The sequence below is a fragment of the Saimiri boliviensis genome, chromosome 7 (assembly GCF_048565385.1).
Source record: "Saimiri boliviensis isolate mSaiBol1 chromosome 7, mSaiBol1.pri, whole genome shotgun sequence".
NCBI classification, from domain to species: Eukaryota; Metazoa; Chordata; class Mammalia; order Primates; family Cebidae; genus Saimiri; species Saimiri boliviensis.
This window is the reverse complement of record NC_133455.1, coordinates 3998098-4286455: the sequence shown is the minus strand read 5'-3', so window position 1 is coordinate 4286455 and position 288358 is coordinate 3998098. Positions and strand designations below refer to the sequence as shown.

At 46.8% G+C, this 288358-nt stretch overlaps 3 protein-coding genes and 2 pseudogenes across 11 annotated transcripts in view; 2 read left to right on the top strand and 3 right to left on the bottom strand.

The window, feature by feature from the left end:
* Nucleotides 1-45481: 45481 nt before the first annotated feature.
* SLC15A4 (solute carrier family 15 member 4) lies at nt 45482-74317 on the bottom strand. Its single transcript, XM_010347674.3, has 8 exons — nt 73722-74317; nt 65338-65633; nt 60975-61143; nt 60424-60501; nt 59822-59990; nt 53443-53598; nt 51844-52002; nt 45482-46619 (listed from the first exon to the last, which is right to left on the bottom strand). The coding sequence occupies exons 1-8, from the start codon at nt 74265-74267 to the stop codon at nt 46459-46461; spliced, it is 1734 nt and encodes a 577-aa protein (XP_010345976.2). The 5' UTR covers nt 74268-74317; the 3' UTR covers nt 45482-46458.
* A 23307-nt stretch (nt 74318-97624) lies between these two features.
* Nucleotides 97625-256398, top strand: GLT1D1 (glycosyltransferase 1 domain containing 1). 9 transcript variants are annotated; one of them, XM_074402031.1, is made up of 12 exons: nt 97625-97778; nt 117721-117869; nt 129648-129753; nt 141312-141363; nt 153327-153363; nt 156138-156194; nt 168868-168963; nt 169604-169653; nt 187116-187159; nt 189079-189199; nt 198393-198491; nt 253994-256398. In XM_074402031.1, exons 1-12 carry the CDS (start codon nt 97711-97713, stop codon nt 254039-254041), a joined length of 927 nt encoding a protein of 308 aa, XP_074258132.1. In that variant the 5' UTR covers nt 97625-97710; the 3' UTR covers nt 254042-256398. The 9 variants fall into 9 exon arrangements, with proteins under 9 accessions (XP_074258132.1, XP_074258129.1, XP_003937146.1 ...); XM_074402028.1 differs by lacking the exon at nt 253994-256398 and adding an exon at nt 236739-238734; XM_003937097.4 differs by lacking the exon at nt 253994-256398 and adding an exon at nt 221932-230145.
* Nucleotides 186358-186829, bottom strand: LOC104652789 (GTP:AMP phosphotransferase AK3, mitochondrial pseudogene; annotated as a pseudogene).
* Nucleotides 240933-247782, top strand: LOC101032670 (NACHT, LRR and PYD domains-containing protein 9 pseudogene; annotated as a pseudogene).
* Nucleotides 256399-286547: 30149 nt separating the features above from the next.
* The window catches only part of TMEM132D (transmembrane protein 132D), an 825236-nt gene continuing 823425 nt past the window's right edge, over nt 286548-288358 (bottom strand). The window contains exon 9 of the mRNA XM_003937096.4: nt 286548-288358. This exon is cut by the window's right edge and continues 1347 nt beyond it. The gene's annotated coding sequence lies outside the window, so the exon portion shown is untranslated.

The window sequence follows — 288358 nt, the reverse complement described above, 5'->3', positions numbered from 1 at the left end:
ATGCAGTGAAAGCAATTACTTGACATTTCTGGAGTCTATTTTGCCTTTGCTTTATGAAATAGGAGAAAAATGGTTTTTAAAAACCCAAAATATGGTTACTATCTGCTTTTTAATAAAATTGAGGTGAGGACAGGTGACTGTTTTCAGGTATGTGAATAATTGCTGCAAATACATCTCAAAGACCGTGCCTGAAAGGTGAGCTCTAATTAGATCCTGGAACGTCAGGTGACGTTGTTTTACTGAGAACACACATTCTCTAGGTCCCAGGTTTACTTACACCTAAGTCTACTGTTTGGCTTTTGATCACATTTTTGGTAATTAGCTAGAAAGAGGCAAGGCTGCCTGAAATGGAAAGATGGAAATTTCTGGAATCCAGTGGGTCTCTTTCTATGGGGCTCCACACCTCTCTGGTTATTTTAAGAGTACTAAAGTTTAGGTTATAAGTAACATGAATTGGAATGATGTGAAGACAAAAAAAGTTGAGCGGATCAATTATCAGCAAATGTTTTTAAAAATATGAATCCCTTAAGTCAAAAATATATCAGGAATCACATAAATTTAAAGTTGTCAAATAAAGTCCTTTGAGAACTGTCCACTGTCTACTGACACATGTTGGTACCATATTTTACCAGGTAGACAAAATTAGCTGCTCAGAGTTCTCAGGAATGTCTTGAATTAAATGTTGAAGTACACCCAGATATTGGAAATGGATGTTCCCCAAAGAGTAATTATGTTCAATTCTAACACTTACAAATTCTCAGATACAGAATTTTTAGTGGCTGTTAAACATGTGAAAAGATTTTCAATTGCACTAAGGATGGGAGAAAAAAACAAATTTTAACAAATAATTTGGGGCTTACCAAAGATGAAAACATGGCCAGGCGTGGTGGCTCATGCCTGTAATCCCAGCACATTAGGAGGCCGAAGCAGGAAGATGTATTGAGGCCAGGGGTTCAAGACCAGCCTGGACAACATAGTGAGACGCCATCTCTATTTACATAAATATAAAAAATTAAAATTTAAAACATGATAATATGCCAGGCATATGCTGGACACTGTGGTCAAGTGAAAGGGTGTGGCCAGTTTGGAGGGCGATTTGGGAACAGCCCCCAATGTGAAAGGGAAACCTCGTCACAATTCTACTCTAACAACATGAAACGGCGTTCGAACACATGTAGTCTTCCCACCCGGGGGTGTTCATCTGAATCACGGAACATGGAAAGTGGCTTGAGAGACTATTTTATGGGTTCTCTCAAGGATGGTTACATAACTGACACCTTGCTAGACCCCTGGGAGAAAAGTTCATTCCTTACAAACAATGGATGGCTCAGAGCAAGAGAGCGGAATTCTCTTGGGAGCACTGATTGCGAAAACTGTAGGTGTCTGGGACTTCATGGTCACTTTGTGATGCTGAAAAATGGGAAATGACTGACATAAATGTTTAGCCAAAGGGGTAACGATACGATGCTACATTCATGTAATGGATTAGTAAGCAGGCAGCGAATATGCAAGTATATATGGATGTATATACTGATCCATCATATTTCCATAATAAGTCGATAAATTTGAAAGAAAGTTATACCCACAAAGAAGACTATTTGAGAAGACACGGCTGGGCGTGGTGGCTCACGCCTACGATCCCAGTACTTTGGGAGGCCGAGGCGGGTGGATCACGAGGTCAAGAGATCGAGACGATCCTGGTCAACATGGTGAAACCCCATCTCTACTAAAAATACAAAAATTAGCTGGGCATGATGCCATACACCTGTAGTCCCAGCTACTCGGGAGGCTGAGGCAGGAGAATTGCTTGAACCCAGCAGACCGAGGTTGCAGTGAGCCAAGATCACGCCATTGCACTCGGCCTAGGTAACAAGAGCAAAACTCTGCCTCGGAAAGAAAAAAGAAAGAAAGAAAGAAAGAAAGAAAAGACACGTCAGCTATTGTCTGTAATCCCAGTACTTTGGGAGGCCAAGGCAGGAGGATCACTTGAGCCCAGGAGTTTGAGACCCTACTGGGCAAGATGGCAAGACCCCATCTCTACAATTCACTAATTAATTAAAAGATCCTAGCAAGTGTTGGTGAGAATGTGGAGAAACAGGGACTCTCACAGATAGCTTAATGGAGATGTAACACAGTGTTGCTGCTGTGGGAAACAGCCCAGCAGCTCCTCAAAAGGTTCCCATGTGGCCCAGCAGTTTCTCACTCCAGGTTTAGACCCAAGAGAAATGACAATATACATCCACACAAAAACCCGGACACAAATGTTCACAGCAGCATTACTCACAACAGCCAAAGAGTGAAAACAACACAGTTGCCCATCAACTGATAATGGATCAGCAAAAAGTGGCCTATCCACACAATGGAACGTGACTCAGCCATAAAACAGAATGAAGCCCTGGCACACGCCACAATGTGGATGAGCCTCGAGATGTGGCTTGTGAGATGTCAGCCACAAAAGGCCGCATAGTGTACAATTCCATTCATATAAAATATACGGAACGGGCAAATCCAGGAGATTAGTGCTTGCCAGGGGCTGGGAGAGGGGAAATGGGGAAGGGCTCATGGGCAAGAGGTTTTCTTCTGGGGTGATGAAATGTTCATTGATTATGAAGACTGCATAGCTTTGTGAATATGCTTAAAACCGTTGAATTGTACACTTTAAATGGGTAAATTATATCTCAATAAAGCTGTTGCAAAGAAAAAAAAAAGAAGAAGAATGCCAGGCATGGTGGATTACACCTGTAATCCCAGCACTTTGGGAGGCCGAGGCGGATGAATCACGAGGTCAAGAGATCAAGACCATCCTGGCCAACATGGTGAAATCCCGTCTCTACTGAACATACAAAAATTAAAAAAAAAAAAATGGTTGGGCATGGTGGCAGGCACCTGTAATCTCAGCTACTCGGGAGGCTGAGGCAGGAGAATCACTTGAACCCAGGAGGCGGAGATTGCAGTGAGCAGAGATCGTGCCACTACACTTCAGCCTGAAGACAGAGGAAGACTCCATAAAAAAAAAAGTTACAGGTGAAATTGGATTTGACTTTTTTTTTTTTTGAGACAGGGTCTCACTCTGTCACCCAGGCTGGAGTGCAGTGGCACAATCACAGCTCACTGCAGCCTCAAACTCCCAGGGTCAAGCAATCCTCCCACCTCAGCCTCCCAAGTGCTGGGACCACAAGCACATGCCACCACACCAACTAATTTATTTATATTTTGTGGCGATGGGTTCCACTATGTTGGCCAGGCTGGTTTTGAACTACAGGGATGATATTGAGCCCCTGTGCCAGGTCCTGGATTTGCCTTTTAAAATATCCAAGGGTGGAGATTAGCAGGAAGGGTTTGAGATTGGCTATATGATAAAAACTGCTGCAACTGGGAGAGGAACACAGGAGAGCTCGGGATACACTTGTCTCTACCTTTGTATCCAACAATTTCCAAAACAGACCATTTTCAAGTGCGATGTGGCAGATAAAACCAGCTTGGCAGAACACGGACGAGGGCCACAGCTCAGGGCGAACGTCATCGCACTCTTCTCCCCACTTCTGTGTAGGTGTAAAAAATTTAGTTATACAAAGATTTTTTTCGAGTAATATGAGTAACAATATAAAGATTATAATCTCATTTGAGTTAAAACAGTAATGCGTTTAATACACACACTGGTCCATGCACGTGCTGATAGCAGCATGCCAGGACGATAACGAGCAGCTCTCGCTGGCTGTCTCCTGGTGGCCTGCCGGGAGGAATGGTTTTGTTTCTACTTTATGTGTTTTTTTAACGGTTTGCGTTTTTACAGCAAGCAGGTATTATGAGCAAAGAAAACATAGAAATAGGTAATTTTTTTAAAAATTCTACCAATTCTCCGTGTCCTCGGCTAGGCCACAGGAGTCCTACCCACCAGGCAAAGCTACTGGGCATTCTAAAGGCATTCACACCCCTGGGCCAGCCCCGGAGACACTCAGCCAAGAAACCTCATCGCAATTTGAATTTCCTCCTCCATTGTTCATGGAATCCTCATAGCCATGGCTGGCTATGATTTCGATGCTGGTGAATTACCGGCTATTGTCCCAAATATCTTGTCACCATCTTTCTTGGTTGTGATGTGTCCTTTTAGCCCTAGCCCTGAAAATGCTTTTTATAGGTTTACACCAAGTGCGTGCATTACAAAATGGTTTGGGGAGTCACAGCATGGGAGCTGTGTCAGCCCTGGAGCACGGAATCGTTCTCTGGAGGTCTGTGAATTATTACTCTCCCAAACGTGCTTGCCCTGCTCCGAGTGAGCATCCATGAGCAGACAGGCTCTGACCTCCAAAAGTTTGCTGGACGTGCTAGAGGCAATTGGGAACATGCCACAGGCTCTCACCGAGCCCAGGGCCTCCACGTTAGTTCGGATGTCATTACCCCTTGCAGCCAGGGTCTCATACAGGTGACTTGAGGTGGGGTCTCTCTCGCTTCCCCAGTTGGACAAATGGATGCCAGTAAAGACATTTCTAGTCACACAGAGGACAGACACCACCATGGCATAAAAGGATTGCAGGCTGCACCCTCCACTGCCAGAGAGTTTTAAAAATGGAGGACTTTTTTTTTTTTTATAAATGAAAGACTTTTTCAAGGTTTATGGCAAAACAAGCTTAAATAACCCTGTGATTCCTTCCCACCCAGGACCCTGGAATTAAAGTAAACATATGGGTAGTCAGTAGGGAGGGAGACCTGCCCTCTCTGTGTTAACACACACTCAGAGGGAATGGAGTTAGGGAAGCGTTTCCCACCTGAAGCAAAACTAGTCTCATTACCAAGTAAGAAAATTTCCTTTGTCTTCCATTGTCAATTTTGCCAGAAGCAAAAGGAAGAATTTTTTGTTGTTGTTATGCAACAGCTAAAAGAACATTGCTTTGCACAAGCCTGGAATCAAAATCTATGAGGCTGGAGAAAGAAGCAGATGTCCCCGTGGCTTCGTGAAAATGCAGAGAGGTAGCTGGTGGAGCTGGACTGATGTGCATTTGAGACCCTGGCTTGTCCCCTGTGATAACGAGGCATGCCCTGACCCAGACGAGCTTTTAACTCGGTGCCCGTTCAGGTTCTTTGGTCCTTCAACATTGTTTTTAATAAAAGAAGGGAAACAAACTGATGTGCCTTTTCATTCATGCGTTCACTCATTCATTCAAGAATCATTCTGTGTGCCAAGTTCAGTTCCAGGCAAGATAGAAGCTGCAATTAATAAGACAAGCGAACTCCTGAGGTGACGAATCTTCAATTTTACTAGGGAAAGATAAAGAATAAGGAAGCAAATAAATAACTAATACTATCCATAAAAAGTTATGAGGCTATGCTGCAGTGTGGAAGAAATCTGAAAGCATTACACTAAGTGAAAGAAGCCAGTCACAAAAAAAAACAACCCACATATTGAATGATCCCATTTATATGAAATGCCAAAGGCATGCAAAGCCGTAGAGACAGAAAGTAGATCCATGGTTTTCAGGGACTGGGAAGAGGGAGAAGCAGGGAGGGGCTGTTCACAGGCACTGAGCTTCTTTCTGGGTGATGAAAATTGTTCTAAACATGATTAATTGATTAAATGGGTGAGTTGTGATGCCTGTGAATCATATCTTGATGTAGCTGTTGAGCAAGAGTTCGGATGGTTGGTTAAATAGGTGACTTGTGATGCCTGTGAATCATGTCTTGATGAAGCTCTTGAACAAGAGTTAGGATGGCAGCTGTGTAAGCTATCGATGGGTTCCCTGCTGTCCCAAGATGTAGTGACTCAGCAACACGTGCTCATTATTGATCCTGAGATTATGGGTCAGCTGGCTGGCTCAGCAGGTCTTGGCTGGTTGCTCACAGTCCAGTCATCTGGAGAGACGGCTGAGTACTCCAGGATGGGCTCACTCAAGTGCCCGCTGGTTGGTTTGCTCTCTGCTGGGGCAAGTGGGGTTACGAACTAGGTCCATGTGTCATTGTCCCCGGGGCCGGTCTGGGCTTGTGCATACGATGCCCCCAGGATTCTGAGAAATGTCAGTGGTGTGTAAGGTTTCTGGAGGCCTCAGAACAGACACGGCATCACTTCAGCCCCATCCTTTAGGACAAAGCAAGTCACAAGGCCGGCTCTGAGACAAGAGGTGTAGATTACTTTTTAACACCTTTATTAAGATGTTGTATGAGTTCTTTCTCACGCTGCTCTAAGGACACACCTGAGACTGGGTAATTTATAAAGGGAAGAGGTTTAATCGACTCAGCTCTGCAGGGCTGGGGAGGCCTCAGGAAACTTACAACCATGGCAGAAGGGGAAGAAAACACATCCTCCTTCACATGTCAGCAGCAAAGAGAAGTGCAGAGTGAAGTGGTAGGTGGGGATACCCCTTACAACGCCATCAGATCCCCTGAGAACTCACTATCATGAGAACGCAGTGGGGGAACTGCCCACGATTAAATTATCTCCACCTGGTCCCTCCACAATACATGGGGATTATGGGAACTACAATTCAAGATGAGATTTGGGTGAGGACACAGCCAAACCAAATCAGATGTAATTCACATACCATCTATTTCACTCATTTAAGGAATACAATTCAACAATTTTAGTCAATTCACAACGTTATGCATCCACCATCACAATCAACTTGAGAACTTTCTCATTATCCCCAAAGAAACTCTTCACCTCTAGTCATTACCCCTAGCCTCCCCAGAGCCTCTGGGTCTCCCCCACAGTCCCTGGCAACCACGAATCTCCTTTCTGTCTCTATGGATTTGCATATTCTGGACATTTCACATACACGGAGTCATAGACTAGGAGGCCCTTTGTGTCTGGCTCCCTTCACTTAGCATGATGTTCTCAAGGTGCATCCATATTGTGGCATGTATCAGTGCATCCTTCTTTTTAGGACTATGTATACTATCCCATTGCATGGATGCCTCGCATTTGAGAGGTGCTTATTTTTGGAATAGGCCCCATCTCTTTATGAAGGATCCGCAAGATCCTATTGCAAGCAGTGTGGATACAGAAAGGGGGGAAACTGAGGCCACTTTGGCACTCGACCCCGCAGCATCAGTTCGATGACTGATTTTTGCTTTCATTGATTTTGTTACAGGTGGCAATGTTCCCCATCCCAGGCAATGAATCATCACTGGACCAAGCCGAGCAAGGCTGTCTCATTCTTTTTGCCAATGACTCACCCAGAGGCAACGTGACAGAGTTCTGGCCAATGATGAGTAAGGAAGAGTCTGCTGGGGCCTCTGAGAAAGCATTTCTTCCCTCATAGAGAAAGAGCTGCACAACAAGCCCTTTTGTCGCGTTTTCAAAGGGTTTCCAGGCATCATTTTGACCATGCATGATTTTTGCTTTATGCACCATCTATACAACCATCACTTGTGTACTGAGTTGAAAAGTGAGTCCCTCCAAAGACCCAGAACCTCAGAATGCAACCTGGTTTGGAAACAGGATCTTCACAGGAAAAATCACGTTAGGATAAGGTTCTCCTAGATTAGGGTGCTTCCTAATCCAATGACTGACAGAAAAGCAGGCTGGGTGTGGTGGCTCATACCTGTGATCCTGGCACTGTGGGAGGCTAAGGCAGAAGGATGGCTTGAGCCCAGGAGTTCGAGGCCACCCTGGACAACATAGTGAGATGTCATCTCTACAGACATTTTTAAAATTAGTAGAGTGTGGTGCATGCTTGTGGTCCTAACTACTCAGGAGGCTGAGATGGGAGGATTGTTTGAGCCTTGGAGGTCGAGGCTACAGTAAGCCATGTTCATGCCACTGCACTCCAGCCTGGGAATAGAGCAAGACCCTGTCTCCACAACAACAACAACAACAAAATTCTAAAAAAAATAAAGAGAAAGAAAAAAACAGACACAGAAAGACCTGGGAGAATGGGAGCACATCACATGAAGACAGAACAGGGATTGGAGTGATGTGTCTACAAGCCAAGGAAAACCAGCCTGCCAACACCTGGATTTCTAACCCGTGGTCTCCAGAACTGCGAGGAAATACATTTCTGATGTTTTAAGGCACATTGGGTGCTTTGTTACAGTAGCCCTAAAAACAAACAAACAAACAAACAAACAAACAAAACTAACGCACCATGTTATTCCTATTCCTATTAGTTAAGAAATAGGCTTGTTTTTGTCAGGTTTGTCGAAGATCAGATGGTTGTGGGTATGTTGTATTTCCTCTGAGGCCTCTGTTCTGTTCCATTGGTCTATATCTCTGTTTTGGTACCAGTACCATGCTGTTTTGATTACTGTAGCCTTGTAGTATAGTTTGAAGTCCGGTAGCGTGATGCCTCCTGCTTTGTTCTTTTTGCTTAGAATTGACTTGGCTATGCAGGGCTCTCTTTTGGTTCCATATGAAGTTTAAGGTGTTTTTTTCCATTTCTGTGAAGAAGGTCATTGGTAGCTTGATGGGAATAGCGTTGAATCTGTAAATTACTTTGGGCAGTATGGCCATTTTCACGATGTTGATTCTTCCTAACCATGAACATGGAATGTTTCTCCATCTGTTTGTATCCTCTCTTATTTCGTTGAGCAGTGGCTTGTAGTTCTCCTTGAAGAGGTCCTTTACGTTCCTTGTTAGTTGTATTCCTAGGCACTTTATTCTCTTTGTAGCAATTGTGAATGGCAGTTCGTTCTTGATTTGGCTCTCTTGAAGTCTATTACTGGTGTATAGGAATGCTTGTGATTTTTGCACGTTGATTTTGTATCCTGAGACTTTGCTGAAGTTGTTTATCAGTTTCAGGAGATTTTGGGCTGAGATGATGGGGTCTTCCAGATATACAATCATGTCATCTGCAAATAGAGACAATTTGATTTCCTCCTTTCCAATTTGGATACCCTTTATTTCTTTTTCTTGCCTGATTGCTCTGGCTAGAACTTCCAGTACTATATTGAATAGGAGTGGTGAGAGAGGGCATCCTTGTCTAGTGCCATAGTTCAAAGGGAATGCTTCCAGTTTTTGCCCATTCAGTATGATATTGGCTGTTGGTTTGTTGTAAATAGCTTTTATTGTTTTGAGATACGTTCCATCAATACCTAGTTTATTGAGGGTTTTTAGCATAAAGTGTTGTTGAATTTTGTCAAAAGCCTTCTCTGCATCAATTGAGATAATCATGTGGTTTTTGTCTTTGGTTCTGTTTATGTGGTGAATTACGTTTATGGACTTGCATATGTTGAACCAGCCTTGCATCCTACTTGATCATGGTGGATGAGCTTTTTGATATGCTGTTGCAATCGGTTTGCCAGTATTTTATTGAAGATTTTTGCATCTATATTCATCATGGATATTGGCCTGAAATTTTCTTTTCTTGTTGAGTCTCTGCCGGGTTTTGGTATCAGGATGATGTTTGTCTCGTAAAATGATTTGGGAAGGATTCCCTCTTTTTGGATTGTCTGGAATAGTTTCAGAAGGAATGGTATCAGCTCCACTTTGTATGTCTGGTAGAATTCAGCTGTGAACCCATCTGGACCTGGGCTTTTTTTGGGTGGTAGGCTCTTTATTGCTGCCTCTACTTCAGACCATGTTATTGGTCTATTCAGGGTTTCGGCTTCTTCCAGGTTTAGGCTTGGGAGGATGCAGGTGTCCAGGAATTTATCCATTTCTTCCAGGTTTACTAGTTTATGTGCATAGAGTTGTTTGTAATAATCTCTGATGATGGTTTGGATTTCTGTGGAATCTGTGGTGATATCCCCTTTATCGTTTTTTATTGCATCAATTTGGTTATTCTCTCTTTTCTTTTTTATTAATCTGGCTAGTGGTCTGTCTATTTTGTTGATCTTTTCAAAAAACCAGCTCCTGGATTTATTGATTTTTTGAAGAGTTTTTTGTGTCTCTATTTCCTTCAGTTTTGCTCTGATCTTAGTTATTTCCTGTCTTCTGCTAGGTTTTGAGTTTTTTTGATCTTGCTCCTCTAGCTCTTTCAATTTTGATGATAGAGTGTCAATTTTAGATCTCTCCTTTCTTCTCATGTGGGCACTCATGGGGAAAGGACTCCCTGTTTAATAAATGGTGTTGGGAAAACTGGCTAGCCATGTGCAGAAAGCAGAAACAGGACCCCTTCCTGACACCTTACACCAAAATTAACTCCAGATGGATTAAAGACTTAAACATCAGACCTAATACCATAAAAACCTTAGAAGAAAATCTAGGCAAAACCATTCAGGACATAGGTGTAGGCAAGGACTTCATGACCAAAACGCCAAAAGCAATGGCAACAAAAGCCAAAATAGACAAATGGGACCTAATCAAACTCCACAGCTTCTGCACGGCAAAAGAAACAGTCAGTAGAGTGAATCGGCAACCAACAGAATGGGAAAAAATTTTTGCAGCCTACCCATCCAACAAGGGGCTGATATCCAGAATTTACAAAGAACTAAAGCAGATCTACAAGAAAAAAAACAAACAAGCCCATTCAAAAATGGGCGAAGGATATGAACAGATACTTTACAAAAGAAGACATACAGGAGGCCAACAAACATGAAAAAATGGTCATCATCACTGGTCATCAGAGAAATGCAAATCAAAACCACATTGAGATACCATCTCACACCAGTTAGAATGGCGATCACTAAAAAATCGGGAAACAACAGATGCTGGAGAGGATGTGGAGAAATAGGAACACTTTTACACTGTTGGTGGGAATGTAAATTAATTCAACCATTGTGGAAGACAGTGTGGCGATTCCTCAAGGACCTAAAAATAGAAATCCCATTTGACCCAGCAATCCCATTACTGGGTATATATCCAAAGGATTATAAATCATTCTACTACAAGGACACGTGCACACGAATGTTCATTGCAGCACTGTTTACAATAGCAAAGACCTGGAACCAACCCAAATGCCCAACGATGATAGACTGGATAGGGAAAATGTGGTACATATACACCATGGAATATTACGCAGCCATCAAAAACGATGAGTTCACGTCCTTTGTAGGGACATGGATGAACCTGGAAACCATCATTCTCAGCAAACTGACACAAGAGCAGAAAATCAAACACCGTATATTCTCACTCATAGGCGGGTGTTGAACAATGAGAACACATGGACACAGGGAGGGGAGCACTACACACTGGGGTCCGTTGGGGGGAAATGGGGGAGGGGCGGGGGTGGGGAGGTGGGAAGAGATAGCATGGGGAGAAACAATAGATACAGGTGAGGGGACAGAAGGCAGCAAACCACACTGCCATGTGTGTACCTATGCAACAATCTTGCATGTTCATCACATGTACCCCAAAACCTAAAATGTAATTAAAAAAAAAAGAAAGAAATAGGCTGGGTGCAGTGACTCAGGCCTTAATCCCAGCACTTTGGGAGGCCGAGGTGGGAGGATCACTTGAGGTCAGGAGTTCAAGACCAGTCTGACCAGCATGGCAAAACCTCGCCTCTACTAAAAATGCAAAAATTAGCCGGGTGTGGTAGCGCACACCTGTAGTCCCAGCTACTAGGGAGGCTGAGGCAGGAGAATACCTTGAACCTGGGTAGTGGAGGGTGCAGTGAGCCAAGATCATGCCACTGTGCTCCAGCCTGGGCAACAGAGCAAGACTCCATCTAAAAAGAAAGAAAGAAAGAAATAGATTCTTTACAACAAAGCCCAAGATTGGTCTTCAGGGAAGGAGATGGCTTCTCAGTGAGGACAAGAGTTCAGAGAGACAAAGCCTCCGGAGAGGGGAGAGGAGGGGGAAGCCAGAGGGAAGGACCATGGACAGGGCTTTGGAGACCATTGAGGATTAAACCCTGCTGACCACATGATCACGGCCCCTCCTGTCCCTGGAGGCCACAGCCCCCTCCCAGCTTGGCTCCCCAGACACAGGTTATCATGTTGCTTCACCTGAAAATGAGTGACCTTCAACGTGATGACTTAAAAAAAAAAAAGCAACCAACTCTCCTCACAGAGCTGAGCCTTTTTATTGTAGGAAAGAAAATATATGATTTCTCATTTTCCAGGATTATGGGCCATTGATGCCCGCTATCCTTATGTTAGGAGCATATAAAAATTTTTGAGGGATGAAAGTGAATAACTTGAGGTCTGCATGCAATAAAGTAATTTTCTTTTTTATTATAAAGCGGTTTGGTATGAGATGACAGAAAGATGCTGTTAATATTTGGGTGGGCTGCGTTTTTATTCCTTTGGTCAAGAACAATGAAAGACTTACTCTGACTGCGGAAGGTCATTCAACTGCCTTCCCCTGAGGCTTTGTAGTGGCTCCTCAAGTAAGAAGCCGGGAGAGATGTTCCGAGCTCAGTAAGACCCTGAGGTTTGTCCCCAGGCTTGCTGCATAGCTGGTTTGCGCACAGGAATGCGCGCACGCACACACACACAGACACATACACAGGCATGCACACACTCACATGAACACAGGTGCATACACATACACACATAGACACATGTGCACAGTAAGATACACACATGGATACACACGCATGCACATGAACACACAGTGACACACATAGGCATATCCATACAGTACACACAGGAACACACATGCACACACAGGCAGACACGCGCACAGCTTCCTTTCCCCACCACACCTCCCAGGTCTCACAAAATAGATGTGATCAGTCTGCTGGGATGTGGCATTCCACCTTGGGTCTGTTACCAAGCACTACAGCTAAAATTTGGACTCCCTGGGACCCAGTGCTGTTTTTCTATTGATCCTGTAGACTTCTTTTTTTTTTTTTGAGACAGAGTCTTACTCTGTCACCAGGCTGGAGTGCAGTAGCACAGTCTTGGCTCACTGCAACCTCCACCTCCCAGGTTCAGGAAATTTTCCTGCCTCAGCCTGCCAAGTAGCTGGGACTACAGGCATGCGCCACCATGCCCAGTACTTTGGTGGGGAGTGAATCTAGGAGTAATATTACTAGGTCAAAAGGTAACTTTGTTCAGTTTTTTGATGGCCTATGAAACTGTTTCGGCCTTTTTAAATTTAAAACTTTTTATTTTTATTTATTTATTTATTTATTTATTTATTTATTTATTTTGAGATGGAGTCTCTCTCATCCAGGCTGAAGTGCAGTGGTGCAATCTTGGCTCACCGCTACCTCTGCCTCCCAGGTTCAAATAATACTCATGCCTCAGCCCCCTAAATAGCTGGGATTACAAGTGCCCACCATCATGCCCAGCTAATTTTTATATTTTTAGTAGAGACAGGGTTTCACCATCTTGGCCAGGCTGGTCTTGAACTTCTGGCCTCAAGTGATACACCTGCCTTGGCTTCCCAAAGTGCTGGGATTACAGGTGTGAGCCACTGCATCTAGCTAATTAATTAAATATAACACAAAAACAGAATGCTAAAAAATAATAAAAAATTGTTAATTCATTATTAAATTAACAATGTATATTAAATTAACAATTTATTACTAAATTTAAAATTATATGCATTATAATGTATTAATAATTAATAATGCATGTAAATTATAATTATAAATAATTAATAGATTATTGTAAGATGAATACCTTGGCAATTACTACCATACCACTCATGCAGAGGCCCTCTTTGTGCACCCCCCACACACAATTATTCTATTTGCCACTAAGAGTAACCATCATCCTTATTTCTATACATCTTTTTAAACATAAATTAACACTACAGCTTGGTAATCTCGATTTCTAACATACAGTTGATCTGATTCAATAGCTTGACATTGCATTGTGCGGATGAGCCATGGCTTCTTCTGGCAGTTTCTGTGGCTGAACCTTGGGGTTGTCTCTGGTGTCTTGCTGTGACCTTCAGGAAATTCATCAGCATCCTAAGAGCTTTATTAATTCTGTGAAATGAAGGATGCAGGATATGAGGGGGAACATCTGGCAAACTGTAAAGCACCCTGAAAACACAGTTCCAGGACCCCTGGTAAACCCGACATAACCCTAGGTGCTCAGGGAACGCAGCCACTGCATGGCCGCAGCCATCTCTCCACCCACCTTGTTCTTACAGCATGACAAACGCTGCTTTCACTCAGAGGCAGCCTGTGGCCCTTCCCACTGAACCCTGGTGTGACCCAGTGACTGCTCCAGATACAGGGTACGGCGGAAGTGGTGCCTGTGACTTCTGAGTGCAGATCCTGAAAATAATACAGCTCTGGCCAGGTGCCGTGGCTCATGCCTGTAATCCAAGCACTTTGGGAGGCCAAGGCAGGTGGATCATGAGTTCAGGAGATCGAGACCATCCTGGCCAACGAAACCCCGTCTCTATGAAAAAATACAAAAAATTAGCCAGGCGTGGTGGCATGCACCTGTAGTCCCAGCTACTTGGGAGGCTGAGGCGGGAGAATGGCTTGAACCTGGGAGGCGGAAGTTGCAGTCAGCCGAGATCATGCCACTGCACTCCAGCCTGGGCAACAGAAAAAAAAAAAAAAAAAAAAAAAAAAAAAAAAAAAAAAAAAAAAAAAAAAAAAAAACAGAAAAAGAAAAGAAAAGAGATAATAACAACACAGCTCCAAGCTGGCTCCCTCTTTGGATAATGCTTGCTCTGGGGAATGACAGCTGCTTCGCCATGGTTTAAGGAAGCACAAACTGGTCCACACGGAGAGACTCACACAGAGAGAAACCCGCAGAGAGAGACCCACACAGAGAGACCCACGGGGAGACCCCAGGAGTGCCCCTGCAGCTCACAGCCGGCCTTCAGATGCATGAGAGAGGGACCGTTCAGAGGATCGCAGCCTCCGTCTTCGGATCTTTCAGGTGAGGCTCCAGCCGTCCATGGAGCACAGACAGGCAGTCCCGACTGTGTCCGCTCCAAATTCCTGAGTGAAGAAATCTGAGCATAAGTGACGATTGTTTGATGCCACTTCCTGTGAAAATCCATTACGCAGCCGCAGGAACTAGAACAGTCAGATCGTTTAATGAGGTGCACTCCAGACAATCTAGACAAGATGCTGCTATTCCATGTGGTATGAAGACCTGCTTCTTGGGGCCGGGCACTGTGGCTCACGCCTGTAATCCCAGCACTTTGGGAGGCCAAGCTGGGAGGATCACTTGAAATGAAGCACTCAAGACCAGCCTGGCAACATGTGAGACCTCAGCTCTACCAAACAAAACATAAAATGTAGTTGCGCAGGGCTGTAGTCCCAGCTACTCCGAAGGCTGAGGTGGGAATATTGCTTGAGCCCAGGAGTTTGAGATTGCAGTGAGCCATGATCACACCACGGCACCCCAGTCTGGGTGACATAGCAAGACACGACCTCACTCTGTCACCCAGGCTGGAGTACAATGGCATGATCTCAGCTCACTGCAACCTCTGCCTCTCGGATTCAAGGGATTCTCCTGCCTCAGCCTTCCGAGTAGCTGGGATTACAGGTGCATGCCACCACACCCAGCTAATTTTGCATTTTTAGTACAGACTGGGTTTCTCCATGTTGGTCAGGCTGGTCTCCAACTCCTGACCTCAGGTGATCCACCTGCCTCGGCCTCCCAATGTGCTGGGATTACAGGCATGAGCTACTGGGCCCAGCCATAGTGATTTTGAGTGGGTTCCTTCAGGAGCTGTAAGGGGAGATGAGAGAAGGCTTCATGTCGGTGGTAGCTGAGCTGGTCCCTGAAGAATGAGCCTGACACAGATGAAAGGTCCTGGGAGAACAATTTAGTGGTGAATTCTGTTGAGACTTTTTAAGGCTAAAAACTAAACCGTTCTTCCCAACCTGTGACCTCCAATCATTTTTCCTGACCTCCATCTCAAGATGTGTAGCTGTGGTCAGCATTTTACCAACCTTGATCAGATGTCCACAGATGACTGAACTATTTAACTTAAGTACTCAAATAGTGACACTTTCTTATCTATTGAAGTCTTTAGCAGCACTGAGGACTGTGTGAATCTGATCGAATTTTCCATCAGCCTTGAGCCTAAACTTAGCAGTAACAACCAGCTCCCAGGGTAAGAAATCGATCAAGAGGTAATTAAGGATCCTGTAGTATCGGGAAAATAATTATTGGAGGAGGAGGACCCCAGACAGTAGTTCTTAGAAGCCACAGTGGCCAGGTAATTCATCGGCAAAGACCGGAAGCTTCCTCCCCGGGAAGAAAGAAAATGATGTGGTTATGACAATCGAAGAAATTCAGCATTCGAAATCACATTGTCATTTTTACGGGAAGGAAGTCAGCCCTCCTCACTGATTCTCGGGAACCTCAGGGCCTCCTCTGCTGTAAGAATGAATAGTAGATTGGGGTTGGCCTAACAGAGGGGCTGAATTTAGAAATACCTGGTATTTGGAGAAAAAAATTCTACTGTATGTTAAGTACGTTTCACATGGATTCCTGACAGCAGTTGAGCCCTACTGTCTTTCTGAGAAAAGGCTAAATTTGATCTCAATCCTATTTTATTTTATTTATTTGATTATTTATTTTGAGATGGAGTCTCACTCTGTCGCCCAGGCTGAAGTGCAGTGACGCGATCTCAGCTCATGGCAATCTCCATCTCCTGGGTTCAAGTGATTCTCCTCCCTCAGCCCCCAGAGAAGCTGAGATTACAGGTGCCTGCCACCATGCCCAGCTAATTTTTTCTTTTTTTTTTTTTTTTGTATTTTTAATAGAGATGGGGTTTCTCCGTGTTGGCCAGGCTGGTCTTGACTTCAGCCGCCTCAGTCCCCCGAAGTGCTGGGATTACAGGCGTGAGCCACTGCGCTTGGCCCAATTCTATAACCATAAAATTTTATCTATATTTTTGCAAATTCCCCATGTTTTGCTCTCATGTGTGTGTCCACACCTGTTGGATACTTGGGTATACCCTGATACCCCAGACATTTGCAACTCTGGCCCTTTGCTAGAGAAACCCACTCAAGGCGAGCCTCTTGGATTTCACAGACGTTGCTGAATATGATGAAGAATACCAGGAGGGGTCGCTGGTAGAGCACAGGCGAGAAGAGACCATGCTGTGGGGGTGAACCCCTGACCTTGGGGGCTGAAGGCCGCTGACATTCTCACCCAGTGCTGGACAGGAGGTCCTGCTCGTGGCTGCGCTGTGTAGAGCACGTGGTCTCCACCATCACAGCAGAACGAGAATGTGGCCAGCTCGCAATTATCCCCAAGGATGTTGCCATCTAAATCCTGGAACCTGCGGATATGTTACCTTACGTGGGAAAAGGGACTTTGCAGGTGTGATTGGGTTAAGGGACAATGTTGGGGAGATTATCCTGCATTATCCAAGGCAAGGGACACTGGAGGACCTAGTTACAGGGGAACTCACACATGGGAGGCAGAGAGATTGGTGGCACAGCAGAGTCGGAGAGGAGAGGAGCCACAGAAGCAGAGGGACCATGAGCCTGGGATGCCTGCAGCTGCTGGAAGCTGGGAGAGGGAATGGCAGAGCCTCCTGAAACCTTCAGGAGGAACCATCCCAGCTGACATGGTGGCTTTTGTCCTGTGCGAAAGTTTCCTAGGGCTGCCAGAACACATGATCGCAAACTGAGCAGTTTCAACAAAGTGCATGGCCTCATGGTTCCGGAAGCCAGAACTCAAAGTCAAGGCTTCCCTGATGTGCCACCCAGCTGCCCAGCCTCTTCCCTTTTCCCACACAGGCTGGCTGGAAACGGCCACTCCTCTTTCTTAAAGGGGAAGACATGCAGAGAAAGCTCCAAGCAGAGGAAAGTTCCACCCAGAAGGAAATGTGCGATTCAGACTCAGGAAGTGACGATGGCTGTGTTGACCCTTGGTGCCTCAGTTTCCCCATCTGAAAACGTTTGTGATGAGAGGATGTGTCTGGCGGGGTTGACAGGAAGGTTCAGCGACTTAGCCCATGGCAAAGGCTTTAGCGCCCAGTGCCTGGTGAGCCTTCAACAAGTGAGTGCTTTGATCGTCTGCATAGGGATGTTATTCAGAGCACCCCCGTGTGGCCAGTGCTCCGCTGGGCACTGCGAGGACAGATGTAAGCAGAGCCAGACTCCGCCCTCAGGCTTCTCCCATCAGGTGGGGAGAGGAGGTAGAGCCATCACCGCACCCCCAAATGCGCTGCGCACGCCTGGCTTGAGGGGCTTATCCTGGAGAGTTCTACAGAAATGAACCCGACTGGGTGCTGTGGTTAGCACTTTGGAAGGCCACTCTCCAGCATTTTGGAAGGCTGAGGCAGGCAGGTCGCCTGAAGTCAGAAGTTCAAGACCAGCCTGGCCAACATCATGAAACCTCATCTCTACCAAAAAATATAAAAATTAGCTGGGTGTGGTCATGTACACCTGTAGTCCCAGCTACTCGGGAGGCTGAGGCACAAGAATCACTTGAACCCAGGAGGTGGAGGTTGCAGTGAGCTGAGATTGCACCACTGTACTCCAGCCTGGGCGAGAGAGTGAGATTCCATCTCAACAACAACAACAAAAAAAAAAAAAAAAAAAAAAAAAAAAGAGAGAGAGAGAAAAGAAAAGAAAAGAAAAAAGAAACCCCCAACCAGGAGGAAGTGGCTGATGCCCCGGCAAGGCTGCGGCTCATTTGAGTGATGGTTTCAATCGTTCTCACTTTAGCTAACTTCGTCTTGCCTGTCCCTGGTGTACGACCGACCTGAAGAATCTGATTTGGGCAGAAACAACTCCATTTCAAAGATGTTTGGGATTCAGCCTCTGAAGCAGCAGTGTGGCTCTGGACGTGTCGGGATGTCACCGGCAGCAGAGGATGGGGCGGGGCTGGCAGACAGGGCTCAGGGGAACCTGTGAATGCCCCTGCATGCAAGCGCCACCTGCCCCTTGCTATGTGCCCATGGACAGGCCACTCAAACTCCCAGACGCTCACTGTTTCTTCCTGTAAAGTGGGCCCACTGGTGGGACGCATTCCATGCTGCTGTTGCAGGATTTATGGAAGATGCCTGACATGGAGTGAACCCAGCAGAGTAGCTGTTACTGTGTGGAAGTGTCGAGGGGAAGAGGCTGAGCTTTCCAGAAGTACAGCCGTCCATGTGCGTTGTGTGAGGGGTCATGGCTGCAGCAAGACAGGGCGGGGTGAGCGCTAAAAGAAAGGCCCGGCCTTATGGGCTGCCTTGACTGGGGGAAACTGCGGGGGAAATGGCCAAACTGCGAGCTCTCATCCCACAGATAAGGTCCTCAGCCACATGACCCTCCTTACCATGAGACCAGACAGGATGCCTGCTCGTCCCTGAGCACCGTGCTTCATCCCGTTCCCCGCCCCCATGGAATTACGGAAACAAGTCAGTGACATCCTCCCACGGGAACCAAGGGGCCCATGCCTTCTTGTCACTAAAGAGCCTGCCCCCAGTCCCCACTTGCAGAGTCTGCTTCCAACTACGACCTCACCGTGGCCCCACGTGGCATGTGGCACCCTCTCGTCCAGGGGCAGTACCTGTGGCTGAGCCTCCATCGTTCATCTCATTCATCGTGTGCTGGGTGTCGCTGGCCATCCTTCCGCCCGAGGGTGGGAGTTCACTCACCCATGCGGTGAGTAGGAGGTAATGAAAGGAGACAGGAATGGAATCTGGGCTCAGACGAAGCCGGGTCTGCACCCCAGCCCTGCTACCAGCTGCGTGTCCCAGAACAAGTCACACACCTTCTCAGAACCTGTTTCCCCATCGTTGATGTGGAGATAATAGTGCCCAAGGCTTATGGCAGAAATACACATGCAATAATCCATGCACAATAGCACAGGAGTGGCGGTGGGTACACAGGATGGAGCCGCACACTGCATGGAATGGAGCACTTAGAATGGGCTCTGCGCAAATTATATCTCAGTAAAGTGGATTTTACAAAAACACACGGAAACAGCTGGGTGTGGTGGCATGTACTTGTAATCCCAGCCACTAAAAAGGCCAAGATGCCCTAGGCCGGGCGCGGTGGCTCATGCCTGTAATCCTAGCACTTTGGGAGGCAGAGTCAGGCGGTTCACAAGGTTAGGAGATCAAGACTATCCTAACACGGTGAAACCCCATCTCTACTAAAAATGCAAATAACTAGTTGGGCACGTGCCTGTAATCCCAGCCAGTTGGGAAGCTGAGGTGGGAGAATCACTTTAACCCGGGAGGCAGAGGTTGCAGTGAGCCGAGATCCCGCCACTGCACTGCAGCCTGGACAGCAGAGTAAGATTCCGTCTCACAAAAAAAAAAAAAAAGACCAAGGTGTGAGGATCACTTAAGCCCAGGATTTCAAGACCAGCCTGGGCAACATAGTGAGACTCCTGTCTCAAAATGCATGTAGAAACGATGAGCACTTCTGCAGGCTGATGGCTTGGTGTGGAGCCTCTCCCCTGGAAACTCATGCTGTCCACCATCACTGTCTCTCTCTCTCTGGTGCCTCAGGGAATCTGCTCTGGAATCGGACGGCTCAGTTCAAAAGCAGGCTGCCCCCGACCAGCTTTGCCACCTTCAGAAAGCTGCTGCACCACCTCTGCCCCCATTTCTCTAGCCCTAACATGGGGATATCAATGAGCCTTTTCCCATCGGGCCGCCGTGAGGATGAGAGGAGATGACACATACCACGTGCTCTGCACGGTGCTGGGAACACAAGGGCTTTGTAAATAACCGTGAGCCCACAGCATGTCCCTCCATGGGGCGCCCACATTCCCCACGCTCCCAGAGCCTTCAGCCAGAAAAGGGGGACACTGTGCTCAAGGTGCCCCAACCTCCTGAGGGCTCCTGCCTGAAAATCTTGTTTGAACAACTATGTGACGAGCTCCTACTATGTGCACAGCAGGATGGGAGAGGAAAGTGGTGAGCAGAGACGAGCACTGCTCCCGGAGGTCCGTGGGGTGGCGGGGAGCAGGGTGATGACAATTAATTAGAAAGAAAGATGGGGGTGGGAGGGATGAAGGGAAAGGAAAGAACAGAAGAAAAAGGGACATGATGAAGGAAAGAAAGATACCAGGAAGAGGGCAAGAAGAGAGAGGGAATGGATAGAGAGACGGGATGGATAGAGAGAGGGATAGAGGAGGAAAATGACAAAGGAAAGAAAGAAAGAAAGGAGGAAGAAACGGAAGAAGAGAGGGAGAAGGAAGAGAATGGGGTAAAAGAGAAGAGAACAGAAAGAAAAGAAAGGGAAAGGGAAGGGAAGGGAAGAGAAAGGAGGAGGGAGGGAAGGAAGGGAGGGAGGGAGGGAGGGAGGGAAGGAAGGAAATGAAGGGAAGAGAATGAGTTGCTCTGTCTTAGAGCCAAGGTCTTTCATGAAATTCCGAGCAGGGCTCAGGAGAGAGCTGGGGTTTGCAGGTGTGCCTCAGACTAAAAGATTACGCCCAGCCGAAGCGTACATTCTTATCTGAGTGTGGACATCTGTCTCCAGATTGAAGTCATCAAAGCTGTCTTCAACACAGCCATAATCTGTTTACAAACCTGTAGACATGTCCCTGGGCTCAGAATTCATTAACGAGCAGTGCTTCTGCTGACACTGGTCGTCCCCGGGGCGCGGCGGCCGGTCTCGGGCTGAGAGGGATGGCTCCGTCTCCAGCGCGCCTCAGACCCTCCCCACCGCTCCGCCCTGCCTCCAGTAAATCACACTTTTATCCAGTTGTCTCCTCAAGATGGAGAATCTGCCACTAACGGCTGTGCTTGCAAAGCAGCTTTCCTTGAAATAAAACTAAGACAGATAGCTGCAGACTGATTGCAAAATTGCTTAGCCACAGAGAGGGCTGGAACAGCCGTGGGCCCCGGATGCATCCAGGTGGCCCAGAGAAAGCCCAGGCCACGGGGAGTCCCGGGGAGAATGAATCCTTGAAGAGAAAAGAAAGAAATGCCACTCGTTGTTTGTTTTTCTAATATTTCTTTTCAATTTGTCGAATACAAACAATTCGGCTTTTGCAAGACAGACAATTTTCTTCCTCCCTGAGTTTCCTCCTGGGCTTCTGATGTGAGCACGTCTAACTCCAGGACACGAAGCAAGGAGGGCGTGCCCATTCTCTCCCTGCTCGGCCCACATGCCCTCTGCAGCTGCGCCCTGCTGTTGCCTGGGTAAACGGGTCGGGGCTTCAGAGGGAACCCCTGTTCCTGCAAGGGTCTGCCGGGGAAGTCCATTGGAAGGGAGGAAGTGGGAAGCCCACTTGGCCACGGATCGTATTCCTAAGTCCACACTCTCAAATCTACCAGTGCGGCGAGAGGGGTGCTAAGTTAACAAGTATGTGACACCTTATACGCAAGGTGGTAAGTGCTGTGGAGAAAGATCAGGGGAGAGAAGCAGCTAGCTTCAGGGACAAAGAGGTTGCTGATTGTTTTCTTTTTCTTCTTTTTTTTTCTGTTCAAATAGAGACAAAGTCGCTGGGCGCGGTGGCTCAAGCCTGTAATCCCAGCACTTTGGGAGGCCGAGGCGGGTGGATCACGAAGTCGAGAGATCGAGACCATCCTGGTCAACATGGTGAAACCCCGTCTCTACTAAAAATACAAAAAATTAGCTGGGCATGGTGGCGTGTGCCTATAATCCCAGCTACTCAGGAGGCTGAGGCAGGAGAATTGCCTGAACCCAGGAGGCGGAGGTTGCGGTGAGCCGAGATCGTGTCATTGCACTCCAGCCTGGGTAACAAGAGCGAAACTCTGTCTCAAAAAAAAAATATATATATATATAGAGAGAGAGAGACGAAGTCTTGCTGTGACCCCCAGGCTGGAGGGCAGTGGTGTGATCATAGCTCACTGTCGCCTTGACCTCAGGGCTCAGGTGATCCTCCTACCACAGCCTCCTGAGTAGCTGGGACTACAGTTGTGCACCACCACATCCAGCTAGGTTTTAAATTTTTGGTAGAGATGGGGTCTCACTTAGTTGCCTAGGCTGGTCTCAGACTCCTGGGCTCCAGCAATCCTCCCACCTGTCTCCCGAGTAGCTGGGACTGCAGGTGCACGCTGCCACACCTGGCTGCTTTTTACGTTTTTTATACAGGTGGGGTCTGACTATGTTGTCGAGAACTCCTGGGCTCAGGTGATCCTCCTGCATTGGCCTCCCAAAGTCCTGGGACTGCAGGAGTGAGCCCCACACCCGGCCATCACACTGCCTCCTGCACCTGTACCATCCGAGGAAACATGAAATGGAGCAGAGACTGGGGACGCTTCCACTCTCAGTGTCTTCCCTTCCTTGTTGTCTCAGTCACCTGCTGCTGCATAACAAATTGTCCCAAATCTCAGTGGCCTCCAACAACCATTTATTATGATCATGCCTCAGGTGTCTGTGAGTCAGTCTTTCAAACAAGGCACCACTGAGATGGCTTAGACCAGGCGTCCCCAAACTTTTTACACAGGGGGCCAGTTCACTGTCCCTCAGACCATTGGAGGGCTGCCACATACTGTGCTCCTCTCACTGACCACCCATGAAAGAGGTGTCCCTTCCTGAAGTGTGGCGGGGTGGGGGGGGGGGCGGATAAATGGCCTCAGGGGGCCGCATGCGGCCCACGGGCCGTAGTTTGGGGACGCCTGGCTTAGACGGTCGAGGCAGAACCTGCTTGATCTAAGGGAGCATCTCCCCTCCCTCAGCTTCCTTACAACATGGCACCGCAGAGCAGCTGGGCCTCCTCCACGGAGGTTTAGGGCTCCAACAAGGTCAAGCCAGAGGCTGTCTTTCCTGTTTATGCTGAAGTCAGAAAAAGCACACGATCCCTTCCACTGCACCCCGGTGCTCAACACAAACACGGGTCAGCCCAGATCCAAGGCGAAGGGAAACAGATCCCTCCCAAAGGCAGGGTCAAAAGATTTGCCGCCGTCTTTAATCCGCCACACCTGCGTACAGATAGGCTGCACCTTCTGGCTCCCTGGCAATGAGGTGTGGGCATGGGACTGAGTTTCATCTCATAAATGTGACATGGGCCAGTACGCTTCCATGCAGAATTCTTTTTTATGTATGACGAGGTCTCACTCTGTCACCCAGGCTGGAGTGCCGTGGTATGATTATGGCTCACTGCAGCCTCCACCTCCCAAACCGAAGCCCCATCAGCTCACCCCAGCCTCCATGAACTCCTGGGCTCAAGCCATGCCCCCACCTCAGCCTCCTATAGTGACACCTTGCTAGGCTCCCATGCTGCACGAATCTCTCTGTGACATTGTCTAGTTTCACCTCTTCACTGGTTCATTGTCTGTCCAGCTCCCCTCCCTGAGCCTCCGACTAGATTTTAAGCCTCATGAAAGCAGAATTTGAACTGTTCTTCCCAGCACCTTCCACAGTGCCTGGTGAATCACAAGAACTGGGTGAATATTTATTGAATGAATAAAGGTTATGCAAATTGATCTGCGCTCAAATGTCTTCTTTGGTTACCTGAAATGGATACTCCTGCCCACTACCTAGCGTGGCACATAAACAATAGAGGTTGTAATATCCACATCACACAGTGGTAAGAGTTAAACACACTCTTACCCGTGAAAATCTTGCAGCAGTGAAGAGCTCATGAACGCTGGGGCCCTGCTGCGGCCGGTCCTCCGTCGGCGCTGGGGGTTTTGTGTGTGTGCGTGTTGATTTGTCAGTTCTCTGAGAGCAGCTTTGCCTGCTGCCGCCTTTTCGTTGGGAATAGATGTTGGAGATAGATACTGGAAATGGATGCTCGGTGCCGCACAGAAAAATCAGCACTGAGACAAAGGACCTTTCAGCAACGCAATTTTTGCTTCCTGGACTGTGGGAAAGGTACCCTCTTTAGCCTTCTTGCCACGAGAGTACAAAAAACGAAACACACAAATTTATTTCTTACGCATTTGGGGTCATCCTTACTGCTGTGTCTGAGTTCCGTTAGCTGGAGCCAGATCCCACAGTCTACACTAAAACCCGATTGGCTAACAACTTAAAACTTTTCTAAACCGGTAAAAGCAATGGAGAGCTGGGACATGCCTGTGAGCACGTCCAGCACAGATATCTTGGTTAAAGTACAAGGACATAGAGTGTACTACGTGCCTGTAAGCATGGCGTGTCTAACAGCTACATAGGGTAGGGCTTAACAAAGTTATTAGCGCACTTATGATTTAACAAGAAAGGAAACTTTAAAAAGGAACTTTTCTACTCCCACACTTTCCCTCTGATTATTCCATTTTCTTCCCATTTTCTTCAAAGCAATGTGAATTGAAAAGGCTAGTCCCAGAGGTGCATAAGCCCCTCCTGTGTATTCGAAATTTGTCCAGCCTCATCTCCCAGGCATTGGGACCGCTGGGAATTGCCAGTCTAACAAAGAAGTCCTCCAGCTGAAGCACGTTCTCTCTCTCTCTCTGTCTCTCTCTCTCTCTCTCTCTCTCTCTCTCTCTCTCTCTGTCTCTCTCTCTCTGTTTTCACTCTCCATGCACTTCAACAAAATATTTGCTCTCTCTTTCAAGGAGCTTCCTTAGTCTGAAGTGATTAGAAAAAACATCTGAAAGTTGTTGTAGCATCAGCTGCTTCTAGAGAGAGTCAATATTTAGACTACACAAACACAAAACACAACAACCCAGCCACAACGCACCTGCTGCCCTGGGGAGGGGGAACATCGCTTTGCTGGACCGAGACATGCCATGTTGGTCAGACTGGTCTTGAACTCCTGACCTCAGGTGATCTGCCTGCCTCAGCCTCCCGAAGTGTTAGTATTACAGGTGTGAGCCGCCACGCCTGGCCCAGATGGAAATCTTATCAGTGTAGTCAGACAATGAACATCACAAACAGGCTTTTTGGAGCTTTTAGCAAATAACAATTCTTGAGAAAAAAAAAAAAAAAACTGGAAAGCAGAAAAACGAATTTTATCCCTGGGGAAGGACGAGAGGAACAGAACAAATTGAATGAAGAGAGTATAAAACTGCAGCGAGATCTCATTTTGAAATCATGGGACTGTGTTTTGAGATGCCCTGACCTGGAGGAAGACTCTTTTGATAGAGTTCCTTTATTAAACAGATAAATTTATATTCTGTGTCAGAATGAAGTATAATTGAGAAAGCTTACCATTCAGCTGGATCTAAATTTAGTAAAATACATCAAGAAACCTTAAGCAGAGGTAAGTTGTTGGATAGGTTTTGTATTGTAAAAATATTTGTCAAAGACAGGTTCCCCGAATAGAGGCAAAAGGAACTTTGCCTGTGAAAATATTTGGGCTGAATATTTTGTTATTAATTTAAATATTTTAAAAGCTAGTTAAAGAGACTTTATGTAGCAGCTCTCATTCTGAGCTTATGTTAGATTACGTTGAAAAAAATGTATTCTCTAGAAAAATAACACTTGTATATTATTAGAGACATACACGATTAAGAAAATAATGAAAGAGTGGGAATCTGCAGTAAGGATAATTAGCCTGCTTATTTTATTTTGTTTTATTTGTTCATTTATTTATTTAGAGACAGGGCCTTGCTCATTCGCCCAGGCAGTGATGAGATCTCAGCTCACTGCAGCCTCCACCTTCTGGGTCCAAGCGATTGTCCTGCCTCAGCCTCCCAAGTAGCTGGAATTACAGGCATGTGCCACCAAACCTGGCTGTTTGTATTTCTAGTAGAGCTGGGGTTTCACCATGTTGGCCAGGCTAGTCTTGAACTCTTGACCTGGAGCAATCTGCCTGCAGTGGCCTCCCAAAGCACTGGGATTACAGGCATGAGCCACCATGCTGGCCTGTTATTTTAAATTAATATTAAAAAATTTTTTTGAGACTGAGTCTTTCTCTGTCACCAGGTTGGAATGCAGTGGCGCCATCTCAGCTCGCTGCAACCGCTACCTCCTGGATTCAAGTGATTCTCCTGCTTCAGCCTCCTGAGTAGCTGGGATTACAGGCACAATTCACCATGCCTGGCTAATGGTTCTATTATTATTAGAGATGGGGTTTCACCATGTTGGCTAGGCTGGTCTTGAACTCTTGATCTCAAGTGATCCACCTGCCTTGAGCTCCCAAAGTGCTGAGATTACAGGTGTGAGCCACCAAGCCACTAAAATATGTTAACATATTTTAGTTAACGTAAAGAATTTAACATTTTTTTCTATAATGTACACAGGTATGATTTTTCTTTACGATAGTTTTTCAAACGTTATATTTTTAAAACAGTTTTTTAAGAGACTTTATAGGTTCATCCATATAATAAAACTAATTTGTCACACCATAAAAATATTTCTTAAGGCATAGAGTGTTATTTACTTAGAACTGACAGATACTAATTGTATACATTTATGGAGCACAATATGGTATTTTGATATATTTTTAAAACTCCCATTCTCAAAGGTGTTTGCTTTGGACGATAGGTAGCGTCGTCATCCTGTTCTTGAGGAAAGAAACAGACATTCCCATCCTCTCCAGAAACAGAAATGCAGGTAAGTGTCCCCGGTTGGTGGGAGTGCTTCACTGGCTCACATAAGGTATGTCCCCTTTCCCATACTCTTTCCTGCTTCTGAGCTTTGACTAGTGGTGCTGCCCCAATCAATCAACAGGGCATTGCTTCTCTTTTCTCATCAGACATCCTGTGATTGAAGCGCCATCATCCTTTAAGGTAAACTGTGGGCTGTGCACCACTGCAGGGACTCAGGCTGGCCTCAGGCAGCTCAGGGCCAGGCACCAAGCAGGCTCACGTGACCCGATGGCGGAAGTGCTGCCTCCTCAATCGGCTCTCAGCACCTTGTTTCGTTGATTCCACCCTTGTACCATAGTGTCTCTCCAGCCGGCCGCCTCAGTTGGATCACATCGTTTCTGTTCCAAGATGCCCAGAGGTCCCCGGCTCAGTCAGAATCACATTCCAGGCTGGGCACAGCGGCTCACGCTTGTAATCCTAGCACTTTGGGAGGCCGAGGGGGGTGGATTACCTCAGGTCAGGAGTTCAAGACCAGCCTGGCCGACATGGCAAAACCTCGTCTCTACTAAAAATACAAAAATTAGATAGGTATGGTGGCAGGTGCCTATAATCCCAGCTACTCGGGAGGCCGAGGCAGGAGAATCACTTGAACCCGGGAGGCGGAGGTTGCAGTGGGCCGAGATCATGCCACTGCACTCTAGCCTAGGCAATAGAGCAAGACTCCATCTCGAAAAAATAAAAATAAATAAAAGTTGCAGTTGTGAAGAGGGAAAATGCTAGAGATGGAGGCACAGCAGGAGGGCTATAGTCAATAACATTGTATCCTATACTAAAAATTAGCTAAGGGGAGATTTTAGGTGCTCTTATCACACACACAAGAGGGAGCTCTGGGCCATCACTACAGCTCATGCTGTCTCGGCACTCTGGGAGGCTGAGACAGGAGGATCTCTTGAGTCCAGCAGTTGAAGACCAGCCTAGCCAACATGGCGAGAACTCGTCTCTACAAACACTTAAAAAAACAAATAAGGCCGGGAGCGATGGCTCACATCTGTAATCCCAGCACTTTGGGAGGCCAAGGCGTGCAGATCACAAGGTCAGGAAATCGAGACCATCCTGGCCATGGTGAAACCTCTACTAAAATACAAAAAAGATTAGCCAGGCAGAGTGGTGGGCACCTGTAGTCTCAGCTACTCAGGAGGCCGAGGCAGAGGAATTGCTTGAACCTGGGAGACAGAGGTTGCAGTGAGCAGAGATCACGCCACTGAACTCCAGCCTGGCAGTAGAGCAAGACTCCATCTCAAAAAAAAAGAAAAAAAAATAGCTAGGCATGGTGGGAGGCCAAGGTGGGAGGATCGCTTGAGCCCGGGAGTTTGAAACCAGCCTGGGCAACATAGTGAGACCCTGTCTCTCTTACAAAAAGTAAAAAATTAGCTGGGCATGGTGGCATGTGCCTGTGGTCCCAGCTACTTGGGAGGCTGAGGTGGGAGGATAGTTAGAGCCTGGGAGGTCAAGCCAAGATCCACTGTGAGTCAGCCATGATCCACTGCATTCCCACCTGGGTGACAGAGCAAGACCCTTACTCTAATTAAAAGAAAAAAAACGAGGTAACTATGGAAGGTGATGGGAATGTTCACTTACTCTCCTGTAGTAATCATTTCACCATGTGAATGACGTGTATCAAAATATCTTGTACATCTTAAATATGTGTAATAAGAATTAACCAATGAATTGATTTTTTTTTAAGAATTGTCTTGTTGGCTGGGTGGAGAATAGGCTCTAGGGGGCAAGGGTGGAATCTTGGGATCGAGGTCGGAGGCTCTTGTAAGAAAGCGCCCAGGTACTGCATGAGGAAGGTGGCCTGGAAGGAAATCGTGGTGAAGCCTTGGTCAGATTTGTGGCTTACTTTGCAGATCAAGGCAATAGGATCATTGTGACTTGTCCGTGGACTGTGAGAGGCACATAGTGAATGTGCAGCGCATATGCTGTGCCAGACCCAGTCTAAGCACGTGGCATGTGGTGACTCGGGGAGGAAGGGACCATCATCATTGTCTTAGGTGACATCCTCCAGGTGCAACTTATCTAGTAGCAGCACAGGACTTGAATTTGGGCAGTCTAGCTCTAGAGTCCAAGTTCGTAACATTTATGTTTTATGAGAGTAAATTTAGGAGGTGTAAGTCCACCTGGAGAAATGTGGCTTATACTCAGCACACTCTCGGGACACTGCCCAAGGCCACGGCTTGTTTTTTGAGCCCACAGTCCTTGCCACGAGCCTGGGGTGGGGGGCACAGGGCCAGGGGACAGAGACATGATCTGAAGACTTCTCAGAAGAGGCAGCTTTTAGATAGTGTCTTAGAAGCTGATTAGTTCATATGGAGTTAATTTTTAGTGTAAGGTGTCAGGAAGGGGTCCAGTTTCTGCTTTCTGCACACTGCTAGCCAGTTTTCCCAATACCATTTATTAAACAGGGAATCCTTTCCCCATTGCTTGTTTTTGTCAGGTTTGTCAAAGATTGGATGGTTGTAGATATGTTGTGTTGCCTCCGAGGCCTCTGTTCTGCTCCATTGGTCTATATCTCTGCTTTGGTACCAGTACCATGCTGTTTTGATTACTGTAGCCTTGTAGTATAGTTTGAAGTCCGGTAGTGTGATGCCTTCTGCTTTTTTCTTTTTGCTTAGAATTGACTTGGCTATGTGGGCTCTCTTTTGGTTCCATATGAAGTGTAAGGTGTTTTTTTTTTTTTTTTTCCAGTTCTGTGAAGTTCATTGGTAGCTTGATGTGTTAAAGACTTAAACATAAGACCTAACACCATAAAAACCCTGGAAGAAAATCTAGGCAAAACCATTCAGGACATAGACGTAGGCAAGGACTTCATGACTAAAACACCAAAAGCATTGGCAACAAAAGGCAAAATAGACAAATGGGACCTAATCAAACTCCACAGCTTCTGCACAGCAAAAGAAACAGTCAGAGTGAATCAGCAACCAACAGAATGGGAAAGAATTTTTGCAGTCTACCCATCTGACAAGGGGCTGATATCCAGAATTTACAAAGAACTAAAACAGATTTACAAGAAAAAAACAAGCCCATTCAAAAGTGGGAGAAGGATATGAACAGACACTTTACAAAAGAAGACATATATGAGGCCAACAAACATATGAAAAATGCTCATCATCACTGGTCATTAGAGAAATGCAAATCAAAACCACATTGAGATACCATCTCACGCCAGTTAGAATGGCGAACACTAAAAAATCTAGGGACAGCAGATGCTGGAGAGGATGTGGAGAAATAGGAACACTTCTACACTGTTGGTGGGAGTGTAAATTAGTTCAACCATTGTGGAAGACAGTGTGGCAATTCCTTAAGGACCTAGAAATAGAAATTCCATTTGACCCAGCAATTACATTACTGGGAATACATCCAAAGGATTATAAATTGTTCTACTACAAGGACACGTGCACACGAATGTTCACTGCAGCACTGTTTAAAATAGCAAAGACCTGGAACCAACCCAAATGCCCATCGATGATAGACTGGATAGGGAAAATGTGGCACATATACACCACGGAATATTATGCAGCCATCAAAAACGATGAGTTCCTGTCCTTTGTAGGGACATGGATAAACCTGGAAACCATCATTCTCAGCAAACTGACACACAGAAGCAGAAAGTCAAACACCGCATGTTCTCACTCATAGGCGGGTGTTGAACAATGAGAACACATGGACACAGGGAGGGGAGCATCACACACTGGGGTCTGTTGGGGGAAAATGGGGGAGGGACGGTGGGGGGTGGGGAGTTGGGGAGGGATGGCATGAGGAGAAATGCCAGATATAGGTGATAGGGAGGAAGGCAGCAAATCACGTTGCCACGTGTGTACCTATGCAACTATCTTGCATGTTCTTCACATGTACCCCCAAACCTAAAATGCAATAAAAAAAGAAAAGAAAAACAACAACAAAAACAAAAGAAGCTGACCAGGTGTTCACCAGATAAACAAGGGAGGACGGTGTGCCGACTCCCCTGCTGGAGAGAAATACACCTGAGACCCACTCAGACTCCTCACATGCAGCACCCTTTGCTGTAGCAACAAATTGGAACAACCCGAATTTTTTGGGTGTGGTGGCAGTTGCCTGTAGTCCCAGCTACTTGGGAGGCTGAGGCAGGAGAATCCCTTGAACCCGGGAGGCAGAAATTGCAGTGAGCCAAGACGGTGCCATTGTACTCCAGCCTGGGTAACAGAGTAAGTCTCTGTCTCAAAAAAAAAAAAAAAAAAAGAAAGAAAGAAAGAAAAACTCATACAGTACAGACCCATCTATGTAAAATTTAAATGCATACAAAAATTTTTTTTAAAGTTGAAGGGCACAAATATGGTAAAATAATGAAGGAAAGAGAGCATGATAAATATGAAATCTACAACAGAGGAGGAAAGAGGTAGGCAACATGGGGGTGTGTGGCTGGTTTTGAGGATATTGATGAATTGTTCTCATCTTATTCCTCTTTATACAATCTCTATGTTTTCTATCATTTTTGAAGTATGAAGTTTTGCATAATTTGTGTAACTAAGTAAGAAGCAGCCTTCCATAGTTGAGAATGAGCCTGCAAAGCCGGAAGGGTGTTAATTACTGGAGGGAGGGGGAAGTCATCGATGGCGATGAGCTGAAGTTCAGCCCTGTCCACGCGTCTTCACTTCCTTCACTCCTGCGTCTCCAGTGCCTTCCAAACAATGTAAGAGGAGTGACCCTGATATCTCTCATCCAAGCTCCAGGAGTGGCTTCTAGGGGAGAAACATGAAAATAGCTAGAGAATTGGCCTGGCGTGGTGGCTCAGCCTGTAATCCCAGCACTTGGGAGGCCGAGAAGGGTGGATCATTTGAGGCCAAGAGTTCGAGACCAGCCTGGCCAATATGGTGAAACCCTGTCTTTACTAAAAATACAAAAATTATCCAGGCATGGTGGCATACATCTGTAATCCTGGCTACTTGGGAGGCTGAGGTGGGAGAATTGCTTGAACCAGGGAGGTGGAAGTTGCAGTGAGCCGAGATCGCACCACTGCACTCCAGCCTGCATGACACAGGGAGACTCCATCTCAAAAAAAATAAAAAAAAAATAGCCAGAGAATAAAACTGAGCCTTAAAGGGAGGAGTGTCGTGTGTTCAAATGTGTTTGTGTAGGCATGAAGTTTGTGTGTGTGCAAGTGTGCATGCACGCATGTGTGAGTTTGTGTGTATACAGATGCGTGTAAGCATGTGCATGTGTGTGTATGTGCATGAAGAGGCAGTTGCCAGGTTGCACCATTACACTCACTGCAGAATCGGGAGACAAAAGGGGGTTCTCTGTAGAGGCTCCAGCAGCTGCATTGGAGGGACTGCAGCTGAGGGCTGCAGTCTGATCTCAGCCACCCCATTCCACGGTGCGTGAGGATCCCCTCTTCCTGAGGCCCTGAAAAGTCCCCTGAGAGACAGCTGAGGTAAGAGCCACCTGGGCTAATGAGTATGGGAAGTAATGGTTTTACTTAATTGGAATGGTATAAATTGCTGTAATGTGAATTGCCTGCACAAGACAGAAATTCATGGAGGTGTACTGTTCTAACCTGTGCCCTACCGTTACGAAGGTTCTGAAGTGGAGGCTCTATTATCCCGTGATGCTGGACTTTTCAAAGCACAGCAATTTTGCTTCACTTTGAACGGCCATAAGGAGGCCAGCAGCTGACTCAGCACTCTCTGCTGACTGTTAACTTCTCTCACATCAATGGCGAGACACTCAGACCCTGCTTAGCCCGGGTAGGTGACGCCAATGCACTAAGCAGCCAGGGAGAGGGTACATAGTGTGCCCCCCCGAGCGGCCGGAACTGCGAGCAATCAGAAGAGATGCCCCTTTCAAAGGAGACGGCCAGCTTACGCCCAGGGCCCAAAATCCAGTCTTAACTGGTTTTCAGATGTCTTTGGAAGTCTGGATTTTCTTTCTTTTCTTTTTTGAAACAGAGTCTCACTCTATCACCCAGCCTGGAGTGCAGTGGCACAATCTCAGCTCACTGCAACATCCACCTCGTGTGTTAAAGCAATTCTTGTGCCTCAGCCTCTTGAGAGCTGGGACTACAGGCACTCACCACCACGCCCAGCTAATTTGTGTAATTTTAGTAGAGATGGGGTTTCACCATGTTGGCCAGGCTGGTCTCGAACTCTCAACCTCAGGGGATCCTCTTGCCTTGGCCTGCCAAAGTGCTGGGATTTCAGGCATGAGCCACTGCTCCCAGACAGAAGTCTGGATTTTCTGATGTAAAAAAAGCTCCTGATTCTCTGATGTTGTGTTTAGTGGTTTGAATAGTGTTCCCCCAAAATTCATGCCCACTCAGATCTTCGGAATGTGGTCTCATTCAGAACCAGGGCCTCTGCAGGTGTCACAGAGAACGGAGATGAGATCATCTGGAATAGGGTGGACCGTACATCCAATGACAGTGTCCTTTTAAGAGGCAGGGAAGTACACAGACACAGAGAAGGCCACATGAAGACAGGCAGAGATGGGAGCAATACCGTCACAAGCCATGAGACGGAAGCAGCCAGGCCGGCTCCTACCACAGAGCATCAGGAGGGAGCCTGCTCTGCTGACACCATGATTTCAGACCAACGCCTCCAGAAGAGGGAGCATACATTCCAGTGTGTAAGCCACAAAGTCGGTGGAAATCTGATCATGCAGCAGCCCTGGCTAGGACACTGAGCTATTAGGTCAATTGAAGAAAATTCCCTCCAAGCTGAGCAGAGTGCCCCCAACACCACGCACAGCCAGCGGGCGCCCGCCGGTGATCTCAGCCCCCTGCAGGCTCGGGATCTGACTCGCCCCAACCTGGTCCAAGGCTCCGGATGAAAACCTCCAGCACAGCAAGCAGCTTTGGTAATGCTGGCTCCTGGAACTCACGGGGGCAAACACAGGTCTCTGGAAGAACAGGATGAACGAGGGGAGGGGGTCTGGATCCACCACTCTGGAAAGTGCCCTATTCCTGGTTCCCAGACTGTTTCTATCTCAGGAAAAATTCAAGCATGTGTGCAAGGCGTCTGTCCAGGTCAGCACCTCTGAGTTGGCTGTCTCTCTTCAGTCTTCCCACGTGGGAGTGCCCTCAGCTCACCAAGATGACTTTCCAGAACACACCTCTGACTCCACAGAGGGGATGCCTGGAAACCTGCTCGGCTCTGGACCTGCGATAACCCGGGATAACCCAGGAGCTGGCAGCTATGCTCAGGGAAGCATGCTCATGGAGGGAGGATGGGACCGATGGATGGCTTCACCCCGGCTTGCCCTGCCTTGTGCCCAAGCAGACAGCTCTGAGATGCATTCAAAAAGGCTCCTCCAAAGGACCCAGGGAGGCTGGTCCCAGGCACCCGCAGCGGCCACCAGCTCCGGAACTTCTCTCTTGCCGATTTCACTACCTGGTTCCTCACGCTGCCTTCCAGGGAAGCCCAGGCTTGAGGCATGATCATTCTCTCTAAGCCCAGCTTGGACTGCAAAGTGAGGACCCAGCCTCGGGTTCTGCCTGTGCCATGGGAACAAATCTGCAAGGGTGTAAATCTGTACATGACAGAGGACCGGCGTGTTCGTGCAGCAGGAAAGCTGCTAAAGACACATTTTCATCCTAATAAACGTCAGGTATGTCTCGGATATCACACTGATTTTGAACCTAGGAGGTTTTGCAAAAACAACTTGAGTGACCAGGTGTTTTACAAACATTCTGTTGAAAGCCGATGGTAATTTTCTTCTCTATTAGAGGCATTCAAGAAAATTCCTTTGCAGTTTTTGAAGATAGCCTGTAGTTTTATGTTTCGGCCAATAGATAACAGGCTGAATAAGAAATGCTGGAAATCTCAGAGCAATTTCACCAACGGCTAGACCGAAGGTGGGGGCTGTCCTGAGACACATGCACACATATGGTTCACTGCAGCCCTGTGTACAATAGCAAAGACCAGGAACCAACCCAAATGCCCATCAGTGATAGACAGCACAAAGAACATGTGGTACATGTACACCATGGGATACTACACAGCCATAAAAAATGATGAGTTCGTGTCCTTTGTAGGGACTTGGATGAATCTGGAAACCATCATTCTCAGCAAACTGACACAAGAACAGAAAACCAAACACTGCATGTTCTCACTCATAGGTGGGTGCTGAACAACGAGAACACGTGGACTCAGGGAGAGGAGCATCACACACTGGGGGCAGTTGGGGGGAGTAGGGGAGAGACAGTGGGGGGTGAGCAGGGAGAACGGGAGAAATGCCAGATATAGTATGTGCCTAAAGTAAAATAAATATTTTTTTAAAAAAGTGATTTGCCGCCTGGAGTGGTGGTTCACGCCTGTAATCCCAGCACTTTGGGAGGCTGAGGTGGGCAGATCAACTGAGGTCTGTAGTTCAAGACCAGCCCGGTCAATATGGTGAAACCCCGGTCTCTACTAAAAATACAACCATGCATGGTGGTGGTGCACATCTGTAACCCCAGCTACTTGGGAGGCTTAGGCAGAAGAATTGCTTGAACCTGGGAGGCGGAGGAGCCGAGATTGCACACTGCACTCCAGACTGGGCAACACAGCAAGACTCCGTCTCACACAAAAAAAGTGTTTTGCTAGGGAGTCTTGCTCTGCACGCAGTCACTCACCGCCTCTGCACAGCAGCCGCACCCCTCACCTCCCTCCCAGCCCTTCTTTCTGATCACTGCACACATCAAGCTTTCTCCTGACTTTGGGCTTCTCCCTAGTTCTTCTGGCCTGAAACTGTCCTTTGATATCAGCAAGCCGGCTCCTGGTCCCTCGGTGTCCCTGGACAAGCCAACCTCAGGCAGACCCCCTCCTCCAACTGCCTCACACATCACATCATCTTCGACTGTTTCTTCAAAACCCTTTCGCTTGCTGAAATGTGACTGTTTGCTGACACGTTTATTATCTGTCTCTCACGTTAAAATGTGAGCTCCAGGAAAGCTGAATTCCTGTTTAGTTAGTTCACTGCTGCGTCCCTGTCTAAAATGGAGCTACGCATAATTGACAGGTGGCTGAGGGATATTTGTTGAGTGACTGAATGATAGGAGTGAATGAATGAACAGCCTCTGATGCACGGTAACAACCAGGCTGAATCTCCTTCTAGGATTCTCTCTCTTTTTTTTTTTTTTTTTTTCTTAAAATACAGGGTCTCTCTCTGGGGCCCAGGCTGAAGTGCAAAGGAGGGATCTCTGCTCACTGCAACATCACCTCCTGGGTTCAAGTGATTCTCCTGCTTCAGCCTCCCGAGTAGCTTGACATACAGGTGCTCACCACTTTTTTTTTTTTTTAGACAGAGGAGTGTTGCTCTGTCACCCAGGCTGGAGTGCAGTGGTGCAATCTCTGCTCACTGAAACCACCTTTCAGGTTCAAGCGATTGTCTTGCCTCAGTGGAGGCTTGAGAATCTCCTGAGTAGCTTGACTCATCACCATGCCTGGCTAATTTTTGTATTTTTGTGGTAGAGATGGGTTTTGCCATGTTGACCAGGCTGTTCTTGAACTCTTGACCTCAAGCGATCCCCCCGCCTCACTCTCTCAGTGCTGGGATTATAGGCGTGAGCCTCTGCGCCCGGCCTCTCTGACTCTCTTGACGTTGTTTCAATGTTATTATGATTCACTGTGAATGAGTCGATATGAACTCAGCATGGTGTCCGGATCATTAGAAAAATGCTGACCTGTGTGGTTTGGTTTCTGTCTTTGAAATATCTGAGCCCTAAAGTGAGAAGTGCTTTGGGTGTACCGGGCTTGGTTTGGGTTAAAGATTTTAAATGCTGGCCATAAATCCACTCTGAAGCTCCCTGAACTGTGTCCATGCCTTTCCTCTAGAAAAGACAAACCACTTACATCAAAGTGAAGTTGTAAATTCTGGCTCATTGTGGTGGCTTTGGATAAGTCACCCATTTGCAATTCAGAGTAGCCAGAGATTGTGCTGGGTGTGGGGGAGTGCCAGGGATGTTCCGTCCTGGAAACAGACAAGTCCACGGGCTGAGAAATGGGGTGACCACGGGCAACAGGGCCGGGGCGGGGCGGGTGCGGGAGGCTGAGGCTTAAAGGGCAGGAACAGTCCTGCCTCTGTGCACTATGGCGCCCTTTTGCTCATCATGGAGTTTTATGCATTAATTTTGAGTTTTTAAAATATGGAGTTAAATTATTTTTATCGTGGCTACCGAGATTTTTAGCACCTCCATCAACTCTGTGCCCCATCTCAGCCCTGGGCACAGGATAGCTTCACCACGCTGCCAACGGAGGAGCCGGGGCGGAGAGTTCCTGCTTTCCCCAAATTCAGAAGACCCAGGAGAGAATGCTGAACTACCTTAGGGCTATGAGACGATCACTTACTTCTACAGCTTCAGAAACATTAGGAAGCATGTGAGCGTGGCCTGTTTTACTACATTCAAACAAATACCCTCCATTAACTTCCCATTACTGCTTCAACGAAGTATCGAAAACCTGGTAACCTCAAACAGCGCAGATGTATTGTTTTTCAGTTCTGGAGATGAGAGTCTGAAACGGGACTCACCGGGCACTGCAGACACTGTGCCCCACTGAAATTCCTATGTGAGAGCCCAGTCCCCAGTGTGAAGGTATCAGGAGGTGGGGTTTGGGAGGCCATCCGGCCTCGAGGGTGGCACCCTCCTGATGGAGTTAGTGCCTTTATGAGAAGGGATAGGAGGGAGAGGATCTCTGCCCCACATGAGGACAAGGCATGAAACAGGCAGTGGGCAAATCAGGAGGGACCTCACCAGCTGGCATTTTGACCTTGGAAGCCGCAGCCCCCAGGACTCTGAAGAATATATTCCCGTTGTTGAAGCCACCCCAATAATATTTCTGTCACAGCAGCCCGAACAAATTAAGACGCTGGCTAAAATCAAGGTGCTGACAGAGCTCTGTTCCCTCTGCAGGTTCCAGGGGAGAATCTACTTCCCGTCCTCTTCCAGCTTCCAGAGGTGCCCAAAGCCCTGAGCTTGGGGCCCCTCCCTCCTTCTTAAAAGCACGTGGCTCTCACCTGGCCCCATCCTCCCATCTTCTGATTCTGACCTCCTGCCTCCATCTTTCACTCATAAAGAGCCTTGTGACCTTGGGGCCCACCTGCCTAGTCCAGGACAATCTGCTCATCTCCACGGCATCAACATAATCGCACGAGAAAGGTGCCCTCCGTCACTCATGGGTTCCAGCATCACCGCAGGACACCTGGGGAGGGGGTGGGGGTGGGGTGGTAATTATTCAGCACACAGCAAAGCTGTTCGGAATCTTAACCCAAAGTTAATTAAAATGGAATAAATTCAACAGATCTATTGTACAACATGGCTACAGTTATTAGCAAGGTATTGTATTCTTGAAATTAATGAGAGATCTCAAGTGTTCTTAATCACAAGTAAAATATGTGCAGTAATGAACATTAATTAGCTCGATATAATCACAATGTATACATTTCCAAATGTGTTCTACGCAACAAACATTAATATATACAATTTTTGTCAATTCAGTAGTTATTTTTAATGGAGAACAAGCTCATGACCTAGGGCCTGCTCCCGACACTCTCTCATTTTAAGAGGCCACCTTGCGTGAAGGACCCTGCCGGGTGCTTGATTAGGGCTGGGCCCTCGCCTCAGCTGCACTGCTCCTGGCACTGGCTGGCGACTCATTTTAAGGGGCTCCCGGCTGTGCACGATGGCTCACACCTGTAATCCCAGCACTTTGGGAGGCCGAGGCAGGTGGATCATGAGGTCAGGAGTTCAAGACCAGCCTGGCCAACATGATGAAACCCTGTCTCTATCAAAATACAAAAAATTAGCCAAGTGTGGTGGCATGTGCCTGTAATCCCAGCTACTCGAGAGACTGAGGCAGGAGAATGGCTTGAACCCGGAGGCAGAGGTTGTGGTGAGCTGAGATCACGCCACTGCACTCTAGCCTGGGCAATAGACTGAGACTCCATCTCCAAAAAAAAAAAAAAAAAAAAAAAATTAGGTGGCAGCCATCTGCAATCCCAGCTACTTGGGAGGCTGAGCCACAAGAATCGCTTGAACTCAGGAGGCAGAGGTTTCAGTGAACTGAGACTGCACCACTGCACCCCAGCCTGGGTGACAAAATGAGACTCCATCTCAAAAAATAAATACACGAATAAAATAAAATAAATAAATGAGGGAATCCCGGCGGGTGACAAATCTGCCAAATGGAACACCGACAGCATCATCAGGGCATCCGGAGGCTGCTGGCAAGAAATGCCAGAGGCAAGTCCTCCTGGCCTGGGGAGCCTGCTCCGGCTTGGAGAGGGGGCACAGCTGCTGCCCTGGAGCAGCTGTTCTCACTTTGGTCCCCATCCTCACTGGTGGTCGGACACTGCAATGAGCCTAAGCAAGATCAAAGACCAGCAAATGGGCACCCCTCCCCGGCCCACCGACCCCATCATTCCTCCAAGAAGCCTGTGCAGGGCTGACCATTTCCCAGCCTGGGCATGGGGAGGTGGGAGGGCCCGGGGGTGGGGCTCCGTGGTCGGTGCTGGGCAGGAGTGGTCCTGGGCACCAGCCCTCAAGGATCTGCCTGCTCACGAGGAAAGTTGTGCCCATGATGCGCAAACTCACGCCCTTGTCCATCTCGTGACGTCCTCCTGCCTGCTGGAGGCTTCTGTAGAGAACGCCGTACCCCAGAGAAAGGACTGGCGGTCCAAACCCTCTGACCCATCACCGAGTGGCAGCCCCGAGTGCCTTTTTCCATTTCCCTGATGGATGTTAAATTGCAGTGTGATCATGAAAAGCAGCTCTCCAGAACAGCTTCTGCCCGGCGGAGGTGGGGTTCCAGTCAGAGCAGTGTGGGCACTAAAGGGCTCCTGCATCCGCCTTCACACTCAGAGCACATGTTTCACCTCCAGTGGGTATAAATGGGCTGCTGCACTCTTCCTGACTTCAGGAACACAGGACTTTTGTGTTCAGGATGCAGAAACATTAAAGTTCTGGACCAAAAACGAAACGGAAATAAGGTGGCGTGCTGGGGCTCGACTCCTCTGTTGAGGCAGTTTGGATGACTTTACAGCACGAGGTAAGAGGTAAGGCTTTTCTTTCTTCTTAATTCAGTCCTCCAAAGCTGGTAATTTTGTTCATGTCCATATTTGTACCCATGAAGCAAATTTATGCAGTACTATAAGGAATAAAATTTCATGTCTAGATCTGTAGGAAAAAAACTTTAATTTTGTAAGCTATTAGCACTCCCGGTGCTGGAGGGAACAGCTGTAGCGTTCTCACCAGCTTTGTGTGGAAGGCATTTTCTGACTGATGACGAACTTCTCTTGTGACAGCACACCAGGACTTCATGCAGGTGGCTTCAGCACCCTGTGATCTGGCTTCCAGGGAGCAAAGGCTGGTTTCTGCGCTACTGGAGCAGGCAGGACGACAGCCCCCAAGGAGGTCCAAATTCCCTTCTTCCAAGGACACCAGTCACATCGGATTTCCGCCCCACCCTCATCCAATGTGGCCCCATCTCAACTTGATTCCATCTGCAAAGACTCTTTGTCCCAGTGAGGTCACAGTTCTGGAGGGACATGAAGGTTGGGGCTACATCAGTCTAACCCAGGACAGCAGCCACCTCCTTCTCTACCAGGATGGATCCTGGGAGGTGGCGATGTCACAGGAGGGCTGGCCCCCACGACCTCCAACATTCAAGCTGGGTTGGACCTGCAGGGCCACGGTGGATGCAGGCTTTTTCCACTCCCTTTTTCTCTCCCCAGAGTTCACGGCCCGCTGTTTCCCCCTTAGGCTTTTACTAACAGCGAGGACCTGGAGGCTTCTTTCTCCCTGGATGCCATCCTCTTGCCACGCTCAGAATTCTGCTGTGTGGAGGGCCCGTAAAGGCATCTGCACACTTGATGCCTCACTTTTGACTCACTAAATCAGCCTTCACCCAAGACAGTGAGGACGCTAGGTCAGGAATTCATCCCTTTCCCACAAAAATAACTCACATGGCTGGGAGCAGTGGCTCACGCCTGTAACCCCAGCACTTTGGGAGGCCCAGGTGGGTAGATCACTTGAGGTCAGGAGTTCAAGAGCAGCCTGGCCAACACGGTGAAACCCGATCTCTACTAAATTCTTGGGCAGGTGCGGTGGCTCATGCCTGTAATCCCAGGGTTTTGGGAGGCTGAGGCAGGAGTATCACTTGAGGCCAGGAGTTTGAGACCAGCCTGGGCAACATCGTGAGACCCTGACTACAAATAAAGAAGTAATTGGGTGTGAGGCATGTCTGTAGTCCCAGCCACTCTGGAGGCTGAGGTGGGAGGACCGCCTGATCTCAGGAGGTTGAGGCTGCAGTCAGCCGTGATTGTACCATTGCATTCCTGCCTGGGCAACAGAGCAAGACCCTGACTCAAAAAAAAAAAAAAAAAAAAAAAAAAAAGGCCAGGTGCAGTGGCTTACGCCTGTAATCCCAGCACTTTGGGAGGCTGAGATGGGCGGATCACCTGAGGTCAGGAGTTCGAGATCAGCCTGGTCAACATGGTGAAATCCCCTGTCTACTAAAAATACAAAAATTAGCTGGGTGTGGTGGCAGGCACCTATCATCCCAGCTACTAGGGAAGCTGAGGCAGGAGAATCACCTGAACCTGGGAGATGGAGGTTGCACTGGGCCAAGATCGAACCACTGCACTCCAGACTGGGCAAGAGTGCGACTCATCTCAAAAAAAAAATAGTAGCTTTACTCCAATACTGGACCTTCAGGAAGACGCCTATTTTCATTTCTCCATTCATAAAAGTGGAAACTTCCCTTGCCCTACGTCCGTCTTTTCTGAGTCCCCTGAGAGCATCTCCTCTCTCCTCCAGCTTTCTGCAACCCGTCAGGACCCACCCAGGGCTCAGCTTGCCCGCAGGAGCCTGGGCCACCTGTCCTCTGGAAATGCTCCTTCACTGGGCTTCCAAGACACCTCCTTCGCCTGGGAACATCAGGTCCCGACTCCATCAATGTTCAGGCCCTCACGGAGCTCACCTAAACTCAGGCGACAGGTGTCTACCCACAGATGACTCCAAAAGCATCCTTCCCGCCCCAGTCACTGCGATCAGATGTGCAGAGTCGCTTTTGGACATCTGTCTGGAGAAGCCCTTTAGGCTTGAAGAAAAGGATTTGTGATTGACTTGAGAGTTCCAGGAAAAGATTAATATACCAATAGTTATTATTATTATTATTTTTCAGACCGAGTCTCCCTCTGTCACCCAGGCTGGAGTGCAGTGGCGCCATCTTGGCTCACTGCAACCTCCACCTCCTGGGTTCAAGTGATTTTCCTGCCTCAGGCTCCTGAGTAGCTAGAACTACAGGCATGTACCACCACACCCAGCTAATTTTTTGTAATTTTAGTTGAGATGGGGTTTCACCATGTTGGCCAGGCTGGTCTCAAACTCCTGACCTCAAGCAATCCACACCCTGACAGCAGCTCTGATTACACAACAGGGAAATGTTAGGGATGGTAAGGAGAATTACACAGTCAACCCCCCAAATTCAAGCCCACCATCAAAGCCCTAGAGCTCAAGGCGGTCATCCTGTGTTTCTGGGAAATGCCATGCCCCGCGCCAGCCTCAACTCCCCATGCCTTCTGTGGCTGGATCCCGGTGCCAGCAGAGACACGGCCCGGCACAGAGGCCAGAACACAGGTTTCTGTGCCGTCCTCACAGCTGGGAGGCTGTGACCAGGCCTCAGCCCTGAACGTCAGGGTGTCTGCTCTTTATCTCGAGATACGCGTCTCTCATGACATGTCTCTCGTGACACGTTGGTTTGGGATTAGGGAAAACAGAGAAGAAATAAGGTCTCTGGCATTGCGCTGGCTTCCTCCCCAAGCAGCTCCATGAAGACCTGAGTGTGCTCAGCTCACTTGGAAACCAGCAAATGCTGAGTGTTCATGTACCATCCGGCTTTCCAACATTCAGCTTCTTCTTTCAGTCTTTATGTTCCGTACTGTTCATTTGCTTAATGAATTCTAGCCCAACAAATCACGCTGTAGGCATGATCTCCTTTAAAAGGCCCTATTTCCAAAAGAACATGTTAGAATGAACATTTAAAAATATTTACTCCAGTGACTTCATTCTGAGAATCCCCATAACGTATCTGGCCCATTTTAATAAGTGTATCACTTTGTGGCACACAGCAATTTCACATTATTGCAGCACTCCGCTCTTGCTTAATGTGATATTTTTCTCAGGTGATGGAATTCTGCACCCAGTGGAATAATTGGTAATACTGAGGATCATCCATTTTTTATTACTGAGAATTCAGAAGTGAGGAGGGTTTTGGACAGGCCCAGGGTGACTCTGAGATGCTGTGCTGTTGGGCAGTGTGGTGTGATGGGGTGCTGTGAGCTCCCCAATCCTCCCAGAAGCAGCAGCTCGGCCCCTGGGTGTAGGGCGCATGAGGCCAGCCCCAGGAACCCTGCACTCACGCAGCCTGGCAGCAAATTCAGGCAGGACATGCGGTTGCAGCCTCACGCTGGGTTCACTGACCACATGCCTGAGGGGTCCCTGTCAGTCTTAAGAACGTTTTCTCCACATCTGTCCATGACACTGGGGAGAAAGGAAAAGCTCTGTCCTGCCCAATTTCCCTGAATAGAAGGTTGGAGTGAGCGTCTTCACATGGAGAGGAGTGAGAAGACATTTGCTTCATGAGGCCAATAAAAGCCAGTTACACACACACACACACACACACCAAGGTAGATACGTTTTGTGCTTATTCATTCAATTACTGCTTCATGCTGTAGGGTGAACCTGATCAACTACTACTGAAATTCACATGAAAATGTAAGAAGTTGTCTGAAGAAAAAACAGCCTTTACTCTGACAGAACACTTCTGACACTGGATGGGAAAGATGCTTTCCTTGCCCATGTCCTGCGACGCTCTGGGGGACATGGAGCATCCTATCATGTCCTGAAACACGCCCTGCCACGACCCGCCTGGAGGCAGCATCAGGATCCCAAGGCTGAGGGCTCAGGCCCATGGGGCTGGTGCCCTGGTCACCTACGCTTCTGACCGACCACAAAGCAGGGACTCCCACGACTCCCTCCGCAGGTTCGGCAGATTTGACAGAGCGGCTCTGAGCTCGGGAAATGCTTTACTCGTGTGCCCGTTTATCATCAAGGCTGTGACAGGGCACAGAGGAACGGCAGGTGGAGGTGTGCAGGGTGAGGGGTGTGGGAAGGGGGCTGGGAAGCTCCCGTGCCCCTGGGGGTGCCACCCTCGGGGAACCCCCGTGAGTTCAGCAACCAGGAAGCTCTCAGAACCCAGGCCTCTGGGGTTTTATGGAGGCTTCACCATGTAGTCAGGACTGATTTTATCACTGGCCACTGGTGATCGACTCTACCTTCTACTCCCTCCCACCGCCAATCACAGGCTGGCTCCCCAAGCATGCGGCGCCCTCCGGAGGCTGCGCAGGGGCCTCCACAGATGGCCTCGTTAGAAAGAAAGATGCTCCCATCACCCAGGAAATGACAAAGGCCTTAGCAGCTCTAGGTCAGGAGCTGGGGTCCAGGGGTCAAAGAGCAAATTCGCATTTCATAACCGCGGGCTTCTCCCAGTGCCCTATCTACAGGACTTGTAGTTCTGTTCCAAGATTCAGGGTCCAGACCAAATGTTTATTTCACCGCACTGTCACAGGCTGGTAACCTGATGACTTTGTCAACCCTTCAACTGACTTTCTGGAGAGAATTCCCCTTGCAACATTGAGAGTGCGTCTAGCTGGGAGCGCGGCTGGCTGGACAGCGGGAGCTGATGATGACGTAGGGAGGGGGGTGGTTGCTCACTCACGGCTCACACAGCCCAGGGCCTTGAGGGCACAAACACAGGAGGAAGGTCCGAGAGCTCTCCCGATGCCACCTGCCCTTCCCCTTGCATGGCAAAGGCCTTCTGAAGAAAACCTGTTTGGCATCATGGGTTATTTTTCATGTGATATCTCCTGAAGACACGAATTCTGTCTCTGTAGAGTGGTATCCTCCCTAGCACAAGGCTTTTCAAAACTTCCCCTTTTTTTTTAACCCAGACTCACACCGCCGGCCCCTCTGAGCCCCAGTGATAAAATGAGTGTCATCTGTCTTTATTCTACCTCCATTGGTTGAAATTTCCTTATATTTTTCTGTGGTTTTTCTATACTTTGTATTACACATGAACAACAATGTGAGGGTTTTTTGTCCTATCCAAATGCTGAAACTATCCTTCAATGCAGAGGCGGCTGAGGGATCAGCAGACGCCCTGGCACATCCCAGGGCTGTGCAGGAACGCGCCTCCCCAACCCCTTCAGGTTCTGACTCGGGAAGCTCTGCGCCTTTCATGTGACAGGTGACGAATCCTCATGACACCCGTGTGCACGTGCCAAACTAACTGCGACCGAGGACAAACCACACAAAGAACCAGGTCATGGATCACAAATTAGAGATGCTTTTATAATAAAGTTATGCCAAAAATACAGCAACAAATACAGAAAAATTATTAATGAACTTGGAAGCGCCAGATACATGTACAATAACAATACAAAAATGTGACCAAACAGTTCAAGTTCACATTTGACACTTCCAATTGTTTTTAATTACACTATTTCTGTTCAAAAGACTGTTTTACTTCAATACAACCATGATCAGTCTTTAGTCTCAATCGTACCAAAATAAAGCTATATATAAGCACTGACTAGATAAGGTGTGAAATACCCGTGAGTTGCTCTGTCGCTTGAGATAGGACAGATGGTCTCAAATGACACCTATGCATGCCTGGTCTTAAAGAAAAGTAATGTCGATGGTTTGAAAAATAAGTACTTTTGGAAGCAGGAGATGAAATGTGTTTACTACCGGCCTAAATCAAAAAACATGGCAAGCGTAAGACTGTTCTTATGGAGGAAACCATAAATACGTCATAGATGCAAAATCCTTGCATCTGACCATGCTTTAAAAAAAAAAAAAAAAAAATCCTCACTTTCCTCAATGTAAGTAACAGTTGATTATTTTTTACAGTGAGATTATATGGTTATGGGAAGCAGGCGATACTATTTAAGAAACTGGGATGCCAACTATCATGTGTAGTTTCCCAAGACTTTGCAAACTCCACTTGTGGGTTTTTGTGAAAAAGGGAACCAGCTACAGGATTCACAGAGACCTTGAATGACACACAACACACTGGAAATCTGCAGCTCTCCTCCCGGGCCCGGCGTGCCAGGAGACAGGCTGCGGTAAGGCACTTACCTAGCTCCTTTGGATAGAAGGAAAGAAAAAAATCAATCCAGGCAACATGCAAGTTTCAGTGAAGTCAGACATTTGGTGGGAATTTAAAGTCTTGCCTGTTCTCAGTGCACCCTGTCAGTTCCTGACGTGTCAGCCTCAGAAACCGCACGCAGCCTCAGGAGGGTCAGGCCCTCCCGCCGCCGGGCACGCCATTGGCTCTTGATCGCTGATGGTCTCGCTGATGGTCGTATTTCACAGAAACAATGAGGAAAAGCAGGAGAGTAGCTCCTTGAATAGCAGCCAGAAGAAAAAAGTAATAGTTCAAATAGCAGCCGTTGATATTACCTGGAGAAAACAAAAGGAGAGCCGCAGGTAAGCTGCACTGCTACAGAGGGTTTTAGACTTGACTATTTCATCCGGTTCCTACTAAGCTTTAACTGGAGTCATTAAAAAAGAAATGAATGTTGTCTCTGCAGTCCAAGATACGCAAGTATCTTGCTTTCAGAACCAATGGAGAAGCTCCCTGAATTGGATATGTCTCCAGCGGGGGCTCTGGAGGTGGCTCTCTGTAGCCCCCCACCTACTCCAGCAACCCATCCCTCTCTTCTGCGAGGTAAAAGGAGTAGGTTCCCTGAGGAAACTGGAGGAAAGGAGCTCCCCAGGACTCAGGAAAACCCCTGCGTAGTCTGCAGAGACACAGGAGGTGGTGAAGGGGACAGCGTCGACACAGAGGGTGCCGGAAGGCAGGCGGCAAGCCAGCAAACCAGGAGCAAGCGGACACTTGCCAAGCCAGCCTCCGGTGACTGCTAGTCCCCCCATGCCAGAACATCTGGGCCAGGTGCAGACATGACCTTCCTGTGCTCTTGCCACCAGAACAGTGTTGGCAGGTCTGGTGTGGTTTCCTTCCTGCCTTCCCTCAGGCCGTGTTCTGCCCCTCATCTATGTCAAGGGAACTTCCTCCACTTACAGTTATGATTGGCCTGTATTTCTGAGCAAGGCAGACATGAAGATAACAAGAGAGCACCCGATTATCTCCTGATCGAATCCTGAGGTGAACGTCTTTGTAACTTGGCTACAGAATCCGTGTGCTTTTTCACATCGCAGATCACACGATGACACAGCCTGAACATCGTGAATTCTGGAGTCACTACCTGGGTCACTGACAGGAAACAACACCCCCAACGCACCATGGCCGACAGCTGGGCAATGCGTTCCATGTATCAAAGCAAGAGATGAGCTGGTTTCTCAATGTGTCTTAAATATGTCTGGGTTTTAGCATCCTCAAACTGACACACAGCAGATACCTCTGCATACTTAAATAACAAGAGTTAGTATACACTGAATACCCAACTCAGTCTCAGGCACTACGGAGGCATTTTACAAGCAACGTTTACATCCCTAGCAGGATGGACAGTGCAGAGGCTCAGGTCATGGGTCATGAAGCCCAAGAGACAGGGCTCAAATCCGGGCGTCTGAGATCTCTGTACTCAGTTTCCTCATCTGTAAAATGGGGAAAGCACTGAGGAGCAGCAGTTCAGAAAAAGTGCTCAAGAGGGAGCCTGGACACAGTGAGGGCGCCAGCAGCACGTGCCACGGTCATAATCCCCGTCACAAGGTCTGGAACTGTCCACTCGGCAAACTGGCACTCTCTCCAGCAGCGAGCAGTTTAGCAAGCACCAGCTAACATCACCACTGAATGTTGAGACACGGTGTGCAGAAAACGGAAGGACATTGGCCTGTCACGACTGATCATCCAGGATGGTCCAGGCCAGTCCGCACATCGCCCTGTGCTCTCCAGCATGGCTGCCGCCACCACCACGGCCGTCCCTGTCCCTGCACCGCGGGCACCACCTACCGCTGGCTGGAAAGCACCACTGCAAATTTCTGCACGACAAGGTCACAGGCACGTGTGGCCAGCAACGTCACGAGGGAAGCGAGTGCTTTGGAATCAAGTTGCTCCATTTTCTGCTCCTCTTCAAAAGCACTTTCTCATTTGTCTATTTTAAAAAGTGAGACTTCCTTTCTTCCAAAGATCTTTTTAAAGTTGGGTTATTCTGACACTTCCTTTTTCTGTCTGAACGTTTAACACATGTTCAACAGTGCATTTATCAAATAAACACAATGCAATGCATGTCTGGGCCGGGCACAGTGACTCACATCTGTGATTCCAGCACTTTGGGAGGTGGAGACAGGTGGATCACCTGAGGCAGGCACTGAAGACCAGCCTGCCCTGTGTAGTGAAATTCCGTCTCTACTAAAAATACAAAAAAAAAAAGCTGGGCGTGGTGGCGGACGCCTCTAATCCCAGCTACTCCGGAGGCTGAGGCAGGAGAATCGCTGGAACTCAGGAGGCGGAGGCTGCAGTGAGCCAAGATTGTGCCACTGCACTCCAGCCTGGCCAACAAGAGTGAAAACCCCCATCTCAAAAATAAATAAATAAATAAACCACAAACATCTGTATAGTAAGATCTCACATTTTTAAGAAAGCCCATTCACACCAACTACAGAAGATAATAATTTCCTGTGTCTATTGATTTGGAAAGAGAGCTGCTAACACCCTAAATTCTACCAGACTGAAGTTTTCTTTCTTTCAACAGATGTTTTACAATATTCAGTCCTTATCACTTGCCAGGCTCTGTCCTGGACAATCAGTGGCAATGCAAGCCCCAGCTTCCTGGAGCCTGGCACTGGCTGTCACTGGTACCCCAACATTGGCATTTGATGCTACCAGGATGAGGTTGTCATCAAAATATCAATGATATCATTTGATGTTCCTATTTTGAAAGAGAGTCTCCCCTAAATGTAACAGTTACTGAAAATTTCCTGCTAAAGCTGGCAGGCCACGTGAACTGAAAAGGCTGTTCTGCCCTGTGGAAGCAGTGATGCAGTCGGAGCCAGAGGTGGTGGGGTCTGAGCAGGAGCAGTGTCTCAGTCTCAGCCGGAGCAGTGTATCGGTCTGAGCCAGAGTGGTGGGGGGGGTCTGAGCAGGGTCTGAGCCAGAGCAGTGGTGGAGTCTGAGCAGCGTCTGAGCCAGAGCGGTGGTGCGGCCCGGTGGTGAGGTCTGAGCGGTCGCAGTGGTGCAGCCTCAGACAGCAGACACACATCACACAACGTCAGGATCTGTCTTAGGGTGGCATTACACAGGGTATTTGGACACACCTATGTCAAAATCTCCCGTGCATTCCTGGGCCTCTTCACAGGCAGAAGGATAATGACATAAGAAGATGGCAAACACTGGGGTTTTTGACAACTGACAGACAAGACTCTTGGGCCCCGGAGGAAAGAGTGCATCTGTCCCCCTGGGTCACACAGGGGAACATGCAGGACAGGCATGTACAGTAGCCCCACACTGCTAACACCCGGGCGCTCAGTGACAGCGGCATGGATAAACGAAGGAGCGGTACTCCGAAGTACAGGGAGATGCTGACAGGCAGAGTGCTGGTGAAAGCAGACCGCCACAGCCCAGCACAGGGCAGGCAGGGTAGCCTGTGGGGGCAGACGTCGAGCAGTGCGGATTTACCTTGGGTGGGCCAGTAACCTAAGGAGAGACCCAAGGAGGGCTTCCAAAAGATCCTCCATTTAGATCTAGACTGCAAACCACAGGCTGCATGCTTCAGATCTGAGACCTCTACCATGGTATGCATGTTCTCCCCAGTTTAAATAACACCAATAAAAGGAGCCTGCTGGGAGGGCGGCCTCAGAAACAATGTAGCAAAACTCTGGGGACTCTCCCTTCATGGTCCTGTGACTATAGAAAGCGATTTCCTGTGTCAATCACGAGATGCTGAGGCAGGGACGGGGACCAGGGTGGCACAGACACCCCCGGAACCTGGCCCGAGAGCTGCTGCCCTTCCAAGAGCACACGAATTCTGAGGGAACGCTGAGGAGTGGGCTTCCTATGATTTCCCACGTCACAGCCTTTATTTCTCCACCCAGGACGCCAAGGGCTGCTTGACAGATGAGCTCCAACTCTCCCTACTGCTGTGAACCCAGGAGGCTGCCACGCGGCCCAGGGCACACCTGGGGCTGCTGGAAACACGCCTCCTTCATGAGACACTTCCCATCCTTGCAAACAACAGACAGACCCCAGCCCACCCCAGCACACTCGCCCTGAGTGCACCAACGCAGGGGAATCCACAAACCACCTGTCAGAAATGATGAATGAAGATAAACTCTGAGATGTGAAATTAAATTAAGAATGAGGATTAAATGACTGGAAAGCAACAAAAATGACAAAAACAAGCCAATCCTTTAAGACACACTTAAAGATAAAAACCAAGAAACAGAATCTTTGTCTTCAGAACTATGGACTTGAGTCTTGATTTGAAGGAAGTCTGTTCCGTGACACTCAGAACCCACGAGAATCCTCAGACCTCACTGTGCACGTGTATATTACTCCTGGGCTGTTCATCTTCAGAAGAAATTCTGTTTCAAAGGCAATCTACTTTATTATTTTTTTGTTGAGAAGGAGCTTTGCTCTTGTTGCCCAGGCTGGAGTGCAATGGCGCGATCTTGGCTCACTGCAACCTCCGCCTCCCTGGTTCAAGCAATTCTCCCGTGTCACCCAAATCCACTTTCCCTCTTCAGAGCAAGCAGCCCTAAGCTGGCCATGGAGGTGGCGTCCACAGCCAGAAAACACTGGTGACAAGTGTCCACGCACATTGGTGGCCTCGGGTTCTGGGCCTTATATTAGGACTCCACAGGCCTATAGTAGTGGAAGGACTCTGGGAATTCTGCAATTTCTGTAGAAAAATTCCTAAATGTTCATCAGACTCTCAAGGGGATCTGCAACCTAAGTGGCTACATATGACCAGACCAGAGCAAATGCCACAAGATTATACAAGAAAATGTACCAAGGTTATTTTCATAGCTGAAATATTTTTACAAAGGAAAAGAAAAAAGAAACCTTCACTTGCCAGGTCCATTTACAAGCAATCGTAAACCTGGAGAAAGCAAAACTGTGGCTCTGTTTTTTACGAGTGGCTCTGTTCACCACTCAAGATGCCACCTACTGGTATTAATTGTAAAACCCATTATGACTGATCATAAGTCATGTTTATTTTTAAAAGTAACTTACTATCTATCCCAGTCTTTTTCATATCAGAAAAGGGACTGTTAGGAAAAGGCAAAAGTATACTGCCAAGTTAGGTGGCGGTGAGCCGAGATCGTGCCGTTGCACTCCAGCCCGGGCAACAAGAGTGAAACTCTGTCTCAAAAAAAAAAAAAAGAGAGAGAGGGAAACCTGTGGTGCAGGTCCAGCCGCCTCGGGAAGATGCGCTGGATGGAGGTGGTGAAGGCGCTGCGCGGCCCAGGACGTTCCCATAGCAGCAGGGGGCGCAGCAGCTGCTCGCTGGGCTGTGGCCGGGCCGGGGATGAGCAGACAGATGTGCTTATCTCTTGAAAACTGTTCCTGATGCAGGTAAACTGCAGTGCAGTGAAACGAGTGTGGACAGGCAGCTCGGGACGGGCCCCTCCACGTGGAAACACCTCTGCTCACTCAGCCATTCCCTCAGTCCCCACGCCTCCCCTCACTGGCTCTTCTGAAAAGGGACAGGATTCTGGCTCTTACCGAAGTCCGTGTGGCTGCTCATCCACCCAATGGCTTTGATGGATACCAGTGCCAGCAGTCCAGAACCCACGAATGATCCGACGCCGGAGAAGAAAAAGAACAAGCCCATTATGGCACTCTGCATGGACTTGGGGGCAGCTGAGTACGCAAACTCCAGGCCTGAGGAGAGAGGGAGGGTTGTTTTTGTTAAAGGAGCACTGGAACACACGGCATCAACACTTTCGCCTAACAGGACAAAGGAAGCACGGGATCTCCTAGGGACTGAGTCCTGCAGACAGGCACAGCCTCTGTCCTACTAGGAGGGCGATGCTTACTGGCCATCAAGAAATCAGTGGCGACAGGCCAGCTCTCATTCTCCTGGCCACTGGGACACTTCCTAACACATTTAATAAGTAGAAAGTTAAACTCCTTGCTCTCAAGCTTAAAGGTGTGATTTGTTGGCTCTTAGACTTTTGTGTTCCTTAGAGATTAAAGAAAAAAATTGTCCTATATTGTCAAGGAATGGGAGCTTGAAAACAAGTACATACACTAAACTGGGAAAGCTACATAAGGATTCTATTTCAAAGGCAATCTACTTTATTATTATTATTATTATTATTATTATTTTGCTGGGATGGAGTTTTGCTCTTGTTGCTCAGGCTGGAGTGCAATGGCATGATCTTGGCTCACTGCAAACTCTGCCTCCCTGGTTCAAGCAATTCTCCTGCCTCAACCTCTCAAGTAGCTGGGATTACAGGTACATGCCAACATGCCTGGCTAATTTTTTGTATTTTTAGTAGACACAGGGTTTCACCATGTTGGCCAGGCTGGTCTCGAACTCCTGACCTCAAGTGATCCACCTGTCTCAGCCTCCCAAAGTGCTGGGATTACAGGTGTGAGCCACCATGACAAAGGCAATATACTTTAAAATTATTTCGGCAAGCCCATCTATAAATTTATGATAACTAGACATGGATATGTGCAGTGTGTTCTAAACAGAAGTCCATTCCGTTGTGATTTATTCCCTTTACAAATTCATTAGCCAATTCTGCCTAAGTTTTCTCAAGTGAAAACCACCCGACTACTGCCCACACATCCATCCACCTCTGCATGTAACTAATCTTCTCCTGCCTCACTCTCAGCAGCCAGACAGATCTGTCCAGAATACACTTGTTCCCCCACTACAGGATCTCACTAATAGGGAAAGGGAGGCCTGTGAGAACATGTTTCTAAAAATTCAATCTGCTTCCTCATGTGCATCTAAATGAAGCGCACTGACAGCTGTGAGCTCAGCCCAGCCACCGGGGCAGCACCGCGGAGGGCCCTGCTGGGAACTACCCAACGGGGCTGCTTTCTTCTTCTCTGTCCCGTGGCACTGACAGAGTAGTTAACAAACTTGCATGAAAATATTTTGTGATACCGTTTTTACACCAAGAAAGGAGAACCTCAGCCCAGGTGCTGGTATTTACTTACCGATCCACAGGCTAAACCACATTCTGCCAAAAACGACAGAAGTGCTGCGCTGTTCTTATCTCAGCATACTCCAACAACACGGTAAGAATGCCAGGGCGCTCACGCGTGTGCCTGGACTCAGACACCGCCGACACTAGAGGTCCTCACCTGCGATACTTGCAAAGATCTCACTGATCCCAATCAGCACGTACTGCGGCACCTGCCACCACAGCGGGAGGTCGGCAGCATGGTAGACGACGTTGCCGATGGTCTGATTAATGGTTTTCTCTTTAACAAGGTTCAGCCTTTTACTTTCCAAAATTCCTAGAATTCAAAAGTAGGTTAGTGTAATATTCATTTATTAACATTTACAGTTAATCTTAAAAACTGATGTTTGCTATAAGACTTTGTAGCGAACCTGACTCTGATGCGTGCAAGGACCTTGTCTAATCACAGCTGCCCCCAGGGCTCAGGGGCTCCCAGCCTTCAGCCTCCGAAGTAGGCTGAGTGGAGGTCATGTCAAAGCACACCTACTTCACTTCAGCTTTTTATAGCATCTTATATAAAATCCGATGTTCAATGTGTTTTATTTAGTCGTCAAATATCTGGATTGCTCACTCATACCTGTTTTGTCTCTTGCAAAGGCGAGGAGGGAAAGTTAAACAGTCCAACTGCAGAAGGAATAGCAGTGACATTTTCCCTAGCAGGAGGCAATGCTGAGATGTTTTCCAATCACAGTGATGGATCTAAGGTGATCCACTGATTTATTATCATAACAACAAATGATGATGAGGATATTGGTGTCCCTGTATAGGGGAGGTTAATCTTCGCCACAAAGTAAGCTGACTTCACAAATCTACCCCTGCTCTCAGCAGCACTGAGATCTCACTGCAGGTTCAGGGTAAGTTACTGGTCCCCTACCAAGTGTAACAGAAAGACATGAGGAAAGCACGGGCAGAAGCTGCTACTTTATAAACAAAATCAATCAATGGAAATAAAGTGTAAAAGCATCAAAGCATCTATTTGCTGGTCCACGTCCTTAGATTAAAGATATCATTAAGTTTTACTTTATAAAAAACACTTTTATTGCAAATTAGGCCACAGACCCTAATATTTAAGGCATATGTAAAGATATGTTGATTTTAAAACATGATTATGAAGAAAGGCAAAGTTCTGGTCAGAGGGCAATGGAATGAAAATATTTAAAATGTCCCATCTAAAACCTGAGCATGAGAAAGGACCGAGCTCTGATTCACAGGAGATGAGAAGATAAATTCTGGACTTTCCACCTTGAATCTCAACCGAAATGCCAAACAAAGTAAAAACATTCCCAAGGATGAAGGCAGAGACAGACCTTTGAGCCAACCCACAGCTTACTTCCATCAGAAAACCAGTAGCCCCACCCTGGAAGAGCATCCAAGGAAACCCAATCCTTCCACCCCACCCTTCACTGGAGAAACATAAATGCAGACCCAGGCAAGGAGAGCAAACTATTTAGAGCTTTCAGTTGCTCCAGAAAGGGGCATCTGAGGGCGTCTTAATCAGGCAAGGCTGCAGTGACAGTGGGGACTGTCCTCAAATGACAGTCTTCCTCCCCGACAGGGCAGCTGACTGGCGGCACAGAGCTGTGGTCGCCTCAAACTTGGCCAAGGATGAACTGTGCAGCAGTTATTATTATTATATTATCTGAAGACAAAGAGTGGCCATTTGAAAATAGTTCACTGAAGCTCGTGGAATTTTATAAAATCCCACCTATGAGGAACCAAAAATATATAAAAGATCAATAGACTTAACATAAAGATAGAGAACCTAAAGAAATGTATAAAACGTTGCAAAATTCCATACATAAAATTATAGAATTTTTTTTTTTTTTTTTTTTAAAGACGGAGTCTCACTCTGTTGCCCAGGCTGGAGTGCAATGGCGCGATCTTGGCTCACTGCAACCTCCACCACCTGGGTTTAAGCAATTCTCGTGTCTCAGCATCCCAAGTAGCTGGGATTAAAGGCACATACCACCATGACTGGCTAATTTTTGTGTTTTCAATAGAGATGAAGTTTCTCTTTTTTTTTTTTTTGAGACGGAGTTTCACTCGTTACTCAGGCTGGAGTGCAATGGCACCATCTCGGCTCACCGCAACCTCCGCCTCCTGGGTTCAGGGAATTCTCCTGCCTCAGCCTCCTAAGTAGCTGGGATTACAGGCGTGCACCACCACGCCCAGCTAATTTTTTGTATTTTTAGTAGAGACGGGGTTTCACCATGTTGACCAGGATGGTCTCGATCTCTTGACCTTGTGATCCACCCGCCTCGGCCTCCCAAAGTGCTGGGATTACAGGCTTGAGCCACCGTGCCCGGTGGGAAATTTTTTAAATGGGAAAAATATTCATAAGCTAAGACATAAAAATTTAAAATCCTTAAACAATCATGATCTATTATATAACACAAAAAAGAGAACCTGTTAGAACAGTGGGAACACAAACTGTGCACGGAACATAACCAGCACAGTTACATTCTGTGGGGATCCAGTTGGACCATGACCCACCTGAGATGACAGAGTTTCAGAAATTTTGGGAAAGAATCTTAAACATCACTAATAACATATGTTAAAACAATAATATGCCATTTTTCAACCCTTCAACTAAGAAAAGATTAACAGAAAAAAAAAAAATCAGTACTGGCAAGGATGCTAGGAAACGAGAATTCTACACACTACACTGCGCCCCGCCACTCTCACATCCAGTAGGTGACACTCGGCAAACAGTAAGGTAAGTGCATATACGCTTACGTCTAAGGGTGACGACATAGTCTTGTTTGAAATAAGAATAAACTGGAATCAAACATCCTAAGTAAGAAGAGTGCTGTTTTGTTGTTGTTGTTGTTGTTGTTGTTTTTGAGACGGAGTCTCGCTCTGTCACCAGGCTGGAGTGCAGTGGCACAATCTCGGCTCACGGCAACCTCTGCCTCCTGGGTTCCAGCGATTCTCCTGCCTCAGACTCCCGAGTAGCTGAGACTACAGGCGTGCACCACCACACCCAGCTGATGTTAGTATTTTTAGTAGAGACGGGGTTTCACTGTGTTGGCCAGGATGGTCTCCATCTCTTGACCTTGTGATCCACCGCACCCAGCCTAAGAGTGCTGATTTTTAAAACTGATATAACACTCAAAAACAAAATATGATATAGCTATTAGAAAGCACAATTTAAATGTAATAACTAATGATATGGGAAAATGGTAAGCATTCAGTAAACAAAAACAGGTAACAAATTGAGGAGTTTGTCCCATTCCTGTTTTAAAGCAAGTAATTTGGCCATACCCAGAAAATGTTCTAGGGAGATACAAAAACAGCTGCAGTGGTCACCTCTGGATGGTGGGATCATGGACGAACCTAAGCCTCCTTTTGTATCTATTTTTAATGACCATAAGTTGACTGTATAACTTTTAAAAACTTGCTATAGATGAGTGGTTTTCAACTCTTTTCTAATGAAAGCTATAACCTTTTTCCCTGAGAAAGGTCCTCAGTTGATTCTGCCTCCATTTCAGGATGTCCATCCATGCTCTGAAGCCCAGGAGTGACTACTGCCTAGCAACAGCTGTGGTTAACACAGTCCCCACGACACAGAAAGTGGGAAGAGCAGATCACCAGGCACAGTGATTCAGGTGGATCACCCACCCACTCACCTGCGGCAATGGAAGGGCCTGCTACCTTCCTGCCAGACCGTTCAGTCACGTGCACCACAGGCCTTAATGTGATACAATGACTACACTTCTTGGCATTTAACAAGGTAAGTAAAAACATTTCACTGTAAAGATTACTCAAACAGTGCAAACTAGAATCCAAAACAGCCTACCCAGCTCAGTGTCTCACATGAAAGAATATTCATGATACACTGTTTTTCATAAGCAGGTTACAGAGGACAGTATAAACGTAAGTCATACATCATGTACTTTTATAATTCCCCACGCATTTACACAATGTTATTAGAGGATTTCCTTGGTTGGGTGGTGGAATTTGAGTGTTTCCAACTGGGTGTGTGTGTGCGTATGCGTAGTTTATGGCTCACACGCTTTTGGTCCTCTTCTTGCCATTAATAACTTTTATTATACTTTCATAGCTTTCTTACATTTGATTTTTCTTAGGCTCTGATCAGCTTACACAATAGAATTCTGCTTTTGCAAAACCATAAAAGATGCATGTGCACAGACACAAACAAGACCAAGAGCAACATAAGAGTAGTGAGCAGCTCTAAGGGCACAGTGGATCTTCATTCTCTCCTTCCCGCTTCTGAGGTTTCCTCTTCTCCAATGAGCATCTTTTTACTCTTGTAATTTAAGAACACATACATAATGTTTTAAGGTGAAAAATTAAATCTAACAAATGAACATACTTTTTTTCTTAAGCTGAGCAGAAGAAGCTCCTTGGACCTGCCCAATGTGCATCTGAAGATCTTTAGAAAAAAAGTGGCCTCCGCCAGGCACAACACTAAGTGGAAGACCGTGATTGATTATGGGTATAGGTGGTGAAGCACTAAAATTTTAGTTTGTTAGGATGGCTTCAAGTCTCTACTCAAAGATTATTAACATCCCTACATAATACTCACTAGAGGTGGGAATGAAACCGCATCAAACATGGGCAGCTGTTTATAATAAATTTAATAAATTGTACTCATGTCAAATTATAAGATATATGTAACTCTTCCTAACTACTGATGGTTAAAGCTTCTTTCCAATATTGGGTCACGTGGCAAACAAAGGCTTTTTAAGATCGCAAACCTAAAAAAAAAAAGAACGCACACGTGCTGTGTGTCTCCCACTTCTGTGTCACCAATTCGGAGGGTTTGGGGCTGCTGCAGTCACACTAGGTCAGAGCACCTGCCTCCGCACAGGCGCCAACACTCACTAAGAAGGCAAGCACGGTGCACAGCCCGCTGACTCTGGTCAGTGAGCACTGGATTTGATCTACTGTGTATTCTGCAAGCACTCTAAAGACAGAACGGACGGAGCGCGACTGGGAAATCTCATCAGTGACTCGCCTGGCACTTGTTTCCTTCACAAGCGCAAACAGAAACCACCAGAATGGCCTGCATGACTCTCAAGGCAGCCTACAGAAGCGATTCAGCCATTTATGAAACCAAAAGAGAGGATGTTAGGGAAGGAGCCCAAACAAAGTATCTACTGGAAAAGCCTCTGGAGACCAACGACATCTTCTTTCCCACAGGGAGGGAACGAGGACTCCCTTCCTTGGCATCAACCAGTGTGGTGACAGGGCACAGACACAGGGGGAGAGGTCTGAAGCCAAAGCTGGGCCTGCACTTTGGGGAGGTAGGACAGACAGGCAGACAGCCTCCAGTGCAAAGACCGTTGTTCCTGCAGACAGCCCATCGGCGTGTGCACTGACTGAAGCCTGCACCAAGAGCCCTGCAGTGATTCAGCTCTTCTCTGCCCATGCTTATTTCCCCATGTGCCACAGCTCTGGGAGAGAAGCTGAATTATAAAGAAAGCACACAGCAAAAACTTCATTCAGTCACGACCTCACTTTAATTAACTATTTGAACAAAAGAAAATGCAATCGTCTTCCAAAATGTCCCAGTCTCTAGAATAGAGATTTCTTAAGCCCAGGGACTAATTTCTTAAAAATCTATTAAGTACTGTATCAATATGTTCAGTCTGGCAAAAGCAGATGAAGGCTGCTATGAAGGCAGCATTGTTTGAGAATATTAAATTCCATTTCAGCAGTGCTTAACACTGAAGTCCTCATAACAGCAGATAATATACAGTTGATTCAAGAATATCAAGCTTTTCTTATTATGTAACTAAGGTATCTTATCATTCAATAATTTTCAAATACTAATGAAGGAAGAACTCCAAAATAATTGAGAAAGTCAGCAATACCCAGCTTTATCAGCAAAAGATGAACGACTCATTTCAGAACATACAAATTATGAAAACAGAATGGAAACCCTTAACAGGACAACTCTCCTCATCAGAGTTTAGAGACTTCAGCATTCGTTCTTACCAGGTTGATTTGTAGGGGGAGGGGACGCTGCCCATGAGCCTATAACAATCTAGAAACAGTTCTGTCACCAGAAAAATGCATGCAGAATTCTACACAAAAAATTCAAAGGACTCACAGGCACCCTGACACTTGTTAATAAACCTAAGGTTGGTAATCAGAAGGTGCAACTCTCATCCTTGAGAATTATATAGTACATTTAATTTATAAAATGTCATCTATTCAGCATTCAGTAGTCTAATTCTAAATCAGTAGGTAGAGAACAAACTTCCTTGAACTCAGTCCAAAAGTCACTTTTCAGAGAAATCCAATGGTTTTAGTACCAGAAGAAAAATGACATATCCTTAAGAAAATAATCTTAAACTTATTTTAAAGTTTAAAGTAAAGAATCAGTGGTGTAAAATAACGGACACACATCCTCTTTTACAGACAGGCATCTCCTGAACAGCGTGAAGCATGACCAGGTGTGAACACTATATTCTGAATCCACAACTGCCCAAGTCAGGCCCGAGGAGAAGCCAGACGGAAACACTTCTTACCTGCAGCAAAGGCCGAGCACATGACAAAGAACATGCCCACAGCGATCCTCTTCAGGGAGGACGGGAGCAGGCCGTTCCTTCTCAAAATGGGATCAACCAGTTTGTCCTTCACAGGGATGAGCAGGAGGATGAGCACAGCATCAAACATGGTCAGCCAGGCTGCAGGGAGCTGGGGGGAAACACAGGAGGCGTTTAGTCCCCAGTAATACAGGTCATCACCTGTCTTGAGAACAAACACCTCAATGGGGAAATGCATGTGAAGAACAGTTCCTCTCCAAGGTACAACCTCTGCAGTTTAGAGACAATGAAACTGGGAAAAGATTTATTTCTAAATGAATCTGCATTTGCTTTTCTGTGCCTTGAGGGGAAAATAATCAGGTGAAAAATACTAAGTAACGTTTAACTGAGGTTGGTCAACCTAACCTAGTCGATGATACAACCAATGAAAAATATTCTCTAAAATAAGTAAAAACTCTATTTCAGTAACAGTGCTTTTTTGTTTGTGCTGATAGCATTTATAAAACATTTACAGTTGGTAAAAGGAATCAATTTATTACGTAAGCCCGAAACGACAATTTTCAGATCATTACAATTGTTCTTACCGTGTGAGGAGTGGTTGTAATATTTGAAATTTCTGGAATCCTCAAATGAAGACTCTGTAAAACATATGTCGTCTGCATCTGGGTATAAAAAGCAGTATTATTACATGTGAATCACCTGTGCTTTAAGACACTCTTAAGCATCCTGCCCCTCCCCTAGACTAGACTCTGAGATGTGACACAGCAGTGACTCCAAGGGACAGACAATGGCTTAAGTTTGAAAACAGACAAGTCAACTATCTGGTGATTGTAAAGTCCTCTGGAGATCGATTTTGAAAAAGAATGGCCAGTTATCCACAGGAGAAACTACATTAACAAGAGGGGCCTGGAAAACCAGAAGCATACCTGTTCTCAGCTTCTTTTTCAGAAAAGCTTTAAAAATATTTAAAGCAGCCAAAATGACTCCATAACTAAAAATGAAAATTCCAAGATTCCACAGACTCATGGAAAAAAAAATCACCTAGTCCTAACTACTTTAAAAATGGCCAAAACAAGTGCTAGGGCAAGACTTCATAGGAAGATAAAGGAAAGTGAACCTGTTTATCACCACTCACTTGGAAATACACTGTCCAGTAAGGTATCAAAGCCAAGAAAACAGGGACAATCTTGACCAGAGCCTTCACATCTTCCACTTTCTCTTCTGTAAATGGCCCTCCATGAGACATCTTACATGAATCAAACAGACTTTGTTTAGAAGATTGCTGAAAGACTCCAATGCCTTCACTTTGGGAAATAAAATGAAGGAATTAGTTTTCTTCCCCTCCCAGCAATCAATTATTTGGTCACAAATTACGTTTGGAGGTAGGAAACCAGCTCACTGTATGAAATCTGCTTCAACTCATTCCATCGCTCACTAAATGTACACACCGAACACAGCTACCTATTTCTAAATGTCACAGGATGGAGTAAAACAGCTGACAAAGGGACTTTCTAGTCAAAGTACAATTGGCGTGGCTGCAAGATCTGTGATGACAGTCCGAACCACGGCTGAGCTCAGCCCTAGTGCTGCTGCCAGCTCGGCTGCCTCAGTGTGGAGAGCCTGCAGCTCCACCTGACACTGGGAAGGACACCAGCCATGCTACTGGGTAACATGTGAAAAAATGCACTGGATTGTGTCAATTTTTAATTAGCTAATTTATCAAATATCAAGACCTGACGGCCAATACTAATGCTGCTAATAAAACCCTGCTGGCTTAAACTGAGTGACGGCAGGACTGAGGCAGGTTCTATTCTCGGAGGAAAGCTGTCAGCTCTTGGCTTAAGCAACAGCTGAGGGGGAGGGCAGCGATGCTGGTGAGAGGAGGATGTCCCTGGCTCTGTTCTGAGAGTAGGAAGCGGGAAGTGCTGAGTGCACTGTGCCCTACGCGCTCCCTCATTAACGGTGCAGTGTTCAAACTCCTCAGGGCCCTATTGCATGGACGAGGACACCTGGGCACAGAGAATGAGAAGGGTGCCCGAGGTACGGCCAGGACTTGGATCCAGGCAGTCTTGGCTTTAGAGCCTGAGGCCCTGACCCGCGCAGGACACCACCGCGCTTCCACTCCCTGCTACTGCCCTCACATCTGCGGGTCACAGCAGGAACATGGACCGGGCATTCCCAGCTCTTGTACCAGCGCGCTTCACTTACTGCCTCTGGGCCTGCTTCATTATTTAGAAAATAAACAGGCCCCACTAGAGAGCTCCACCCTCTCTCCCAGCTCCAAAACACTCTAATGAGGAGCAGGCACCAAGGATCTCAGGGGTAAAATGCAGAAACAAAGCGTACACTATTCTCTAAAGCCAGAAGTACCAGGAGAGAGTCAAGTCCCATTAAGACTGCATTTAACTGTGGGAAGCCAGTAGGAACGGCACCTGTCCGCTTTCTAGTTTATTAACTCACGTCCCGTTTTACTATGGCGCAATTTTAAATTCTTTTATCTTATAAAGCCGACATTTTAAGTCTGGACATTCAGAGGGGGGAAAAAAGAGCTAAAACCTGTAACTTAATATTTTAGCCAAATTTTGGACAGGAAAACTAATTCGATCCAACAAATATTGATCAAGTCCCTGCTGCGGGCGCTGCATTGCTCTACCTGGGGGCTGCGGACAAGGGAGCACATTTTTAAAGGAGAGGGCACCTGTCCTGATGGTCTTAGTCTCATGGGGGAAAATAATCAGAAACAAAAACACCCAAAAGTGAAAATAAATTCCAAAGACATTACAAATACTCTCACCTGAAAACATTCTTCAAGTACTACTTTTTTTCCAAAAAAGGAAATTAAAAGTCTTTTTGTACCTAACACAGATACTATCAGTGATTTACCACATCATACTAAATAAGTTTCACTAAAAATTTTAAATACCACATAGCAAATCCATTTTCACACAAAGAATCATTCAGCAAAGTTATTGGTTATATTACTTTCGCGTTACATCACTGAAGTATTTAAAAGTTGTCAAGTGAAGATGCAGCGGATGCTTCACCGGGTTATACACATTGTTAAGGGCACTATTTTGCAACATATAAGGGTCCAACATGAAGCCATGGTCACAAGTGACACCCAAACACCCACAAGAGCCCTCTGCTCCTCCCCACAAAAGTTTATGGGCTCCAGTTTCAGGATATCTGTGCCCCCGAGTCTCTGTGCAGGCTGCATATAAATGTGTGTGTATTCTCCAGGGACAGTGCACTGGTTCTCACAGGTTCTCAAGTAAGTACGTATCTCGAAGTATGTACCTTCATTTCTCATTTAATAGCAAGGACTGTACCATCTTCGAAACACAGATCCACCTGGATTGAAGCTGAGACTGGGCCAGATGAAATGAAGCGCCGTGACTGTAAAAACGCCGGGTATGTCATGCGTCCTCAGGCTTTGGACACCCAGCTTCTTGTGGGCACCCTCATCACAGCAGTTGCCACTGACGGGCCCTAATCATGTGCCTGGCATCCTGCTGAGGGCCTTGCACTCATCACTGTGCTCAGGCCTCACACCTGAGATGAATCCATCTCCACTGTACAAAAAGGAAAGCTGGGCTTGGCAAGACCAGTCACCTGCCCAAGGTCACAGAGCCAGTTCATACAAACAGCAGACTCTGAGCACGTCTCAGACCATCAAGCTAGCCCCCACATTTCCCCCCTTATTTTTGCCCAAGAAGACTTTCAAAAACAATCCTCAGGGATTACTCAGGAAGCAATCCGTTTCCTAAGTAAAAGTTGCCCCAAACCCTCTCCACGCTGCCATTTGTGCATTAAAACCCAAATATGTCCACCAAACAATGCTGTTCTCTGGCAGAAATGTCTACAGGGTACCACCCACACAGATACTGAAACTTTTAAGGGTTGTCCCTGAAAAAGACTTCCAGGATCTGAAACACTGCTTTTGTCTAATCAAATAAATCCCTAGCAAAAGACTAGCGTCAGCTAAGATGGCGCTACTTTCTTATTTTTTTGAGCTAGGGTCTCCCTTTGCTGCCTAGGCTGGAGTGCAGTGGTGCACGATCGTGGCTCGCTGCAGCCTTGACCTGACCTCCTGGGCTCAAGTTATCCTTCCACCTCAGCCTCCTGGACTTGAATTACTGAAAATTCTTCAGTGCCGTCCCACCATTTGCACTGCTGAATCACGTGTCTGAATGCCACAGTGACCCACCAGCATCTCCAACAGGTCATTCAGACTGGTGAGATCTGCCAGAACTCCACACAGGGACAGCTGGAGAAATCAAGAGATGTTCAGCCTGGAGCAAAGAAGTAGGCGCACAGGGCTATTTTGGTGTAGTTTCAATCTACCACGTGGAAGGTGTCAGACACATTCGCTATGGCTCTAAGCACATCAGCAAAACAAACACAGGCAAGCTGCAGGGAGGCAGATATGTGAGTGGGCCTGGAGAAGAACACCCAGCAGCCAGTGCCACGCCACAGTGGGACGCACAGCTCGGAGACACAGGATGCTCCCTCCAATGGCCGAGTGATGGGCTGGCCACCGGGCATTTCTACGCTGATAAAACATTCCATCAGGGGACTGACTCCAGAAGGCCCCAGAGACTTCTCTGGAATGATGGAAATAATCTATGCTTTGACTGCACTGGTGCTTATACAACCTGAATGAGTTTGTCATAATTCACAGCACTGTTCAGCAATGAGGGGTAAATTTCACTACCTGTAAATGACGCCTCAATAAAGAACAACACAAAAATTTCTCAGTTCTCTTCTCGGGCTTAAGGTCTGCACTTTTCCTTATTAACTGGCATCTAACATCACCAAGCATGAGCCATAGTTAGCCAGTGACTTGGAGGGGTTCTGAGGACACAAGATGTTCAGCTTTAAAACGCCAGTTCAGGGGACTTTGGTGCTAACACTGGGTAGGTCCCATGAGATCATCTGATCACCCTCAGGGCATCTCGCATTCTGCGACTGTACCTTCCTGTCACAGTTACATACCTGACTGCTGTATGACTGAGCCCATGCCAACCTGATCAATTGCTGACCTTTAAGGAAGAGGTAGTGGCTTACTTTTTCAAGAGTAGAGACAGGTACTGACAGCATTAGCAACTGCTTAGTTTTTCATCCAAATGTATTTCAAAACCTTTTAAAATAAAAAGAAACGTATCAAGCATGTTTTCTGTCTCCTCGATGCCCTCTGCAAATTTCTACCTTTATAATCTGGCACTAAAGGAGCTTCCGTCTACACTGGCAGTGAGAGGAAGTACAAGGTGGGGGTTAAAGCATGAGCTCTTGAATCAGGCCACTGGCCTGTCTTTAAGATGGGGATAATAATACCGCACCTGCCTCCTTGGGGATATGCAAGGCTAGAGGAGAGAAAACATGTAAACCACTCACCCAGGCCCAGCACATGGTAAGCACACAACAAACCTAAGCGAGGATGTTAATAAAGAGATTGATAAGTCCTATCAAACAGCCCAAGATGAGAATTAAGGGCTTACCCATTACTCTGGCGCTCTCCACGTCGCTTCTGGGAACAGCAGGAATACGTCAGTATCTTGAACATGTCGGTGAAGGCACTGCCATCAGGAGGCTTGGTGATGAAAACGCTCTGACCACAGAGGAAGACCACAAAAGCAAGGCCGACGCAGATGGTGGGGATTGCATAGCCAGTGACAAAGCTGACGTTCTGCTGAATGTAGGCAATGCCACCTAATGACAGGATCGCCCCCAGGTTAATGCTCCAATAAAACCAATTAAAAAATCTCCTAGTGGCTTCTGGACCTCGATCTTTAACCTAAAATAACAGGGAGGAAAGACACTTGAAAATATATGATAGTCTTCAAGGATGAACAACATATACAGTCAAGTGGTTAAAAATTACCGTTGTCATCACAACCTTTAGGAAGTGTAACACAATTAACATGGTGTTTACAGAAACATTCACGGATTGCTTCACAAAAACCGCACCCTATGCTTTTCATTACTACAGGTGCTCATAGGTTTCACTTAATTACACTAAATTCCAACAAATCCTAGAGCATTTCTCTGAGTATGTGGACCACCTGCTATAGAATTTTTCTAAGTATCTGAACCACTTGCCTTGGAATTATCTGGAATGCTCTTTAAAACTACAGAGTCAGGCCGGGTGTGGTGGCTCACACCTGTAATCCAAGAACTTTGGGAGGGTGAGGTGGGTGGATCATGAGGTCAGGAGTTCAAGACCAGCCTGACCAATATGGTGAAAACCCATCTCTACTAAAAATACAAAATTTACCTGGGCTTGGTGGCACATGCCTGTAATCCCAGCTACTCAGGAGACTGAGGTGGGAGAACTGCTTGAACCCAGGAGGCGGAGAGTGCAGTGAGATCATGCCATTGCACTACAGCCTGGGCAACAGAGGTGACTCTGTCTCAAAAAAAAAAAAAAAAAAAAAAAACAGAGTCAGCCAGGTGTGGTGGCTCACACCTATAATCCCAGCACTTTGGGAGGTTTAAGGGCAGGAGTTTGAGACCAGCCTGGTCAACATGGTAAAACCCCGTCTCTACTAAAACTACAAAAATTAGCCAGGCTTGGTGGTGGGCACCTGTAAACCCAGCTACTTGGCGGGGCTGAGGCAGAAGAATTGCTTGAACCCAGGAGACAGTGACCTGCGATCACACCATTGCACTCCAGCCTGGGCAACAAGAGCAAAACTGTGTTTCAAAAAAAAAAAAAAAAAAAACAGAGTCACAGGATCCATACTCCAGACCTGCTGAATCACTGTCTCTGGGGCCCAGGCCCAGGAATCTGCATTTCAAACAACTTCCCAAGTGACTTCTACTCACAGGTAAGTGTTAGAACCAATGTTACAAAGCTCCATGCCTTACTGAGCTACATGTGAATACCATGAGGCACCCCGCAAACACACTTAGGCCCCAAAGAGAAACACTGCAGGTGGCATTTGTTCAGTGAGGCCAAACCACTACCCACAACGATTGTATCTGATCTCCTGAGAACCAGAGATCTCGATAAACTTAAAGCAAAGAAGAAATCACGGATTAAAGATAAAACCACATGCTATTATTTTTAGATTAGACAGGCTAAAAATGAAATCATGAGAAATTCTGATAAGGGTAGGGATTTCTCAAAAATCAACTGACTTCCTGGATGCAAACAAAAGCACTGAGGTAATCATGCAACATCTAGGCTTATGCAGTTCATGAGGCTACTTCAGTGGAGTCCAAGAGGTTGGAAACAGGTAATTTGGGGGCAGAAACACCAGAAGCCTTCTTTGCCCACCTGGATTTTCACCTCTAAATAGGACACCGTGCGAATGAGCCCTGTATTCGTCGGAGACATTTCTAGTGAGTTTCATTTCCTAAATTTCTTTTCAACAAACTTACGAAAGGCTGATGCTGATTCTCATAAAAAGGCTCTCTTGCTGTCTTAAAAACTTCTCATTCTTAAGTCACAGGTTATGAAAGAGTTAGAACATTCTTATTCCAATAGTAGATCTAGTTTCTGGATCCACAGATGGTGGCTCATGTCTGGAATCCTAGCACTTGGGGAAGCCGGGGCAGGCAGAACACTTGGGTTCAAGAGTTTGAGACCAGACTGGGAACGCAGAGACACCCCCATCTCTACAAAACATTATAAACATCAGCCAGGTGCAGTGGTATGCACCTACAGTCTTAGCTACTTGTAAGGCTGAGGTGGGAGGATCCCTTGAACTAGGGGGGAGGTTGCAGTGAGCTGTGATGGCGCCACTGCACTCCAGCCTAGGTGACAGTGAGACCCTGTCTCAAAAGAAAAAAAAAGATATGGTATTCAGTAAGCACATGCATCTTTTTAGCAGTCACATATTTGATATACTATTCTAAACTCTATTTTTAAAAAGTTAAAAGCAGAGGTGTAAAATTGTGCACTCCTCTCTAAAGGAAATAGAGCAAAACAAAAAACAATAGTGTGCTCCTCAAAAAGAGATGTGTTTGAAATCCAAACGGTTAAGCATGGCTACTGTGGTGGCAGGTAATTAATTATATATATAGTAACACCACTTCAAACTCAAAATCTAAGTTTAAAACAAAATCACATGTTCTCAAAAGTTTAAACTCTTCTATCTATGACAATACTGAACAGAGGTCTTACACCAAATGCAGACATCTCTATTGAATAAAAAGTTTGAGTTGAGAACTTCTGAGACGTAAGACAGTTCTTCACTGGGACACAATGCATTTAAATATTGCTCAACAGTAGGCACCAATTCTCATGCACTACTAGACATGGACCAGGAAGAAACATGAAAAATGTGCGCAGAGAAAGCTACTGAGAAAACAAAACTGCAAGTGTGAAAACAAACAAACAAAAAGGAATTTTTTGACAAGCATAAAAAAGGCCAGTAAACATAATATCTAAACTTAATAGAGACACAAACTGTCTTAACACCTGAAAGGTGCTCGGGCCTTTCCATTCTCCACAGAGGCCCTGCACACGTTCCCAGTCTCTGACCTGTGTCCTCTTCAGACGAAGCATGGAAAACTCAGCATCTGATAGTCTAGGAAAATCCTAACCTTAAAACGACTTTCATCCTCATTTCCTGTGTAATTGTGGTCAATTTGTTTCAACTTCCAAGAATAATCCATCAAAATTACTTTATAAACCAAAGAGTATTACTAAGCCTTAAACAGCCACACACCAGGCATTTTTGTAACAAGGGAAGCTGGCTGCTGTGAAGGGACATCACATGCTTCCTCGCTCCTGGCGGACAGGCCTCAGCCTCCCTTCCCATGGGCTGCATGACGTCACTGTGTGAGCAGCAGCTTACAAGGATAAACAAGGTTTTCACATGACTGGTCAAAAGATACCACCAAAATCAATTTGGAGAAGAAAAGCTACAGGAACAGAATTGTGTACAGCAAGCCAAACAGTTGGCTGACAGAGGAATTCCTTAAAATACAGAGTGTCAGTTTTTCCTCTAGAAAAAAATGCACAATTTGCTCTGCTTATCTGTAAAATAAGATTTTCTTCTTTCAGGTCACTATTTCAAATAATCCGTCCACCAAGAATGACTGTGACCTTTGAAAAAGGTGAAGTGCTGGGGGAAGATACGGGCCTGATACGGTTTACGTGAACATACATCTACCTTGGACGCACAGCTCACACATCCTCTTTCAGAAGCCAACTAGGCCTCCTCCTCAAAGCTATGCAGCCTGACCCCATTCATCTCTCCTATCGGAGCGTTTCCCAGAGACTCTACGTGGGAGATGAAGAGGTAAGTGACAAAGAAGCATAAAGAGCACCTTAAAAATACAAATAGGTTTCCTCTAAATGACAAGGACCAGACTGGGACAAATTAACTCCAGCCCGGGGCACAGCAGAGCATGCTTCAAGCCTGCACACCTCAGGCTCCCCAGCCAGGCCTCCTGCCATGATGCAGCAGGACCTGGAGCAGACCTGCCACGTGGCCACAGGGCAAGCACCCTGGCATAAGGCTACTTCTTCCCCCTGACGCTTTTCCACTGAGGTATGACTCACATATCACAAAACTCACCCTTTAAAAGTGTGCCATTCAGTAGTCTTTCATATATTGAGACGTACAACCATCACTGCTATCCAAACCCACATTCTCATTACATCAACAGCAAGCCTACCCCCTTTCAGTCACTCCCACGCCCTCTCCTGGCCCCTGGCAGCCCCTCATCTACTTCCAGTCTCCACAGACTCACCTCTTCTGAACATTCCGCATAAATGGAACCACACAACTGAAGCCTTGTGTCTGGCTTCCTTCACTCAGTGTCATGTTTTCAAGGCTCATCAGTATTTAATTTCTTTTCCTATGGCTGAAAAATATTCCATTGTATGCCTATGCTGCATTTAGCTTAAACATTCAACAGTAGACATTCTCTTTTCATTAAAAAAATTCCAAATGTATAGGAAAGTTGAATCACAAGATGCACACTTTTCTACCCTTGACTTAGATCCTCAGCACTCTCTGTTCTATACACAAAAAATACTTCTGGCCAAGCGCAGTGGCTCACGCCTGTAATCCCAAAAATTGGGGAGGTTGAGGTCGGTGGCTCACCTGAGGTAATGCCAGACTGGCCAAACTGATAAGATCCCATCGCTACTAAAAATACAAAAATTAGCCAGGTGCGGTAGCTCGCACCTGTAGTCCCGGCTTCTCAGGAGGCTGAGGCACGAGAATAGCTTGAACCTGGGAGGCGGAGGTTGCAGTGAGCTGAGATCACACCACAGCACCCCAGTCTGGGTAGTACAGTGAGACATGGGTTTAAAAAAAAAAAAAAAAAAAAAAAAAACCTACTTCTGGCTGAACTATTTACAAATACGCTGCAGCATCCTATTTCACCCCCAAAATTTCATCATGAGTCCCCTGGAAATAAGGACATTCTTCTAACTGAAGTGAGATTACCACACCTAAGAAAGGCAACATCAGTACATTATTAGCTAACAGGTGGTCTACAAACTCTCCCAAGCATCCAAGAACAAGGGCCAAGACAGCAGCTGGGATCCCATCACTCAGCTCGTGACGCGGGGGCGGCCAGGTCTAGCAAGCAGCCTTTCATTCAGATGGTTCCGTTTTCCCACGAGTGTTACATGGGAAGACAGTAGGCCAGCTATCTTACGGAAGAAGGCACATCTCCTCTCAACATCCACATTTAATTATGGATGAAAGAGCAGATATTCTGTCAGATTCATTTGCGATAACCCAGCACCATTTCCTCCTCATTTTAAGAAGTACAAGTTACTTGTCTGTTACCTCTTGCAGAGCACCAGCTTGTAAGTCAGCCTGCCAGGGCCCCACACCGGCCCCTACGCACTTGCTCTGCAGCCTTGGGAGCCAACCCTCCAGGCCTCTGCTCCCTGTGTAACAGGTGTAACTGCAGCACATACCTCATCAACTGTTGTGAGGCTTAAATGAGATCACGTGGGAAGGGCACAAGTAAGAGGCATAACATAAGCTTTTGAGTATGCTTGTGTGACGTGGCGAAGTCTTTAAACGTGCTACCAGCCCATTCCTTCAGTGTGGACCCATGAGCCAATGGCATCGCAAGGCCAAGGGCCTGGGCCTTGAGATCCAGCTCCGCAGAATCATCACGGAACGCAGGCACACTGGGCCCATTTTAGTGCAGGAGTTAAAGAATCCAACTAGAATGAATGTCCAGCTTGACCCCTCACTATCTGTAGGCAACAAGAAAGTGATCTCTTTTGGTACCTGTTTCCTCAATAAAATGGATATAACTCCTGTGAGGTTCATATTTGGTCTAGTACGTAAGCATATGCCACTGTTCTATCAGAAGACTATCATTTCTGACGTCACTCTAAGGCAGGCGTCCCCAAACTTTTTACGCAGGGGGCCAGTTCACTGTCCCTCAGACCGTTGGAGGGCCACCACATACTGTGCTCCTCTCACTGACCACCAATGAAAGAGGTGCCCCTTCCTGAAGTGCGGGGGGGGGGGGGGCAGATAAATGGCCTCAGGGGGACGCCTGCTCTAAGGTGTCTGACTGGAATGGGGATAACCTTTCACAGGCAGAGTGACAGCTCAAATTCAAAAGACAGGCTTTGAATCCTGGCTCAGTCACATACAAGCTGTGTAACTTTGGTCCAGTGATTTAACCTCTCAAGCCTCATTTTCCCCATCAGTAAAATGGGCACCGTATCAGCATGTGTGTCACGTGGACTAACCAAGTACTGTACTGAGAACTGTGTCTAGTGCATAGTAAGCCCTCAGCAAATGTTCCCAAAAAAAACAGGCACTCACAATCAGTGCAAAAGCCTAGGAGTCACCTTCCCTACTGTTCACATGCCTTGGTTTCAAGGTCTGACCCTCCAAATCTCATGAAGAAATTTGATCCCCAGTGTTGCTGGTGGGGCCTGGTGTTTGGGTCATGGGGATGGATCCCTGAAGAAAGGCTTGGGGCTGTGGCAGTTAGGAGTGAACTCTCTTATGAGGGAGGTCACTGACAAGCCTGGCCCCTCCCTCCTCCCTCTCTCTCACTTCCTCTAGTGCATGTGATCTCCACACAGCTGGCAGTTCCAGAGGCCCTCAGCAGAGCAGATGCTGGCACCCTGCTTCTGGTACAGCCTCCAGAACCCTAAACCAAATAAACCTCTTTACATTATAGATGACCCAGCCTGGGGTATTACTTCCACAGCTTACCTGCACCATCCACTTCACCCCACTTCCACTGCCTCCACTCTAGTTATGAGATACTCCACCTAATGTCCCTGTTGTCACCACTCCCTACACAACCCATTCTCTACAACAAGCATCTGCACACTTCTGCGACTGGGCAAGCAGTTCACATTTTGATTGTTATGGGACATTTAGTTTCCATCGTAGTTACTCAATTCGGCCACTGCTTAGTGAAAGCAGCCCCAGCAGTGTGCCTGTGTAGCAGAAACATGTGGGGCTACGTTCCAAAAATGCTTGATTTATGGAGACTGAAATTTGATTTTCATAAAATTTTCACTCGTCAGATTATTCTGTTTCCGACCCTTAAAAACGTAAGGGCCACTCTTAGCTTGCAAATCCTCAAAAAACAAGTAGACCTGACCTGCCACCCCAGCTTCGGCGCCTGCTCTGCACATGACATAAATCTTATCACTCCCTGCTGGAACCCAGTAAAGCTCCCTGCTGTATCCAAATGCTCTAACACTCCTCACATGATCCGGCCCAGCCTGCCACCTCACTTCCCACTTTAGTTTTGATTTTCTGAAACGATCTGTTTGCTGTTGCTCTTAGAGGCTGCTGATTCTGCATCTAATGCCTGGTGACCGTTTCCTGTCCCCTCCTGAAGGACTGCAGCGGTTCCTCCCTCACTTCTTGGCAGTTACAGTTACAAGGGGGCAGCTTGATGCTAACCTGATTCAAACTCATTTTCATTTGAGCTTTCCTACCCAACCTAGCCCAAAACTCCTTTAAAACCACAAAAACGTAGCATGAGTGTTTTCCCCTTCTTTGTAAAGAAGCTAAGGCAACAACGGGGCTTCCCCTTCCCTGGCTTCCTGGCCCCAGGCCTCTGCACCTGCGAGTCCCCGTATCTGGAAAGCTCCTGCAACAACTGCTCTTGCATATCCTTCTGGTCTGAATTTACACGGCCCGAACAAAGAGAGGGTCCTATTTATTTATTTAGAGATCGGGTCTCGCTCTGTCGCCCAGTTTGGAATGCAGTGATGCGATCTTGGCTCACCGCAACCTCCACCTCCTGGGTTCAAGCGATTCTCCTGCCTCAGCCTCCAGAGTAGCTGCAGCGCACACCATCATGCCCGGCTAATTTTTGTATTTAGTAGATACAGGGTTTCACCATGTTGGCCAGGCTGGTCTCGAACTCCTCACCTTAGGTGATCCGCCCGCCTCGGCCCCCCAAAGTGCTGGGATTACAGGCGTGAGCCCCCACGCCCAGTCTATTTTTAAATTGTATTTATTTATTTTTGAGATGGGGTCTCATTCTGTTGCCCAAGCTAGAGTGCAGTGCTGTGACCCTAGCTCACTGCAGCCTCCAACTCGTACGCTCAAGGATCCCTATGTTGCCCATCCTGGTCTCAAAGTCCTGGCCCAAGCGAGCCTCCCGCCTCGGCCTCCCAAAGTGCTGGGATTACAGGCGTGAGCCACCGCGCCCGGCCTCTTTTCTTTGAAGCCACTGTGGTCATCACTGTGCGTGTAGACTTCACCCGCCCCCGGCAAAGCCCTTCCAGCACCTATGACGCCGGTCCCTCCGGCCTTGGTCCACCTGTTCTCCGGCTTCCTCTGCACTAGACAGAAGCCCCCTGGAGCAAGGGGCTCCCTGTGCGGTCCCGAGGCGGGGCAGGATAGAGGCGGGAGCAGGGGAAGAAGCTGGGGCTGGACAGGGACAGGGAGAGCGCGAGGGCGCGGCTCACCTGGTCCGCGCCGAAAGGCGTGATGTTGGCCTTGACGGTGGCCACACCCAGGCCCACCAGCGCCAACCCCGCGAAGGTGGCGGGAGCGCAGCGGCGGGCGGCGGCATCGGGGCAGGGCTCGGAGCAGTTGCGCGGGCGCAGGGTCCCGCAGAGCGCGGCTCGCGTGGCGGGCGCGGCCAGCAGCGGGAAGGCCAGCATGCCCAGCAGGTAGAGCGCCAGGCTCAGCAGGATGGCGCGCGCCCGGCCCAGCCGCGCGTCGGCCAGCCAGCCCCCGAACGGCGAGCCCAGGTAGGTGAGGCCCATGAAGAGCAGCAGCGCCTGGCTGGCCTGCGCGCCCTCCCAGCCGAACGGCTCTCCGTTCAGGAACAGCACCAGGTTGGACGTGACGCCGTAGAAAGCCGCGCGCTCCAGCAGCTCCGTCAGCAGCACGGCCCCGCACGCCGCGCGCCGGCCGGCGAACGCCCCTGCCGCCGCCGCCGCCGCGGCCGCCCGCCGCGCGCCCAGCAGCGGCGCCCGCTCGCCCGCACCGCCCCCCGCGCCCTCCATGCGACGCCGCCAGCCGTCTCTCTCGGTCGCCCGGTCGCCTCTCCCAGAACCCACCGCCGCCGCCCTTCTCGCGAGACTGCCGGGCTTGGGTTGTCCCTATTGGGCGGGCTCGCCGCTGCTCAACGCCGCGCTCGCCGGAACTTCCGGCCCCGCCCCGGAAACTGGGCGAGGAGGAGGCGGTGGGCTCTCCGGGTGACCGCCTTGCTGCGGGAGCTGGAGGTCGTGGCGCTTGGCCGCAGAGGGTGCCTTCTTGCTTTATTGAGGCAAGGTTTCCGTCTCTCGCCCAGGCTGGCGTGCAGTCTTGCGGTCACACGTCATTGCAGCCTCAGTCTCCCAGGCTCGAGCGATCCTCCTACCTCAGCCTCCGGAGTACCTGGGACCACAGGCGCTCGCCACTGCCTCCGTGTTTAAACAGTGTTTTGAGACGGGGTCTAGCTGTGTTGCCCACGTTGGTCTCGAACTCTTGGCATCGAGCGATCCTCCCGTCTCGGCCTCCCAGCGTGTTGGGATTACATGCGGGAGCCACTGCACGCAGTCAGACCGAGGGAGATTAAACAAGAAGCGGGAGCCTGGCCCGCTTCGGGCTTCAGTGGGGCCCGGTAGGCAGCCCAGACTCACACTGAAACAGAGGCTGCTCTCCAGGCGGGGCTGCTCAAGCTGCCCCCGTGCCCCTGCCCTGGGGTTCAGCCCTGGAGACGACTGGGTCCACCGTTGGCATTTTGAGCCACGGGACTGTCCTGTGCGTTGCACAATGTTCAGCAGCAGCTTTGGCCTCTGTATCCACTATGCCCAGTTCCACCCCCACCACCTCAGGTTAACAACCGAACATGTTTTCTAGACTTTGCCAAAGGTCCGCTGGGGGCAAACACGCCCCGATTAAGAATCACTGGCTTAGAACAGGGCAAGCTCAAGCCTGTTTCTGACTTTCCCAGAGACTACTGCCCGTAAACCATCCATCGTTGTGTGGCTGGCCTCTCATCGTCCTTCAACCTTCCATCCACGTATTGACTTCAGGAAACGTTTTTTGACCAGCCCATCCAAGGCCCTAGTACCCCACTCCAACATGTTGCTCTTTCTCCTTATTACCTGTTACGTTTTTCAATTTATTCATTTATCTCATATATTCATATATCAACCTGCTTGTGTTCACAGGTGTAAGCTTCCTGATGGCAGGATTCTCTTGTGTTTTGTTCCTCACTATGCCCTCTGCCACTGGCACAGTACCTGGCACAAAGTGGTGAAAGAGTGCCGTCCAAAAATAGCCCTCAGCATGGCTTCAGAAATTGGGACCCAGGCCGGGGATGATGGCTCACGCCTATAATCTCAGCACTTTGGGAGGCTGAAGCAAGAGGATCACTTGGGCCTGGGAGGTGGAGGCTGCTTTAAGCAGTGACAGCACCACTGCACTTGAGCCTGGGTGGCAGAGTGAAACCTGTCTCAAAAAACAAAAAACAAAAGCAAGAAAGGAATCTGGACCCACAGCTGCTGCAACGATTCAATTCGTGTAAGACCACCTCTTCCTTCATCCTTATCTCCAGCTAAGACTACGGTGGAGCCAGTACCTGCGAAGTTGGCTTGCCAGTAGGTCATGTGGAGAGGTCATCCTGCCAGTAAGTCTCAAAGTTGCATGCATTCTCTTTTTAAAAACTGTTTTAAATGTCCGACAGATAGACTGATGGTCAGCACAGTGCTGCCACACAGCAGGCACTATATTTAATAAATGTCTACTTAGAGAATAATTGAACGCCCAAGTTGGGCCTTTGCCACCTGTCTGTTGATGCTTATCACTTCCAGCTGTCAGCTCCAATATCACTTTTCTAACTCTGCCATACTAGATCTGCTCCCCCTGTTTTTATGGCCTTGGAACCCTATGCTTTTTTCCCGCAGCACCCATTATAATTTATGCTTATTCCATGCAACTACTGAATGCCTGTCTTTAAAGCTGGGATGGCTGAGATCTTTGTTTTAGCCACTACTAGACTTCTAGAGGCTAGCACAGCACTTGCCAATGATAAATAGGTGTAAAATTCACTGAATGAGTGAATGACTGACCGTTTGTTGAATGTAAATGATGCAAATCTCCTTATGTTCTCATATATATGTGTGTATGTGCGTATGTATGTGTGTATATATATATATATATATATACACACACACAGATATGTATATGTGTGTATGGATATGTGTATATATAGATGTGTATATACATGTGTATATGTATGTGTTTGTGTGTATGTCTATGTGTACATGTTCAAGGGCATATAGTAGGATCCTAACTTATTATTGGATCCTAATATATGTCCTTGAACATGTACACACACACACACACACACACACACCCCCCAATTTTCTTTTTTGAGACGGAGTTTTGCTCCTGTCACCCAGGCTGGAGTGCAGTGGCGTGGTGGCTCACACCTGTAATCCCAGCACTTTGGGAGGCTGAGGCAGGCATATCACTTGAGGTCAGGAGTTCGAGATCAGCCTGGTCAGCATGGTGAAACCCCGTCTCTACTAAAAATACAAAAATTAGCCAGGCGGTAGTGGCGCACACCTGTAATCCCAGCCACTAAGGAGGCTGAGGCAGAAGAATCGCCTGAGCCTGGGAGGTGGAGGTTGCAGTGAGCCAAGATCACGCCACTGTACTCAAACAGGGTGACAGAGTGAGACTATCTCAAAATAAAAAATAAAGTAAGAAAGCAATAGTACGCAAACTTCAGTGAAAGGCATATATGTAATTATGAGTCCAGTGCTGCTTCCACTTTGCAGGTGGTAGATATGATTGGTAGATGAGACAGATTCTTTGAATATTTGTTCTAAGACTGATAACACTGACACCCAGGCAAAGTCTCAAATAAAATTAACATTAAACATGGAATGAAAGCAAAGAAAATGACTTGAATCGTGATAACCCAGTGTCCAAACAGTGCTCAATACACTGGCCATTTTTGGATGATAGCAAACTAATCCAATTGCATTGCCTCATTTGAGAAGAAGACTAAAGCTAAGTTAAAAAAAAGAAGAAAAAAAAAACGGAACCAAGACCACATATTGCAAGATCACATTTATATGCAATGGCCGGAATAGGTAACAGGCAAATCATACAGACAATGCAGATTAGTACCGTTTCCTGGTTCTGGGGGAGGGGAGGGGAAGAAGTACAAATCTCTGTGAATGTACTAAAAACCACTGAATTCTACACTTTAAATAAGTGAATTAAATAGTATGCAAATATGTCTCAATAAAGCTGGTACCAAAAGAAAGTGAACTAACAGTTACAATTTGAAAGGCTTCATGTGGAAATTTGGATACCTTGCTATTTGGGGAAAATAAATATGAGCTCTGGCAATGCTGGACTTGTGATTACCTGTTACATTAGTAGGATCCCACCACTTTGAACCATGCCCCAGAGTATTCAATTTATGTATTCCTCACAGATCACAGTGCCACAGGGCTTGGCCCATGATGTGCTTTGACCAAGAGAATATGTCAAAAGTGTCTCTGGGCCTGGTCTGGGCAGGCCTTAAAGTCTGACACCTTCCACTTCCGTGACTGGGGGAGTCCTGAACCATGATATTAGAAGTCCACTTACCTTCCATCATATGTTGAGGAGGAGTCTGCAACTCTATGGAGAGGGGATTCTCAGCATCCCAGATGACCTGGCTACTAAATGCAGCCACAGGAATAACCACCGGCAAGACCAGCAGAAGAACTGAGACCCTGCTGGGCCTCAGCCCAAATAGCAGAATTATAAACAAATAACATGGTTGTTCTTTTAAGCCACTAAATTCTGGGGTGTTTTGTTATGTAGCAACATGTAATGGAAACACATTTACTGCCCACCCCATAGCCACAATCTGCGGACACTGAGCAGCAGCCCCTGTCTGTAGATGGCAGACACTTTCTAGCTGTCCTAAGCTCCCTCGACTGTTGTCTTATATTTTTTTAATCATAGAGAAAATTCTCCATGTCCGCACAGTCCAGTGCAGGAGCTACTACCTATGTGTGGCTATTCAAATGAGTTAAAAGTAGATAAAATGAAAAATTATGTTCCTTACTTACACTAGCCAGATTTCAAGTGGTTTGTGACTATTGGCCACCATACTGGACAACATAGTCTAGTTCACACCATCATTGCAGTAACTTCTATCAGCAATCCTTTTTTTTTTTTTTTTTTTTGATCAACAGTCTTGCTGTGTTGCCCAGTTTGAAATGCAATAGAGCCATCTTGGCTCACCATAACCTCCATCTCCCAGGTTCAAGCAATTCTCCCGCCTCAGTGTCCTGAGTAGCTGGGATTACAGGTACTTGCCATCATTCCAGGCTAATTTTTATATTTTTTGTAGAGGTGGGGTTTCACCATGTTGGCCAGGTTAGTTTTGAACTCCTGACCTCAGGTGGTCCACGTGCCTTGGCCTCCCAAAGTGCTGGGATTATAGGCATGAGCCACCACACCTGGCCCGCAACCCCATTCCATACTAAAATGTAATGGATATGACTTCCGACATCCATAGTCTTTTTTTTTTTCAAACAGAATCCTGATTCTCTTCAGGTATTTGTCTTCCTCAACCCACCCCTGCCCCCACCAGCTTCCCGTGTAGCTCAGGAGAACCTGACTTCATCCTTGTTCCCAGATGGAACTAGTCAACACCAGTACTAGTCACATGCTGCTTCGTGGTGACTAGTTGAGGAATGCAGACTCTAACCTTTCAGGACATGAAGTTTACCTGGCGCCTGTGGTTACTGGTCCAGGAGTGGGCAAATGAAGCAAGTTGACCCAGTCAGACTAGAGGGCCAGACTAGAGGAAAGGACAGGTATGCAATGACTGATAGAGCTGCGTGCTCCCAAAGTGGACATGAGTTAGGAAGCCTGTGGCTCTAATAGCTCCTGATGGCTGCTGGCAACCATGATATGAACCAGCTTAGAATGAGACTCATTTGGTGGCTGGCACAGAAGACTCAGGGAGCATGAGATAATGGTAAGTCTTACATTGTTTAAGGCACTCTGTTAGGTTTTCTGTTATTTGTATTACGTGTAGCCAAAAGCCACCTCTCATAATTCTATCAAAAAATTGAAAAACTAAAAGCATGAGAGGGCATCCTGATGTTTTTCTCATGCCTGACCCATGAGTTTTCCGCCTGGCTCCTGTAATGATTGGGTTTGCAGCCCCTGTGCTGAGCCCCAGTGATGGTATCACTGACAAATTCATGTAAGGCGATTCCTCCCTCTTTATTGAGTATGCTTGCAATATACTCCTGCCCCAAAAAGTGATCCTATGAGTTTCTCCTTTGCAGCTAAAATAAATAAATAAATGACCTAACCCATACAGTAGGCATCTAAGGGATAGGTAACTGTGTCTTCCAAAATACGTTTTTATCTGTTGGCTCTTCACCTCACGATCCCTCTGGAAGAGGGGCAAGGGCACTCTTTGCAAAGGTGCCTGTGGTGTGGACTAGACTTGGAAGCTTGGGGGGTCTCCCTTCTCTGGTACCACCCTGTCTCCTGAGCCTCACCCAGCGCAGAGCTCCAGTGGGTGCAATTTGAGGCAATGAATTGAAAAACCATCAGAGACGGGACATTCGGGGGATTGCCTGGCTCCTCCGGCTGTTTGATGACGTTTCTTCTTCTCGTTTCACATCTCTATTGAGTTGCCATGCCTCGCTGCCAGACAGCTGCCTCTCCTTACTCACAGTTTCAGCTTCCTCAAAACTTCGGCTTACAAGCAGCCATCATAGCCTTTCTGTGCCATCTGTACATCACTCAACCACCTAACAAACAGCTGTTGAACACCTGCCCTCTGAGTCACGACAGCTCAGCCTCAGCTCAGCTCAGCTGCACCACTGACGGCCAGTGCTTCAGCTTCTCCGGTTTCCCAGTTCCCTAGGAAGGGACTCTGATAGGCCCCCCTCATCTTCATCTTCGTGCATCCGGCCACGGTCTAAGTCGTTAGCCATGGCGCAGCCACAGGCCATGTCATACGTCTTCCGAATCTCCTTGGGTAACAGTTGTCATAAATTCTATTTACTTCAAGGAGTCGCTGCTGCAGCCATTCTTTCTGGCTACAAATAATCCTGTTAGAAGCAGAAGGTATAAAAAGCAAAATCAGTAAAAACACAGGCAACCAACAGAATAGAATCAGGTGTTCAATCCCTGAGCCTAAACCAAAGCCACACTAACTTACTTTTAGTCTTAACCAATTCAGCTCCCAGGGTGACTTGCGTTTATTTTGACAGAGGATGTGGGAATGTATGGTCAGGGAGCTGGTTTTGGTTTGACTTGTTTCAGGCACTCATTTTATTTGACGCTTGTGCATAGCAATGTCTATTTCTTGGGTACTTTTCCTCCTATGTTGAAAAAAACCCCAAGACATTTGCAAAAGTTGGACTTAGCCAACAGAAGCAAGGAGGTGAAGAGAGAGAGAGAGAGAGAGAGAGAGAGAGAGAGAGAAAGTGAAAGAAAATGAACTTCTGCTTTCTTCTATAGCAAGAAGTGCAAGATGGTGTGACCACACCTAATATCCTATTTTAGCCACTACTTTCACAACTCCTTAAAGCAATCTTAGCCTAAATTGTAATACTTTAATAGTTAATTGGTAATTATAAGTGTACTTGTTTTCTAGGTTAGGCCTCACAGGAAAGGTCAGTGAAGATAAATACAAAGAACAAGCTGAAGCACTAACATAAAATCACTCATTGTATGCAGTGAAATAAACCAGGCACAGAGAGGTACAGAGCACAGGTTCTCACTCACGTGGAAGCTAAAGAAGTTCTCATAGGAGTATATGTTTCAAAATCCTACCCTATGCCCCATAATTATGTACAATTATCATGTCAATTAAAAATAATAATGGGCTAGGCGCAGTGACTCACGCCTGTAATCCCAGCACTTTGGGAGGCTGAGATGAGTAGATCATGAGGTCAAGAGTGCAAGACCAGCCTGGCCAAGATGGTGAAACCCCATCTCTACTAAAAATACAAAAATCAGCCGGGCATGGTATCAGGTGCCTGTAATCCCAGCTATTCAGGAAGCTGAGGCAGGAGAATTGCTTGAACCCGAGAGGCAGAGGTTGCAGTGAGTTGAGATCGTGCCATTGCACTTTAGCCTGGGCAACAAGAGTGAAACTCCGTCTCAAAAATAATAATAATAATAATAATGAAAGGCTGCCTGGCATGGTGGCTCATGCCTGTAATCCCAGCACTTTGGGAAGCCAAGCTGGGCAGATCACTTGGGGTCAGGAGTTCCAGACCAGGCTGGACAACATGGTGAAATCCTGTCTCTACTGAAAATACAAAAATCAGCTGGGCGTGGTGACAGGCATCTGTAATCCCAGCTACTCAGGAGGCTGAAGCAGGAGAAATGCTTGAACCTGAGAGGCAGAGGTTGCAGTGAGCTGAGATCACACAACTGCACTACAGCCTGGGCAACAGAGCAAGACTCCATCTCAAATAAATAAGTAAGCAAGCAAAAAAAGACAAATCTCAGTATACGATAATAAAGGGATCTGGTGAGGTGTAGTGGTCACGCCTGTAGTCCTGACACTCTGGGAGGCAAAGGCAGGCAGATAACCTGAGGTCAGGAGCTTGAAACCAGCTTGGTCAACATGGTGATACCCCATCTCTACTAAAAATACAAAAATTAACCTGGCATGATAACACAGACCTGTAATCCCAGCTACTACTCGGGAAGCTGAGGTGGGAGAATTGTTTGTCTATAATCCCAGTTACTACTTGGGACACTGAGGTGGGAGAATTGCTTGAACTTGGGAGGAGGAGGTCACAGTGAGCCCAGATTGTGCCACTGCACAATCTCAAAAAAAAAAAAAAAAAAAGAAAGTATCAGCAATTCATGGGGAAAGGATGCATTGTTAAACAAATTATGTTGGAATGAATCACTAAACATGGGGGAAGATAGGCCTCATATTTTGTACCAACATAAATTCCAGATGGATTAAATATTAAAATAAACCGAAAATATAAAAGCACTAGGAGAAAATATTGGCAAATATATAATCTTCGAGTGAAAATGCCTTCTTAAGCTGAACACTAAAGGCAGAAGGCATGTAGGAAAAATTAATTTGACTACATAAATATTTAAAACGTATGTGTATAAAAGATAATAATTGCTGTTAACAGCACACAAACTAAGAAAAAAATTGAAGTATTATAACTAAGACAAAGTAAATGTTCTTTTTCTTTTTTTGAGACGGAGTCTCTCTCTGTTTGAACACCTCCCGGGTTCAAACAATTCTCCTGCCTCAACCTCGAGAAAGTTAATGTTCTTATTTTATAACAAGCTCTAAAGAATATTATGAAAAGATAAACATCCAGTGAATAAAATTGGCACAGTGAGCGGCAGGCTGTTTCGAGGACAGCTGTTGTTGGGTCCTATTCAACATCCATTCTCCCTTCTGGTGACTGCGCCTTGATTTTCCTTAGCTAATCAATGCTCCCTGTGATTTAGGTAGGGCAGCTGGATCCCCCAGCCTAAGAGTGGGCATTTGACCTACGCCTGTCCAATCAGCAGGATCCCATCTATTGAGCTAAATTAATTACTTCAGGCCAGGCACGGTGGCTCACGCCTATAATCCCAGCACTTTCAGAGGCCGAGGTAAATGGATCACCTGAGGTCAGGAGTTTGAGACCAGCCTGGCCAACATGGTGAAAACCTGTCTCTACTAAAAATATAAAAATTATCTGGGCATGGTGGCACACACCTGTAATCCCGCTACCAGAGAGGCTGACCCAGGAGAATCGCTTAAAGCCAGGAGGCAGAGGTTGCAGTGAGCCGAGCTCATGCCACTGCACTCCAGCCTGGGCAACAGGGTAACACTCTATCTCAAAATAAAATAATAAAAATAAAGTAATTGGTTCAGAGATGGACATGTGATCAAGTTGGTCAAAGCTAATCCCAGAATGTATTCTGGAATGAGCAGGAAGAAGTGATTCTCTTTTCTATTGAGTCTGACATTAAAGAGATATAAGCTTGGAGTTGCCAGAGAACATCTTGTGAAGTCAGAGAACTAAGCATTCCAGAAGGAGATAGAGATGAGGGAAGCACTTGTTTTAAAAAGACAGTTTAAATCCCACCATTTCGGAGGCTGAGGTGAATGGATCACGTGAGGTCAGGAGTTCGAGACCAGCTTGGCCAACATGGTGAAACCCTGTCTCTACTAAAATACAAAAAGTGAGGCTAATGGTGGCATGTGCCTGTGGTCTCAACTACTTTGTAGGCTGAAGCAGGAGAATCGCTTGAACCCGGGAGGTAGAGGTTCTAGTGAGCCGAGATGGTGCCGATGCAGTCCAGCCTGTGTGACAGACAAAAGAAAAAAAAGAGACAGTTTGCAGGTCTTGGTTCTGATCATAGCTAGAAGTAGCTTTTTCTTTAGAAGTAGACATTTTAATTGTGAGTCCATAAATTCTCTTTTGGGTTAAGCAAATGTGACATTCTGTCACTTGTGATAGAAAAAGTTCCAACCAGCTTTGTATAAAAATCAAATCAAAATAGATTAAAGACTGAAACCTAAGACCTGAAACTATGAATCTATGACAAGAAAACACTGGGGAGGCCAGGAGTCGTGACTCATGCCTATAATCCCAGCAGTGTGGGGGGCCGAGGTGGGTGGATCACTTCAGGTCAGGAGTTCAGGACCAGCCTGGCCAACATAGTGAAACCTTGTCTCTGCTAATAATACAAAATGTAGCTGGGCATGGTGGTGGGTGCCTGTAATCCCAGCTACTCTGGAGGCTTGGGCAGAAGAATCGCTTGAACCTGGAAGGTGGAGACTGCAATGAGCCAAGATCACACCACTGCAGTTTAGCCTGGGCAAGAGACTGAGACTCTGTCTCCAAAAAAAAAAAAAAAAAAAAAAAATGGGGAAGTCCTCCAGGACATTGGTCTGGACAACTGTTTCTTGAGTAAAACACTACAGGCAAAGGCAGCCAAAGTAAAAATAGACAAACGGGGTCACATTGAATTTAAAAGCTTCTTCACAGCAGAGGAGACAATCAGCGAAGTGAAGAGAGCCCACGGGATGGGAGGCAGTATTTGCAGACTTCCCATCTGACAAGAGATTAATAACCAGAATGTATAAACAACACAAATTACTCAACAGGAAAAATTCTAATCTGATTTTTAAAATGGGCAGAAGATCTGAAAAGACATTTCTCAAGAGAAGACACACAAATGGCAAACAGGTACATGAAAACATGCTCAAAATTGTTGATCATCAGAGAATTGCAAATCAAAACTACAGTGAGGCTGGGCATGGTTGCTCATGCCTGTAATTCTAGCACTTTGGGAGGCCAAGGCAGCCAGATCACTTGAGGTCTGGTGTTCAAGACCAGCCTGGCCAACGTGGTAAAACCCTGTCTCTACTAAAAATACAAAAATTAGCTGGCCATGGTGGTGTGCACCTGTAATGCCAGCTACTTGGGAGGCTGAGGCAGCAGAATTGCTTGAACCTGGGAGTGGAGGTTGTAGTGAGCTGAGGTCATGCCACTGCATTCCAGCCTGGGCAACAGAGTGAGACTCTATCTCAAACAAAACAAAACAAAAATACTGTGTGAAATTGTCTCACCCTAGTTAAAATGGCTTTTATCTTAGCCGGTCACGTGGCTCACACCTGTAATCCCAACACTTCAGGAGGCTGAGGAGGGCGGGTCACCTGAGGCCAGGAGTTCAAGACCGGGCTGACCAACATGGTGAAACCCCATCTCTACTAAAAATACAAAAATTAGCCAGGCGTGGTGTCGCACGCCTGTAATCCCAGATACTCAGGAGGCCAAGGCAGGAGAATCACTTGAACCTAGGAGGCAGAAGTTGCAGTGAGCCGAGATGGAGCCACTGCACTCCAGTTTGGGTGACAGAATGAGACTCCATCTCAAAAATAAAAATTAAAAAATAACTCACAAAATAATCTAGTATTCGATGGCACAGCAATAAACAAGAATCTATTGTACATTTTAAAATAAGAGTATAATTAAATTATTGATAACACGAAGAAATGATAAATGCCTAAGGTGATGGAGACCCCCTTTACTCTGATGTAATTATTACACATTTCATGCCTGTACCAGAATATCTCATGTGCCTCTTAAATGTGTACACTTATTAGGTACCCATACAAATTTTAAAAATTTAAACATTAAAAAAAAAAGTTCGAACCAATAAAAGCATACACACTCACAGAAAACAATTCAACTGCCTTTCACGAAAAAAAAAAAAAAAGTCAAATTACACCAGTAATTTTAAAATACCAGAAGAGGAGACATGGTTTGTTGCTTGACCTGAAAAATACCCCCTGTCGGAATGTTCTGGGAAATAAGTGTGCTCATAAGTGACCAACGGAAAGAAAATCGGTGCAGCTTTTCTGGAGGACAACTCATCACTTGTATCGAAAACATATGGACTTACACTTTGAATGTGCAGTTCTACTTCTAGAAATTAAAGGATGTGTGCCCAGACTTACCAATAAAATGTTCATTACAATGTTGTGTAAAATCGCAAAATGAGTGGAAAGGCAAAGATGTGCAATAAAAAGGCAGAGATGAAATCAGTTCCAGCGCATGTATACAGGAATCATATGTCGTTATTCAAAGGGTACTGCAGATGTAGGATTAGGAATTGGAAAAGTATTCATGACATATTATTATATTATTTTTCTATTCCTGCATAGCACATAACCACTACATCAGCAGCTTGAAACAGCACCCATTTATGAGCTCACAGGCTTCAGTAGACGGGAAGTCTGGGCATTGGCATGACTGGCTTCTCTTTCCAGGGTCTCACGAAGCTGAGATCAAAGTGCTGGCCAGGCTGAAATCTCTTCTGGAGGTCAGGGCTCTCTTTCATGCCCACGTGGTTGTGGCAGGAGGTGGTTCCTCTAGGAGATGGGTTGAAGGGCCACTTCCTTGCTGCCTGACTGTTGGGGGCTGCTCTCAGCTCCTAGAGCCCGCCTGCCTCCCGCATGACACAGCCCTCTTTGTCTTCGGCGGGGGCAGTAGAGAACCTCCCTGACCTCAAGTCCCTCTCACGCTTTGAATCTTTCTGACCTGAGGAAATGCTCAGTCCTTTCAAGGAGACGATTATTAGATGAGGCTCATCCTGCATAATCTTCCTATTTTAAGGTAACTTAATCGGGATTCAAGTCTCATCTGGAGATTCTGTGACAGCCCCTGGATTGACGTATGATGGAATCGGGAGGAGGTGTGTGTGCACAACAGGGATGGGAACTCTTGCGGGTCCTGTTAGATCTTTGCCTACCACAGTGATTAAGCAATAAAGAGCATAATACGAAAAAACGTGTAGGGTGTTTCTATTTCTTGTAGCAAAAATGACAAACGCAAACAAAACAGAACAAGAACCAACAAGAATACCGTGTCCATACAGCAGAGTCAAAGAAGCAGTGAAGCGTTTGCAATGCCTGCATTCCCTCTGGGAGGCACCGAACCTTCCTGTGTCTCCGGTTCACTGTCTGTGAAAGGGTGAGAACAGTCCCTTCAGTTTAAGAGTTGGGAGGAGTCATTGAAGAACACTGAGCAGTGCTTAGAAAAATGTTAGGTTCCTGGTACACACCCAGTAAAGCGGACTGTTACGACGATCGTATGTCAAGTCAGGGAAAACTTGAAGCCAAAATATTAATAGCAGTTATCTCAGGGAAATGGGATTTTTTTTTTTTTTTTTTTTTTTTAGACAACTTTTTGCTCTTGTTGCCCAGGCTGGAGTGCAGTGGCGTGATCTCGGCTCACTGCAATCTCCGCCTCCTGGGTTCAAGCGATTCTCCTGCCTCAGCCTCCCGAGTAGCTGGGACTACAGGCACGCACCACCACACCTGGGTAATTTTGTAATTTTAGTAGAGATGGGGTTTCTCCATGTTGGCCATGCTGGTCTCAAACTCCCAATCTCAGGTGATTTAGGTGATCTGCCTGCCTCGACCTCCCAAAGTGCTGGGATTATAGGCGTGAGCCACCGCACGAAGCTTTGTGATTTTTACAATTCTTTTTTGCTTATCTGAATTTCTTAAACATATGTTACTTATTTAATTAAAAATAAATTAAAATGTGAAAAGAATAAATATGGGCTTCTGCCACGTCAGGTTGCTACTGGAAGCAGTTCGGAGGGAGCCCATCTTCCCTGAGAAAGCCTCTCATCCTGACGGCTGTGCCACGCGCTGTTACGCTCACTGTCTCCTTTACTGGAACGGCAGTCTTTGGGATGAGCAGCTTTGGGCTGCAAAGTTAAGAATTGGGTCTGCACTGTCTTCAGAACAGCAGTGGGAATCGAAGCCCTGATTTCTTGCCAAAAGCTCAAAGGGAAGAAATCACTTATTTCTGGTTGGTTGACTTCATCATGTTCATTAAGCAACACTTGAAGGAGCTAGATACTACCAGACTAACAGATTCTTTTCTTTTTTATTTTATTTTTTTGCATTTGGTCACTTTCAAGTGCTGTTAATAAAAGTCAGGAAAAGGAAACATAACTAGGGCAAACAAACCACGATTCCATGTGCACCTGCTTTTTTCAAATGTGTATTTCTCTCTTCCTCCCTCTCTTCTTCCTCTCTGTCTATGTAGCTCTCTCTCCATCTCTCTCCCTCCCTCTCTGTCCCTGTCTGTCTCCTTCTGTATCTCTCTCTCCCTCTCTCTTCTTCTCCCCCTTTCACAGACACACACACACACACACACACACACACACACACACACAGCATTCATAGTTTGCTGTACCATAGTGAGAAATGATGGTATGAAGACTAAAAACTTTGATAGAACAAACAGAGTGCCTTTCTTGTAAATGCTCTAAAGGAAAAAAGGAGAGATGTCATGTTGATTTTTATCACAGAGCCACTTCTAAAGTCAGTATGCCCACCATGCGTTCTCTTGAAAATGCTATCATTTTTATATAGGGTAGATAATAAAGTTTCATCTTCCCTGGCACTAGGAACTAGAAAAATAGTCTGAGCAAACACTGTGATCAAAGCAAAAAGCAGATTTTGCTTTACATTTATTATAAGAGTCTCATGTTAGAAGCATCTGGAGAAATCTTCTGAGAGATGCCTACAACTTCTGTCCTGCTGCCCCCTCCTCGGCAATGATTTCTACATTATCCCATAACAACACATTTGCCTTTGTACCCTTTTATGTTATCTAATTGAGAGAATCACAAAAGACTTCATCAGAAGAACTGTTTAACTATGATATTGTTTATAGTTTTTTTCTTATTTTACAAATGGGTAAACTGAAGCCATGAATGTGTAAAGTAATGGGTCCCAAAAGAGATATCAAAATAGCTTACCTTGTGGAACAGGTGTATTTCAGAACAATCAAGTAATGCATTTCAGCCCAGAAAATCCCCTTCTAAAACTGACTTCCATTAAAAAGTCAGAAATGGGCCAGGTATGGTGGCTCACACCTTTAATCCCAGCACTTTGAGAAGCTGAGGTGGGTGGACCACCTGAGGTCAGGTTTTCAAGACCAGCCTGGCCAACGTGGTAAAACCCCATCATGGTAAAATCCCTACTAAAAATACAAAAAAATTGCCGGCTGTGGAAGCATATAATCAGCCTCAGCCTCCCAAGTACCTGAAATCCCAGGTACTTGGGAGGCTGAGGCTGAAGAATTGCTTGAACCTGGGAGGCAGAGATTGCAGTGAGCTGAGATCCAGCCATTTCACTCCAGCAGCTTGGGTGACAGAGCAAAATTCTGTCTCAAAAAATGTCAGAAATGCATTCTTATAGGAATAAAATGTTATTAACAGTGCACATTTAAAGATTTGATGAAACTCAGCAAACATTGATGGCTGCCTTTACGCAGGCATGTCACTGTCCCAGGCAAGCAGAGGTTTTAGGCACAAATGACATGGCTGTCCAGGAGGTCACTATCCAGTTGAGGGGAAGGGGCTGGCTGCTCTGTGGCAATAATGCAGAACAGGATCAAGACAGGAGACAGGGACAAAGAGCCTCAGGGTTAGGGAAGGTGGAGAATAGTCCCAGATGAGGAGACTGGGGGCCTTCATCAATGCAGTCATCTGGCCAGGTGCGGTGGCACACACTCAGGACTCTGGGAGGCTGAGGAAGTCGGGCAGATCACTTGAGGCCAGGAGTTTGAGACCAGCCTGGCCAAAATGGCAAAACCCCATCTCTACTAAGAATACAGAAGTTAGCTCGGCATGGTGGCTTATGCCTGCAGTCCCAGCTACTTGGGAGGCTGAGGCAGGAGAATCGCTTGAACCCAGGAGGCAGAGATTGCAGTGAGCCAAGATCATACCACTGCACTCTAGCCTGGGTGACAGAGTGAGACTCTATCTCAAAAAAAACAAAACAACCCCCCCTCCAAAAAAAAAAACTGCTGTCATCTTTGAAGAGGGATTTTTGTGGTGGGCTGAAGGGTGGCCCCACGAAAGAAATGTCCATATCCTGATCCCTGGAACGTGTAAAGGTGATGCTGTCAGTCCATGTGTGCTACTGTAACAAAATACCATAGACTGGGTGATTTGCAGACAGTGGGAATTTACTTCTCACAGTTCTAGAGGCTGGGAAGTTCAAGATCAAGGTACCAGCAGAGCTGGGAGCAGGTGAGGCTGTTCTCTGCCACCACAATGGTGCCTTGTTGCAGAGGCTTCCAGAACGGATGAATGCTGTGTCCTCACATAGCAGCAGAGGTAGAAGGGAGAACTTACCCGCTGAAGACCGTTTATAAGGCATGAATCGCATCCATGTGGGCAGAGCCCTCAGCATAATCACCTTCTAAAAACACCACCTCTTAATGCTGTTGCATCGGGGATTCAGTTTCAGCATAAATTTTAGAGAGGACACCATCATTCAAACCACAACAATGACATTATGAGAAAAAGGTTTTTTTGTGGTAATTAAAATAGGGATCTTAAGATGAGGAAATCATCCTGGATTATCTAGTGTTCGCTAAACCCAATGATAAATGCCTTCATAAGAAATGTACAGGAGGTGGGGGGGCATGGTGGCTCATGGAACCCCAGCACTTTGAGAGACCGAGATGGGCAGATCACCTGAAGTCAGGAGTTTGAGATCAGCCTGGCCAACAAGGTGAAACCGTGTCTTTACTAAAAATACAAAAACTAGCTAGGTGTGGTGGCACACGCCTGTAGTTCCAGGTACCTGGGGGGCTGAGGCATGAGAATTGCTTGAATCCTGGAGGCAGAGATTGCAGTGAGCCAAGATCCCAGCCTAGGTAACAGAGTGAGGCTCTGTTTAAAAACAAACAAACAAACAAACAAACAAAAAACTTACAGGAGGAGATGCTCCAGCAGAGGAGGAGGCCATGTGATCCTGAAAGCAGAGACTGCAGTGATGGGAACCCAAGTCAGGAAACACCAACAGGCTGGGCCCCATGACTCACACCTGCAACCCCAGCACTTTGTGAGGCCAAAGCAGGAGGATTGCTTAAGACCAGGAGTTTGAGACTAGCCTGGGCTACATAGGGAGACCCTGTCTCTAACTAAATTTAAAAAAAATATAAAAAAGAACAAAGAAACACCAACAGCCACCAGAAGCTGAAAGATACAACTAACAGGTTTCGCACTAGAGGCTCCCGAGGAAGGGCCATTCTCCTGACACTGTGATCCCAGACCTTTGTCCCCCAGAGCTTCCAGAGGACAGGCTTAGGCCACGGAGGAGCTCCTGGTCGTTTGTTATGCAGCTCTCCGAAGCCTCGGGCCAGGGAGAGCCTGGTCAGGAGGAGAAGGAGGCCATGCCCAGCAGTAGAGAATAACTTCCATTTTGGAAAACAAAAAAGTATTCACCATGTTTGTCCCTCAGTCATGAGGAATTAACCACCTATTGTGGTGACTTTTCTGTGTCAGCTTGACTGGGAACGTGGGGTGCTGTACTAGACCATTCTCATACCACTGTACAGAAACACCCGATGCCGGGCGTGGTGGCTCACAGCTGTCATCCAGCACTTTGGGAGGCCGAGGCGGATGGATCACCTGAGGCAGGAGTTTGAGACCAGCCTGACCAACATGGTGAATCCCCATCTCTACTAAAAATACGAAAATTAGCTGGGTGTGGTGGCTCATGCCTTTAATCCCAGCTACTCGGGAGGTTCGGGCATGAGAATCACTTGAACCCGGGGAGGCAGAAGTTGCAGTGAGCCGAGATTGCACCACTGCCCTCCAGTCTGGGTCACAGAACAAGATTCCATCTCAAAAAAAAAGAAAAGCCTAAAAGCTGTTTGCGGTGGCTGACACCCGGGATCTCAGCACCCTGGGAGGCCGAGGCGGGCACGTCGCCTGAGGTGAGGAGTTGGAGACCAGCCTGGCCAACACAGTGAAATCTGATCTCTACTAAAAATATAAAAATTGGCCAGGCATGATGGCACGCACCTGTAATTCCAGCTACTCAGGAGGCTGAGGCAGGAGAATCGCTTGAACCCAGGACGTGGAGGTTGCAGCAAGCCAAGATTGTGCTACTGCATTCCAGCTTGGGCACCCAAGTGAGACCCTGTCTCAAAAGAGAAGAAAAGAAAAAAAAAAAAAAAAAAAGAATACCTGAGCCTGGGTAGTTTTTAAAGAAAAGAGGTTTAATTGGCTTGAGTTTCTGTAAGCTGTGCAGGAAGCACCGTGGCTTCTGCTTCTGGGGAGGCCTCAGGAAGCTTCTAATCATGGCAGAAGGCAAACAGGGAGTGAGGCATCTCACATGGCGAGACCAGGAGCAAGAGAGTTTGGGAGGTGCCGCACACTTCTGAACACCCAGAGATGGGGAGAACTCACTCTCACCAGGACAGTCCCAAGGGGATGGTGCCAAACCATTCCTGAGAAATCCGTCCCCATGATCCAGCCACCTCCAACCAGGCCCAGCTGCAGCACTGGGAATTACAGTTCCACATGAGTTCTGGGTGGGGACACAGACCCAAACCATAGCAGGTGCCCACATTGGACGCTGCTTCAAGGTGTGCCCGGGTGCATGTTTCCAGATGAGATTTGCGTTCATGAGCTCACTTGAGCAAGTGCCCTCCCCGGTGTGTGTGGGCTTGATCCAATCTGCTGAAGGCCTAAGTAGGGCAAAAAAATTGGAGGAGACGGGGCCTGTGATCCCAGCACTTGGGAGGCCGAGGCAGGCAGGTGAATCACTTGAGGTCAGGAGTTCAAGACCAGCCTGGCCAAAATGGCTTTGGTGAAACCCCATCTCAACTAAAAATGCAAAAATTAGCCGGGTGTGATAGTGCGTGCCTGTTATCCCAGCTACTCAAGAGGCTGAGGCAGGAGAAGCGCTTGAATCCAGGAGGCAGAGTTTGCGGTGAGCTGAGATCCCACCACTGCTCTCCAGCCTGGGTGACAGAGAGAAACTCTGTCTCAAAAAAAAAAAATGGAGGAACGAGGAATTTGCTCCCCATCCCACCGCCCTCCGTTTCCCCACTGCCTCACTGCTCAAGCAGGCACATTTCATGGCATTTTCTCAGCAACCACTCCCACCATGCCCCCTCCTCCCCCAAACTGGGTCTTACATCATTGCTCAGGCCTTAAGACTGGACCTGAATGACACCACCAGCTTTCCTGGGCCTTTGTGTGGCAGACAGAAGATCATGGTATATCTCAGCCTTCATGATTACATGAGCCGATGCCTCATAATAAATTTCCATTTATGCATATAAATCTCCCATTAGTTCTGTTTCCCTGGAAAACCTTAACTAATACAGGTATCTACTGGCATTTGGGGAACAGCATTTTTTCTTTAGGCAGGGATGTACTATACACTGCAAGGTGTTAAAAATTTCCAGGCCTGGTTGTGAAATATTGATGACATTCCTCAGTCATTCTGACAACAAATTTCCTTCTCCACTCCCAAATTTCCGAAAGTCCTCCAGAGAAAAGTTCTGCATCTGGTTCAACCAGTCCTAAGCTGTAGAGAGACTAGAAAAGAGAGAACCACAGACTCAGGCAATTTTTACCTGCAAGAATTAAAAAACAAAACAAAACAAGAGTTTGTAAGGTTCTTTGTAGTTTCTTCTATTACTGAATTAATTCCTTCCTTCCTTCTTTCCCTTCCTCCCTCCTTCTCCCTCCCTCCCCATCCCTCCTTCCTTCCCTTGTTCTTTTCTTTCTTCTTGCTTTTATTACTTCTTTTGTATCATCAAGAATGAGTATTGAATCATACTGAATGTTCTTATTCCACCATTGAGAAGGTCATATGTGTTTCTGTTACCGGAAAGGGGTCCCATTGCAGACCCTGAGAGGGTTCTTGGATCTTACACAGGAAAGATTTCAGGGCAAGTTCATAAAGTGAAAGCAAGGTTATTAAGAAAGTAAAGGAGTAAAAGAATGGCTGCTCCATAGACAGAGGAGCCCTGAGGGCTGCTGGTTGTCCATTTTTATGGTTGTTTCTTGATGATACGCTAAACAAGGGTGGATTGTTCCTGTCTCCTCTTTTTAGACCGTATAGAGTAACTTCCTAACACTGCCATGGCATTCGCAAACTGTCATGCAGAGACCTCCTGTCTCATCCTGTGACTTAGAATGCCTTCACCTGGGATTGCAGCCCAGCAGCTCTCAGCCTCCTCTTACCCAGCTCCTGTTCAAGATGGAGTTGCTCTGGTTCAAACGCCTCTGCCACTTCCTCTTTTAATTTATTAATTTAGATTGCTACGGCAGAGGTGACTTACTGCAAACCTATCTGCCACTTTTCTTTAGTAACCACAATTGTATTTAGGTGGCCATGTGCCCAGTTAATAGACTGTATCTCTCAGCATCCTTGGGTGCAAGAAGTGGTCACGTGGTCAATACGATAAAGGCATGGAGCTGTTTGCATTTTTAGGAAGCCCCTTTAAGATGAAATACACCATTTGGAGTGCACCCCTTTTGCCTTTCCTCCCTGCTGCCTAGAATGTAGACGTGATGGGTGGAGCTGCAGCAGTCCTACAGTACTTTAAGGTGATCTTGAGACTAGAAGGCAAACACATGATAGGGTAAACAGAGGGATGTCTGGGTTGCTGTTGATGGTGCAGCTACTGTTTTAGGCTTGGGCCATGTACTTCCAAACTTACTTTACATTAAAAATAAACTTCATTTTTTTTTTTTCTAAAAAGAATACACATAGAAGACTGGGCGCGGTGGCTCACGCCTGTAATCCCAGCACTTTGGAAGGCTGAGGCAGGTGGATCACGAGGTCAGGAGTTCAAGACCAGCCTGGCCAAGATGGTGAAACCCCTGTCTCTACTAAAAATATAAAAAGTAGCTGGACATGGTGGCTTGAATTGCTTGAACCCAGGAGGCAGAGGTTGCAGTGAGCTGAGATCATGCCACTGCACTCCAGCCTGGGCTGCAGAGTGAGACTCTGTCTCAAAAAGAAAAAAAAAAAAAAAAAAGAATAGAGATTGAGCTGGGCGTGGTGGTTCATACCTGTAATCCTAGCACTTTCGGAGGCCAAGGTGGGCAGATCACCTAAGGTTAAGAGTTTGAGACCAGCCTGACCCACATGGAGAAAGCCCATCTCTGCTAAAAATACAAAATTATGTGGGTGTGTTGGCGCGTGCCTGTAATCCCAGCTACTTGGGAGACTAAGGCAGGAGAATTGCTTGAACCCAGGAGGAAGAGGTTGCAGTGAGCCGAGATCGTCCCATTGTACTCCAGCCTGGGCAAAACAGGAGTGAAACTCCGTCTAAAAAAAAAAAAGGGAAAAAAAGAAAACAAAAATACAGATCGAGGTTATCAAGGAATTGAAGTGAGCCTTCAGCCACCGTGTGCTTGGATTTCATGTAAAGTGAGCAGCTGCTTCCTAACTTCAGTCAGCCATAGGCATGGTGGCTTCCTTTAATCAGATCTCTCATTTGTCAACAGATACCAGAAATTCCAACTTCTATATAAAAGCTCCCAGTTTAAAAAGGCTTGGCCAGGTATAGTGACTCATGCCTGTAATTCTAGCACTCTGGGAGGCCAAGGTGGGTGGACTGCTTGAGCCCAGGAGTTCAAGACCAGCCTGGACAACATAATGATACCCCACTTCCACAAAAATACAAAACATTAGCCCAGCATTGTGATGCACATCTATGGTTCCAGCTACTTGGGAGGCTGAGGAAGGATTACCTGAGCCCAGGAGGGGGAGGCTGCAGTGATCCATAATCACACCACAGCACCCCAGCCTGGATGACAGTGAGACCGTCTCAAAACAAAAAGAAATCGCTCAGCTTAAAAAATCAAAACAAAACAAAACAAACCAAAAAGCACAGTGTAGCCTAAATATTTCTAAGGATGATATTTAGTTCACAGGGGCTGCCAGCTCACCAATTCTGCTTAGGGAGGTTCCTTTCCAGGCTCATGCTAAAGTCACCTTTGAAAATCAGAACTATATCTGTTCACATTTAGCTTTTAATATCCCATGGTCAAGGTGAAATAGGGGAAGAACACGGACAAGTGTCAGCCCTGTACTTCTGCACCCCACACCAGACACTGCATTTTATTGCCTCTTCTTGGTATATAGCAAATATATCAGGAGTCCACTCAAAACCATTTATTTATTTATGACTGAGTCTCGCTTTATTTCGAGGCTGGAGTGCAGTGGCATGATCACAGTCCACGGCAACCCCCGCCTCACAGGTTCAAATGATTCTCATGCCTCAGCCTCCCAAGTACCTAGGACTACTAGCGTGTATGACCACGCCCAGCTAATTTTTGTATTTTTGGTATAGATGGGGTTTCGCCATCTTGGCCAGACTGCTCTTCAACTCTTGGTCTCAAATGATCTACCCACCTAGGCCTCCCAAAGTGCTGGAATTATAGGCGTGAGCCACCACGCCCGGTGTCAAAACTCTTTTTCCAAACTTTCATCAGAAGGGGGTTGTGGCAGTTCTGCGCAACTTGTCCCCTTTCTTATTTCTTTGTGTAATTCTGTTGAAAAGTGTTAAGTTGTCTAGCAGAATGATATTATTTTCATATTGCTTTTGTCCTTAAAAGAGGAGGTGGCCTGCCTGCCAGGTGCCTGGGAAGCTGAAATACCAGGAAGAAGAGCAAAATCCAGGATTTTGAGGACTGAAGGGGACAGAATTTTGATTGTTCTACAGTGCCATAAAACTCTCCCATACTCCATGCCACACTGACAGTCAGAGTGGTGGCTCTAACTGGGAGAAGGCCTGCAGAGCCGATGTGTCCTTCAGGATGGACCTTTATGTTTTGTGAGGCCAGAGACCTCCCACTGATGGTGGTCATCACGTGTCATGGCTTTCTTCATTCCTACTTTCCCTTTTTGAGGCTGGAAGATATTTGGGGGATGAGAGAAAATCAAGTCTGAAGGTAAATTAAAATATTGGGCACTCATTGGAATGTTCCACGTCTGTAAATACACATGCATCTCTGTAAACACTTAGCATCTGTTTTTTTTTTTTTTTGGGGGGGGGGTCCGTGTTTAAATCTACAGATGGCATTTTGCCAGGGGTCACCTTCAGTTCCCCATTTCTCTCATCCAAGGTGTCCTGCTTTGGAGATCCAGTCCAGGTGCAGCCCATGTGCCCTGATGAGCCCTGAGTTCCCGATCCAACATCTTTCTCACCCACAGGTGTGGCCCTGAAATGGGTTTCCACAGTCTGCTCACACAGGAGGAGTTCCCCTCCTCTGGTTAGTTTTAGGGTAGTCTGGCCTGGGAAGGAATTTGGGACTAGAAAGGATTCCTGGGCTTCGTGGGGACCAAGGCTCCCCTCAGGTTGTCATGGAAAATGAGGCTGAGAGCTCTCTCTGCAGCACCCTGTGGCAGGGAATCCAAGGTCTCTGCTAGTCCTGGTGGGCACAGACTTGCAGCCACCCGGGTGCTCCGTGAAGATCACTCATGGCCATTGCTGGTTTCCATGGAAAGGGACCGCTGGTTCTGGTCATCATGGGGGAGACCGTGGTCATCCTTGGTCCCCGTGGGAAGGGACAGTGGTCATCCCTGGTCCTGGTCCCCATGGAAGGGACTGCAGTCACTGCTGGTCCCGGTCCCCATGGAAGGGACCATGGCCATTCCTGATCCTGGTCACTATGGGAAGGCACCGTGGTCATTCCTGATCCTGGTCACTATGGGAAGGGACAGTGGTCACCACTGGTCCTGGTCCCTGTGGGAATGGTCTGTGTTCACCACTGGTCCTTGTCTTCATAGGAGGGACCGTGGTCCCTGCCAGGCCTAGTTCACCATGGGAAAGGCCCGTGGTCAGCGCTGGTCCTGGTCCCCGTGGGAAGGGACTGTGGTCACCGCTTATCCTGGTCCAGGTGGGAGCGGACCGCAGCTACCCTGGTGATGGACCCCACGGGGCACACACCCGCGCTACCCCGCACCCGGAGCTCGCGCCGCCAGAGGCCCCGGGTTCCCGTCTTCCTCCCCGCCTGACGCCGGAACCTGCGAGTTCCGGCGCGGCCTCCGGGAGGGGCGGGCGGGACAGACCTAGCCGCCCGGCTCCCCTGCCATCTGCGTCTGTGCCGTCCCTGGGGCCTGGTCAATGTCCCGGCGGCGGCGGCATGCGGCTCCTGTTCCTGGCGGTGCTGCGGCCGCACACGGGGAACGCGGTCACGGCCCAGCGCGTCCGGTAGGTGCGGGCGCAGAGCCCTGCGAAGCCGGGGGGGGAGGGCGGTGGTGCGGGAAGCGGGGGCCGGGGAAGCTGGGCGCCCGGCCAGGCCCCCTCCAGCAGCGCCGGGGCCTCCCCGAGGCGCGCGCGCAAACGGACGGGCCGGTGCCCCTGCCGGGCGCGCGGGGCCGGTGCCTCCCGCCGGGCGCGCGTGTCCCGGGGTCTCGGAGCGGCCGGCGCGGCGGCCTCGCACTTCCCGGTGGAGCCCGAGCAGGTGCACAGGCGCGGGGCGGCCCGCGGAGCGCCCGGGAAGGCCTCGCTGCAGACGCGGGCGGGGCGGGATCCGCAGGGATGCGGAGCGGGGCTCGCGGGGCTGCGGGCGGGAACGCGTTTCCAGGCCGGGGCGGCGGTGCCAGCCCTGCCCTCGCGGTTTGGGCTCGGCTGTGTGCCGGCGTCCGGGGTCCTGCCCGGCGAAGCGCTGCCCCTCCTCGCCTCCGACCTCTCTGTTCTATTCCCGTCTTCCCGGCAGGTCAGCTCCTTCACACCCATCCTTTTCTGCCGTTATCTTGCGTTATTTATTTACTCGTTGATGTGTGTTCTGGTGAGTGGAACGCGAGCCCCGGGGCCCGGGGAGGGAGCTGCCGCGTTAATCCTGCCGCCTCCCGCCCGCCCCGCGGGCGCTGGGCCTGTATTAGCCGGATAAACACGTTCGGGAGGCGAAGCCTGGGAAGTGCCAGGATTACAGTCCGCAGCTTAACAGAAGCCGCTCGTGTGTGTGTGTGTGTCTTAAGAAAAACCGACTTGCTTCATGACATTTCCCGATTTACTCCCCCTTTGTGGGCCTGTTTCTTCATCAGTCTTTTTTTTAAATGGAGTCTCCTGTTGCCCAGGCCGCAGTGCAGTGATGCAATCTCGGCTCACTGCAACCTCCGCCTTCCAGGTTCAAGTGATTCTCCTTCCTCAGTCTCCCGAGTAGCTGGGACTACAGGGGCGCACCACCACACCTGGCTAGTTTTTACATTTTTACTAGAGATGGGGTTTCACCATGTCGGCCAGGCAGTCTCGTCTGAAACTCCTGACTTCAGGTGATCCACCTGCCTCAGCCTCCCACAGTGCTGGGTTGACAGGCCTGAGCCACCATGCCTGGGCTCTTCATCATTAAAATGAGCAGTTGAGACTCCACCAACATTTTAATGTTCTTTCAGCTAGTTTATCCTAAAGATCATAAGCAGAAATGACCAAGAGGGGCGACATCAGTTTTCTGACGTTTGCCGGAAAATTTACATTCCGGTTTCATGGCGCAGGTTTCTACTACGTATGTCAGTGATGCTCTGCTTGCGTCGAGCAGTGAGGAACCCTTTGTGGTCCTGGCTCTGTTGGATGGACCACATCTCAGTGCAGCAGAGGAATGAAGGAGGTGATTTTATACAGGAATTGGTATTATTAAGAAAGCAAAATTAGAAGGCAGAGGCAGGAGAATTGTTTGAACATGGAAGGACGAGGTTGCAGTGAGTTGACTGAGCCCGAATCTCGCCACTGCACCACTGCACTCCTGCCTGGGCAACAGAGTGAGACTCCATCTCAACCACCACCACCACCACCACCACCCAAGCCAGGTGCGGGGGCTCAAGCCTATGATCCCAGCACTTTGGGATGCTGAGATAGAGGATCGCTTGAGCCCAGGAGTTGAAGACCAGCCTGGGCAACATGGCGAAAGCCTCATCTCTACAAAAAGTAATTAAAAAATTAGCTGGCGTGGTTGTGTGTGCCTGTGGCCCCAGCTACTCAGGAGACTGAGGTAGGAGGAGGTTTGAGCCCAGGAGGTTGAGGCTGCAGTGAAGTGACATTGCACCATTGAACTCCAGCCTGGGTGGCAGATTGAGACTCAAAAAAATGAAAAAGCAAAACTGTTACCGGAAAGGGGTCCCAATCCGGACTCCAAGAGAGGATTCTTGGATCTCATGCAAGAACGAACTTAGGGCGAGTCCTTAAAGTGAAAGCAAGTTTAGTAAGAAAATAAAGGAATGAAAGAATGGCTGCTCCATAGAGCAGCCCCCCCCCCCTTTTTTTTTTTTTTTTGAGATGGAGTTTCACTCTTTCGTCCAGGCTGCAGTGCAGTGATGGGATCTCGGCTCACTGCAGCCTCTGCCTCCCGGGTTCCAGCGATTCGCCTGCCTTAGCTTCTGAGTAGCTGGGGTTATAGGCATGCACCACCACACCTGGCTAATTTTTACATTTTTAGTAGAGACAGGGTTTCGCCATGTTAGCCAGGGTGATCTTGAACTCCTAACCTCAGGTGATCCTCCCACCTCAGCCTCCCAGAATGCTAGGATTCCAAGTTTGGTCTTAGTTGCCCATGTTTATGGTTATTTCTTGATGATATTGCTAAACAAGGGCTGGATTATTCATGCCTCCCCTTTCCAGAGCATATAGGGTAACTTCCTGATGTTGCCATGGGATTTGTAAACTCTCATGGCGCCGGTGGGAGTGCAGCAGTGAGGACAATCAGAGGTCACTCTTGCTGCCATATTGGATTTGGTGGGTCTTGGCCGGCTTCTTTACTGCAACCTGTTTTATCAGCAGGGTCTTTATCACCTTGTATCTTGGGCCAACCCCCTACCTCATTCTGTGACTTAGAATTGCGTTCACCATCTGTGAATGCAGCCCAGTAGGTCTTAACCTCATTTTACCCAGCCCCGATTCAAGATGGAGTTGCTCTGGTTCGGAAACCTCTGAAAAAACTAGATAAAGTGATTGAGAGGCATGATGGTGGGTGGGATGCTTTAGATAACGTGGTCCGGAAGTCTGTCTCAGGACATGACATTGAAGCTAAGATGGAAAACAGGCCATCACTGAGATCTGGAGGGACGGTCGCAGGAAGGAATAAAAGCGAGAAAACAGGCCCTGGACTGGAGGCAGCTTGAACTGTGTGAGAAGCAGGAAGGGAGCCAGGGTCGCTGAAATGTAGAGTGTGTGGCCAGCGCTAGGAAGTGAGTCAGGGAGGCAGGCCAGATCTGGCTTGTACACGCTGGGGGGAAAGCACTTCATGCTTAAGAAATAATCACCTCTAAAAAAAATGGTAAAACCCCATCTCTACTAAAAATACAAAAATTAACCAGCTGTGGTGGCACAGGCCTGTGATCCCAGCTACTCAGGAGGCGGAGGCTCGAGAATCGCTTGAACCTGTGAGGCAGAGGCCGCAGTGAGCCAAGATTACGCTACTGCCACCGCTGCACTCCAGCCTGGGCGACAGAGTGAGACTCCGTTTCCAAAAACAAAAAGAAAGAAACACAAAAACAGTATTGAGTGACCAAAGAACCTGAATGGGCACAGAGTTAAAAGCTTGCCCAACAGGCAAAAAAGAACTATTACCTGTTATTTAATATTTGGCTCCTAACTTGAGCTATAAACCCACATCTTCCAAGGGCCCAAACTCACACCCACCCAAAAGGCCACGTTACTTGCTCCGGAGACTCGCTCCGCCATCATTCCATCGGAGGTGCGCCTTTGAAGTTGCCCGTGCTGCGACGCCTCGGGCTGCGGAGGGGAAGGAGGCGGGCAGGGTTCATGAAGAAGGCTGACTTAGGCTAAGCTGGAGTGGAAGGCCAGTTAGTCACTGTGCTCTTTCTTTTCCTGGCTGTGCATAAGCAGAAGAAAGGCTGCTATTTGTGCTTTGATGTTTCATCAGACCCAGCGTTTGTTGTCCTTTGTGGCTGTCGGTCAGTGTTGGGAAAAACTATGTGGAACTTTCTGAAGCTTCTGAAAGGTTGAAAAGTTCTGCAGAGCCCCGGGGGAAGAGTAGCTGAAGGCAGCTGTTCTCAATCCCTGAGGCAGAGGGCAAGGAATAGGTAGGTACCAGGGAACGCAGAGGAATGTATCTTAAATGGGCTTGTTTACTTACCTGACCAGGAACTGACCTGTGATCCTCCGCAGGTGAAGTTCCCTGGATAGTGGATGTGAATTACCTGCAGGTTGTGTTTGCTCCAGGTTTTGGCATTGTGCCTACACTGAATAAAAGCAAGCAGCAGCTCCAGCTTCTCGGGGCTGCCTCTCTGGCCGCTAGAGCCAGGCAGTCAGTTCGCTGCTCTCACACTGTGTACCTGTGTCTGAGTGCTCATTTCATCTGTCAGTCAGTCAGGGTCTTCGGGACAGACCCAGCAGGCCTTCACCTCGGGAAGGATTGCTGGGGGACAGACATCTTCTGCCTTGTGAAAGCTTAGGCTCCCTGAGGAAATGATGCTGGTGTCGTGTACAGGCGGGGGGAGGGAGGTTCCCTTGCTGACTGAGATTCCCCGTGAGCTAATCAGCAGTGAGCAGCGAGGCCTGGATGTTCTCCTCCAAAATCTCTGTCGAAGACCACCCTCAGATGACCCTGGACCCTTGGGAAGGGGGTTCCCCAAATGCATTAATCTGGAGTTCTCATCAGCCTGGCAGAATAGGATGTCAGGATTAGGTAAGGCTAGATTTAAAGAAAAAAAGAAGGGGTTTTATTCTTGCAGAAGTTGGTCATTGTAAATGAACACCCCGAACATAAGTAATGGTGCTAAATCCTGATGAATGTATTGGCCTGGGAAGCACAGGGTCCTCTGGGACATATAGGTAGCGACATATCCCAGACCAAAGGTCATGGAAAGCCTTCCCAGACCCTGGTTGGGGCTCAGAGAAAAACCCCAAAATGAAGGCCTTGGCAACTCTCTCTGACACTCTTCCGCCCCCTGTCTCTGGCCCCTCATTTTCCCCAGAGGTTACCCAGAGAAACTAGAATTACTCTTCTCCACAGTGGTTCATGGAAACCAGAACTCTTTCTCCCTGAAGCCAGTCATAAAACCCCAAATTATTACTCTAAGTTTACCCTGCCTTCCTGTGTAAAACCTGGCTATAAAGAAATTATCCAAACTACCTTGTTTGACTGTAGGTCACAAAACCCCCATTCCAGAGAGGTGAGAGGGTCCCCACCCCACTCTGATCCCCTGAGAATGAACATTTGCCAGGAGGGCCAGGCTATCCTCGTAGAACCAGGCAAATTGGTCTAGGTCAGTTTCTAACAGTGAAGTTCAAAATTAAAAGCAGCTTTGGTAAGTGAAAAAATAGAGTCCCAGACCCAGGGAACAAAGTTCATTTCACCTGCGGAGGGGGAGTCAGCTGCATGAGGAGCGGATGTGAAGAGTATTCACAGAGAGCAAGTCATGGATTTGTTTCAAAGGGCCCCCTGTGATGCTAAAATAGGAGGCTAGTCCTCGGAGACATTGAAATCATCTTCTAAAACCTGGGCGAAAAAGCGCCGCCCGCCCGGGGACGAAATGCAGCCTCCCTGCCAGTTTCGTAAATAAGGTTGTAGCAGCCCCAGCGATACTGTGCACTCACGCATTGTTTGGGTTTCTGCTTCTGCTTCTCAGGGGCAGAATGGAGTAGTCAGAACAGACACCCTCTGACACACAAATCCAAAGGTGTTTCCTATCTGCCCGCTTCCAGGAAAGGCCTTCTGACCCCTGCTGTGCATCGTGGTATCAGATACCCGCTAGATAACTGAGTTGCATGCCTGGTGTATTATCTGCAGAGCTGCCAAGGGTACTGGGGAAAGGCATGAAGACGGTCGTGGAGAGAACAAAGTAGGGCATTCGGCCTGCCTCGGCCCAGAGCAGGGAACTCCGAGGGGCCGACCAGTCCGGCCGGGAGTGTGTTGACATTAGACGGATGGCAGATGTTGACACGTTGGGAGCTGGACTTTGTGCAGCAGGGCGGTGACTGTGGGTTTCTGTTTCTCCATCTGGAATGTAGAGTATGAAGTGCGTTTGTCTGGATGGGAAACACTTTAGATAAGGCGGCGGATCCGAGCGTTGAACAACCTTGAGCAGAGGAGAGAAAGCAAAGGAAGAAATGTCAACGCTGTTTGCATCAAGGCAGCGCTTTCCTTCCAAGCCCAGCTGCTTTCTGGTCTCTGTGAATTCTCTCTCTGGGATTGCCAAGCATTTGGGAAGAAAAAAACTATGAGGAAAAGTTTTCAATATTTTCTTTCAAGGAGTCAAAGGAAATCGTGAGTGCATATGAAGTTGAGCTTTGGAGGCGATTTTATTTTTTTCCATTTTCTTTCTTTCTTTCTTTCTTTTTTTTTTTTTTTTAAAGCTTTTGTTATTATTTTTTCCACTTTCAAAGATAGCCGTTGAGGCCAGGCACGGTGGCTCACGCCTGTAGTCGCAGCACTTTGGGAGGCTGAGGCGGGCAGATTGCTTGAGCTCAGAAGTTTGAGACCAGCCTGGGCTACATGGTGAAACCCCATCTCTACAAAACATACAAAAATTGGCCGAGCATAGCGGTCCCAGCTGCTCAGGGGCTGAGGCGGGTAGATCACTTGAGCCTGGGGAAGTTGAGGCTGCAGTGAGCCATTATTGCACCACTGCACTCCAGCCTGGGCAGCAACAGAACAAGACCCCATCTCTCTCGCTCCCCCCCCCCCTTTGTCACACACACACACATACAGACACACACACGGAAAAAGAAAGTTGTTAATATCTTCATTCAGAAGATATTTTTTGAGTGTCTGCATGGGCACAGTGCTGGGTAGGCGCTACACAGCTGGCGTCATGTAGCCCCTGCCCTCAGGCAGCAGCCGCTCAACCACAGAGAGCTTCTGTATGTCAGCTCAATCCTAAGCACTGTCTTTTGCAAGACAAGTCTAGCATGCCAGCATGGAAGACAGACACAAGCATGAAATTACCCAGACATTTATCTGATTGTGATATGATCAGTGCTGTGACCAAAAGGTGTAGAGAGATGACAGAGAGAGGACTCCGAATAGAGCTGACTTAGTTCCAGAGGGCAGAGGGTCCAAAGAAGAACTCTCCCTTCCCCCGAAGGTTCACTGAAAACCAGCTGACCAAAGACAGATTCATGGGGGACATGCACACACCTGTATTGGTCATAGTTTTACATAACGTGGGAGCCTAAGCCCCAAAGAGAAGTGAGAGACTGTCCAATTTCTGCTTAGGTTCAACAAGGCACAGCCACGTGGAAATAGGATCAGACAAAGAGGGTCTGATGGAGCCCTGATGGATGGCCTGGGGAAGCCCAGCAAGGCGTGCCTGCCTGGATTCTTCTTGGCTTCTCTGCAGCCTGCCTTCCTTCTGGGCACAAGGCCCTCTCTGGAATGGGGGTTTTGTGACCTACAGTCAAACAAGGTAGTTTGGATAATTTCTTTATGGCCAGGTTTTACACAGGAAGGCAGGGTAAAGTTAGAATAATAATTTGGGGTTTTATGGCTGGCTTGAGGGACATAGAGTTCTGGTTTCCATGAACACCGTGGAGAAGAGGAATTCTAGTTTCTCTGAGTAACCTCTGGGGAAAATTGAGGGGCCAGAGACGGGGGGGCAGAAGAGTGTCAGAGAGTGTTGCCAAGGCCTTCATTTTGGGGCTTCTTTTCTCTGAGCCCCAACCAGGGTCTGGGAAGACTTCTTCCAGAAATAACATCTTTTTTGACATATAGTTTATTTTTATTTTTATTAACATTTTTAGAGACAGAGTCTCTGTCACCCAGGCTGGAGCGTAGTGGCACAATCTTGGCTCACTGCAACCTCTGCCTCCCAGATTCAAGCGATTCTCCTGACTCAGCCTCCTGAGTAGCTGGGATTACAGGTGTCCGCCACCATGCCCAGCTAATTTTTTGTATTTTTAATAGAGATGAGGTTTCACCTTGTTGATCAAGCTGGTCTCAAACTCATGACCTCAAATGATCTGCCCACCTCAGCCTCCCCAAGTGCTGGAATTACAGATGTGAGCCACTGCACCCAGCCCCATTAAAAAAACAGTATTTTAAAAAAATCGAAATATAATTTACATACCATAACCTTCATCCTCTTAAAGTGTACACACCAGGGATTTAGTGTATTCATAAAGTCACGCAACCATCCCTCCTGTCTAATTTCAGAACATTTCCATCACTCTCAGAAGAAACCCGGATCGATCAGCAGTCACTCCCGTTCATTCCTCCGCCAGTGCCTGCCCAATGGTTGGCTTCCTTTGGTCTCCAGGAATGGGCCGATTCTGGATGTTTTGTAGGAATGGGATCATATGCCATGTGGTCCCTTTCGCGGGCTTGGCCTAAAGCGTCAGTCCTTCCTTCCCGTGTGGCCGAGGAATGTCCCATCGGCTGGATGTGGACGTTTTCCTGTCCACTCCTCCACCGGAGAAGGGTGGGCCTCTGGAACATTTGCACTTTAGGGTTATCCCGAGTAGTCGTCTGTGAGCATTTGCGCATGGGAAGTAACTTTTCAGCTGGGGCCATCAGGTCCATTAGCGAGGAGAGAGGGTGGAGGCTGGGAGTGCATTCTGGGCGGAGGGAACTGTGTGTATGGAGGATGCCCTGAGCCAGGAAGGAGCTTGGGAGACCCCACAGAGGAGTTGGCTGAGGTGCTGAGTGGGCAGGCCCAGGGGCGGAATCTGGTCACTGTCACTGTCACCTTGTAGATTCTGGGTTTAAAGCTGTCGGGATTGAAGGATAAGGGATAGAGGTTGCTGCTTTAAGAACAAAGAAAGTATATAGATCTGCTGGGTTTGGTGACTCATGCCTGTAATCCTAGCACTTGGGGAGGCTGAGGTGGGCAGATCACCTGAGGTCAGGAGTTCGAGACCATTCTGGCCAACATGGTGAAACCCCATCTCTACTAAAAATACAAAAATTACCTGGGTGTGGTGGTGCGCACCTGTAATCCCAGCTACCTGGGAGGCTGAGGCGGGAGAATTGCTTGAACCTGGGAGATGGAGGTTTGAGCCAAGATTGCGACACTGTACTCCAGCCTGGGTGACAGAGCGAGACTCTATCTCAAAAAAAAAAGAAAAAAGCGTGCGGATCGGAATACTATCTGGAAGGACCCTGTGATGCTGTGGCAGTGGGTAGAGAAGAGCTCTAGGTGGCCTCCTGGGGTCTGGCTGGTGTTGCTGGGTACATGCTGGGCAGGTCCCTGCATATGGAATACTGGCTGATACCAGCTTGGCTGGGGCAGGAGAGTCTTAACATGCTGAGTGTGAGGTGCCTGTCAGATGACACACTACGTTTTTCTTCATTGGGGCAGCTGGAACCCATGGATGCTCAGATAGGCTCTGGGCTGAAGATGAGAAGCTGAGGGTGGGATGAAGTTTGCTTAGGACTGCACTGGGGTGGGCAGACTGGGAGATAACATGACAGAAAGCAGACAGGATGGGAAGGCAGAGGGCCCCAGAAATCCAGAACATTTAGGGAAGCCGAAGAAGAGGAATTTCCTAAGCAGGAGAGCCGGTTAGCGATGCTGGATGGTGCTAACAGGTCCATCTGCTCAAGAGGTGAAAGGGGCAATGGGAGTTGGCACCTGAACATCTGTGGAGATCTTGTCTGATCTCGTTCCACAGGAGTGGTGGCTGGTGGCAGCCCAGGAGTAAGCAGGCGCGGGAGACAGAGCTGGTGAATGTGTGTGACACTTTCATTTCCAAAAGTCTTTTTTTTTTTTTCCTTTATTTTAGCAGAGTCTTGCTCTGTGACCAGGCTGGAGTGCAGTGGTGCAGTCTCAGCTCACTGCAACCTCTGCCTCCCAGGATCAAGCGATTCTCCTGCCTCAGCCTCCCGAGTGCTGAGACTACAGGTGCCTATCAGCAGGCCCAGATAATTTTTGTATTTTAGTAGAAACAGGGATTCACCATGTTGGCCAGATGGTCTCGATCTCTTGACCTCGTGATCCGCCTGCCTTGGCTTCCCAAAGTGCTGGGATTACAGGAATGAGCCACCGCGCCCAGCCAGAAGTCCTTTTGTGATGGTTATGGGAGGAGAGAGCAGAGCCTGGGTCGGGAGGAGGCTAGGTTGCTCATGCTGCCTGAAGGTGAGTGGGAAGAGGAAGCAGGAAGAGGCAGGGCTGTGGGGGATAAACTCCCGAGCAGTAGGGTGGGGCTGGAGAAGGAGTATGGCCTCTGCTGGGACCCCTGGGAGAGGCCCAGAGGCCTGCCGGTGCCAGCGGGGTGGGCTTGGTGGAGGCACTTGAGGGTATGGCTGTCTTGCAACTGTAATTTTCTCTATAGAAGAGGCAAGGCCACGAGCTGCTGGTGGCAGGATGGTTAAGGACTGTAGAGGCTGGAGGAGAGGGAAGGTGTCACCAGCCCAGCCCTCTGTGGCTCATTGCCAAGCCTCTTAGCCTGTCTCTTTTCACTTTCAACACAGCAGCCAGGCTGAGTGTGCTGACTTGCTGATCCAGACTGCGTCTCCTCTGCTTCACACCCAGCACACGCCGAGGCTTCTGCCAGGACCTGCCACACCCTGTGCTGTGGGTCCCTCAGTGACAAACCCTTCCTGGACCCTGTGACCTCCCAAAGCCCAGCACATCCCATGTCAGCCCCACAGCACCTGCTTTTCCCACTGAGATGATTTTTTGTTTATTTGAATTTACATATTTTTAGAATTCACATCGTCATTTTTAGTTTGATAACTAGTAATTGTGTGTCTTTATGGGACACAATGTGATGTTCTGGACTATGAACACACTGCAGAATGATTATATCACACTAACGAACGTGTCTGTCACCTGGAAGACAGTTGGCATTCAGTATCTGTGTGTTCCACGTCTGCAGCTCCAAGCAACTACGGATCAAAATGTTAAAATAATTATACAAATAAAAAAGCAATACAGGCCGGGCACAGTGGCTCATGCCTGTAATCCCAGCACTTTGGGAGGCCAAGTTGGGCAGCTCACATGAGGTCACAGGAGTTCGAGAACAGCCTGGCCAACACAGTGAAACCCTGTCTGTACTAAAAATACAAAAATTAGCCAGGTATGGTGGCATACACCTGTAATCCCAGCTACTCAGGAGGCTGAGGCAGGAGAATCGCTTGAACCCAAGAGACAGAGGCTGCAGAGAGCCGAGATGATGCCCCTGCACTCCAGTCTGAGCAACAGAGCGAGACTCCTCTGCCTAAACACACACACACACACACACACACACACACACACACACACACCCCAAAACAGTGCAGCATAACAACACTGACGTGGCATTTCCATTGTATTAGGTATTATAAGTAATCCAGAGATGGTTTAAAGTGTATGGAAGGAGGTGTGTTTGTGATATGCAAATGCTATGCCATTTTATAGCTGGGACTTAAGCATCCCTGGATTTTGTTATCCACGAGGGGCCGGGAGCCAGTCCCCACCAGATACCCAGGGATGACTGTACTTAGTATCTTCTATAGTAAAAACATATACAATCTTTTTATTTTCTTTTGGGAGGGAGTCTCGCTCTGTTGACCAGGCTGGAGTGCAGTGGCAAGATCTCAGCTCACTGTAACCTCCACCCCCCAGGTTCAAGCAATTCTCCTGCCTGAGTCTCCTGAGTAGCTGGAATTACAGGCATGCACCACAATAGCTGGCTAATTTTTGTATTTTTAGTAGCGATGGGGTTTTACAGTGTTGGCCAAGCTGGTCTCGAACTCCTGACATCAGGTGATCCGCCCAACTTGGCCTCCCAAAGTGTTGGGATTACAGGCGTGAGCCACTATACCAACCACCTTCAGGTTTTATTTGAATGTCACCTTCTTTAGCGGGACCTCCCCTGCCCACCCTTCTCAAACAGCAGCCCCATTCACCACACACTCTTCCCTGCTTCCTGGGGCTGTTGGTTTTCCTCCTGAGCACAAACCTGCCTCTGAGGTTGAGAAAATCTGCTGAATTTTCTGACTTATTGACCTTTTCCCTGCTCTAGAAAGTTGGCCTTGGGTGTGGTGGCTCACACCTGTAATCCCAGCACTTCTGGAGGCCGAGGTGGGTGGATCACCTGAGGTTAAGAATTTGAGACCAGCCTGAAACAACATGGAGAAACCCCATCGCTACTAAAAATACAAAATTACCCGGGCATGGTGGTGGGTGCCTGTAGTCCCAGCTACTCAGGAGGCTGAGGCAGGAGAATCACTTGAACCCAGGAGGCGGATTTCGGTGAGCTGAGGTCACACCATTGCACTCCAGCCTGGGCAACAAGAGTGAACCTCTGTCCCCGCCCCCTCCCCAAAAAAAAAGAAAGTTGGCCCTTTGGCCTCCCCGGAATCAGGGGTTTGTTCATATTTTGTTCCTTACTGAATCCTCAGTGCCCTGACGGTGCTGGGCATACAGCAGGTACACCTGGTCACTGAAAATGCAGGAGAGGTGCCAGCACAGCAGTGAGCCCCGCTGGATCCCATCTCACAGCCCCAGGGCTTACCCTCTGCCTCGGGGGGTCCCCGGCAGGCACCGGCACCCGGGGCTGCCATGGAAAAAGCTGATCTGGAGCGTCTCCAGGCCTGGCATCATGCCAGATGCTCTCACGCTTGCTACGGAAAGACTGGGGCATGGGAGTGGTTAAGACTTTGACAGGAAAGTAATAGAAATGATGGAGCATGGAATCTCACCAGAACTGGGAGAAAGGCCGGAGGGACTGGGTCATAGCGGGTGGAGGTCAGTGGTCTGGAGTTCCCGGGAGGCCAAAGGACTATCGTAGTGGAAGGACTGAGGGAAGGAGAGACTGCGATGGACTGTGCATAAACTAATAATAAGGGTGCTAAGCTATGATGGTGGTGTGGGTTAGAGATCCTTCGCCTCTAATCCACACCAGGAATTCAATTCAATTCCTCTAACCCAGGAATTGAATTGAATTGAAAGCTCAGTTGAATTGAAAACTCAACCCAAATTGTCCTCAACAATGAAGGGCATGTCATAGCTTTTGCCATAAGAAGGCTAGAGGCAGGGCCTCCAGGGCTGGTTTTCCAGCAGGGGGCAGGGACAGGAGTCTACCCATCTCAGTCTCCTGCATCCGCTTCCTACTCTGGCAGAATCTCCTCGCCAGCCCCTCCCGGGGCTCCTGCATCCCAGGTCAGGCCCAGCGAGAACCTGCCAGGTTGAGTCTCTGAGAACACTACCCCAGACCCCGGAATTGAACATCTAGGGGTGGGTGTGTGGTGGGGAGCCAGATGTTTTGATTGGCATGAGCCTGCAGGAGCACCCTGGATGTGGAGGTGGGGTCCGACCTACTCCGATAAGTGCCAGGGAGGGTCAAGGTATTAGGAAGTGGCATGTGGGAACAGACACTGTGGAGGCAACACCGGCTCGTGTCACTTGTTCTTAGCGAGAAGGGAAATGGGAAGCGCGGCCCTCCGGGACTTCTGAAGATGTCGAGGAGGAACAGGCATTGTGGGCCTTGAAGGAGTAAGAAATGCCACTGGGAAGATTCTCACACACGTTGAAATGCCTGGCTTCTCCGGGTAACTGGTGACCTTGCAGCGTGAGTAGCTCCTCGATGGGCCAGGTGCTGACCGCCAGAGCCCGTGGGATCTGACCTTGCGCTCTTGCCTAGAAGCATAATGTGGGTCCGCTTAGATTTCCCAGTAGTCACATTAAACACAGCAAAAAGAAACAGATAAAATCAACTTTAATATTATATTCTCTTTCACTCAACATATCCAAACATGATTTTGATTTTTTTTTTTTTTGACAGAATCTCGCTCCATCACCCAGGCTGGAGTGCAGGGGCACCATCTCGACTCACTGCAGCCTCGGCTTCCAAGGCTAAAGCCATCCTCCCACCTCAGCCTCCCAAGTAGCTGGGACTACAGGTGTACACCACCACACCCGGCTACTTTTTGTATTTTTTTTTTTTTTGAGATGGAGTCTCGCTTTGTTGCCAGACTGTAGTGCAATCTCTGCTCACTGCAACCTCCGCTTCCTGGGTTCAAGTGATTCTTTTGCCTCAGCCTCCTGAGTAGCTGGGGCCACAGGTGTGTGCCACCACACCTGGCTAATTTTTGTATTTTTAGTAGAGAAGGGGTTTCACCATGCTGGCCAGGATGGTCTGGATCTCTTGACCTTGCGATCCACCCACCTCAGCCTCCCAAAGTGCTGGGATTACAGGTGTGAGCCACCGCACCCGGTGGACTTTTTGTACTTTTTGTAGAGACGGGGTCTCTCTTGTGTTGCCCAGGGTGGTCTCACACTCCTGGGCTCAAGCCATTCACCGGCCTTGGCCTCCTAAAGTGCTGGAATTACAGTTTTGAGTCACAATACCCAGCCTCGTCTATTTAGAAATACATTATATATTTAAAATATTTATAATATTTATAATAGACATGTGAAATATGTATTATGAATATGTGTATACATATAATTTATACATTTATGTATAAGTAGTAATATATATTACACATGTGCGTGTGTAAATGAGCTGTGTGTGTCTTTCACACTGAGCGCATTTCTCTTCGGATTAGGCACGGTTTTAGCGCTCAGCTGCTGCAGGTGGCTTTCTTGATCTTACTGGGCTGTGCAGGCCGGACCTGCAAATGGACATCCCCTCTGGTTTGGTGCAGAGCTCATCCTGCCTTATGGTGTCACTGTCCTCACCTCCAGTTCATTCATTTCATCTGACCCCAGTTGACATTTGAGTTCAAGACACTTCCCGATCTAGTCACTTTGCCTGTTAGGTGATTGCATTTTTGCATTTTTTTAAAGTTCCTGTCTGCTGTATTCTTTATTATTATTATTATTATTATTATTATTATTATTATTATTATTTTCTGAGACAGAGTCTTGGTCCGTCACCCAGGCTGGAGTGCAGTGGTGTGATCTTGGCTCACTGCAACCTCTGCCTCCTGGGTTCAGGCGTTTCTCCTGCCTCAGCCTCCTGAATAGCTGGGATGACAGGTGTGCACCGCCATCTGTGGCTAATTTTTGTATTTTTAGTAGGGACAAGGTTTCACCATGTTGACCAGGCTGGTCTCGAACTCCTGACCTCATGTGATCCACCTGCCTCGGCCTCCCAAAGTGCTGGGATTACAGGACACTGCACTCCAGGCTGGGTAACAGAGAGAGACTCTATCTCAAAAAATAAACAAATTTGCACTCCAGCAAATTTTATTGATACTCTGTCTCAAACAGACAAACAAGACATACGCACGCGCACGCGTGCGCATACACACACACACACACACACACACACACAGAGAGAGAGAGAGAGAAATTGCCAAACTCTACTGTACACGCAGGTAAAAAGGATGGCTGCTGGCCGGGGGATGCCACAGAATGCCTGTGAATCTTGAGTCGGGGGCACACAGAAGCTTCTTCTCTTTGTGGACCTGCGAAGTAAATGCTCAGAGTCTCTTCATTTATGGGAGATGCTTTTGTTTTCAAGAAGGCCTTTTTAAGTCAAACCAGAATTATTTGGGCGTAATAGGTGCTCAGTGAATTTATTAGTTCAATTATTACTTGACAGAAAGAGAAAGCATAGCTCCATTTAAAGGTGTTTCAAGTCAACCAGAAACAAGGGCACGATTTAGTTCATGGAGAATTTAGATGAAAAAACTTATTTAGAATATTTATGAGGTTACAAAGTTAGTATCAAAATGCCACTTAAAAATATGCTTAATAGGCCAGGCACGGCAGCTCACACCTGTAGTCTCAGCCCTTTGGGAGGCTGAGGCAGATGGACCACCTGAGGTTGGGTATTTGAGACCAGCCTGGCCAGCATGGTGAAATTCCATCTCTACTAAAAATGCAAAAATTAGCCGGTCCTGGTGGTGCATGCCTATAGTCCCAGCTACTCGGGAGGTTGAGGCATGAGAATCACTTGAACCCAGGAGGCAGATGTTACAGTGAGCCGAGATCGCACCATTGCACTCCAGCCTGGGCCACAGAGCAAGACTCTGTCTCAAAATAAAAAAAAGAAAGAAAGAAAAAAAAAATAACAAATCAGGAAGCACCTAGTTACATAGTCTCTATGTAACCGCCTGCATTCCACTGGCTCTGCTGTGTCGACTCTATATGAGTCTCTCAGGAATGGACTCTCTAAGTAGAATTCAGCCATCTATCAATGTTTATTTCCGACTTCTCATTTCTTAGAGCTTTACGAAGAACACAAAATAGCAATTATTCACCCATGATAGGCTCAAGACATGGTCAGAAGCATGTTGAATCCTGACTTTTGTGTGATGTATTTTACATGTTTTAGACTGAAGTGAGCTAATAGCTTGACTGCTGCCGGCATCTTTCCTGGTTCTGCTGGTCAGTTACCTTCAGCGTTTCCAAAGGGTGCTAGTTCTGGCGGGGCGAGAAGGGACGTTATTCACCCACGACAGGATCAAATTAGCGTGAAAATGGTAGGCTCGAGACACAGGGTGCACTTCAGCAGGTTAGACCAGCTTAAGTCTCAAGACCGTAGTTATTCTTTATTTGCACAGTGATGTTGCAACACTTTCTGAAAAGGAAACCAAAGGAGAAAGACAAAAATACCATCCAGACGCTAGTATAATGTAGAGTCTCACCGTGTGCCCCAGGGTCAGTGTGAGTCTGTGAGTCAGAGGATTCCAACCTAGTGTTTCTTTGTGGCTCGCACGGTGCCAGCAACTTGGTCATTTGGTGATCACAGTGTTTGAAGACTTGAGACCTCCCCATTTCCTCCTCATCATCTTCATCGTTGTTCTCCTCTTCGCTTTCCTCAGGATTTTGTGCAATATTGCCCCTAAATGCACACCAGTTAATTCACCTGGTGTTCAGCTGAATAAGTAACTATTTCATTGCTGGAGTTAAAAGAAAAAAAGGCTAGGTTGGATTTGAACTGCGTTCTGTAGTACCGTCTGGATGGTTTAAGAGATTGTCAAGGGTGATTTTAAGTGTACTTGCTTTTCATGTATGTCCTGACTTTGTCATCAATGCCCCAAGTAAGATGTGACTCCATCTTCCATATAAGTGCAGCGCAGAGAGGTGACAGAGACAGGCTCAAAACAAATGGGGGGATTTTGAGAGACTGTGGTGTGGTGGGAACTGGGGCTGTCAGGAGAGTTCTCGGAAAGGAGCTGGCAGCAGGATGTGCCATGTCAGACGCGTGGAGACTTGAGAAGGGAGTGTGATGTGCCACAGGTCCTGCCGTGGGAAGGTGGTTGGAGTGGAGTGTGCCTCTGCCATGCAGGGTGAGTTGTGTCCTGGGCTGAGGCATTTATCCCAGAGACACGTTCAGCCATTAATTCATTCCCTAAGCAGGATAGAAATGGGCCCCAGTCTCATGCGGTTGGCAGTTGAACTGGATACGGGGAGCTCTTTGCAGGTTTTAAGCAGAAAAGAAACCTGGTCCTGTTTGTTGTGTATGCACGTGCACACACGCACACACACATACACACACATATCAAACAATTTACAAAGGTAATACGTGCGTGTGGTGAAAACTATCTGACAATACAAAAGCTTGTGTGTCTCTTTTCTCTTTATTTCTTTCTCTTTTTCTGTCTCTCTCTCTCTCTCTCTCTCTCTCTCTCTCTCACACACACACACACACACACACACACACACTCATTTTGAGAAAGGGTCTTGGTCTATTGAGATCAAGGCTGCAGTGGCGTGATCATGGCTCACTGCAGCCTTGAATTCCTGGACTCATCTGTCCTCCCACCTCAGCCTCCCAAACAGCTGGGACCACAGGTGCACGCCACCATGCCCGGCTAATTTCTTAAATTATTTGTAGACACAGAGTTTCATCATGTTGTCCAGGCTGGTCTTGAACTCCTGAGCTCAAGTGATCCTCCCACCGCTGCCTCCCAAAGTGCTGTGGTTACAAGCTGGAGCCGCCTGATTCTCCTCTTTAGACACAGTCATTGTTATCTGTTTTTAATGTATCCTTCTAGAGGTATTCTATGCATACCAAGTGTATATACACAAAAGTATCTTCCCTTTGCTCACTTTCATTAATAGTGAATGTTGAAAATCATTCCTAATGCTTCATAGTGTTCTACTGCATTCTTCTGATGGCAAAAGGATGTGGCTAGGTGCACCTGCCATAATATAACTAGTGCCCTGTGGATGCACGTTGAGGTAGTTTTTTAGTCTTTTTGCTGCTTCACTGCTGCAGCTTGTATTCCTGGATGTGTGCTTTTGCACACGTACCCAAGTATATCTTTGGAATAAATTTCTAGACATGGAGCGATTTGGTCACAGGGTTTGTGCATTTCAGGTTTTCCAGCTGCAGTTGCATTGCCCACCAGAGAGGTTGTACCAATTTCTTCTCTCCCAGATAATGTACAGGAGTGTTTATTGCAGGAAGCCCCAGGTCAATTGTTTATCTTTACAGATATTCTGGGTTAAAAGGATGGCCGATGTTAGCATCATTTTCTTTGTTCAGGAGCTCAGTTGTATTTCTTTTTCTATGGACAGCAATCTTGTGCCCGCCTCTTTTTCTTTTTTCCCCTCCCTCCCTCCCTCCTTTCCTCCCTCCCTCCCTTCCTTCCCTCCCTTCCTTCTTTCTCTCTTTTTTTTTTTTTTTTTTTTTTGAGATCGAGCCCCACTCTGTTGCCCAGGCTGGAGTGCAATGGCACAATCTTGGCTCCTGCAACCTCCGTCTCCCAGGTTCAAGCGATTCTTGTGCCTCAGCCTCTCTACTAGCTAGGATTACAGGCACACGCCCCCACACCCGGCTAATTTTTGTATTTTTAGTAGAGGCGGGGTGTCACCATGTTGGCCAGGCTGGTCTCAAATTTTTGACCTCAAGTGATCTGCCTGCTTTGGCCTCCTGGAGTGCTGGGATTATAGGCTTGAGCTACTGAGGCTGGCCTTTTTTTCTTGAGACAGGATCTCACTCCATCACCAGGCTGGAGTACAGTGGCAGAATCATGGCTCACTGCAGCCTCAGCCTCTCAGGCTCAAGCAGTCATTTCATCTTAGCCTTCCAAGTAGCTAGGACTACAGGAATGTGCCACCATGCTCAGCTCTTTTTTTTTTTTTTTTTTTTTTTGAGAGATGGGGTTTCACTGTATTGTCCAGGCTGGTCTCAAACTCCTGGGCTGAAGTGATCTGTCTGCCTCAACCTCTCAAAGTGCTGGGATTACAGGCGTGAGCCATCTCACCCAGTCTTCATCTCTATTTTCCTATTGTGTTGTTTGCGTTTCCTCTTTCTTATTGATTTACGAATGCTCTTTACATATTAAGCAGATGAACTTTTTTCCTTTAGTAAGAGTTGTAAATAGTTTTTTCCCCAGTGTCTCATTTGTCTTCTGATTTTATGTTGTCACTTTTGAAAAAATTTCTTTTTTGTTTATGAGGTTTGTATTTTGTATTTATGTTACCAGAAACTTAAACTAAGGTGGAGAGAAAGAAAAATGTTTGAAAGACATAAATACTCTGTGTGTGTGTGTGTGTGTGTGTGTGTGTTTGTGTGTGTGTGTATAGCACGTAGAATGGAAAGAACAGGAAGTATTTTTTGAAGCTATATTAATAGTTGACTTTGGAAGTCTTTTCAGAGAACTGAGCAACAGAGGCCTGAAAACAATCTTTATATACTACAGTTCAGGGACAGGAATTAAGGAAATAGAAAAGGAGCAGTCTGGTGTGGCAAATGCCACTGGAAATGGCAGTGGGTGTCCCGTGGCTGAAGGCTGTCAAGGCCTCCAGAATCAGCCTTCCTTCCAGTGGCCTCAGTCCTAGCCACAGTCCTGCGTATCTGAGACTGACAGATGAATGGTTAATGTCATTGACTCTGGGCCTTCTCTTGTATTTCAAGGCAGGGTGCTTACAAAGGGCAATTCAGTAAATAATTAATCTTATGGAATTAATGTAAAATCTTAATCATAGCATCTGGGCACTGTGTCTCATTTCTGTAATCTCAGCACTTTGGGAGGCTAAGGCAGGTAGATCACTTGAGATCAAGAATTTGAGACCAGCCTGGCCAACATGGTGAAATCCTGTCTTTATTAAAAATACAAAAAATTACCCAGGAGTGGTGGTGTATGCCTGTAGTCCCAGCTACTCGGGAGACTGAGGCAGGAGAATGGCTTTGACCCAGGAGGTGGAGGTTGTAGTGAGCCAAGACTGCACCAATGCACCCCAGCCTGGGCAACAAGAGTGAAACTCTGTCTCAAAAAAAACAAAAAAAACAAACCTTAATTGTAGCAGCAACCTGTTACATATTAACATTTTCCCCTCTTCCTCTCCTTTCTCTGTATTTTTTGATAAAGGGCCCATCTAGAGGCTGCAGGGCATGTGTGCGTTCTGAAAGATGCCTTTGACTTTGAAAGCCCATCTGAGATTGCAAACCTCATCTTGGCTGAGAACTGCGAGGCTGCCCTGGCCCTTCATCTCTATAGGGGAGGCCGCCTTTTGCAAGGTAACCCTCTTTCTCTTTAAAAGTAAAATACCAGAAATATTGAAAAACAGAAGTGCCTGCAATGTCCAATAATATGGGAAACAATGTCTCCTGTTTATTCAATTCAGAAATGGGAGACATGCAATAATCTCTTCAATTTGTTTTCTTAGGGCATAATTTCTTAAATGTTATAACTATGGCAGTCAAGAATGGATGTGTATTGAAGCTGCTTTTACCATATTAAGAGTATCATCTGAATTTTGTTTGTTTTTTTGAGACAGGGTCTTACTCTGTCACCCAGGCTGGAGTGCAGTGATGCAATCTCAGCTCATTGCAACCTCCACTTCCTGGGATCGATCAATCCTCCCACTTCAGTCTCCCAAGTGCAGGCCACCATGATCCCTACTTTTTGTTTTGATTTTTGCAGAGATAGAGTTTCACCATTGTTGCCCAGGCTGGTTTCAATCTCCTTTACTCTACACTGGGGCAACACTCAAGTGATCCATCCTCCTCAGCCTCCCAAAGGGCTGGGATCACAGACAAGCCTGGCCCTGAATTTTTTCAATGCTTATTTCATCTTTCAAAATATATTTTTTCAAAAGGATTCTTTTACAGGTATAAAAGAGCACTTATGAAAGACATTGTTCAACCCATGAATTTATGAGGAAACTACTAAGATGTTAAAACCAGTTTAAAGCACATTTGAGCAACTGGAGTTTAAATCAGCAATTTGGTAAAGAGTATCAGGGTAAATTCAGTATGTTAGTCGCAGACCTGGCTAACATCCAGCAAGGCAATGGGCCCCAAGCTTTGGAAGTATCTTTTCTACTGGACAGAGATGATTTACATCTCTCCCTGACATGAATCTACAAATGACTTAATGTAACTTCACAGAATACAAGCTCTCAATTAGTAGTACATAATGAAGTCAAACAACAACATACTCTCTCAGAAAATTAATCTTTGGAGGACGCTTTTAAATGTGGCGTCTTAGAACACTGCAAGAAAATGCATATGCACCTTATTTATTCTTATCGTATTCCTGACCCTATTTTCAGGTTGCAGAACATTTTTCTTAACACTCTGAAGACCCATCTGATTTTACTGAGGGGATGGGAGGCACCAGGTAAAGGAAGACAGATATTTTTGTTACTGTTCAGCCTGAGTGTCTTTCTTCAAAAATGAATTAAATGACACAGTAGTGGTATCATTTGTGCTGCACCATTTTAAGGGTAATATATGAATATATAGCATGTCATTTGAAGATCAAAATTAGCTCCAGTCACCAACACACCAGAATGAAATTTTGGTCAGCAAAATGTGTCACACTTCTAAAATTTTTAGTTTTTTGTTAATGGTGATTTTTTAGAAAATTTCTTTACATTGTATCAAACCTTATTTAAGCTCCAGCTGTTTTTCCTGCCTCCTGTGCCTCCAGACGTTGAGCCCTCTCTGAACAGTCTCTTCATGTATGGGCACATCTTACTATGTGTTCTTTATTTTCTCAGGTAATCCATGAAAATTGCCCCAGTGTAGAGTAAAATGTAACTGAGTGGTATAGTGTGAAAAGCAAGCCTGTCTTCCGCTTCTTATCCTCACTGTATTATTTCTAATTTCCAGAGGCAACCCACAGTATATATAAATATACATATATATACTGTATTGGTTATCTATTATTACGTAACAAATCACCCCCCAAACTTTGTTGCTTATAGCAGTACATTTGTTATCTAATAGTTCCTGTGGGCATTCAAAAGCAGCTTAGCTGGGCGGTCTGTCTCAGGGTTTGCCATGAGGCTACAGTCTCATCTGGTGGTTTGACTGGGGCTTGCAGATGTGCATCTGTGATGGTGCACTCACAAGGCCATTGGTGGGAGACCTCAGTACCCAAGGTGGACCCTGACAGCTCAGCAGGAAGCTCTGAAAGGTTGTCACTGACTGTTGCAGCTCTTTTATGCAATCACGGGGCCTCGGCCCTGAGTTTAGTGATTCTGTTGACTGTGAGTTATGTCGCTTTCTTTTCTTTTCTTCTTTGACTTTTAAGTTCAGCAGTACCTGTCCGGGTTTGTTACACAGGTAAACGTGTGCTGTGGTAGTTTGCTGCACAGATCATGCCATCACCTGGATATTAAGCCCAGAATCCATTAGCTAGTCTTCCTGATGCTCTCCCTCCTTCCACCCCACCCCGCAAAAGTTGTGTTGTTTTCTGTAAAGTGATATCTGTTTTTTATTTTCTTTCTTCTTCTTTTTTTTTCTTTTCTTTTTTCTTTTTTTTGATACAGAGTCTTAATCTGTGGTCCAGGCTAGAGTGCAGTGGCATGATCTGGGCTCACTGCAACCTCCACCTAGCAGGTTCAAGTGATTCTCGTGCCTCAGCCTCCAGAATACCAGGAATAGCTGGGATTACAGGTGTATGCCACCATGCCCAGCTGGGCATATATTTTTAGTAGAAACAGGCTTTCACCATGTTGGCCAGGCTGGTCTCAAATTCCTGACTTAAGGTGATCTGCCTGCCTTGGCCTCCCAAAGTGCTGGGATTACAGTCATGAGCCGCTGTGTGTGGCCCCTATTGTTTCTTTTAAAGTGTTTTATGCACATACGGGGAACATTTTATTCCCACAAATGGGATTAGATCTGTATATTTAACTCCTAACTTAGCTACTTTTCCAAATCCACAAAGCCATGTCTATCATATTTTTTTAATTGGTTGTGATGTATGCCACTGTGAGAATGCACCGGACTTATTAAAAGTCTCTCTCTTGCTTTTTTTTTTTTTTTTTTTTTTTTTTGCTATTTCAAGGAAAGCTGGAGTATTTTCGATTATATTTCTTTACTCCACTGTATGAGGATGTTGGAAATATAAATTCCTGGGAAAACCTGTAGGCCAAAGGGCTGTGTAATTTTTGTTTTGATTGACACTGACAAATTACTGTATGGAAGGGTTATTCCAGTTCATATTCTACTAACAGATGGGCAAGAACCTATTTCTTCCCTCGTCAGGTTGCTGGGTTTTTGTTTCTCTTTCCTTCACTTAGAGTTCTCAATTTACCATGCTTGATCTCTGCTGCAAATAAGCACAAGTCATCTGAAGTTAGGTTTGCTTCTCCTAAGAGTTGAAGGTGGAGAGGATTCCTCTGCAAAACCACCCTGTTCCCAGGGGAGAAATCAATTGCATTGCTCAGTCTCGCAGACACTGAGAACTGAAGCCATGCTCCTCTGAGTACGTGTGGTTAAACTTTGGCTCGTTCGTTCCTGATTGTTGTCCATGTGGAAGTTAAACAGTGTTTATTCCTCAGGGTCATGTTTTTGTAGGTTAAATCTCTGTGTAGCATAATGTGTAAAAAGCATTAGCACCGTTGTCTGTAGGAAGAGCTGCCTGTGCACCGTGAGCTCTTCACGTAGCAAGGTGTTGGGGACTTTCTCTGCACCAGTGGCAGGCGGCGAGTCGCCCTACCCTGTGGCTAACTGGCTGTGTGATAGTTCATTCTGTGCATACACTATGCATTTCTTAGACAGCCTTCTATTGATTAAACTGTAATTTAAAATATATAGCAGTTATTGACGTTAATTACTTTTTTTCAGATAGTATTATTTTTATTTTTTTATTTTTATTTTTAAACAAAAGAATCCAAAATTTATGATGTAGGAATGACAACAATAAATTTAAGTGCCATCATGTATATTCCCTGTGGCATTTTTTAAAATTGCATTTTAGGTTTTGGGGTACAAATGCAGATCTTGCAGGGTTGTTTTATAGATACTTACATGGCAAGGTGGTTTGCTGCCTCCATCCCCCGTCACCTATATCTGGCATTTCTCCCCATGCTATCCCTCCCCAACCTCCCTACCCCCCACTGTCCCTCCCCAGCCCCCCTCAACAGACCCCAGTGTGTGATGCTCCCCTCCCTGTGCCCATTTGTTCTCATTGCTCAACACCAACCTATGAGTGAGAACATGCGGCGTTTGATTTTCTGTGCCTGTGTCACTTTGCTGAGAATGATGGTTTCTAGATTCATCCATGTCCCTAGAAAGGATACTAACTCATTGTTTTTTATGGTTGCATAGTATTAAATTACTTACGGAGGTGACTTGGAAACTAGGTAAAAATACAAAGAAGATAATATGGCAGCTGCAAGTTCGCCACCCAGAGATGACCACTGTTTGCGTGTGTGTTTTTGTTTTTTATTCAAAATTGACTTTGCAAAAAAGATATACTTTTACAATATAAGCATGCAACTTCTTTTTAAAAATAGCTGTAGGCCGGGCATGGTGCCTCAGACCTCTAATCCCAGCACTTTGGAGGCCAAGGCAGGCAGATCACTTGAGGTCAAGAGTTGGAGACCAGCCTGGCCAATGTGGTGAAGTCCCCATCTCTACTGAAAATACAAAAAAAAAAAAAATAGCTGGATGTGGTGGTGGGTGCCTGTAATCCCGGCTACTTGGGAGGCTGAGGCAGGAGAATCGCTTGAACTTGGGAGGTAAAGGTTGAAGTGAGTTGAGTTCATGCCCCTGCACTTCAGCGTGGGCAGCAGAGTGAAAATCCATATCGAAAAAAAAAATTATCTATATATTAAAACACATATATTTAATATATTTAATTATGTATATTTATATCTATATATATTTATTATATATAAGATATTTAAAAATTCTTTATGGAGTATTTAGTATGTGCTAAGCACTTTGATAAATGCTTTGAATGAAGAGATGTTGCTGTATCTGACTCTTGCTCTGTAGTTTGTGTGTATATTTTCAAAATTGCAATCATATTATACTTATAATTTAGTAACCTACTTTGCAACATGTTAGAAATAGATTGTATATATTTCCTCTGTCATTGAATGTTCTTCTGCAGCATAGTTATGAATGGTCATGTTTTATTCCATTTTTCCCCTCAGTTATAAACAATGTGATGAACAGGCTTCTGCATCAACCTTTGGAGCCCACTTTCTTTAGGATTTTCCAGAAATTACCTTGCAGGATCAAAGGGTATATGCACTTTTAAAGCTTTTGATACATATTGTCAGTAAAAACTAGTCACATTTATGTAACTGTGTATATTAAATATTGCTGAGTAAAACATTAACAGCTTGGACAAATGGAAATTTGCTTTTCTGTTTAAAATCAGTATTTGTTGAACAAATAAATAAAATAGCTAAGTAGTATATGCAAATAATGGAAAATAGCACATTATCAACATTAATACACATTACAGATATATTGCGGGTATAATGCAAATTTTTTGTTTTATTGAGATGGAATCTGGCTCTTACCACCGAAGCTGGAGTGCAATGGCTCGATCTTGGCGCACCACAACCTCTGCTTCCTGGATTCAAGCAGTTCTCCTGCCTCAGCCTCCTGAGTAGCTGGAATTGCAGGCATGCGCCACCATGCCCAGCTAATTTTTATATTTTAATAGAGATGGGGTTTTACCATGTTGGCCAGGTTGGTCTCAAACCCCTGACTTCAGGTGATCCACATGCCTTGGCCTCCCGAAGTGCCTGGATTACAGGTGTGAGCCACTGCAGCTAGCCTGAAAATGTTTTAAAGAACGATGTCAACTTACATTCTTTCAGTTATGGACCAATTATTATATGAATGTCAAAGTAACACATGGTATTTATTTCTGTTTCTTGGGCATGTCTGTAAAATATTTTTGACATACATACCAATCCATCATTTCAAATGTATAAGAACAGAACTTTACAGATGTCCTTCACTTAGACGGAGCAGAACCTGTTCACAGGTAGTATGCTTTCTGGGCTCTTGCCTATATTCCCTAAATGGCACCCAAGGAAAAACTTACGAGTTAATTTGATGGTGGCCAGGAGGATGGTAATGAAGCTCTTCTGTTTCTTTTTAAGAATATGCTTTAGAGTTGAACCCAATGAGGAAGCAGATAGGGTCGGGTGGCTGATTAAGAAGCCACGTTTAGGAAACTATAATTTTCTGTTTATCTCAGCTGACAAAGTTGGGAGAGACAAAAGTCTAGCACAAGCACTGATTTATGGATAAGACGGGTTACTGGGTGGCTCTGAGTCAACCCCCTTGGAAAATAGCTATGTAGCACTCTTTATCCACAGTGCATTTCAGCAAATGCTGTTTGAGGACCTAACTTTGAATAGCCATGATATTAGAGCAAGGGGTACAGACATAAATAAGAGAATCTTCCAGTCTACAAATAAAACCCAAGACCTTGTGATACATGGTATGACATAGAAGGGAAAGGGTTTACTTCCGAGAGACCTGGAGAAGACTTCAGAACTGAGAGGATGGCTGAGCAGGGTTTTGAAAAGTGAATAAGAGCTGGCGGATATATGCTTGAAAAGTGAAAAACAGAAGTACCATAGGATCCAGCCATCCCACTTCTGGGTATATGTGCAAAGGAAATGAAATGAGTGTGTGAAAGAGATGTCTGCAACCCCGTGTTCACCGCAGCACTATTCAAAATAGCCAGGACTGGAATCAACCTGTGTCCACTGATGATAAATGGATACAGAAAGTGTGATGTATATGTATGTAATGGAAAAGGAAGGATATTCTGCCATTTCTAACAACATGAATGAGCCTGGAGAACATAATGCAAAATACAATAATCCAGGCACAGAAATGCAAATACCACGTGGACCTCACTTGCATGTGAAATCTCAAAAGTCAAATACGGCCGGGTGCGGTGGCTCAAGCCTGTAATCCCAGCACTTTGGGAGGCCGAGGCGGGTGGATCACGAGGTCGAGAGTTCGAGACCATCCTGGTCGACATGGTGAAACCCTGTCTCTACTAAAAATACCAAAAAAAATTAGCTGGGCATGGTGGCTCGTGCCTGTAATCCCAGCTACTCAGGAGGCTGAGGCAGGAGAATTGCCTGAACCCAGGAGGCGGAGGTTGCGGTGAGCCGAGGTCGCGCCATTGCACTCCAGCCTGGGTAACAAGAGTGAAACTCCGTCTCAAAAAAAAAAAAAAAAAAAGTCAAATACATAAGAGGCAGAGGTTAGTTAGTAGGATGGCTACCAGGTGCTCAGGATTGGTCAAAAAGTACAAAATTTCAGTTAGGAGGAAAACATTCAAGATCTGCTGCACAGCGTGGTGATGGAAGTAAATAATAATGTATTGTATACTTGAAAATGCTAAGAGAGGGGCCAGGCGTGGTGGCTCACACCTGTAATCCCAGCACTTTGGAAGGCTGAGGCAGGCAGATCACTTGAGGTCATGAGTTTGAGACCAGCCTGGCCAACATGGTGAAATGCTGTCTCCATTAAAAATACAAACACTAGTTGATCATGGTGGTGGTGCCTGTAATCTCAGCTGCTTGGGAGGCTGAGGCAGGAGTAGCGCCTTGAACCCAGGACGCTGAGGCTGCAGTGAGCCAAGATAGCACCACTACACTCCAGCCTGGGTGACCAAGTGAGACTCTGTCTCAAAAAATAAAAATTAAAAATTAAATTTAAAAATTGCAAGAGAGTAGTAGGTTTTAAGTGTTCTCATCACAGATAAATAATAAATATGTGAGGTAATACACATGTTAATTAGCTTGATTTTTTTTTTAATTTTTATTTTTTTTTAATTTTTTTTTTAAGAAATGGAATCTTGCTGTGTTTCCCAGGCTGGTCTCAAACTCCTGGCTGAAGCAATCCCCACATCTTGGCCTCTCAAAGTGCTGAGATTACAGGCGTGAGCCACTGCGCTTGGCCTAATTAGCTTGATTTAGCCATTCCACAATGTAGTCGTAATTTAAAACATCATGTTGTACACCGTATATATACACAATAATAAAAAGAGTTTGCAAAAATATTTTCTCTACATCATGCTATAGCAGAGTACTAGATTTTTTCAGTTGCAATCATGGGTGAATTTATAATAGCCTTTTTTTTTTTTTTTTTGAGACAGAGTGTTACTCTGTCACCCAGGCCAGAGTGCAGTGGCACCATCTTGGCTCACTGCAACTTCTGCCTTCCAGTTTCAAGCAATTCTCCTACCACAGCCTCCCAGGTGGCCGGGATTACAGGTCTGCACCACCATTCCCAGCTAATTTTGGTATTTTTAGTAGAGACGGGGTTTCAGCATGTTGGCCAAGCTGGTCTTGAACTCCTGACCTCAAGTGATCCGCCCACCTCAGCCTCCCAAAGTGCTGGGATTACAGGCATGAGCCACTGCACCCAGCCTTATAATAATCTTTTGCCATTAAGGCTAACATGCTACTTATTTGAAACTTTATTTTCTTAACAATAGAATGAGCATTGAAAAAATAGAAAACTAACTGAAATATCCCATATTCCCTTCTTCTAAGTACTAATTTCTGGATACATGTATTTACAACTTCTTTAGTATAAAACATGGTGAAACTAGCTCTCATGAGGTCTGCCTTGTATCAGAATGTCATATATAGTCTCACCAGCCAGCTAATTAATATTACCTCCATTTCACAGATGATATAGCAGTGGGGGTCAGAGAAACTGAGTTACTTGCACAAAATCATGCCTCTTGTAGGTGGAGAACCAGGATTCTAACCTGGGGCTGTCTGGAGCGAAAGTCCTGTGATTTCTCCAAATTAGGTCAAATTAGCTTTGACAATATGGTTATTGCTGCTGGGCTGTTGAGTAAGAAAGAGCTGTCGTCTTAAATACTAAATATGCTCACACCATTGATAGTGTGTATCTTTTGGGTGTCCATTTTTCTGTCTTTGACAATTTCACTGAAAAAGACTTTCCTATTATTTTCCTTAGCCTCCTTCCGTAGCAGTTTTTATTGGGGGAACGAACGTTCCAGATATGGTTTGGCTGTGGCCCCACCCAAATCCCATCTTGAATTATAGTTCCAATTCCCATGTGCTGTGGGAGGAACCTGGTGGGAAGTCATTGAATCATGGGGTGGACCTTTCCTGTGCTATTGTCCTGATAGTGATTACATCTCACGTGATCTGATGGTTTTATAAAGGGTTGTTTCCCTGCCCAAGCTCTCTTGCTTGTCTGCCACCATGTGAGACATGCCTTTCACCTTCCGCCATGATTGGGAAGCCTCTCTAGCCATGTGGAACTGTAAGTCTATTAAACCTCTTTCTTTTGTAAATTGCCCAGACATATCCAATTGCCATACCAATTGGGTACGTCTTTATCAGCAGCTTGAAAATGTTCTAATAGTCCTTTTGTGGCATTAGAGTGTATTAGTTCCCACTGTTGCTGTAATAATTTACTGCAAACCCAGTGGCTTCAGGCAGCACAAATTCCTCACCTGACCTCCGGTTCTGGAGAATAATTGCTCCCAGAGATGTCTGCATCCTAATTTCCCGGACCCCTGAGGCCATGACCAGGGAGCTGAATCTGGAGGTTGGAAAGCTGAAGTGGGTCTCCCAGGCTGAACTTAAGGTCTCCGCAGCTGCGCTCCTTTGTGGATGCTCTTGGGGAGAATCTGGTTTCTTGTCTTTTCCAGCCTTGAGGGGCACCCACATGTCTTGGCTCATGGCCCTCCTCCATCTCCAGAGCCATCGGGCTGGTGGGTTCTTCCTCACTCTGAACTTGACTCTCTGGCCTCCTTCTTTCACTTGTTTCTTTCTTTTTATTTTGAGATGGAGTCTCGCTCTTGCCCCCAGGCTGAAGTGCAGTGGTGCGATCTTGGCTCACTGCAACCTCCGCCTCCCGGGTTGAAGCAATTCTCCTGTCTCAGCCTCCAGAGTAGCTGGGATTGCAGGTGCCTCCCACCATGCCTGGCTAATTTTTGTATTTTTAGGAGAGATGAGGTTTCTCCCTGTTGGCCAGGCTGGTCTTGAACTCCTGACCTCAGGTGATCCGCTCGCCTCGGCCTCCCAAAGTGCTAGGATTACTGGTGTGCGCCACTGTACCTGGCCTCCCTCTTTCACTTGTTAACAACCCCTGTGGTTATGTTGAGCCTGTCTGGATAGTCTGCCAAAATGCCCTTCCCTGTCACAGCCTCATGGGTCTTGGGAATTAGGATGTGGACATCACTGGGAGCAATTATTCTCCCTTCCACAGATTCATGTCCTTCCCATATGAGAAAAATTTTCATTCTGTCCCAACATCACCCAAAGCCTAGATCCACCACCCGTGGTGAACCATCTCTGCTGGATGGGCATTTCTACGTCTCTCAGTGTTTTTGGAAAAGTTCTTACAGGTCTATAGTAAGAAATTCCAACAATATAAAGTGTTACAGAGTGAAAAGTAAGTCTCACTCCCATGCCACATCTTTTTGTTCTGTTCTGTTGTTGTTTGTTTTTTGAGACAGAGTCTCGCTCTATTGCCCAGGCTGGAGTGCAGTGGTGTTATCTTGACTCACTGTAACCTCCGCCTTCTGGGTTCAAGTGATTCTCATGCCTCAACCTTCTGATTCGTGGGATTACAGATCTGTACCACCACACCTGGCTAATTTTTGTATTTTTACAAAAATAGAGACAGAACTGCGCTATGTTGCCCAGGCTGGTCTCAAACCCCTGGCCTCAGATGATCTGCCCGCCTTGGCCTCCCAAAGTGCTAGGATTACAGGTGTGAGCCTCTGTGCCCAGCCTATTGCAGATCTGGAGCCTTCCAGGTCCCTTCTCCAGAGGTTACAACAGTTACTATTCTGTGTACTGTCACAGATGTTCTGTGCATAAAGAAATGTGTGCTTATGGTTTTTGGTTTTGTGCAAGAATCATTTGTTCACCAAGATGCACTTTTTTTGGCCTGTCTTTCTGAGTACACACACACACAGCTCCAAAAATAAGAGTTGGTCTTCACCAGTCCACACAACCTACAGGCTACTTCTCAAACTGTGCTACTTTTAGCCTTGCTGGAGCCGTATATATTATTCTTGGGCTCAATATCTGGAGCCTGAATTTATAGCAGTGGAATTCTAGGGTGCAGGTGACCTAGATAGAAAAAAAGAAGACAGGATCTGCTCATTTACATGACAAAAAAAATTTCAAAGCCCTATAAAAGGAAAAATCAGTTTCTTCTCCTTTAACTATCTTGATAGAAACAGCTTGTTTGAGAAATCCAACTGGGTGAACTCCAGTTAGCTCTGGTCTACCGGGTGATTTATTGGCCATAGTCTTGACATTTTTAGTTGACCTTGGGAGTCCTTTCAGGGAGTCACTTTTGATGAGTACATCATTCAGCCTGAGATGGACAGGCTTAATGCCCTGCCCTGCCCATCTGTGCTCATGAAATGTTCATCAAGGAGGCAGGGCATGGACTCACCTGCTGCCTCCCATCCGCACAGGGGCCCGTCCCTTGGAAAACACATACTCCCTTTGCCAATTCCTTCCCACTTGACGCCCTCAGCACCTTGCGTTATTTTGGCGTTCCTCCTAGCTGTGCCTTTCATAATTCATCACCCCTGCTGCACGGAACAGTTCTAGGATATCCTCAAGGCGGTGCCTCTTTCTCCCCTGTTTTCGTCCCAAGCTAGCATGGTGCCTGCCGGTGGTGATGAACAACAGGACTCATTTGGAGAGCGCTTTTTTTTGTCATGAATTTTAATGATTCCAGGTTAGCCCATTTCCTGGGAATGATCAGCTTGGCTTTGATAGATGATGGCTAACAAAATTTTTTATCTGCTAAAGTTTAGGATGAATCCATTGAAGGATAGCCCTGACAACAGCGGTGGGGCCTCCCCTGATTGCTCATGGTGCTGCGTTTATTGTCGTGATACCCATTTCTGCTCTTCAGGAGAGGCGGATGCAGCTAAACACAGCAGAACACGGCTCCTGTGATCCTGGAACATCGGCGTTTCAGATTCTTGCTTGGGAATGGTTGGTGAAGGCTGTTGCTGGGGCTAAATTCTGCTTTGTGACTGTCATCGCTTTGCAGGCCACCGAATCCCTTTTGGAATCATCTTTGGTGGAACTGATGTAAATGAAGATGCCAACCAGAAAGAAAAAAACACAGTGATGAGAAGAGTTCTCGAGGAAGCCAGGTAATACTGTGAGAATCTCACCCGTGTGAAACACTTAAACTATGTGGATGGAATTAATTGAAACCAAAAGACCAAGGGAATCCACTGTCGGGAAGGTTTACATTTTACCACTTAAAATCCATTTCATGTAACCTTTTCTTTCATTTGCGACATTTTTATTTTGCAACCACTAGTCATTGCTAACAGGTTATTGCACTTAAGTCTTTAACTACAGTTGATATTAGAGAAGCCTCTTTAGAAGGCTCTGCTTGGAGCCGGGCACAGTGAGACACGCCTGTGTTCCTAGGTACTTGGGAGGCTGAAGCGAGAGGATCACTTGAGCCCAGGAGTCCAAGACTGTAGGGTGCTATGGCTGCACTCCAGCCTGGGTGATAGTGCAAGCCCTCTTCTCAGAAAAGGGGTGATCTGAATGTGGAAAACACGAAACACAGGCAAACTCCAGCCTTATCGGCACACAAGTTAGGATCTAGTTTGCGTCAGGTTTGCCCAAGTCGACTGTGTTTGGCATGGCTCTTATCTATGTAGCTTTCTGAGAGAGAGAGAGAGAGAGAGAGAGAGAGAGAGAGAGAGAGAGATATGCTATTTGCAAGAAGGGTCACCACCTGGATTTCTAAATGGTGGCTCAGTCCTTTTCCTTGGGTATGTCCCTCCAGCTGTCCCGGGAACCTCAGAGGAAGCTGTTGTGAGGACAGCGCTCTGTGCTCTGAGTAGTGCTTCTCAAAGGCGTCACTGTGATAATCCTGGGGGCTACCCTGCACATCTGATCCCAGACACCATCCGCTGGCAGCACCCTCCAGGCACCACAGCTACCTAGTAGGTCTCCCTATAATTCTAGTGCCCCCAGGGTGGGGGAAGTTACTCTCCCCAGTTGAGAATTCCTTCCAGCGCTGTACTTCCCAACTTTATCCGCATGGAGGTGGTGAAAGGAGATTCATGGGAGGCTGTTGTCCTGGACTGGCCCCTGCACTGGGCCCCAGCTGACCAGCCCGAGACAGAAAGGACTCACGCTTGCTGAGCGCTGTGTAATCCAACTGAACTTTGAAATGGTTTTTGGAATCATCTTTAGTGGAACTGATGTAAATGGAGTTTACATGAGTTTTCTTTTCTCTTTTCTTTTCCCTTCCCTCTACTCTCCTCCCCTCCCCTCCCTCCCCTTTCCTCTCCTTCCTCTCTCCTCCCCTTCCCTTCCCTCCCCTTCTTTTTTCTTGACAGTCTCACTCTGCTGCCAAGGCTAAAGTGCAATGGTAAGATCACGGCTCACTGCCCCCTCTGTCCCCCCAGGTTCAAGCGATTCTCATGCCTCAGGCTCCTGAGTTGCTGGAATTGCAGGCACCTGCCACGACACATAGCTAATTTTTGTATTTTTAGCAGAGATGGGGTTTTGCCATTTGGCCAGACTGGTCTTAAACCCCTGGCCTCAAGTGATCCACCTGCCTCGGCCTCCCAAAGTGCTGGGATTACAGGCATGAGCTATCGTGTCCGGCCTGAAATGGGCCAGTTTTCTAAAAAGTGAGAGATTCCAGCCAACTTCAATCATCAGAATAGGGAAGTCTCCTTTGCTTTAACCGTATCGGGAAAGTAACTCCGAAATGCCCGTCTGCTTTTTGTTTTCTGTGTCTGTCTATAAAACGCACCACCTCCGCTCAGCTCATCAGAACACTTATTCTGTTTCATGCAGTGAGGTGCTGCCTGATTCTAGAATTGCTAATAAAAGCCCATTATGATCTTTGAACTAAATTTGTTGTCATTGTGCCTTTTCACAAGGCATACTTAGAAAATTATCACATTTGTACAGTAATTTAAAGTGTGTTGAAAGGCTTGATTACAAAAATCACTCCCATTTCTTTGTCTAACAAATGCAATAATAAGAACTAAAATAAAGATAAAAGTAGGCCAGGCAAGGTGGTGGCTCAGGCCGGTAATCCCAGCACTTTGGAAGGCCCGAGGAGGGTGTGTCATTTGAGGTTAGGAGTTCGAGACCAGCCTGGCCAATATGGTGAAACCCTGTCTCTATTAAAAATATAAAAATTAGCTAGGAGTGGTGGTGGGTGCTTGTAACTGGGGGTATTCAAGAGGCTGAGGCAGGAGAATCATTTAATCCTGGAGGTGGCCAGGCATGGTGGCTCATGTCTGTAATCCCAGCATTTTGGGAGACTGAGGCAGTCAGATCACCTGAGGTCAGGAGTTTGAGACCAGCCTGGTCAACATGGTGAAACCCCATCTCTACTAAAAATACAAAAATTAGCCAGGCGTGATGGCATGTGCCTGTAGTTCCAGCTACTGGGGATGCTGAGGCAGGAGAATTGCTTGAACCTGGGAGGCGGAGGTTACAGTGAGCTGAGATCGTACCACTGCACTCCAGTCTGGGTGACAGAGCGAGACTCCATCCCAAAACAAAAAACAACAACAGAAAAAGAACCCAGGAGGTGGTGGTTGCAGTGAGCCAAGCTCTTGTCATTGCATTCCAGCCTGGGTGACAGAGTGAGACTCAGTCTCAAAAAAAAAAAAAAAAAAAAAATTAATTAAAAAAATAAAAAATGAAAATAGTAATAAAAGCAATATGAATCTTCCATGATCATATAAAAAATATGAAAAAAGAGAATCAAATCAAAAGAACTAACTATACATGCATACAAAGAACTTTTCTGGTAAGTTCTGAGGTGGTCTGTGGGCCTCCTCCGGGTTCCGCCGACAGGTGGAGGGTCCCGTGCCGTCTGTCCCTCCCACATGCTCAGGGGCTGCTGCTGTTAGAAGAACTCCTCACCTGTGTCTAGAATAACCCTGAATTCAACGTTGACAGATGGCCCAACCAGTACTGTCTAACGATCCCTTCAACTCTTTTAAATCTTTGAATCTTTGTAAAAAATAAAACAAAGCAAAACCGGTAACTGATTTTAAGCCAATCAATCACCAGCCATCAATTTTCTGTGGCTCACCTCGTGGCTGGGAAGCTCTGGCCAGGGAACTGGGGATACTCCAAGACTTTATGTAACTGGATCACCCTATTCCATACCAAGGACAGTACCCAAAGTTCTGCCTGCAGCCTCCAGTTCCTCTTTCAGTAATGTAGGTGTCCGCCTCGCTTCTGAAAACCAGGGTTACTGGGAGGTATCACTGCATTTAGGACCCTAGTCCTTCCTGTGGACCCCTGAACATACCGTTGTGACAATGCAAGTGTGGACGCAGAAAACCTGAGACCGGCCTCAGTTACCGTTTAGAAAGTTGATTTTGCCAAGGTCGAAGACGGGTACCTGTGAGACAGCCTCAGGAAGCCCTGACGACAGGAACCCAGGGTGGTCAGGGTGCAGCTGGGTTTTATGCATTTTAGAGAGACATGAGACACTAATCAGTCTATGTAAGAAACGCATCGGTTTGGTCTGGAAAGCAAAGGTGGAAAGACTCAAAGCAGGGAGGGGACTTCCAGAGCGCAAGCAGGTGACAGATGAAAGCTTGCATTCTTTTGAATTTCTGATAAACCTTTCCAAAGGAGGCAATCAGACAGACATTAATCTCAGTGAGCAGACGGATAACTTTGAATAGAATGGGAGGCAGGTTTGCCCTCAGCAATTCCCAGCTTGAATTTTCCCTTTAGCTTAGTGATTTTGGGGGCCCAAGATATTTTCCTTTCACACAACCTTACCATAGTAGGGAGCACACGTGTGTGCATGCGTCTGTGTGTTGTAAACAGAAAAAGGCATTAAAACACTTTGGGGTTACCTTGGAAGGGGATCTTTCATTACAGGTTGTGGTTCTTACATGCTGCAAATTCGTTCCCTTTAGACTCTTGTAGTTGGAAATGCACTGTCTTATGGAAAGAAAATGATTGTGTTTACTAGAAACAACATTGAACGAATCCATCTGATAGTATTATCATTAGTATTATTCATTGCATTGTTATTAAAGCAAACATTGATTTCTGTTTTGGGGGGTTACTGATCGAGGTTAGTGGGCAGGAAAGCTGCATGAATCAGAGATTCCTTGTCCAATATAATATCGCACTCTTTTCTGTAAAAGAAAGTGTTGAGCTTGTCTAGCTTTATAATGATTATTTCATTTTTCATCAAATGCTTTTGAATAGTTGTATTTTTCCTATAGGGTGTATTTTTGAAGTTTGTTTTAGTATTGAAAAATTTTTTGCTGTATCATATAGTAGTATTTGAACTTACTTTAGTTTTAGCTTTTTGGCTTATAAATATTATAATGTAATAAGCACTTGATAATTTTATTATCCATGTCTAAATGAAGAGTATTTGAAACCTATGGAAACTGTTTGGTGAGGGATCATCCAGGTCCATGTTAGAAAAAAGTATTGTTGGCCAGGTGCAGTGGTTCATGCCTGTGATCACAGCATCTTGGGAGGCCAAGATGGGGCAGATCACTGTGGTCAGGAGTTCAGGACCTGCCTGACCAACATGGGGAAACTCCATCTTCACTGAAAATACAAAAATTAGCTGGGCATAGTAGTGTTCACCTATAATCCCAGCTACTCAGGAGGCTGAGGCAGGAGAATGGCTTGAACCCAGGAGGTGGAGGTTGCAGTGAGCTGAGATCCACTCCAGCCTGGGCAGCAAAGCAAGACTCTTGTCTCCAAGAAAATAATAAAGTTAAAATAAAAAAAAAACACACATTTCTTATGAAAAATACAAAGCTACCATTTTGGCACTTTTAGCTGAACACTGCCATTTTGAAATAGATTTACTCACTTCACTTGTGTTTTTTTTTTTGTCAAAAATATCTTTGGGCTTAAATATCTACATTTTAAAACTTATGAAACGCCCAATATTCGGCCATTTCATCCTACGAAACAGCAAATTCAAACAGCAAATTCACCCCGTTTAACCTATTGTGTGCTATATATTTCCTGTTTATGAGGCTATTTTTGAAGTGTTTCATTTAATACAAACTCTCTTTTCTTCATTTGATTAACAATATTTTTATTCTTTTTTTTTTTTTTTTGCCCAGGCTGGAGTGCAGTGGCGTGATCTCAGCTCACTGCAATCTCTGCCTCCCAGGTTCAAGCGATTCTCCTGCCTCAGCCTCCTGAGTAGCTGGGATTATAGGCATACATTACTATGCCCAGCTAATTTTTGTATTTGCAGTGAAGACGGAGTTTCCCCATGTTTGCCAGGCTGGTCTTGAACTCCCGACCACAGTGATCTGCCCATTTTGGCCTCCCAAAGTCCTGGGATTAGAGTTGTCAGCCTCTGCGTCCCACTAATTGTTCAATTCGTGTTTCTCAGTCTGCCAGGAAAGGAAGGTTTATACACTCCCCTGAACTGCCCATTGTCAGGTGATTGTGTTGTTGTTTGGTTGGTTGGTTGGTTGGTTGGGTTTTCTTCGAGACCAAGTCTCTCGCTCTGTCGCCAGGCTGGAGTGCAATGGTGTGATCTCGGCTCACTGCAACCTCTGCCTCCCGGGTTCAAGCAATTCTCCTGCCTCAGCCTCCTGGGTAACTGGAACTACAGGCAGGTGCCACCACACCCAGCTACTTACTGTATTTTCAGTGGAGACAGGGGTTCACCCTATTGGCCAGGATGGTCTTGACCTCTTGACCTTGTGACCCACCGTCCTCAGCCTCCCAAAATGCTGGGATTACAGGTGTGGGCCACCGTGCCGGGCTCAGGCAAGTGTTATTTAGCTCCTTTTCTTTCGTTTTTAATCTTATTTTCACAGGATGAAGTCTATTCCCCTAGATATAGTTTCCCTGCATGTCTTGTTAGTTTTCGGAGCAAATGGAGAGCTGCTCCTAAGTGAGGCCAGCAGAACGCCCTTGCTGGGTTCGAGCCTCCTCCCCGTCAGCGCCCCTTGGTGCTTGGACTACGAAAGAGGGCCTCGGTGCGAAGTCCAGCGTGGCCTCCTCTCTATCCGTCTTTCTGTACTGCTCCCTTCACGAGGGGACCTGGATGGAATGTGCCTCGGCTGGTGACAGGGTTGTAGAGGGGGCAGCAAGGAAAGCTGGAGGCAGACACAGGCAGGGGAAGCGGAGCCTTCTGGAGGAAGAACCTGCCATTTCCGGGTCCTGCTACTGGGGAGGAATCGTCCATTCCGGAATCTCCTCTGCAGTAATTATTCCTGCAGTGTCTGCCTGATGGTGATCTTCCATTTGCACTTCATCTTGTTTATTAACTGGAATTCTACCTCATGGAAGACTTTCCCCTTTGATCTCATTTACTTATTTGATTATCTATTTGTTATTCAGCATGGACTCCTGGGGGCTGAGTGCTGTGGCTCATGCCTGTAATCACAGCACTTTGGGAGGCTGAGTTGGGTGGGTCATTTGAGACCAGGAGTTTGAGATCAGCCTGGCCAACATGGTGAAACTCTATCTCTACTAAAGATTAAAGAAAAAAAAAATAGCTGGTCATGGTGGCACGGGCCTGTAATCCTAGCTGCTCAGGAGGCTGAGGCAGGAGAGTTGCTTGAACCTGGGGGGGCAGAGGTTACAGTGACCTGAGATGGTACCACTGCACTCCAGCCTGGGTGATAGAGTGAGACTCCATCTCAAAATACACACACACGCACACACACACACACACACACACACAAAACATGGACTCAAGGTATTTATTTTATTTTCCTTTGTAGGTTATCTGTTACTATTTTTGTTTTTTTTGGGTGCTCAATTTGTCCCAGATTTGCCCATGGGAGATGCTTTGAGCTGATGACTGTGTTCTTTTGACATGCTCTCATTATTTTCTGAGCACTTTTCTGCTTTCTGGCATCATACAGTGTTTCTGATTCATCTCCTGTCTCCCTTGTCCTATTTCTGGAAGTGGCTCTTTCTCAAAGGATTCCTGGTTTCTTTATATATTTTTTCTTTTTAGAGCATGTTATTTAGAAATGAAGATCATGCTTATTGCTTACTCAGTATCATTTCTTGTAAGCTTTCGTAGTAGACAGAGCTTGGAAATGTATGTACATTTATACAACTGTATGTATATCTATTTCTTCACTAGAACTATGGTTCTTATTATTTGACATTGTTATGAAGCTTAAGGTTTGTATGAGGCATCTGCATGGAGGTAGGAAGTAGGTAGAAGTCTGGGCGAGTCAGGGGAGGGTCAGTTTGTTGGTCAATTTACAGCTGCTGTTGAAAAGTGAAAACTGGCAAGGTCACCAAGAGAGGAAGTGCAGAGACAAGAAGTCAAGAGCTGAGTCTTGGAGCATTCCATTTTTGAGAAATCAGAGAGAAATTAGACTGAGATTGAGTAGCCATTAGATGAAATGAAATGGTATGGTGGAAACCAGTGAAGCAGCATTTCAAGGAGGAAGGAGAGACCCTGTGTGTCTGTTGCTGCGGATAGGTCAAGTAAGATGAAGACTGAGGATGGACCCACTCAGCTTACCAACATGGAGGTCATTAGCGACCTTGCGAGCAGTGTCAATGGTGCAGCCAGGGGAGCTGCCTGGAGTGGTTTAAATGAGAAGAGACGCATTGGAGGCGTTGAGTCAAGGTAACACTAGGGCTTTTTTTGTCAAGGAGAAGAGAGAGAAAGGGCAATAATTGAAGTGGGGACTATGGGATTAAGAGAGTCATTTTTAAGGTAAGAAAAATAATAGCATTTTTATAATGGGTAGAGGGGACTATAGTGATGTGGGAGAAAGGTAGGAGAATATATATTGTCTATAGGAAGTCTTGAAAGATTGGAGTCCTGATTTCATAAAACGTTTTGTTAAGAATTTTCTTTCTAACTAAAAAAATGGCTGTCCCGCCGGGCGCAGTGGCTCACGCCTGTAATCCCAGCACTTTGGGAGGCTGAGGCGGGTGGATCACGAGGTCAAGAGATCGAGACCATCCTGGTCAACATGGTGAAACCCCGTCTCTACTAAAAATACAAAAAATTAGCTGGGCGTGGTGGCTCGTGCTGTAATCCCAGCTACTCAGGAGGCTGAGGCAGGAGAATTGCCTGAACCCAGGAGGCGGAGGTTGTGGTGAGCCGAGATGGCGCCATTGCACTCCAGCCGGGGTAACAAGAGCAAAACTCCGTCTCAAAAAAACAAAAAAAAAACCAGGCTGTTCCAATGCAGTAGAAATTTTGAAAAGTACTGAAGAAGCCACGGAAAAGCAAATTACCTAATTCTTTTTGAAGTGTATGTGTACTTTAACCATGGCTAGCTTTTTGCTAGGTGATCTTTTAATTACTTATATTTGTGTGTTTGTGACTATATTTTTATTTTTATTGTTATTATTTTTCAAGATTTGGGTGGAATGACACTGTTTTTAAGCTACTTGCTTTATTTATCTGGAATGCTGGGAAGGGTAGTGGGAAGAGGGAATTAAGAGGGACAGTTAATGGGTACAAAAACACAGCTATAGAGTGGAGCAAGATCCGGCATTTAGAAGCACAATCAAGTGACTGCATTTAGCAGTAATTTATTATATATTTCAAAATCATTAGAGAAGATTTGGCAAGTTCCCAACACAAAAAAATGATAAATGTTTGAGGTGATGGGTCGTCCAGTTACCCTTGATTTGTTCATACACATGTGATATCAAAATATCACATGCACCTGATATATACGTAAAACAATTATGTATGCATAAAAATTAAAAAACAAACAGGAAAAATGTAATTTTGCTGGACATGAAATTCTTCTTCTTCTTTTTTTTTTTTTTTTTTTTTTTTTTTGCGATAGAGTCTCCTTCAGTTGCCTGGGCTGGAGTGCAGTGGCATGATCTTGGCTCACTGCAACCTCTACCTCCCAGATTCAAGCAATTCTCCTGCCTCAGCCTCCTGAGTAGCTGGGATTACAGGCATGTGCCACCATGCCCAGCTAATTTTTTGTGTGTTTTTAGTTGAGATGGAGTTTCACCAGGTTGGCCAGGCTGGTCTTGAACTCCTGACTTCAAGTGATCCATCGGCTTGGATCTCCCAAAGTGCTGGGATTACAGGTGTAAGCCACTGCGCCCAGCTTGGTTGTGAAATCCTGGTTGACAACTACGTTTTTTTCCTTCAATACTTTAAGCAGCTATCTCATTCATTGCCTTCTGGCCTCCATTGTTCCTGTTAAGTCAGCTGTTGAGCTCACTGTGGTTTCTTATAAGTGGTGAGTCATTTTCTTAGGTTGTTTTCTGGATTTTCTCATTATTTTGGCATTCAGTATTTTGACCATGATATGTCTGGGTATAAATCTCTTTGTATTTATCTTATTTGAAATTCGCTGAGCTTGGATTAGTGTAGATTAAAGTTTTTCATCACATTTGGGAACTTTTCAGCCATTATTTCCTTTAATACTTCTTTCTGTTTCTCTCCCTTCTTTCTGGTACTTTGATTTTGTGTGTGGATGCATGCTACCTGTTTTATTTAACAAAACATCGTGAACATTTTTGAAAATTTTAAGGTGCCGAACATGGTTTTAATGGCTGCATAGAATTCTATCATACATTCTGTAACTGATTCTTTGAGATTGGACATTTGTATCTTTATTGTAAACAACACCACAGAGAACCATCTGTTTCTGTCTTTGTGCACTTGTCCGATTGCATGTTTAGGTTGAATTCATAGAGTAGAATTGCAAGGTCTAACGATATGAACATATTAATATATTGATGCAGTTTCTCAAATTTCTCTTCAGAAAGAATGTTTGCATTTTAATTCACCAAGTAGGTGTGTGTTTTCATTTTCTCACCTTTATCAACATTGGGCATTTTTATTTTTAAAACTGCCAATCTTATATATGTTGCAATTCTTTCCTATCGTTCTAATTAGATTTGTTTTATTAGAGAAATTTCACTTTTCCTCTGTTTGTGGTCCCTTGTGTTTGCTCTCCTGTGAATGTCTCATTGTTACCATTCCCTTTTGTTTACCTTGGGCTGTCTGACTTCCTTGTTAATTTTGAAGAACTCCGGAGTAAGGATAATATTCCTCTTTTTCCCATGTCAGTTGCACATTTGTGGTATTTCAGTAGTCTTTTAATTTTAACATAACACAGCTTTTTTTTAATCTTCAGAATTAATTTCATAGCTTTTTTCTTTCTTTTTTTCATACCCTGCCTGTGGTACCCAGTAATTTCATAGCTTCCTATGCACAGAAAACCTTTCCCAGGCTGAGGCCAGCTGCTCGTTCACATGTATCATTCTGGACTTCCTTTAGTCTTACCTTTTTTTGCTTAGCTCATGAATCACCTTTTTAGATATGTGATATACCGTAGGAAACTAACTTTTTCCATGTATTTCACCACTTCTCTGAATTTATGCTATGTCAGATTCTTAAATATATTTGGGTCTGTTTCTGGCCTTGTGTTTGGTTTTGATCTATCTTTTCTTCGCTGCCAACACTGTTGTGATTATTATATTTTTAATGTGTTTTGATATCTGTTAATACAAGTCTCATCTTTGAATTCTTCTTCCTCCTCCTCTTCCTCTTCTTCCTCCCCCCCTTCTCCTCCTTCTTCTCCTCCTTCTTTCTTCTTCTTCTCCTTCTTCCTTCTTTCTTCTTTATTCTTCCTCTGTCACCCAAACTGGAGTGCAGTGGCACAACCATGGCTCAGTGCAGCCTTGACATCCCAGGCTCAAGTGATCCTCCTGCCTCAGTCTCCTGAGTAGCTGGGACTAAAAGTGTACTCAACCACACCTGGCTAATTAAAAATTTTTTTTTGCTGTAGAGATGAGGATCTCCCTGTATTGCCCAAGCTGGTCTTGAATGCCTGGGCTCAAGTGATCTTCCTGCCTCAGCCTCCCGAAGTATTGGGATTACAAGTGTGAGCCACTGTGCGTGGCCTGAATTCTTCTTTACCAAAATTTTCTGATTGCTTGTCACCCAATTATATGTATAGGTAAATGTTAAAATTATTTTGTCAGATTTCAATGGAAATTCACTTGTGGATTTGGATTATTGATTTTGCCATGTAATTTGGTAAAAATGGACATTTTGATAGTATTGGAGCTTCCCATCTAAGAATGTGCCCCACATTTCCATGTAAGAGTTATCTACGAAAACTCCTGTACTTCATGGCAAACACAACAAAATTAGCTGGTGTGGTGTGGTCCCAGCTACTTAGGAGTCTGAGGAAGGAGGGTGACTGAAGCCCAGGAGTTTGAGGCTGTAGTGAGCATGTTCGTAGTTTTGAGAGCTCTTGTGCATTTCCTAAGGAAGCAATTGAAATGAGGGAGATGATAGCACTGAGCACCCATGTGTATTCAGTAAATTGTGATTTCGCCCCCATCGTCTGCCCTTAGCAGAGCTAGTGGAGCGGACAGGCAGCCTTGGACTGTTCAGGTGAATCAACCAAGCTAGTTCCTTGCTTATCTCCTGTGTCTTGATTTCTTGCTTTTGATTTTATCCCTGCCTCTCTGAACTTGAGTGAAAGGAAAAGAAAAAATGGGAAGTTTTGAGCTTCATTTGGTTTACTTCTTACACGCACAACTTTTTTTTTTTTTTTTTTTATGTGAGTTGAGATTAAACCTAATGGCCGATGACCACAAGTAATAAAGATTGATTGCATTTTAAATGTCGTGTCTTACCTTGTCTCTCGTCATTTGTCCCGAGGAGCTGTCTCATAGTTCCTTTAATTGAATTCTGGCCTAATTGTTTGCATTATTTTTGTTCGTTTACTAGATTTGCTGTGGCTTTCACAGAGTCAATGAAGGAAATGGCACAAGCACAGTGGGTATGTATTTATCTGGTGGGACTGTTTTGGTTGTGCTGGTGAAATTGCAGAATTTGAGAACTGAAAGGCAGTCTTACTAGAGCTGACAGTGTTCCCATGGAAAATGCCCGTTGTGGCCACAGTAGTGTATTATGTTTCCTATAGGTTGATTTCGTATGTGTAGATGCTCCTAAAATGTCCTGGATAGTTTTTGATATTGTTATTGAATGACAGAAATAGCCCAGTAGCCAAATCTTTTGATGTGTTGTCTGTTTGTTTTTCTTTTTCTGGAGACAAGTCTTGCCCTCTCACCCAGTCTGGAGTGCAGTGGCGTGATCATGGCTCACTGTAACCTCCACTTCCCAGGTTCAGGTGATTCTCTTGCTTCAGCCTCCTGAGTAGCTGGGACTACAGACATGTGCCACCACGCCCAGCTATTTTTTTTGTATTTTAGTAGAGATAGGGTTCACCATGTTGATCAGGCTGGTTCGAACTACTGACCTCAAATGATCTGCCCGCCTCGGCCTCCCAAAGTGCTGGGATTACAGGTGTGAGCCACTGCGCCTTCTCAGTTTTTGGTTTTTTTTTTTTCGTTTTTTTTTTTTTAAATGTTCTCCGATGGGGTGATTTCTCGGTTGCACTGTAAATGTTGCAGCAACCTTGTATACATAAAAGAAACTATCTGTTAGGTGGCAGAGGTCATTTCCTGGGTTGGACTGTTTATTAGAAGAGCTTTAAACAGTCAGGAGTTTGTAGATCAACAAGTTAATTCAGTTAGTGACTTTGTATTCACGGTGACTTAGATGGCAGGTATATGAGCCCGTGGGAACCTAGCTGAGTTCTCAGTAAGGAGCTATGTGAATGCACCATAGAGCTGCTTACCTGCAAAACCAAGAAAAAAGCTAAAGGTCAGTTTCCTCTGGTGGGCAAGGCTGCTGCCTCCGGTGGTGGGAACTGCTTTGAGCCTGCTCTACCAGCGTTGCTAGTGCTCGTCTTCCCCCAGCTCGTCCACTGTGCGCAGTGCGTATGCTCGGATCATTTGCAGGCGTTATTCCTGTTGGTTGGTTCAGGGAACGGGACTTATGCCCTGATCACGTGGCAGCCTCCGCCCATTCTTTATGGAATTGCAATTTGCAGAATGTTGGGGTTGGAAACTGCTGCACCAGGACAAGGGAGAACTCAGTCCTCCGTGGTGTCTTCCAAAAGCTCAGGATGCTAGACACATGTGACTGTGAAGCTGCACACGCGTTGGCTGCGCGGTCTTACCCTTTAAGTCAGACTTTTCCCAGGCAGAGCATGGAGGTTGTATTTGCTAGTGCAGCTTAATGACTTGTCAATCTCAGAATCAGAAAACTCAACAGGCATCCTGGCTTCTAGTTTTATTGTGGTACCTGTCTGCCTTTTTTTTTTTTTTTTTTTTTTGAGACAGTCTTACTCTGTCACCCAGACTGGAGTGCAGTGGTGCGATCTCGGCTCACTCTAACCTCTGCCCCTGGCTTCAAGCGATTCTCCTGCTTCAGCCTCCTGAGTAGCTGGGATTACAGGCAAGCACCGCCACGCCCAGCTACTTTTTGTATTTTTAGTAGACATGGGGTTTCACCATGTTGGCCAGGCTGGTCTCAAACACCTGACCTCAAGTGATCCACCCACCACGGCCTCCCAAAGTGCTGGGGCTACAGGCGTGAGCCACCTTGCCTGGCCTACCTGTTGGACTATCTGTCTGCCTTCTTAAGGTAGTTTTTCAAACAAGTGGTCACCAAAATTGGGTCCCTGGACCTCTGAGGTTCCCTGGGACTCTTTAAGGGCCTCCACCAAGTCAAGCCTTTTTCAAATAATAATGCAAAGGCTTTCTTTTGGCTTTCCTCATGGTATAAAATGCAATGATGAGTAAAAGTGCTGCTGCCTTAATACTAATGAAGGCAGTGGCCCCATCTGTGCTAATTGTCAGTGCTAATTATCTGTGTTAATATTCGCTGATTAGTCACTGCCACCCACTTAAGCCAGTTTCACTTAGAAATGTCCTTGATGAAGAAATACAAAGTATTAGCTTTTCAAATATTAACCTTTGAACACATGCTGTTGTTGTTTTTTTAGTAGAGACAGGGTTTTGGCTCGTTGGCCAGGCTGGTCTTGAACTCCTGACCTCCAGTGATCTGTCCTCCTCGGCCTCCCAAAGTGCTAGAATGACAAGCATGAGCCACTGTATGTCGCCACATTTTTTTTTTCTTTTCTTTTTTTGGAGACTGAGTTTTGCTCTTGTTGCCCAGGCTGGGGTGCAATGGTGTGATCTCGGCTCACCAGGCCCTCCGCCTCCCGGGTTCCAGCGATGCTCCCGCAGCATCCCAGGTAGCTGGGATTACAGGCATATGCCACCATGCCCGGCTAATTTTCTATATTTAGTAGAGATGGGGTTTCTCCATGTTGGCCGGGCTGGTCTCAAACTCCTGACCTCAGGTGATCCGCCCACCTCGGCCTCCCAAAGTGCTAGGATTACAGGCGTGGGCCACGGCACCTGGCCATCAAATTTGAATTTGACATTTCCCAGAAGCTAAGGGTGCAGGTCATGTCTCTATTTGGTCAAGGTCAAATTTCCTACAACACACTCACTATATTCCAAAATAGTATCTAAACAGGTCATCAATATGAAAGTTACTAGTAACATACTTTACATTTTTTTGTATGAAGTCTTTGAAATCCAGTGTGTATTTGACACTCACGGCACATCTGAATTCAAACCAGCTGCCTTGCACGGGCTCTAGATCAGCCGTGTGTAGGGGCGGGGAGGGGGAAGGTCGGGGGCGGGGGCGGGCGTGGAGGTCTGTCATGTTGTTCAGGACAGCTCTGTTTCAGGATTTCTGAAACACTCACTCACACGGCATCTGATCGTGGACGGCAGGTGAACAGACATGTGCCAAATGAGGGTTAGTTTGTAACCCGTGAGTGAACCTCAGCCCCTGGGTGCTTTTATGCAAACGTTGTGTTGGGAGCTGGCTTTGTGATTGCCTATCTATCTCTGGCTGACCCTTCATGAATTCGTTTGATTGGATTTCAATAAAATGGTTGTATTTTATCTCTTTTAATTTGAAATGCCTTTGTTTATTCTCAAGTCATTATTTTTTAGTGGTGTTTGTACCAGGCTTAATTTGACATTGTATCTACTTTGTAAAACGTACAACCCCGGTAGGCTCCCACCAGGTCATCATGCTACGCTGTTAGCGCCTGGCACTCATGATCAATGTGGGTCATGTTTTGGGATGGCATTACTGTGTTGGTTTGTGATATTACAGTATGTCTTTTAAGTGTCTTTTTTATTTCTTTGGTAAAGGTGTCTCACTGTGTTGCCCAGGCTGGATGGAGTGCAGTGACATGCTCATGGCTCACTGCAGCCTCAAACTCCTGGGCTCAAGCGATCCTCTTCCCTCAGCCTCCCAAGTAGCTGAGACCATGGGCCCATGCCACCGCACCTGGCTGAAATCTTTAGTTTTTATTTTTGTAGAGATGAGGTCTCACTATGTTGCCCAGGCTGCTCTTGAACCCCTGGCCTCAAGTAGTTCTCCTGCTTCAGCCTCCTAAAATGTCAGGATTACAGGCATGAGCCTCTGTGCTGGCCGCTTTCTGATATTATAATATCGATTTGACATTTTCAAGAATTTGATTCGTTGCACATTTCCGATCGTGAGCTACATACACATTGTGGAAAGTTTGAAAATGTCTTCTGTAGGATTTTGATTTATTGTTACAATACGTAAGAGATATTCAGAATGCAAATGAGTACTTCTAGTCCTAGTCCAAGTTTAGGGTGCTGTGTCTAAAGCAGAATCACCAGAAAATGTAAAAATTTCACCAAAAAGAAAAAAAAAAAAAACGATGAGCAAATTAAATGCATATCCTAATGGAAAGTTTTACCGGGAGAAGCAGTGATTATGGTTTAATACGTCTCCATTGGGTTCAAAACTCCTGATGCCTGTTTCACACTCTTTTCCTAATAAGTTTTCTTCTAAGAGGACATTATCTAAACTGAAATATTTATTTATAAGCTATATTTTAAAAATTCTGTTTGAGTAAATATTACTTGAAGCAGTTATCAAATTAAAAAAAAAAAAAGCACAATGCCAGTCATAATGGCACGTCAGTAAGCTTTACAAGGATTGAGCTAAGTTTTCAAGTGTTATCTTTATCGTGAGGTTTTTGTTTTTGTTTTTGTTTTTTCCTGGAAACTTTGAGTCACCACCTCAGGGGCCTGACTTACCCACGTTGCCTTGACACTGGTTAAAGGAAAGTAACTTGCTGAAGCTGTTGTATGAGGGAGTACCTAAAGCGTAATTTTACTTTGTGTACATTTACTCATCAAAATTCTTTTGGAAATTAAAATATAGAAAGCAAGACAGATCTCACTGGCTGTCACACGTGCAGTCCTGCACAGGTGAGCTCAAAAGTCAGTTGGGATGCTAGTGCTGGCCTAATTGGAATGGGCTGCTTGCCGACTCGCCCCTGGAGTCTGTGGTAGGAGCATGTTGTCTTTGAGATACTCATGACTCCTCCGTCTTCCCACGTGGCCCACTGCTCTGTGTCTGATTACCTCTGAAAGTCATCGTGGCAGCTGCTGAAACTACACAGACCACATCTTTTGTTACAGTTTCCACCCTTCTGGAAAAATAAAAACGCGCTCAGCACACGGTTTCACCTCTAGACTGCCTCGTGTATGTGCTAACCCCCTTACCTCTGCAGGAGAGGCTCCAGGGATTGATCATGTCCCAGGAAGCCAATCATTTTTAATGGCTTCTATGAAAGTGAGCCTTCATTGGAGATTTCCTGATGTCACGGCAAATGCCCTTTATGTCTGCTTTGTTTCTTTGTTTGTTTGTTTGTTTGTTTTATCCCATGTGAGATCCCTGGGAATTGAGGAGTTTTAAAGGAACTTAAACGTTTGAAAAACGCCTCCATTCCACAGCAGAGATCTTGAGTTTACCTTTTCCATGACCTAGGGCTCAAATGTGAGGCGCCCTCACAAGTATTCTTTCTAATTCATTAAATTGCCAAGGCAGAGGGTGGTAGGGGAATCTTCTGAATAAAATCAGCAGTCATTCTGAGTTGTTTACTCCATACATTTAATTGTTTTAAGAAACAAAAATCGGGAGAGAGATCCAAGATGGCTGATCACTAGCAGCTCGGGATTGTAGCTCCCAGTGAAAGCGCAAAGAACGAGAGGACGCCACACCTTCACATGAATTCTTGTTGCTCACGCACCAGGAGATTCCCAGCGGAGGAGCCCCGCGGGTCGCCAGCGCGACTCTTGTGACCGGCGAGGCGGTTTTGCCGGCGCCTCGGAGCGTCGGTTCTTGGTGCAGAGTCAGAAAAGCACCATCAATCTAACGCCGCTGATTTAGTCGGTGCAGTGGGTTGCTCAGATTTCGGCGCTGAGAATCAGTAAGCTGGACGTCCACTCAGAAACCCAATTACAAAGACGGTGAATACAAAGACCACAGATGGATAAATTTATAACGAAGGGAGGAAAACGCCCAAAAAAGGCTGAGAATGCCCAAGATCAGAACGCCTCTCCCTCAGCGGGGGATCCCAGTTCCTCATCAGCAACGGAACAAGGCTTGATGGAGAACGAGTGTGTTCCAATTACAGAAGCAGGCTTCAAAACGTGGATAATGAGAAACTTCTGTGAATTAGAAGAACCTGTTCTAACACAATCCAGAGAAACTTAAGAACTTTGAAAAAAGGTTTGACAAAATGTCAACAAGAATACAAAATTTAGAGAGGAAAATAAGTGAATTGATGGAGCTGAAAAACACAATACAAGAACTACGTGAAGTATGCACAAGTTTTAACAGCCGAATTGATCAAGCAGAAGAAAGGATATCAGAGGTCGAAGACCAACTCAATGAAATAAAACAAGAAGACAAGATTAGAGAAAAAAGGATAAAAAGGAACGAGCAAAGTCTCCAAGAAATATGGGACTATGTGAAAAGACCTACTCTACGCTTGATAGGTGTACCTGAATGTGACGAAGAGAATGAATCCAAGCTGGAAAATACGCTTCAGGACATTATTCAGGAAAATTTTCCCAGCCTAGTAAGGCAGGATAATATTCAACTCCAGGTAATACAGAGAACACCACAGAGATATTCCTCAAGAAGAGCAACTCCAAGGCACATAATCATCAGATTCACCAGGGTTGAAATGAAGGAGAAAATACTAAGGGCAGCCAGAGAGAAAGGTCAGGTTACCCACAAGGGGAAGCCTATCAGACTTACAGCAGATCTCTCAGCAGAAACCCTACAAGCCAGAAGAGAGTGGGGGCCAATATTCAACATCCTTAAAGAAAAGAACTTTCAACCCAGAATTTCACATCCAGCCAAACTAAGCTTCACAAGTGAAGGAAAAATAAAGTTTTTTGTGAATAAGCAAGTACTCAGAGAATTCATCACCACCAGGCCTGCTTTACAAGAGTTTCTGAAAGAACCACTACACACAGAAAGGAACAAACAGTATCAGCCTTTCTAAAAAAAATTATCAAAAAGAGCATCAATATAATGAAGAATTTACATCAACTAATGGACAAAATAGCCAGCTAATGGCAGTATTAAACTCACATATATTATTATTAATTCTAAATTTAAATTGACTAAATCCCTCAATCCAAAGACAGGCAATTTGAATAAAAAACTAAAACCCATCAGTATGCTGCATCCAGACCCATCTCACATTCAAGGATACACAAAGACTCCAAACAAGGGATGGAGAAAGATTTACCAACCAAACAGAGAGCTAAAATAAATAAATAAAAAGCAGAAGTTACAATTAAGCAACAAAGATCAAAAGAAGCAAAGAAGGACATTATATAATGATAAAAGGATCAATGCAACAACAAGAAGAGCTAAAGATCCTAAATGTATACACACCCAATACAGGAATATGCAGACATACAAGACTTATAAAGAGACTTAGACTCCCACATAATAATAGTGGGAGACTTCAACATTAATATTAGACAGATCAATGAGACAGAAAATTAACAACGATATTCAGGACTTGAACTCAGATCTGGAACAAGTAAATGTAATTAACATTTATAGAACTCTCCACTTTAAATATACAAAATATACACTCTTATTGGTACCACATCATATCAACTTAGAAGTTTAAACGAAATGTTGGTTGGCTCCTTGTTTGTTACTCTCTTCCCTCATTTTATTTTATGTCTCCATTATTAAGGACAATTATAGGCATACCCATATTTAGATTGCATTCTAGCCCGGGCAATAAAGCAATACCCCCATCCTCTCTCCCTCTTCCTCTTTCTCTTTCTTCCTCTTCTTTATTCTAAAAAAAAAAAAAAAAAGAAAGAAAATTACACATTCTATATCACTGCAATTCACATGCTAATTAGTCAAAAGGAAAATATGATATGATGCACCACTGCACCCCAGCCTAGGTGACAGAGAGAGACCCTATCTCCAAAAGAAAAAGGAAAACAAAAGTATAAATAAAGCTTGAAAGTAAAAGAATGAAAGAGAAATATACTATATAAGTGCCAACAAAAGAAAGCTAGTGAAAAAAAAAAAAAAAAAAGAAACAAAAATCTTCTCTGGAACTTTCCTGTTGATGTTCCTGTTTCTTGAGTCGCCCCACTAGATTGGGTGCCACACGGGCATCCTTTGATTTTGTTCAGGGTCCTGGATTGTTTTATTTTTATTTATTTAGCTATTTATTTCTGAGAAGAGTCTTGCTCTGTCACCCACGCTGGAGTGCAGTGGCACGATCTCAGCTCACTGCAGCTCCATTTCTGGGTTCCAGCAATTCCCCTGCCTCAGCCTCTCAGGTGACTGGGATTATAGGCACTGCCCCCACACCTGGCTAATTTTTGTATTTTTAGTAGACACAGGATTACACCATGTTGGCCAGGCTGGTCTCGAACTCCTACCTCAAGTGATCCACCCGCCTCAGCCTCTCAAAGTGCTGGGATTGCAGGTGTGAGCCCCCAAACCCAGCCGGATTGTGTTAATTTCATCTCTGTCTGCTCCATGTTGGACCTGATAGAATCTTATCCCAGTCTACTTGTAACAGTTCTTTCTCATCTCACCCATGTATATTCTCTCTCTTTTTTTTTTTTTTTTGGAAACATTGTTCTCCTACCCAAAGGGGAAGATTGGCAGCTAAGCTACGTGCCACTGCACTCTGTATGGTGGCTGGCGTTTCTGTGGGACAGGGAGGACAGCAGGAAGGAAGAGACACTATAGATGCAAGTGTCGTTCCACTGGGTTCTGATATTGGCTTTGCAGCCAGTCTTTCATTTCTGATCTGTGCCATCCATCTGTAATGAAGCAGGATACCAACATGTCTTCCTAATATTCTAGAATTCCAACTGTTGAAAACCTCTTTCTTTGTTGTTAAAATGTTGTGAAGTGTTAGTTTCTGGAAATGTTTTTTTCTAAGAAAAATGATTAAAGTCCTTCCTAGTAAAAAAAAAAAAGGAAAAGAAAAATTGTTTTTTGGCTCCACTGCAGGAGTTCAGTGGCAAGGCTGAATCTCCCCATCTTTTGAATATTATTTTCTTTTTTTTTAAGCATGATAACAGATTTCTACGGGAAGAGAGTAGAGGGAGGAAAAAAGACACTGTATTCTTGAAAAGTGCCCAATTTCTACGTGTTGTGTGGCATACATATATTTTGTAACTTTACATGTATGAACCATCATTTCTTTTAAGCAGTTTGTAATTGCTTTACAAGTAGTTTTAACAAAGCCACAATCTGAAGTTGTATTATAATTTCAGAACAAAAATTATTATTTTTGTCATCTGTAGAGCATAAAATTGTGCCTATATTTCAAAAATAATCTATTGTGGCTTTCATTTGTAGGAAGTTTAACTTTAGAAGGTGAATCTCTGGGTTCTATTTAGCCAAAGAATGGGAGGGAAGTTCTTTTGTTGATGTTATTGCAGCATGAAAAGATAACAGTTAGCCCTTGGATCTGTTAGAAGTCCATCTATTCATAGGTATCTATCCAATAGGATCCTGGCTTTTTATATCCAGTAACGAGCCAAAGACGTAGCAGTTGCTCATAGACACAACTCAGTGTTTGCCGTTGTGTGCACTGATGAGCTAACCTGCAGGGCGGGCAGTACACAGGGGACTTTGACTCGTGTTATTTTGAGGCAGATAGAACAGTAATAAATATTGAGCAAAGAAAGCTAATTTGTATTTGTAACACTTCCATGTAGACAATGTTTTTCAAAATCAATATAAGCCAATTGTCTTTTGCCAGATTTCTTTTATTGCGATGATTAAAAATAACTCAGGTCCAGACTTCTTTTCCACTGCAGCTCTGTTTCCTGTTTGCCCGGATGAGACCTTAAAATGCCATTTAAAAATGCTTTTCAATTGATTTTAGCAATGTCATGCTCAGAGATACGAGATCAGCAGAGAAGTCGAGAAATCTTCACATTCAGTCAATTCCTTCTGCTTACAGAGCTGAGATACAAGGTTTAGTCATTTTTTTTTTCTTGGTGGAAAAAGAAATTTCTTGACAGCAACATTTTGAGTTTACATATCGCCGATTGCAGAGCATATTTCCAATGAAAATAATGACGAAGACTATAAACTCTATATTGCCTCGCCTGATATTTATCTAGGATTATGTTGAATCTGTTATTGTCAAATACTTATATTAACTTGGAAGTCAAATGCCGGCTGGGCATGGTGGCTCATGCCTGTAATCCCAGCACTTTGGGAGGCCGACGTGGGCAGATCTCCTGAAGACAGGAGTTCGAGACCAGCCTGACCAACATGGAGAAACCCTGTCTCTGCTAAAAATACAAAATTAGCTGGGCATGGTGGTGCATGCCTATAATCCCAGCCGCTCAGGAGGCTGAGGCAGGAGAATGGCCTGAACCCAGGAGGTGGAGGTTGTGGTGAGTTGAGATCAGCCACTGTACAACAGCCGGGGCAACAAGAGCAAAACTCCCTCTCAAGAAAAAAAAAAAAAAAAAAAAGAAAAGAAAGAAAGTTAGATGCCATGCTGTTCTATCGTGAGTGCGTTAACATCCACCTTAACGATGCTTCCCGGCGAGTGTTTTGGACACAGGGCTGGTTCAGGAAGAAAACCGAGCCTCCGCTGGGCTCCATCCAGTAACATCTCTTCCAGCTTTCCAGGGAAATCATAATTCAGTGAAAGGAATAGTTTAGGGCTCTGAACTGCAATTTTCTATTTTCAAATGGTTGCTTTTAGCCCCCTTTTTTTTCATTAAAGTTAATATCTTTTTTAATTGGTAGAAAAGAGGTTTTTGAAACTCTCAAAGGTTTACTATGTTAAGGGCATTTGGAATGGCACACACGCCCGCTTGCTTACATGGTAAATTGGGGAGGAGTCAAGACTTCTGGAGGCTTGAGGTGCTTCCGGTAGCTGAATACAAAATGTGGCACCAAGGACAAAACCACTGCAGCCTCGTGTGTCCCCGCCACCTCCTTTTTTTATTTTTGTTTTTATTTTTTTTTATTTTTGAGATGGAATTTCACTCTTGTTGCCCAGGCTGGAGTGCGATGGTGCAATCTCAGCTCACGGCAACCTCTGCCTCCCGGGTTCAAGCGATTCTCCTGCCTCAGTCTCCCAAGTTGCTGGGATTCTAGGCGCATGCCACCACGCTCAGCTAATGTTTGTATTTTTAGTAGAGACAGGATTTTACCATGTTGCCCAGACTGGTCTCGACCTCCTGACCTCAAATTATTTGCCTGACTCCACCTCCCAAAGTGCTGGGATTATAGGGGTGAGCCACCGTGCCCTGCTGTGCCTCCCACCTTCTGCCTGGATGCTGCCTCTGCCAAACCTTCCCAGGCTTGGGGAGGGCCAGTCTCCTTCCTGTTGATGGTCTCGCCTTGGGCACAGCTGCTTCACCTTTAGCTTGTGTCCCAAAATATAAACCTGACGTGGGGACAATGTCCAAAGTGGACCAGCATACCCCAGGCAGTGCTGTGGGCTCCCTGGCACCCTAAAGACCACACTGTATGCCTACACTGCGAAAAGGCAGGGGTGTGACTTGGGTGACCTCCAGGGACCTAGCCACTTCAGTCATTTCATGCATTGATCAGGCTTAGGTCACATGACACAAAGACGTCCATTTTTGGACTTTTTCACCAAAATGACTGTCTATTTCAGTTCCTTGAGAGAAACCGCCCTTGGCACTGACTTGCCCCGTCAGCCGTTCTGAAGAGGGTCTCACTCCTTGCATCTAAACGTCATCTTAAAAATATTTCTGCCACTGCTTCAACATGAACTGAGAAATGGATTGTTTCTCTCTGGCAGTTTTGTGACATTCTGCCAGAAAACACGACAAGGAATAGTAAGTTGATATCTTGGTACAAATGCGCAGATCGGTCCTGCAAGCACTGCCTTTTCCTCGGTGCCAGGGAGGCCTGTCAGGAGGCTCCTACCGGGTCTTCCCACGCGCTGTCCTGGCTTGTCTGGAAGGATCTGCCTCCTGGGGCCTCTTTGGTTTCCAACATCTTGGCAGTTCCTCCTTGTCCTTGTGCTCTTTTCTTCATTTTTTCTGGGGGGTGGTGGGAGTATTCTTCCCCTCAGGGCTGCTTAACCCAGACCATGCTTCCCGACACTTCCGCCTCCACACCAGGCAGGACCCGCGTGGGCTGGCATGCTCTCTGGCTGGACTTCAGTCATCTCTCCGCTAACCTAGCAACTGAAAAATCACAAAACTGCATTAGGTCTCATTTAAGAGACTTTTTGTATGTGTGTGCTTCTCACCTTATCCGTGCTGTGTTTTCAATGGCAAGACCTATTAACAGCAGATGTAACGCTTTGCTCCTAAGGAGTGATGAGTCTGAGCAGCTGTGTAGATGATTCTCTGTGCTGTTTTCCAGGAGGCTTTTTTTGTTGCTGTGAATGACCTTCATTTTATTTCTAAAAAGCGCTTGTCATGGACTATCTAATGTACTTTTCTTTGCTTTCTCCCCTCCTTTCAAAAGCCGCATGCTAAGGGTAAGATCTACGTCCAGAGTCAAGGTAAGAATTTTAAAATCTTTACCTACGTACAGGGATAGAGAATGAATATATGAAAATATGTTTATATGTGATAAATATATATATATATATATATATATATATATATATATATTTTATTTTATTTTTTTTTTTGAGACAGGGAGTTTCGCTCTTGTTACCCAGGCTGGAGTGCAATGGCGCGATCTCGGCTCACCGCAACCTCCGCCTCCTGGGTTCAGGCAATTCTCCTGCCTCAGCCTCCTGAGTAGCTGGGATTACAGGCACGCGCCACCATGCCCAGCTAGTTTTTTGTACTTTTAGTAGAGACGGGGTTTCACCATGTTGACCAGGATGGTCTCGATCTCTCGACCTCGTGATTCACCCGCCTCGGCCTCCCAAAGTGCTGGGATTACAGGCTTGAGCCACAGCGCCTGGCCGATAAATATATATATTTAAAAGAATAAGTTTGCATTCTTTAGAAACGCATATTGAGATGTTTAGGGAGGAGATAATATGATTTCTGAGATTTACTTAATCAGTAAAATGTCGATTTTTGATTTTTCTTGTTTTGAGACGAGGTTTGGCTCTGACACCCACGCTGGAGTGCAGTGGTGCAGTCTCGGCTTTGCAACCTCTGCCTCCTGGGTTCAAGTGATTCTCCAGCCTCAGCCTCCCAAGTAGCTGGGACCACAGGCATGGGCCACCATGCTCAGCCTATTTTTTTTTTTTTTTTTTTTGTATTTCTTGTAGAAATGGGGTTTCGCCATGTTGCCCAGGTTGGTCTTGAACTCCTGGGCTCAAGCAATCTGCCTGGGAATGGCTACATTATTATGATTTTCTCACATTTGAATAAAAGAGAAATAGGAGAAATGATAAAATAACAATGTAAAATGCAGATCACTTGACATTTTCTGCAAGTGGAAATATGATATACCCCATCAGCAGTACGTTTGGAAAAAATAAACCGAACAAATGCAGAGCATCTCTGTTTCAGTGGAGTTGAGTTAGGGACCTGGAGCTCTTTCCCCTTCCCCTTCCCCCTTCCTCCCTGCCCAGTCCTACCCCTTCGGTGGCATCTGAGGCCCTTCATCAAACCTTCTGAGGTTTAAACACAGTTTTTGGATTTTTTTTGTATATTTCAGTCTCATTCTGCCACCCACGCTGGAGTGCCATGGTGCGATCTCGGTTTACTGCAACCTCCGTCTCCTGGGTTCAAGCAATTTTCCTGCCTCAGCCTCCCGAGTGGCTGTTATTGCAGGTGTCCCCCGCCACGCCCAGCTAATTTTTGTATTTTGAGTAGAGACGGGGTTTCACCATGTTGGCTGATCTCGAACTCCTGACCTCAGGTCATCCGCTCGCCTTGGCCTCCCAAAGTGCTGGGATTCCAGGTGTGTGCCACCACGCCCGGCCTGTCTAAACAATTTGTAAACCACGGTACCACACGATAGAAATAATGGAAAGCCCAGCTCCAAGGAAGAACAAGTAACCCGCCCCAAGCTCAGGTTAGAAGGAGTGCAGATGCTGCGGCCAGGCGTTTGCGCCCCCCGAGGACTCCGTGGGGCTCAGGTGTACCTGAGGCATGCCACCCTGTCCTCACCATGTCCTTGCTGCACTGGCTTCAGTGACATTTTAGCTGGTACAGCAGGAAAAATCCTGGCTCTGAGGCGGTGTGCAGTTTGAACACAGCATCTACCACCTCCACACTGTGCATTTTGAAGCCTATTTAACCTGTTTGAACCTCAGTTTCCAGCTGGATAAACTGGAGGAACCAGTCTGCTCAGTGGGCCTTTGAGGCTTACAGTGGCGTGTGGCAAGTGCCTGCATGGTTAGGGTTAGCTGGCTTGGAGGGGCGATCCTTAAATAGCCCTTGTCAGCATCAGTCAGTGCGAATAATGATTATGCAGGTTTTAGAGGCTGTTAGATGACTTGATTTACTTACATTTTATACAATTTCAAAATGTTTCTGCTACCAAAATAATCTGTTAGATGTTGCCTCTGGATTTTCTCAATTGCAAAATACTCATTTTTTTTTTTTTCAGCAAAAATTAAATGTAGCTTCTCTCTCCGAGGAAGTAATAGACAGCAGACTGTCAGACATGAGTTGGTGAGGGTTGAGAGTGGACTTCTGAAGGGAGGTATAATTTTTATTATACCTGTTTACTTGGGCTGTTTAGTTGACAGTGTTTTTGAAAACTGTTACTTTCTGGCATTTTTAAGGAACTCCTGGTTTGTCTAACCCAGTTTGGGCCTGTCATGGATACTGGGCTGAAAGGGGTGGGTCTTTTCTCCTGTGGAATTTGTGGGCTCTCTTTAACCCTCTGTGCTGTGGGATTCATGGGACTTCAGTGGTCCACTCAGAGCGTGGAGTGGCTTTATAAAAACCAGGCGCTTCCATTAATTAAACTTCAACACAAGTGGGCCATGCGTGGTGGCTTACACCTGTAATCCCAGCACTTTGGGATGCTGAGGCAGGTCCATCACTTGAAGTCAGGAGTTTGAGACCAGCCTGGCCAACATGGCAAAATGCTGTCTCTGCTGAAAATACAAAATTTGGCCAGGTGTGGTGGCAGGCACCTATAATCCTAGCTATTTGGGAGGCTGAGCCAGGAGAATCACTTCAACCTGGAAGGAGGACTTTGCAGTGAGCCAAGATCATGGCACTGTGCTCCAGCCCGGGCAACAGAGTAAGACTGTGTCTCAGAAATAATAATAATAAGCTTCAACACAAAATCAGTGGTTATATTTTGGTAGTTGCATCAAAGTGAACTTTCTCTTTCTTTGTTTCTTTGACCCAGGAATTGCAACAACACCAAATGCCGCCTTTAACTGGAATACCTTTCTTCAACGTTCAGGTGAGATATGAAACCTTAGAGGATTTTGATGAAATGCCTCTTGGCAGTCAGTTTCAGGAGCACCTGACGTTCATGTGGTTTTGAAAAAGTGGTTATCAGGGAGAACAAGTTTAATTTTCCTCTGTCTACAACTTCATGAGTGGTTTTATCTTTTTGAGGAACAGCAGGGCTAGAAAGCCAGAGAGAGAGGGGCTCTGGGCCTTTCTGATGCTGTTTTTAGCACCTGCTTCCCAAATTTTCAGTATCATTTCCTGTGACATTTGTTCTTTATAAGAATAACAACCTTATGTGTTCATTTTATTTTACTTTATTAATTACACATATAATTAATTTACCATTGTAGAAAATGAGAAAATATCAGAAAATACAACACAATTTTTTTCTTTTTGAGATGGAGTCTCGCTCTGTTGCTCAGGCTGGAGGGTACTGGTGTGATCTAGCTCACTGCAGCCTCCACCTCCCGGGTTCGGGCGATCCTCTTGCCTCAGCCTCCCAAGTAGCTGGGACTGCAGGCATATGCCACCATGCCTGGCCAAAAAATGCAATAAAAATTTAAATCATTTGAAATTTCAGCACCAAAAAAGAACTGCTATTAATGTTTGATACGATCTTCCTCAACAATTTTACATGTAAATAATGATTTTTAAGAGACAAAAATGAAATCAAGCCTCACTTGCCACTCTAACCTGCCTTCCTTGCTCATTTTGTCAGTGGTGGAATAGAGTGAACTCATCCTTTTTTAAAAAAGAAATTCTGAAGTTTGTATGTAGTGAAATGCAGAGTTCTCAAGTATAAAATTAGGTAAATGTTTGACAAATGTATATACCCATGTGACAAATACCCTAATCAAGGTAACATTTCCACCACTCAAGAAAGTTCTCTCAGGCCCTCTTCCATATTTAATTCCTGACTATTTATAGGCGACTCCTAGTCTAGTTTTTCTTATCTTACATTAGTTTTATCTGTTCTTGAACTTCACCTAAGTGGAGTATTCCATTCTATAGATCACAAATTATTTATCTCTTCTTCTGTTGATGAACTTTTGGCTTGTTTTCCTTTTTTTTTTTTGAGATGGAGTCTTGCTCTTGTCACCCAGGCAGGAGTGCAATGACACAATCTCAGCTCACTGCAACTTCCGCCTCCCAAGTTCAAGCAATTCTCCTTCCTCAGCCTCCCGAGTAGCTGGGATTACAGGCGCCTACCATGACTCCTGGCTAATTTTTGTATTTTTAGTACAGATGGGGTTTCACCATGTTGGCCAGGCTGGTCTCAAACTCCTGACCTCAGGAGTTGAGATCACCTCAGGTGATCTGCCTGCCTCGGTCTCCCAAAGTACTGAATTGCAGGCGTGAGCCACTGCTCCTGGCCAACAGTCTTTAATTTTAATTTTTCTAGGGAGATAATGAAACGGTGTCTCGCTGTCATTCTTCTACGTTTCATTTCCATGATGATGAATTTTGTTCAGCATCTTTTTATGTGCACGTTGACCATTCATGTCTCTTGTTTTGTGAGTGTCTAGCCAATTGTGTGTGTCTTTTAATTACTGGTTTGTAGAACTTCCTTATATTCCAGGTACAAGCATTTTGTCAGATAAATATATCATTAATATTTTCTCCCATTCTCTCATTTATATTTTCATTTGCTTAACCACGTCTTTGACGAGCAGAAGAGGTTTAAAGTTGATTGAAGTCTAGTTTACCAAATTTTTTCTTTGATAGTTAGTGCTTTTGGGTCCTGTCTACAAAATCTTTACCTACCCTGTGGTCACAACAATGTCTTTCTTCCTTTCTTCCTTCCTTTCTTTCTTTCTTTCTTTCTTTTTTTCTTTCCTTTTCTTTTAGTGTCTTTAGAAGTTTTAGTGCTGTAGCTCTTTCATTTAGGATTATAAATCCATGTAAAATTACTTTTTGTGTGTGGTATGAGGTAGGGATAAAAATTTGTTTTGTTTTTCTTAACAATATCCAGATGATTCCGGCGTCATTTATTGGAAATGTTTCTCTTTGCTCGTTGAATTGCTCTGGTGCCTTTGTTGAAAGTCAGTTGACTGTATGTGGTGTTTCATTATCTATGTCTATCTTTATTCTAGTACCATGCTGTCTTGTTGCTGTAGGTTTATAGTAACTCTAGAAACCAAGTAGTGTTTGTCAATATCTTTGTTTCAGAAATATTTTAGCTCTTCGTGTTTTTTTGAATATCAATTTAAATTTGGGGCTCAACTTGTCAATTTCTGTAAAATCTTGTTACACTGAACCTCCGTCTCCTGGTTCAAGCAATTCTCCTGCCTTAGCTTCCTGAGTAGCTAGGATTACAGGTGCACACCACCACACCTGGCTAATTTTCTGTATTTTTGGAGAAATAAGGTTTCACCATGTTGGCTAGGCTGGTCTTGAAGTCCTGACCTCAAGTAGTCTGCCTGCCTCAGCCTCCCAAAGTGCTGGGATTACAGGCTTGAGCCACCATGCCCAGCCTCCTGCAAACTTCTAAGAAGAGACTGAAGTTGCAAAATCAATTCTCTGCCCTCCGCCAACAGAAAGACACCCCAAGTCTGTTTTCATGCTAAAGCCTTGAAACAAGAAGATGTACATTAGCCAAATAACGTATGAACAAAAGTTCATCATCCACTGATCATTAGAGAACCGCAAATCGAAACCGCAATGAGATAACATTGCTTCTCATTCAGAATGGCAATTATTAAGAAGTCAAGAAACAATGGTGGTGAGCTCGTGGAGAAATAAGAACACTTTACCCTGCTGGTGGGAATGTAAGTTTGGAAAACAGTGTGGCAATTCTACAAAGATACCATTTGACCCAGCAATGCCATTACTGGGAATTTCCCAAAGGAATATAAGTCATTCTGTTACGAAGAAACATGGACGCGTATGTACATTGCAGCACTATTCACAAAACAGAGACATGGAATCAACCCAAATGCCCATCAGTGATAGACTAGATAAAGAAAAGGTGGTACATATGCATCATGGAATATTATACAGCCATGAAAAGGAACAAGATCATGTCCTTTGCAGGGTCATGGATGGAACTGGAAGCCATTATCCTCAGTGAACTAACACAAGAACAGAAAACCAAACATTGCATGTTCTCACTTAAAAGTGGGAGCTGAACGATGAGAACACATGGACATAGGGAGGGCATCAATGTACCCTGGGGCCTGTCCGGGAGGGTCGCGCTGGGGGCGGCGGGAGAGCATCAGGAAAAATAGCTAATGCTTGCTGGTGAGGGGCTGATAGATGAGCACCATGACACATGTTTAGCTGTGTAAGAAAGCTGCACATCCTGCACACGTGTCCCAGAACTAAAACAAAATGAAACAGAAAACACTTGAAGGAAAGCCTCTACCACATACTCTAGATCCGTGTTAAATCCTATTGAAAAGAAAAATTTTCAAGCATTTTATCAGAAGTCGTTTTCGTGGTGTATTCATCAATCTCAGCCACACTAGCATGGCTCTTCTCAGAATTACAGACGACCCACACGACCCCGGCTGCTTCGTCATATCGGTTACATGGAGCATTTACTCAGAACGAGTGGGCCCATTTTCAATTTCCTGTTGTAAGGTTAGTCTGTCTTCAATACATCACAGGACGCAGTGGCATTGTAACTAAGATTCATGATGTTTAGCAGGAGAAGGATTTGTCATCAAGTTCCATAGTCTCGGGGTTGATTGTTCCATTGGTCTTGCTATTGGATGATGAAGGGAAGAGCCTGGAGATTTTAAACACTCCTGAGAAAGCGTTTTCCTCTGGAGACCTACTTGGCTGCTGCTTCATCTGAATGTGTGCAATTAGAAGTTGTAAATGTATTCAGAATAGATGGGCTTAGAGAGACTGGTTGTGGCTCTGGTAGCTGACGGTGGCAGATAACGGCTTCAGGGTAGGTGTCAGATGAATCTGCGTCTCTGGGTTTTATGATCAGGCATCTGTTCGCATTTGTGCCATCATGTGTCCTTGTCATCGTCTCTCAGACTCTGGGGATGAGCCATCCTCATCATCCTTAGTCTATCTTCCCTTGGCCTCTGGAGCACTGGAAACTGTGAGTGGGAATCATCCCTCTGTCTTGGAGCTGCAGACAGTGAAAACAGTAGTGAATTTGGTAGAGACTATCCTTGATCAAATGCCCTCTGCCTTCTCACCAACTATTAACCTTGAAATCAGGGGGCAGTGGGTGGGAAGGGCCTCGTTTAACACTGCATATAAACAGCTCAGTGGTTGATTAGTCACCAGGGTTTGCAGTGTGCTTCTTAAATGTCTGATGTCCGCATCACAATGCATTCTGCTCTTCCAGAATGTCACAGGTTTTCTGGTAATACTCAATTCGATCTCTAAGCCCTGGCTCACAAATTACTCAGTCTCCTTAAGCTACAACATTAAACCCCTCTTATGTTTACATTATCTCACATGCAAACAGATCAACTAAGAACAAATAAAGAATAAAGCAGGTTAAATGCAGTAAATGGCATTGTTGTAATTTTTTCACGTGATATTGACAGCAGCTATTCTGATCGGAAGCTGGATGTGTAGACATCAAATTAGTTACCTGGTCTTTGAGTTTTTATGTGCATTTCCAGATACATTTCAAATGTTACAATTCCATGTTCTATGAGTTTTGCCTTTAAATGCCAATGACCAACACATCTAAAGTAGTGATTCCTTGCAGCCTATCAATCCTAAAATCTGTGAAAGCTTAAATTTGACTGGGTAACTCCTTTCTGCTTTTCTGATTTCTGTTTTATTGTATTTCTAGATTTATTGCTATTTCTGTCTCCTCCCTCCATCTCTTTCTCTCTGTCAACTCTATTCGTATATCTATAATGGAAACTCAAATTTGCTTAATTCAGATTGTAGCATTTTTCTTCTTCAGGCTAGTCCTAGGAAAACTCACTTGTCTTTCATATGGAAAACCAGTGTTAATAGAAGCCTTTATTCTTTCCCAGCCCTCAAAATCAGCTTTTTCAGCTAGTAAGTCTAATTAATGTGTTCAACTGAAGTTCTTTTTTCTTTGTAAGAACAAGTGAAAATAATAATCCCAGCATTTTGGGAAGTCAAGGCAGTGGCTCACTTGAGGTCAGGAGTTCAAGACAAGCCTGACCAACATGGTGAAACCTCGTCTCTACTAAAAATACAAAAATTAGCCAGGCGTGGTGGCTCATGCCTGTAGTCCCAGCTACTTGGGAGGGTAAGGCAGGAGAATCACTTGAACCCAGGAGGTGGAGGTTGCAGTGGAGCCAAAATTGCACCATTGCACCCCAGCGTGGGCAACAAGAGTGAAACTCTGTCTCAGGAAGGAAGGAAGGAAGGAAGGGAGGGAGGGAGGAAGGAAGGAAGGGAGGAAGGAGAGAAAGAAAGAAAGAAAATAATAAAGAGAGCTTCTGGAATAGAATACAGGCATAGAGACTGGCTCAGCGTGGATTGGACTTCTGTTCCTGAGCCCGCCGGTGACTCACACTTGGGAGATGAGGCAACATGGGGTAGCTGTTGGCAGCAATATGCCAGATCATGAAAACAACACATTTTGTTTTGAAGATAAAAATACCGTTCTCCAGGAAATGTTACTATCAGAAAGACATGTCAATGTGTGCATTTGTAAGTGATGCCTGCAAACCTTGACTCATGGATAACGTAGATATTAGAGGGAAAGCAAAGGTAGTAAAAATAAATTTGGCGTTAAAGGAGAGAGACAAAATTTACTAAAAAAATTAGGTATGTGCCTTACTTCTGAGCATCAGCAGGCCCACCTTATTTAATAGTTCCTTGTTAAAAGCTAAGAATCCATACCACCTTAAAGCTGCCAGGGGCTTTAGGGAGCCTGAAATGTAATTCATCAGAGTTGATGCTACCTGTGATGAGCCTGAGCGCTTGAACACTTGATCAGGATTTGTCCACTCTGATCTTTATTTTCTGCGAATGTTATTTTATCTGTGAAGAGTGCTCATAGGCTACTCAAATCCAAATGCTGTCTCTGCCTTTTAGTTTTTGTTTTATTAAAAAACCTGGAATAAGTGGAGGCATATAGCCCTTCATTCCATCATTTTCTAATTTAGTTTCCTATATTCCCATTACATTTAGTCTCCAGCCCAGGAAGAAGATGAGGAGAGAGGAAAGGAACGTAGCTCATCTCCCTGCAGTGTCCTGCAGGTCAGGGGTCTCATCATCAATTTAGTAAGTCAGGGACCAGCACTTTTAAAAATGGAAGTGAAATAAAACAGAAAACATCAAAGTGCCCTTGCACATAATAAGCCTAAAGTGTGTTTTTAATTATATATAACCTCTGTGTCTGTGCGCATTTATGTATCTAGTGTGACTGAGTTGCAGCATAATGGTTTATCTTACCATATGTCATTGTCAAAAATCTCTGAAAGTCGGGAGAGAGATCCAAGATGGCTGATCACTAGCAGCTCGGGATTGTAGCTCCCAGTGAAAGTGCAAAGAAGGAGAGGACGCCACACCTTCACATGAATTCTTGTTGCGCACGCACCAGGAGATTCCCAGCGGAGGAGCCCCACGGGTCGCCAGCGCGACTCTTGTGACCGGCGAGGCGGTTTTGCCGGCGCCTCGGAGCGTCGGTTCTTGGTGCAGAGTCAGAAAAGCACCATCAATCTAACGCCGCTGATTTAGTCGGCACAGTGGGTTGCTCAGATTTCGGCGCTGAGAATCAATAAGTTGGACGTCCACTCAGAAACCCAATTACAAAGACGGTAATTATAAAGACCACATGGATAAATCTACAACGAAGGGAAGAAAACAGCCAAAAACGGCTGAGAATGCCCAAGATCAGAACGCCTCTCCCTCAGCGGGGGATCCCAGTTCCTCATCAGCAACGGAACAAGGCTTGATGGAGAACGAGTGTGTTCCAATTACAGAAGCAGGCTTCAAAACGTGGATAATGAGAAACTTCTGTGAATTAGAAGAACCTGTTCTAACACAATCCAGAGAAACTAAGAACTTTGAAAAAAGGTTTGACAAAATGTCAACAAGAATACAAAATTTAGAGAGGAAAATAAGTGAATTGATGGAGCTGAAAAACACAATACAAGAACTACGTGAAGTATGCACAAGTTTTAACAGCCGAATTGATCAAGCAGAAGAAAGGATATCAGAGGTCGAAGACCAACTCAATGAAATAAAACAAGAAGACAAGATTAGAGAAAAAAGGATAAAAAGGAACGAGCAAAGTCTCCAAGAAATATGGGACTATGTGAAAAGACCTAATCTACGCTTGATAGGTGTACCTGAATGCGACGAAGAGAATGAATCCAAGCTGGAAAATACGCTTCAGGACATTATTCAGGAAAATTTTCCCAACCTAGTAAGGCAGGATAATATTCAACTCCAGGTAATACAGAGAACACCACAAAGATATTCCTCAAGAAGAGCAACTCCAAGGCACATAATCGTCAGATTCACCAGGGTTGAAATGAAGGAGAAAATACTAAGGGCAGCCGGAGAGAAAGGTCAGGTTACCCACAAAGGGAAGCCTATCAGACTTGCAGCAGATCTCTCAGCAGAAACCCTACAAGCCAGAAGAGAGTGGGGGCCAATATTCAACATCCTTAAAAAAAAGAACTTTCAACCCAGATTTTCACATCCAGCCAAGCTAAGCTTCATAAGTGAAGGAAAAGTAAAGTTTTTTGTGAACAAGCAAATACTCAGAGATTTCATCACCACCAGGCCTGCTTTACAAGAGCTTCTGAAAGAACCACTACACATAGCAAGGAACAAACAGTATCAGCCTTTCTAAAAAATACCAAAAAGAGCATCAATATAATGAAGAATTTACATCAACTAATGGACAAAATAGCCAGCTAATATTAAATGGCAGTATTAAACTCACATATATCATTGTTAATTCTAAATTTAAATTGACTAAATCCCCCAATCCAAAGACAGACAGACAATTTAGATAAAAAACTAAAACCCATCAGTATGCTGCATCCAGACCCATCTCACATTCAAGGATACACAAAGACTCAAAACAAGGGATGGAGAAAGATTTACCAACCAAACAGAGAGCTAAAATAAATAAATAAAAAGCAGAAGTTACAATTTTTGCCTCTGATAAAATAGTTGTTAAAGCAACAAAGATCAAAAGAAGCAAAGAAGGACATTATATAAAGATAAAAGGATCAATGCAACAACAAGAAGAGCTAAAGATCCTAAATATGTACGCACCCAATACAGGAATACCCAGACATATAAGACTAATAAAGAGACTTAGACTCCCACACAATAGTAGTGGGAGACTTCAACATTAATATTAGACAGATCAATGAGACAGAAAATTAACAACGATATCCAGGACTTGAACTCAGATCTGGAACAAGTAAACGTAATTAACATTTACAGAACTCTCCACTTTAAATACACAAAATATACACTCTTATCAGTACCACATCATATCAACTTAGAAGTTTAAACGAAATGTTGGTTGGCTCCTTGTTTGTTACTCTCTTCCCTCATTTTCTTTTATGTCTCCATTATTAAGGACAATTATAGGCATACCCATATTTAGACTGCATTCTAACCCGGGCAATAAAGCAATACCCCCATTCTCTCTCCCTCTTCCTCTTTCTCTTTCTTCCTCTTCTTTATTCTTTTTATTATTCTTTTTTTCTTTCTCAAAAAAAAAAAAATCTCTGAAAGTCAATATTGTACCTTATGGATGGTTCTCCTCCCAGGACCATCTTTCCAGTGGTCCTGGGATACTTGCAGTGGGAGGGCCACTTTTTTCCAGCCTACATGACCAAAATGCCACCGGGTCTCCAGAGCCTGGAGTTCTCAGTAGCTAAGTGCGTTAGAGCAAAGGACCAGAATCCCAGCACTCACACTTCTCACGCAGCAAAAGTACAGAAACATATCTCTTCACCTGATGGCACCTGGGATCTTCCAACAGTGCTTTGAATACCATCTCCGGGTGCCATCTTTGTAGACTGTTCGGTATCTGCTTTTTTTTTTCCAATTTGATAATACCGATTCTCGGCTTTTCCCCTTTTTATGGGACATTTGTGGTTCTCCGTGTACCTCCCTTCCTCCTGTCTTCCTCCTGCTGTGTATGTGAATAGGTATTCCATGCACATCAAGAATGTGATGGACGTGACGCTGCTTCCTTCTCAGGGTGTCGTGTCTGGATGTGGAAGGCATCAGCTTGTCCCAATACCAGAGATCTTTTTCTGACAATATAAACTGTGTGCGTGTGTGTGTGTGTGTGTACACACAGGCCGTGTGTGCTGGGCTAAGCTTTTCTCCCTTAGTTAAGCTGGTGTCCCCTGGTTCCCTTAGGTACTATACAGGTATTATATTTCCTTTGTAATTAATAAGTACTTTTTAAGAGGGCTCTCTTAATCTCTATCTTCATCAAACTTTCACTTGCAAATTTTAGCATTCATTACTGGCTCTTGCCTAGTAATGTAGGCGTTGCATGTTTCTCCTGCCTGATCTTGCAATCCTGTAAAGTTTTCTCTGTTAAAAAAAATCATGTATTAAAGTGAATAGCTTGGCTCTTGACCTCATATTCAAATGCCTAACTCAAATTCTTCTGACGTCAATTCAAATTCTGCATGTAGCTTCTAGCTGAGACTTTTGGTTAAACAAGGACTCCCTAAGGTTTGCATTTCCACTTAGAAGCAAAGGCCTGGGTGCGGTGGCTCACACCTGTAATCCCAGCACTTTGGGAGGATGAGGCCGGTAGATCACCTGAGGTCAGGGGTTCGAGCCCAGCCTGGCCAACATGGTGAAACCTCATCTCTACCAAAAATACGAAAATAAGCCGGGCATGGTGGCCTGCGCCTGTAGTCCCAGCTACTTGGGAGACTGAGCAGGAGAATCACTTGAACCCAGGAGGCAGAGGTTGTAGTGAGCCGAGAATGCACCACTGCACTCCAGCCCAGGCAACAGGCTGAGACTCCATCTCAAAAAAAAAAAAAAAAAAAAAAAAGTATTAAGGAAATATTAAAAACTCAACGTATTTCAATGAAAATTGACAATGCAGATTGTCAGCAGCTTATTCAGAGGCTGTGATTATTTTCCAAGGCTTTTCTAAGAGCGGCAATCTCGATCTTAACATTTCAGTAAAGATTTTCTTCAGTTAGGGATTAATTTCTTGAAGCTCTTGTGATTGTGTTAAAGCGGTCTCCATAACTCATTACATTCAAACTAGTTGTATTCCTGTTCAAGATCTGGATAGCACAGAGAAAACGAAAGTGTTTGAATTAAGTAATGAATGAATGCCCATCCTGGGAAAGAAAACTTTTAACCTGCATGACACTATGGTCAATTATACAGGTTATAAATACTGAAGTTTTAGGGTGGCTTGTGTGAAATATATTAGCAATTTCTATTGAATGCATCGTCTGCTGAGCTGGAATAAGCCACCTCAGGATGTGCCAGCTGCTCCCATTTGTCCTGTGATGGAGCTATGGACCCTCTAAGGCAGGCATCCCCAAACTTTTTACACAGGGGGCCAGTTCACTGTCCCTCAGACCGTTGGAGGGCCGCCACATACTGTGCTCCTCTCACTGACCACCAATGAAAGAGGTGCCCCTTCCTGAAGTGCGGCGGGAGGCCGGATAAACGGCCTCAGGGGGCTGCATGCGGCCCACGGGTCATAGTTTGGGGACACCTGCTCTAAGGCCTCCAAAGTCCTTTGCCAATAAGGCTCAGCTTTTTCCTGTATCTGCAGATGTCTTGGTCTGGATCCCTTATTTATTTATTTATTTATTTATTTTTTTGAGATGGAGTCTCACTCTGTCACCCAGACTGGGAGTGTGGTGGCGCCATATCAGCTCACTGCAACCTCCGTCTCCCGGGTTCTCCTGCCTCAGCCTCCCAAGTAGCTGGGATTACAGGCGCCCACCACCCTACCTGGCTAATTTTTGTATTTTTAGTAGAGACAGGGTTTCACCATGTTGGTCAGGCTGGTCTCCAACTCCTGACCTCAGGTGATCTGCCTGCCTCGGCCTCCCACAGTGCTGGGATTACAGGCCTGAGCCACCGCACCCGACAGGGATCCCTCACATTAGAGAGCAGATGCATTATAGGAAATTTGGACTGTGAAGCGAATTTGTCTAAATTTATGCCTCTTTTTCAGAAACTTTTATTACAAAATTAAACATATTTTCTCATTTAAAAAAAAAAAAAAAAAGATGGGCTGGGCATGGTGGCTCACTCCTGCAATCCCAGCACTTTTAAGGTGGGTGGATCGCAAGGTCATGAGATTGAGAACAACCTGGCCAACATGGTGAAACCCCATCTGTACTAGAAATAGTAAAAAAAAATTAGCCAGGTGCAGTGGCACGCGCCTGTAGTCCTATCTGCTCAGGAAGCTGAGGCAGGAGAAGCACTTGAACCTGGGAGGCAGTGGTTGCAGTGAGCTAAGATCAGGCCGCTGCACTCCAGCCTGGGCAACAGAGCGAGACTCTGTCCCAAAAGAAAAAAAAATAAAAGATGCACCAGCTGAAAGCAGCCACCCTGCATTTCTCCTGATGCATGTCTCCCGTGAGGGCCGCTTCGTATGTGTCCGCCAGGCTCACCTGGACACTTACAGTTGGCTAAACTTTCATTGGGTCCTGCGTGAGCTCATCATGTGTCCAGGGCCTCATGCAACCAGGATGGCTGAGTCTCCGCACTAAAGCCTCATTCTTGGCCTGGCGCAGTGGCTCAGATTCTCCAATCACTTAGGTGTTAAGCCCATTGTCCATTAGCTGTTCTTCATGGTGCTCTCCCTCCTGCCCTCTCCCGCCCTCCGACAGCCCCAGTGTATGTCCTTCCGCCCATGTATCCATGTGCTCTTCTCATTCAGCTCCCACTCATAAGTGTTTAGTTTGCTGAGGATAATGTCTCTGCAAAGGACATGATCTCGTTCCTTTCTATGGCTGCATAGTATTCCATGGTGTGTAGGTACCACATTTTCTTGATCCAGTCTATCATTGATGGACATTTGGATTGATTCCAGGACATGTGTTTCTTTAGATGTGTGTATCCCTCTATGCATATATGAGTTCATGAGTATATTTTTCTATTTTCATCAAGAAATTTTTCTTCCTATCTGGAATTGTATCTAACTCTTTTCTAGAATATCTGGCTACTATTTCAGTCATAGTTGAGTCAGTTTTCCCTTGCCTCATCCTTCTTCTTTACAGCAGGGGAAGTTGCATTTTACAGTCTGAGCCCAGCTCCATTTTTTCCTACCAGAAAGCATAAGTTTACAGCAAGGACATTAATATAAAAGTAAGAGTAGGGGCGGGGCGGGGTGGCTCACACCTGCAATCCAAGAACTTTGGGAGGCCGAGGGGGGCAGATCACCTGAGGTCAGGAGTTTGAGACCAGCCTGGCCAACATGGTGAAACCCCATCTCTACTAAAAATACAAAAATTAGCCGGGTATGGTGCCGCATGTCTGTAATCTCAGCTACTCAGGAGGCTAAGGCAGGAGAATCGCCTGAACCCAGGAGATGGAGGTTGCAGTGAGCCAAGCCGAGATTGTGCCACTGCATTCAGCCTGGACAACAGAGCAAGACTCTGTCTCAAAAATAAAAAAGTAAGAATAGGAGCAGCTGGCCTCGAAGTCAGAGGCCTCCACTTCTGAATGCATCTGTGATATCACTGCTGCTGCAGCATCCAGAGTCCTCCCTACTGAAAACATTCCAAACTCTTCTCTTACAGAGATTAACCAAAGTGCTGACAATTTGCACGTATTTCTTCTGATATGCGGACTTCGACAAGTGAAGGACCCGCTGTACCTGGTGGGCGCATTTTCAGGTGTGCTTGCTGGTTACCTTCCTCCGTTGTTTATGGAATTCCTGTGGGCTCGTGTCTCAGCATTTCTCTCTTCCAGGCTTTGAGCTTTTTTAGCTCATTCTCTGCACATGAGAGCTGTTTCTAGATTGCTGCTTTCGAAAAGAACAGAAAACGGTGTATGGGATCAGCAGCTCTGGGAGGAATTTCCACTCTGTTTTCCACTGTCCTGTGCCCTCAGGTTCTCAGAAAAATCACAAAAATAGCAAATAATTGTAAGACGAAAAGAATTTTACCTGAAAATATTTCACACATACCAATCTGTGTGATGCATTTGGAGTTTTATTTATTGTTTAAGCGAATCTGTATCGCTTTAGTATATTCCAGAGTCCACGTTGAATTGTAGTGATACTGGACACTCATCCTAGTTATCCAGTAAGTTAGAAATCTAGATAATGGATATTATTGTAGAAAAAAATTCTGCTTAAAATCATAAAATGTCAAATACAGAAATTCTAAAATACTATTTAAATTGACTAGTATTATGAATGAAAGCCAAGTGATATGAAATAATAACTGAGAAATTTTATTGAAGGAAATTGTGCTTGCAGCTGTGGCTGGAACCCATGTGAAGCGTTTCTTTGTTTTCTTTTTTCTTCCCCAGAATGGCACCAGGAGGAGCCCAGTGTGTACCTGGTGATTGTGGGGCCCGAAGTAAGTTGATGTGCAGTAAACACTGATCTCACCTTTGTTTCCTTCTTTCTACTTTTTTTGTGTTTTCCACAATTAGTTTACATTGCTCTTCTAACCAAGTGGGGTTTTCCTCTTTTTAAGGAAATGAAGTCAGTTTGCCTTTTAAAAAATGAAAACTAGACCAAGGTTAAAGATCATTACAACTACAATTAATCTTTGCAACTAATTTATTGCATAAAACTGATAACTTCTACAGAAATATGGAGGAGTCCAGCCAGGCGCAGTGACTCCTGCCTGTAATCCCAGCACTTTGGGAGGCCGAGGCAGGTGGATCACCTGAGGGCAGAGGTTTGAGACCAGTCCTGAGAACATGGTGAAACCCTCGTCTCTACTAAAAATACAAAATTTAGCCAGGCATGATGGTGGCTGCCTGTAATCTCAGCTGCTAGGGAGGCTGAGGCAGGAGAATCACTTGACCCCGAGAGGTGGAGGTTGCAGTGAGCCAAGATTGTGCCACTGCACTCCAGCCTGAGTAACAGAGTGAGATTCCGTCTCAAAAAAACAAAAACAAAAACAAAAACAAAAACAAAAACAAAAAAACAAAAAAAGAAATACAGAGGAGTTCTATAGAGAGAAAATTGAAGTTATATAAAGTGAAAATTAGTCTAATTTGGTGCAGAAGGCAAATATTATGTGTGCTCCAAATTGTTTTTGAAATTTCCACTAACTTGGTGTCGTTCCTGCTACCCACCATCGGGTAGCAGGTGACACCTTTGGGAGCCCTGTTGTGTGGAAATGAGTATCTGTAAATCTGAGAAACACACTGGGACGGGAGACGTTCCGACCCGACCATGGCGGCCGTGACCGAGGGTGGAGCCCCTGGGAGATACTTGGAGATGCCGCCTCCAATTCCATGGGGACTCCGAGATATTCCCTCATCCGTCAACAGATGAGGATCCAACACCTGCTGTGTTTCACGCCGGTCCTGGCAGGAGTCCCAAGCACTTAGAGTCATTGAATCGGTGGCTGCGGTGGGCATCTCACCAGAATGAACTCGTACTTACTCCAAGCGGATTGGAAAACAGAACACACCTGGGTGTTTCCAGGCAGCCAGGGAAGACCGATGGCCGTGACAGCTCTGTGTCTTTGTGGGTTTTCTTTTCTTTGAGATGGAGTTTCGCCCTTGTCACTCAGGCTGGTGTGCAATGGCATGATCTCAGTTCACTGCTACCTCTTCTTCCTGGGTTCATGCAATTGTCTCACCTCAGTCTTCCGAGTAGCTGCGATTGCAGGCACTTGCCACCACGCCTGGCTAATTTTTGTATTTTCAGTAGAGGTTAGCCACGTTGGCCAGGCTAGTCTGGAACTCCTGAGCTCAGACAATCCGCCCACCTCAGGCTCCCAAAGTGCTGGGATTCCAGGCGTGAGCCACAGCGCCCGGCCTCATTGTGGGGTTTCTGTTCCGCAGTTGCTGCTGTGGCCTCTGTGTGCGTCCCTCCAAACTCCATGCTGAAACCTAATCCCCAGTGTGAGGGTGTTAAGAGGTGGGGCCTTTGAGGGTGATTCAGGCATAAGGGAAGATGAGTCCCCGTTAGGGAGGCCCCAGAGAGCTGCCTCGCCCCTTCCACCCAGCAAGGACGCGGCGAGCATCTCTATGGGAACAGGCCTCGCCAGACACCCGTTTTGCCACAACGCGCTGTCGGGCCTCCTGCAGCCTCTGGGACGGTGAGCAGTGCATGTCTGTGGTTTGTCAGCCTCGGGTTTATGGTGTTTTGCGATCGCAGCTCCCACGGAGAGACAGCTGCCTGGTCTGTAGTGTTAATAAAATCTGTGTGGCTGCACTGGTCATCTCATGCAAATGAACTTGCACGGACTTCAAGCAATCTGGAAAACACGACACCCTTAGTGTTCTCAGCCTGATGGGTGTACCACTGGCAGTGTCAACTCCGTTTCTTTGAGGGGTTTCTGTTTCTGGTCCCTAAAACAGTAGTGTCTCTGAAAACCGGAGTGAATGGAACGTCACACAACTGCCTGGAGCCTGGTTTGTTTTTCGGTTCTTCCTTACATAGTTCTTCTAGTTCCCTAGGGACCAAAAAGCATGCCAGGGGAGTTGCAAGCTTTTCTCAGTATTTTCAAAGGCTTTTGGAAATATTTACCCGGAAAGGACCGCATAAGGTATGAAAAATGTCAAGGGCTAGGCCGGGTGCAGTGGCTCACGCCTGGAATCCCAGCACTTTAGGAGGCCAAGGCGGGCGGATCACCTGAGGTCAGGAGTTTCACACCAGCCTGGCCAACATGGTGAAAACTGTCTCTACTAAAAATACAAAATTCAGCCAGGCATGGTGGCCTGCACCTATAATCCCAGCTCCTCGGGAGGCTGAGGCACAAGAATCACTTGAACTCAGGAAGTGGAGGTTGCAGTGAGCTGAGATCGCACCACTGCACCCCAGCCTGGGCAACAAAGCAAGACTCTGTTTCAAAACAAATAAACAAACAAACAGAAACATCAAGGGCTAGAATCTGTGTGGCCACATTGAATACCAAACGGAAGCTAAATTACGCTTAAATGTGGCAGTTTGTTAACATATGCTCACACACACGTACATATACACACACACGTACCTACACACATACATCATATACACATACACGTATATGTGTGCAGGTGTGTGCACACACATACATATATACATACACACGTGCATGCAGGCATGCACACACGTACATATACACACACGTACATATACACATGCATGCATGTGTGTGCAGGTGTGCACACACACATGTACCTACACACATACATATATACATACACGTGTGTGCAGGTGTGCACACGTACACATGCACATGTGTTTGCAGGCATGCACACACGTACACATGTGTTTGCAGGCGTGCACACACATGTGCACACACGTACATATACACATGCATACATGTGTGTGCAGGTGTGCACACAGATACATATACACATACAAACGTGCGTGCAGGTGTGCACACACGCACATTAAGTGCTAGCCTTGTGGTAACAAGGTAATTCCCAGCGCACTAATTAATGTTAAGTCCCATAGAGGCACGGTCATTATTACTACTTTTTCAAATTCTCTCTTCATTTTTCTGTTTGAAGAACGTTGAAAGAAAAGCTTCTAGTTGGATGCTAAAATTCTGGCTAATCGAGCGAGAAGGCCTCAGGCTTGGAGCCATGGGCACACAACAACAGCATCTAGAAGGAATGTAAAATGTGTTTTTCTTTTTCGTTGTTTTCATTCTTATATCACATCCTATGTATAGTGCTTGATACCGGCTTTCCGATCATGAAAATCTCCTTCCGAAATAAATGGACTTCACAAAGAGTACTAACTAAGCAGTGTTCCAGATGGTGTGCAGATATGACAGACTGTGAAAGTGCATGTGAATAGCCCAAGTTTGGGAAAGAGTTCTGTGCAGGGTTAGCATGTGGGGTGGAAGAAATACTTCAAAAGTGCCCCTGCTGGAGAGGAGCCTCCACAGACACTGAACCGAAGGTGATCTGGTCGCTGGCTCTGGCTTTTTTGGGGTCACATTTTCTCTCCAGGAAGCCAGTACAAGTACAAGGGGCAAACGTAGGGACACACAGATAGCACTGGGTGCGTGACAGAGCCCCCTTCCAGAGAAGTAAAGGCTCAGGGCGTCCGTGAGTCGACGCAGAGGTGGGAGAAGAGGGAGCTGCTGGGCGCAGGGTGCCCTCCTAGACTTCCCGTCCTCTGAGCCCCGCTGCTCACGGTGAGGCAGCAGGTGCCGGTTGCGTCTTTATGGCTTCTGAAGTTAACAGTGTTTTAGGGGCGACACCGTCTTGCTGCTGCTGTTTTCATATGAAGCAGTCAGAAATGTTTTTCACTTCCCGGAGGAAATATGTCTCTTCTACTACTTCTTTTTTTTTTTTTTTTTTTTTTTTGAGATGGAGTCTCGCTCTGTCTCCCAGGCTGGAGTGCAGTGGTGTGATCTCGGCTCACTGCAGCCTCCGCCTCCCAGGTTCAAGCAGTTCTCCTGCCTCAGCCTCCTGAGTAGCTGGGATTTACAGGTGTGCACCACCAGGCCCGGCTAATTTTGTATTTTTAGTAGAGACGGGGTTTCTCCATGTTGGCCAGGCTGGTCTCCAACTCCTGACCTCAGGTGATCCACCCGCCTTGGCCTTTCACAGTGCTGGGATTACGGGTGTGAGCCCCGCCCCCTTCTGCCACGTCTTTACGGAGCACGGCACCTCTCCTCTAATTGTCGTTTGCCTACTTTTGAAAGCACAATATGACTGTAAAAAGTGTTTGCCTTCCTTCCTAAAGTGGTTATTAGAAATCTTGTCCCTGCAGGGCAGGGAGCTGACTGTAGGAACAGCCACAAGTCCAGAGGCCTCCTCTTTTTATTTGGAGGGGCACATGTGTGCGTGTGTTTATTAAAAATAATGTCAGTGAAATGCCTTTATTTTTAAGTGCTGGGATCTAACTAAACACTGTGTGCATGTCAGCATACGCACACGCGCGCGCACACACACACACACACACACCCCTACAAAATGCATCTGTATTTTCTTTCCTTTTCTAATTCTGGAAGGAGGTAATCACGAAATGGCTTTGGCTGTTGCGGAGCTGACTGGGACTCGACATTCTAGAATTAAGAACAGATGGAGCCATGGGCTGGTTGAAGGTGCCGTAGGCCCTCGGGAGCGATGGAAAGCCCCATCTGGGGACGCTGTAGCTCCTCCACGATTTCCAGAGCCCCCCACTCTCCATCCACACTAGTCTAACCCATCTGTACACTACCTGATGACAAGATGCATGGTAGGCAAGAACAGGTCCCAGAGGAGTCCCCTAGAGCCGCCACCCAACTAGACCACTGCCCCCAAAGCCTGACGTTCCCGTCTGGAGCTGCACATCCAGCCCAGCACGTCAGTTTGCTTGGGTGGAGCAGATAACGCAAAGTGAGGAGAGAAAAGGGTGGCTGGACAGGCAGCGCTGCAGCAGGGTGTCCAGGACCCTGGTGGGAAGGACTGTGGTCTGAGAGTCTTTTTAATTAGTCAGTTATTAAGAATTCGAGGCCGGGCGCGGTGGCTCAAGCCTGTAATCCCAGCACTTTGGGAGGCCGAGGTGGGTGGATCACGAGGTCGAGAGATCGAGACCATCCTGGTCAACATGGTGAAAGCCCGTCTCTACTAAAAAATGCAAAAATTTAGCTGGGCATGGTGGCACGTGCCTGTAATCCCAGCTACTCAGGAGGATGAGGCAGGAGAATTGCCTGAACCCAGGAGGCGGAGGTTGCGGTGAGCCGAGATCGCGCCATTGCACTCCAGCCTGGGTAACAAGAGCGAAACTCCGTCTCAAAAAAAAAAAAAAAAAAAAAAAAAAAAAAAAGAATTCCAAAGCACCTCTTCCACAAGGCACTTTGCTATCTCTAATTAAAGCAGTCCTAGGAAATGGAAACGGACGCCCTTGGGTTATGGATTTGTTGCTTAAGCAAACGGTCATGAGCGCCAGGCCTGGGCCTGTCTACACATAGCCCCGAGCTGTGCTGGGATTTGCTGAAACGGAGCCTTCCACACCCAGCTGCGGTTCACGGTGAGGCCGCGGGTCCTCCCGGCCTTGGGGAGCCTTTAGCAGAGCGAAGGCTCTGGGCACGACCCTAATTTAAGATCTCTGCCTCTTCGAAGGTCTTTCTCAAATCTAAGGGGAAAAGCAACAGCGATTGCCACAAAAACCTTGACACCATCTCAGTGGGTGGAATAAGTTGAGTGTCTAAGCCTCTGAGGCTGCACTGAATCTAACAAATTGCAAGCCCCTTCCAACAGCTCGTTTACTTCCGATTCTCTCCCTCCCACAGAAGCTTCGGAACGGGAGCGTCTAGGGCCTGGCACGCTGCAGACAGGGCCGTGTCTTCACGTGCTGTCTGGTTTTTAACTGTAAGCAGGAAATTACTTCTCTCTGGGAGAGAGAGCTTTTTAGGAAATGGGGGAGCCCTATCTCCTCAAAGCCCTGTTTATCAGTGTCCATGGTGTCGACGCTTTACCAAGGCCCGTTTCCATTTACTCAGCAGGTGTCACCGAGCACAGAGTGGGGACTCCAGGCGGGTATCCACAGGCAGCTCCAGGCGTGGGCAGAGCGGATTCCGCACGCTTGCCATAGTAACCCGCTACACGTGCACACACACACACACGCAGACGTCAGAAACGGTCTGTTAAACAATGCACTTTCTTTTACTTCGTGCAATTCACGCATTCTGATGTTTTAAAAACTGTCCCATGCTGCCTTTTGTTATGACATGCTTTTCTATCCTATGCCATTTTGAGAAACGCTTCTTTTTATTTTACCCCACAATTGATTTTATAATTTGCTACCTAGTAGCAGTGTAGTTTGACACACTGTGACTTGGGTGACCTTGGATGGGGTGTCTGTGCGGGGGGTCTGTGAGTGTGGGGGGCGCGCTGAAGTTCTCTGGTTAGGGCCAGTGCGCTTCCGCTTCCTGCGGGAGAAATTCTTTCTGCAGACCTGCCTGGCTCAGACGCCACCCGCTCAGATACGCTTCCCCTGACCACTCCACTTAAACTCCCTCTCCTCCACCATCGTTATAAAATTTCCAAGCATCCGTTAATTTTCAGAGTTCCGAGTACAGAACTAGCAGGAGCCTGAGGGCGGCTTCGTGCTTGTGGTTGACTGTGCTGCAGTGTGACTGGTGCACGTGCTGAGGATCTGGAGGTGGGTTTGAGGAGTGGGTAAGAGGTCAGGTCTTGGGACACATTAAAATTTTTATTGGAAAGACTGTGGCACGCAGCAGATTTAACACCCTGAGTCTCACTGTGACCTGTGGCATCCAGTGGGAGCGCACTCCGCTTCCGCCCGTTTCTTTCTCTGTTAACTGCGAAGCTCAATGAGTGAACACACCCTTTAGCTATCAGTTAGACACTTCTGGAGGGCTGGAGCTTTTCCAGATCGTGTTCACTGCCTGTTAGTACAGAATCACATTGACTTACTTAGTGTGCCTTGGAAGAGACAGTCTTTTTTTTTTTTGAGTTGGAGTTTTGCTCTCACCCGGGCTGGAGTGAAGTGGCACGATCAGGGCTCACTGCAGCTTCCGCCTCCCCACCCCCGGGTTCAAGCAGTTCTCCCACCTCAGCCTTCCGAGTAGCTGGGATTATAGGCATGTGCCACCACACCTGGCTAATTTTTGTATTTTTAGTAGAGATGGGGTTTCACCGTGTTGACCAAGCTGGTCTCGAACTCCTGACCTCAGATGATCCACCTGTCTCAGCCTTGCAAAGTGCTAGGATTACAGGTGTGAGCCACTGTGCCTGGCCAGCTCCATCAGCTTTTAGGAGGAAGCGGCAGTGCATCTATAGCTGTGCTTCCATCTTGTCCATTTCTCTCCATGGACCCCCAGTTCTCAGGAGGTCCCAATGAAGAAACCACAGCAGTTCGGTCCTGAGCCTTCGCTCCAGGCATCGGAAACCACCTCTGGCCCAATGCCAGCCAAAAGCTATTTATTAGAAGAAGAGGAGCACTCACTAAGAGAATTCCTGGGCAGGCTGGCAAGCCAGCTTGGATTTAGGCAGAACCAGGGCATTCCAGAGGCCAGGGTGTCGTGTCAAGAAACCCTTCCTTCAGGGCTTCACACCTGAGAAAACGAGCCACACCCATGCCTCAGTCTCTGTCATTCTCTTCGAGGACGGGGTCCAGGAAGAGGGCCCTGGATTGTCCCAGCTTGGGTCCCAGCCCACTCTTTTGTGAGCCTGGAACAGGACAGGCTGGAGGTGCTTCCGCAAAGGGCAGGCCAGGCAGGGCGTGTCTGTGTGGACTTCTGCGCTGGCCGTTTCTGGATGCAGCCAGGAGGCAGTTGCTGCAGCAGCTTGCCTTGAATATCATCCCTCTGCTTTTAAATTTGCATTTTCTACTCTACCAGCACTTTATAAAATAGTAGAGTAGCCGGATGCAGTGGCTCATGTGTTCGAGACCAGCCTGGCCAACATGGTGAAATCCCATCTCTACTAAAAACAGAAAATTCGCTGGAGGTGGTGGCACACACCTGTAATCCAAGCTACTCAGAAGGCTGAGGCAAGGGAATCGCTTGAAACCAGGAGGCAGAGGTTGCAGTGAGCCAGGACCGTGCCATTGCACTCCAGCCCAGGTGACAGAGTGAGACTCTGTCTCAAAAAAAAAAAAAAAAAAAAAAAGTAGTAGAGTAGATGTTCTTAGATTGCCTAAAATGTTGCTGAGGCTGCATATGTTTTATTTATATTTATTTATGTATTTATTCGTAGAGACGGGATCCCACTATGTTTCTCAGGCTGGCCTAGAACTTCTAGCCTCAAGCAATCCTCCCACCTTAGCCTCCCAAGTCACTGGGACTGCAGGCTCATGCCACCATGCCTAGCACTGTTTTAGTTTTTAGATGCCATACACATGTTTATTTTTGTGGTAATTCTTAGCAAGAACTTTTTTAAAAAGATGGGTCATAGTTCCGCATGAAATCATTCAATGCTGACTGCTGGCAAGACTCACCTAGACCACAACCACACAGCTATGTAGTAGCGTGATTACACGCATGCCATAGACTCTGCATCCAGCTACCTGGGTGCACATGACTTAGCTGCTCCATCCCTCAGTGTCCCCAGCTGTAAAATGGGGATGACTAAGCTAATACAACCTGCCTCACAGTTTGCAGTGGGGATTTGATGAGTGAACACTTGGACAGCTCCTAGAATGGAGCCTGGTTCCTGGGCAGCCTCCTGTGAATGTTAAAGAAAATATCTTTTCATGCTGATGTTTCCTTTCTGCTCTGACATGCTGAGCCACTGTTTTAGCTGCAGGATGGTTTGAGTGCGGCTTTGGTTTTCTATTAAAGCTTCTTTGATCTCTTAGTTCAACCATTTCAGCGAAGCATATGGTCTCTGCTTGCGGGGCATTGTGAGTGGATGCATTTTCTGGTGCTCTTTGATAAGGAGTCTGGTATGAACATTTGGTCTGAGCATGGCAGCTTAATGATTTTCCACTATAACTTCTTATGTCAACGATTACTTCCCTTAAGCCTGGGAGTTGAAACAATATATTTTGCTAGAAAATAAATAAGCTTGGAAGGAGGAAATGAGAATTTTCATTGTGGCTTGCGATGCTTTTGCCTTTTAAAATTTCATAACATGCGCTTTCTTTAAATAAAAAGATCCACCCTCCTTTTTTTCTTTATCTTTCACTCTGTTCCACTTGGCCTCACTAAGAGATTTGAAAGTAAACTGATGTGGAAGGTAAATCCAGGAAAATTAAATGCACTTTTTAGTTTCAATTTGACAGTTGCTGCTATGCCTTCAGTTAAGTTTTAAAGTGTTTTTGTAGGTCTTGTAAAATTTGATTTTTTTCCTTGATAAATGATTTTTTCCTAAATATTTATTATGAGAGCAGTGGCATGCTAATAAAACTAAAAACGAGAAATTTCTAACTAAAAATACTCATAAAATGTGATTTTGAAAATTAATATGTAGAGCCCAAAAAAGACTTTCATTGAACTGTGTGCTTTTTCATGATAAGATGGTAGGATTATAGGGTAATTCAGCTGTTTAGGATAATTTGAGCAAAAGGCATCAGAAATGGGAAGTGGAAAGGTACAGTTAGCTGGAAATCATTCCTTTTGCAGAGAGCACAGAACTGTACGCAGGGCCCCATGCCTGGCCTTGCAGGGGACGTGGAGATGAGTTGGAAAGAGAAGGTGGGCAAGCATCAGAGGAGGGTGGTCCCTCGAGCAGGTGTTACGATAGCCTGGGGTGGGGATGTTCCTTCTGGACAGGATGATCAGAAAGTGTCTCAGAGAGGGGGGCACTGCCTGCATCTCAAAGGATGGTTCTGGGGACAGAGGATGACATTCCTGGTGAAGAGAATGCAGGGACACAGATAGACAATGCTACGGGTTGGCTGTATCCCCACTCAAATCTCATCTTGGATTGCAATCCCATAATCTCCACGTGTCACAGGAGGGACCCAGTGGGAGGTCATTTAATCATGGGGGTGATCACCCTCATGCTGTTCTTGTGATAGTGAGTTAGTTCTAGAGATCTGATGGTTTTATAAGGGATGTCCCCGCTTCACACGGCACTCCTTCCTGCTGCTGTGTGAAGAAGGGTGTTTGCTTCCCCTCCACTATGATTGTAACTTTCCTGAGGCCTCCTCAGCCCACTGGAACTGTGAGTCAATTAAGCCTCTTTCCTCTATAAATTATTCAATCTTGGATATGTCTTTATTAACAGTGTGAGAACAGACACGGATGGGGTGAAGTGGATAAATTAATAAGTAGATAGGCTTTCCATAATCTGCATAAGTTTACGAGCTGTGTTTGATGAAATACTTGAACAGAAAGCAGAGAGACAGCAGAGCATAATTTTACAAATCCAGCCCCTGGCAGCCAGAATGTGAATACTGGCTCTGCCGCTTTCTAGCTGTGAGAGCCTGGTTGACTTGTAGAACCTCTCTGAGCTCCAGTGTCTTCATGTGGAAAAGGCGGGTATTGATAACCAGGTTGTTGGTATCAGTCAGCTGATGCACGTAAAGGACTTAGCGCATGTCCTTACTGCACAGAGTACATGGCCGAGAAGAATTAACTATTAATAGCAACAACAGCAATAAACAAAAAAAATGTGTACAGCTGTGAATTTTACTCTTGAAATAGATTTCTAGGAGTAATTTTAAATTTTCTTATGCATCCAAATTTGCAGAAGGCTAACAGCAAATTTTCAGTGACGTAATGACCTCAGGGATGTCAACAAGCTTCACGTTACCGATCCTTTGGGTTAAATCTCAGGCTTTCTGGTCATCTGAAGCATCCAAGGTTTAATATGCACACCTGAAACATCTCCTTGCCAGGAGAAATGGAAACAAAGTTTCTAGAAAGCAGCATTATTTCAGGTAGTGTTATAAACTGTTGAGATATCATCATATTCTGTAAACCAGCCTGGTTTGTAATTCATAATGCCTACTGGTAAAGTGTAAATGAGAATAGAAATTGAATACACCTTCACTCCGCGCTCATCAGGAGAAGCAGCTGGGAAGAAGCTGCAGGCTTGGCATGAGCAAAATGTGTTTATACCCTCTGCTTGTAGCTTTGAAGGAATGTTTAGAATTCTTGCATAATTTTAGGAATTTTTTCAGTACTTTAAAATTATATTCATTGTTGATAACACCAGGAGAGGCAAGGGTTTTGGTTGTTTTGTCAAAGAAGACTTTATCTATGTAGATAACTGCATACCGCAGCTTTGTCCGGAGTGGGCTTGGGCAGGTGAAACAGCACCCTAGGAAGGTCCTCTCAGCACCTCGATAAGCAAACTTACCTGAGGCCAGGTCGTTGCACAAGACAGTCATGTCATGGCGACGTTTCTGGTGGTCAGGAGTGTGGCTACTGCCTCTGGGAACCCAGGAGTTCCTGAGGCAATCAGGGAGCTTCTCTACCTCCCAGTTCTGGAGTGTTCAGAAGTCTGGTAGTGTCACTTAATGTCAAATGTGTAAGTAATTTGAAAAGTACACATTTGAGCCTGGGTGCGATGGCTAATGCCTGTAATCCCAGCACTTTGAGAGGCCAAGGTGGGCAGACAACTTAAGGTCAGGAGTTGAAGACCAGCCTGGCCAATAAGGTGAAACTCCATCTCTACTGCTTAAAAAAAAAAAAAAAAAAAGTACACATTTGAGATGAAGCTCGGCCAGGCACAGTGGCTCATGCTTGTAATCTCAGCACTTTGGGAGGCCAAGGCAGGAAGATCACTTGAGCCCAGGAGTTCAAGACCAGCCTGGGCCACATAGTGAGACCCTGTATTAAAAGAACTACCAGAGACTGGGTAATTATTATAAAGAAAACAGGTTTAATTGGCTCAAGCTCCTCAGGCTGTACAAGAAGCAAGCCAGAAATGCAGTCGTAGCCGAAGGGGAAGGGGAAGTAAGCATGTCTTACCTGTCTGGGTGAGGAGGAAGAGCTGGAGGGGGAGGGGCCACACCCCTTCAGCCAGCCAGCCCTCCTGAGAGCTCTACCCTGACACAGCACTGGGCGCCTGGCTCTGAACTGTTAGAAACCACCCCCAGGGGCCAGTCGCCTCCTGCCAGGCCTCACTGCCAACACTGGTGATTTGGATGGGGACACAGACCCAAACCAAGTCAGACCCCACTTCCAATACGTGTATCTTATATATGTACACATATATTGTAGGTATATATGTACGTGTGTATATATATATATACATACATGTGCATATATGTGCACATATACAGAAATTACATATTACAGATTATACACATATATGTCAGATTAAGCGCATAGACTGTTTTGTATTGGTGATGCCATCTGTAGCTCTCATTGTTATTCTAGCATTTTCCTCATAAGACTTTGACATTAGGCTTTGTTCTTCTGCAACAGGTATAGCAGTCACTGTGTCCCAGGCACCGTTCTAACTAAGCCTGTCATGTCGTCTAAGTCATTTACTCCTCCGAGCAATCCCAAGGTGCTCGAGTTCCCATTGGACAGATGAGGAAACTGACGGGCAGAGTGGTCCACCAAGGTGCGTGAGGCTAGTTTGGTGCCTGGGGGGGCTTGACCCTGGCCCTCCGTGCCCAGAGTCCCCTCAGTCTGGTGCCTCCACACATCCACTATGATGGATCCACTTTTTTTTTTTTCATTCATGCCATAGTGTTTATTTATATCTTAAAATAACAAGTCTACTTGTACACATTGATTTCACAGCATCAGTAAATTTATGTACTTGGAGATTTGTTTCTGGGTTATAATTCTTTCTTTGCATCTCATGACCGTTTCGGGTATTCAAAGAATCTTCTGTCTGCAATGAACAGGCAGAAGTAATAACAATATCTCTAAATCCCTGAGGTGTGATTTGAAATAGTACTGTGGATTCCTTCTGGCTGGGTAACTTGTACAATTGTTGCCAACCTTTGCTTTCGGTCCCAATGAAAGATTAAAAACTTGTGGCCTGTCTTTGAGGAGCGATACATTTGAACACATTGCCATTACTTTTTGCTTGAATCCAACAAGCCTGGGATTAGTCTTCAGGGATGCAATGGACTTCACATGCTGCGAAATTCACCATTTTAGAGTGTACCACCCAGTGGGTTTTAGACTATTCACAAAGTTATACAACCATCACACCTATCTCATTCCTGACCAACATGGATACCCTCTATCCATTTAGCGATCACTTCCCATTTCCCCCTCACCCCAGTAGCTCCTAGTTAGATCCCAAGCAACCCCCAGGTAACCGCTGGTCTACTTTCTGTCTCTATGATTTGCCTGCTCTGGCCATTTCCTATAAACGGAATCGTGCACTCTGGGGTATTTCCTGTCCGGTGTAATTCACGTGGCGTGGTGTTTTCAAAGCTCACCCCTGCTGTAGCCTCAGTCAGCATGTCCTCGTCATGGCTGAGTGGCACTCATTTGTGGGGATGGGCACGTCATGTTTACTCATTCATCAGCTGCTGAACAGGTGCTTGCCTTTCACACTGTTTCTAGGAAGTCATCCTGTTAAAGATATTTTTATATGGTCAGACCCTTGGTCACAGATTTACGAAGGATTCTAACCTATTCTGCCTGAACGTTTTTATGACAAAATCCTTCTGCATCATTTAAGCAAAACGTTCACTGCAATGTTGGGCTGTTGTCAGATTGTCCTCTTTCTGGAAACGACTCTGTCTCAAGACCTTAAGTTGGCTGAAGGGTTCTCACTCGCCACACCCAGGTGTAACCTTATAGGCTCCTAACCAGAGCCTATATGTATTCTTTGAAACATTCTCTCTCTTCTCTCTCTCTCTTTTTGAGACAGAGTCTCTCTCTGTCACCCAGGCTGGAGCGCAATGGCGCAATCTCAGCTCACTGCAACCTCCGCCTCCCGGGTTCAAGTGATTCTTCCACTTCAGCTTCCCTAGCAGCTGTGGTTACAGGTGTGTGCCACCATGCCCAGCTATTTTTTGTATTTTTAGTAGAGACAGGCTTTCACCATGTTTGTTGGCCAGGCTGGTCTCGAACTCCTGGTCAGGTGATCCACCCTCCTTGCGTGTCCGGAAGTGCTGGGATTACAGGCGTGAGCCACTGTGCCTGCTCTCTCTCTGTTTTGTTTTTTTACTATTATTGTTTTTATTATTTAATAGCTGGATTCATAGTACCATTTCCTACTTATTTTTTTTCCCACTCTGAATTGTTGAGTCTGGCTCTGCTACCATTAGTTGTAATTCCCTGGAGACTTAGCCTCATCTCAGGCTTTTGCTAACAATTATCTTTATTTATTTATTTTTTGGACTGCTTTAAGATCATTTATTAGAACACAGTCTTTCAGAAGCCATTGAGGCATCGGGCAGCAGAAAGGGAGCTGGGATGGAGCCGGCCCTGTGAGGGACCAAGGGCAGAGTGACAGTCACAGTTAGGAAATTTCATTCGATCCCGCTGAAGACTCCTGTACGCCTGATAACCTAATGATAATCTGGAAGTTCGGTAGCTCGCAACATTTTTAGGAAGCACATAAGATTAGCATTCAAATCAGGCATTATAGAAAGTTTCATAAAGAAAGAAGTGTTTACTATAAGTCTTTTTAAAAGCCTTGGTTCATCTTGAAAGATCGATGAATTTTTAAATCAGAATAAAAGGAACGTAAAATTCCCCCACCCCCCCAAATACATAAGAACCACTTACTGGCACTCGTATTTTAAGTACCTGGGAAAAAAAAACAGAACAGATTTTTAAAGGGAATTAGTAACAGCTTGTACGAGGGCTTGTTTCATTTGATTTGGCACCAAGTACAGCCAGTGCTCGACTTACGACCACGATTGGTTCCGACAGACTGGCCGTAACACTATTTTGGCTGTAAGTCGAGTAGGCTATATGTACAGTATTTCTTTCTTTATCTTTCAAAATCGTCGACACAGTCGAGTGTGATAACTGTCCTATGCCCAGCTGGGCAACGTTTGCGCTGCCAGATGCGGAGCAGTCATGGCTAGCGATTGTGGTGGTAAAATGGAATGGTCATAAGTTGCATAGGTCGTAAGTCGATCAATACCTGTAAAGCCAGAGCGCACACGCCGTGGAAGACATCGTAACGGCATTCCTCCACCTCTCGAGTGCCCGCCCCTCCTACCGGACCACACAGCACACCAGCAGCCATCCTTGTTGCCCCACGAAGGAATTACCTTAGAGTCCAATTTTTAAATGGCTGCTCAGGTGACAACAATCGAGTTCTTTCTCCTTAAAATAAGGTGGCTGGCAGTGAATGCTAATGGGTATCGATTTCTTTGATCAGAAACAAAGGACTCCTTCAGGAAACTCAATTTCCTGGTCCTTGTTAACCTGTCATGTAAATTCTCTTTATTGGCACACCTGTTTACACATTATGATCGATTGCTGTTTATGCCAAGAGAGCATTTCCCAGGCATGCCTCGTCTATTCACCACTGACAAAGTATGCTGACTTTATTTACCTAGTGCCACGGGTTTTCTCTTTTTCCCTTTATTTTATTTTATTTTTTTAGCGGGGGGTGGGACTGTAAGTTGTTATTTATCATGGCAGATCGTACCTTTGGATCAAAAAGAGAAACCAGCAAGTAGATCCTAAAACACATTTCTTAACCGGAGTCACATCTAAAAACATATAGACTTTAATTACACTTTGCTGAAAATTCATTCAACTTTGGTGCTTGTCCAAGGACTTACAATGTCAATTTCTGACATAAATCATAACCCTCAGTACATATCTATTTTCAAAGGAAACAAGTCATCTTAAAGTAATATTTTTCTATATATTGATATGTTTTTATAGCAAATTGAAAATTCTGAGTCAACTGAAAGTACGCTTAACAACAAAATAAATACAGCATATATGGCTAGCATATACATTTCTTAGTGTAAAGGCAGCCGTGAATTTGTGTCTTACAACAAATCTGTAAATCCAGTTGCTTACTTTCTGGAATTGTACATAGTGTCTCACCATGTCTTTGTTCCACCACAATGCTGGAAATGTCTTTTTTGCCATCAATCTATGCAAAAATTCCTGATCACATATTTTCCCCAAATGACATGTAACTTTTTAAAACTTTTCCAGAAAAATATGGAAACTTTATCAACCACTTATTAACTGAGCAAAAAGATGACTACCAAATGCTCTTTTAATTTTGCTCTAATAGATGTTTTAAAAGTTCAGACATCGCTGATATTTTTGAGGATAACTGCATGAAACACACGAGATGATTCCAAAGGATGAATCTTAGTATCTGACTCATTTAGCACATCCTTAGTATCCAGAATAAAATCAGAAGAAGTAAAAGTAATGTAATTTTCAAAGAATTCGTACATACTGGAAGTCTTAGGAAAAGTAGCTTCTAAATGCAAGGACTGGGAGGTTTGCCCATCTATTGCCCACCTTTTTTTTTTCTTTTTTTTGAGACAGTCTTGCTCTGTCACCCAGGCTGGAGTGCAATGGTGCAATCTCAGCTCACTGCAACCTCCACCTCCTGAGTTCAAGAAATTCTGCTGCCTCAGCCTCCCAAGTAGCTAGGATTATAGCCGCATACCACCACATTCGGCTAATTTTTGTATTTTTAGTAGAGGTAGGGTTTCACCATGTTGGCCAGGCTGGTCTCGAACCCCTGACGTCCTGATCCACCCGCCTCAGCCTCCCAAAGTGCTGGGATTACAGGCGTAAGCCATGTGTCTGGCCTGCCTAACTATTGTTAGTTACACACATTTCTCCTCATGGAGTAACAGAAGCTTTCTGGCTTGTTTGTGGAACTTTAGTTTGTAAGAAAGCATGTAAATAGGGCCAAATCTTGTGAGTTTCTGTTCCGGAGAATGTTTCCAACACACTTTTGTTCTGATAATATTTCAGAACTGGCTTTGTTTGGGCTTCAGAGCCTTCGGTCTGTTGATAACCGTCTCTGGCTTACCATCCTCATGCTGAATGAGAGGCTCCACAGTCAGATAATCAGTGCCCACACTTTTGAGAGGGCTGAATTCAATGCTGTAGACTCGGCCACTGGGGGATGTGTCCAGCGAGCAGTAAGGCCTCATTTAATGACCTCAAAGCGTACATGCAGGTTAATCACTGTGACGATCTGAGAAGCTCTATCTAGGGCTTCTGCCTGTGGAATTGTCCTTGGAAAACCATCCAAAATCCAGCTACACTGCGTGGGATTTTTCGGCTCATGAAGAGCCTGCTGAGTCATGAATCACCCGGGATGAGCGAGCCTTGGTCAGTGGAAGCCTTGGCTGACGCAGCGGTTTCTGTATCACATAGCCTGTTGTCCCGAGCAGGTCCCCGCTGAAGAGGTGCTTCAGCTCCAAGTGTCAGGTGATGTGCGACCACGTGGTGCCTCTTCCCGAGCCCGGGGCCCCGACAGTCACCGTGGGCAGCAACGGATGCCCCCAGGGCCACAGACCGAGGCCGGCGCTTCGGCTGGCAGCGCTGCCAGCAGGTGGCAATCGCGAACATTGATCTTTGTCTCTTTCCAGGTCGATCCAGTGTTTACAAGGGAAGTGAAAGCCAAAGTGAAAAGGTAAGAGCTGGAGGAGACCAGACATGCTGCAGAACAGGAAACCTGGGTGTCCCCTGAGTTACCTTAACTCGCGTTTGTCCAGTCCCAGGCACTGTTCCAAGCAGTTTACAGGTGTTTCCTCCTCCATCCTCCCAGCCAGCCTGTGGCATCCTAGGCACTATCATTTGCCCAGGGAGATGCCAATAAAACCCACTTTGTGATTATAATTAGTAACTGATCACATTGGCCAAATGGAGCGATTTAAACTCTCAAGCAGGCGTCCCCAAACTGCGGCCCCCTGAGGCCATTGATCCGGCCCCCTGCCGCACTTCAGGAAGGGGCACCTCTTTCCTTGGTGGTCAGTGAGAGGAGCACAGTATGTGGCGGCCCTCCGACGGTCTGAGGGACAGTGAACTGGCCCCCTGTGTAAAAAGTTTGCGGACGCCTGCTCTCAAGGGTTTGGAAGAATGGAGGAATACCACCCTTTGTCACCGCCTGCCTGCAGAGCGATGTGTTGGTGTGTTGGTTATGAGCTGTATTTGTCTGCCAGGAACAGCACAGGCTTGAACAGAGTGAGCTTTCACTGCTCACATCAACGCGTCTGAGGGGGGTCAGTCGAGGAGCAAAACGGAAGCTTCCCTGAGACTTTGGGGATCTGGCTTTTGTCTCTGTCCGGCCTTCCTTTGCCCGTGGCTCCCGTCCTGAAGGTGACATCGTGGCTCCGGAGCTGCGTCCTCGGTCTGCGTTTTAAGTGGGGTGACGGGAATGAGCAGAGCCAGAAAGACATGGGTCTCATTCGGGTCAGTCCCCTGTAAAGTGGTGTCCCCACAGCCCCTCAGGATTCCGGCCAGATTGCATCGGCCATGCCAACCGCGCAGGGCACTGACGAGGACGGGTTTTTCCCATCTACAATCAGGGACCTTTAGATCGTTCCCAGTGCAGATGCATGTGCGTCAAAGTATCACCCGCTCAGGGAAGGGACACGTGGCAGGGCCGTGAGAGTGGTGGCCAGTGGTGGGGACGAGGAAGATCAAAGAAAGGCACAGATTTCCATTACATGGTGAAAAAAATAGAACAAGGCAAAATGTCTGTGACAAAATAGCTGTCAGTGCTGTGTGCTGGGGACAGGGCTTTTGTTACATTATCATCTCTATTTACTATTTCTAGTTCCATTTTTTATTTTTTATTTTTTATTTTTTTTGAGACCAAGTTTTGCTCTGTTGCCCAGGCTGGGGTGCAGTGTCTTGGTTTTGGCTCACTGCAACCTCCACCTCCTGGATTCAAGCAATTCTCCTGCCCCAGCCTCCTGAGTATCTGGGATTGCGGACGAGTGCCACCACGCCCGGCTAATTTTTTTGTATTTTTAGTAGAGACGGGGTTTTACCATGTTGGTCAGGCTGGTCTCGAACTCCTGACCCTGTGATCCACCTGCCTTGGCCTCCTAAAGTGCTGGAATTACAGGTGTGAGCCACCGCACCCGGCCTATTTCTATCATTTCTATTCTTGTTGTTTCATTAGTATTTTTTTAAAATTGTTTGAAAAAAGGTTGAATTATTAGAAAAACGTTTTCTAAATCAAAAGAGAGAAAATAGTAGAAACCTTATCTCTGACTCTTGTAGTCCTTGAAAAAAGGTTGAATTATTAGAAAAACGTTTTCTAAATCAAACAGAGAAAATGGCAGAAACCTTATCCCTGACTCTTGTAGTCCTTGAGAGCAGGTGTCTTTGCTGAGCGTATTGAAAACAAGAACAGACACATTAAACAGCTCCCTCCCTACTTGTCAGGGACATGAGCGGCGAGCGTTTCTACCCCAGTATCGCTCTCCTGGTGCTTGCTTGTTGATCTGGAGTGTTTCACCCAGATTGTCATGGCTCCTCCTCCCAGCTGCTGCCCATGAGCCTCCTGGGATTAGAGCCACCCCCTGCTTCGTGTTTTCTCAGGGCCTCTGGGGTACGGCTGATCGGCGAGATGCCTCAAGGAGATCTGCACGCCGTGGTGAAGAACTGCTTCGCGGTGGTGAACAGCTCTGTCTCTGAAGGCATGTCGGCTGCAATTTTGGAGGTAATTATGTAACTTGAGTACTGAAAGTGGGCGTATGAAATTGTCCATCACTCCCTTTCTTATTTATGGAGGTGACGTCTTTGTCAATAACATTCTGCATTTCTGAAAGCTAGAAGAGCCAAGCAGCATGCCCGTTGGAGTTCAAAAGTACGTTTGAAGTTCTATCTGGAAGTTTCATTTAGCACTGCCATTTCTCCTTGCTAGCTACGAGGACAGTAAAACTGGGATGGCATTGCCTCTCTGACCCTCTAACTCTCTCTGACAGGAAGGCAGCTAAGGTTACAGAAGATTGGGACAGGAAACAGGATGAAGGTGTTTCTGCAGGAAGCCTCCTTTTACTTGATCTTTTATCTTTCTTTTCGTATGTTCTGTAATTCCAGAGTTTAAGGGAAAAGAAAGGACTGGACTTCCCAGGTGGCAGGAGACGGAAGCAGGGTAGCCATCAGAGATGACAGGGTGGCATGGGGGCCAGGGTGGATGTAACCTCTTCATCCAGCAGTCAGCTCCATCAAATTGCTCCGTCTTTTTTGACAAAATGTGTCTATCCCAGCAGCACTCTGCAGTCCACCACCAGAGTATGTGTGTTTGCAGGACCGAGTCTGGAGTGGGAGGCGGTGCTCTCGAAACGCGGGCAGGCTCTGGCTGGGCTGCCCTCTTCTGTAAAAGGTCCTGGCAACCTCACATCCCCTTTGCAATGGGACCACCTACAACATCTCTTCTCCCCCTTGAGACTCTTTTGACGTGGGGCATCTCACCATTATCTCTGCTGCTTGAATTTAGGTCCCCAAGAGCAGGCGTCCCCAAACTACAACCCGCGGGCCGCATCCGGCCCCCCGCCGCACTTCAGGAAGGGGCATCTCTTTCATTGGTGGTCAGTGAGAGGAGCACAGTATGTGGCGGCCCTCCAACGGTCTGAGGGACAGTGAACTGGCCCCCTGTGTAAGAAGTCTGGGGACGCCTGCTCAAGAGAATCACCAGCACGTGTCTAACAGAAGAAGACATGCCTTCTCTTGTTTTGCTGTGGCTTCATTGCCTCCAGGGCTCCCGAAGAATGAGCCCAGAAAAGGGCAGGCGCGGCTTGCTCAGGCCAACGCCAGCCTTTGGCACCGGCGTTTCCTCACGTGATTAAAGCAGCAGGTACCACGTGCGTGGTGCCCGCGGTGGGCCTCAGTACACGCTCTGCATATCACGGGCATGGTGTGAGCATGTGTCAGGCACATGGGAAAGCCTGTTCTCCTGTGAAAAGGAAAACATTTGGCCACTGCTTCCCGAGACCTTTTATCCAGGTTTCACGTGTTCTTTCTGAATACCTGGACTTCTTATTTCAGTGTCTACTTAGATTAATGCTGTTACTTTATCATAAGTCTTTGGAATGTCCATGATTCCCCTTAGGTACCAGTTGAATGTACAGAACTTACTGACAAAAGTTAAGGTCTGCAAACCTTAGGGGTCCAGAGAGAACATGGTAAATAAAGTAAGAAAAAAAATCCTCTCCCTACATTTAAGAAATGAATGACATTGTGTGCATAATATTTTCCCTTAATGTGACATCATTTCAAACCAAAAAACACAGAGGGAGATGATAGACGCTAGACGTCCGTGCCCAGGAATCTGCCGTTAGGTGCTTTCAGAACACGGAGTGTGCGTTTGTGACACGAGCATCCTCAGCCAGATGTCAGCACCTCAGCTCACGGGTTGCCATTAGTATTAATCTTCATTGTCCTTTCAAATCGGCTCCACCCGCAGTCCTCGGGGCAGTACATTTTATTCGCCGTGTTAACGTGAAAAGTGTATATGCTTATGGCACCAGTATTTAAGCTACTGCTGAAGTGCTCCTTTGTAGGTAAATATACATTTTTTTGACTTCTTAAGGTAGAGTGGAGTTCGGCAGTGGTTTTGTAACCAGCACGCACAGCATTTCACTGCGGATGAATCGCTGTCAAACCTCATTTACTTCCCAGCAAAGGCAGCTGTTAGCAATTCTGCCTGCCTTAAAATGTTGATGTTGTGTTCCTTTTGAAAACTCACAAAATAACCTTTGGGCGAAGGGTTTTGAATGAAACTGATTTTAGAGGAGTGGTAAGGGTACATTTCATTAGAATCAATTCAGATAGCCCAAGTGTTTAATCATGGAATAAGTGCCTATCACTTTTGAAGGAAGTGATCTTTTGACCTTTCAGAATTAACTGTATTTTCACATGGAAGCACATAAAAGTCCCATTTGCAGAAACACATTTCTTACCGATGAACTCCAAAATTCAAACTTTGGCTGGATGTGTGGGCAGCGGGGTGAACACTTCTATAGCTCAGCAATTGTTTCCAGTTTTGAGCTTTCCTATGGATTGAATCCTGCAGAGAATTACATTAAAACTATATAAATAATAATTTGCTTATCCCTGCCTTCCTGGTTAGCCTCTTTTCTCAGCCCTAGAACACACACGCGCGTGCGCATACAGACACAGAGGCACACACACATGCACACACATGCACCCACAGATGCAGGCACACACATGCACCCACTGATGCATGCACACACAGGCAGTGCACACATACACACACGCACACACATGTGCATACACACGCACACACATGTGCATACACACGCACACACTATGCGCGCACACACACGCTCTGCCTGAGAGAGAAGCCCATCTTCTAAAGCAGAGAGGAGCGCCTGCAGGAAGCAGATGGTTCTTGGCCTCTTGGCTTCCAAACTCCAGCCCCAGTGATTGAAGCAGGATGTGAGCACATTTAAAGGCAGCTGCGACTCTGTGTCACTTGACCCTCGACTCGTTTGCAAGCATGTGTGCGGACACGGCCGTGTGCTGCCTTTCCTACCGTGAAAAGCAAAGGGGCTTTCGCGTTTTCATCATGAGGAAGATGCTGCCGGCATGTATGTGGGATGGGCAGCTGGGCAGCTGTAGGGAGTTGACGTGTTGTCCCAGGTGGCGGAATACAGCTAGTTCCGAAAGGTCACTTCCTTCCAAAGTGACAGGCACTTATTCCATGATTGAACACTTTGGCTATCTGAATTGATTCTAGTCAGTTCATTACATCAGAGTTGTACCCAAAATGCCATTGGCCACCATTGAGAATCACCATAACCCCAGTGATGTCAGATCCAAATCTGCTGTGGGCATGTCCAGCCCGGCTCCATTGCCACAAGACAAGCAATGCTGGTTTGACTTGACAGATGCTCAGAAAAGACCATTAAAATGCAAGCCAGCCTCTCTGCAGGAAACTCTAGACATAGCGGTTTCCAGTCACAGGTGTGCATCAGAATTACCTTGAAGCTTAAAACACCATAAATACAGGTGACGGTGCGCACCCCTCACAGCTGGGGCCTCACTTGTTTTGCGGTGGGGCCTGGCTGCTGAGTTTCTTAGGACTGTTGTGCAGGGAGGAATGGAGGCAGAGTAAACTTTATAAGCTCTGCTGAAAATGGTGTGCTAGCCACAAAGCCTTTTACAAAGAGTCTCCTATGAAGTTTCCATCTGCCTGATAAGTGCTTGGAGAGGTCATCTGGGGAAAATAAGAAATCAAGTGAGTTCTCGTAGGAACAGAGAGCAGAAAGGTGGGGAGCTGAGGCTGGGGGCTCGGGGCGTGGGGAGATGTTGGAGAAGGACCTCAGCTCTCAGGAGAAATAAGTTCAAGAGATCTGTATTGCAGGCCATGGAGACTACAGTTAACAACAATAGATTTATCCTTGAAAATTGCTAAGAGTAGATCTCAACTGTTCTCACCACAAAAAACAAGTATGACATAACATGTGTGTTAATTAGCTAGATTTAGCCATTCCACAGGGCGGATGTGTGTCAAAACATCATGTTGTGGCCGGGCGCAGTGGCTCACGCCTGTCATCCCAGCACTTTGGGAGGCCGAGGTGGGTGGATCACCTGAGGTCGGGAGTTCGAGACCAGCCTAGCCAACATGGTGAAACCCTGTCTCTACTTAAGATACAAAAATTAGCTGGGTGTGGTGGCGGGTGCCTGTAATGCCAGCTATTCGGGAGGCTGAGGCAGGAGCGTTGTCGGAACCTGGTAGGAGTGAGGTTGGAGTGAGCTGAGGTCGCACAGCTGCACTCCAGCCCAGGTGACAGAGTGAAACTCCATCTCAAAAAAAAAAAAAAAAAAAAAATCATGTTGTACGCTGTAAATGTAGACGATTTTTACTTGCCAGTTAATTTCTTTTTTTAATCAAGTGAGTTCAAACACAAAGAGGTGTCAGGTGCATCTTGGACCCTGACATTTCACTCGTCTTAGTCCCAGAGTGGGGTCCCTGACACTGGCTCTGAACAGGTCTCCTCTGAGGCCTATGAGTCACGCACCACGGTGCTCCTCCCTCTGGACTCTGGACTCACAGAGGCGTTCTGAGGATGAGCGCGCTCACCTGTGCGCGCCGCCTGCCCAGGCACCACCCGTCTTCCTACTGGTGAGGCCCAGCTGCACACCATTGCCATTTTCCAGGAGCTCCTCTCTCTGCAAGGCATGTTCTTTGTTAAAGGCACATCATGTTGGTTTCTCGAGAGGTGACTTCAGAACTCGTTTTCTGTAAATGTGCTACCCTCAGATTCCAGTGAACTCTCTTCTTCCTCTGTTCGTTTCACAGCGTCCTGAGTGGGTTATGTTGCGTCCTTTCCGTTGAACTGTGGTTTTCCTTGGAGGCAGAGCCGGGCCCTCTGCAGTGTTGAATCCTCCTGGTGCTCCCCTTGCATTGCGGACCATCAGATGGGATGAGTGTGCTCATGCCTCTGCCATTCAGCAGAAATGTGTAGAGTGCCCGGCCTGCCAGGCCCTGGAGATGCTGCAGCAGGCAGACGCTAAAGGGCCTTGGTTGCATGGAACCCGTGTCGGAACCCGGGTCCTTATGAGGGACGGAAAGAGGACTGGCAGACGGGCAGGAAGCAGGCAAACGGAAGAGTGAACAGAGAGCTTTAGGACGTAGTGTGTGCTGAAGACGAAATGCAGCAGCTCGATGTGACAGCAGATGGCTGGGATGTGCTCAGAGCAGGCTCCGTGGGCTGAACTGTGACCCCTCCCCAAATGCCTGTGTTGAAGTCCTCAGAAAGGGAATGTACCAGAGATAGAGGTGATCAAATTAGAATGAAGTCCCTGTGGAGAGCGAGGAGGGTATGGGGGTGGCTAATCCAATATGACAGGTGTCATTATCAGAAAGGGAAAGTTTTTTTTTTTTTTGAGATGAAAGTTTTTTTTTTTTTTTTTGAGGGCAGTGGCACATTCTTGGCTCACTGCAGCTTCCACCTCCCTGGTTCAAGTGGCTCTTGTGCCTCAGCCTCCCGAGTAGCTGGGACCACAGGGGTGCACCACCATGCACAGCTAATTTTGTTTGAATTTTTAGTAGAGGCAGGGTTTCACCATGTTGGCCTGGCTGGTCTTGAGCTCCTGGCCTCAAGTGATCCTCCCACCTCGGCCTCCCAAAGTGCTGGGATTACAGGCATGAGCCGCCGCCCCTGGCTGATATTGAGCATCTTTTCATATGCTTATTGCCCTATTTATATCTTCTCTGAAGAAGAAGTATCGAGTCACAACCCTTGCCCACTTTTTCATTGTGTTCTCCTCTTATTGCTGAGTTGTCAGAGTTCTTTTTGTGTTATAGATACAAGCCTCCCGTCAGCCTGTCAGATACGTATTTTCTAAATATTTCCTCCCGTTCTGCAGATTGTCTTTTCACGTTCTTAATGGTTTCCAGTGAAGTTCAAAGTGTTTGATTTTAATTTATTTTTATCATTTTATTTTATTTTATTTTTTGTAGAAACAGGAGCTCACAATATTGCCTAGGCTGGCCTCAAGCAATGTTCTGCCTCAGCCTCCCAAAATTCGGGGATTATAGGCATGAACCGCTGCGCCCAGCTCCAAGTTTTTAGCTCTGATGAAGTCCAGCCTTCTTGTTGCTTGTGTTTTTTATGCCGTGTCTAAGAAGGCTTTCTCTAACCCCCAATCTTAAAGACTTAACTCCTGTATTTCCTTCTAAGAATAGTATGGTTTTAATTCTTACATTATGTCTTGATCCATTTTGAGTGAGTTTTGTATGTGTGGAGTGAGGAGGGGCCCAGATTCCAAATTCCTTCCTTCTTTGGCATATGCATACTAACGATGACTAATACAGCTTTTTTTTTTTTTCACCCCGAAACAGAGTCTCACTTTTGTTGCCCAGGCTGGAGTGCAGTGGTCCAGCCTAGACTCACTACAACATCCACCTCCTGGGTTCAAGGGATTCTTGTACCTCAGCCTCCCAAGTAGCTGGGATTACAGGTGTGCACCACCATGCCCGGCTAACTTTTGTATTTTTAGTAGATACGGGGTTTCACCATGTTGGCCAGGCTAGTCTCGAACTCCTGACCTCAGGTGAGCTGCCCACCTTAGCCTCCCAAAGTGCTGGGATTACAAGCGGGAGCCACCGCACCCAGCCTAACATAGCTTTAATATGATTTTAATTTACTTTACCTTGAGGTCCAGTTCTAAGGTCACCTGCTTTTTAGTAGGGATTTGTGGGTTTAGAGTGTGTTCTCAAGACCTGGGATGGGTCACTGTGCTCTGTAAAACTCACTGAGTCAGGTAGGGAGCCATCTGCTGCCATGATGTCATTCACAGTGACAGCAATGCCCAGAGACAGATCGAAACTCTGCAGTATTAAGCCATTTAATCTGGACAAGCACGGTGGCTCGCACCTGCAATTCCAACCGTTTGGGAGGCCATGGTGGACAGATTGCTCGATCCCAGGCGTTTCAGATGACCCCATCACTACAAAAAACTTTTAAAAACATTAGCTGAGCATGGTGGCATGTGCCTGCGGTCCCGCTGCTGGAGAGGCTGAGGTGGGAGCAGTGCGTGAGCACAGCAGGCGGAGGTCGCAGTGAGCCGAGATTGAGCCACGGCTCTCCAGCCTGCAGAGCGAGACCCAGTCTCCCCCTCTCCAAAAAACATTACTTAATCTTCCCTACTACCCTTATGAAGGAGATTTTATTGTCTCTATTTTACCTCAGGGGAAACAGTCAAACAGCTGGGGGAGGTTGAGATGTTTACCCAAGATCCTACGACCAGTACCGAATGGAACCAGGATCCACGCCCAGGCAGGGCAGCTTCAGGGCTTCCCTTACAAATGCTATCATGTATTTACTTTTAAAAAGTGTAAAATCTGTAGAACAGGGAGAGCAGTGCGGTGAATACCTGTGTCCCCTTCACCCACGTTCATCTTCCTGCTTCCTCTCCTCCTCGCCTGTCGCTCTTCATACTCGGAACTCTCTCTCTCTTTCTCCTGCCAAATCACCGGAAAGGAGGTGGTTGATAACGACACTGCTAATATTTCTCTCTGCAACTTTGCAGAGCAGGTGTCTTCTCCTGCACCTGACAAGACAGGACCGTGATTGAGAAAACTCAGTGTCAGTCCCATGACACCACTGGATGTGCGCTCCAGACTTCATTCCCTCGGTGTCATATCCTTTTTTCATGCAGGATCCACACAGCATGCATTGCGTTTGGCTTTGTGTCCCTTTAGTGTACTCCAGCCCAGCTCCCCGGAGCTCTTCATGACATTGTGCCCTCCGAAGGGTCTGGTCAGTTGTCCCAGAGAACACGGCAACGATGGAGTTGCCTGATGCATTCCTTGGGGTTGGATTTACATCCACTTCCAGCTGGGACGCCACACAGGTGTGTACTTCCCGGCACGTCACACGGGAAAGGCATCGGCTCTTCTGCCTGTTGCTGACAGATGCCTCCATCGTGAAGGCTCATCCTTTGTGATTGATAAATCACCCATGGCGTGGTGCTTTGGGACATGGGGACACAGACGCTCCTCAGCTTATGACGGGGCCGCATCCCAGTAAACCCATCACAAGTTGAAAATACGGTGAGTTCAAAATGCGTTTAACATCAGAGCTCAACCTAGTTGACCTTAAGTATGCTCAGAAAACCTGCATTTGCCTGCTGTGGGGCAAAACCGTCTAACCTGTTTTATGCTAAAGTGTTGAATATCTCATGGAAGATGTTATGATTGGATACTGCACTGAAAGTGAAGAAACAGAATGGTTGTATGGTTGCTGAAATACGTTTTTTACTGAATGTGTATGGCTTTTGCACCACCATGAAGTCACAAAATCCTAAGTGGAATCATTGTAAGCCGGAGACCATCTGTTTCCTGTTTCCTGATGACCTTTTACTTAACGGATTTGATCAGGCTCCAGTAGGATCCACTATTGATCCCCGGTCCTTGTCTGAGTCAGTTATTACACGGGGGGTTACAAAGTGATGATTTTCTAATTCTGCTCTTCTGTCTACACTTACTGTAGAAGAATCTACGAGCAGATTCTTCTGGAGCGAAGAGCTTTCCCCTTTTCTTCCTCCGACTTTTCCTCCTCCTCCTCCTCTTTCCTTTTATTTCCCTCTCATCACTAAGGAATCAGGTATTCTTGAAATTTCGTGTGTTACAACCTGTTACAGTCATTATTCTTTTTTGAAGTTGCAAAATCCTCCCGCCGTGGTCAGTGGGAGTCCCTTGAAACTGGCTTCTGTTTCCTTTTGACCTGACATCATTAAACTTTGAGCACTGTAGTAAGCCTGTGAAATGCCTCCTTCCTGGGCAGGGGAGGCCAGGGCTGTGCACTGTGCACCGGGCCATCTTCTAGTGGCCCAGCTGCCAGTTGTCACCAGGCTGTGGGGTGTCAGGTGCTGCTCCCCAGACCTTCGGAAATGGAAACTTGGCTGCGTGAATAATCGAAATGAGAAATCGTGTTCCTCTTCCTTTTGTCAGCCTGCCAGAGGGCTGAGTTTGGTTTTTGTAGTGTTCACTCTCGCTTGTCTGTGCTGGAAGAGAATGGCCCTTCAGGGAGAGTGCGGATGGTGATTAACAACGCATACGCCATGCGGTTGGTGATGAGGTGTCCAGTGAGCATTCGGAGAGGGGAGGGGGGCTCTTCGTGGCCTTTGTGGCACTGCCATAATTATGTTAGACGAACAATGACAGTACATAGTGTTTCAGAACCGTGCTAAGTAATTAAAATTCAGTTGTATTCTAAAAATGTGCTTTTGAGATCGGGATCTCATTTGGGCGAGGTGTATTTTTTCGTGTGAGGTGCCAGAGGTGCAATTAACCCAAGTTATTCCGCCTTCCGCGGCTCACCCTGCCGCAGAGGCTCTTGAGCTGACTGCTTCCACCCCTTTCCGCGTGTCTCCTGCAGGCGATGGATTTAGAAGTTCCGGTGTTGGCCAGAAACATCCCCGGGAATGCTGCCGTGGTGAAGCATGAAGTCACAGGGCTACTGTTTTCCACTCCTCAGGTAAAGAGAAGTTCTTCCCCTTCATTCACTGACGTTTTCTGAATAGTTTTCCTCTGTGTTTGCTGGAGAGAGTCTTGGTGTAGCGCCCAGCATTCCCGCCCTAGCAGGAGCCCTGCAGAGAGCTTGCTGTCTTCTGTTACCACCCCGCAGCTGCCTGGGTGTGCCACTAGCTGAAAACTAGGGACAGGATTGTTGATTTCTATTCCTGCTTCTGCCACCAAGTTGCGTATGGGGCTGGGCCAGATGCGTTACCTCAGGTGTTTGGATTTCTGATTTCCAAAATGGGCACTCTCAGACACAACCTTGTATTTATAGAACGTCTGCTGCTTTCAGAGGACGGCTGCCTGTGTGATCACTTTCATACCTTGAAACAAACGCACAAGATATGCAGGGTTCCTGCGTAAATATAGAAACGTGTGTACATCAGGAAATAGAGGAAAGGGCCATGTACCTGTCAGTCGGCCCAGCTGGCTGCCTGGTGACTTCTGGGGCACACATGTGTGCCACCACCTCCCCGGAGCATGGAATGGTGTTGCCCCATGTGAGGGCCACAGATGGTGCTGGGATTCGCCCTCCGGGGTTTGCCTGCATCGGACACCCAGAGTGCCTCCTGCAGAGGGCGACCTGGCCGAGTCTCCACGCTGCACTTTCTCTTCTGGATAAGTGGAGCCCATCGTAACACCTGCCTCTTGGAGTCATGACATGCACTGAACGCGCTGATGGCAGAGCCTAGTGATGTGCACGACACATGCTCAGAGCTCAGTGAACACCAGATACTATCAAAACAGAAGGTGTTGGCTGCGTGCAGTGGCTGATGCCTGTAATCCCAGCACTTTGGGAGACTGAGGCAGGAGGATCACTTGAGGTCAGGAGTTTGAGACCAGCCTGGCCAACATGGTAAAACACTATCTGTACTAAAAATACAAAAAAAAAAAAAAAAAAAAAAAAAAAAAAAAAAAAAAAAGGCTGGGTGTGGTGCATGCCTGTAATTCCAGCTATTCAGGAGGCAGAGGCAGGAGAATCACTTGAACCCAGGAGATGGAGGTTATAGTGAGCTGAGATCATGCCACTGGACTGTGTCTGGGCAACAGAGTGATATTCTGTCTCAAAAAAAAAAAAAAGAAGAAGAAGAAAAAGGGAGTGCATTGTCCCTGTATATGCCTCTTGTTAGGCAGTAGTAAATAAAAATCTTTTTTTTTTTTTGAGACAGGATCTCACTGTGTAGTCCAGGCCTCAGTGCAGGGGTGTGATCATGGTCACTACAGCCTTGACCTCCTGAGCTCAAGCAGTCCTTCCACCTCAGCCTCCCACGTAGTTGGGACTACAGGCATGCACCACCATGCCTAGCTCTAAATTTTATTTATTTTTTGTAGAGACAGAATCATGCTTTTTTTTTGCCCAGGCTGGTCTCGAACTCCTGGCCTCAAGTGGCCTCCTGAAGTACTGGCTTATAGGCATGAGCACCACGTTCAGCAAAAATTAGCTTCTTTAAAAAAAGTTAGGTTCTACTCATTACCATCTTTATTAAAGCACATGTGATATTCCGAAATTCAGAAAGTTATGCTTAAAAACTAAAAACTCAAATATTTGAATATTAAGATTTCCTGCAGCTGATGTTTAATTCAAGACCCCTTTCCCTTTCTGTAGTGTGATGATGTGTCATGCTTTTCACTGTCTGTTTCTCACAGAGTTGTAAACAAATTCCAGCATAAACAGGATGAAAGCCAGCTTCATCGGGCTGGGGGTAGTGAGGGCGGTGGCAGGAGGGTTGGGGGAGAGACTGCAAGTTGCAAGGTATCAGCAAGTCCTGAATGAATGCATTGACCATCCCGGGAAGCAGAGGGAAAGAGCAAAGGTGGGACCCAGGAGTTTATCTATTATTCTCTGCAAAAGGCATAGGTAGTGGGCCAGGCACGGTGGCTCACGCCTGTAATCCCAGCACTTTGGGAGGCCAAGGCAGGCGGATCACGAGGTCAGGAGTTCGAGACCAGCCTGGCCAACATGGTGACACCTCATCTCTACTAAAAATACAAAAATTAGCCGAGTCTGGTGGCAGACACCTGTAATCCCAGCTACTTGGGAGGCTGAGGCAGGAAAATTGCTTGAAACCGGAAGGTGGAGGTTACAGTGAGCTGAGATTGCGCCACTGCACTCCAGCCTGGGCGACAGAGTGAGACTCCCATCTCAAAAAAAAAAAAAAAAAAAAAAAAAAAAAAAAAAAACGCTTAGCTAATAGCATTAAAGGCTTCCCTTTTGATAGTAATACCTAAAAGCCCAAATAACATCAGGATAGGAAGAGTATTCAGTAGTTACTTGTTGATTCTCCAAACAAAGGCTTATTGCTTTTCTACCAAATTCTGTATCTCTCAGAATCAACTCCAGCCAAGCTTCATGTCAGGGAACATTATCCCCACTCTGGAAAAGTGTTCAGTTTTTTGTTTTTGTTTTTGTTTTTGTTTTTGTTTTTTTCCTGTCTCCCAAAAGGCAACGTGTATTTACTTTATAGCTCAATTTCAGAGCACCAAAGAAAGCACTCCAACTTTATCAGTGAACGTCTGAGTAGCAGTCCCTTCTAAGTGGCTATATTAGGCCGAACAGAAGAATGAAAGCGGTTTGGCTCTCCTGATTCCATACAGTCTCTTGTAAGATACTCCTTTTAATGTTTGCGAATCACTATCCTGCCTCTGCTGTATTCAGGTCATTTCTGCTAGTTACCAGCTTCCTCTGAACCAGCAGACACAACTCTGCAGCACTCACTGAGTCTAGCTGCAGACTTATTTTGACTCCAGCACTTTCGTGTTATTTTACAAAGGATGTCTAAAAAAAAAACAGAACTCTTCAGGTTTTACGTTGGGGGAGGCTGCAATTCTTAGCACATGTTGAAAAAGGATGCTAGACGTGGATGTCGCACCTGGTTGGGTTAGGGTTTTCTTTCCAGTCTCCTTCTGACTTTACCTAGCACAGGGTAGGAGCTGTTGCTTTAAAAACAACATGCATTTTGAATAAGTCTGGGACTCTGCTTCTAACAGTCTGGACTAAGAAACTCAGAAGAAAGGAACCACTAGTGGGTTGCCAGGGTTGGCAAGATTAAAAATATGGGGCTGGGCACAGTGGCTCATGCCTGTAATCCCAGCACTTTGGGAAGCCGAGGTGGATGGATCACCAGAGGTTAGGAGTTTGAGACCAGCCTGGCCAACATGACAAAACCCTGTCTCTATTAAAAATACAAAAATTAGCCAGGCATGGTGGCAGGTGTCTGTAATCCTGGCTACTTGGGAGGCTAAGACAGGAGAATCGCTTGAACCCGGGAGATGGAGGTTACCTAGGAGGTGGAGTGAGGCAAGTGGCTGAGATCACGCCAGTGCGCTCCAGCCTGGGTGACAGAGCTGGGTGTCTCAAAAAAATGAAACATGTATTCCAGTAGGGATTGGAACCAGCATTCCATTTTTTAAGGAGGAATATCCTTGTCAGAGCATCGACCTTGTAAAGTTCAGAAAGTTCTGTATCTGTATGGTGTATATATTACCATATACACTATTCAAATCAATGCTAAATGTGCAGTTAGGAGTTCTGCTTTCATTTTTATTTTCTGACTGAGAATGTAAAGAAACCCGATACGAAAAGGTGAAGTTCAGCCTGTTAGATTGTATGCTTAATACCCCAGCTACCTATTTTTCAAAACAGAAAACTGATTTTACATCCAGTAAAAGATATAGGTGACTGTTAAAGGCACTCATTCTTTTCATTTTGTGAATCTTTTATAAACCAGTATTCGTCAGGGTCCCCCAGAGAAACAGAACCAATAGGAGATAGACAGAAACGTGAGATTTATTATGACAGCTGGCTAACATGATCATGGAAGCCAGGAAGTTCCGTCTTCTGTTGTCTGTGAGCTGGAGACGCAGGAAAGCCAGTGATGAAAGCAATTCATTCTGAGGCTAAAGGCTCAAGAATCAGGGATGTGTACCCAAAAGAAGGGAGGTCACTATCTGGAAGAGACACCTGCACCCCGTGTTTATCAAAGCACCATTCCCAATAGCCAAGGTATGGAACCATCCTAAGTGTCTATCAGTAGATGAATGTGTAAGGAAAATGTGGTATTATACCCAGCGGAGTACTATTCAGCCATAAAAAAGAAGGAGCTGTGTTATTTACGGTAACATGGCTGGAACTGGACGTCATTATATTAAGTGAAATAAGCTAGGCACAGAAAGATGAATATCACACGTTCTTCGAGTCTGAAGGGCAGAGACTCAGGAGCTGGCATGTCTCTGTGCAGGAGAAGATGGATGTCCCAGCTCAAGAAGCCGGAAAATTCCCCTTCCTCTGCCTTTTCATCGTGTTTGTATTGGATGGTGCTGGCCCAGGTTGCTGAGGGTGCATCTTCTCTCCTCGGTTCACAGATTCAGATGCTAATCTCTTCCTGAAACAGCCTCGCACACATATCCAGAAATAAGGTGTCACCAGCTCTCTGGCCATCCCTTAGCCCAGGCACACTGACACATAAAATCAACCATCATGGAAACTAATCCAATGAAAGGAACGGAAATGTGACCTTTCTTTTTGAAACCGTAACGTACACTCTGTGAGTCAGGCGGCTTTTCTGGTAACTAGAGCTCTGTCCCCCTCCTCCCTTCCCGGCACTGGTGTCCCATGGCGGCCCCATGTCTGTGCTCCAGTGAGGGGTTGCACACATCACGCCTTCCAGGGTGGAGTGAGCGGCCACGTATGTGGTGGGATTGGGGCAGTCACGTGTTCTGGCCGCCTGTTGCAGACCTGCTGGGCTAGCTCTGGGTCTAGACACAGTGTCCAGAGCCTTTGAACAAATATTCATGTCTCCTCCAAGAAGGTACAGGACTAAGATATCAGCAGTGTCCACAGCAGTGCACTGGTTACCCTGAGTAGGAGCAGTGAGATCTTTAGGGAAAGACATCCTGGCAAACAGGCCTTGGCGAGAAATGAGTCGAGAACACAGTGTGGCCTCTGCCGGGCAGAAGGGTCAAGCTCAGGTGTCTGGAGGGCACACGGGTAGGCAGGGGATGAGGTGGCCTGCCCAAGGGCAACCCCGGGGACCTTGAGGTTAGGCAAGCAGCCCTTGCTGCTGTTGAGAGTGGCTGAAAATCCAATTCTTATGTGTGTATTACCAATTTATAAATGTAGATAACTCAGATTCTAAAATGAGTCTTTTAAACATAGCAGGGACCTAGCTACACATCCGTGGTGAGGTGTGCTGCCAGCGTTGACCTCTGCTCTAGATCAGGGCTACCTCTTCTCCACTGACGATGAGAAATGTACCTCAGCCAGGGTACCCCCTGCACACCGACAGCGGGTTACTGAGGAGGACACATCAAAGGTGACGTCTGACCCCAGATCAGGGCTCCTCTGGCCATCACTGTCCTCCTCACTCGAGACGGAAGAGGTATCAGCTTTCCCAGGGGGGCCTGCAGTGGGCTTGGGAGTGGAGTGCGGTTGATTTCAGGGTTGTATGGACCAGAAAATAGAAGGACTTGATGTGCTAAAACAATAGTGGGAGGCCGGGTGCGGTGGTTTATACCTGTAATCCCAGCACTTAGGGAGGCCGGGCGCGGTGGCTTATGCCTGTAATCCCAGCACTTTGGGAGGCTGGGTGCAGTGGTTCATACCTGTAATCCCAGCACTTCGGGAGGCCGGACCCGGAGGCTCACGCCTGTAATCCCAGCACTTTGGGAGGCCGGACCCGGTGGCTCACGCCTGTAATCCCAGCACTTTGGGAGGCCGGGCACAGTGGTTCATACCTGTAATCCCAGCACTTCGGGAGGCCGGGCGTGGTGGCTTACGCCTGTAATCCTGGCACTTCGGGAGCCAGATTGCTTGAGCCAGGAGTTTAAGGCCTACCGCTCTGCCTTGGCTGCTCTGTGGCCATGTGGGCATCTCTGCCCCTGCCTCCCAGGTAACTTGGGTTTCCGGCCTCCTTTCACCACTCCTCCCCATCTTATTTCCTTCGTGGCATGTGTTGCGGTGCCACCCTGCTTGCTGTCCACGCCCTCTTCCCCACCCTGCTCAGAGTGTTTGACCCGGAAGAGCAGTTTGTCCAGCTGTGAAATGGGAAGCGAGGCCTCCTCGGGGGAGTTTGTAGTCCCGCGGGCAGCCCAGCACCCGAGCAGCGCCTGGCACTGAGTGTGTGCTGACAGGTGAATGGCAAAGGCAGGGCCCTGGGGTGGGGGTGGCAGCCGTCGGCACAAAGATGTGGGAATCTGGAGGGAAGTTTGCTTTAGGGAGCTTATGAGGACAGCCTACAGAATTGAATAAAAAATTTTTTTGATTTTTTTTTTTTTTTTTTACAAAATGATGATTAAACATATTCAGCCCTGGTAGGAACAGAATAATCTCTATTTTTATGTACCTCACCCCTGGAAAACTTCAATTTAAGCAAAGCTTTCCAATCCCACTAAAGATTGATTTTTCATTACCACCACAATCCTGTTATTTCTCCTTTTAAGAAGAAGAAAAGGGTTGAGCTATTTTCCTAGGTATTTTACTGCTCTGTTTTATAGCTTCAAAATTAAAATCCATTTGACATTTAATAGAAACTGTGAATCTATGCACTCTCCTAGGGTCAGACTTTTAAAGTGTAGCTCAAGCCTATTTTGCTGAGAGGTTCTGTTTGTGTGGTGCACAGCTATAGAAAAACATACATTCTGGAATAGTGACAATGACGAGAGCCAGCGTTTGTCCACTGGGTACTCCAGGTGGGCTCTGGCTGGAGTGTTTTATGGGACTTGCATTTTCACTAAAGATAGCTGATTTTTCTTCAAACCCTAATGACTTTGTCAGTCCACAGTTGAACGCGTGGGAAATGTGAGGCCCGGTGGAGAACATCAGCCTCTAAACTTTGGATCAGGCAGGGCTGCGCTGAGATCTCCAGCTTTGCACTTGAAAGCCGTTAGAAATAAATGTGGTAAGTAGATGCTCAGTGCCACAAAGAAAAATTAGCACTGAGACAAAGGATTTTTTAGCAATGCAATTTTTACTTCCTGGGCTTCAGGAAGGATACTCTCACTAGCCATCTTATCACGAGAGTACAAGGAACAAAGGAAAACACACACATTTATCCCTTATGCATTTGGGGTTGTCCTTACTGCTGTGTGTGATCTCTGTTGGCTGGAGCCAGACCTCACAATCTAAACTAAAACCCGATTGGCTAACAACTTAAAACTTTTCTAGACAGGTAAAAGCAATGGAGAGCTGGGACATGCCTGTGAGCACGTCCAGCACAGATATCTTGGTTAAAGTACAAGGACATAGAGTGTACTACGTGCCTGTAAGCATGGCGTGTCTAACAGCTACATAGGGTAGGGCTTAACAAAGTTATTAGCGCACTTATTCTTTGACAAGAAAGGAAAGTTTAGAAAGGAGCTTTTTTACTTCCCACAAAAGCTGAGTGAGCCTGGACACGTCTCCCATCCTATGATCGATGCATCTTCCAGAGAGTGGAGGTAAGGACCTGTCTTTGGGGAATAACTGAGGGAGAGTGAATCCATTATTGCCTCTCCCTTCCCCTGGGACAAAAACTGTGAATACTCCACCGAATTCTTGGCTTGCCTGTGGCGCCAAGGGGAAGCCGTGGAGAATGGACCTCACCTAGGTGCCAGGGTCAGCCCACAGCGGGGTTCCCAACATTATGTAAAATATTATTTCTCTCTTATTTTAAAACAATGTTTTAACATAACGTTTGCAATTCTTGGAAGTTGAATGCTTCCGGGATGTGTAAGCCCTAGCCAGTGCACAGCACACAGTAGGTCCTCAGCATGAAACCCGAGGTGCAGATCCTGCTGCCTTGGATATCCAGTTAAGCCCAGAGGACATGCAGGACAAAGCACATGTGAACTAAATTGGAGGTTAACCTAAAATGTAATGGATTTGAAAATAGCATGACCGTATTGCTTATTGTGCAGTACTGGGGAATGTCTGAGAGCAGAATAATAGCAATACAAGGACCAGGCTCACATCTGTCATCCTAGCACTTTGGGAGGCCGAGGGAAGTGGATCACTTGAGGTCAACATGGTAAAACCCCATCTCTACTAAAGATACAAAAATTAGCTGGGTGTGGTGGTGGGTACCTGTAATCCCAGCTACTCGGGAGGCTGAGGCAGGCTGAACATGGGGGGCGGAAGTTGTGGCGAGCCGAGATCACAACAATGCACTCCAGCCTGGGAGAGACAGCAAGACTCTATCTAAAAAATACATACATACATACATACATACATACATACATACATACATACAAAAAATTAGCTGGGCATGGTGGTGGGGACCTGTCATCCCAGCTACTCAGGAGGCTGAGGCAGGAGAATCACTTGAACTCGGTGGGTGGAGGTTGCAGTGAGCTGAGATCGTGTCACTGCACTCCAGCCTGAGTGACACTGCGAGACATCGTCTCAAATACTACTACTACTAGGGCCCCAGATGTAAACCTCTCCCGAGCAGCGTGGGGACAACCTCCCTGGTGGCTGTGATTGGGTGCCTGGGCTGGTGTTTTGCTGGGGACACGGACTCTCCAGTGAGCTGGTGAGGGTGGGCCCCTTGCTTCGGGCCACTCAGATAGGATGAGGCTGGGTGAAAACTGGGTCTCCCTGCAGAGCCTGAGCCCAGGCAGGGCCGGGAGTGCAAAGGGCCCTGCTCTCCGCCCTTCCCTGTTGCTGCCCTGGCAGGCCCTCCTCCCTCGGCCTCCCCTTTCCTGCTGTGCCTCCCTTTCTCTCTCCCTCTCCCTCCGTCTCCTCGTCTCGCCGTCTGTTTCTGCAGCTCCTCTCTACCTCTGTCTGTTTCTGTCTCTCCTAGGTACTCCGTCTCGTCTCCGTAGCCCTCGTCCTCCTCTCTCTCTGTCTCTGTAGCCTTCCTTTCTCACGGTCTCTCTTTTTGTCTCTCGTTGTCCCTTCCTCTGTGGCTGTTTCTCTCTATCTCGGTCTCTAGCTCTCTTCCTCTGTGGCTGTTTCTCTCTATCTCGGTCTCTAGCTCTCTTCCTCTCTCTGTCTCTCCCTGCCTCCCTCCCTCTCCCACCTCCTGTTTTCCACCGAACCGTTTTCTAAAGTGGTTCTTCTCACCCTGATTCTATCTCTGTTCTTGGGAAAGGGATCATTTCAAGGCCCACCCTGGGCGTAGATTCCCCGGGACGCAGCATCAGGTGGGAGAGGAAAGCCCTGGCTGACTGTGCAGCCCCAGCGGCAGGTGCGCACTGAGCTGGGCGTGCGCTGAGCTGGGTGTGCACAGAACTGGGTATGCACCGAGCTGGGCGTGCGCCGAGCTGGGTGTGCATGGAGCTGGCTGTGCATGGAGCTGGCTGTTCATGGAGCTGGGTGTGCGCTGAGCTGGGCGTACGCTGAGCTGGGCGTGCACTGAGCTTGTGTGCACCGAGCTGGGTGTGCATGGAGCTGGCTGTGCGCCGAGCTGGGTGTGTGCCGAACTGCGTGTGTGCCGAACTGCGTGTGTGCCGAACTGGGCATACGCTGAGCTGGGTGTGCACTGAGCTGGGTGTGCGCTGAGCTGGATGTGCACTGAGCTGGGTGTGCCCTGAGCTGGCTGTGCACTGAGCTGGGTGTGCCCTGAGCTGGGTGTGCCCTGAGCTGGGTGTGCACTGAGCTGGGTGTGCACCGAGCTGGCTGTGCGCCGTGAGCCAGGGCTGGGACGCGGGTGAGCCACAAGGTGGGGCTCACAGCTCGGGCACGGGAGGCTGGGCCGTCACCAAGGTGCGGAGGCACTCGGGTCTCCTGGCCACCAGGCTCCTGACCAAGTAGGGAGCGTCCTGTTTGCATTGTGTCTGGAATTCTCTTAAAATACCGACAGGGAAGAGGCAGAGAAAGAAGAGCTTCCTTCCCTCTGTGAGCTCAGTCTCCACCTCTGAGGACAGGAGGAGCCATCTCTGCGTCATCCTGACACTTGCTGTTTGCCATCTCCTGGGCCCTCATGTGGTGGCACCTGTTGCTGTGCAAAGCCTACTGGGCACCTGCCAGGAGTGTGAGCCCAAGGGCTCCAGCGGGGGACTGTGATTAGAGGAGGGGCCAGGCATGGAGAGACCCTCCGCTCCCCCTGCCTCTGCCCACGTGCACTTCCCGGCGGCCTGTGTCAGCACTGACAAATGCAATTCCAGTCAGTTGCTTGTTTGCCTCACAACCAAGCAATGCTGCTGTGGGAATCCGCTCCAAAGGCTGTTTCTGGGGTATCCTGGAATTCAGAGGGAAGAGGATGGTGACTTGCTGAAACTGGTAGAAGCTGTGCCAGTGCCCTGTGGAGGAACCCCGTGGGCTGCAGCCTTGGAGGTGATGCCACAGGGGAAGGCCTGCCTGGAGCCTCAGCCCGGCCTGTTGCAGGCGCATGCACAAGCGGCCGGGCACACCATCCTGGGCTCCCAAACCCACCGTGCCCTCTTCCCTGAGCCCTGCTTCCTGTCTGTCCCACTTCTCCTGAGCTCTGTCTCCAAACGCAGCTGGACCCTGTCTCCACTGCATTCCTGGTCGAGGCACTGTGGGGTCTTGCCTGGGCTGTGCCAGCAGCCTGCTCCTGCCAGCCTACCCACTCCCTCCCTGCAGCCACAGGCACCAGGCAAAAGTCCACTCCACCCATTGCAGCTGCGGTCCCTCTGGTGACTTCCCCACTGCACCTAGGAAACAATGCAGCTCCTGGCTGGCTTCGGAGGCCCACACTGCCCGCACAGGCGACCACCTTGTCCAGGCTTCCCTGTTCAGCACCTGAGCTCTGCTCACTCCGGTCTCTAACTGAGCTGCGCCCACAGCTGGCACTTCCTCAATTGTTCCTTAGGACTTTTCTTGGTCCCCTCGTCTCACTGGGGTCCCCACATGGGTATCCTCTTTCCCTGCGCCTGTGTCTGTGTACACAGCACTCTTCACCATCTCTACACACCAGTCCCAGCCTGGAAGCCCCCGAGGGCAGCAGCCAGGGCTGTTTCCTCATCAGCATTCCCCGCCACGGACCCTGAGCCGGCTGGTGCTCAGTGAGGACTGAAAGGGATGACTGCCCCAGTGTACAAGGGGCAACCCTCGTGGAGGGCGGGCCTTGTTATTTTCATCTGACAGTGAGTGATGAGTGACCCACACAGTTGTACTTCAACTGCTGTCTTTTCTCTTTTCTTTTCAAAGTCGGGGATGACAGCAGTCATCCCACCCCTTCACTGGCACCTGTCAGATTTTGTCTCCATGCCTAGCAAGGCATCTCTGACGGTTTCACGCCAATCACAGGTTCTGGCGCGGCGTCCCACGCGGCAAAACAGCAGGATCGCCTTCTCCTGCCTGGGTGCCTAGATCCCGTGTAAACGCCTGTGGCTCAGAAATTGTCTTCCCTTTGCCCTCCCTTCCTCTCTCCCTCCCTTTTTCCTTCCTCCCTTCATCTCCCCCCTTTCTGCCTCCCTCCTTTTCTTCATCTGTCCTTTGCTCCCATTTTCTTCTATTTCTTCTCCCTCCTGACTTCCTTCTTCCCCTCCTCCTCCCTCCCTTCCTCTCTCTTTCCATCCCTTTCTCTTTCTCCCTGACTTCCTCCTTCCCTCCCTCCCTCTCTCCCTCCCTCCCTCTCTCCCTCCCTCTCTCCCTTCCTCTCTCCCTCCCTCTCTCCCTCTCCCTCCCTCCCTCTCTCTCCCTCCCTCTCTCCCTCCCTCTCCCTCCCTCCCTCTCTCTCTCCCTCTCTCTCTCTCTCCCTCCCTTCCTCTTCCCCTTCCTCCCTTCCTATGCACCGTTGCCCTCACCGTTCCTCATTAGTGAGCTCACCCTTCCTTTGAGTTTTGCTGGGAGAACCCCTAAGGAAGATGGCTGGCATCTGTTAAATGCTTGTTCTTCAGATACCAAATGTTTTACGTGGATTATCCTCTTTAACCTGCAAAATGACAACGGTGCTTTATCAACCCCATTTCCTAGATGAGCAAACTAAGGCGCAGAGGAATTAACTTTCTCAAGGCCCAGAACCTGGTCAGAGGTGCAGCTGAGGTTCCTTACAGTGTTTCAGCTTTATTGAGTTCTGACTGAGAAATGTAAAGATGGTATTCGTGTGTGGTGCATCACTCAGCGTTCCGCTGTGTGTGCGCACTGCGGTGAGGAAATCCGGCTCCTCACCGTTCCATCCCCACACATACTTGTTTTTTGGAATGAGAGCAGTTAAGATCCACTCTCAGCAATTTTCAGGTATCCTGCAGGCACCAGGCTGCCCACAGGTCTCCAGAATGTAGCCTCCTAACTGGAGCTTTGGAAACACTGGGCTCTGCCTCCCATTTCCTCTCCTGCAGCCCCCCGGCCGCTGGTGACCACACCACACTCTGTTTCTATGAACTTGACTTTTTAAAGAATCGCATATAGGTAAAATGATGGAGTAGTTGTCTTCCCGTGTTTTTTTTTTTTTTTTTTTTTAATTTTAAGTTGAGACGGAATCTTACTCTGCTGCCCAGTCTGGAGTCCAGTTGCACGATCTTGGCTCAGTGCAACTTCTGCCTCCTGGGTTCAAGCGATTCTCCTGCCTCAGCCTCCCCAGTAGCTAGGATTACAGGTACGTGCCACTACACCTGGCTAATTTTTGTACTTTCAGTAGAGATGGGGTTTCACCATGTTGGCCAAGCTGGCTGGTCTCGAACTCCTGACCTCATGATCCGCCTGTCTCGGTGTCCCAAAGTGCTGGGGTTACAGGCATGAATCACCACGCCCAGCCTGTCTGTGTTTTTTAAATTTAGGTTTTAATTTTTGTGTGTACATAGTAGTTATATGTATTTTGGAGCATCATGAGATACTCTGATACAGACACGCAGTGCGTAACACTCGCATCAGGGTATGTCTGTGTTCTCAACCGTTAGACCACTGTCTCTATGAGGAGGAGCGGAATCCGATGTTTTTAAATAAAAATAAGTTTTATGTTATATGAACACTTTTAAAGAAAAATGGAAAGCGTCCGAATTTAAAATATCCATAACTTACAATTTGGAGACAGCCTCCTATTTTCCCTGAATGTTCCCGTTCAGACATATGCAGGTGTGCTGTGTCGTTTCTGAGGAAGGCCCCTCTGCACAGGGAGTTCCAGAGTCCCTGGGTTGCCTGGCACGTGCCAGAAGCTCTGTGGGCTCAGCTGTCACAGCTGTTAGGCAGAGCCATGCATGGCACGACCATCCTGTTTCCTGGTGTCTTATGGGTGGTGAGACAGCAAAGCTCCGCTTTCCCTTCTGGCATTTGCACACCAGAGGCTGACCGTGCTGGTCAGAGGAGAGCTGTTATTTGAGGAGGGAAACAGTGCAAGGCCTGGGTAACGAACAGCCGGCTCACTGACCACCCGACGGCCCAGGTTTCATTCCTGCCCTTCCCGGGGCTCCATGGCTCCTGAAACACACCATGCAGGGTTAGGGTGGCTCAGGCTTTGCGGTGGCTGAGGCAGGATGGAGCAAGAGCCCTTGCCCTCTGTAAGCTGGGCGGGTCCGTGGACATCCCTGTGAACTGGGACTCCGCCATCAGCCAGGTGCCTGTTAGTGTAAGTGCACAGAGTTGGCAGGTGGGCCCCGTTTGCAGGTTTGTGGCTATAGTGATGTCACCCAGGTGTGCTGGTCAGGAGCCCTAGCAAGAATTCAGCATGGCTGAGCATCCCCCCACCCTTCACCCAACTCTGTTATTGCCCTCCCTCCCTCCCTTCCTTTCTTCCTTTCCTTCTTTCCTCCTTTCTCTTCCCCTCCCCTCCCCTCCCCTCCCCTCCCTTCCCCTCCCTTCCCCTCCCTTCCCCTCCCTTTCCCTCCCCTCCCCTCCCTTCCCCTCCCCTCCCCTCCCTTCCCCTCCCCTCCCCTCCCCTCCCCTCCCCTCCCTTCCCCTCCCCTCCCCTCCCCTCCCCTTCCCTTCCCTCCCCTCCCCTCCCTTCCCTTCCCCTCCCCTCCCCTCCCCTCCCTTCCCCTCCCCTCCCTTCCCCTCCCCTCCCCTCCCTTCCCCTCCCCTCCCCTCCCTTCCCCTCCCCTCCCCTCCCTTCCCCTCCCCTCCCCTCCCTTCCCCTCCCCTCCCCTCTCTTCCCCTCCCCTCCCCTCCCCTCCCCTTCCCTCCCCTCCCCTCCCTTCCCCTGCCCTCCCCTCCCCTCCCCTCCCTTCCCCTCCCCTCCCCTCCCTTCCCTTCCCCTCCCCTCCCTTCCCCTCCCTTCCCCTCCCCTCCCCTCCCCTCCCCTCCCTTCCCCTCCCCTCCCTTTCCCTCCCCTCCCTTCCCCTCCCTTCCCTTCCCCTCCCCTCCCCTCCCTTCCCTTCCCCTCCCCTCCCCTCCCTTCCCCTCCCCTCCCCTCCCCTTCCATCTTTCCTTCCATCTTTCCTGCTTTTCCTTTTCTTTCCTTCTTTCTTTCCTTTACTGTCTTTTCTTTCTTCCTCACAGAGTCTCGCTCTGTCACCCAGCCTGGGGTGCAATGGTGTGATCTTGGCTCACTGTAACCTCTGCCTCCTGGGTTCAAGAGATTCTCCTGCCTCAGGCTCCTGAGTAGCTGGGATTACGGACATGCACCACCACATCCGGCTAATTTTCTTTTTGTATTTTTAGTAGAGGTGGGGTTTCATCGTGTTGGCCAGGCTGGTCTTGAACTCCTGAACTCGACTGATCCACCCACCTCAGCCTCCCAAAGTGTAGGCATTACAGGCGTGAGCTGCCGCGCCCGGCCTGCTTGGCTTTCGTTCCTCTCCCCCAGGCATAACCAGAATTAATGGCAGGTTTACTTCCGCGTTTTTATGGGCTGCTCTTTCCCTCCAACTTCCTCCTGCTCTAACCCTGCCGAGCTGTCTCAGGAGCCCAGAGGAAAGTCTCCCGGGCCCCCTCTTTCCTCCCTTCCCTGCCTCTCCCCTTTCCTTCAAGATGCCCACCTCCTCCCCACCAACCTCCAGAACACACCAGAGCAGCAGAAGCACCTTTCAGCCAGCCGGGTGTGTATTGAAATGGCTGGTGTTCTGCCCAGCCCATCATCTGGGAAGTGAGCAAATGAGAAGCGCAGAAAATATTCCTGTGGTTGTTTTTGGCTTCATCGGTGGCTCCCAGGTTTCCCCTGTGTGTGTGTGTGTGGCTGGGGGGCTGCGGGGGAGGAAAAGGCTTGGTGTCTGTGCTCCACGCCCATGCAGCAGCGCTGCTTGGAGGGGCCAGTCTGGGTCCAGACGCCTTTTCTACCTCTCAGTGATGTCTTAACCTCAGGTTAAGGTGGGTTCCTGGGTGACCTGGGCTCCCATCTCTTGATCTGTGTGTGTGACTAGGAATAGTCCAGATTCCTAGTTCCTTTTCTGCAATTCCAAAATCCAAACAGCACTTGAAAAACAGCCGGGGCCCACCCGCCAGCTCTGCAGTTTTCCCAGCAGGCACCTGGCTGATGGCAGAGCCCTTGTTCACAGGGATGTCCACGGACCCGCCCAGCTTACAGAGGGCAGGCTTCTCGCTCCCTCCTTCCTTGGCCACAGCAATGCCCTCGGGCCACCCTAACCCTGCATCGTGGGTTTCAGGAGCCATGGAGCCCCGGGAAGGGCAGGAATGAAACCTGGGCCGTCGGGTGGTCAGTGAGCCGGCTGTTCGTTACCCAGGCCTTGCACTGTTTCCCTCCTCAAATAACAGCTCTCCTCTGACCAGCACAGCCAGCCTCTGGTGTGCAAATGCCAGAAGGCAAAGGGGAGCTTTGCTGTCTCACCACCCATAGGACCAGTCTTCTTAGTGAGTTCGGTGCCAAAACTCCTATCTGAACTGATGTGAAGTTGCCTGGGGCTTTGTCCTGCCTCATGGGACTATTCATACATTTTGATAAGAAACGCTGATATGTTGTCAGCAGGCACAGCCTTAGGCCTCGCTGGAGATGATATATAATGAAACCTTGGCCAGGCATGGTGGCTCACGCCTGTAATCCCAGCACTTTGGGAGGCTGAGGTGGGCGGATCATGAGGTGAGGAGTTCGAGACCAGCCTGACCAACATGGTGAAACCCCATCTCTACTAAAAACACAAGAGTTAGCCAGGTGTGGTAGTGTGTGCCTATAGTCCCAGCTACTCAGGAGGCTGAGGCAGCAGAATTGCTTGAACCTGGGAGGTGGACATTGCAGTGAGCTGAGATCGCACCACTGCACTCCAACCTGGGCAACAGAGCAAGACTCCGTCTCAAAAAAAAAAAAAAGAAGAAGAAGAAGAAGAAGAAGAAGGTTGTAGCAGCCTAATTATTAAAATCAGTCAGGCCCTGAATTCGGAAACCTCGTTCTGTGTATGTGGTTGAGCACTGGACGCATGTTGGCTGCTGTTGTTAATTTCTGGCTGGATCCCGACCTCCCCTGGAGGCTCTTGGCCAGAGGCTGGCTCTCTCTTTCCTAAAGAACTGTTGAAGTAACACACATTGGATCACACACACTCCTGGACCTCACCCTCCACCCACCCAATGAGCATCTTGGGGGCTGAGGGCCCGTGTATGGGGCGTGCGTGTTTTACAAGCTCCCTTAGAGATTCTTACAGCTAGGTTTGAGAAGCAAAACTTCCGACAAAGCCTTAATTAACTCAAAGGTTCCAACCAGAAAGGCCCAAGGAAAACCGGCAGTCTTTAGCGACGGCAGCCTGTGCCAGTTTCAAGAAACTCCCTCGTCAGCATCTCCCATCAAGAAGCTGTTGCATTTGAAGCAGCGGGACAGCAGTTTCGGGGCTGTTTAATTTAACACACCAAGCCTGAGACTCAGAGTTTTCTTATGAGTGACCATAGCTCATCTTGGAAAAATAAGTCTATATCACTTGCTGAAAGTTGTCAGAACATAACACTCTTTAAAGCCGTAACATTTTAAATCTGCCAGCCCTGGCATGTGCCCTGCTCAAGGCTTTTGCTTCTCGTGGAGTTCTTTTCCCTTTTGTTCTGTGGCTTTGAGGTAACATCATCATGAGAAGGATTGTGATGGGGTTCTAATATTCATTTTATAAAACAGGTACTGGCCATGCTCAGTGGCTCACACCTGTAATCCCAGCACCTGGGGAGGCCAAACCAGGTGGCTCACTTGAGGCCAGGAGTTCAAGACCAGCCTGGCCAACATGGGATAACCCTGTCTCTACTAAAAGTACAAAAATTAGGTGGGTGTCGGGGCGCAAGCCTGTCATCCCAGCTACTGGGAAGGCTGAGGCAGGAGAATCGCTTGAACCCGGGAGGCAGAGCTTGTGCAGTGAGCCGAGCTTGCACCACCACACTCCAGCCTGGGCGACAGAGAGAGACTGCATCTCAAAAACATAAAAAGACAAAACAGGCACCAGTTATCTTCCTCTGGATCTTGGTGAAATCTAAGGGAGATGGAGCAGGTCGAAAGGATTCCATGAGAAATGTTCCCCCAGCAGCTCCAGACTGCTCAGACAGGACGCAGCTCTGGGGACGGCCATCGACTAGTGAAGTAATTACTCTATAAACACCAAACCCTGCTTGTTTGCATGACTTTTATTTAACATCACAAGTGCACTACCTGAGCCAGCGCTGGCACACCTGTAGCCCTGGACCTAGACCCGGTCTGCACATGTGTTTTGTTGAGTTTGCTGTATTCTTAAAATATTGAATTATTACTATTTAACATGGAACACTTTTACATAAATATCCAGAATTTAAACCTCTCTTGGAAAAAGAAAAAGAAATGCGGCACCTCCCGCTTCACCTGCTGGGCCCCGAAGGCATCTGGGTTTCCCAGCGCTGATCAGGAATCCAGGCGAGGCTTGCTTTTGCACTCTCTTGAGAGATGGAATCTCTGTACTTGGCTTGGCTTTGGTTTTTAGCGTGTGTTCTCTGTAATGCCTCATGAGTTCTTTTTCCCTTTCCCTCTCCTTCTTTTCTCTTGTTTTGAGACAGAGTTTAGCTGTTGTTGCCCAGCTGGACTGCAATGAGTAGCGCGATCTCAGCTCACTGAGCCTCCTGCCCCCAGGCTCAAGAGATTCTCCTGTCTCAGCCTCCCGAGTAGCTGGGATGGCAGGCACCTGCCACCACAACCAGCTAATTTTTTTTGTATTTTTAGTAGACACAGGGTTTAACCATGTCAGCCAGGCTGGTCTCGAACTACTGACCTCAGGTGATCTGCCCCCCTCGGCCTCCCAAAGTGCTGGGTTTACAGGCGTGAGCCTCTGTGCCTGGCCTGTGAGTTATTTTCATAAATCATTTTTAAGAGTTGATCACGGTATAGCAGAGCGTAAGATCCTGAGTGGCAGCCCCTCCTCCAGGGTTACAGAGCGTGCGTGGCTGTCAGCCAGTCGGCATTCCCGAAGCTTGTGACAGAAACCGGAGTGAACCTGTAGTGCCTGGGCTGGAGGGACCCGTCTCAGGGGACACTCGGGTACACCTCCTGCTGTGTGGCTCTCCGGTGCGTCTGATGAGGTGTCAGGTGTCACTGCTGATGTCTGGCGTGGCATGTCAGGCCTGGCACAACTCGCCTCCTCCATGTGAGTGCCCGGCCCTGCCTTCCTGTAGACGGCGTCATCCTGAGGTGGGGGCAATCCCTGCAGTGGGTCAGGGCTCCCCATGTGACCTGGGTGGCCTCAGAGGCTGGAGGGAGCAGCTGTTTCCCCTGTTCTCTTCTTAGAAGGAGGAAACCATCTTTTTCAGAAGACACCGACTGACTCTCCCTCCCATCTTGTTACAGGAGAGGGGTCCCAATCCAGACCCCAAGAGAGGGTTCTTGGATCTCACGCAAGAAAACCCAGGGCGAGTCCGTAAAGTGAAAGCAAGGTTATTCAGAAAGTGAAGGAGTAAGAAAATGGCTGCTCTGTAGACAGAGCAGCCCCGAGGGCAGCTGATTGTCCTTTTTTATGGTTATTTCCTGGTGATATACTAAACAAGGGGTGGATTATTCACACCTCCTCTGTTTAGATCATAGAGGGTAACTTCCTGACACTGCCATGGCATTCGCAAATTGTCATGGCACTGGTGGGAGTGTGGCAGTAAAGACCACCAGAGCTCACGCGTCGCCATCGTGGTTTTGGTGGGCTTTAGTGGCTTCTTTACTGCACTCTTTTATCAGCAAGGTCTTCGTGACCTGCGTCTTGTGCCGACTTCCTGTCTCATCCTGTGACTTAGAATGCCTTCACCTCCTGGGATGGCGGCCCAGCAGGTCTCAGCCTCATCTTACCCAGCTCCTGTTCAGGAGGAAGCTGCTCCAGTTCAAATGCCTCTGCCAATCTCAGTGACCAGACTTGGGTCAAGCCCTGGCGGGGAGAAGAGGTTAACAGTGTTGGTTGTCTATTGCGTGTAACAAATCACCACAAGCTCAGCAGCCGGAAGCGACACCCGTGTGCCGTCTCACAGTGTCTGTGGGTCTAGGCTCTGGGCACAGCCAGGTGGGTCTTCGGCTTGGGACCTCACGTCTCAGGAAGCTGCGCACTGTCCGGGTAGCTGGGCCACATTCTTATCTAGAGCACAGTTGGTGGTTCAGTTTCTTGTGGCCGTGGGACTAAGGCCATTGCTCTCTCACTGGTTGTTGGCCAGGGGCCACCCTCCTCAGCTCTTAGAAGCTGCCAAGACAGGTATCCCTCGATGTGTGATGGGGTTACATCTCAATAAACCCACTGGAAGTTGAAAATGCACTTAACAGCCTGGGCAACACAGTGAAAACCTGTCTCTAGAAAAAATAAGAAAATTAGCCAGATGCAGTGGCATGTGCCTGTATTCCCAGCTACTCGGGAGGCTAAGGCGGGAGGATCTCTTTAGCCCAGGAGGTTGAGGCTGCAGTGAGCTGTGATCGTACCACTGCACTCCAGCCTGGGTGACAGAGCGAGACCCCATCACTAAAAAATTTTAAAAGGCCAGGTGCAGTGGCTTGTACCTGTAATCCCAGCACTTTGGGAGGCCAAAGTGGGCGGATCATGAGGTCAGGAGTTCAAAACCAGCCTGACCAACATGGTGAAACCCTGTCTCTACTAAAAATACAAAAATTAGCAGGGCGTGGTGGTGGGCGCCTGCAGTCGCTGCTACTCAGGACGCTGAGTCAGGAGAATCACTTGAACTCGGGAGACAAAGGTTGCAGTGAGCCAAGATTGTGCCACTGCACTCCAGCCTGAGTGGCAGAGTGGGACTCCATTAAAAAAAAAAAAAAAAAAGAACATACACTTAATACACCCTCCTCTGGAGGATCATGGCTTAGCGCAGCCTACCTCAGCAGTGCTCGGCACACTTCCACTAACCTGCAGCTGGGCAGAGTCATCCAGCACAAAGCCTGTTTTTATAGTATGGTTTTGCATATCTCATATAATTGGTCAACTGCTGTACTGAGAGTAAAACACAGAATGGTTGTGTGGGTGCCTGACGTGCAGTTTCTACTGAAGGCATATGGCTCTCACACCTCTGTCAGACTGAAACACCTGAAGTCACACCATCGTAAGTTGGGACGGTTTGTGGTGTCTTGCCCTGTGGCAACATGGAGTCTCCCCTGCTCCGCTCTGCTGAGATGAAGGCCCCTGTAAATCGCGCTGTCGAGGGAGCCCTCCCTGGTCCTTTGCCATATTCTGTTGGTTGCGGGCAAGTCCACCCACACTCATGTCACAGGCAGGGTGCCTGGAGTCAGCCCAGGGTGTGTGAGTCACACCACCATTGACTAGGACGAATCAGGACCAGCTTTCGGAAGTGAAGACAGGGTCCTCTTCCCAGATCACGTTGCAAAGGGGCAGGATTTCCAAACTTCACAGCTCTCTTGATGAAGAGGAGGAGCTGAACGCCTGGCGAGAGTGTCAGTTACAGATTTTTGTGTAACTAAGAATCCCAGACGTTGGGACAACTACCACCATTTTATCTGTTTGCAATGTCCCGAGTCTGCAGTTTGAGCTGGGCTCCTGGGGTGGTGCTTCTGCTGGGCCTGGGGCCCCTTGTCCAGTAATGGTCTTCTGGCAGCTGGCCTGTGGCTGCGTGGCCCGAGACGGCATCACTCACGGTGCTGGCCACTGCTCAGTGCCTGTGTTCACATGGCTTCTCTTCCCCCAGGAGGCTAGCCCAGGCATTGCTTTACATGGTGGTCTCCAGGGCTGCAACAGGGCCCGGGGTCATGGAAACTTCAGAAGCATAAGAGTTTTTGAAGCTTTGCGTGGAAGGCGGACTGCATCACTTCTCATGTATTCTACCAGTCAAAAGCTGAGGTGGGCGGATCATGAGGTCAAGAGATCAAGACCATCCTGGTCAACATGGTGAAACCCTGTCTCTACTAAAAATACAAAAATTAGCTGGGCATGGTGGCGTGCGCCTGTAGTCCCAGCTACTCGGGAGTCTGAGGCATGAGAATTGCTTGAACCCAGGAGGTGGAGGTTGCAGTGAGCCGAAATTGTGCCACTGCACTCCAGCCTGGCGCCTGGTGACAGAATAAGACTCTGTCTCAAAAAAACAAACAAACAATTAATCAATAAAACAAATTACTCAACCAAGTCGGATTCACCAGGGCGGCATGGGGAACAGACCATACCCGCTCAGTGGGGAGAGTGGTAGTGTCGTATTGCAGAGACGTGCCCAGGGGGAGAGAGGGTGTGGCCGCCTTTGCAAACCATCTGCCCTGGTAAGCAAGCGACCCAGTCTGTGTCCACATGCATTTCTCATGTCCACAGGCGTGTGTCCAGCAGATTACCAACACTGACGCAGAGGAGCTTTTAGTCCGGAAGAAAAGAATCCCAGAGTCTCAGGGAGTGACTTCTGATTTAGGAGAGATTTTTTTCTTTTTCTAATGATTTTCCTTTCCTTTCTTTCTGCCACTCACCCAGGGTTTTATGAAGCGAGCAGCCAAGATGTTGCTTACTTGTCGCCCACCGCTTGCTTTATTTAAGTCTATGGTTTTTGTTCACTCTTCCATGCAGAGAGAAAAGAAGAGTGTGTTTTATCACAACCTATTCCTAGAAACTCTGTCCTTCAGGATTTTGTTGTAAAGGGGCCATGAATTCTGTAGGAATAATGAGCAGAGCGGGGTGGGGGGTGGGTTTCCACCAAAGTCTCCACATCAGATAAATCAAAGGTATGACCAGCATCATAAAATAATATGCCCAGCTATAAGCTTCTCAAATAATTTTAATAAGAACGTTGTTCTGCTCTGAAACAGGAATAAATATGTTCTATTTTTATTATAAAACAACCACCAATTTACTACAAAGTGTAAACATAATCTATAAAAATATAATACTACTGTACCATAAATATTACTATTTATATTGCTAGCTATAAAAGGCATTCAGCATTTAATTAACAATAACTTTGCAAATATGTTTATGTTCCTTTTAAAAAGCAAAAGCTTGTATATTAATCTTAGGCGTTGCTCCCTTCTTGGAATTTACGTGGGCTGTTGGGGACTCACGGTGGCGATGCTAGCTAAGTATGTACCGGGCTTTGCTCCGAATTCTTTGTTTGCGGTAACCCATCTGCTGCCCTCTCAACACCCTAGGAAGGAGGCATGTGATTACCCCTGACTGACAGTTGAGGAACCAGGCATGGGCGGGTAGGAAATTTACCCCCCACCAGGCACGTGATGGGTAGGGTATGAATGTAAACCCACGCTTCCTGGATCGGGAGCTGTGCTGTGGACTTAGAGGCAAGCGTAAAGAATAACGACTGGTCCCCTCCTTTCCCTCAATACCCTTTAACAGGCAAAATACTTCCATTTTTTTTTCTTCTAGTTCTGAAGGGCTTTGCTATTTAAACCAGGTCAACAGGAGCATTCTGTCATTACCGGGCCAAGGGTCGGCGTGCCTTCATCCATAATGAGCAGAGCCAGAAGCTGAGCTGCGAAGGCAGGGCCAGTGAGGCAAAGGGCTGTTAAACACCTCCCCACCTTCATGCCAGGGGCCCCTGGGACCTGGGGCAGGGCTGGCTTTGCCGATGAAGTGGCCATCACTCCTCTGCAGATGGGAAATGGGCTCCGAGAGGCTCACTAGCTCGCCCCAGGCCACACAGCTGAGTTAGGTTGTTCAGAAGAATTTGAACCCAGCTCTGACTCTGAATCACTAGTGCTTTCCACTGCCCCAGGCACCATCATATTGTGAAGACAGGCTCGGCTCTGCACCCCGGGAAGACGGCAGAACCAACGCAAAGGAAAACCAGTGGGGCCGGGGTGATAATGTGGGGCTGTGGGGCGCAGACCCTGGGGAAAGGCCTCAGTTCACATCTCAGGCTCGGCTTGTGAGAGGGAAGAAATGGTGGATCTGAGCGTCTCTGGGAATAGAGCTGGGATTGTTGATCTCGGGAAAGGAGTTGGTGGCTCCAGTGTCTTTTCATGGTGTTCATCCCAGCGTATGTGTGTGTGCACCTGTGTGTGCACCTGTGTGTGTACGCGTGTGTGTGTATGTATGTCATTTCCTACTTAGTCTCAATGTTTGCATTAACTCCCATCCTTCCGAAAAGTCACCTTCTCCAGGCCCAGGAGGCAGACAGAGTCAAGATCAGCCGCTAATGCAGACACAGGCTCTTGGGTGCATTTGCAAAATCTCCCTCCTTCAGTTTTTCACGTCTATGTCTCCTTCCTTTTTTTTTGCAGGAGTTTGTTCATCTGGCAAAGAGACTGGTTAGTGATCCTGCTTTAGAAAAGGAAATTGTAACGAACGGAAAGGCGTACGTGAGAATGTATCATTCATGGCAGGTGGAAAGAGACACCTACCAGCAGCTCATCAGGAAGCTGGAAGGCAGCAGTGAGGACTGAGGACCCGCCTCATCAGGCACCTGCTCTCTGACACATGGCTCTGGGTGGACGCTCAGAGTCTGGGTCACGTGGGTCCAGTCCAGTTCAAATCTAACCAACCTTAGCAGAATCCTAGAAAATGTGGGTCGTGAGTCCGCAGAGACCCTGCGTTTATCCCGTATCTTTCTGTGGTTCAGATGCTGACCCAGGCGAGTTCACCCGCCTGTCCTGAGGGAAGTGCGACTGGGACAGGGAAAGGGAAACTGGTTTCCAGGGAATTTGGGAGAGAATTTGATTACCTGCCGTAGGGCTTTGGTGTGGACAAGAGAGGCTTATTTTCAGGCAGTCACGGTTCAGGCCCCTCCCCAGCCTCCTGACCGACCTCTCCCCGTCATTGCCCATTTCAAAGGCAAAAGCAAAAAGCAGACGTGTCAGCCAGACTGAGTCTTAGCAGCGTTTCTGTTGTGATCTCAACTCTGACAGGCATGCAGGTGGCTCCAGTCTTCTCCGAATACTAGAAGGCACTGTGAGGGAGTTCGCAGCCAGCACATGTCACTTTTCAAGGGTGGAATTGCAAGTTGTGCCTTTTAGAAAAGCAGCCAGGCTGCTCGTAGGCCCCACTCACCTCTTGGCAGAATTTGAGTGGAAAACCAAGTAGGAGCAAACGCCATGTCCCCTGTAGCCTGCAAAATGCTCCAGTGAGCCTGAGATGGAGGCCTGGGGCTTCTGGTTCCGGGGTGGGCCCTTCCCCTTCCCACATCAGGGACCTGGGGATGGCTGTCGGAGGGTCACCGGCCTCCAGCCCTTGGCAGGATGGAACTCAGGTCTGCAGGGCTTTGCAGCCATCCAGCGAGGTCCTCCCGGGGCCAGCCCCGCCATCGTGGTAACAGAGACCTCTCCCCGTCCCTGTCATCTGCGTGACATCAGGACACGCAGTCTTCCCTGTCCTCTGCGAGTGGAATTTGCCTGGGATAAACCGCCACTGAATACTGAAATTGTGGCATGCCCGTGGGTTCCTTACAGTCATTGGGGAAGGCGGCATTTCCCGACACTTGTGGGTAGAAAGCAGCCTACTTTGAGGAGGTGAGAAGACAGAGCCGGGCAGAGCCTCGCCGTGGGAAGCGTTGGGTGTAAGAGTGGTTTAGAGCCCGAGGGGGGCCAAGGGAAGAGCCCACCAGTGCTGTGCGTGCTTCACGGTTTAGGATATCTGAACTTTCTGCTTACATAGTTTCAACCATCATTTTTTTTTTTAAATGGCACAACCTACATCTTGTTTTTAAAAGGAGTAGCCTCAAATTAAACTTCTTAAACTCGGATGCCCTGGGGATGAGAACAAGTTTGGATCTCGTGCGGTGGAATTTCATGTTTCATTCTGCCGCCTCCATCACAGAACAGAATCACTTTCCAGAAAGGAACCAGCAGGCTCCCAGTGATGGGACGACAGCTCAACAATGCCTCCCATCGCCCCCCCACCAACCTTTTTTTCCTCTGAGTGGCCCAAGGGTTACGGTGTTCATGTCTACCTGTGGGGACAGAGGAGGGAGAGGCAGAGCCTGGGTCCGGACAGGACAGCCTGGTCTGAATCTGGAATAATTGATGCCACCCACAGAAAAGGCCCTTCGAGGTCCAGTGTTGTCTTAGAGCTAATGATGCTGCTGTTTACAAAGTGCTGATTGTCCAGAAGCTCGAGTCTGTTCCTCCTTGAGTGACCCGGTAGCTACCTGAACTCCACGGTACCTCCGCACCACCACGTCTTTGTAGGAGAATGTGCACGTGCCTAGGGAGAAGGGCACGTTTTAAAATTAATAAAAAGTGTCACCATCAGCCATGTGAAAACAGCCTCCGTTTCTTCCCACGGTGAGCTGTGCTCGGCAAGGAGCAGAACCCTCCCCCCCGCCCCGCCCCCACCAGGCCCAGGCCTTCAAAGGAAGTACAGACTGTTAAGCATCTAGTTACCAGGTGGTTAAAATGCAGCCACTTTGTGAATACTCAAGTACAGACGTAAGACCACGGCTTTTTCATGAGTGTTGTAGATGGCGTCAGTTTCACACGCGGCTCACTTTATGTTTAAAAATTTATTTATTTTTATTATTATTTTTGAGGCAGAGTCTTGTTCTGTCATCCAAGCTGGAGTGCAGTGGCGTGAACTCCACTCACTGCAACCTCTGCTTCCCGGGTTCAAGTGATTCTCCTGCCTCAGCCTCCCGAGTAGCTGGGATTACAGGCACCTGCCACCACACCTGGCCTAAACATTTATTTATTTTTATTTGTATGTAGTATTTTTATTCTTATTTGTAGTTTTAGTAGAGATGGGGTTTCACCATGTCGGCCAGGCTGGTCTCAAACTCCTGACCTCGGCCTCCCAAAGTGCTGGGATTACAGGCGTGAGCCACTGCGCCCAACCTAAACACGTATTTGTTTTTATTTGTCCATATTCACGGGGCACACGTGCAGTTGTGCTCCACTGATATTTTGCATGGTGATGAAGTCAGGGCCTTCCATGCATCTGTCCCTGGGCAATGCACATCCTGCTGTCACACAGCCTCCATCCTCCCGGCTCCCTCCCACCCTGCTCAGGTCCAGCATGCCGCACTCTGCTTCCGTGTGTACAGATTGTTTAGCTCCCACTTATAAGTGAAAAGTTGCAGTATTTGTCTTTTTGTTCATAGCTTGTTTCACTGAAGATAATGACCCCCAGTTCCATCGGTGTTGCGGCGTAAGACGTGATTTCATTCCTTTTCATGGCTGAGTAGTATTCCTTGTGTTGTAGATCACACATTTTCTTTTCTTTTTTTTTCTTTTGAGATGGAGTTTCGCTCTTGTTACCCAGGCTGGAGTGCAATGGCGTGATCTCGGCTCACCGCAACCTCCGCCTCCTGGGTTCAGGCAATTCTCCTGCCTCAGCCTCCTGAGTAGCTGGGATTACAGGCACGCACCACCATGCCCAGCTAATTTTTTGTATTTTTAGTAGAGACGGGGTTTCACCATGTTGACCAGGATGGTCTCGATCTCTTGACCTCGTGATCCACCCGCCTCGGCCTCCCAAAGTGCTGGGATTACAGGCGTGAGCCACCGCGCCCGGCCCTGAATGTTTTTATGACGATCCTGAATGAGTAAGCGCATTGTTGCTCCTGTTGGAGGGTCTTCGGAAATAGAAATCTCTTCTGAAGGGATTCATGAGTCAGAGCTTGACTAAAACAAATCAAGAATTGGTGTTAAAAATGACATCTGGTGGAAGGCCGTCTTGTGCAGAGTGCAGGTTCTAGAGGTGGCATTTGAAACCAAAACCTCGTGTCATCGAAGTTCTCCTTGGAAACCTCGTCAAGCATGGCATGTCTGATCGTGTATGTACAGCCTTGCACGTCATGTCCTATGCACGGTCAAGATTTTCAACCCCTGAGCGCGATGACAGAACGTCAACCTCTGAGTGTCTGATTCTCCAAGCCATTCTGTTTTGAGATACAGAACTGAATCTCCAGGAGGCAATGTGGAAATATTCCCATTTTCCTGTGGGGTTTATTTTATCCTGTTTTGACAGTGTCTACATAACCATTTGTCCATTCATTCTACAAATTTTTATTAGAATAATTGGTGCAGTCTGTGTTTTGGGGGCCGGGGTTACTTTCCTGGGTGCTTCACAATTAGTGTGAAATAAATCCTGTTAGAATCCATTAGTGTATTCTTGTGGAAAGTTTTCCATGAGATTACAGAGTCATCTCTAAGAAGTGAGGATCAAAAGGCATTGAGAACATGACCTAAGGGCTACTAGACGCAACAATTTTTCAAGATAAAAACCACCTCCAAGATGCTGCAAGTGATTTCTAAGAGGATCTTCGCAGGGTAACGGAATTTCTGGGAAAAATGAATGCAAAAAAGAGAGGAGGGTGTGTTAAAAGGAATGACTTCATCTGACTCCGTGGCCACAATCTATTTTAAAGAGATTATTTTATAATTCACTTCTTCTTTCAGACTCATAAATAGTCCTTAAAAATGTAGGCTGAGAGAATTGTCTCTCTAAATTATAACACAATTCTGCTAAATTACAAAAGCTTCAAAAGCTTTCTCCTTAGAAAAGAAAAAAAAAAAGCCATAGTCATGCCTTTTTCATTAGAGGCCTTTGAAATCACCCCAAGCACTTTGGAAAGCCTCAGCTAGTAGAACAGTCATGCTTCATTTAAAACAGTTGCTGGTTTTGGCATCTGTATTTTCATTTTACCATCTAATAGAAAAATATAGCAAATATTTCCCCAAACTAGAAAGGTTAATAGCCAGATATTTACAGGAAGCTGGAGATCGGGGAGCCAAGCAGTATAGTTCAGCGGTCCCCAAACTTTTTGGCACCAGGGACCAGTTTTGTGGTAGAGAGCTTTTCCATGGACTGCGGTGCGAGGAAGGGGGATAGTTTGGGGGATGATTCCAGGGCATTGCATTTATTGTGCCCTTTATTATGACGACATTGGAACATACAGTGAAATCCTTCTACAACTCACCCTAATGTAGAATCAGTAGGAGCCCTGAGCTTGTTTTCCTGTAACTAGACGGTCCCCTCTGGGGGTGACGGGAGACAGTGACAGATCATCGGGCATTAGATTCTCATAAGGAGCGTGCAGCCTGGGTCTGTCATATGCGCAGTTCACAGTGGGGTCCGCGCCTCTGTGAGAATCTGATACGGCTGCTGATCTGCCCAGGGAGGCGGAGCACCGTAACGTGAACCTGGGGCGGGGGTGGGGGCTGTAGATACAGGTGCCGCTTTGCCCGCTCGGCTGTGGCTGTGCAGTCCGGTGCCTCCCAGGCCACAGACCCGTCACTATACTAGCTTTCTGACCCCGTATTTAGTGCAAACTCCTTGATTTTAGAAACATATGGGAAAACAGCGTGCAGAGCCTAAGGACCTGCTGGCTTTCGGTTTGTGAAGAGTGTCCCCTCTTTGTGCTTCCCTGTCCTGTCTCTCCCGAGGTCTGAGTGCGTTCAAGGAGGGCTCAGCCATGCTGTAAACAGCTGCCAGTCACCAGAGGATGGAGAACAAAGCTGCATTTATGACATAGACAGCGTCACATGGGGATGCTTCTGTCCGCTGCAGCAAACGTTAACTGAACACCTGCTGCGTGCCAGGCAGTGCTCCGTGCTGACAGCGTGGAACTTCCCGAGCTCTGTGCGGCCCGAAAAATACCGACGTTCGTTCACCTGGCGAGCAACGAATGACTCCACAACAACGCAGGTTTTGATCGATAGGAGTTTTACTACTTGACTGAAGTGAGGAGAGCACTGGGAGGTTCCTCAGCACAGGCTCCTGAGGGGAAGCCACAGGAGGGCTTATGGGGAGGTGGAGAGGGGAGGGGTGTGTCGTCGCATGTGGCTGCGGGTGGGGGGGAGTCCCAGCTGCACAGACACAGCGAGTCTCAGGTCAGCACAGGTCACATGTGATGGGAATGAAGCCGCAGCCCCTCCTGGGGTGGAGGCTTTAGCGTGGCACTGAGGGAGTCTCCATCAGCCTCTTCTGTAAGTTGCTGGGGCTGTCGGGAGAGGGTTCCAACCACCAAGGTGACCGCATTCCGCCCAGGGTTTGGGGAGGAACTGGCTGTGGGGCAGGAGACTGTAAAACCAGCTGATGCTCAAGTGGGTTCACTTTCAACTGTCCCTGGAGATGTTCCCTGTCTGCTGACCCTGGAAGACAGCAAAGGTCAGGACGCCCCTCACTGCAAAGAGCCCCTTCCCTGAATGGGAGGAGACTCAGAGACACCCCTAGCCTGTGACAAGATCAGACACAGCCCCTCCAGAATCTCAACCTTCGCCTCATCAGGGACTGAGCCGAACTGTACCCCGATGGTGGAACTGTACCCCGATGGTGGAACTGAACCCCGATGGTGGAACTGTACCCCGATGGTGGAACTGTACCCCGATGGTGGAACTGTACCCCGATGGTGGACCAGAGCAAAATGCACAGGAACCAAACTTTATTAAAGCTCCTCTCCTTCTCCCAGGCCTGCTGCGCTCCCCAGCCTGAGCTGCAGACGACCCCCAGCAGCCCCTCCTGGGAGCAGAGGGTCCCAGGGCCAAACTTGGGATCTGCCGCCTGCTCCTGGCCACCCTCACCCCGGTTCCTGGCACTGCACCCGCCCTTCTGAGCGTGCCTGCTCCTCCCCAGCAAAGGAGAGTGGAGGCCGCCTGACCCAGAGCTCACACTTAGAGCCCTCTCCACACTGCCATCGTCCCTTCCTGCCCCTTAGGGATCCTTCCAGAGTCCAAGTTTGCTTCTTACTCGACAGTGTCTGATCCACAATAGTTCAGTGAATCCTCAAACCACCCTGTGAATTCACAAGTGAGAAAGCCAAGGCTCTGAACCCGGGCCTGAGACAGGGCGAGGAAGAAGGGAGCCGGGACGCCTGGCCAGCCGGCCCTGCCCACTGTGCTCGCTCGGTGGTGGTGGTGTTGTTGTTGTTTTGGTGATGGAGTCTCGCTTTTCTGCCCAGGCTGGAGGACAATGGTGCAATCTCTGCTCACTGCAACCTCCGCCTCCCAGGTTCAAGTGATTCTCCTGCCTCAGCCTCCCGAGTAGCTGGGATTATAGGTTCATGCCACCATGCCTGGCTAATTTTCGTATTTTTAGTAAAGATGAGGCTTCACCATGTTGGCCAGGCTGGTCTTGAACTACTGACCTCAAGCGACCCACCCGTCTTGGCCTCCCAAAGTACTGGGATTACAGGTGTGCCCCCAACCCACTGTGCTCTCTCCTTCTCTCTCTGGTTCTCTCTGTCTCTCTCCCCCCCAACCCCCCAATTCTCCTCCCTCATACAGTTGCCAGCTGTACCCTACGATACCCAGTTTGCACATGGGTTAGGCAAACGTTCAGCTCAGGACAAAGGAAACCTTCAGTTTTAATATTCTCACATTTACTTTGAATGAGGTGCATAGTGTAAGTGGTACCAGAACGGGGTCCTGATCCAGACCCTAAAAGAGGGTTCTTGGATCTTGCACAGAAATAATTCTAAGTGAGTCCATAGAATAAAATGAAAGTGAGGCAGACTGGTGGGAAGGGCTTCCCAGCAAAACTCCAGCCTGCTGCGTGCTGGGAGGAGCAGCGGCAGCTCTGTGCTGTTTGCAGCAGGGAGGAGGAGCCCAGCCCGCCTCTTCCTGGGTGGAACCCGGGATTCGAACTCTGAGGTGGGAAGCTGGGACTCGGGCTTTGAGGAGGGTCCCTGTTACCTCCTTCCTTCCTTTTCATCCAGTAAAGCCCTGTCCTACTCACCCTTCAAATCGTCTGTGAGCCTCAGTTTTCATGGCTGTGTGACAAGGACCCTGTCTTTAGTTGAACTCAGGAAAAGTCCCACAACCCAAGCAAGTTTATGAAGAAAGTAAAGGAATAAAGCGTGGCTGCTCCAGAGGCAGACAGCAGCGTGGGCTGACGAGTGGCTGTGATTTCTTGATTATGTGCTAAATAAGGCATGGGCTATTTATGAGTTTTGGAAAAAAGGGGTGGGCAGTTCCCAGAACTAAGGGATCCTCCCCGTTTTGGACCATATGGGGCAATGTCAGGGAGTTCCCTGACATTTGTAAACCGTCCTCGCGCTGGTGAGAGTGTCTTTAGCATGCTAATGCCTTAGAGTTAGCGTATAATGAGCCGTGTGAGGACGACCAGCGGTCACTCTCCCCACCATCTTGGTTTTGGTGGCTGTCGACTGACTTCTTTATGCAATCTGTTTTATCAGCAAGGCCTTTATTATCTGTATCTTGTGCCGACCTCCTGTCTCATCCTGTGACTTAGAACGCTTCACCGCCTGGGATTGCAGCCCAGCAGGTCTCAGCCTCATTTTACTCAGCTCCTATTCAAGATGGAGCTGCTCCGGTTCAAACGCTTCTGCCATAAGGATTGTTATTTGTTGATAAGTAACACCGAGAGGAAATTTTGATTATTGGGTTCCAAATACAATGAGACTTTATTGGTTTTAGAATGTTTTTACTAGTCTAGAAATAACTACTCTTTGGATAAACCTCATAAGCTATGATACTGCCTGTATGCAAACAGTGTTTCTGTTTTTCAGTGGCAGAATAATAAACTCAGATATTAACTGGTCAGTATTTTGTTTTGCACACATACACAGATACATGCAGATAATTCACTATGAAGATTAGAATTTGAGGGTGGAGGTGGCCATTGACACAACCAAATACAGGTTTCCAAGAGTCAAATTCTTGGCTCTGAATTTCTGAGGAGGCTTTTGAATGCTGTGAGAGAGGAAACAATACTCTTGAGAAACAAAGCTATTGAATTGCAAAGCAGGGTGTGTTTGAGAGAGAATGGTTTTAATGTTCTAAAAGGAGGTCTAGATGGATATGGAATCAAAGTCCTGAAGGACTCAGGCTGTGCTTTAATTACCAGATTGGAAAGAAAATAAGTGAGTCAGGTCCCCAGGTCTATGAGAAGGCGGCCCAGGCTGGGTTAGGGACGAGGGTGGGAGCCAGGAGTGGGATGCAGGTGGGGTAGGGTGTGTGCCATGTCCGCTCTGCCCGCCTCCCTGAGATCAGCTAAACGCAGTGATCTGAGAGTAGGGGACACAGCTGGGGGAGGTGTTGGCCCCGGCGACTGCATAGCAGGAAGGAAGAGAGGGTCTTGGTGCTGTCTGTTCTAAAGTACAGGGTATTAAATAGGAAATTCTGGTCATAGCAAGACCAACAGATCTGAGATGACTGCCATTCAAATGATAGCTGCCACTCACAGTTCCCAAGAGGAGCGGACACATCTCACCCCACGGGATGCACCAGGGTTACACAGGAGACACAGATAGAGGAATATGCAGGGAAGACACTTTATGGTGGTTTCCATGGCAGGAACAAGTGAGGCTTAGCACTAACTCGCTTGAATAGTTTCAGTGGGCTCTGAGCATAGGGGCTGCCTCTAGTTGTCTGGCACCTGGCTTTGGGGAGAGCGGGCAAGTGGATACTGACCTCCAGGGTATGAGCCTGAGAAGGAAAGTAGTTGTAGGTATGCACTCTGGACTGCTTGGCTGGTATTTGAAAAGTGCTCCTAAGCAGTGGGGAGTGATGGTGGGGTTAGCAGTGAGGGAGAGGGGACACCAAGGCGGGGTGACCCGAGCACCTCAGACCTCCTGTCCAGATCCAGGAGTGCTCAGCTTATGCTTACAGGGCAGATGTTAAAGCATGAATTTTACGGAAGGTGGAAGGTTACCGCATGACTGATGTTACAAATAGAAATTTCAAAATGTTAAAAATATAATTCTACCGATGAAAGTATGTTAGGTTTCATTTAACACCTTAATGAGGGGACCAGTGGAAAGCAAAGCCAATTTGAAGATTATGAGACATCGATGTCTGTACGCTCAGTAAATTTTCAAAAATGGTCCAAGAAACGATCAAAGCCATAATCTTTGTGGTTGACTGGTCTAAATCATTTGCACCACGATTTGACAAGGATCATTTTTAATATCCAATGTTGCAGATTTTTAAATGTCTGAATTATAATGAAGAATATGTATCCATACCTGGTTATTGATATGGTTCAGCTCTGTGACCCCACCCAAATCTCATCCAAATTATCATCCCCATAATCCCCACGTGTCACCAGTGAGAGCTGGCAGGATGTGACTGGGTCATGGGGGTGGTTTCCCCCACGCTGTTCCCGCAATAGTGAGTGAGTTCTCACAAGATCTGGTGATTTTATGAGTGTTGTTGACAGCTCCTCCTACACACTCTGTCTCACCTGCCGCCATGTAAGACATGCCTGCTTCCCCTTCCACCATGATTGTAAGCTTCCTGAGGCCTTCCCAGCCATGTGCAACTGTGAGTCCATTAAACCTCTTTTCTTTGTAAAGAAAAGAGGTTTAGCCAGTCTTAGGCAGTTCTTTATAGCTGTGTGAGAACGGACTAATGGAGTTATTAATAATATATCATATGCAGTCTCTTCCTCAGTACCCTTCCTCTGGTCACAGTGTGTTGGTCCAGGAGTAAATGCCTGTTCTGAGATAACAGGTAACTGGAATCTTTCCCTGACAATTTGGAGCTGCAAAGGAGAGAGGAAAATACAAGAAAGGGTACAGAAGAAAGCAGAATGAGAGAGAGAGAGCGGTCCAAAGGCATTCCAGTCCCTGATTCTGGCTATTCCTGAGATAGTTCTGATCTTTTGGTTCCTACTGAGCCCTCTTACCTTTCAAAATAAAGTTAATAAAGGTTGGACTGCAATGAAAGTGGCTTATAATTACCTGAAAACTGTTGGTGAACAAGGCTGTTTGGAAGTCTGGAATGGGATTACTCCAAGGCACTGACAGGTCAAGTGTAAAAGCTTAGGGTCCAGCTTAGGGTTTGATGAATCCCATTCACTAAGTCTGTGGGTTTTGCTCTGGCCATGACTGAGGGTGCCCTTATGCCTTTCTGAAACTGTTGTGAGATCTTCTCACTGGTAACCTTTTCATCTCCTGAGCGAATTCACCCTCAGAGGCAGAGAATGCTAATTGCATACCTGACACCTACTCTCTTCTTACCAACTAAGCCCCAGTTTCGGTCAAAGAAGGCAATGTGTGCAGGTGACGATATTCCATCCCTCCTGTCTGCCTGCGGCCACGAGGCACAATCCCAGCATATATGTTGTAAACAGAATTTTCCAGATGAGACACTACCAGAAACAGATGCCTTTTACCCTTTGCCTATCCCTTCTTCCTGCCCAGAACTCAGGCGTGGTGACTGGAGCTCCAACAGTCATCTTGCAAGCAGGGGAGGCGGGGAGGTGGCGGCTGGACTGTCTTGCAGGAGACGGGAGCAGTGTGCTGCCATCAGCCGTCTTTTTAAAAAACTTCTCTTAGGCCGGGCGCGGTGGCTCAAGCCTGTAATCCCAGCACTTTGGGAGGCCGAGGCGGGTGGATCACGAGGTCGAGAGATCGAGACCATCCTGGTCAACGTGGTGAAACCCCGTCTCTACTAAAAATACAAAAAATTAGCTGGGCATGGTGGTGCGTGCTTGTGATCCCAGCTACTCAGGAGGCTGAGGCAGGAGAATTGCCTGAACCCAGGAGGCAGAGGTTGCGGTGAGCCGAGATCGAGCCATTGCACTCCAGCCTGGGTAACAAGAGCGAAACTCCGTCTCAAAAAAAAAAAACAAAAAAACTTCTCTTATATGTTTCTAAACTTTTTGTCATGGAGAATTTTGAACATAAGGCATGCAATAATATCATGATTTACTTATGTAACTGTGTCACAGAAGTAGGTGGCCTCATCCAGCTTTGAGAAGAGTTTCATACAAGGATTACTTACACAGGTGTAACCGAGTCTAGGTGCATCTCTGGGACGAATGCAGGGGAAGCTTCAAATCTATAGACCTGAAGCGCAGTGGTGGGAGCGGTCCTCGTACCTGGAGAGAGAAAGCTGTGTGGAGAGGGTGCACTGATGGGAGCTTTGGCCTCGTGTGAAGGGGTGCAGCCTCTCCAGCCCCGGCCCCAGTGGGACCCCTGCAGGGGAGAGCACCCACTCTCCATCCTCCTCTGCCCGGCTACTGGTACTCCCCATGGGAGGAGGTGACCTGGAAGCTACTGGGTGAGCAAGTGGTTCACTCATTCTTCCAAGTGAGTCCCTAGTGCAGACTGCGGGACAAGGAAGGTGGGACGGGTGTCCTCGGGGGCCACAGGGACATTGAGGGACAGAGAAGATACAGTGTACTCGGGAGGCTGAGGCAGGAGAATCACTTGAACCCGGGAGGTGGAGGTTGCAGCAAGCTGAGATCGCACCACTAAACCACCCTGGATGACAAGAGCAATACTCCATCCAAAAAAAAAAAAGACACCCACAGTCTGGAGGCTGGAAATCTGAAATCCAGAAGTGGGCAGGGCCATGCTCCCTTCAGAGGCTCTAGGGGACACTCCCTCCTGCCTCTTCCAGCTCTTGGTGGCTCCAGGCATTCCTTGATCTGTGACCACATTGCTCCCATCTCTGCCTCTGTGTTCCCTGGGCCTCCTCCCTGTGTCTCTCTGTGTTCTATTCTCTCTCATTAGGATCCTCATTCTCAGCTTTAGGGCCAAGTCCCGGATGACCTCATCTCAAGACCCTCACCTTGGCCGGGCGTGGTGGCTCACACCTGTAATCCCATCATTTTGGGAGGCTGAGATGGGTGGATCACTTGAGGCCAGGAGTTTGAGACCAGCCTGGTCAACATGGGGAAACCGCATCTCTACTAAAAAAAAAAAAATACGAAAATTAGCCAGGCATGGTGGCAGGTGCCTGTAATCTCAGCTACTCTGGAGGTTGAGGCATGATAATCGCTTGAACCCGGGAGGCGGAGGAAGCAGTGAGCCAAGATCCCGCCATTGCGCTCCAGCCTGGGTGACAGTGCGAGACTCTGGCTCAAAAAAAAAAAAAAAAAAAAAAAAAAAAAAAAAAAAAGTATTGCCTTAATTACATTTGCCAAGATACTTGCTCCAATAAGATCTCATGCTTAGGTTTAGGGTAGACTTACCTTTAGAGGGCCACGATTCAACCCGCTATACCAGCACGGAAACACTGTAGCCAAGATAAGACCATCCATTTATTTGCCAACCCAGGACATCATTGTTTCCAGAATAAAATGTACATGTCACCCCCAGAGCTTCTCAGCACACCTGCGCCTCCTGCACGCACAAGCTGTCTATGAACGTGGACTCCTTAGGCATTTAGCTACCACTCTGGCGGGTGTGGGAGCTAGAGGGTGGGAAGTGGGAACGTTGGGCACCGAATCCTGATCAAATCAATCAGCACGTTTGCTCTCTGCCCTGTGGAGCTAGAAGGCAGGTTGGTAGAAGACAGGAAGACGGTCAAAGCGGTGGCTAAAGTAGCGAGCACCTTAAAACCACCAAATTCTCACGCGCTGCCAGCGGGGTTGTCCCGCATTTGTAGTCGGGTGCAAACTGTCTTTAGAACTACTTGGTTTTATATATGTATGAATAAATATGAATATAAAATAAAATATATCGAATAGGTAAATGTGAGTATATATTTGTTGAAATGATGCATATATAAGCATACACTAGACTTACAGTGGTGCACACGTGTATTTGGGTGATAAGCTTATGGTTAATTATTATTTTCTTAGGCATTTTTTTTTTTCTGTAGTTTTTCCGGTTTTCCCAAGTAAGCATTTTTTGGTAGGCTAAAAAATAATATTTTTAAAAGAATTAAGGGAATGAAGCAGAAAACATAATTACTACGTCTGACTCATCCCTCAGTGACTGTGTCTCGAGCTCTTACCAGGTCCAAATGCCAACATGAGGGGGATGTGTCGTTTCTGGCGTGAACTAGCAGAGGGCGTGGAATAAAATGAAGGGGACCTTTCCATCTTCTTCCCAGTGTCTCACTGGAGATATTTCATCCCAAAAAGTCAGGAAATCTTTTTTTTTTTCTTTTTTTTTTTGAGACAGAGTTTTGCTCTGTCACCCAGGCTGGAGTGCAGTGGCGCGATCTCAGCTCACTGCAACTTCTGCTGCCAGGGTTCAGGTGATTTCCCTGCCTCAGCCCCCCGAGTAGCTGGTTCTACAGGCGTCTGCCTCCAGGCCCGGCTTATTTGTTGTATTTAAGTAGAGATAGGGTTTCACCATGTTGGCCAAAATGGTCTCAATCTCCGGACCTCATGATCCACCCACCTCGATCTCCCAAAGTGCTGGGATTACAGGCGTGAGCCATGGCGCCCGGCTAAAAGTCATGAAATGTTGATCAAAACTCAAATCATGTATTGTGTATTTCCTGGGCTTCTGGCTTAAGGCTGTGTTTTGGTCTTTAGGCAGTACCTAATGGCAGAAAGAAAGAGTTGGATGTAAAGTTAGGGGTGCACTTCAAATACAGTGCTCCAGCAATAAACATTGAAATGATCATGTCATACACAGATTGGCACATGACTTTAATTGGGAGTAACCTCCCAATCAAATATGGTATGGTGTTTAACGGATCGATACCGCCATTGCAGTTCTTAACCCAGTTGAAACTAGCTGTTTTGAGACTGTCAGTGTATCAGCCATGCAAAGTTTTCCAAAGACCCTACCACGTGAAATCCTGACATTTGGTGGCACGTGTACTCAGCAGATTAATTGTAGCGATTTGGGATGCCAGCTTTAATTCAGAGTCGATCCAAATGATCTAAAGATGTAATGGCCAGCCCGAGAGTCCCAAATTGGCCAAATGTGAATTACTTCTGAGCTCTCAGGGCTAAACTCGCCTTGCCTTGTTTAACAACCTCCGTTACTGAAATTTGAAAATCTCTCAAGAGAGGACTTTATTTTTTGCCGGTGGAAGCTGGCAATGCTGAACTATGTGGGAAAAAGAAAACAGCTCTCTCTTTCCGTATGAGCAATTTATAACTCAAGTCAATTCAAAACATGTAATTAATAGCTCATTCTAATTGGAAGCGAAGGCATAATCTATCTTTGGATGTTTCTGTTCTTCCGCCGCTGGCTGGCTCTTCACTGGTGAGCGGTGAAGCTCGCTGGCAATGCTGCAGTCAGGCGAGGGCTTCTTGGTTCATCTTTTCTGTCTCCAACATTTCTCTGGAAAAATAAAGAAACAGTTTGTCACAAGTGATGGAGGCTTCCATGAGGAAATCAACTATTTGATGCCTCAGTGGGAACTGAGAATTCTTCATGAGGCCGTCCGGTGTAATTTCATCATTCCAGGAAGCATCTCTCTTTCTCCTGTTCTTTCAGCTCAGACGCAAAGTCCTGAGAAAGTCAACGGCTCTCGGTGTCCCGCTGAGTGGCTGGCAGCTTTCCTGCGGTGAGCTCCCAGGATCCGTCATCTCCCGCTTCGGCCTTGGTTGACTCGTAGGCATTTTCATGGTTTGTTCTTTCCCAGGGAGGTGGGTAATTATCCCCAGATCCATGCCACTTCTCCAACACCCATCCATTCTTTTTTTTGAGACAGAGTTTCATTCTTGTTGCCCAGGCTGCAGTGCAGTGGTGCGATCTCGGCTCACCACAACCTCTGCCTCCTGGCTTCAGGCGATTCTTCTGCCTCAGCCTCCACAGGAGCTGGGATTACTGGGTGATAATTAGGCCTGGCTAATTTTTAAAAAAAATTTTGGTAGAGACAGTGTTTCTCCATGTTGGTCAAGCTGGTCACGAACTCCTGACCTCAGGTGATCCGCCCACTTTGGCCTCCCAAAGTGCTGGGATTACAGGCGTGAGCCACGGCGCCCGGCCCCTGTGTTCATCCATTCTGATCTCATGCACGCTTGCCTCAGAAGGGTTCACTCCTCCAGTCATTTGCTCATTTAACAGCAGCTTTTGAACACCTCTTAGGCATCAAATGTACTTCTACACATTGAAGAGTCTGACCTCAAGAAAGGCAGGCTCCCTGTCCTCATGGGGGGTTGTGTTCCAACAGGCAGAGTCGAATTATAAACCAGTAAACCAGTACATTTAAAAAAGATAATTGTAAGTAATGACGGATTTTATTTATTATTTTGGGAGAGCGTCTTGCTCTGTTGCCCAGGCTGGTGTGCCATGGTGATCATGCTGACGACAGCCTAAAATCCTGGGCTCGAGCGATCTTCCCACCCCAGCCTTTCAAATAGCTGGGACCACAGGCACATGCCACTCCACCCTGCTCTGTGTGTGTGTGTGTGTGTGTGTGTGTGTGTGTGTGTGTGTGTTGTAGAGACAGAGTCTCGCCGTGTTACCCAGGCGGGTCTAGAACTCCTGGGCTCAAGTGATCCTCCTGCTTCAATCTCTCAAAGTGCTATGATTATAGATGAGAGCCACTGCCCCTGGCCAGCTTGTAAAGAAGATAAAACAGGGATTACAGAGTGACTGGGGCGTGTAAGAGTGGGATGAGACTTGGTCTCAGGTGACGGGAGCGGGCGTTGAGAGGTGGGCCATCGTATTGAGGAGGAATAGCGATGAGGTCGCAGGTGCACAGCTGAGGTGAAGCTGTCCAGTCACAGGGAAGGGTAGGTGCAGGAGCCCCAGGTAGGAAGGGCTTGGGGTGTTGGAGGAGCAGGAGAAGAAGGTCCCTGTGGGTGGAGCTCAGGAGTGAGCAGTATGGAGTGAGGCGGGACACTTGCTCAGGACTTGCGGGGGCTCAGACCACAGAGGGTCTGCGTGGCAGTCAGTGGCCAGTGTGTGTTTTTTAACTCAGTGGTAATGGGACGCCATAGGAGAGGTCTCAGTAGGGGCGTGGCATGGTGAGACTGCTGCTCTGCGGAGAGTGGGTTATGGGAAGGAGAGAGCAGGTGAGTCTCAAGTCAAGCAGCAAGTGAAAGTGACCAGCTGACAACACGTATTTATCACAACATTGTGCATGAAGAAGGTTCTTTACAAAACACGGTGGGACTTAGGAATGATAAGAGCAATAGATTACACTTACAGTGGCGTCTTGGGGTGGTAGCAGCAGGGAGGCAGGGCGACATGGGTGGAAACAGATGTATTTTGGGTGTGGAATTGACACATCCTGCTGTTTAATTAAGTGTGAAGGATGCAGGCAAGTGATCCAGGAGTGCTGCTGCGGTTTCGGCCAGAGCAGCTGGGGGTGCCATTCATGGGGTGGGCAAGTCCCGGGAGAAGTGGCTTGGAGTGGGTAGCTGAGTGAGGAGTGGTTTAGAGGGAGTAGCTGAGGGAGGAGCAGTTTGGAGGGGGTAGCTGATTGAGGAATGATTTGGAGGTGGTAGCTGAGTGAGGAGAGGCTTAGAGGGGGTAGCTGAGGGAGGAGTGGCTTGGAGTGAGTAGGTGAGTGAGGTGGGCTTGGAGGGGTAGCTGAGTGAGGAGCATTTTGGAGGGAGTAGCTGAGTGAAGAGCTGTTTGGAGGGAGTGGCTTAGGGAGGAGGGTTTTGGAGCAGGTAGCTGAGGGAGGAGGGGCAGCTGAGAATGCTGTTGCCGGGCTGGTGTTCCCTCAGGGTCCCTCAGCCTCAGAGCCCAGCCTTTCTCAGATAACTTGCTGAGATAAAAAAATTCTGCACCTCCTGGCTTTCTTGGCACTGGGTTTAGCCATGTGACTAAGTCCTGGCCAGTCAGATAAAAGTGGCATCTTCGGGAGGAACTTCCAGGAACATCCTTTAAAGGTTGCACCTCAACCAAGAGGGCCCCACCTCTTACCTCTCCATCTGGCTACGGTAGTTGGAGCTTCAGGGGCCACTTGGTGACCTTGAGGTTGAAAAAGCCTTCATCCTGGATTACTTGGTGGGGTCACTGGGCCGGGCCCAAGCTGTCCATTTTTCAGTGCCTTTTATGTGAGAGAATAAGACCCGTTGTGTTTATGCAGCTGTTATTTTGGGATTTCTGTTCTGTGCAGCTCAATCTACTCTTAGTGGGAGAAATGAACAATAGAACGAATAACAAGAATTTCTGTGGTTAGAATGAGTTAACGGTGCCTTTTAGATACCCATGCAGAAGTGTGAAATAGAGACTTACATACACATGAATGGAACTTAGGGCTAATCCATTGATTAATTATTAATCCCGATGCCACACAATAGGAAACAAGTCTCTTTTTCATGTCCTACAAAGAATATCTTTCCTCATGAGCTTGCAAAGCCAAGTAACAAGGACTATCCTTCAAGAAATGTTACAGATGAAATGCATAATGTTCCGTAATGACCATTACAAATCCACCGACCACCCCGTTTGCATATGTACAGTATCTGGGCAATTTACATTCCACCCTTCCGCACAGCCCCTGAACCACGGTAGGGGTGAGGAGGAAAGGGCCAGAGGGAGATAGAGGAGGGCACTATGGGGGGCTCTTCCTGGATGTGAGCAAATGTCTGTTTCTCCCTAGAGAAGAATGGACATCAATGAAATGCACAGGGTTTATTTTTAATGTTTCTAGGTCTACAAGGGCCTTAGGGAGATGACACCCAATGTGACCTCCAGCCTTTTACATGAAAAAATCTTTTACTTGTGTTACCCCTCTAGATAAAGGTCATCTGGGGTTTAAGCTTAATTCGATCATGTGTTTCATGTGTTAGCAGTCATCCAACAGGGTCTGAACTATTTTCAGAGATCTTTCATACCAGAGAAAGGCCCAAGTTATTACTGGGATCCAGGGGAGATAAAATAGAAAGCAATAATTAACCTAAGTGATCTCTCAGAAGTTACACGTGCTAACAGGCCCACACAACACAGGCCAGTGGCTGGACCTCTAGGCTCGCACGGAGAAACACCACACCCAAGTTTGCAGAAGTGCTTGTTTTTTTTCTTCTCTCCTTGAATTTAATTAGATGGAAATGCATAATACTAACACCAAGAACTATGTCTTTCTTCTCACACTGGCTTGCAGATCCCTAAGAAATCGAACGTATTTTTTTATATGTGCTGGAAACTGGAAATGCATTTCATCTATTAATTGGCTAAATCCTTCCATGAATGCTATGAGGCATGAGCTTGTATTATGCCCACTGTGCAGATAAGGAAACTGAAGCACAGGGGATTCAAATCATTGGTGTGAGAGCTGGGATTTCATACAGGCAGGCTGGTCCCAGAGACCCTGATGGCGGTCCCTGTGCTGAGCGATTTCTTGACCGGATTGGGAAGGCTGAGAACTGAGGAGGGTATGCGGTCCCCATTTCCATCTGTATTGGTATCTGACTGCTGCTGGGAGGCGACTGGGTCATGGCCTCCGTGAATAGTTCAGCACCATCGCCCTTGGTGCTGTTCTGGTGATAGGTTCTCATGAGATCTGGTGATTTAAAAGTGCGTGCCCCCCCCACCTCCCTCCTGCTACAGCCATGAGAAGTGCCTGCTCTCCCTTTGCTTTCCACCACGATTGAAAGCTCCCCAAGGTCTCCCCAGAAGCTGAGCCAAAGCCACTCTGCTTCCTGTACAGCCTGTGGAACCATGAGCCGATGACACCTCTCTTCTTTATAAATGACCGAGTCTCAGGTATTTCTTTACGGCAGTGCGAGGATGGACTCATACAGCGCCTTCTTCCACCTTAACGCCAGCAGCACGGCGGCCTCCGGTCTCTCTGACCTCCGTGGGTCCTTGCATCTCCTGTTGTTCTGGGACTCTGTCTCCCTATTATGAACATGCTGATTCTCGGGATATTCCAGGATGATCTGCTCACAGAACCACCGGACATGTTTTGGACCTGTGTCTCCACCCAAATCTCCTGTCGGAGTGTCATCCCCAGTGTTGGAGGTGGGGCCTGGTGGGAGGGGACTGGATCATGGGGGCCGAGTTCTCATCTGTGGGGTAGCACCATTCTCTCCTTGCTGTTCTCATGACAGTGAGTGCGTGAGCTCCTCTGCGATCTGGTTACGTGTGTGGCACCTCCACCCACCTTTGGCCCTACTCCTGCCAGGCAAGATACCTGCTCCCTCTCCACCTCCTGCCTGCCATGAGTCAAAACTCCCTGACACCTCCCGAGAAGCAGATGCTGCCAGGCGTCCTGTACAGCCTGCAGAACCCTGAGCCATTTAAACCCTTTTTCTCTGTAAATTACCCAGTCTGTTATTTCTTTATAGTAGTGCAAGAACAGACTAATACATCACCCCTACGAATCCCGTTGGTTGTGTCAGTACCACCTCCACAGGCTCCGGGGATTACGATGTGGACATCTCTGGGGCGTCGTTTTATTCAGAATTGAAAGAACATGTGTGTGGAGAGGGAGTTACTGGAGGGGCTGAGGCATGAGACTTGCCTGAACTCCAGAGGCAGAGGTTGCAGTGAGCTGGGCACCACTGCCCTCCAGCCTGGGTAACAGAGCACGACTGTGTCGAAGAAAGACAGAAAAAGAGAGAGAGAGAGAGGGAGAGAGAGAGAGAGCAGCAAATGAAAGTGAGTGACTGGCTGCTCTCAACTCAGTGAGCATTTATTAAACCCGATAACATGCATTTATTACAACATCGTGCACTAAGTAGGTTCTTAGCAAAACACGGGGGGACCGAGGAATGATGAGTGTAATGGTCTCCACTTACACTGTCCCTTTGTTCTAATATATTTTTCTGTATATTAACTGTTATGCATATGTTAACATGTTAAATTCACACCACTCCACACATTCTAGGAGGAAGGTGGGAAAAGCCTTCTCGGAGGGTGCTGGTCTTCACACAGTGCTGAACTTCCACCTCACTAAGGCTATTTCTTCACTTTTTTCCTATTACTGTTAAGGTATGCAATCCATAGCATGAATTCCTGATAGGGTTTGACTTCTAATTTCTGCTTCCTTTGATAACTATTTCAATGGGAATAGGAGCAAACAATAAAATTAAACCTGAATACTTTGAATTTATCAGATGTCAATGAATAATTTCACTTAATGGCACTTCTGAAAGTTCAGCTGTTCCTTTCTAGCCATCAGCTTTCCTTAAAGCAATCAACGAAGTCCTAGTTGTGGAGGCTGGGCAGAGGAAGGGGTGAGGCCACAAAGTGAGTGCAGTGGCAAGGAAGTGGGTGATTTTGTGGCCTTATCAGCTCCGGGCTCCATGCCTCGGACACTTGTCTATTTCCTCATGCCTGAGTGGAAAACGCAGCCTGGTTGCTTGACTTGCTTTTGTTAACAGCACGCAGTAGAACCAGGGTCTTGTGTGCCATTCTAGACCAGGCAGCTGACCGCAGATATATGAGCGAGTCCAGTCACAACCAACCAAACGCGACTTAGATCAGCAGAACCATGGACTCACGGGCAATAGTTACAGTAATCACTAAATCATCATAATAAATTACAATCGATAAACCATAACAATAAGCAAACTGTTTTCATTGTAAGTCACTAAGATTTAGTGTGTTATTTAGTTTTGTGATGCAATAATAGAAGAGAGGGTATCCTTGGGTGAGCTCCTCAAGCTGGGTCTAAATGAATCACAGAGGGCTGGCAATTTGTGTCAACACAACATTATCCAGTTCTAATTCAGAGGTCATAAGATGATCTACAGTTATAACAAGTAAGCTGAGTCCATATTTTAAAATTGAGACACTTTATAAAGAAATTCCAATTTTGAGCTCTTTCCAAAAAAAAAAAGATGAAATAGCCATTGATGCTGAGGGTGTGTTTTCCAAGGGCAGCCACACGTGGCACTCTTGCCTGCCACATCTGCCCTCACCTCCTCCATCCTCACTCTGGTTGTCTGTTGCGCTGTTGAAAATGCAGTATGGAATGTCAGGATTCTAACTCCTGGCTGATTTCGCCCACTTACTTCTGAAGCCAGACTGCCTGGTATTGAGTACCAACTCTGTCATTTTCTAGATGTAATATCAGGTATGTTGCTCAATCTCTTTGTGCCTCAGTTTCCTCACCTGTAATATGGGGATATGAAGCTAACCTATTTTAGTGATATGTGGTGACGACCACATTGTGATGTGGAAAGTCCTTTGGCCAGTGTATTAGTCTGTCCTCACACTGCTATAAAGAATACTACCTGGGACCAGTTAATTTATAAAGAAAAGAGGTTGAACGGGCTCACAGTTCTGCATGGCTGGGGAGGCCTCAGGAAACTTACAATCACCGCAGAAGGTAGAGGGGAAGCAAGGCAGTCTACATGGTGGCAGGAGAGAGAGAGAGTGAAGGAAGCCATACACTTTTAAACCATCAGATCTTGTGAGAACTCACTATCACGAGAACATCATGGGGGAAACCACCCCCATGATCCAATCACCTCCCATCAGGTCCCTCCCTTGACAGGTGGGGCTTACAATTCGAGATGAGATTTGGGTGGGGACACAGAGGCAAACCATATCAGCCAGTGGCTGACATCTTGAAAGAGCTCTGCCAGTGTTTGCTATAATTATAATAATAATCGTTTTTTAATGTTACCTGCTGGGCCCTGTAGGTACTTGAGTTTTCAACTTCTCCTTTAATTGCCTCTTTTTCTGCTTTATTTTTCATTCTGAACCTGTGTTGTGTCTCTACCCCAGTAAAAAGAAAGGCCAGCAGTTTGGAAAATAGATTTGGGATAGTTAGGAATTTTTATATACAGATTTTTACTTCTCTGTGGAAGTCTTCCACAGAGTCTGAAGCAGGAACTATCCCTAAGGCCATGTTGCCTTTGAGGAAAGCCCATGCTACGTGTCTGCTGCACACCCCTGTCCACATCTCCTTGTTTCCCCAGTCCTCCACGGGTAGTAATGGCTGTTTCATTCTTTATGTCTGCACATTTGAGCTCGTTAAAAAACATGCCATATATAAGTGAGATTTTGCAGGATTTGTCTTTCTGTGTCTGGATCTCACTTAGCACAGTGTCCACCAGCCTCATTCATGTTGTGGCAGATGGCAGGATCTCCTCCTTCTTAGAGCCTGCATACTATTCCATTCTCTCCCTGCATAGACCCAGATCATCTTTATCCATTCATCTGACGATGGGCATTCATGTTGCTTCTGTGTCTTGGTTATTGTGACTGAGGCTGCAGTGCAGGTCAAAGGGTACAAATGAGCAGATAGGCAGAATAAACAGGTCTACAGGCCTCAGGTGCATCATGAGGATGAAGTTAACGAAGTGTATAGGGGTTTTGTTAAATACAAATATTTTAGCTGCTCTTGTCACAAAAAAGTAACATGTGAGATGACAGATATGTCAGTCTGCATCACTGTAGTAATTGTTTTATTTTGTTCTTTTTTGTTTTATTTTGTTGATTTTTCTTTTTTGTTTTGTTTTGTTTATTTTTCTTTTTTGTTTTATTTCTCTTGCAGTGATCATTTTTACTATCTACAGATACCCCATAACATCATGTTGTAAACCTCAAATATATGCAATACATTTTACTAATTAAAAAAAAAAGCCCATCTGTGTAGCTGCTTTGAAGGGAAATTTGGCCGAAAATATTAAAATCAAAGATGTGGTGACCTGCGACTCAGTGTCTCTCTTCTTATAGGCTGCCCTAGGGCGACCCCCGTGTGTCAGGCATCGCACGGATGTCACAGCAGCATTGTACACAGGTGATTACTTTAAAAAATCAAGTTACTTATAAAAAATTACCACTTATCAAAATGGACATTTTGTATCTGCACAGTTCCATGAAATTTACACAGGTGTAGATTGTGGTCACTGGCACCAAGCACCTGAAAATGTTCTCACATTAACCCTTTGTAGTCACGTCCTCCTTTCTCCACCCCTTACCTCTGGCCCTTGTGATATGTTCTCCATCACTATATATTTTTTAGGATATCACAGAAATGGAGTCCTATGGTACATAACCTTTTGAGATTGTCTATCATTGTTTTTAATAGCGGAAAACTTGAATTAACTGAAAAGTACACTGATAAGTGAATGGTCAAATAAAACAGTCTATACACATCCTGTGATGTGCCATGTGCCAGTTAAAATAGCATAAAGCAGGATAAGTACCAGCCGAAAGGACCAGAAGCTGGATTGGGCATCATTTAATCTTTATTTTTGAGGATTTTTCTTTTTCTTCTGGAAACATCTGAGCTCACAATTAGGGACAATATGGTGGAGTCCTTTTTTGTTGTTGTTATTGTATCTAAAGGAGCTCAGAAAGGAAGAGTTTTTGAAATTTAAGGAGCTCCTCAAACAAGAACCTTTGAAATTTGAACTCAAGCCAATCACCTGGACTGAGCTGAAGAAGGCTTCCAATGAAGATGTAGCAAAGCTGTTGGACAAACATTATCTGGGAAAACAGGCATGGGAGGTGACATCCAACCTGTTTCTACACATCCATAGGAAAGATTTCTGGAAGAAGTCTCATGAAGAGATGAGAACTAAGCTAAACCCAAGCATAGGAAAGAAAAATTTCAACTTGCATGGGAAAGGAAACGTGTCTTCGTGTCCCTGGGCATTTCTACAGAGAAACCATGAGAAATGAGTATGAAGTATTGAATAAGGCATATACTGCTGAGGCTAGACTACTCACTGTGGTCCTGGGAGGTCTTGATGGAATTGGAAAAAAAACCCTTTTAAGAAAAGTGATGAACTGGGCATGGTGGCTCACATCTGTAATCCCAGCACTTTGGGAGGCTGAGGCAGGTGGATCACCTGAGGTCAGGAGACCAGCCTGGCTAACATGGTGGAACCTCTGTCCCTACTAAAAATACAGACATTAGCTAGGCATGCTAGTGCATGCCTGTAATTCCAATTACTTGGGAGGCTGAGGTGGGATAATCTTGATAAAACTTGAACCTGGGAATGGGAGGTTGCAGTGAGCTGAGATCACGCCACTGCACTCCAGCCTGAGTGACAGAGTGAGACTCCATGTCAAAAAATAAAAGAAGTGTTGGACCGGGAAGAGGGAAACTTATGGAAGGATAGATACACACTGTTTTTTTTCCTCAGTATCTATGAAATGAACAGTATCACAGAGACCAGCTTACCAGATCTCCTCTCTAAAGATTGCCCTGAGTCTCCAGAGAATGAAGACTTTTTTTTTTCCCCAGCCAGAGCAAATTCTGTTCATCATAGATGGCTTTGAGCAACTGAAGTTTGACTTGGAACTTAGGCTTGACTTGTATGGTGGCTGGAGGCAGCCACAGCCAGCAGAAATTACCTGGAGCAGTTTGTTGCAAAAAAAGATACTTCCAGAATCATCTGTGCTCATTGCATTAGGAAAAGTGGATATGCAAAAAAAAAAAAAAAAAAAAAAAAAAGAACATTTATGTTACAGCATCTAAAACTCATATAGTTTCCAGGATTCACTTAACCTGAAAGGAAGCTGTATTTCTCCTACTTCTTTGGCGAGAAGAATAAAGCCTTGAAAGTTTTCAATTTTATAAGAGATATTAGAGTGCTGTTTATCTTGTGCCATAATCCCTTTATATGCTGGTTGGTCTGTATTTGTATGAAATGGTGGCTAGAGAGGGGAGAATACCTTGAAATAAACTCCCAAAACACCACCTTTTCACATGCATCATTTTTAACAAATACATTCAAAGCAGGAAGTCAGAGTTTTCCACCTAAGCTGAACAGAGCCTGACTAAAAACCTTGTAAGATTTGGCTGCAGAGGGAACATGGACACATACATTTGTATTTAGCCATGGGGATCTCCCGAGGAATGGGTTATCCAAGTCTGAGGGCTTAATGTGAGTGGGTATGAAACTTCTCTAAGGAGACGTGACTTTTTTACCTTCATCCATGTATGTATCCAGGAGTTTTGTGCCGCCATGTTTTATTTGCTCCAACGACCTAAAGACAATCCTAACCCGGCCATTGGAAGCATAACCCAGCTTGTAAGAGCAAGTGTGGCTCACCCTCAAACCCACTTGACCCAGGTGGGGATATTCGTGTTCAGAATTTCAACGGAATAAATCACCAGCATGCTGAAGACACTCTTTGGTTTTCCACAGTCAAAAGATCTGAAGCAGGAAATAACCCAATGCCTTAACAGTTTAAGTCAGTGTGGAGTTGATAGGGAAGCCATAGCTTTCCAAGAATTATCTAGTGGTTTATTTGCAACTCAGGAAAAAGAATTTGTAACACAAGTGATGAATTCCTTTGAAAAAGTTTTCATTTATGTTGGTAACATAAAACATTTTGTAGTATCTTCATTTTGCCTGAAGCATTGTCAAAATTTAACTACACTTTGCATGTATATAGAGAATATTTTTCCAGATGAGTCGGGATGCATCTCAGATCACAATGAGAAGCTCGTCTACTGGCGGGAGCTTTGCTTAATGTTCAGGACCAACAAGAACTTCCAGATGTTAGACATGGAAAATGGTAGCCTGGGTGATGCAAAGCGCTGGCTCAGCCTGTTTGTAAACTCTGAAAACTCACATTTACTTTTATTTCTAACTTTGGAAATGATTCAGAATTATTTAAGTCAGTTCTTCATGACCCTCCTCTGAAAGTCTGTCTTGCATATTGAGTGCTTTGTCATCTCACACAGGTGCCGTATACAGGCTCAGGCTTTCAGAGGAGGGTCATGAAGAACCACCTTAAATAATTCTGAATCATTTCCAAAGTTAGACATAAAAGTAAATGTGAGTTTTCAGAGTTTACAAACAGACTGAGCTAGCGCTTTGCAAAGAATCGCCAGGGAGGCATCACCCAGGCTACCATTTCCCAGAACATGTGACCTCTCTGACGGAGCTTGTAAAGATATCGCCTCTGTCCTGGTCTGCAACAGGACACTGAAACCTCTCTGCTTGGTAGAAAGTCTCGAGAGGGATGAAGGAATGCTGTTGCTGCAGCGTGAAGCCCTGAAGCGCCCAAACTGTGCCCTAGAGACATTGATGTGGATGTACCACTGTCTCACCTGTGTCTCCTGTGACTACATTTCCCAAGCCCTTTTATGCAGTAAATCCCTGTCCCTCCTTGACATGGGGTCAAATTTCCTGGAAGATAATGGAGTGGCATCTCTGTGTGAAGCACTGAAGTACTCAGACTGCAACATACAGGAGTTGTGGTTGATGGGTTGTTTCCTTATTTCTGTTTCCTATAAGGACATTTCTGCTGTTTTAGTTGCAATAAAAAACTGAAGACCGGCCAGGCGTGGTGTCTTACGCCTGTAATCCCAGCACTTTGGGAGGCTGAGGTGGGCAGATCATGAGGTCAGGAGTTAGAGACCAGCCTGGTTAATATGGTGAAAGTCCAACTCTATTAAAAATACAAAAATTAGCTGGGCATGGTGGTGCGTGCACCTGTAATCCCAGCTACTCAGGAGACTGAGGCAGAAGAGGTGCTTGACCATGGAAGGTGGAGGTTGCAGTGAGCTGAGATTGCACCACTGCACTCCAGCCTAGGCAACAGGGCAAGACTCCATCTCCAAAACAAACAAACAAAAGACTCTGAAATTTGGGCATGATGAAATAGGAGGTGCTGGTGTCAAACAGTTATGTGATGTTCTGAAGCATCCTAGATGCTAATAGAGTGTCTTGGGCTGGAGACATGGACCATCACCTGTGCCTGCTGTGAAGACCTCCCTGCAGCACTCATTGCCTGCAAAACACTGAACAGTCTGAACCTTGACTGAATTACCTTGGACTCTGATGTGGTGGTGATGCTGTGTGAGGCTTTGAGCCACCTGGGCTGTGCCTGCAGATGCTTAGTGTCACTGTAGCAGAAAGGAAACGTAACAATCTTCCCTACTTCCAAAGATTTGAGACTGCACAAATCTGCCTTTGATGAAGAAACTCAGAAGGTGCTGTCTGTGGAAAGAAAAATTCCCCACCTGGTCATTTCATGTGAAATTTGGACCGATGAGAAATACAAGATCGGGGGTGTGCTCCTCTGATGGAGAGCACCCTTAAGTAGTCTTCTCACAAAGGCTTTTCTTGATCACCATGAGCACTTCTCCTCCTGGTACCTCTGTCCTGTAATTGCATGCCACGACAGCAGGTCTGTGATTTCAGGGCTACTCTCCGACAGTGTTCTAGCAATATGATTATGGAGAGACTCACTGTGTATGTGCTGACTGTCTTGGCCTTGGTCCCATATTCCCTTGTCTTTAGAAATCTCATCCTTTGTAAACTTCTTGAGGCCTCCCCAGAAGCTGAGCAGATGCCAGCACTATGCTTCCTGTAAAGCTTGCAGAACTGTAAGCCAATTAAACCTCTTTTCTTTATAAATTAAAAAAAAAAGGAATCTCATCCTACCTTGCAATATTTAGAAGAACAAGTACATTAGACGAGTGTTAAAGGCCCTGGAAAGCATGGCTTTATTTTCTTACTGGGTGTCTTGGTGTGTAGGAACATGCATTTGCAGGCACTGCAGTCCTCTGATGCTTCTGACATAGAAGCGTCCTTAGATCGTATTGCTACCACCCAAACTTTCTGTTTCTAGTTTGTCCAGATTTAGATTTCATCAGTTTTCTTATCCAATAAGAAAAGCATTTCCAAGTCTCTACTTATCCTTTCATATATGACAGTCCATAGATTTTTCTAAAAATTCAGTGTTATTCAAATGTATCTACACTGTTTATAAAGGACAATATTTTATAAGACAATATTAAACACCTGTATATTTTAAAAGACAATGTTAAATACCTCACTGCCATAATAAAAAAAATAGCATAAAGTCTTTAAGACCTATATGTGCTGACATAGAATTCCATGACATACTGCTGTACAAAGTCCCAACAGTGGCCAGGCACCGTGGCTCACACCTGCAATCCCAGTACTTTGGAAGGCTGAGGCAGGCAGATAGCATGAGCCTAGAAGTTCGAGACCAGCCTGGGCAATATAGGGAGACATTGTCTCTACAAAAATACAAAAATTAGCCAGGCATGGTGGCATGTGTCTGTAACCCCACCTACTCAGGAGGCTGAGGTGGGAGGATCACCTGAGCCTGGGAGGTCAAGGTTACAGTGAGCCAAGATCCTGCCACTGTACTCCAGCCTTCATAACAGAGCAAGACTCTACCTCAAAAATATCACCAACAGATATATTTAGCATATTATCATTTATGTTAATTCCTTCTTCTTTATGTAGGTTCCATATAAATTTATAGGAAAAGGACAGAAAGGAAGGCACCAAGTAGTTAACAATAGTTAGCTGATAAGGCTCAAATATTCTTTGTTCATCCCTAAACCTCATTCCTGCAACCCCCAGTCCTCATACCCAACCCTAGCCCTGGAACCATGTTATTGATGTTGTGCTGGTGAGGCAGAATGGCTGGATTCCCAACTAAACTCCACCCTCAACCTGGAACCTCCACCCTAAGTAAAAACAGCTGACCCTGATACAGGAGGGCTGGGCTCCCGGCTAAACTCCACCCTCAAGTCGGGACCCTTGGCCCTAAGTGAAAGCAGCTGACCCCATTCCAAGTGATTGCCTTTTTGGCTCACCCTGCCCCCTGTCCTGTGCCCTTAAAAGCCAGACCAGCTGGCAGAAACGGAGAAGAGAGCAACACAAGCTGCCGATAGGCAGGGCTACAAGTGGCTGAGCACTGGAGAACTCCAGGTGGTGCCGCTTTGGCAGAGAACCCGACCAGAGACAGCTGGCCTCAGGGAAAGATCACCTTCCTGCACCATCTTTTCTCCAGCTGCCTTTCCACCGAGAGCCACTTCCACTGCTCAGTAAAGTCTTCTGGATTCATCATCTTTCAAACAGTTCATGTGATTTGATTCTTCTCGACACCCAGCATTAACTCATGTGTCAAAAAGGGCAGGTGCAGGAGGCCGTCACCCTCACCCTTGACTGAGCTGTTAACACCTAGCTGTCCACAGACTGCAGGCTGAGTGAAACGAACTGCTCCGGAAGGGGGTCAAGGTCAAGGGAGAATCCTGTCTCAATAGAGTCTTCAAGCTGCTCCCCAGGGATCCCTGATTCTGGAGTATACTCCGTTGGGAAGTCCCACCCCAACCCCAACACTGAATAGGGTGGACCTGTGTTACCAACAGGGTATTATAAATAGTGTGCGACATCCAGTGCCATACACACACTCTCTCCTCTCTCTCTCTCTCTCTCTTTCGCATTACTTGCTCTAGAGAAAGTCAGCTGCCATGTTGAAAGGACTCTGGAGCAGCCCAGTGGAGAGACCCATGTGATGGGTAGCTGAGACCTTCTGCCCACAGCCAGAACACAGGTCTCCTTCCAGCAGCCTGGGAGTGACACACCTTAGAAGGTGCTCCTGAGCCCCAGTCCAATCAATAGTGCAGCCCTGGCTGACATCTTGATGGCAACCATGAGGAGCCCTTAGCTGGACTGCTGGCAATGCCAGTACCGATTTTTGAGCTATAGCAACTGTGTGCCATAATACGTGTTTGTTGTTGTTTCAGGCTGCTAAACTTTGGAATAATTTGTTGTGTGGATGCATCAGTTATCTATTGCTGTGTAACAAAATTACCCACAAACATAGCAGCTGAACACAATTAACATTCAGTATCTCACAGGTTCTGTAGGTAAGAAGCCTGGGAGCAGCTTGGGCAGGTTGCTCTGGCCCAGGGCCTCTCATGATGCTGGCTAGGGATAAAGTCATCTCAAGGCTTGTTGTGGAGAGGGTTGGCTTCCAAGCTCTTTGATGTGGCTGTCAATGAGCCTCAGGCCTCTGTCACCTGGGCCTCTACATGGAGCTCTTTTGTGATGTGGCTTCTGAATCCCTCTAGAACAAGTAATGACACAGAGAGAGAGAGAGTGAGGAGCGAGAGAGGGAGTGCACCTGTCACCTGTAAGGGCACATTCAGGCTACCATATCAAGATACCATTGACTGTGTGGCTCACACAACAGGAAATCCACTTTCTCCCACTTCTGGAAGCTAGAAGTCTAAGATCAAGGTGTCAGAGTGTGGGTGTCTCATGAGGATTCTCCACCCAGCCTGTAGATAGCTGCTTTCTCTCTATGTCCTCACACAGTAAAGAGAGAGAGAAAGAGCTCTGGTGTTGCCATCTTTCTTTCTTTCTTTTTTAAAGTAGGGTCTTGCTCTGTTGCCCAGGCTAGAGTGCAGTGGCACAATCGTGACTCACTGCAGCCTCAACCTCCAAGTCTCAAGTGATCCTCTGGCCTCAGCCTCCCAAGGAGTTGGGACTACAGGTGCACACCAGCATGCCTGGCTAATTTTTGTATATATATATATATATATAATATATATACATATATATATATATATATATATTTTTAGTAGAAACGAGGTTTCACTGTATTGCCAAGGCTGCTCTCAAATTCCTGGGCTCATGTGATCCTCCCATCTTGGCCTCCAAAAGTGGTGGGATTACAATCATGAGCCACTGCACCCAGTCATAATTTTTTAAAAATTATTTTTAACAGAGATGGGGGCTTACTGTGTTGCCCAGTCTGGTCTCCAAGCCCTGAGCTCAAGTAATCCTCCTGTCTTAACCTCCCAAATTGTTGGGATTACAGAAGTGAGCCACGGTGCCTGGCTTCTCTTCTTATAAGGATACAATCCTATCAGATTAGAGCTCTACTCTTATGACCCTATTTAACCTTAATGAGCTCTGTAAAGGTCCTATTTCCAAATACATTCACATTGGGGTTTAGGGCTTTAACATATAAATTGTAAAGGGACATACTTCAGGTTGCATTGCTACCGCAGGTGGGAGTTATAGCCTTTTTATGACCTAAACTTGGAAGTGACATTTTATCACACGTGCCATGTTCCATTTATTAGAAGTGAGTAAGTCCAGCTCGCATGTGAGGAGAGGGGATTACCCAAGAGCATGAATGCCAGGAGGCAGGCATTGGTAGGGGCATCTTAGAGGCTGCCTATCACATCAGCAGATAGCCACAGAAATGGCACAAAACATCCTTCTGCAGTAAACTCCATTTCAGTCTTTTAGAAGCATTCAAAAATGTACTGCAGTTTAGAAAATAGCAGTTCTTTCTTTTAAATTTAATCCCTGTAATAAATAATACATTCGCATGGTACAAAAATAATACCTTTCCCTTCCTCTCTTCACCCACAAAAGGCCAGTATTTTATTCATTATTTGTGTATTATTACATGGTGTCTTTCTGTGAACCCATGCAAATACAACATATATTCTTATTTTCCCCACTTTTTAACATAAACAGTTGCCTGCTGTGATACTGTATTGTAAGTTGCTTTTTTTCATTGAAATATATCTCTTTCTACATCAGTACACAGCTTTCTCATTCTTTTTCAGATGTGTGGCATTGCATTGTCTATTCTGATGGATAATAGAATATAATTTATTCAATCGGTCCCCTACTGATGGACATATGAGTTATTTTCAATCTTTTACTATTACACAAAAAAGCTGCAATGAATATTCCTGTGCACATGTACAAGTGTTTGGGTGGGATAAATATACAGACATAGGAAAGATGGGTCAAATGTGTTTGCATTTGAAATTTTAATGGATATTGCCAAATTAAATTACATGGTGCCTGCCCTGGTTCACATTTTCTCCAGCTGTGTGTGAGAGACCTTGGGTCCCCATGGCCTCATCAACACAGTGTGTTACTGTGCTTTGGGATTTGTTCCAATCTTCTAAGTTAAAAAAATGGTATCTCAATATACTTTTAATTTATTCTTGTGATATTATGGAGTCAAGCTGGATCTTTTTTTCATATGTTTGAGAGTAACTGTGTTTCCTTTCTGTGGACTGTCTGTTCATGTGAAAATGACATTTCCAAGTTTCTGTGTTTTTTTCATACCAGGTCCTTAACTACAGTATCTTGGTCTTCATCAAATACCGTGGCCCCTAAGACGACCGCCAGACTCAGTGACTTCCCAGAATGCCCACAATTCAGCAAAGCGGTTACGCTCACTGCGACAGTGTACTACAGTGAAAGGGCACAAACTGAACCCAGCGTATGGAAGCAGTGCACAGGGTGGACCCAGGAGAGTTCCAGTTGTCCTCTCCCACTGGAGTCACAGGCACCGCACTAACTTCTCCCACCCATGAAGCGTGGCAACACGCACAGACTCCTGCCGGCCAGCGAAGCTCCCCCAGCCTTGGTGGCCAGAGTTCGGACTGGGTGATGGTCCCGTAGACTCAGCTGACCACCCTCATGGCTGACCTTATTCTCCAGCCCCTACAGAGGTTGAGTGGATAACTGCGTTGTCCAAGACCCCCCCGCCATGAACGACATTGACTAGCGTGGGCAAAAGGTCCAGGTAAACAAAGATGCTCTTGTTAGGCAGGACATCTCAAGGACTTAGAGGCTGGTCAGGAGCCAAGACTTGCTTGGGGCAAGGCTGGTCCTCTGCTGCACAATCTTCACCCAGATAGATTCTGTGCATGCGTCAAGGCCCAGCCAAAAAGACCCCCAAAAAGCCCACCTCATTCATGCAGCCTTCTTCAATGTCCTCAATGAGCATGAGTAAGAAATAATTTCTAATTTCTATGTTCCCAATGCCCTTCCATGACCCTCCGTGACAGATATTAGCTTTGCACACTGAGGTCTTGTGAAGCAGCCACTTGTTGATATCGCCCTTTAGATGTTTTTCATTATCAAAAACAGTACACCCACCCCACTCTCAATTTCAAATGTCTCATCCTTCTCTGGCCTCCACTTCTCATCTGTGTAGCTCACAGCCCCCGTTCTTCAGCCCCTGCAGTTCTTTGATTGCACCTGGATGTGTACTTCATTGCTCTTACCTCCTTCTCACTTTTTACCACTCTCCTCTTGTGGGGGAGAGGTTGACCTCCAGTCAGAACACACACAGTTCATCTTCACCTCTGTCTGTGCTGAGCTTAGACACAGTTCCACGGTAATCATCGAACTTTGTCTATACCCTCAACGCTCTGGGCTCTTTCTCCATCTGTTAGATTTAGAACTGTGCCTCTACATCACCCCTGCACGCAGGCAGCTGAAAGTAGCTCGGGAAAATACCCACTCATGCCCCCTGGCCTCACTTCAATTTTCTGACCATGAATTTCAGTGGATCCTCAGTGCTGTCCAGAAGCCCCTTTATAGCTCCCAGAGCCATTTGCTTCCTGTTCACTGAGTATGAGAAGTAGTAAGAGGAGGGTTTTGTGAGCTCTCAGAGCCATACCTCTCAGCCTAGAGAAAGGCTCCATCCTGTTAGAATGGATGCATAGTTTGCACTCAGCTATAAGGTCAGCCCTTCTTCTTGGTCAGTGCATCCCATCAGTCAAACACGTGAGGACATTCACATCCCAGAGGTGGTTCTCTCCGCCCCTTGTAATATCGTTTCTTCTCGCCACCGGATCAGCCTTGCAATAGGCTATAATGCCTCTAAGTTTTAAGAAAATTGCTATCCCTCCTTTTCTCTTTCTTCTTATTTTAGCAACGCCCATTAGAAAAACGGTCCACAGTATTTTCCTCTCTTCACTTTTTTGTTAAACTATTCTTTTGCTCCCAGCACTCAAGAAGTTCCTGTTCAGATCACAAGTGATTTGTGTTGCTGAAATTCATGTTCCTTTACCTGTCTTCATCGTGGTCTGCCTTTAATCAGCATATAGCACCACTGATCATTTCTGGCTTCCTGAATCAGCTTCTTCCTTTGGGGACCCACTCCCTCCTGTTTTTTACCTCCCTCCAAGAACACCCCCCTCCTTATCTCCTGGGTAAGTTCCTCCTCATTTTTAAATTCCTTAGGTCTCTCTTTTCTCCTCTCTCTCCTCTCTTCCTTCCCTTTCAATACGATCAATAGGCTGATGACTCTCTAGTTTTTGTATCTGGCCTGAACATCTACCTTGGACTCAAGACTTTCATAGCCAGCATTTTTCTGGATCTCTCTCCTCATGCATCTAGCATAGATCTCAATATCACATGCTCCAAACAGAACTCACGAGTTACTTCCCACAGCCATCGTCCCCGTCTTTCTTAATGGCAACATGGGTCGGTCTCCCCCACGGTGTTCTCGCGATGGTGAGAGAGTTCTCGCGATAGTGAGAGTTCTCCTGATAGGGAGTTCTCGCGATGGTGAGGGAGTTCTCGCGAGATCTCACGGTTTCGTAAATGGCGGTTTCCCCTGGGTTTCTCTCACTGTCTCCTGCCGCCTGGTGAAGAAGGTGTCTTGCTTCCCCGTCGCCTTCCACCAGGATTGCAGGTTTCCTGAGGCCTCCCCAGCCATGCGGAACTGAGTCCATTAAACCTCCTTTGTTTATGAATTACGCGGTCTCGAGTAGTGTCTTCATTGCAGTGTGCAAATGGACTCGGACAGTGGCTGTTAGGGTTACAACTGTGTTAAAATGATGAAATGTGTGTTGCCAAGGATGGGGGAAAGGGGAACGCACATTGTCGGTGAGAATGTAAATTTTTACAGCCTTGAGGAAAAATGGTATAGCGGTTCCTCAAAAAATAAGAAAAAAATCAATAGAACTCCCATATGATCCAGCAATTCCACTTCTGGGTATGAATCCAAAGGAAATGAGATCAGCGTGTTGAGACATGCGCACTCCCATGTTCACTGCAGCACGATTCACAGCAGCCACGCCACGGAGTCAGATGCATGAAAAAAGCGATGTGGTTTATGTATACACAGGAGCATTATTCAGCCTTAAAGAGAAGGTAATGCTGCCATTTGGGATAACGCGCGTGAACCTGGAGGACACTATGCTAAGTGAAGTAAGCCTGACACAAAGACAAATACTGCATTATCTCACTCATAGGTGGAATCCTAAGTTGTCAAATCCATAGAAACAGAGCAGAAGGGTGGTGACCAAGAGTCAGGGGTGAGTGAAATGAGGAGATGTTGTTCAAAGGATACAAACTTGCAGTCATAAGATAAGCTCTGGAGACCTAATGTACTGTATGCTAATATAGTTCATAGTATTTGCTAAGAGGATAACTCAGTGTTTTCACCACACAGAAGGTAACTATATGAAGGGATGGATATATTAACTAGCTCGGTTTTGACAATCATCTCAAAATGTATACATATTTCAAAACCTCACACCAGACACATTTGAATATATACTCTTTTTTTTTTTTTTTTTTTTTTTTTTTGTCAATTATACCTCTCCAAAGCTGGAAAAAAAAAAAAAAAAAGCAGGACTTCCTTCTCAGGAGACTAAATAAGTGAGCACAGCTCCTGCCGGTAGAATTATGTGAGTTGAACATGGCCTTGCTGCTCCTAACTGGTGTGTGGACCCCTGGGGCTGAGAACCAGCCCATCTGACAGTCTTTGTCCATGCTGACTGTCCAGGAGTCTCCATCTCCGTGCCTTGCCCCAAGTCAGGGCCCAGTGAATGCTGGGTAAACTGCAAGCACCTGCAGGTGTTTGCTAAATACACGAAGAGATATGGCACGCAGGCTGGCCCAGGTGAGAGGAGTATCTCAATTAGGGCACCTCGGGCATTCTCCGACGGCTCAGCTGAAGACACTTGGAATTTGAGTTGGGCGGCCTGGGGTCAGGGCCGTTGTGTTAGGCAAAGTTGGCTGCTGTAAAAAGCGCCTCAACACAGTTTATGTTCTGCTTATGTAATAGTTAGGGCCACTGCACTGGGGAGCTCCTTCACATGGTGATTCAGGGACGCAGGTCCTTTCCATCTGGGGACTCTGCCCTCCTGTGGGGCTTCTTCATTCAGCTGGAGGATGAGGCAAGGGAGGGATTGGGTCTGGAAAGTGCTTATAAGCTAGGTCTTCATGTGCAACCACGAAGAGCAGGTCTTCATTCAACCATGAATTCACTCTCACATTCCACCGATGAAACCCCAATCATTCGTCTTTGCTTAACTACCGGGGAGACTGGGGAATCCTGTTGAGCTGTGTTCCCAAGAGGAAAGGAAGTTGGATTTTGATGGACACCTGGGTGAATGGAGCAGCTGCAACTCCTTCCTCCCGATCCTCTCCCTGTTAGGTAGGCTCCAGGTCGGCTAAGCGTGCTGGCTTCAAAAACAGGAGTGTGAGGTCAGGGAGGACACCCAGGCAGGAGGAATGGAGATGCGTCTAAGCTGGGGGCAGACGGCAGCCGCAAGGGCTCCCTGATGAATGAGCAAACGCCGGCTCCAGCGTCTTTACTGCGTCACCTGTAAGTGCATTCCTTGCTGTGCAAACTGTTGCTAAGTATTTTTAGTAAGGCCAAAAGTTCCTCTAAGCACCATAATTATCTTGATTGGAGATGTCAGGAGAGTTTACCGTTAAAGAAGGAGGTGGCCTGCTGCAAGCGTGGTAATAAGGTACACTCTGTGCTGCTTTTATGCTTGCAGAACAGAACATTCCTGCAGCCGACTTTACATATGGACGAGGGACTCAGTTGTCCTTTGGGGAGCTGTAGAAGGGTAATTTCTCTTCAGTAGAGCAGGGTAAGTTATTCTGACCCACATGGCTCACACGGCTCACACCTCAGGAGGCAAGAAAATAAATCAGCACTCTGTGAAAATCTTCCCTCATTAGGCTGGGCTCTGATGAGACCCCGTGGGTCATGCCAGTGTGCAGGCAGCAAGCAGGCCAGCCAGCACAGAAATAGAATCAGCCCCAGGTCATGCAAGAGCTTTCTTAGAATTGGGGGCGGTATGAGGGGAATAGACCCTGGGAGCTTGGATCTCCCCAGGAAAGGAAAAGTCATTAAAAAAAGAAAGTGGGCTCATGGCCAGGCATGGTGGCTCACATCTGTAATCCTAGAACTTTGGGAGGCTGAAGTGAGAGTTTTTAGCCCAGGAGTTTGAAACCAGCCTGGGCAACATAGTAAGATGCTGCAAAACATTTCTACAAAAATATTATCAAAATTGGCAGGGTGTGGTGGTGGGCATCTGTGATCCTAGCTACTCTGGAGGTTGAGGTGGGAGGATCGCTTGAGCCTGGGAGGTTGAGACTGCAGTGAGCTATGACCACACCAATGCACTCCAGCACTCCAGCCTGGGTGACAGAGCAAGACCCTGTCTCAAAAATTAATAACAAAATAAAAGGCTCAGAGGGAGGTGGTCAAGCATGATGCTCAACAAAGTATATTTGGGACTTAGAGTTCTCCAGTTTGAGGTCGGGCATCACCAGTGACTGGCTTTGTGATCTTGGGCAGGATCCTTAACCTCTCTGTGCCTCAGTTGCCTGCATGGAGAATGGAGGTCATAAGTCCCATATCAGTCAATTTAGGTTTATTTGTGCTACATTTTATGTCTATTGTGATGTCATGTCTGGGAACATTCTGTGAACTGTGCTAAGAGCTCCTGCCTGGGATGTTGCTGGTCTTGGGGGTTATGTCATGCACTCAAACTCCTGGGAGCAGCAAAAGTCACTTCTGTTCCCATTCCAGTGGACTGAGCAAGTCACATGGCTGGGTCTGATGTTGGCAGGGCAGTCGTGAACGATTCTCCCATGAGGACTGGTTCTTAAGGAACAGGTGTGGGTATTTTAAACAACTGCACAATTACCCCAGGTCCACAGTCATTCATCGAAAACCTTGGTACTCAACTGAGATTTAAGATTTAGAAATTTAAAGTTTTATGCACACACACACACACACACGCACACGCACGCACACACACGCACACACAATCTCTTGATCTATCTTTCTACACATAGTACACATAGATGGACATATAGTACATGAATATACACTGTCATACTCAGGGTTACCGCCAATCTGAGTTAGAAATCTATACCATAAAAACAATATTTCCATAGTAAATCATGTAAGACAGCAACAGGAAATGTGCTACAAAAGCACGTTATATAGGTTAGCATTATTCCAGCAAGTTTTCCCATCAAATATTTTGATGCAAACCTATGGAAAAAAATTCTGAATTTGAGAGTGTTTTTTTAAAAAAATTTCAGAACTGTGGATACGACATTGCAGATCAGTTAGGATGAAAAACTACCATATAACTCTTACTACAACTCTGGGCAAGGACTCAGTAAATACTGATATTAATTTTTAGGAGGTAGAAGGGTTTGGAACGTCTTCTTAGCAAAACCAACAACAGGTGTAAAGACGATGGAAGTAAGGCAATGACAGTCCACAGAACACCGTATCCGAAGCCCGGGACGTTCTCAGCCCAGCGTGCTCCCCGCCCTTAGAGGAAGCATGACGTCTGTATTTTTCTTTTTCTCTGGACAAGTGTAGATGAATTCGTTGAATTTAATTGTCTTTACTTTACTCTGGGGTTCTTCTAAATCATGAGTGTTCAGCAAAGCCCTTTCATCACTGCTGGAAAATTACACCCTCCGTGGGATCTGGGGGCCTCCACTGAGGCATTCCCTTTCTTCCGCCTTCCTTGGTCCCCAAGGTGACCTTCCCAGTCTTCCTTGCTACCTTTCTGAGGCTTGCTGAGCAATGACAGCCAACTGTATCAAGCTATTTCAAAACACTGGCTTATTTCAAAAATACTGGCTTAAAGCCACTCTTCCCTGGAAGGACATTTGCATTCATGTAGGGGTGGAAGCATTTGAACTTAAAGGAATTTCTAAAGCAGAAATTGCTGGCCCCCAGCTACCTAGATGGAGGGAAGGATAATTTGAGTCTGAGGGCTCCCTAAGGTCAGAAAGCTACCTTGGCAGAACATTTGATCGTCAATGGGAGCTCTCAGCTTTGCACAAAGACGTATTTGCAGCCAGCCACCCATGCTGCCCCCTCAACCCTGGTCAGTGGCCCGGCTCCCAGCTGCTTTGCCAGGGAACCCCAGGGATCCCAGGAGAGAGCTGATTCTCCACAGCCCCTTTGTCCGATGAACAACCAGAAAATCCACTCAAAGGTCACTTTTGTTTTTGAAAGACATGACATTTTTTCAGTGAGATAATGACAAACTGGGGAATTGCAGTATGTATGTCTGTGGTGCTTGGTGCAGGGATAGACATGGCTTATATTTGAGTTTCAGAGTTTGGGTGAATTAGTAGGAGTTTTTACTGCACATGCTCAGTCCGTAGTTTGTCTCTAGGACTCACGGCTTCTGACACGGGGGTGTCAGTCAGCCCTTTCCACAAGCAGCTCCCGGGTAGAAAGGTGGGTGTTTCGCTTTCCTCTAGGAGTTTTTGTTAAGATAACTTTGTGCTTCTCAGGAGGTCAGCACATTGCAGACACAGTGCTTATATCCTTCCTCTGCAAAGACCCTTCCCAGCCGGTTTTTTCTTGCTGCCCCTAGGCAGTCCACGCCGCCAGCACTCAGAGTGACCTGCAGAGGTTGCAGACCAGCTCCTGCCCACTAAGAGCTTCTTGCTGCATTTATGGTAATATTTCAGCTGCTGCTGCTGCTGCTGCTGCTGCTGCTTTTTTTTTTCTTTGGTGGGGGGATGGAGTGTGTCTCTGTCACCCAGGCTGGGGTGCAATGGCATGATCTCAGCTCACTGCGACTTCCAACTCCTGGTTTCAAGCAATTCTCCTTCCTCAGCCCTCCGAGTAGCTGGGTTTGCAGGCACCTGCCACCATGCCCAGCTAATTTTTTGTGTTTTTAATACAGACAGGGTTTCATCATATTGGTCAGGTTGATCTTAAACTCCTGATCTCAAGTGATCAATCTGCCTTCGTCCTCCAAGTGCTGGGATTACGGGCATGAACCACCTCACCAGGTGTCATTCCAGCTCCTATCACAGCCTCCAGCCCCTCCGCATGGGGCCCCGCCCATGGCGGCTTCATTCTCGTCTCCCAGCATGGTCCTCCCTGCCCTCTCCTCCGGTCTCGCTGGCCTCCCCAGACACGCTGCCCCTGGCCCTAGCACTCCTGCTTTCCTGCAACAACCTGCATCCCTCTGCTCACAAGGCTGGCTCAGATGTGTGTCCTCCATGCAGACCTTCATCAACTGCCTGTCCCCAACAGCCACCAGCCCAGGACTTTTTCCGTAGAGCCACCATCAGTTTCACGATGACCTTGTTCATTTACACCCTTTTTATTATTTGCCCTCACTCCGCCCCTTATAATGGCGATTCCCCCAGAATAGCAGCCTCACGTGCTCCTATTTCAGTGTCTAAAGAAAGGTTCTGTCTTCCTAGAATTTCCGTGAAATGTCCAAGTGTTGAGCCTCGTTGGCTGACAGACTTGTGTGCATGCCTGTCCCTGAACCAATCACTGTGGCCGTTTAGATTCTGTCTTCTGCTTGGACAGGTAGGAGCCACGCCTCCCTTCCTGGGGGTGGTCCAAGGGTCCCATGCAAGAAGGGGGCTTTCCCAAAGGAAGTCCAGGGTGCTGCTGTCAGGAGACGGGGTAACACTGGGTTCACTGCTGGGCCCATCGCAGGTGCTCAAGAGAGATTTGAAAGAATGAAGAAACAAATAATCACTCACAGGGTTCTAGAGAATTAAATGAGATGGGGCGTGCAGCATTTTCAGTGAGGCCTTGATGTGAAGCTTGTGTCCTGTCAGTGTTAACTGTCATTATTAAGAGAGTTGACTGGGAGGTAGTGCCTGCAAGCTGGTGGCCTCTGGGTCATATCTGAGCCACAAACCAACCTGGCCTGGATTTTAGAATGTTTTTAAAAATGGAACCTACATGAAAACGTTGGAGGGGTTTCTGTTAAATCCTGGTTTCTAGATGGTTCTCCTTAGGCCTGCTATCCTTCAAAATCAGAACATTTGTCAACACCAGCCTCACCTTTCACTCCTGACCACCACTGGCTGGTGCCGAGTGGCGCCTGCTGTTCTCGGATGGGAGTGTGTCTCTAGCTCATCGAAGCCCCCACCGATGTCACCCCTTTTTTTCTTTTTGTAGAGACAGGGTCTTGCTGTGTGACCCAAGCCGGTCTCAAACTTCTAGGCTCAAGCGAACTTCTTGCCTTAGCCTCCCAAAGGGCTGGGATTACAGGTGTGAGCCACCAGTCCCAGCCTTGTCACTGCTTTTCATCTGGCCAGTAGCATCTGAGTTTGTAGGATGGATGGAGATGTGGCTATCAGAGTAGGACCCTTGATTCATTCTTTCTTTTTTGCTTTTCTTGAGACAGGGTCTTGCTCTGTTTCCCAGGCTGGAGTGCAGTGGTGCAGTCATGGTTCACTGCAGCTTCCACCTCTCAGGTTCAAGCCATCCTCCCACCTCAGCCTCCTGCACAGGCATGCATCACCACACCTGGCTAATTCCGTTTGTGTTTTGTAGAGAGGGGGTCTTGCTCTGTTGTCCGGGCTGGTTTGTAACTCCTGGGCTCAAGTGATCCCCTTGCATCAGCTTCCCAATGTGCTGGGATTACAGGCATGAACCCCTGTGCCCGGCCCCTCAATTCTTAAGTGTTTCAGTTTCTGAAGCAGAGGCTGGATTGGGGCATGGAGCCTGCAGTAGACCTGAACTTCTCCTTGTCCTCAGCAGCCACAGAGCGAGTTTTGGACCCCACACAGCTCTCTGGTCTGAGCTGCAGAGCGGTGTCCTTGGGGTTTCCTTCTGCTTGAAGCAGCCCCAGAGAGTCCATGGCTGTGTGGCGGTGGGTCATGTGGGCTGGCTGTCGCTCCTCCAGCCACCAGCTCTCTGCACCCAGCCTGCCAGCGAGATGAGTCCACTCTTCCCGTAAATCCTAGTCGTCTTCCAGCTCTCAGACGCCGGGAAGTCTCCCTGCCCGTAAGGAGGCATCATCCCACCCTGACCTCCAGCACTCCACAGTGAGCCTGGAGAAGGGCGGGGACAACTATGAATCTGGCTGCCAGACAGGAGGACAAACACGAAGCTCTTGGGCACTGCCGTCCCCCTCAGCTATGACCAGGGCTTGTTACCCCTCAAAGCAGCAAACATCGAACAGCTCCTCATTCCTAACTTCCAGTCTCTGGATCTAATTCCCTTAATTCCCCACCATGCCCCACACACGTGGGCCAAACCAGCCGCTAACAGCTGAGTGATGGCTGTAGCCTTCCCATGCACACGCGATTTACAGTTCCTGCAGTAACTCAGCGGAGGGCCCCTCTGAGCAGGAGTGGTCTGCAGAGCAATTAGGATGAAAAAGCATCTGGGCTGCCGTTGGCTATGAAGCTTTCTACGCTGTCACACAGGAGAATTTATGTTGCTGCAGGATGCAGACGTTGAATGGCTACTGCGGAGCTCACCCTGTACCTCCCAGCTTGTTGCGAAGACAGATGAATTCCTCCCTGTTCTGTGAAAAGCAGACAGGAGTGAATGGCTCCAAACAGGCCCATTTTGGCCATGAGTCTTTTATGAAGGGCTGGTTATTATAACTAGCTAGTGTAATAGTCAGAAACCCTTGATGGAGGTGCGTTCTTTGCAGATACAGCCAGATAAAGCCCTGGGTGGTGGTGGTGGTGTCTTGTTTTGTTTTTGTTTTTGAGACAGGGTCCTGCTCTGTCACCCAGGCTGGAGTGTAGTGGTGGGATCTTGGCTTACTGCACCCTCCACCTCCCGGGTTCAAGCGACTCTCCTGCCTCAGTCTCCCCAGTAGTTGGGACTACAGGTGCACACCACCATGCCTGGATAATTTTTTGCATTTTTATTAGAGACGGGGGTTTCACCATACTGGCCAAGATGGTCTCGACCTCATGATCTGCCCACCTTGGCCTCCCAAAATGCTGGGATTACAGGTGTGAGCCGCTGCAGCCAGCCAGCACTGGTTTGAAGGAACTGTCTGTGGAGCTGCGTCGCGTGCTGCTGGGAGAGGCAGCGTTCCCAGGTTTTACTCTAAACAAGAGAGTGAAGGAAAGCCCTTGCACAGTCAAGTGCACACACGTGCACTTCCCTCCTCTCCATGCCTGTCGGCACTAGGAAAACCTCTTGTCAGTGAAATGCTGTGTGGCTCCCAGGATGCAAGGTGCTAGATTGTTGTCTCAGTTTCAGATTTTTGTTTGCTTGTTTTCTTGGGAGCTTCAATATGACCGAAAGCCTAACAGGACTTCTTATGTTTGTTCTATTCATCACCCCATATAGCTTCTTTGACGAATCCCCGGCTTGTCCCTCTCTGTAGTGGCTGGAATGTTGTGAAAGTTGTGTCCACCCAGAACCTCAGAATGGGACCTTATTTGAAAATAGGGTCTTTGTAGATTCATTAGTTGAGGGTCTAGAGATGATATCTTGGATTTAGTGTGGTCCCTAAATCCAATGATTCAGTGTCTTTATAAGAAGAGGAGAAGGCCGGGTGCAGTGACTCATGCCTGTAATCCCAGCACTTTGGGAAGCTCAGGCGGATGGATCACCTGAGGTCAGGAGTTTGAAATCAGCCTGGCCAACATGGTGAAACCCTGTCTCCACTAAAAATATGAAAATTAGCCAGGAGTGGTGGTGCACGCCTGTAGTCCCAGCTACTCAGGAGGCTGAGGCAGGAGAATCTCTTGAACCCGGGAGATGGAGGTTGCAGTGAGCTGCGATTGCACCACTGCACTCCAGCCTAGGTGACAGAGAAAGACTGTCTCAAAACAACAAAAAACAAGGCAGAAGAGAAGATTCCAAGGCCAGCAGGCCTAAGGATAAAAGAGGAAGAGAAGATAGAGAGGGTTACCCAGGGAGAAGAGGGGCATGGGGCAGCAGAGGCAGCGACTGGTATGATGTGGCCATAGCCAAGGATTTGGGGAGCCACCAGAAGCTGCAGGAAGGAAAGACATGTTTGGGGGGCACTGGGGATGAAAGCGTAATATATAGTTAATGCTTCATTATCCTCTATTAGTAGATAATGAAACATTTATTATCTACTGCTGTTTACCTCATTGGACATTTTCTTATTTTTATATTTAGAGATGGGATTTCTCCATGTTGGTCAGGCTGGTCTTGAACTCCTGACCTCAGATGATCTGCCCGCCTCGGCCTCCCAAAGTGCTGGGATGACAGGCGTGAGCCACCACACCTAGCCTCATTGGACATTTTTTTTTAAGCTTATAATTACTTAGAACTCTGAGAACAAGTTTTGAAAGGGAGAGGAGGATGAAGGGAGGAGGTGGGTCTTTGGGGAGTGAGACCCCAGGAGGAAAGGGGAGTAATGGGCAGGTGGGAAGGTGCGGCCAGTGAAGACTCTCACACCACAGATAGCATTTGCTGTTTGGCGGAAAGGCACTCAGCAGGAAAGACTAAGGAGAAAGACCCCTTTAGCTGTGAGGATTTCAAATCACACTTGCTTCATCTTACCCAGTTTGTAGGTAGTAGAGAAATTGGGAGATTTCAGGACGAGGCAAAATAATATTTGCTTCTCCTGCTTAGATGAATTCATGGCCAGGTGCAATGGCTCGTGTTTGTAATCCTCGTGCTTTGGGAGGCTGAGGCAGGAGTATCAGTTGAGGCCAGGAGTTTGAGACCAGCCTCAGCAACATAGTGAGACCCTGACTCTACAAAATACAAAGTAAGTAATTGGCTGTGATGTGTGTCTGTAGACCCAGCTACTCTGGAGGCTGAGGTGGGAGGATCACTTGATCCTGGGAGGTGGAAGCTGCAGTGAACCATGATTGCACCATTGTACTCCAACCTGGGCAACAGAGCAAGACCCTGTCTCAAAAAAAAAAAAAAGGAGAAAAGAAAAAAAATTCTTTGTAAATTAAAAAGATAATTGCTAATAAGCTATTTCAGAAATGAACCATAGACCTTTCATTCTAGTGTGAAGAGAGGTCAGTGGACATTTAAATTTGCCATTTTTCTTGGTAATAGCATCCTGATCTTCCTTTGGGAAAGCCCCCTTTTTGCATGGGGCCACTAGGCCACCCCTAGCAGGGGAGGTGTGGCTTCTACCTAACCAATCAGAAGATAGAATCTAAATGGCCATGGTGATTGGTTCAAGGATGGGCACGTGACCCTTGTCAGCCAATGAGGCTCAGTTCTTGGACATTTCATAGAAATGCGAAGAGGAGAGAACATTTCTTTAGAGATTGAAACTAGGAGAACGTGTGTGTGAGGCTTCTGGGCCAGTTACCATGTTGGAAGAGGCTACCTGAGAGTCATGTCATTTCAGAGGAAAGCTGAGCCAGAGGACAAAGAGAATCTCAGTCTTGGTCCCTTCCAGACGTTGTTTTATTTTGCATGTGCCTATGAATTCTCTTTTCTGCTTAAAACAATTTGAGCCAGGATTCTGTCATTTACAACTGCCTGGATGTATCCTAATAAATGTAGGCATCATGAGTATCATGAATAAAAAATCCAGAGTTGTCTTCATGAGGAAACAGGACAAATGTAGATGGACAGACACCTCCAAGTATACTCACACAAGCCTTTGGAAAATAGTTTTTTAATAAAATAAGGAACAGTTTTTCTGCACAGTTCTGCATAAATATTGATTAAATTCTTCCCAGACCTTATTTGGTCTGAGGCCCACACTTGTCAGTCAGTATTGTATTTTCAACAAACATTTAATAACGTGTTAAGAGTTCCATCGTTACAGAATTTTCTTCCTGGTTGATGCTTCCTGATGACATAGAGAGGCATTTTAAACTCATCAATAACTTGTCTCCAAGCTGTATTGTCAGGCAGGTTTGCTTTTGAAAGCATTCCTGCAGCCTGCTAATTCCATCGGTGGGATGTGACTTACATTAACTCATGGATTTCTATCATTTCTAGAAGACTAAGCGGCTTATATTTTGGGGTTCTTCCAAGGTTCATCGGGTTGCCAGTGACAGAAATGGATTTTGACTAACTTAGAGAGAAATGGGCTTTATTAGAGGGTATCTTACAAAATGGAAAAGTAGAATGAAAATGAGATGTAAAATGAACAGGAGAAAACCGAGGTGACAGAGCAGGAATAGGAAACAGAAATCAGTGGCTGGGTTCTCGAGGGCACCAAGGAGACATCGTTTAGTGGAGGTGACTAAGGCAGCGTGGTTGAGAGCTCCACCTGGCTGCATCTGACGGGGAAAAGTGGCTGCCCCAAAGGAAATTTGGGATGTCATTGCCAGAAAAAAGTGGAAACTTTGCTGACAGCAAAACAGCAGCTGACTACATCCTCTTTGACCTCTTGGTTGACAAGAGGGATGTATTCAGAACGTTTAATAACGAGTATGAACACTGATGAATCAGAATGGAACTGCCCATGAACACCTGGGGTGCCCCTGTTGGTGTACACAAGCTGGACATTAGACCCAACTGCAGGCAGAGTTTCTCACTTGTAAAGAATTTAGTTTTCTTTTTCTAAAAGTTGGAGAAGTAAAAATAAGAATAAAAAACACTGGTTTTTTATTTACGTTGTCTTTCCTTCCTGTACATTCATCTCTGGATAATTTTAGAACCAGTGTGTCTAACGCGGAGAGCATTGGGCCGGGAATTCTGACATTCTGTCATTTCAACTCTTCTTCCTCAACTGGGTTCCGTTGTCTTGGTCTGTTTTCCCATGGTAAACGTGATGCTGGGAACCTTTAAATTCGATTGAATTCAATTCCTGTTTGCCTAGCTTCTCTCAGCCACAAGTGAAAAATTTAATGACTGTAAAACAGCACCAGTCTCTGAATAAGCCAGCTGCTTGTCTTTTGGTGGTTTTGTTAGACTGAGAAGGAAGATCGCCCAGAACGTGAAGATTTCAGTCTCTCACGTTGATAAAAGTACACACATGGGTTTCCTGTTTAGCGTTTCTGCTGTCAGAGCTAGCTTTAGTTAGATGAAACCCCTCCCCCAAAGAAAGCCGAACGTTGTCTCTTTTCATCTTAGGGAACAACGGCTTAATTGCCTTACCCATTTAGTAACCATTTAGTAACCAGATACATTGATATGTTCATTAATGAAATGTTTTATGCTATTGGATCCTTTGAGAGGAGAAGAAAAAAAAAAGCTAACCCCAATGTATAAATCAAGTTAAATAATTTCTATTCCCTTCTGCAGACAACTTTTTTTTCTGCCCTCTGTGTGTTATATTATCTGTGTGAAACAGACACTGGCAGAGGGAAAAATGACAGGACATGGTAAGAAAATTTAATGAAGTAGCTCCAAATATTGTATCAAAATAAATGAAGTGAATAATGCAAGCGCTCATTCCTGGGTGTCTTTTTACAACAGTAACCACGGTGTGAGCCACACGCCAGAGGCAATTCAGACGGATGGCTGAGTTTGAAGGTGCCTCTGTAACATATGGCATAGCAAGAAACAATAGGCAGCCTCAATTGCTATATTTAATTTCAGTAATTATTTGAGTTCAGGAACTGAGAAGAAATGGGAGAGGAGTGAAGAAAAGTTACAACCCTTTCATGTTCAAGTTTTTCTTTAAGTTTAATGAGCTAGCAGCAGACCTGTTTTTGCATTTCAACTCCTCTAGATCTCTTTGTGGACTACCCGTGGGAGATGCTTTTGCTTCAGGGAAGAACATTGCTCGGTAGCTAGTGCCTCTCATTCCAGTGGGATTTTGTCATTTTTTTGACTGTTGAACACCAGTGATCACTTTAAGAGAGTTGGAAGCTGAAGGTGTGAGATTCTTCTCACAGCTGGGTCAGTTCATGGCTAGGGCTTGGTCAACCTGCGTATTTCTTCAGGAACTGTAATTCTTGAACCAGAAGTATTGGGAAGCTGGGGCTTTAGGAGGTAACATCCATGGCAGGAATAGAAGTGGCTTATGTTACCTCTGTCTGCTGTGGTATCCAATATCCCACTCTTTGCCATTCCCTTGCTTCTGTTCATCTCTTGGGCATTTATCCCCAGTCATTTGTTCTCTGAGCCCCTCATCTCTTTCCAGTAATGAGTCCATTTCTGTTGCCTGCAACCAAGAAATCTGTCCATCTCCAACAAGCTTCTTAGTGGCAAATGCTATTTATTTTGGCTCAGAGGGAAAAAAAAGGCAAGATACCTTCATCCTGAAAGGGTTGAAGATAAGAAGACAATGTTCAATGACTTCATTGAACTCTTGCTTCACTGAACTGTTTTAAATAGTCGATATCTACTCAGTCATCACAACTGTATTTTGAGATAGTTCATTATTATTACCATTTTACAGGTTAGAAAGCTAAAGCAGAGAAATGATAGATAAATTACTTGGGTGGATAGGGCTGGAAGGGAAGGGCCAAGGATTGAGCACTGGTAGTCTGGCTCTAGTTTGCCTTTTTAAGTGCCATATTCTATCGCTTCTACAAAACAGTAAAACTACCGAAACTCGAGATGATTGCAAACCACATGTCTGACAGCGAGGAAGAATCTCTTACTGTGTGGCCACAAGAATAGTGGTTGATGTGGTGGATACAGCTGATTTTGGTGCTACTGGGGTTCCCTAGATATCCCCCGAAATTAAGTATCTGAGAGCAATTCTACTTCCTTGTTGCCAATTATATTTATACTCCATACTGTAACATCATTAACATAGCAAAGTCAGCTAGAGATACTACTTATTTTGGAAATGGTGGAGAAGATATTTGCTGCTGTTAGGAATAATCTGGTGACCATGGCAGTTCTGCGTACGTCCTGGCTAAGCTTGCCATGCCCAGTACCTCTGAAGCCCTGCAGGATTTGAATTCTTTCTGTCTTAAGTAGTTCTTTCCTAAATAGTTGAAGCATAACTTTGCACAGGTGATGCTTTGTCATTTCATATAATCTGTGGACAATATAGGAAGATGCCTAAACTCATACTCAAAATGGCATGTGAGATTTAGGAGCTGTGGCTTACTAAAGTCATTTTTGAAACCAGGAAAGGGACTTATGAGGTTGCCACTTCACAACTACATCAGATTAATGTAGCTGGGTTTGCAAGAGCCTTGGTAACGCCCCTTTGAGACTTCCTGTCATCCTGGACAGACAGAACACTACTTCCTATGGGGGATTAAGAGACTTTAATAAATGTCCTCCTGATCAGACCTATATAAATCCTTTGCTGACAACATATCATTTGTGCTGCAGAATTTGTAACCAGCATAAGATTTATGCATCAAATTGCTTTTTTCTTTTTCTTTCCTTTCTTTTCCTTTCCCTTTCTCTTCCTTTTCTTTTCTTTCTTTTGAGACGGGGTCTTTCTCTGTCTCCCAGGCTGGAGTGCAGTGGCATCATCATGCCTCACTTCAGCCTCAACCTCCCAGGCTTATGCAGTCCTACTACCTCAGCCTCCGATGTAGCTGGGACTACAGGCAAATACCATCATGGCTGGCTAGTTTTTTAAATTCACTTTGTTGGCCAGGCTGGTCTCGAACCCCTGGGCTTAAGCAATCCTCCACTTCAGATTCCCAAAGTCCTGGAATTACAGGGATGAGCCACTGTACACTGCACCCAGCCAAAGAGCTTTTTCTTAAAAAAAAATTTTTTTAAATCAAGCCTCAACCTGTTCTTCATGGGTCTACTTAAGCCTTGCCTTGCTACCTTTTCCTCAAGTACAGCTTTTGGAAAAGCTTAACCAACTTCACCCTCATCTGGCTGACTTGAAAATATAATCCAATTTGTCTGAAGTGATCTTGATCCTAAACTCCTCTTAAGAGCAAGGGATAATACCAGAGCTTGCATCTGGATGGGCGGGAATAGCCTTGTTCATGCTCTAGTGAGTTAATCAGCACCATGGACAGATCTGCCGCATCAGCTGCCTTATTGCATGATGACCAAGTTGGGTGAGTTTTGGGCTCAGCCTTGGTATCATAAACACATGGTCACTACTCGCCAAGCCTACTTAACAGATCGAGAAGCTGCAATTAATACAACTTTTCATACAGGATCTTTAATCTATGGATATAAATGACAGGAAACATGCATTGTTTTCAGTTGTAGAAAACTCTAAATCACTGAGAAGTTATAGCCTCACTGGAACAGCTGAATGCTTTGTAAACAAAAATGTAAAAAGAGGAAATTAAATTCGGTCCTCTCTTTAGTAGGCATATAAAGATATAAGTTGGGTTTGTCACCTTGAGGGTGTGTGTGTGAGAATGTACAGGCACAGCATGTGTATGCATAGGACAGGGGTTATGAATGCAGGCTCTGGGACCAGGCACACTAATTTCATAGCCTGCATCTGCTGTGTACAAACCAACATAAACTTGGGGAGTTCCATGGTTTTTACAAACCTCAGTTTTCTCATTTATTAGATTAGGGATAGTAAAATAGATAAGGGATAGTAAAATTAGGGATATAGATTATATAGATTAGGTAATGTAGACTAGTAAAATTTACCACCATAGGGTAGTTGTGAGAATGAAATGTGGGAACTATCCTTGATCAGTGTTTGGCACAATATTAGTGCTCAATACATTTTGCCCATTTTTCTGTTTTTTTTTTTTTTCATATTTATAACATAAAGTTGCTTAGAGTTTCTCGCATTATCATTATTGCTATATTGATAGAACTATAATTTAAGTTTAGGAAAATGCACAGAACTGCATATTTTTATTTTTGATTTAAAAAGTGTATTTATTTTCATTTTTGAGACAGGGTCTCACTCTGTCACCCAGGCTGAAGTGCAGTGCCGTGATCTTGGCTCACTGTAGTCTTGACTTGCTGGGCTCAAGTAATCCTCCCACCTTAGTTTCCCAAGTAGTTGGGACTGTAGGCATGCACCACCATAGCTGGCTAACTTTTGTATTTTTGGAAGAGGCAGGGTTCGCCATGTTGCCCAGGCTGGTCTTAAACTCCTGAGCTGAAGCAATCTGCTTGTCTCAGCCTCCAAAAGTGCTGGAATTACATGCATGAGCCTCCATGCCGAGTCTACAAATTTTTAAATATGTAACCACCCATGAAACCACCACCCAGATTAACATATAGGACATTAGCAGTGCTCATTGAAGGCTTTCTCAGGCCCCTTCTAGGGAGTATCACGTCAACAGTAACCACTATTTGGACTCATTTCATGGTTTATTATTTTGCCTGTTGTTGACCTTCCTACAAATGCAATCATACAGCATGTGCCCTTTTGTGTCTCATTTCTTTTACTTAACATTGTGCTTGTGAGCACTCAATTCATTTTACCTGCTATTTTTATTTTAACCACACTGTCAGAAAGTATAACCTCCTTCATTTATTATTTCCTACAATCCCAACATGATTTATTTGTTAGATAGATACTAAGAATTGCCTATCTGAAGGTTTCACATAAAGATTGAAACTCCTGATTCTCCTGAAAATTTGAAAAGCTTGAAGACAGTGGGCTTGCATCTCCACATGCCTGGTATTAAAGGGGTAACCATTCCTTTTAGAAAAAACGTCTCCTCGGTCCCTACCCATTTTAATTGTCCTCCTGAGGCTAAACCCAATTGGCAGTTGCTATGTATCACAATGTGTGTGCTCATGTATTTCTCATGCGAAAGTCAAGAGGAGAGCCAATCCTTCTTGTGTTCCAAGAACAATGATTGAGAGGATCATTCTCTGTTTAAAGATTTTGTGCACCTGTTTAATATGCAAGCAATGTGCTTCTGTGTTGAAGAAGATGCAGTCAAGTATGATGACTCCCACATTTCATTACCTGCCTGGCTCTAGTAGGTACTTCAGTTTTCTGCCCCAGAGGGACTGTGTGAAGAGAATATTGTCATCAAGATTCTAACTTGTCTTTGCCATGTATCACCACCAGTGTAACCTGATGACAGTGACTTCGCTTGTAAACCTTAATATTTCTATTGAAAAAGCCAACCACAGTGATAGTCACTATTCTGCTGGCTCTGGGTCACAGCTGCCCATGCCTTTTCCCTAGAGACTATTAGAGTGTCAGAGACGCTTATTTTGGTGATGATGAGGTCTGAGTTTTCTGCACCTGTGGCATATCTGGGGGTCCTGGAAGCCTGGGGTGACTTTATGGGAGACTCCACAGATCCTTTATAGTATAGAACCTACAGAATGCTGTGTGATAACAAGAAGCCTCATTGACTTTGTAAAGATTAGGGACTTCCATAGCCTGACCCCGATATATCAGTTATCTCCTGATGCGTAATATACAAACACTAAACACAATATACAAGCACTAAACCCACTGTTAACAAACATTTATCCAATGCGTGCATCTCTGTGTTGGCTGGACAGTTCTCAAATCTTGGCCAAGTTTACTGATGTTTCCATGATCAGCTGGCAGGGCTGTCTTAACGTTTGCAGCCTTGACAAGAGCAACTGCTCTACATGACTCATTCCTCAGCAAGCTAGCCTCGGCTTGTTGGTATGGAGCCAGGAAGTTCTAAAGAATGAGCAGAGGAGCATTCAGTGTTCTTGACATATAGGTCTGGAGCTGGCACAATGTTACATCTATTGCATTTTGTGAAATAAGGCAAGTGGCAAGGTCAGCTGAGATTCAAAAAGTGGAGAAATACACTCCCCACTTGATAGAGTTATAGAGATATATTGAAAATAATTACACAATGCATATATAATATCAGATTATCATGTTGTATGCTTTGAATACATACAATCCTTATTTACCAATTAAATATTTTAAACTGAAAAAAAGACAGTGGTATGCACATAGAAGAACTGAGGCTCCTTGCTGTAATGAATCCATCACACCAGTCCACACCACTGGACAATAGAGTCCACACTGGCCTCGAAGCTTGGAGGCACTTATGGGATCCACACAGGGCCTGGAGAGCCCGTCAGCCTTTTCAGCCTTGAAAGCCAGTCCTGAGTCTGTGGGGGCTGAGATGCTGCCATAACCCCACAGAAGCAGAGGACCCCATGTACTCCTTAGCTGGCTTCCTACTGAAGGCCTTTTAGGCTGCTCCTAGTGTCTCCTTACTGCAGTAAGCTCTGCAAGAAATAGCCGTATGCTTTATCTGTTGTGAAAATGCACAGGTCCAGTTGTAGGATAAATTATCTGATGTACTTTGAAGAGGCAAGTCTTGCCTTTTTTCTGGGGGTCATTTGGCGAGCTGTTTAAGGAACTGCACACAGGCTCCACCCAGGAGCGGAGCTCTTTGCAGCTGGAGTCTGGAGGCTCATTCGTCATCGGTGGCAGCAGTGTCTGGGGCCAGCAGCCGCCCTCTGCACTGAATTCATTTGCTCACCACACCTCTGCAGCATTCAGCGTTCGTCTTCGCAACAGCATTCTACTGGGTGTGGCTCCCATCTCACTCTGCCACCCACACAGAGCAGAGGGCTGCTTTACATCCAGTTGCCACTCAGTGGATTTGGTTCAGGAACACAGAATCCTACAGGTCAGCGCTATTGTTTCAGGAGAAGATTCCTTGCCCATCACTGACCTTGAGAGCTTGCTCAGTGCATGCAAGGGAGTGCCAAATATTAGGAGGAAAAGTATCGATCAGGACTGGAAGAGGAAGGACGACAGGGAGTCATAAATGCTTATTAATGGCTTGGGAAGGGGCGGAGGCTGGGGTTTCTGGCATGAAGATAAAAGGGCAGAGAGTGAAGTTAAAGAATTGGAATATAAAATTTTAGTGTTGGAAGGCCACTTCCCAAACCTGGCTGGACATCAGAATTACCGGGGGGAAGCCTTTACAAATACGAACTCCTAGGCCCTGCCCCGATCGATCGACTGAAAATATCTCGGAGGGGGTGGTGGGGTGGGGGTGCTTTTCTATCTGGATTTTGTAAAAGCTCTCCAGTAGGTTTCAGGAACCACTAAGCTAGTCCACTGCTGTAATCCACCCCTCGGCATCTGTGAGGGAGTAACCTGGTGATATTTACAGCGAGGACTCCTGTTGACCGAGCACTTCACATAACCAGGCAATGTGCGGCGTTTCCTCACCCTCCTCACAACCCGATGATTTGTGTCCCTCCCATTTTGCATAGGAAGTAATTGAGGATTAGAGTGAAGTAAACAAGGGAATAGTCATCAAGGACTAGAGTCAGTAAACTTCCACAGCGAGGAAGTGGCAGAGCATAGATTCCAACCAGCAACTGTCTGCACTCAAAACCTCTGCTCTTTAAAACTAAATTGCACCTTCTGTACCATTAGCCCCAGGAGCAAGCTCAAATCTGTGTCCCTATGACCCCAAAAGCTCCTGCTCCAAACCCACTGGCTTTGCTGCAGCAACAGAGAGTATACTTTTGCCCATGAGAGATGAAGCCCACTGACTTTTCTCACAACCTCTCTAGCGCTAGGTCCACCGTCCCTAGAGAACCCAAGAAAGAGTATAATATATATGTTATATATGTGTTATTTATGCATATATGTGTACATGTATGTTATGCACATGTGAGTTTTCTATGTATAGATGTGTGTGTAAATACACCTATAAGAATCTGCATACATGTATTATGTATATGTTTTTATGTTATATAAACATATAAGTACATGTGTGTATGCATGCATGTATCGTGTATCGTGCGCATGCATGCTTTATATGTATACCATCTGTATGTGTGTTAAACACACATGCACACATAATTATCTTCACATATATCCAGCTGAGATAACCTGAATCCAGGCCCCTCTGCCTTGCCTCTAAGCTTTTAGAGTGGTCTGCCAGGGCCTGTGACAGAGACTGCTGCTTGTTTTCAGAACCTGTGACTCCTCCCCCCACCCACTTTAGTAAATTGATCCCCTGTGCATTAGCCAGGCCCCTGCTGCTCAGCTGGAGATTCCTCCCTGCCTTCCCTCCAGCTGGAGTGACCTGGGGACAAGTTCCTGCTAATGGAGAGAGGGAGGTGCCCGGCCCCCGCCATGTCCTAAAGGAGCTTGCTCAGCTGCTACTGCCTTTTATTTTCTCTTTGTCCCTGTGGGCTGGATTTAGGGCACTGAGGCGGTGACACAGTTTTGTCCCGATGGCAGGGGTGACTGGCCCTGGTGGGGGGAGGCCAGGCGTGGCTCCAAATCTTGCCGCACACCCTGTGATGCACAGGACAGTCCCCCCACAGAGGATCATCCACCCTGAAATGCCAGCGGTGCTGGGGTGGAGCAAGGCTGTAGATGAGGATGATTCTTGGAGGAGAATCTTGGTAGCAGGAAGTGCATCCCTAGATGAGCTCGTGAGTCAATGGTAGAGGATTCCCCAGCCATGGACCATTCCTTTCTCAACTAGCACTTGAAATAAATGTCTCCTCACTTCCAAAATGTACAAAAAACTATTTTTTTAAAAAAGAAATATCTCCGTTTTCTTTTCCCTGGAAGCCTGACTTGTACCCTCTCTGATGTGGGGTTTTATCAAAACGTAGGGCAACAGAGATTCTCCAGCTGACTTTGGCCTGGATGTCACACTGGGACAACAGACGTCCTTTTTTTTATCAGGCAGCATCTGAGCGGAAGACCCGTTTTATCAGATAGGATGTTTAGTTGCAAGCAAGGAATGGATCTCGTCACTAAAGTAAAAATTTGCTAGAAGGCCACTGGAAGTTGCAGAAATAGACAGGGAACAGGTGGCTTTGGAGGCTGGAAGGCAGATGCTGTGGAATGATCCCAAGTAGGAACATCTGGGCCAATGGCTCCTGGTGGGATGGGCACATTCTCTCTGCTCCTTTGTCCCTAGGTCATTTGTCTGAGAGTCCCTGGCCCATGAAAGAGCTCAGCCACTGGCATTTACTGTTCTATCAAGAATGCGCCCAAGGAGGGGAGGTGATCCCTCAGGGAATTTATGAAGGTAATAGAAAAGGGGGTTGGAAGCTATTGTGCCCGACCCAATAATCTCTGGTTGCCCAAAACATGTAGCTTTGCCACTTGCTGGCCATGTGACTCTGATAAAATTCCTTTGATGTTAGGAGCCTGAAGATCAAGACTAGACTCCCTAATGGACTAGAATCTCCAGTGATTCTCCAGCACAGAGTTCCTGAAATCTTCCCAAGCAGGTGTATGATATGATTCATAGCTGCTCGTAGCAGATTTTCCTCCTTGCCAAGATCTATATATTGACACTTAGAGCTCAGGCTATTTGTCTGTCCAATTATCTATCAACAAATGGAAAATTTTAATTGCGCATATTGATTATGTCTCAGTTATTTGAGGAGCAGGGAGACAGATGGGGAGTTATTTTCAAAACCTTCATATACTTTAAAGCATCCCAAAAGTAGGGAAGAAGCAGAGATTTGCTAGGCCTCGGACCCCAGTGGTTTTTTGTTGTAGTGGTTAACCATAGTTATTTTCAAGCACCTAAGAAACAACAGTGAGTTTTGCACATTCCTCGAGGCTCTTTAAAAGTGGGAGGATTTAGATTTTGTTTATTTATCAAAGAAGAAAAATCTAATTCCAGAAGTCGTCTCACTTGCAGGTGCCTGAGCTCTGGTCCAGGCCTCCTCCAGGCTCAGTGGCTCTCTTCCCCTGTAAATCATAGGTGACAGTCATGGCTGGGAGCATGCCCCTTGGGAACGGGCAGAGCCACCGGAGAGAGCAGCAGAGTCTACCTCGTGTGGTGTCTGAAGCCACTGCAGGTGCCAGGGCAGGCGGAGAATGGGAAGGAACCCCCTCCTGCTTCAGGACAGAGTGGCCCAGAAAACCCACCCTGCAGGTGGACAGGGGTGGCTCCGTTTCATGGGGCAATGGAAATTTTGAAAAGGGAAATTAGGCACTGAGATACTTAGCTTAATCTGGTGACTTAAAGATATTCTTGGGTTTACATCCTCCTAAAATGATAGGGATCGAAGAAGGTGCTGGGGATTTTGTCTTCTAGGACACGGGAAGTATAAAAATCTCTTCACACTGGAGTTCATCTGTTTTCTGGGGTATAGCCTTCACTGCCCTTTTTGAGACTGGAAGGCCACGCTCTGTTTTGTTACAAGGCCATGCTGTCTGAGTTCAAGAGAAGGCTGACTTCAGGCCATGAGCTTAAGTAACTCCAGCTTCTCTGCAGACCCACCATGCTAGCAGGGAGGCCAAGGGCTGGCCAAGGTAGAGCCAGGTCCTAACCAGACAAGCCACCTAACAGAGTCTCAGGGACCCTTGGGTCCAATTCAAGACGGCCACCTCCGCTGAGTGTTTTTGTTGGAACAGCTCTTCTTGCATGCCTGCCAAGAAGGGGCTGCTGCTTGGGGGAGGTCCTGTGGCTGCCCCTATGGGGTCACTCCAGCCACCTTACTGAGGTGGCCCGGGCTTCTTGTGGGGTGGGGCTCACCTGCTCTAGCAGAAGCCTGGCACAGGGGAGCAGCGGGCACAGATGGAAGCCATGGGGCTGAGCTGGGGTCACAGAAGTGGAAGTTGGGGAGTAAAAAGAAAGCTTTGGAGGTACAGATGAGAAAAGGGTGTGTCTTAAGTAGCAGCAGTAACCACCAAAAAAGCCACAGGAATTGGGATCCACAGAGGTATGCTCAGGCATACCAGAGATACATTGTGGAAAGTTAGGGGGTACACGCAGACCGTGACCAGCTGCAAGGTCCTTTCAAGGGGTGCCTAGTCCGAGTGACATTCTCTCCACGTTACAGTGGTGAACTGGAGGCTCAGGGACAAGAGTGACTTGTGTTGGTTTCCAGCCTGCATTACAGACTCAGATCTTTGCATCATAAAATACTTCAAAAACTAACAAGGAGCACAGGAGCCGTCTGGCAGACTCCACTTTTCTTTGAGCATCGGAGGCCACGCTGAGGTTTGAGCTTGGAAGGCGGCTGGCATCTGCCGCTCTCAGAAGGAGAGGCAGCTGGCACGGAGCTCCTGCCTGCTGTTTCCTGACCTTAAGCTGCTTGCTGTGTCCAAGGAAGCTGTAGGGAGGCCCAAGGAGGTGCAGCCCAGAAGAGCCTGACTCTTTGGAGCTGGGTCAGCCCCTCCTGCATAAATGCACATCTGCGTGCAGCAGGAAGGGAGGAGGGTGGCCAGGGCAGCGGGAGGACCGGCGGCACAGGGGTCTTCTGGGAAAGCCAGGCTTCTGGGCAGCGTCACTGCAGATACAGCAAAGCAGACACTGCGCGCACTAATGAGCTCACGCCTGCCAGGAGCGCGAGCAGCAGAGCCGGCGACGATTGCATTCTTCCAGCTGCTAATGAAAATCACAGGCCTTGGGAGACCTCTTCACGCTCAGGATGGTGCATTTGTTCTGCCCTTTCAGGCCAAGACTTCATGGGCGCCCAGGTCAGGCAGATCCCTAAAAGGGAAAAGTTACCAAGTTTGGCCTGAGTCTGATCCCCACCTTCTCACCAAGTTCCTGCTTCCACATGAAGATGTGCCTGTTGGAATGCAGCCACTCACTAAGCTGAGCAGCATCTGATACATTAATAAGTATCGTATTCATCAGGTCAGGGTGCAGGCTTCTACGGTAATAACGCAGCGTACCAGGGTATTGCAGAAAAAGGTCTGTTTCTTGCTGAAAAGCGTCGGATGAGGGTGGGATGCTCTCCAGGTTCCCTCATGTGGTACCATGTGTCAACATTGCACGTGGATAGCTTACATTGGCTCTTACCTGTTCTCATTGGAAGTGGCAGCTGCCATTACAGTTCACGGCCATTCCCAAGAATTAGCTGCGTGCCCCCAACTGAATGGCAAGGCAGCTGGGAAATGCACTGGGCACTACTGTCTGCCTCAACTCCCAGGCCCAAGCCTGTATTGAGTGTTGGTGGCTATAGAGGAAGAAAGAACCCCCCTCTCCCCCCGTTATTGAAAACACGTAACAGCCAGGAAAATGTCTGCTTGCCAGTAGACTGGAGTCAGCAACTGTATGGAATAGGACTGATGGAAACCTGGTTCGGAGGAAGGCTTCCATTAAATAAGGAGAATCTGGGAGGAAGGGATGCTTCATTTAAATCATGCTTCATTCACAGAGGGCTAGGCCTAGAAAGAAAGCCAGCAAGATTGCTATGGAAAGAGATGAGAAGAGGTTTTATTTTCTATGTGTCTCTTGAGGGAAGAAATTGCATCTAATTTATTTTTGTCTCCCCTGAAATGTCCAGTACAGAGACAATGAAGGCTTGTCTTTGGCCCAGTGAAAGATGCTAGTATCATGTCCATATAGCAGGGCAATTGGATATATAAAATCAGTCCTGAGGCAGCAGTCAGTCTCTTGGTTCTCACTAGGTGGCTTACTTAAATTTATCAGGTTATGCCTTCATCACTCATGCTCTGTAAGCCATTTATTATCTGTTCACCTGGCCATCCGTCCATCCATCCATCATCACCCACCATCCATCTAATCAGCTTCTCCCCTCCATTTATCCATCCACCACTTAACTGTCTACCGTCCATCTATGTATCTAATCAACCTCCATCCGTCCCCAATCCACCATCATCCAGCCATGCAACCATTCATCCAAAAACTGTTTATTGATTGCTGACTCTTTTTAGGAGTGACTCTAGTCATAAACAGCAGGGAAGAGATTGGACTCTCTCCTTACTCCTCTGGAACTCACATTCTACTAGGGAAGACACCCAGTGAGCTAGAAAGCAGACAGAACACTTCTAGGGCACTCTAAAAGCTATGAACAAATAAGATGATCAGAGCGGAAGAACGTGGCATGGGAGGGGTGAGGCTGCTCTGATGTGTTCTCTTAGGAATAGAAGTATGAGCTGAGATATGCATGATGGGGAGGCTTCAGACCTTGAGAGTCTTGGGGGATAGAGTTCCAGAAAGAAGCAGCAACTAGGGCAAAGGCCTTACGGTGGGAGTACGCTGCTTTTTTTTTTTTTTTTTTTTTCTTTGAGATGGAGTATCACTCTGTCACCCAGGCTAGAGTGTAGTGGCTCGATCTTGGCTCACTCCAACCTCCGCCTCCTAAGTTCAAGCAATTCTCCTGCCTCAGCTTCCCAAGTAGCTGGTATTATCGGTGTCTGCCACTATGCCCAGCTACTTTTTATATTTTTAATACGGACGGGGTTTAACCATGTTGGCCAGGCTGGTCTCGAACTCCTGACCTCAGGAGATCAGCCCACCTCAGCCTCCCAAAATGTTGGGATGACAGGTGTGAGCCACCGAGCCCAGCCGGGAGTGCACTTCTGCTGACAGAGGAACAGACAGAAGGAAACCAGGGGGGCTGGAGTGCAGGGAGCAGGTGAGCAGGTGGTGGGCATGAGGGTGGGTGGCAGGCAGCTCCACAGCACAGAAGACCTTTCGGTCACATGACGGAGTCCAGGTATTATTCCAGGAATTATGGGCCTCTATTGGAGGGTTTTAAGCCAGGAGTGACATGATTTAACTCATGCTTTTTAAAAAGTTGCCCTGTTAATTTTCATTTAGAAAACATTGACTGCCGACTTAGATGATTCACCCAGGAGCCTGGCAGTGCTCTGCCTGAAGGGGGAACCACGGACAGCCAGGACGAGGCTTTGAAAGTCACAACATAATCCTCAGCCACCAGGCTCCCAGTCCATTCCCATAATTGGTGAGTCAGGCTCCATTCAACATCAGGAAACACAGCTGTGAGAAATTCATGGTCTGGCTATCCAAGACGGAACAGCTACACAGAGTGCTGGCCCTGCGAGGGCACTCACAGGAACTCAACCAGACTGGATGGGGTCTCTGCAGTGGCCCCACAGAGGCTGTCTGTGAAGAGGTGGCTCCCACTCTTCAGCATGGCCCAGCATTCTCTGGGGTTCCTTCATATTGGCTCAGGAGTCTTCTCGAATGTCTAGAAAGCAAAACTCGTGGGAATGGAAAATGCAGGGATCCGGGAGGAGGCAATGAACTGGGATGCATTGCTTTGGGAGATCAGCATCCCCCTCCCCAGTTAATGGCAGTGTCTGCATGCTGCCTTTGGAACCTCCGCTCCGAGTCTCTATGCTGAGGTTTACATGAGGACTTGCCCCTCATTCTCCAGGTGCCAGGGCTGGGGAGAGATCCTTGTGACCACGCCTGGCCATTCTGTCAACAGATCTGACTTGTTTAGCTAGTGGCGTCGGTCAGTAGGAGGCAATGGAGGACTTTTTCTGAACATGCTGGGAGGGAAAACTGTCTCTGCTCTGTGACTGTCACCTGCGCAACGTTAATAACAAGTCTAGGATTTGCAGAGGCTGCTACGTAGAGCGGGCTGTCTAATACAGAGGAAAATGCAGAGAGGAGAAGAGACAGGGAGCCCCTGGGCCAAGCGTCCCAGACGCACCGCTGCTCGCACCTAGAAGGCAGCGCATCCTCTTCCTCACGCCTGCTATTTTTTTCCTGAAGCCCACTTCATTTTTTTAATGCCCTGCAAATCACTCTTTAAAGCAAGCAGGAAGACAGAACAACTTCTCTACCATGTGGACTTCTTTCTCCTGGAGTGGATGGGAATGTGTCCCCAGGAAGCTATGTTCAAGTCTTACCCCTTAGTCCCTGTGAATGTGGCCTTACATGGAAAGGGGGTCTTTGCAGATGTGATCAAGGTAAGATGACGTCATAGTGAATTAGGGTCTAGTCCAAAATCCAGTGACTGGATTTCTTATGTGATGAAAACTGGCACACAGACACTCACAGAGGCAGGACTGGAGTGACGGATCTACCGGCCAGGAGACCCAAGCTTGCCAGGAGCCGCCTGGAGCTGCAAGAGGAGGCATGGGGCTGACCTGGCCTCATAACACTCAGGAGGAACCACCTCCGCCAACACCTTGACTTCGAGCTTCCCACCCCCAGAATGGTAAGAAGGTAAATTCCTGTTGCTGTGAGCAGCCCAGTTTGCAGTGATTTTGTTATGACGGCCCTAGGAAACCAGTACATCTCCCAGAACACATGTAGCCTTTGTACCCGGCACAGACCTTCTGGTTCTCCTTTCTGATCTCTCACTTTCTGATCACCCTCGCAGTATGTTTTCCCGTATACTCATATCGTTTGGGGTCAGATGTGGGGAAGGTGCGTCACGGTGTGCTTGAGAAGGACCTGCTGGTGATTCTGCCGATCCAAGTCACACTTGCCCTGGGCGTCTGGCCTGTAGCCCTCCTCGGTCTCCCTTTTCACCCCCGAGCAGTCATCCACTGTAATCACTGGCTCAGAGGATGCCAGTCTCTGCTGGGGGACACCCTGGGCTCACCCGTCTTCCTGCCAGGGCATCATTTGCTGCTGCACGGGCAAAACAAAGGGTGGCAAGGAGCTAATGACCGCACAATGGGGGGGCGCCAACTGGGTAATTAGTTCACAGTTCTGAGCTCTCCCAGAAGGAAATAGATAAATTGTTCACTTGTACTCCCAGGGTGTCCTAGCAGACTCATTTGTAAAACGGGTGTGAAACCGAGGGAAGGGCAAAGCTCTGGGGGATGAGACACATTCCTGGAAGGTCAGTGGGCCCCACCAGTCCAGTGCCAGGTCAGTCATAGCTGGCTGCCCGTGGCTGTGCACAGGCATAGCTGCCCAGGACCTTAGGACCAGAGGCCGGTGTTACAGGTTGAACCGTGTCTCCCCCGACCCCAAATTCATAGTGGAAATCCTAACCGCCAGTGCCAGAAGACAACCTTATTTTTGGAAATAGGGTCACTGCAGGTGTCACGAGTGAAGATGAGGTCATACCGGCGTAGGGTGGGTCCTAGCATAATACGCCTTGGCAAAATTTGGAGCTGGGCATGGTGGCTCATCCTGTAATTGCAGTACTTTGGGAGGCCAACGTGGAATGGTTGCTTGAGGCCAGGAGCTTGAGCCCAGCCTGGGCAACATAGCAAGACCCCATCTTAACAAAAAATCAAATAGCTAGGCATGGTGGTGTGTGCCTATAATTCCAGCTAATTGAGAGGCGAGGGTGGGAGGATTGCTTGAGCCCCAGAGGTCAAGGCAGCAGTGAGCATTCATCACACAACTATACTCCAGCCTGGGTAGCAAAGTGAGATCCCCATCTCACAAAAAAAGAGGGGATTTGGACATGGACGCACACACAGGGAGTATGTCCCATGAAGGTGAAAGCAGAGATTAGAGTGACGCTTCTACAAGCCAAGAACTAGCAAGGACACCAGCAACTGCAGGAGCTGGGAGAGGCCTGGAGGAGCCCCGACACAGCCTCTGAGGGAACCGGCCCCGCACGCGCACTGAGCTCCGACTTCAGGCTCCAGAAAAGTGAAACCACACATTTCCGTTACTCAAGCTACCCAGTTTGAGGTACTTAGTCATGGTAAAGTACCTGTAGCCGGAGTCCAGGGAGGGAAGCGAGACCCCCTCAGAGGCGCTGATGAGGCCGGCGGCCCTCTGGCTTCCAGAGCCCTCTTCCTGGGGAGCTTAGGAAACTCACCACCTCCAGGGGCCCCGCAGGTGCGTGAATGAGCGAACCGGCCAGGTGAGAGAGAAACCAAGGGGCACACATTATTCACATTTGAAAAGACCCCCCGTGCACATTTCAGTGAAGACTTGCCTGTCAGTTCTTTCTCGGATTCTGGGCACAGGGATTGCCTGACCGGTTGCATCATAATGGCATCTTCAGTTGTGTTCTTCAGGCAATGACATTCTATATTTGCCTAGGAGACACACAGGAATTTTCTTCCCTTTCATAAAGCCATGCGCTCTTTCAAGTTGTCTTGAAACCACACGGTTCCCTCCCTGTCTGTTTCCCCCACTTTTGGGTAGAGATGTGACTTGGGAGACACATTTCTCTATCAGATGAGTGGTGAGATCGACCATAAATGGAGTTGGTTAACTCTGGGGTCCGCAAGACACAGCAGATGGAGAGGACTCAAACCCTCAGTGTCACTGCCCCAGCGGGGCCAAGTCAGATTGGAAGCCCCATTTCGCCAGTGTCTGAATTCTTAAGCGATGCCAGAAATCTAGATTTCTAAGGTGAAGGTCAACGGTTTGAAAGTTGGCTCAATTTTCTCCATTCTGCAACAAGTTTCATTGTCTTTTATAAAGTGTATGAGCAGCTGGACTCCGTGGCTCACACCTGTAGTCCCGGCACTTTGGGAGGCTGAGGTGGGAGGATTGCTTGAGCCTAAGAGTTCAAGACCAGCCAGTGCAATGTAGCAAGACCACCCCCCCCCACCCGCAACATCCACAAAATTATGAGAATTCGCTAGGTGTGGTGGTGTGTGCCTATAGTCTCAGCTACTCAGGAGGCTGAGGTGGGAGGACAGCTTGTGCACTCAAGAGATGAAGGTTATAGTAAGCTGAGATTGTGCCCCTGCACTCTAGCCTGGGCAACAAGACGGAGAAAGACCCTGTCTCAAAAAAAAAAGAATGAAAAAGCCCAGACTTATGACTATCTGAAATTATTTTGTTTGCTGTTTATCCCCTGGCCCCAATAGATATAAGTAAGGATTTGAGAGTGCATGTGCACGTGTTATATGTATGAGTCTGTCTCCAGCTCTCACAGTTATTCCTGGCACATAGTAGCTCCTCAGTAAATAATGGCTGACTAAATGATCACTTGCTATTGTTTGCATGAATGGAAAGGTTCCATGCAACTTCTTGTTATGTGGAATTGTCTCGAGTCTGCGGTTGATAAAGGAATCTAAAATCAACTTTTTAACCCAGCCCAGTGTTACTGCATGTATGTACACTGGAGACCCAAAGAAAGGACAGCTTTCCTCACTCTAGCCCAAAGGGAGGCTGGAATACATGCTTGCCTGCCACAGTTTCCACTTACCGCCATCAGTCAGCAGGCTTTTAGGAGAGAATTGCACGTGTGATTTATTTGCAAATCCTTTCAGGTCCCGAAGGAGACAATGAGTGCACAATGCACTTTGTCCTCATGCGTCAACATCCCCTCAATGCAGAGAGCAGTGTTACACGATGTAAGGGTGTAACTGGATTGTGCCGGGATCCTTAAATCTGCATTTCATTTAAAGCCACAGCATTTGCAGAGCTATTTGCAATGGATGCCAGCCTCTCGGAGGGGGTCAACGTGTAGAAAGACACAAGACAGCCACGAGCCACTGAACGCAAACTTTATGTTTACAGTCAGTAAGTTTATAAATATATATTACATTCTTATAATCTACAGTACATTCTACACGTGGGTGGATTTGGGCGTGGGCAGCGGCTGCAGTATTCAACGGAACGTGACACAGGTAAGAATGGAAAGAAATACGAGGATGCTACTGAAAGCAGAGGAGTCCCATCGACAAGGGGTGACAGCTTAATCATCCAGCCAAACAAGGTAAGCAAACTTGTGGACAGGAGCAGGTGACTTACCGGCTGCAGAAACCCCAGTCTCAAGAGCAAACTGATAGCACCGCGATTGCAGGGGAGAGGGCTAAGGCTGGAAGCATAAACAGGTGCAACTGACACGTGATCTAAAGGGAACTCAGTTCTGTGGAGAGGAGAAGGAAGGAAGACGCAGACACAGAAAGGAAGCCAGGAGAGAGGTTCGGAGGGGGAGAGAGACTGGAACACATCTAAAGAGCAGAGAGAGAGAAATAAAATGACAGAAGGAAAAATGGAAGATGCATTAAACAGCACAGCCTCTTCTGCCTGCTACCCCCTGTCCCCGACCATATTTCAGAGGATCATATCTGGCAATCCTCCAACACACCATTCTCTACCTTGGAGTGAGTGTGACATGGGGCAGGAATTCTCTGATGTCTCCCTTCACAGGCTTGGCAAATGAGGGGATTCAGGGATCTCCAGAGTCATGCTGATCTTAAGCGACACTAAACCTTTTGGGGCTGACGGCCGGATCAAGCAAACCTGTATCTCCGCCACACGAACCAAGGCCCCCACCGCTTCCCACCTCCAAGGCGAAGAAGCCTGTGCTGTCTGGGAGCGTGCTGGACCCACTGCTTTCGCACCCAGAACCCCCCAACTCCGCACGCCCTGCACATTCCACACCGGCATCCAGGTTTGTCTCAACAACCTCGAGGGCATATTCTTGGATGGGAGATCTGCCATAAACAGTGAAAGACCCGTCCCAAGTGGCTCTTGTTTTTTTCTAGAAAGGCAACGGAACATATATGCCCTGGTGTGGAATTCACTGTGTGTACATACTACCCATGCCCCGAGACCAGCCTCTTCACAGATTGACAGCGTGGGATGTTCACCCAGGTGGGTCGGGGGAGCTTCTTTATAGAATGTCACTTGGGAGTTGACACAAAACCCAGGGGGTGAAAAAGACTCAGCAAATACTAGAAACTGCCCTCTCCCTCCCCCACCCACACGTGACCAGCGGCTTTGGGGAGGGTGGCGATGCAGTGGAGGAATACAAATGGAACCATCGTGAACTTGCTATGAATAAAAAGAGCCTGGTTCTCTGAACCTGATTCAAATTCTATGCCCAGTATCCTTAGTTTACAAATAGAGAAGTGCTCTGAAGGGCTCAGAGGATTTGCGTCCATGCCTTTGTCCTTGGCCTGTAGTTACAAAGGCATTTGTGGCCTAGTGGCCCACATGTTCCCTTTCAGTCCTTGTCAGCCACCGCCTTGGCCTGTCCACGACCTGAGCCAGCTGTGGCCCAGACTTTGAGAGACAGCGACGGCCGACGGCGGCACTGGGCTGCCTGGCTCCGCCGCCTCCCACTGACCCACGGATGCCCCACCTGAGTTGCGCTTTTCTTCCATGGTCTGCAGTATTGAATACTGGAGCCATGTGGATTTTACAACATCCAAATTGTTTTGATTACAGAGAGAGAGAGAGAGGCTGTTCTTTCCTGGAAACTCAGACGCTCAGTGATTCAGAGCTTGTGTTTGACTCCAGTTTTAGAAATCTTGCCATGCATGATAACCTCTTCAGCAAGACGCCGTAGGC

What these genes read in the sequence shown, in the direction of transcription:
- SLC15A4 (XM_010347674.3), bottom strand. Translation starts at nt 74,267, where the DNA reads ATGGAGGGCGCGGGGGGCGGTGCGGGCGAGCGGGCGCCGCTGCTGGGC. An exon ending in GGAGAGCGCCAGAGTAATGG is followed by an intron (nt 61,144 to 65,337) that starts GTAAGCCCTTAA and finishes TATTTCCCAAAG; the next exon opens with TGAAGGCATTGGAGTCTTTC. An exon ending in GATCTTTGCAAGTATCGCAG is followed by an intron (nt 52,003 to 53,442) that starts GTGAGGACCTCT and finishes CTCTCTCCTCAG; the next exon opens with GCCTGGAGTTTGCGTACTCA.
- GLT1D1 (XM_003937097.4), top strand. Translation starts at nt 97,711, where the DNA reads ATGCGGCTCCTGTTCCTGGCGGTGCTGCGGCCGCACACGGGGAACGCG. An exon ending in AGAGTTCTCGAGGAAGCCAG is followed by an intron (nt 129,754 to 141,311) that starts GTAATACTGTGA and finishes TTCGTTTACTAG; the next exon opens with ATTTGCTGTGGCTTTCACAG. An exon ending in TGTCGGCTGCAATTTTGGAG is followed by an intron (nt 189,200 to 198,392) that starts GTAATTATGTAA and finishes TGTCTCCTGCAG; the next exon opens with GCGATGGATTTAGAAGTTCC.